General features: G+C 42.5%; 1 protein-coding gene and 1 pseudogene across 1 annotated transcript; one reads left to right on the forward strand and one right to left on the reverse strand.

The window, feature by feature from the left end:
* The first annotated feature begins 38,173 nt into the window (after positions 1–38,173).
* Positions 38,174–157,708, forward strand: LOC122920034 (mucin-6-like). The gene is made up of 35 exons (XM_044269243.1): positions 38,174–38,524; positions 70,984–71,007; positions 71,101–71,233; positions 74,468–74,509; positions 75,160–75,210; positions 77,981–78,218; positions 79,161–79,287; positions 80,612–80,699; positions 81,591–81,700; positions 83,589–83,796; positions 84,587–84,709; positions 85,856–85,976; positions 92,473–92,611; positions 94,288–94,392; positions 95,397–95,469; positions 97,984–98,121; positions 100,547–100,711; positions 101,154–101,248; positions 103,444–103,573; positions 105,340–105,589; positions 109,042–109,094; positions 109,175–109,281; positions 110,445–110,596; positions 110,771–110,912; positions 111,590–111,700; positions 111,803–111,988; positions 115,485–115,724; positions 116,058–116,214; positions 117,440–117,586; positions 119,553–119,615; positions 120,033–120,110; positions 150,547–150,795; positions 151,792–151,821; positions 156,280–156,385; positions 157,516–157,708. The coding sequence occupies exons 1-35, from the start codon at positions 38,174–38,176 to the stop codon at positions 157,706–157,708; spliced, it is 4,725 nt and encodes a 1,574-aa protein (XP_044125178.1).
* Positions 157,709–158,841: 1,133 nt separating this feature from the next.
* Positions 158,842–159,813, reverse strand: LOC122920035 (annotated as a pseudogene).
* Between the last annotated feature and the right edge of the window lie 128,545 nt (positions 159,814–288,358).

Genomic DNA, 288,358 nt, shown 5'->3' on the forward strand with positions numbered 1-288,358 from the left:
GGAGATTGAATTTAAAAAATTGAATTTAAAAACTTTTTGGGTAGATTTTTTTATGTTAATCATTTTTTGCTTGTAACACAACAAGGGTTAACAGCAAAGTAAACCTCAATATGCAGTTTACAGAAATACCTCATATGTGGCGGTAAACTTCTCTATGGGCATGTGCCAGTGGTCATAAGGAAAGCAGCGCCATATGGATTTTGGAGGCAGATTTTGCTAAAATGGTTTTAGGCACCATTTTGTATTTGAAGACACCCTGAGGTGGCCCTACAGTGGAAACCCCCAAAAAGTCCCTCAAGGAGTATTTCAAGCTGTGTAGTGAGCACTTTGACCCATCAGGCGTTTCACAGAATTAGGAAATACTTGGCTGTGAAAATTAAAAAAATTATTTTTTTCCAGAAAAAGTTGCTTTACACTCACATTTTTCACTTTCACAAGGGGTAACAGGACAAGATGCACCCCACATTTTGTTACCTATTTCCCCCTGAATATGGCAACGCCCCATATGTGCTCAAAAACAGATTTTTGAGCACATGGCAGGGTTCAAAAGGAAAGGGGCACCAGAGGGCTTTTGGAGGACAGATTTTGCAGCATTGGCTTTTTGGAGCTATGTCGCATATGAAGACACCCTGAGGTACCCCTACAATGGAAACCCCCAAAACGTGACCCCATTCTGGAAACTAGACCCCTCAAGGAGTATTTCAAGGTGTGTAGTGAGCACTTTGACCTATCAGGCTTTTCACAGAATTTGGAAATACTTGGCTTTGAAAATGAAAAATATTTTTTTTTTTCCAGAAAAAGTTTCTTTACACCCACATTTTTCACAAGGGGTAACAGGACAAAATGCACCACACATTTTCTTACCAAGTTCCCCATAAATACGGCAACACCCCATATAGGCTTGTAGCCTGCCGTATGGGTGCATAGAAGGGCTCTAGAAGCAAAGTGCAAAATATGGATTTTGCAGGCTTGAATAAACAGACATGGATTTTAGGTGCCATGTCGCATGTTAAAAAGTTCCTAAGGTCCCCAGAATTTAAAACCCCCAAAAAGTGACCCCATTCTGGAAAGAGCACCCCCGTACAAACATTTCAAGTGGTGGAAAGGGTACTTGTCAGGAAATAGTTGTCTCACAGAAGGCAGAAACACTTGTTAAAGGATTTCAAAGCACATATTTGTGAAAATGAAAAATTACTAGCAGACCCCAATTTTTCACTTTCACAAGGGGTTAAAGGAGAAAATGCACCACTGTATGTGTTCCCCATTTTCTCCCCATTCAGGAAACACCCCATATGTGCTTGTAGCCTGCTGCATGGGCGCACAGCAGGGCTGTAGAGGCAAACTGCAAAATATGTATTTGGCAGGACTGAATAAATAGACATGGATTTTAGGTGACATGTCGCATGTTAAAAAAATTCCTGAGGTCCCCAAAAATAAAAAATAAAACAAGAAGTGACCCCATTTTGAAACATTTTAAGTGGTGGAAAGGGCACCTTTGACCAAAAAGGTGTATTACAGAAATTAATAAGTAGTGGTTGGTTAAAAGTGGATATGCAAGCTCTGTGGACAAAATCAGTTATAAGGTAATAAAATTACAGGGTACCTCAAGGATGAAATTATTCCATAGATAAGTGATAGATTCTGAAACAATCCTTGATGCACAGGCCACGTTTTTCAGGGCAGGTTTCGCAATGGTGAATGGTGTCTTTCCTTATCCCTCTTTTGGAACACATCCATCTTTTTTGGGTCCTTCCCGTTCTTGCTGTTTGGGGGACTACACCAGGAAAATGTTGCCCTGGTACAACTCGGGCACAGAAGTACTGGGACCCTCCATTGCTTGGTTTGAAAAAATTAGGGCCTTTATCACCACCTCTTGAAATTGTAGGAATGTTCTTGGATGGCCTCTAGATTTAAATAGCATGACCGCATTGTACAGCGCCATCTGTACAATGTGTACGGCCAGGTTTTTGTACCACACTTTTGTTTTTCGTGTTGCATTGTAGGGCTTCAGAACTTGATCTCTGAAAGATCAACCCTCCTATGTGTTTATTGTAGTCCAGGATGCAGTCTGGCTTGGGGACAGTGGTTGTGGTACCTTGTACAGCGGCAGGGGAGCTGGTGTTACTGTGAATGGTGGTCAGTAAAAGGACATTCTTCTTGTCCTTGTACTTAACCGCCAACGTGTTCTGATTGAGGAGAGCACGGCTTTCTCCTTTTCTTAGTGGTTGCCCTAATAGGGATCTAGGGAGGCCTCTCTTATATTTGCGTACTGTGCCGCATGCCACAGTACATCTGGAAGCTAGGGGCTGGAACAGTGGTAGACTGGTGTACTAATTATCCACGTAGAGATGGTAACCCTTATCCAGCAGTGGGTGCAGTAAGTCCTACACTATCTTCCCACTAACTCCTAGGACAGGGGGGCATTCTGGGGGTTCAATCCGGGTGTCCCTCCCTTCGTAAACCCGGAACTTCTGAGTGTACCCAGAGCTACTCTCACAGACTTTATACATTTTTATGCCATACCTTGCCCACTTGCTGGGCACGGACTGGCAGAATCTTACCCTCCCTTTGAAAAGTAATAGGAATTTGTCTACGCAGACATTTTGTTCTGGGATGTACACTTCTGAGAACTTTACGTTGAAGTGGTCAAGGATGGGCCTTATTTTGATCAGACGGTCAAATGCGGGGTCATTGTGGGGTGGGCACTGTGCATTATCGTTGTAATGCAAAAATTTCAGAATTGCTTGGAATCGATTATGGGCCATGGCATTACTGTAAATTGGAGTGTGGTACAAGACATCCACACTCCATTGCTGATTAATCTTTTGTTTTTTTTTACTAAGCACATATGCAGCAAGAGCCCCCAAAAGGTCATCATCATCTCTGCTGCATTTACTAGGGTCCAAACTTGGGGTCTAGCATATGGTGTTGTGGGATTCTGGGAAATAAATTGCTGGGCGTATAAATTTGTTTGGGTTACCATCAAATTTATTAAATCTTCAGAGAAAAAGATTTTTAAAAAAATCTATTTCTGTGAAGCCCGAACAATGTATCTGAATTCCTGAGCTGCCCACAAACTCAGGAATTTGGGGGTGATAATACTCAGGCGGTGGGATCCATATGGGGGTCACTCTGGGGGGATGTGTCCACTGCTACCCTGGGGCGCCTTCTAGAGGTTCCCACATCACCGGATGATGATGATAAGGGGGTAGAGGAGTAGAGGAAAGTGGCCTCCTTTTCTCCCTCACTGGCAGACTCAGTATCGGAGGCAAGCATGGCGTATGCCTCTTCAGCTGAGTATACTCGTTGGGATGGAAGGGCCATTTTTATTTTATTGAGGTGTAATGTGTGAAATATGTAAAACTTTATTTAGTGTGGGGTGTGTATGAGGTGCTTTCACACGTGAAGGAGAAAAAATGGAGAAGGAGATAAGGAGAAAAAAAAAATGTGTTTCTTGTGCACAAAAAAAAGTATCTTCTGCACAGAAAAAAAAGCGGTGAAAAATTAGCAGAAACGATCAGTAATGGACACTACTGATCGGTGCTCACTGGTTTCAAAATGCACGCATGCAAACAGATGGTGCGTTCGTGCAAAATGCTAAACTGAAACTAAACTAACACTAACTGAAATAGATTTATATATATATTAAACTAACTAACTAACTACCACTAACTGCAGGTCTTTTTTCACAGAACACAAAAAAGTGCTGATATAAATGAGCACACTAGTTATCAGTGCACTGCAGCACACAGATCATGCGAGCGTGCAAGCACTGTAGTATAAAAAATCACTACAATGCTTGGTGGTTTCAAAATGCACACACACAGATGGTGCGTTTGTGCAAAATACTAAGCTGACACTAAACTAACAGTAACTGAAATAGATTTTTATATATATATATATATATATATATACACTCACCTAAAGAATTATTAGGAACACCTGTTCTATTTCTCATTAATGCGATTATCTAGTCAACCAATCACATGGCAGTTGCTTCAATGCATGTAGGGTTGTGGTCCTGGTCAAGACAATCTCCTGAACTCCAAACTGAATGTCAGAATGGGAAAGAAAGGGGATTTAAGCAATTTTGAGCGTGGCATGGTTGTTGGTGCCAGACGGGCCGGTCTGAGTATTTCACAATCTGCTCAGTTACTGGGATTTTCACGCACAACCATTTCTAGGGTTTACAAAGAATGTTGTGAAAAGGGAAAAACATCCAGTATGCGGCAGTCCTGTGGGCGAAAATGCCTTGTTGATGCTAGAGGTCAGAGGAGAATGGGCCGACTGATTCAAGCTGATAGAAGAGCAACGTTGACTGAAATAACCACTCGTTACAACCGAGGTATGCAGCAAAGCATTTGTGAAGCCACAACACGCACAACCTTGAGGCGTATGGGCTACAACAGCAGAAGACCCCACCGGGTACCACTCATCTCCACTACAAATAGGAAAAAGAGGCTGCAATTTGCACGAGCTCACCAAAATTGGACCGTTGAAGACTGGAAAAATGGTTTCTTGAACATGACAATGAGTTCACTGTACTAAAATGGCCCCACAGTCACCAGATCTCAACCCAATAGAGCATCTTTGGGATGTGGTGGAACGGGAGCTTCGTGCCCTGGATGTGCATCCCTCAAATCTCCATCAACTGCAAGATGCTATGCTATCAATATGGGCCAACATTTCTAAAGAATGCTATCGGCACCTTGTTGAATCAATGCCACGTAGAATTAAGGCAGTTCTGAAGGCAAAAGGGGGTCCAACACCGTATTAGTATGGTGTTCCTAATAATTCTTTAGGTGAGTGTATATATAAAACTAACTACCTACCACTAACTGCAGGTCTTTTTTCACAGAAAAAAATGCAAAAAAAAAAATAAAACACAAAAATGTGCAGATATAAATGAGCACACTAGTTATCGGTGCTCTGCAGCATGCACACACACAGATCGTAGTGCTTGGTGGTTTCAAAATGCACGCACGCAGATGGTGCGTTCGTGCAAAATGCTAAACTGACACTAACTAAAATTGATTTATAAATAGTTATATATATATATATATATATATATATATATATATATCAAACAGAGAAAAATGGCGGCACCGGCAAATGTTGAGAAAATGGGTGCACGCTCCTAAGGGAATAGGCTTCTTACCCCAGTAAATAGTCCAGAAAATGAACAGCACTCTGGGATATTTTAGGGCTATTGTCACCCCCCAAAAGTTTTTTTTTCATTTTTGGGCTAATTAACCACTTAAGGACCACAGGTTTATAACCCCCTAGTGACCAGGCCCTTTTTTACAAATCGGCACTTCACAACTTTAATGGTTTATTGCTCGGTCATGCAACTTGGCACCCAAATGAATTTTACCTCCTTTTCTTCTCACAAATACAGCTTTCTTTTGGTGGTATTTGATTGCTGCTAAGATTTTTCGTTTTTCCGATATTAATCAAAATAGGCCGCAATTTTCTCAAAAAAAGTGTATTTTTAAATTTCTCTGGTTAAATTGTTCAAATATAATTACATTTCTATACAAGTTTGTGTCAGAATTTATTGTGCTACATGTCTTTGATTAAAAAAAATCCAATAAGTGTATATTTATTGGTTTGTGCAAAAGTTATAGCGTTTGCAAACTATGGTCCAAAAATGTGAATTTCCACATTTTGAAGCAGCTCTGACTTTCTGAGCGCCTGTCATGTTTCTTGAGGTGCTAGAATGCCAGGATAGTATAAATACCGCACAAACAACCCCATTTTGGAAAGAAGACACCCCAAGGTATTCCGTGAGGGGCATGTCGAGTTCCTAGAATATATTTTTTTTTCGGGCACAAGTTAGCGGAAAATGATTTATTTATGTATTAACTTTTTTCTTACAAAGTCTCATATTCCACTAACCTGTGACAAAAAATTAAATTTTACATGAACTCGCCATGCCCCTCACGAAATACCTTGGGGTGTCTTATTTCCAAAATGGGGTCACATGTGGGGTATTTATACTGCCCTTGCATCTTAGGGGCCCTAAAGCGTGAGAAGAAGTCTGGAATCCAAATGCGTAAAAAATGCCCTGTGAAATCCTAAAGGTACTCATTAGAATTTGGGCCCCTTTTTGCTCCTATGCTGCAAAAAAGTGTCACACATGTGGTATCGCCGTACTCAGAAGAAGTAGGGCAATGTGTTTTTGGGTGTATTTTTACATATACCCATGCTGGGTGAGAGAAATAGCTCTGTAAAAGACAACTTTTCCAATTTTTTTATACAAAGTTGTCATTTTACAGAGATATTTCTCTCACCCAGCATGGGTATATGTAAAAAGACACCCCAAAACACATTGCCCTACTTCTCCTGAGTACGGCAATACCACATGTGTGACACTTTTTTGCAGCCTAGGTGCACAAAGGGGCCCAAATTCTAATGAGTAACTTTAGGATTTCACAGGGCATTTTTTACGCATTTAGATTCCAAACTACTTCTCACGCTTTAGGGCCCCTAAAATGCCAGGGCAGTATAAATACCCCACAAGTGACCCCATTTTGAAAAGAAGACACCCCAAGGTATTCCATGAGGGGCATGGCGAGTTCCTAGAATTTTTTATTTTCTGGCACAAGTTAGCGGAAATTTTTTATATATTTTTTATTATATATATTTTTTCTTACAAAGTCTCATATTCCACTAACTTGTGACAAAAAATAACATTTTAAATGAACTCACCATGCCCCTCACAAAATACCTTGGGGTGTCTTCTTTCCAAATGGGGTAACTTGTGGGGTATTTATACTGCCCTGGCATTTTAGGGGACCTCCTACTAAATCCAAAGGATGAATTTGATGTGTGCCAAATACTTATAACACAACCAATTAAATCGAGGACACACATATACAATTATAACAAAAATACTTTATTAGATAATACAACATACCATAAACAATGAAAAAATAGAATAGCAGCAGTGCAGGCTAGCGCTTCGATAAGCAGCTCAACCGCCAGATACTGGGTATAATGGATCCAAAATCAAAAGGAAGAAAAGGGAAATAGTATATGGCGCAAGAAGCAGGCAATGTAAACCCTACCCCCAATACATGTACAGGCCTCCGCCCCCCACAGGTGAACAAAAAAAAAACTGCAAGGTAAAAGCCAAGAGAAAAGGCCAAAAGTATGGCACCTATAGCTTGCCCATGAACAGTATGGAGGGACCACAGTAGTAGTAATAAACATTAAATCAATAAGAAATTGCTAAAGCGTATTACCTAAAGTAGATAGGAGGCACAATGGATCGGACCCAGGTCTGGCAGAGAGCGCACCCCAAATGCGCTCTCTGCCAGACCTAGGTGAATGGCACAGATTTCTTCATTTGCATCGATCAATGTGGATGAAAAAATCTCTGCCCAAAAATGTGCAAAATAAAAAGGAGGGGAAAGGCGTCTGCCAAGACATAGGAGCTCCGCCGAACATCCAAACCCACTTAGCTCGTATGCCCTGGCAAACCTGATTTCTCCATTCACATCAATCGATGTGGATGAATAAATCTTTGCCAGAATTATTATTTTTTTTAATAAAAAATGTTTGCCAAAGCATATGAACACCGCCCCTCAGCTCATAAGCCTCGGCAAACGTATCTTTTTTACTGCAGAGGAGAAATCACGTCTTGCAGCTCCGCATACACCGACTTTGTGTAATCTGACAGCAGCGCAATGCTTCTGTCAGAATGCACATCAGTGTTGCAGCTGGTTGATCGCTTGGTCCACCTAGAAGGTAAATTTGTTTTATTAACATTAACTTTATATAACATTTGAACAGAACATTAACTTTTATAACCTTTATTGAACTTTTGAAACAGAACATTAACTTTTTTGCTCACCTGTGATTTTTTTTTTTTTACCTTTAGAGGACAAACCTCTTCTTCCCCCATGGGACAATGTGCAAAGCGCAAATCGCCCAGAGATGTGGCAAAGTACATTATGCACTTTGTCCCAGGTGAAAGGAGAGGTTTGTGGTAGCTCTGTGTGAAAGGGCCCTAAGACCCCTGTGTGCCTGTCCTGTGTCACGCAATCCCTATACTAATAGTGTACCTGTGTGTGGTACTTGCGGAAACACTCCCCTATAGGGCAGGCTGGTCAGGACAGTCAGGACAAAAAAAGGTGGTGTCACGCCTTATTCCACCCCTGCTACAGACACAACATCTTTTTCTTGGGGAACGTTGAGTTGGGGTACCAGGATAGACACTCGGGAAGTGTCTGCCATGTAGCAGGCTCACTACATCAGGGACTTGGGGCATGGACCCTCCTGGATACAGGATTTCCGAAATGATCTCTTCCTGGAATTTTAGGAAGGATCCTGTTCTCCCAGCCTTACTGTAGAGAACAAAACTATTATATACAGCCAATTGAATTAAATAAAAAAAACACCTTCTTATACCAGCATCTGGTGCGGCGGGACACTAAATAGGGAGCCAACATCTGGTCATTGAAGTCCACCCCTCCCATGTGAAGGTTATAGTCGTAGACAGAGAGGGGTTTCTCAATTACTCTAGTTGCCCTTTCAATTTGCACTGTCGTGTCTGCGTGAATGGTGGACAGAAGGTAAACGTCCCTCTTGTCCCTCCACTTCACCGCAAGCAGTTCTTGGTCACACAAGGCAGCCCTCTCCCCCCGTGCAAGTAGGGTATTAACGAGCCGTTGGGGGAAGCCCCGGCGACTAGGTCGCGCGGTGCCACAGCATTGAATTCCGACTAGATGTAAGTGCCGAAAGAGGGCCACGCTTGAGTAAAAATTGTCCACATAAAAGTGGTATCCCTTGTGGAGTAAGGGTGACACCAAGTCCCAGACAATCTTGCCACTGCTCCCCAGGTAGTCAGGACATCCAACCAGCTCCAGTTTTGAGTCTTTTCCCTCACAGACCCTAAAACGATATGTATCGCCTGTGGCCCTTTCATAGAGCTTATACAGTTTGACCCCATACCGGGCGCGCTTGCTGGGGATGTACTGTTTAATGTCAAGGTGCCCGGTAAAATGTACTAGGGACTCGTCTATGCAGATGTTCTGATTGGGGGTATACGCATCTGCAAATCTGGATGACAAATGGTCTATGAGGGGCCAAATTTTGTGGAGCCGGTCATAAGCAGGGTGGCCTCTTGGATGACAGGTTTTATTGTCAGCGAAATGCATAAAGCACATGATGACATCAAAACGTGCCCTGGACATTGCAGCAGAGAACATGGGCATGTAATGTATTGGGTCTTTAGACCAATAGGACCGCAATACATTTTTTTTAGTTAGACCAATGGTGAGGATAAGGCCCAAAAAAAATGTAAATTCGGAAACTGTGACTGGTTTCCACTGGTAAGGCTGGGCATAGAAGCTTTCCGGATTGGCGGTAATATAGTCTGCGGCGTATCGGTTGGTTTCTGCCACAACTAAGTCATAGCGATCCGCGGTGAAGAACAGCTAAAAGAAACTGAAGGGCCGATCCTAAATGAGCTGTCTCCATGCAAACTCCAGACTGGGCGGTGAAAGGGGGCAATACGGGTGCGGCGGAAGCAGGGGAGTGCCAATTAGGGTTTGCCAGCACCTCTGGGAGACTAAGGGCTCTACGGGCCTGTGAACGCGGTGGCTGCGACGGGGGAGTTACTGCACGTGCCACAGTATCAGCTTGAACTGCCCTTCTGGTGCTCGCCACTTCACCAGGGAATGGGGCAGTGCTGGTAGAAGGTCCAGGATGTGCTGCGCTGCTGGTGTATGCCGCACCATAAAAAAGATCAGCGCTAGCACCACTCTGCTGAAAATGAGGCTCATCATGCCGGGTATGCAGAACACTGACATGGGATCGGGAACGCCTGACCGTAGCAGGGACCTCAACCTCGTCATCTTCGCTAGCGGTTGGAGTGCCACTGCTGTCTACAGGTTCATATTCTGAACCACTGGATTCAGCGGGTGAGACATCCCCATCGCTTTCATCTATCACGGCCAGAATCCTGTAGGCCTCTTCAGCGGAATACCCCTTGTTTGGCATTTTGGGTTCACTAAATTTAGGGGGTATTCCTCTGAGACTACCCAGGAAAAAGAGCAAACCTACCTAGTAAAAAGGAGTGCTTGTGAAGTAAAGCTGCGATCGCTAATAAAGATCCAAAAAGCTCAAAAGTGATCTTTATAGCGGCGCAGCGATTTTACAGTGTTTTTGCAGTGATCAGAATAAAAAAATTCTGTCACTGCGCTGGGGCAGACTGAACGCAAGTGTGCGCACAAGATCAGGCCTGGCGAACACTGCGTTTTTTGTAGAGCCTAAGGTGACCCTCAGTCTTGATCACTTACAGATACTATATAGTACTAGTGCTGATTAGCGACAGCGATGACGCTAATCAGCGACTAATCAGTGACTGCGGTGCGGTGGGCTGGGCGCTAACTACCTAGCAAGTAGCTAACTACCTGGCAGTGATGAGGGACCTTTACAGGGGTGTGATCAATGACAGAGGGGTGACAGGGGGGTGATCAGGGGTTAAATAAGGGGTTAATAAGTGACAGGGGGTGTAATGTGTATGTGTGGTGATTGGTGCTACTTACAGAGCTGCCTGTGTCCTCTGGTGGTCGATCCAAGCAAAAGGGACCACCACAGGACCAGGTAGCAGGTATATCAGACGCTATTTACAAAATAGCGTCTGACATACCTCTTTGATTGGATCTTTTAAAAATCTACAGCCTGCCAGCCAATGATCGCGGCTGGCAGGCTGTAGATGAACTTCTAAACTCATGTGAGCGCGCGTTCACAGGAAATCTCGGGTCTCACGAGATGACGCCTTTCGGTGTTAGTGTGACCTGAGAGAGCCGCCGCACTCACGCCTTTTGGCGTTAGTGTGACGGCAGGCGGTTCAAATCCTTATAGTGCGATTATTCAATATATAGTGCTCTTAAATTTTTCTGTGGTTTAGTTTCTTTAAAAACGGCACTTTTATAATATGTTAATTACCTGGCTACCAACAAGTAGGGCGGTTGCTTGCTGGTAGCCGCCGCATCCTCCTTTAAAAAAAACGCCCCCTCCTCCTGTTGATTGACAGGGCCAGCGAGCGCTCTGCTCCTTCAGCTGGCCCTGTCTGCGTTCCAAATCTCGCGCCTGCACCGTACCGGTCTACAGTCGACACAGGCGCACTGAGAGCGGGACGCTCGCTCGGCCGCTCCTTCCTCAGTGCGCCTGCGCCGGGTGTAGATGTGACGTCATTGGCGCAGGCGCACTGAGGAAGGAGCGGCCGAGTGAGGTCCTCCTCTCAGTGCGACTGCGCCGACTGAAGACCGGTACAGCACAGGCGCGAGATTTGGAAGATTGCCAGCGAGATTGGTACAGCGCAAGCGCTCACTGGCCCTGTCAATCAACAGGAGTAGGGGGCGGCTACCAGCAAGCAACCACCCTACTTGTTGGTAGCCAGGTAATTAACATATTATAAAAGTGACGTTTTTAAAGAAACTAAACCACAGAAAAATGTAAGAGCACTATACACCCACCTAAAGAATTATTAGGAACACCATACTAATACGGTGTTGGACCCCATTTTGCCTTCAGAACTGCCTTAATTCTACGTGGCATTGATTCAACAAGGTGCTGATAGCATTCTTTTGAAATGTTGGCCCATATTGATAGGATAGCATCTTCCAGTTGATGGAGATTTGAGGGATGCACATCCAGGGCACGAAGCTCCCGTTCCACCACATCCCAAAGATGCTCTATTGGGTTGAGATCTGGTGACTGTGGGGGCCATTTTAGTACAGTGAACTCATTGTCATGGTCAAGAAACCAATTTGAAATGATTCGAGCTTTGTGACATGGTGCATTATCCTGCTGGAAGTAGCCATCAGAGGATGGGTACATGGTGGTCATGAAGGGATGGACATGGTCAGAAACAATGCTCAGGTAGCCCGTGGCATTTAAACTATGGGAAATTGGCACTAAGGGGCCTAAAGTGTGCCCAGAAAACATCCCCCACACCATTACACCACCACCACCAGCCTGCACAGTGGTAACAAGGCATGATGGATACATGTTCTCATTCTGTTTACGCCAAATTCGGACTCTACTATTTGAATGTCTCAACAGAAATCGAGACTCATCAGACCAGGCAACATTTTTCCAGTCAACAGTCCAATTTTGGTGAGCTCGTGCAAATTGTAGCCTCTTTTTCCTATTTGTAGTGGAGATGAGTGGTACCCGGTGGGGTCTTTTGCTGCTGTAGCCCACCTTTCTTTCCCATTCTGACATTCAGTTTGGAGTTCAGGAGATTGTCTTGACCAGGACCACAACCCTACATGCATTGAAGCAACTGCCATGTGATTGGTTGACTAGATAATCGCATTAATGAGAAATAGAACAGGTGTTCCTAATAATTCTTTAGGTTAGTGTATATTGAATAATCGCACTATAAGGATTTTAATTAGCCCAAAAATGAAAAATGCCTTTTGGGGGGTGACCGAAGCCCTTTAAGAACAAATGACTCCTTTAATCAACCGTGCGGTGAAACGTTTCGGCTCAATATTAGAGCCTTTTTCAAGCAGAGAACTCATACAAATGGTGACATATATATAGGTGAAACAATCAGCATACAAATCATGTGATCCCAATCCAACCAGTGGGTGTGTATCAAAACAATACAATAGAAAAAAGTGCATACAAAGTATACAAAATACAATATAGATTAAGTACATGGTCATATATATCAATCGTGATACATAATATATTAATCTTGTGACTAAAACATATTAGGGCTCTTTCAAACTTGCGTTCTTTTGTTCCGGCATAGAGTTCCGTCGTCGGGGCTCTATGCCGGAAGAATCCTGATCAGGATTATCCCCATGCATTCTGAATGGAGAGAAATCCGTTCAGGATGCATCAGGATGTCTTCAGTTCAGGAGCGGAACGTTTTTTAGCCGGAGAAAATACCGCAGCATGCTCCGCTTTTTGCTCCGGCCAAAAATCCTGAACACTTGCCGCAAGGTCGGATCCGGAATTAATGCCCATTGAAAGGCATTAATCCGGATCCGGCCTTAAGCTAAACGTCGCTTTGGCGCATTACCGGATCCGACGTTTAGCTTTTTCTGAATGGTTACCATGGCTGCCAGGACGCTAAAGTCCTGGCAGCCATGGTAAAGTGTAGTGGGGAGCGGGGGAGCAGAATACTTACCGTCCGTGCGGCTCCCAGGGCGCTTCAGAGTGATGTATATATTATTAATATATTATGTATCACGATTGATATATATGACCATGTACCTAATCTATATTGTATTTTGTATACATTGTATGCACTTTTTTCTATTGTATTATTTTGATACACACCCACTGGTTGGATTGGGATCACATGATTTGTATGCTGATTGTTTCACCTATATATATGTCACCATTTGTATGAGTTCTCTGCTTTAATAAAAGGCTCTAGTATTGAGCCGAAACGTTGCACCGCACGGGTGAATAAAAGAATTAATTTGTTCTTAATGTAGTGTCCCACTAGGTAAAGGTGGGCACTACACAAAGGTTAACATGTCTATTGCATTCATGTGATGTTAAATGTTAATTTCCCTATATTTTCTGGTGTCAGGCCTGTTAGGGTGTAGTTCAGCCTCCCAGACGTTAGAGGGAGCTAGAGAGCCCTAAGTATATTTATGTAGGCCCAGACAGGGAAGAGTTAGTTCAGTCCAGGTGGCTAGAAGTATAACCTAGTCAGCCTGAAGTTCCTGAGTCTAAGTTTAGCTCAGAAGAGTAACCCCAGTAGTAGGGATGAACCTCCTGGGAGAAACCTGCAGCTTCCCTCACAACAGGAACAATACAACCAGCTCAGATAAGTAAGCTGATGGGCAGAGGTACTATAAGATAGAAACAAGGGTCAATGCGGGAGGAAGATTTATTACCAAGGATTAAAGCCAGCATTTAGGCATCCGGGCTTTGGGATCCAGCCAGCCAGAATTTCTGTGGGGATAGTGCAGCATTGTCTGTGAAGCATTAACTGTTTACCCTCCAAGTATCTTGCAAGATTAATACCTGCCATCTTACTGCAATAAAACTGCTTGTGTATTATATGATTCAAGGGACTGCATAATCAACTGTCTGTACAAAGTTGGACTGTTTTCCAAGTAAAAGCAACGTTTGGCTCACCATACCATCTGTGTACCTCAATTACTACTACTATCAATCGGTGTGCCACCGTTACAGGCACTGGCGTCACGATCCTTAAAGGGACCTTGCCCCAGGCACTCAAAATACCTGCAACATCCAGGGCACCTCATCCACCATCAGGTCTGGTCCCTCCATACAGTGTGTGCCCCAGAGGAACTAGTGTCTGCCTCTCCTTCACTGCTGCATGCCTGCCCAGGGTTCTCCCCTAAAAAGTGAGTAACCCTCGATTGCCCATAACTGTGACCTCACTACCTGCAGATCTGGCGTGCTGCATTATCTTACCGGAGTGCCGTTCATTTTCTGGACTATAAATATATATATATATATATATATATATATATATATATATATATTTAAAACTAACTACCTACCACTAACTGCAGGTCTTTTTCACAGAAAAAAACCCCACAAAAATGTGCACATGTAAATAAGCACACTAGTTATCGGTGCTCTGCAGCACGCACATACGCACACAGATCGTGCGTGCGTGCAAAAACTGTAGTATAAAAACTCACTACAGTGGTTAAAAAGTGAAAACTAGCAAAAAAATTTACTTATATCTATATATATAAAAATATAGAGCTGCACAGAAAAAGTTGTGCAGAGCTAGAAAATTGAAAAAAAAACGTTTTTTGTTTTTTTTTAAAGCACGGACCAAATGGTGTCCGTAAAAAAAGGACGGGGGGTGGGGGGAGGGAGGGGACATGGACGGAGGATGGTTTAGGGATCTTGAACTGATGCAAATGGGGGGAAGAGAAATCACTGCAGCAGTTCCAGATGTTCTTCTTATTTTCTTCCTTTTTCTTTCTTCTTCTTTCAGCAGGTAGAATCGCAGGAAAAGAGCAGTAGTGTGGAACCACAAATCCCAGCAGGTCAGATACAGCACAGAGGGGCACAGGTCTACTTTGCATGCAGTCACCAGATAGAATGGCTGCATGCAGGGAGGATCTGCCCTTTCCTGTGCAGCTGTAGCGCTGCCATTGGCTGGAGCGTTGTTCCAACCAATAGCAGCTCTGGCAGGGGACGCCAAACACTGGTGTCCCCTGCCTGACCCAGGGGAGACAGGTGCTGACCAGTTCAGCACCAGTCACCCCTGTACTAACCGTGTTCCACCCCCCTGTATCTTCCTGGATGAATGAGAAATCATCCGGATTTGCTATTGGCCGGTCTGCAGAAATCGACCAATCTCAGCGATCCATGTTGCAGGGGGGCAGAAAAACCTCCCTCTGCCCCTTTGGAAGATGGCTGCCGGCCGTCCTGAGTAGTGATGGATGAACATCTGTCGGGATAGTCTCTGTCGCAATTTCGCGGCGGGTCCCATTCATTTTAATGACAGGCGAACCTGAAAAACCTTCAGCTCATATTTGCAGCCAAGAAATAATTACTAGAAGTGCACAAATAGTCCCACAACATGGACAGTGACATACCAGATGTATTATTCGAATTTGCAATCTCCATTCATTATTTTTTTCAATGCGAAATATCGGCAATATAATTTTCGCGTACGCGCATGCGCACACCAGTTATAATTATTTTTTCCAATACCGTTTGTCACTGTGTGTAGCAGAGGGAACGCAGCAAAACCGCAAACAAATGCTGCAGTACCCAAATGCACTATATAGAAAGTATATTATTGGTATACACCCCGCTTCTATCAGTTTTTTGGGGAGTCGACTGGTATATCACACCAGTTATAATTATTTTTTCTAATAGCGTTTGTCACTCTGTGTGGCTGCAGTATCGCTGCAGAACCGCACACAACTGCTGCACAATACAAATCCACTATAATATTATTTCTATGTTAGAAAGTATATTATAAGTAAGTGTATTACACCCCTCTGTACTGCACACCTATCAATAGTACACCTATACCAGTCCTTAAAAGGACTTTTGTGGACCTATTTGATAGCGTTTTGGTCCCTAATAGTCTGGCCCTGCTCCACACAGCAACCTCTCCCTACACTGGCAAAAGACTGAATGTAAAATGGCGGCCAGATCGGGTCTATTTATAAGGTAGGGGGTATGTCCATGTGCTGAAACTTTTCAATTGGCTGTCCTGTACCACATGATGGATGTGTCATGGGTCAAATTTCTTCATAATCTAAAAGAATATGGTGGGCGCGAATATCGCCATATGTTCACATGTTCGGCGAATCGCAAACAAGCAAAGTTTGCCGCGAACCGACCACTGGGCGAACCATCATCATCCGGTCACTGAGCGATTTCGCTCAAGGACCGGGTGAACACGGCGCTGGTATGTTAAACCCAGTTCCCAGCACCGTACAGCTACGGCGCTGGTATCCTAGGGGTTAAGACAATATCTGAAGATTCACATATTTATACACCAAAGTACATAGGAATAATGAGATAGATTAGACAAGTGATGTTAAGCAGATCAATATGAGTGGGGGAGGAAACAAACAGTTGTAGCAGTAAATTGTAGTAATTATAGATAAAGAATGAAAGTTTTATCGATCTCTAATAGACATCAAGTCCATGAATGTGATGAACCCAAGAGGTCTGAAGGGCACATTCCTTTAGAGATGTAGAAGGACATAAATCCACAAGATCTTACTGTGTCAAAGATCGTCAGATTGTTTTCCTAGACTCTCCTGTCTTTCTAAGATTTAAAATTTCCCTTTTGTAATCAAGACTTTCATGTCTGTGATGTTGTGGTCATTGCTGCAAAAGTGTTTTGGTACAGGCAGATCTTTCCTTTCCTCTTTTATCGTGTGGCGATGGAAGTTCATTTTTGTTCTAAGCTTTTGACCAATTTCAACAACACAAAGACCCCCGGACTACATTTGGCATGGCACAGGTGAAGGTACCTGAGATCTTGTAGTTCTGATGTGTATTAGATACTGTATCTGTACCTTGTTGATGGTCATTATGTAGTAGTCCGGTTGCATGGGAAAGTTCCTGTTGTTTTTGGAGAGGACAGTGAACTTCTGACGATGATGTTTCTGAGATTAGGGGGCTGCCTATAGCACATGGGCCCCTTCTGAGCAGTTATATGCAGTCCCTGTATGATGGTGTTTTCCAGTTTTCCAACTGGTCTGGACTAATGTCTGCAGCCTATCAGAGGCCAGCACAGGCGGTGCAATGACATCATTATCATTGCACCGCCTGAGCCGGGAAGCTTACAGTGCGGGACACAGGCAGGAAGAGACCTGCATCGCATCAGTGACAGCCGCATGGAGGTAAGTATTAGTGCTTTTTTGTTTGTTTTTCAGTTGGCCCAATACAGGGGAGAAGAACTATGGGGGCATCTAGGGACAGTAAGAAGGGGATTTTTTTTACTGGCACATTATAGGGGGCACTATGGGAGAGAGAAGCACTATGGGGGAATCTGGTGGCAGTAAAGGGCATTTTTTACTGGTATATTTTGGAGGGCACTATGGAGGAGAGGAGAACTATAGGGGCATCTGATGGGGACACAAAGAAGGGGCATTTTTTACTGGCACATTTTAGGGGGCACTATGAGGAAGGGGGAGAGAAGCACTATGGGGGAATTTACTGGGGGAACTATATAGTATTTTATACTGGCATACATTATGGGGGCACGATGGGGACATTAGCGCAACTGTGGGCACTAAGAAGAGGTATTTTTTGTACTGGCACACAGAACGGAGGCTTTTTTTTACTAGTTCATATTATTAGGCCTCTTGCACACGACCGTATGGCTTTTTCAGTGTTTTGCGATCCGCAAAAAATACAGCTGGCCCCTGATAGAACAGTACTATCCTTGTCCATTATGCGGAAAATAATAGGACATGTTCTATATTTGTATGGAACGTAAAAACGGAAGGCATACGGAGTACCTTCCGTTCTTTTAGCGGATTCATTGAAATGAATGGTTCCGTATATGGAACGCAAAAAACAGAACAGAAACAGAAAACGTTAATGTGCAAGAGGCCTTAGGGGGACTTTTTTGCACTGGCACACGTTTAAAGGGGCATTTTAGTACATTCTACTGTTACATTATAAGGAGAATTATTACTACTAGGGGGCATTATGGTGACCTTTACTACTACTGGTGGGCTATGGAGAACATGATTACTAGTATGGGCACTATGGGGGCCATTATTACTACTAGGTGTGCTCTGACAGATAATTATTTCTATTGGTGAGATTTTGGGGAGCATTATTACTTTGGTGGGCACCCTGGCAAACTTACTGCTGACACCCTCTCCACTTTGTCGGGGGGCTCTACTTGTATAAACGTTTAATAGAAAAGGTTCTGTAGACATCTATGTGGAATCAGCTGACGACGGTGTAAAAGGAGTGCGCTTCTTCTTGGCGCTAACATCGACCTGTAAGGCTGAGTTCATACATGAGTTATTTGGTCCGTGACTGTCCAAATAAGTGAAGTGTGCAGTGATTCTAAGAGCGACGCCTGTCATCTGCATGTCATACGGACTCACAGTATTATTTCACTACCAAAGCAGGCTTCCTATGCGAGTTACTGCAAGGCACAGTGTTCTACAACACTATAAAAGCTCTCTGCAGCCAGGAAATAGCCATTTTTAATCTAATTTGCCGCAAATTTTTTCGGATCAAACCGCGATTCGAATGTTTTAAAAATTCCCTCAACTCTAGCAATAATGTTACACCGTTTGTTATCCAGTCGTTGTGGTATTATCCAGTATGGTGGTATTATTTAGTCTCTATATGTCGGTAATATATAGTCACTAAATGTATTATTCTTTGGGGGTAGGGCTAATGTATACAGTATATAGATTCCAGTATGTCCAAAAACAAAGGATCGACTCCAGCTTCTGACGTATAAAAATAATTGGTTCTTTATTGGCTTCCAAAATTTAAGATCCGACATACATCACATGGAAAGACAAATTGTAGTTGTGACGCGTTTCGGGCTATGGTATTGTCTTGATGAAGGGCTCAATACCATAGCCCGAAACGCGTCACAACTACAATTTGTCTTTCCATGTGATGTATGTCGGATCTTAAATTTTGGAAGCCAATAAAGAACCAATTATTTTTATACGTCAGAAGCTGGAGTCGATCCTTTGTTTTTGGACATTTCAAATGTGGCTGGGTTCAAGCCCTATCCTCCGTGCTTCACAGGGATCTGAGGTGAGAGCTGCAATCTTCTGTCTTTGTATAGATTCCAGTATATTATACTGTTGTGTGTCCTGTATTTCCCAATAGAGTAAATGAGCCTTGGGAATACAGTCACCGCTGACCACCAGGACCAGAATGTGCGCTCTGTCAGTACATGACAGCCTCCCCGCTGTGTACTAGTGCTTATTCTGGCACACTAAGGGTGGGTCCACGTAACGTTTTTGCCATCTGTTTAACGTATGCAAAAAACATTAATGGATGCCTTAGACAGATACCATACAGTAGCATCTGTCACCATAGAGTTCCATTGTAAAAAAAAAAAAAAAAACGTTAACGTAAATCTTTTTTTTTACCGGACTCTGCAAGATAGAAAAGCATGTTGTGCTGTGCTTTTGTATCTTTTATTTGTTGTGGGGTCCAGTCAATTCTAACTACGCCTCTGCACATTGTTATACACTTTAGATAAACTAGATATGTAAATGTCATAATTCAACAATAGGTCATTTTTAAACAAGTAATGACAAGTAACTGTCAAACACTGTTCATTTTTTCGGATCTTTACAATGACTACGATATTTAATAGTTTAACAACCCTTTCATTAGCTTTTTAGTGATAATGGAATGTGAGGGCCTTCAAATATTCTACATCTAGATACTAATACTGCTGGTGAAGTGTTTCTGATACATAAGCACATAAAGCTTTCGTAGTCACCCAGATTTGTAGATTAATCTAGCCATAGAAATAAGTGAAAGAGAGCAATGAAGCATAAAACAAGCACACAGACATTAATCCCGAAGAGAAAAGGGTGCTGTGTTCAGGGATGAAATCATCGACTTTGTCTTATCCGCAGTTATGAAATATTATGGTGTATATCTGGCACAGGTATTTTTGTTTCTTCTACAATGGATAATCCTGAGTTGAAGCTCTGTGAAATAAAAATACTACAGCGTTAAAGGGGTGATCCCATGACTAATGTGAAAAATGAAAATTAGGCGGCATATACTATTACTACAAGACAATCTCTTTCTAAGGCTTTGTTCACATCAGCGTTCAGCCTTCCCGTTCTCCTACTCCGTTATAGGGGCAGGGAAAACGGAAAGGATGGATTCGGTACATAACTGAGCCGAACAGAGCCTACGGACTCCATAGACCCCCATAGACTATAATGGGGTCCATTAGGTTTAGGCCCAGAGGAAGATTTTTGAAGCGGAGATAAAAATCCTGCATGCACTACTTTTGTCTCCGCTCCAAAACCATCTTCTGAGCGTAAACCTAACAGACCTCATTATAGTCTATGGGGGTCTATGGGGTCCGTAGGCTCCGTTCGGCTCAGTTATTTGCCGAATCCGTCCTTTCTGTTTTTCCTGCCCCTATGACGGAGTAGGAGAACGGAAAGGCTGATGTGAATGAAGCCTAACAACGCTAGAACCAGCCCTGTACCTTACATGGATCCAGAGATCTCCCCATTTATTGCTCTGCTAGATTTATATCAAGCTGGCAGCTCGAGGAGAGTGTCTTTTCTGCTTGCAGCTAAGGGGGTGTGTCCATGCTCTCCCTATCACAGCTCAGGGGGCGTGTCCATGCTCTCCCTATCACAGCTCAGGGGGCGTGTCCATGCTCTCCCTATCACAGCTCAGGAGGCAGTTGAAGGATGAAACTGAGCATGTGCGGCCTTCTCAGTGAGCAGGTCAAATAAATAAGAAAAGAACAAACAGCAGGTGGCGATATACAGATACATTTTATTAAACAACTCAGTGGCTATGCTAAATTTTTAATTACATGCAATTACAAAAGAATTAAGATCCAGGTGCTGGTTAGAAAAGTGTAGAATATGTTTTGTGAGACAACCCCTTTGGGGGTAAGATTTATCAAACTGGTGTAAAGAACAAGTGGCTTAGTTGTCCATAGCAACCAATCAGATTCCACCTTTCATTTTCCAAAGGAGCTGTGAAAAATGAAAGGTGGAATCTGATTGGTTTCTATGGGCAATTATGCCAGTTGTATTTTACACCAGTTTGATAAATCTCACGAAAACGTAAGACATATGTCTCCCATTAGAGCATTTAGGAAAGGATAATGTCTGCTGAAAGTCATCTGGCCTGCTCACAGTGTGACGTTTAGAAAAATGAATCTAATGGCCCATTCTCCATCTGTAGTGAACTTTTGCATCTCTACACATCCTCAATAAAGTCTGATAGGATATTGGTAAATCACCCCCATAAGAAATAGACTCTATTGACAAGTGTCTAGTCCCGGGGCCGACTCCAAATAGAACTTAAAGCTGATTATTATAGCAAAAATGTATAACATTGTTCCGGTGTCAGGCCCCACAGTAAAGAATCAGTTCCTTCATGATCGCATTGTGTAGCACTGATGGTCTGATGAGGGGGCTTCATCTCTCTGTAAAACTTATTTAATACTAGGATTGAGATTGATCAAGGTATTTAAAGAGTTAACTCAATAGCATAGCATGGAGGGGAGCTTGAGGGATGGTTTCCCAAAGGCTAAATTGCAAGGAGGCGCTTGGCATTAGCCAGCTCCCTGTCCTTTCTTTCACTTTCACAGGCCACATGCTGATCTAGACCTGTGACAACCTATGGCCTACGAGAGAGCCAGGCAGCGCTGCATCTGCAAAGAGGGGACAGCAGCTGGGAACCTTTGGCCTCTGTCCCCGCCAATTATGCTTACAAGCCACAGGTCACTAGGCCTGAAGCCTATTTGGCAGTAGGTATGACATCATTGTGACCGCCTACTCTATGTCTCAGGCTGCGCAATGACGTCATCTCAACCGCCTGAGACAGGATGCAGGCAACACAATGACCCCATGCCCAGTACCTAAGCCATAGGCCAGAAGAGGCCTGTGGCCCGCTTCACAGATGGCATCATGGATGGGGTATCGGGTGATTATTCTGTTTTTGTTTTATTTTGTCTCTCTGTACTACTGGAGGCATTATAACATAGAGATATCTCTCCAAATTCTTTCTTTCTTGTGAATTTTTACACCAGTCGTGTGTGCACCATGACACACATAGATATGCAATGTTTCAGACTTAGGCCTTATGAAGAAAACCATATTTTTGGCCGTTTTATCTATTTTGTTCATGAGAGTGAGAAAAAGGAAGAATGCATACAGGAGGTATCTATATTTTGCTGATCCATGGTTTGTAGACTGAAGTAAGGACATGGCTATGGGAATGAATCCTAAAACAGAAGAGCCACTTTTCAAGCAGATAACAGGCAAAACAGCTAAAGTTAAGGGCATGTTCACATCTGCATTGGAGGCTCTGTTCAGAACCTCCATCACAGCTTTTATCCGAAATAGCGGAGAGAAATGTCCTGCATGCAGGAGTTTTTTCTCAGCTAAAAGCAGTGTTCTATCAAGTGGAAACTAAATGGATCCCATTATAGTCAGTGGGATCTGCTTGGCTCAGTTCCTGCCAGTTATGTGCCAAATGCACATTATGATTCTGCACTTCCATTATTTTCGTTGTTCTGCTCCTATAACAGAGCAGAACAACGGAAATAAAGAAGGCTGATGTGATAGAGCCCTTAGATTTAGGCCTGATTTGAAACCAAGCTTAACTCTGCAGTGAGTTTATAATACATTTTACTCATAGTGACATATCAAAGCTTTAGATCTGTTGGGGTCCAAGTTCTGAGGCACCTGCTGATCAGGCACTCACACAGAGCACTGTCTCTCCTGTCTGCAGGAGATGGGCTTAAAGGGAACCTGTCACCGGGATTTTGTGTCTAGAGCTGAGGGCATGGGTTGCTAGATGGCCGCTGGCACATCCGCAATACCCAGTCCCCGTAGCTCTGTGTGCTTTTATTGTGTAAAAAAAAAATATTTGATACATATGCAAATTAACCTGAGATGAGTCCTGTTCCTGAGATGAGTCAGGGACAGGACTCCAATTAATGTACTTCCCCTTTAAGAGCAGGGATATGGTGTGTTAACCAACATACACTACTACTAATGTCCTTTTGGACTAAATTCCACCAATTTTTCCTGCGCCTACCTACTTAACTAAGACTTAACTTTTATTTCCTATTGTTTAATATTACTAGTGTAAATAGCTAATTAATTAATTAGCTATTTACACTAGTAATATTAAACAATAGGAAATAAAAGTTAAGTCTTAGTTAAGTAGGGACAGGACTCATCTCAGGTTAATTTGCATATGTATCAAATCGGCGTTTTTAAATACAATAAAAGCACACAGAGCTATGGGGACCGGGTATTGTGGATCTGCTAACGGCCATCTAGCTGGGAAGACAGCTTCCTAGCTGGGTTACATTTAGACCACTTTCTACACCTAAAACCCCCTATGAAACCATCTCAAGTGTGTCCCTGCAGTGAGGAGAGACAGTGCTCTTTGAGAATGCTTCTCTCTCCCCAATTTGGTGATTGCAGGGGTCTCAGCACTCAGACCCCCACTGCATAGCACTCAAACTTTTGATATGTCACTATGAGTACGGATATACTTTAGGTTTCCGCAATAATTTTCCTTAAGTTTTCTTTAAAAGTTTTTCCACGGAATATTCATATCATATTTTTTTACCTTTTTATATCATGCTTTTGTTGCGGGTTGTCCACGGTTGCCATCACAGAGGTATCAAATGATACCACCTAGATACTCAAAGCAACAATTGCAGTTCCTGGTACATGACAGCTGCTGTGCAAGGCTTTGTTTGACTGGATAATTTCCTTTTTATGTCAATATCCGGGTATTGCAGTGTGGAATATGGTGTATTTTAGGTGTGACTGGAGATAGAGGACGTGAACCCAGTCACAGAGATGACACGGATGGATCAGAGCCCTTTGCTCTGAGAAATGTATTCAAAGCCATCAGTGAGAAATGACTTCTCACATTTGTTTTTGCAGGATCTGCACACACCTTTCATATCGCCGGTGGTATAGAGATTACTCATTAACCCAAGACATGTCTGCTGAAAGAAAAACTACTCAGCTGTTCACAAAGAGTCCAGTGTGGTTCGTGTAAAGCTTGATGGTTTCATCAATACATGTAATGGCTGGCTTATCCCAGACCTGATTACTTTAAGGGTGAGATCGGGTAATGTTCACTTTAGAAGAACTTGAAAGGTTGCCATGAAAATAGAGAACTTTGTGTGAACCAAACTTCAGACCAGACATTATTCTATTCCATACCATCATGTTCTGATGTAAGGACCCAGTAATCCCACTCAGGGCTTTATTATACACCATACAGGCAAACAAGATGAATGCGAGACAAAGGCCAGACGGTAACTTGACTTGTCTTTATTGCCACTTGGACTTACTCACCACTAGACATTCCTTACACAAATAATGAAGGACACGTCTTGTGTAATGGACATACACATTAAAGGGCATCTGTCAGCAGTTTTGTACCTATAAAACTGGCTGACCTGTACCATGTGCTCTTGGCAGCTGAAGGCATCTGTGTTGGCCCCATGTTCATATGTGTCCACATTGCTGAGAAAATTTCTGTCTTAATATAAGCAAATGGGCTTCTAGGAGCAACGGTGGCGTTACCATTAAACCCAGAGACTCAGCTCTCTCTGCATGTGCCGCACCATCTCCAGTTTGATTGACAGGGCCAGGCATTGAAAACGTCTTCACTTGACACCGTTAATGGCTTTTGTTGTGTTAAAGGGGTTGTCCAAGATAATTATAAATCAAAGCCTTTACTGAAACAACGGAGGTGCAGCAGCATTTCTCAAAGTACTCTTCACTTTCAGCTTTGCTTCTGCTGGACTTTTCTAGTGTACGGATCCCGAATACTTACTATGGATCTGAATTCCACATGCTGGAAAAGCGGAGCACGGCCCTGCACCTTTGTGGCTTTAGTAAAGGCTTAGGTCCTCAGGTCTAAGTAAGAGTGGAGAGATCATAATGAACCTAATCCGACCTACCTCAGAATCAAAGATATTGCATGGACCTGAAAGTTGCAGAGGGAAACTGAACAAAATGAGCAAAATGCAATGATAAAAAAATTCTAAATTGCCCCTACTCTCACGCAGTCCTGTCTGTCAGCAGCATGTTATGTTATGGAGTAGAAGGAGCTACGAAGATTTATATGTAGTTTTGTAGAGAACTATATATCAGCTCATCCTGCTACATAACAAGCTGCCCACAGATCAGAAAAACATGTTCAACCTGACCTTATGTCCAACCTTAATCACCAGGTATTTTTATGTGAATGTCCAAAATTCTGTGCTGATTAATTTCTTAATATACCTTTATAGGGATCCAGCTATGTTTTCTATGATATAGAGCCTCAAAATCCGTGCAAAAACAGTGTAAAATACAGTAATATTCTGCCTGCACCCACTACTAAAGGGGATGTAGGATCTGCAAACTGCTCTCATATTTAACTCAATCATATAAATGTCTATGGGGAGCTCTCCATTTAACTCAATGTCTGTATAGTGGATGAGGCCAAGCAAGCTCTGTCCCCTATGAAGACTCTACCTACGCAAGGTTCTGATATTTGCTCAGCTGGGATGCACTGTATCCATCCAACTACTCCTATATGGTAATAGATTACTCATCTGCCTGTAGCTGAAAACCCTACTTCATGAAAGATATTGTCATTTCAACATTATCACACTAGAGGGAGCTCTCTAGACTTTTTCAGCTTCAAGTTCTTGAAAATATTCAGTTCGTAGTTGATAAAAAATTATTTTAATTTCTAAACCTCTTCCATAGACTGCACTGCACTACTACAAAGATTAGAGTCATCCATAAATATAGAAACTGTCTTATTATTCTCATCATATTTATCATTACTGTACAACTTAAATAATATCGGATCTGCACTGAACCTCGGGGAACATACACCTTCAGAACAGGAATCATTGGCCATAACTCTCTGGAGGCCGTCTAGTTACAAACCAAACCAATAGAATAGATTATTATTTTTTTTGCCTATTAAGTCTTAGTGATGAATGACTTTGCAATGTCAAAATACTATATACTCCGTAGACAATATGGAGTCGCCCCTCCACTCATCTGTATATGGATGATATGGAAATACTATATCGAGAGCCCACCCCTCTGTCCAGGCTTCTACTCACCTCTTCATACAGATGTAGCCAGCGTTGTATTGACACGAGCTGCGGCAGGATGGTCACGTTAACGTGATTTGTTGTATTACTGGAATGTATTTATGTTGCGTTAACGTGTTACACCAGTCAAAATAACAGTGGCTACATCTGTAGAAACAAACTGGTCAATGAACTAGTATAATGAAAAGATTTGCCCCCGTTCTGTGCTTTTGAAGCACACTTGGTTTTGGCTCACAATAACTGATGGAAATAACAGACCAAATAAGTGATAATATTAATAACCTGTGCTCAGGAAAGTTCAGTTTCAGATCAGCGGGGGTCCGTTTCCCAGTACCCCTACCGATCAGCTGTTTGAAGGGGTTGTGAATCTCCCCTCCAACAGTTCACCCTATTCAGCTGTGCTTACACTTGAAGTAGTGAACACTTTATTTTACTAAAGTATATATGCTTTTACCTCTTATGTACAGAAAGTGTTTCTTCCGTTGATATATCAAAGCATTTTTGCCAAATTGTGCAGATTTTTTTAGCACTTTAATTCTCAATCAATAAAGCTGATTTGTATTCTTTAACCTTCTAAGGCCTCATGCACACGGCCGTTGTTTGGGTCCGCAGTTTTTGCGGCTCAGATGCGGATCTATTCACTTCAATGGGGCCGCAAAAGATGCGGACAGCAGTGTGCTGTCCGCATCCGTTGCTCCGTTAAGTGGCCCCGCAAAAAAATAATAATAACATGTCCTATTCTTGTCCGTTTTGCAGACAAGAATAGACATTTCTACAATGGGCCGCCCATTCCGTTCCGCAAATGGCGGAAGGAACAAAAGCGGCTTCTGTTTTTTGTGGATTTCGCCATAGCTATGTGCACCTGCATAGGGTTGTGCGGGCTGAACCCCCCACATTTTTTCTTTGTAGCATATATTGGAGGCGTGGCGATCTCCAAACAGTCATGCACACCTGACCAGTTAATCTGCCCTGGAGGCTGGTTTTAAAGTCAGTATGAAACTGAGTCTTCTTATATAGCACCTACCAGTAGCCATTTGGCTCCAGGAGAAGTATATAGTGGGCTCAGCATGCATGTTGGTACTTGCATCCCTGGATCCGATGAAAGCTGTAATGGCACCGGACGGGGTTAAAAGCAGAGGGTGCCTAGTGTGCCTAGTGTGCATGCTGTACCTACGCTCCCTGGACTTTGTGTGGCTGTCATGGCCCATAACAGGTAGGAACTAGTGTTAGGGACCACTCATGAAGGCGACCTTGACGTGGTGAGTGGCTTATTACGCTTTGGCCAAAATGTACACCAATGCCTTATTCAACATCCAGCATAAAGGCAGGGCAGAGTGCTGGTTTGCAGAGTGCGATTGCATTTGTGTTTTCGAGATTTTAATATATGTCTGAAGTAAATAGTGTTGGCACACAACTCAGGTGACACAATTTGATTTTTAATCCCTTAGGACCAGTAATATTTCCCCCATCTGTGTTTCAGCAGTAATAGCTTTTTAGTTTTAGTTTTCTTTTAAACATTTTTCTTGATTTTGCAAAATTAGTTGTATTTTTTTTTTAGGATACATATATCGTAGTTTATTAACCACTTCCCGACCGCCCATTGACTATAAGCAGAGCACCCCAGAGAGAAGGCAGTGACCGTTCTTGGGTGTCTATGCCTTCTAGATTGCTATATACACAGAGCTCCTGTCCCGGCCCGGTGGTAATGTGATCGCCGGGGCCGGGTGAATACAGGAGCTGTCGGGTCTTCCATAGACCTCGATCAGCCCTGCACTGAGGCTGTACAGCACTGTATTATGCTGTATAGCATATCTGGGGGGTGTATTTCCTCTGTAGCTGGGGCTACTATGTCAGCCCCAGTTACAGGAGAAATCAATAGTAAAAAAAAAAAAATAATAAGTTAAATGTCCCCCAGAGGTCTTGTATGACCTTATGGGGGACACAAAGTGTAAAAAAAAAAGTGTTTTGGAAATAAAATGAAAAAATTTCACAATTTGAAAAAAAAAATGTCACTTTTAGGGGGTTTTCACCATGGGGTTACCTCTGCTCCTCTTCAAATGCAACATTGTACCTAAAGACCATTCCAGCAAAATCTGCCCTCCAAAAACCATATGGCGCTCCTTGCCTTCTGTGCCCTGTCGTGTGCTGTATACGACCACATATGCTGGGTTTCTGCAAACTGCAGAATCAAGGTAATAAATATTGAGGTTTGTTTTGTTGTTAACCCTTGATGTGTTCCAGGAAAAATTTATTAAAATGAAAAATCTGCAAAAAAAATGGAAATTTCACCTTCACAATAGTTTGAGGGGTGTCATTTCTAAAATGGGGTCATTTATGGGTTGGTTCTATTATGTAAGCCCCACAAAGTGACTTCAGAACTGAACTGGTCCTTAACAAAGTTGACTTTGGAAATGTTCTTAAAAATTTCAAAATTGCTTTTAAAATTCGAAACCTTCTAGTGTCCTAAAAAAAAAAAAATTACATTACTAAAATGATGCCAACATAAAGTAGACATATGGGGAATGTTAATTAATAAATTCAAATGTAGAAAACTGAATTTTTTTCATATTTTTTTAACTTTTGGATTTTTTTACAAATAAAGGTAAAACATATTGACTCAAATTTACCATTAACATGAAGTACAATGTGTGATGAGAAAACAATCTCTGAATGTCTTGGATAAGTAAAAGTGTTCCAAAGTTATTACCACATAAAGTGACACATGAAAGATTTTCAAAATTAGGCCTGCTCAGAAAGGGGGTAAATAGCCCGATATGGAAGTGGTTAAATAACATTTATTTAATTTTTAGAAGGAAAGATAAAAACAGCAATTTTAACATTATTTGATGGAATTTATTTACAGATTTATAGTATAAGTATAAGTATTTTTTTTTTCTCCTGCAGGCTGTCAGATCCCAAACTGCCATCTCCTCCTCCAGGCATATCTCGGGATTTGTACCAGACCTGGTCTTGTTTAAAAACTGACATTCCAAGCATTCAAACGACTACAATCACGATTATTTTCACTACATTGGAAGATATAGCTGTTAGAAAGTGAATAGCAGTAAATGTAGCTGAAAGTGAAAGTAAAAGCAGGTTTCACTGCTTTCACTCCCAACCTCATTTCTAACACTTAAAGGATATTTAGTGAAGATAATTATGTGATTCTGGTCTTGTTTGAAAGCTTGGAATGCCAGTTTTCTATATACCGTATTTTTCGCCCTATAAGACGCACTGGTCCATAAGACGCACCTAGGTTTTTGAGGAGGAAAATAAGAAAAAAAATATTTTGAACCAAAAGGTGTGCTTTTGGTGGGTTTTGAACTAATTGTGGTCTGTGAGTGGCACTGTTATGGGGGATCTGTGGATGGCACTGTTATGGGGGATCTGTGGGTGACGCACTATTATGGGGGATCTGTGGGTGACGCACTGTTATGGGGGATCTGTGGGTGACACTTATGGGGGATCTGTGGGTGACACTTATGGGGGATCTGTGGGTGACACTTATGGGGGATCTGTGGGTGACACTTATGGGGGATCTGTGGGTGACACTTATGGGGGATCTGTGGGTGGCTCTTATGGGGGATATGTGTATGACAGTTATGGGGGGGATCTGTGGATGACACATATATAGCACCTTATGCTATGTGTCATCCACAGATCCCCTCCATAAGTGTCCCTGTAGTGAATGACCCTTAATACACGGGCTGGGGGCCGGCATCTGCTTTTATAATGACAGCGGGGCCCGTGCAGTGACTGTATACTACTACACGGGCCCCGCTCACTCTAATAGTTAATGGTTACCGTATGTATATAATCGCATAAGGAGCGCTGTGTATTACCGGTACTTACAATTACAAGCACTCGCCGAGAGGAGGGAGGAGGCAGGAGGCAGACCGGGAGGACAGGCGCTGGCAGCGTGAGTCATACGTCATGCGCCCACGCCGCCTGCTTCATTCATAAAGTGGGCGGCGCAGGCGCGTGACGTATGACTTTACACTGCCAGCGCCTGTCCTCCCGGCCTGCCTCCTCCCTCTTCTCGGCGAGCGCTTGTAGTTGTAAGTACCGGTAATACACAGCGCTCCTTATGCGATTATATACATACGGTAACCATTAACTATTAGAGATACGATTATACAGTGAGCGGGACCCGTGTAGTAGAATACAGTCACTGCACGGGCCCCGCTGTCATTATAAAAGCAGATGCCGGCCCCCAGCCCCTCCTCCCTCACAGCTGATACACCCGCCGCGCGGCATCGTGGCGGGTGTATCATTGAAAACAAGGCAAAATCAGCAGCATTCGCCGTATAAGACGCACTGCTATTTCCCCCCACACTTTTGGGGGGGGGGAAAGTGCGTCTTATACGGCGAAAAATACGGTACATTTAGGTGCTACTAATCCCAGGATATGAGCAGCTAATGGAGCCCCCTCACCCTGCTGCCTGATCTCTTCTCCGGCTGAACCGTTGAGTCCTTTTCTCAAAGCATGAGCTGTGTGCAAAACTGTTAAGTGGTTAAATGCTCTTTAACAGTAGCTGTAAGCTATGTGGTGCTTCATTTTAGCCCTTTGTTGTTACCTATAGGAATGTTTTTTTCCAGTATGATCACTCAAAGTTAAGGGAACTTTCACAATAGAGTTTTTCTTTTCCGGCATCGAGTTCCTTCCTAGGGGCTCTATTCCGGAAAAGAACTGATCAGTTTTATCCTAATGCCTTCTGAATAGAGAGAAATACGTTCAGGATGCATCAGGATGTCTTCAGTTCAGTCTTATTGACTTTTCAGGACGGAGATAATACTGCATCATGCTGCGGTTTTATCTCTGGCCCAAAAAACTGAACACTTGCCTGAATGCAGTAGGAATGTATTAGTGCCGGATCCGGCATTCAAATTGCCGCATTGACAGATCCGGTATTCCGGTCTGCTCATTAAAAATGTGAAAAAAAAATAATACCAGATCCGTTTTGCCGGATGACACCTGAAAAACGGATCCGGTATTGCAATGGATTTTTCACACTGATCAGGATCCTGATAAGTCTGAAAAATGCCTAATCAGTCAGAAAAAATGACATGCGTTTGGATACAGTTTGCCTGATCGGCAGGCAGTTCAGGCAATGGAACTGCCTGCCGGAATCAAACAACGCAAGTGTGAAAGTACCCTAATTTAAAGCTCTCCCATTTAGCATCTGCAATTGTATGTGAACTTGCTTCCAGTATAACCTGCAGTGCAGCCCTCAACCAGAGGAAATTTAATGTCTTTTTTTTATTTTATTTTTATTTTTTCAAAGCGTTCTTGCTTTCGCAGCTAGAGTTTGAGTTTTACAGTGAAGATGGAATGTAATTCTATTTTAGTCAATGCCACCACGAGTCTCACAAACAGAAAAACTCCGAACAAGCTCTGCATTGTTAGATATTACCAGACACAGCAGAGTGTCACGTCTACTGGGATCTGCCACAAATTACCAGGCTGTTCTCATTTACAAAAACATATTAGTCGAGTTATGCACAAATAATCATGATCTAAATATTTTGATCTATTGTGAGCAATTATAGGGCTGCAGATAGACTTTGTTAGTGGGTTGCTGATAGTAAGAAAACAGTAAGAAAACCAGAAGAGGGCATAGACTTCTGAAAATAATATTTCACACATCCAAATTTTGGGAAGGGCATAGAAGTACTTTCAATTCAAAGGCAAAAAGGAAATGTGTCATCAAAAAATATATTTTTTACAAAATCATAATTTTCATTTTTTGGGGTAATTTTTTTTTTTTTTTTTGAGAATAGATAGATGCTGTCCTCAATCTTAGTTCTCACAATCTAAGTTCACTATCATTATGTCTTTGGAGTGTGTAATAAAACCTGAGTACCTATAGGAAACCCACACAAACATGGGGAGAACATTAAAGGGATTCTGTCACCTGCCCTCAGCCAAAAAACGATTTTAAAGCAGCCATGCAGCACAGCTTACCTGGATTAGGCTGTGCTCTTTTATCTTGAAATCCGTCCAGCAGTTACTTCAAAAAACGACTTTGATCAATAAGGAAATGCGTCCTGAATGTGCCCAGAGGGGCGTTTTTTTCTTCTTAGTGAGCCCAGTACCGCCCCTATTTCAGTGCCCAGCCCGCCTTCCTTGTACTTCCTAACCGCCGCCCCCAGCCTGCCACAGCCTCTCCTGCCTCTCCTCCCCCTCCCTCAAGCCGAACGAAGTCTCGCACAGGCGCAGTACCCACTGAGGGCTGCGCCTGTGCGATCATCAGGAGACTGAGGGCGGCAGCTTCATCTTCGTCACTGGGCATGCGCCGAGCCCAGTGACGTCCGATGTTAGCTCTTTCCCTCAGTCAGCCTGGTAGGAAGCGCAGAGGATTGCCGATCGGCTGATGCACCCTGCGCTTTCTCCAGTCTGCCTGCCACAGTGAAGACGGCCAGCGATTTCTTTCCCCACCCTCCCTTCAGGAAAGAAATAAGTATTTGTTGGGGCGAATTAGGTCTTATTATATTAAGTAAAGGCAGGCAGACTGGAGAAAGCGCAGGGTGCATCAGCCGATCGGCAATCCTCTGCGCTTCCTACCAGGCTGACTGAGGGAAAGAGCTAACATCGGACGTCACTGGGCTCGGCGCATGCCCAGTGACGAAGATGAAGCTGCCGCCCTCAGTCTCCTGATGATCGCACAGGCGCAGCCCTCAGTGGGTACTGCGCCTGTGCGAGACTTCGTTCGGCGTGAGGGAGGGGGAGGAGAGGGAGGGGAGGCTGTGGCAGGCTGGGGGCGGCGGTTAGGAAGTACAAGGAAGGCGGGCTGGGCACTGAAATAGGGGCGGTACTGGGCTCACTAAGAAGAAAAAAACGCCCCTCTGGGCACCTTCAGGACGCATTTCCTTATTGATCAAAGTCGTTTTTTGAAGTAACTGCTGGACGGATTTCAAGATAAAAGAGCACAGCCTAATCCAGGTAAGCTGTGCTGCATGGCTGCTTTAAAATCGTTTTTTGGCTGAGGGCAGGTGACAGAATCCCTTTAAATTTAAATCCAGGATCCCAGATCTGCAAGGCACTGTGCCACCATGCTGCAACATGTACAATATATAATACAAGTTGGAAAAAAGAGAAAGATATGCAACATATGCCAGAGATAACAACTTTGATTATTATTGATCATTAACATAGAACAAACTAAATAATAAAATGATCAAAAAAAGTTAAACTTTTACATTAGTAAACATTTTAATTCTAAATCTAAATTTAAACCATACATTAAACTTATAAATCCAAAAACATCACTCCTGGCATTTTTTTCCCCCCAGAAAATCTTCTACTACAAATAAAATGCTCCGGATGCCCCCTTGGATATTTAGTAAACGGATAAGAATATTACATAAATGCTTCACAATCTATGTTATAAATTTTTTGTCTCTCCTAATGATTGTCCAAAAGGACACTACAGCACAAATATAATGCCACTGGTGTTACAAGCAGTAGAATACTCGATACTAAACACTGTACCTTTTTGCTATTTGATATAAATGTCCGCATTTCATCATTTATTCTTTTACATAATCTCTTTACATGCTTTGTATTTTTTTTTTATTCCCTACAATTTTTATATGAATTGACAAAGCTACAAGCAATATTGTCACAAATATGTCTGTATTATTTCAGGAACATCTGGCAAAGAAGTTCTTATAACCAGCACATATTTGAGAGCATGACATTTTTTTCTTAATAATGTTCTATTACTGTCTCAATGCTTTATGCAAAATCAATGAATCATTTTTTATTATAAAATCTCATAGATTTTTGATTGAGTTAGAAAATCTGTGTAATCTATACAACTGTGCTTTATAAATTAAATTGCACTTTTGGTATTTGGTAAATCAAGGCTAATAATGACAAATGGGAACTCCATAAAGCTGTCAGCTTAAAAATGTTTTTGGTGACCAATTGTTACCCATTTTTATAAAAGTCTAAAAAATTTGCTCAGTCCTCTCTGCATTTGAATATGAAATTAAGGTGACCATCCTTTTTATTCGCATATTCTATAAACTTCAGAGGGGTCTCTTCTTCCCCTTCATGATATCATCTATGTACCATTTATAGACTTTTACACTGGAGCAAAATGGTTTACAATCAGATAATATATACTGTTCCCTCCATTGGCATACTTAACTGAGGGAGAATTTTGCCCCCATTGCTGTACCAGCATTGATTAATAGATAAACAATTCTATTAGTCTGTGATTCACAAATTGGGGTAATACACCTGTCTCATTCTACTGTTTGTGGCTTATCCACATTAATTAATATATAAGCAATTTAGAAGTGGGAGAGGCGCGGCAGCATGACGTAGGCAACGTACGTGCAGCGGTCCGCCCTACCCCCAACGCCGGCTCCAGCTCTGACCCTCGATGCCGCCGCTAAGACACCGCTAAGCTCACCTTCCTTCTGTTGAATTCCGAACGCCGGGTACTAAAGTGTTTTACCGCTCTGCCACGCCGGCTCGGCCCTAGGCTGCACAGGGCATTGCGGCTCCGTTTATTGAGCTGATACCTGATGCTGTCGTCCGGGTCCTTACCTGTTCCACGCTGCTCCAGGCTCCACACGCTCCCCATACCTGACGCTGTAGTCCGGGTCCTTACCTGTTCCACGCTGCTCCAGGCTCCACACGCTCCCCATGTGCTGTGAAATCGAACAGTGAGTGGTCGTCCTCCCTGTCCCTCTGTTTTTGGGTACCTTGAGTGTTTTTGTGCCATAAGCTTGGTGCGGCCGTTTGCGGAGTGGTCGTCTGTGTGCTGCTTTGCCCACCAGGGTTTGCTCTGCCTGCTGGGCAGTTGTGGGGAGTGGGGGAGTTGGCGGACTATGAAAGGTAGCTATCCGCTACTAACACTGCTGCCCCGTCAATTTTCCACCTTTTCACTCTAAGCCGCTTGACAGATCGCAGTGGACGCCTTTGTGGAGCTGCTTTGATTGCGATAAAGTTAAGAGGCTTCGCCCTGGATGCTATATTAGTAGATATTAGCGTCATCTCTGTACTGTTTCTGGACTATGTACTGCACTGTATGATTTATATATTGAAAACCGCTCTGTCATCTCTTTGAGCTCCGGATACCCGAGTATATAAGATCCATTTAGCTGTTGGAGGGCCGTTGAAGATCGTAGGCAGACTGTGCCAAAGACATTGGGTGATACCAAATCTGAAGTTCTCCTGCGCCCAGGAAAACTAAGGGAGCAAGAATCAAGGAGATCGAGGATATGTAAGACCTTTTCCAACTCCCTCTCTTTGCTACAGGATACCTTTTTTTTTTTTTTCCCCTCTCTCTCTCGGCGTCTCAGATAAATAGGGATCTGTATAAACATACTTCGAAAGTAACCTCGCAGGAGGGGGAGAGAAGGAGGGGGGAGAAGGGAAGGAAAAGGGGAGAGAGGAGGGGAAAGGAAGAGGGAGAGGGGAGGGAGAGGAAAGAAGGAAGGAAGAAGAGGGAAGGAGAGAAGGGAGAGGAAGAAAAAAAAAAAAAGAAAAGAAAGGGAAAATGGCCCCTAAAATTCCCAATAGAAAATCTATTGGTACATCATCTCCCAAAGGGGGCACTGTAAGGACACAGTTAGATAAATATCTCAAATCACCACCCCCACCAACCAAGACGAGGAGTAACCAGAAACAAATACCACAAACGGAGGATTATGAAGAGAATGGGAACCCTGTAAATAGGGCGGGAGAAAGTCAGCCATCTGAAGCAGATAACCAGATGAATAATATCGATCGCAAATTAGCGGGCATACTGGAGGCAGTTAGAACAACCAATCAATCATTAAACACGTTGACAACGACGGTGGCAGCAGTGCAGACCAATATTTCAGTAATTCGAGACGACCTAAACAAAATGAGGCAACGTGTTAAGGAGTATGTAACCCTGACTATAGAGCTACAAAAAGAATCCACCCAGATTAAAAAAAGGATAGAAACATTAGAAAGTGACAATAAGGCACTAAAGGGGAAAATGGTAGATCTGGAGGACAGATCCCGGAGAGATAATCTCAAATTGGTGGGCTTTCCGGAGGGAGTAGAAAAAGACGACCCCAGGGGCTTTATCCAAAAATGGCTATCAAATAATGTAACAACGGCAGAGGCAGCGGTAACACTAACAGTGGAGAGAGCACATCGCATCCCAACCAGAAAACCCCCACCAGGGTCAGCACCAAGGCCATTATTAATTAAGATGACCTCCTCAAGAGAGCGGGATTATATCCTTAGGTGGAAAAGAGAGATACAAACGGTGAAATATAGCGATTCCAATATAGAGATATACCCGGACTTTTCGAAGGCCACGCAAGATAAAAGAAGGGAATACAAGGATGTGAAAAAGAGACTGATACAAGCGCAAGTGAAATACTCCATGCTGTACCCCGCGAAATTACTGGGTTATATATAAAGAGACCGTTCATTTTTTTGTTAACCCAAATGACGCAGCCGATTGGATGGACTCAAAGGGAATTAAATAATAAGCCGGTGATGCATCGAGAAGAAGCTGGGGGGGTCGACGGTGTGGGGGAGGAGGGGGATAGTCTATGGTCAGAGTCCTATGAGTCACAGTCTGCGACTCGAAGGACAGAATGGTGTGGGGTTTGGGGAGGTGGGAGGGTTGGGGTTTTGGGGGTTGGGGGAGGGGGTTTCTTTCCGCGGGGGACTGTCGTGGTGTTGAGGGTATGTTGCTGGTGGTTCCCCTGTTCTTCCGCTCAGTGTTGCCATATTCTTTAAAATGTCTAGCATATTGACATGGAATATCCGCGGTTTTGCGGATAAAATTAAGAGGTGCGCAGTGTTCGATTTAGTTTCTAGACATTTACCAGCAATAGTGGCCCTGTTAGAAACACATCTTACAGGTGAAAAAGTGGCGGCACTGGGCGGAAGGAGATGGGCCTCCCATGAATACCATTCCTGCCACTCTATATATTCCAGGGGAATTAGTGTGTATATTCATAGACAGGTAGATTATGTCCTAATAGAACAGCTAATCGATCAAGAGGGCCGTTACATCTTTTTGCACTGCTATTGGCAGGGGCAAAGGAGAATCATAGCGTTCATATACATCCCGCCCCCCTTTACTACTACTGTATTATGTAAACTGATGGACTATATTGCAGCACGAGAGGAGTGCCCGGTGCTGGTGATGGGCGATTTCAACTCGGTCATGGACATTAAAAAAGATAGGATTTCCACTATAACTAATTATGAATTAAATTTAGGATCAAGTACAGTGCTATCTAGAATCTGTACAAAGATGGCACTGGTCGATATCTGGCGATCCCTTTATGGAAATAAGCAGGTATTTTCTTGTTTCAGTAACACATATAGGTCCATGTCCCGAGTTGATCTGGCTCTCGCCAGCCCCGGGCTCATTAATAGGGTTAAAAAAATGAATTACGAATGTCATGGCATCTCTGACCATAGCCCGGTTATGGTAACACTGGACAGTCCTAAGAAACCAAACCAAAATAGAATTTTTAAACTTAATCCCCACTGGATGACATTGATAAGGGATCTAGATAAGATCAATGAAGAAATAAAACTCTTTTGGAGGGATAATGTTAATTCAACACATATCCATATGGTTTGGGACTCGCTCAAGGCATACCTTCGGGGTATATATTCATACGAAATCAAGAAACAGAAAAATCGCTTTGCCCAAACTCAAAAAGAAATAGAAGGGAGGCTCAACCAGATAACGAATGAGATTATCCACGTAAATACCCCAGAAAAACAACTCCAACTTAAAAAGGCACAAGAGGAATATAAACAAAATTTATACAAAAAAGCACAGAATAAAATGTTTTTTTTCAGGGTTGAGGAGTTTTAGTGAGTCCGGCAAGCCAAGCAGATTATTATCTATGATAGTTAAAAATCAAAGGGGAGGTTCCAATATCACTGGAATTAGGACAGAGGCAGGAAACATTCTACGAGACACTGGTGACATCCTAAGGGAATTCACTAGGTACTTTTCGACATTATATCAAGCCGGGTCCCAAAATCAGGGAGGAAAAATAGATCAATATCTGGATAACATTGATATCCCTGAATTTGACCAACAAGACATTGACTGGTTAAATAGACCTATACAACTGACCAAGCTACAGACTACGTTGAATTCCATTAAGGGCAATACATCCCCAGGGGTGGACGGTTTCCCATTTGAAGTATATCGGAAACATGAGGGAACTATTCTTCCCCCAATGTTGGAGGTACTAAATCAATCTTGGACAATGTGTTCCCTACCCCCCTCATGGATGGAAGCCACCATCACATTGATCCCCAAAAAGGGGAAAGATCCGCTGTTAGCTGCTTCTTACCGCCCCATCTCTCTGTTGAATACAGATTACAAAATTCTCGCCAAATTGTTAGCCAACAGATTAAAAACTGTCATACATAAAGTTGTCCATGTAGACCAAACCGGGTTCATTCCCAAAAGAAACATACAGGATAATATAAGGCGGACTTTCCTGAATATCCAGACGGGGGACGGGGGGGACGGGGGGGACTGCTCCATCCTGTCCCTGGATGCCGCTAAGGCCTTTGACAGGGTGGAGTGGCCCTTCCTTTGGAAAGTACTATCACGGGTGAAGATGGGCGAGTATTTCTCCAGATGGGTTCGCATTCTGTACCAAAACCCGGTATCGAGGGTCCGAATTAATGGTGAGTACTCTGCCCCTTTTCGCCTGAATCGAGGAACACGTCAGGGCTGCCCCCTTTGCTCTTCTCGCTATTCCTGGAGCCAATTGCATGTAAAATTTAAACAGATGAGGAAATATCTGGCTTCGGGTGCGAGGGGGAAGCTGACAAAATTAGTTTATATGCGGACGATATGCTGCTCTTCTTGGGGAAGGGGTATATAAACTTGCCTAGGGTCATGGAAAGTCTGGATGAGTTTGGATCCCTATCTGGATACGACATAAACTGGGAAAAATCTAAATTTCTTCCATTGAGACGCCCGGTTCCACGGGGCTACAATTTTCGGGTTAGTATACTGACCCCAGCAGACTCCCTACTGTACCTGGGTATCCAGATAGGGACCAAACTGGAACATTATTTGAAACTGAACATACTCCCAATAATAGATAAAGTTAGGGAAAAAATTAGAACATGGCTAAAGCTCCCTCTGTCACAAATCAACCGAATAGCGCTTATTAAAATGACATTATTACCAATGTTATTATATGTTTTCAACGCCAGCCCAATCACGATAGAAGACAAGTTCTTCAACAAGTTAGAGATCCTCTTTAACGAACTGATATGGGGCCGCAAACGAGTCAGAATTAAGATTCAGTATCTGTATAAAGAAGAGGGTGGAATGTCCATCCCTTTTTTAAAAGGATATTATCTAGCTGCCCAATTGAGATGGTGTGTGAGGAATCGGAGGAATAAATGCATCTGTCTTCTTTTTGGGGAGCATTGTAGACTATGGTCGGATCTTTTTCATATTCTCGAAACCGCTATTTTCAAGAAGAAAACAATAACAAACCCGTTTTGTAGAATGCTTGGGTATATCTGGCAACAAATTAGAGATATGGTGGGCGTATCTGAAGCAGTTCAGTACACCCCACTGTGGGGAAATGCACACTTACCACAAGTTATGCGACTAGGCCACGCTGAATATTGGGGAAAAAAATGGGATATATTTAATTGCACAAGTTTTTCATCAAGGACTGATTAAGCCCTTAAATGAAATATTACCAGACATTACATTAGGATTTACTGATAAATTTCGATATGAACAACTACGTCACGCTATACAACACACGGAGAATAAGAATTATTTGAAGATAGTAAGGAATACTTTTTTAGATCTTTGTCAAGACATGACATTTAACACCTCCATATCACATATATACGCTAAGTTAAAATATGAACACACAAAAATGATCACATTTAGGGGTGAGGTTAAATGGGAAAGAGACTTACATAAAGGGGAACCTATAATCTGGAATACTGTGTACAGAAACATTAAAAGATCGACCGTCTCACCCGCTCATGCATGGATTCTTTTGAAAATCATACACCGCCTCTATTACACACCAGCATTATTGCATACCATTTATAAAGATAGGAAACAGAACTGCTATAAATGCAACAAAGACAGAGGAGATTATAAACATCTGTTGTGGGAATGCCCAGGGATAAATGAATATTGGATAAAAATATTTCGGAGACTGCAGGACTACTCCCCTATGAAGTACCAGGCATGCATTGATTATGCCATCCTGGGCACACTCCCAGAGACAGACGAAAATAAAACAGAGCAGATACTGTGGTTTCGGGGTATTGCACTAGCCAAAATAATAATTGTGAAACACTGGGGTACCACGAAATACCCCAGTTTTCAGGAGTGGTTGGAGTGGATGAACAGAGTTAGGCAGTATGAACACACTCTAGCCCAAACAGCACGGAGGGAGGTAGTCTGGCAGCGGATCTGGGGTAACTGGAAATAATGTTAGTCGATGTGGACACGGCGGTTATGTGGAGGAGAAGGGGGGGGTAACTGGCAACTGGAAACAATAACAAGGTTAAAGATGCAGACACAGCAGCCCCGCGGAAAGAAAAAGGGGGGGGGGGGGTGGAGGGAGGGAAAAAAAAAAAAAATATATATATATATATATAAGCAATTTCATTAGGCCCTGATTCACAAATTGAGGTAATATACCTGTCTCATTCTACTGTTTGTGGAGTGTCCACATCAATTAATAGATAAGCAATTCTATTAGGCCTTGATTCACAAATTGGGGTAATACATCTGTCTTATTATACTGTTTGTGGCTAGTCCACATTACTTAATATATAAGCAATTTCATTAAGCCCTCATTCACAAATTGAGGTGATATACATGTCTCATTCTACTGTTTGTGGCGTGTCCACATTAATTAATAGATAAGCAATTCTATTAGGCCTTGATTCACAAATTAGGGTGATACACCAGTCTCATTCTACTATTTGTGCAATGTCCACATTGATATTTAACTATTTCTTACAGAGTGGTCTTATTTAACACCCTCTGGGCAGTGCAAATAAATAGATTCTTCACACAGGAGAGTTGCCCACCAGTTGATCATCATTTTTTTGTCTGAAAAATTATTATTTTTGTTAATAAATTAGTCTTTTACTAAATAAATTAGTCTGCTGCAGTATTACAATTCTCGATCGAACGACGTTGAGCGGGTAACCCGCACCTGTCGGCAAATGGTAGACACACGGCGATCCCTTCAGTGCAGCACATGTGCAGCCCCGGACATATAAGGGCATCAAAGAACAGTTAGTGCTGAATGCCACGTGGCCCTCTAATAAGTTGGACTCTGTATGCCTGGGGTCAAATTACTCCTTGTATTAGGTTAAAACCAGATGGGCCGAACTTGCTGGATGGATCAAACATGGCAGCTGGATTATTGCCATACGGGAGAAGTGTCATTGGTTATCGGAATGAACCACACAAATCACTCCACCAACATGACCCAAATTCATCGTAGCTAATACGTCCTTTTAGTCAGTGTTTTGGTCAGCGCTTTGCATCAGTATTTGATCAGTATTTGTCGTTGATCCAGGGAGTTATTCTGATTGCCTGATTGGAGTCGGGAAGGAATTTTTTATTCCCCTAAAGTGAGGAAAATTGGCTTCTACCTCACAGTTTTTTTTTGCCTTCCTCTGGATCAACTTGCAGGATGACAGGCCGAACTAGATGGACAGATGTCTTTTTTAGGCCTTATGTACTATGTTACTATGTTAGAATTTGTAAGCCAAAGGCAAGAGTGTTTTGGACCCACCCCTGTTTTTGACTTACAATTACTAATCAAATACCGATGCAAAATACTGACCATCTCAAATGGGCTTTATGGATGCTCGAAATACAGGATTTTTTGTTTGTTTTATGATAGATCAGAACAATGGAAACATAAATGGTGATGTTAACACAGGCTTACTACCACTGCTGCTGCCCCCCCTCCCCACTCTGTCATGATAAATCTGATAAATTGTTCCTGACGTTTTTTTGACCTGTAATACTGACGCACAGTAATTCCACAGCTATGGCTTCTTTCACATTAGCGTTAGGCATGTCCGGCAGGCTGCTTCGGCAAGGGAACATCCTGCTGGATCCATACGAACGCTTGCACACATGTCCTGTATAATGTATAATTGTCTGGCTTCCTGTCACAACCAGACAGCTGAGAAGCTCTGACAGAAGCCTTTCAGAACCTCCTCCTTGAGTTCTTTTTGTTGTGGTATTCAGTTCCTCATCTCGTTAGCCTCTCTCAGCTGTCATGTAGTTGGATTAATTGCATCCCTTTAAATTCCGCCCCATAATGCATTACTGGGCGGCTTATACTTCTTCCTGGAGTGTGTGTGCATGCTCATCCTGTTTTCCTGTCTGCTACAAAGTTAAGTGCTGTACATTTATCTGTTATTTTCTGTTTGCTGGATCCCAGGTGACCCTGACTCCCTCCGTATCTGGTGTAGGGAGCCGGTGGTCGTGTCCCCTCACTATTGTAGGGTGTTCAGGGGTTATATAGTCGAGGTACGTGGCTATGCAACCATCCACCTCTGGGATTTTTGCATAGGCTGAGCAGCCAGGGAAAGTGCTAGGTCTTGTGCAGGGGTCTCCCCTTGGTTCCTTAGCTTTGGATCCAGTGAGTCATATGCATGTTGCTTTGTCTTGTTTCCTGTACACCATCCGTGACACTTCCTCTTGGCATGTTTGCCGTGCTGTGGCAAAATCTCTATGATTAGACAGAGTGGCCTGGGTACACCAGATTTATTGTGATTCGTGACAAATTAATTCGGTACTAATGAAATTTCTTGGCAAATCGTCCGAATACAATTTTTCTAAACTTCACACATCTCTGGTCATCAGTATAAAAATCTTGGAAAACCCTTTAATATATTCTATGTATTATATTGTATGTATTAATATATTCTATGTTTATAAAAAATGCCTTACAAGTAGTGTTATCTATTTCCAAAATGTATTTCATGGTATATAACTCATCATGAAGAATATTGGTATATGACAATGACACTTCGCATGTCTTCACATGTTATCATCATTGACCACTGTTAATATTGCTTTTGATAAGCACACATCTCTGTTTTTTTTTGCACTTCCTACATCTGACAAAGCCACTGGGAACTTCTTCTTCTGGCCATGGGCCCCCCAGGCATATCCCAGATGCCCACGTGGTCAGTCAGCAATTTTATCTTTCTTGGTTTTATTTGGGAATACGATAACTTCTTAGTTTGAATACAGGTTGAAGCACTTTGTGAGGGAACTGGTAATTTTCCCAGTCAAGGTACTACAAATTACTGTACAATAACTACATTTAACATGTTCATTGTGAGCAAAGCAGAAAGATCTGGGTCACTGACAATGCCTTGTGGACATATTACTCATTTACTGGGCATCAAGTCTGCTATTGTTCAGCATTACACGAAGGGCACAAAGTTACATTTTACATTCACTTTCCCACTATACTAATTACATTTGGGAGCTTTTACTAGCTCCTTAATACATTGCTAGTATCTGAATGACTCCAATAAGCAGGAACATTCGCATACTACCTCTTGTGTATACAGTAGATATTGCTGTTACATAACTGTTATGACGTCCCCTGATGATTTTTGTATTCCCCTTCAGAATATTCACTTAATGTGTTGATGAATAGTTTGCAGATTCTTATTGATCAGCCTGCATAATAGCAGGGATTACTCTGAGGATCTATATCTACAAGAGGATCTCAGGGATCTGATTGAGCTATCGAGCGTCTGTGACCACTAAAAATGGACACATTAGGTCAACACTGTGAGACATAATAGAGAGAACAACAGAGGGTGCCATGACAAGTATAACAACAATATCTAGACAAGAAATCTAATAGATCTAATACATTTCTAAAATGTAATTATTTCTAAATATAATTTAATATTATTCGCTTAACCACTTTTTAACTCTGCAAGGATGTTCCTGTAAAATAATAAGAAATAAAGAAAAATACATAATAATAATAAAAAAATAAATACCTTCTAGCCCTGCTCCCAGTGGTCATAAACTATATACCCCCTAAACCACAATTTTCTTTATGGAAAGGGAATTTAAAAAAAAAAAATTTAATTGCACTCTTTAAGTTTTAAAAAAATATAAAAAAAAGAGACAATTTTCCCCTTTTTAACATTTCCTGTGTATAAAAAATAAAAACAAAAAGAAAAATACCAAAAAAATAGTAAAGTAAATAAAACCACCAAAAAGGGAGTGGGAGGAAAAAAGTTATGGCTTTAAGAAACATACACTAAAAACAATGGGGGTCATTTATTAAGACAGGTGTTTTAGATGCCAGGTTTTAGTGACCCCTATATCTGGAGGTGGATCCGCTGAAGTTATGAAGAGGCACGAGCCTCTACATAACTTTGGTGTATCCTACTCCAGTCTAATCGTAAAGCCAGCTTCCAACTGGCTTACATTTATACCATTTTCTATGCCTAAAACAGGCTGCCGGCCCCACCCCTTACGCACCACACCCTATGTTTTAAACATAGCATGACCGGGGAAAAGTTGCAGATTGCGTCGCAACTAACTGTTACGCCACAATCTGCTCCTGAAACAGACCTAATATAGGCATATTTCTGGATAATAAATGACCCCTAATGTGCCTGGTCAGGAAATGCAAGGCATGCTAAATGACTGGTTACAGAAACATTAAAATGGCCATGAAATAAGCAGTCACTGATGATGTCATCAGGTGGCCTGCGGACTGCGGATCTCTACATGCTGTTTACTGCTCAGTATCTTCACAATCTCTTTTCTAAATAAAACAATCCTTATCAACATTTACTCAAATATTTGATTAAAGTAGGTTCACAAAGAACTGGCCATTATGCATTCAAAAAGTGTTAATGATCTTTTATTGATCTCAGATATTTTCCCATGAAGCCTTAAATATACAATATACATGTGATTATCAGGAAACAGAGACCATAGATGTCAACTAAGCAGGGAACTAGGCATTTATCACTTGGTCCAAGTATTGCTAATACTAAACTTCTCCATTCACAGATTGCTGTCATACAGTATATTTTGCTAGTAGAATGATTTCTATGTTACCATCCTCTAATCCATGTCTTCACTTCCTGAGATATTTTACAGTGAGAAATTTGTAGGTATTACTACAGCATTAGGAGGTCCTCTGAGGTCCACAGTCTAGGGGAGCTGCATGGTGCCCAGACTATATATCTACTGAACTGAACTTAGACCATCACAGTTCATAGTCCATGTCACAGGAAGTACAGTTCACATTTCTCAATATGTGCCACAGTCGAGTCACATTATTATGACCACTAGCTAATATCCAGAGTAACCACTACTGTATGTGCAGCATGGACAGCAGCTACATGGGCTGGGAGTGATTCAGTAGGGTCCTAGTAGGTTGTCGCAGGTACCCGGGACCATGCTGACTGCAGTACATCGCACAGCTGCTGGAGGATGCATGAGGGAGAATCCATAGAGTGAACACAACAAACAAGGTGGTCCTATAGATGCTCATTTGGGTTCAAGTCTGTGGAATCAGGAGGCCAGGGTAGTTCTTGGAAGTCTTGGTCATGCCCTTCCAACCAATGTTGAACATTTCAAGCAGTTTGTCAGATTGTCTTGCTGGAAGATCCCATCCACCCTATGGAAGACAATCAGCTTGGGTGTACGTGACCGGCAATGATGGACTCATAGCCAAATAAGTTGACAGTGCCTTCCACATGGATGAGTAGGCCCAGAAAATACCATGAAAACATTCCCCAGACCATAATGCTGCCACCTTCAGCTTGAGTTCTTCCAGCAATGGTTTGATGAAGCAGAAAACTGGATTCATTGGAGAAGGCAAACATTTGCCAATCAGTGGAGCTCCAATTCCGATACCGCTTTGAAAACCGAAGCCTTTACTGCAGATGCAATTTTGTAAGCAGAGGTGCAGTGACCATCTGTCTGCTTCAGAAGCCCATACACAATATGGAAATTCACTGAACTGTTGTTTAAGACACACGTCTAGTAGCCCCCTGGTTCATTCTGGCAGTGAGCAGCTCCACTGTAGTGTGTTAGTCTACTCTTGCGCACCTTCGTTGCCGATGTTCACATCAGTGGCACATGCTCTGCATTTCCATGTCGCTTATTCTCAATAGTGCAATTTGTCCACTCACTATGCAATTTCACCACAGCAGCATGAGAAAAGTTCACAAACAGCGCAGTCTCAGATATACGGCTACCCTTGGCCTGATAGCCAATAATCGCCCTTTTTACTCATGACAGCAAAGAGGGATATGTGTGCAGACAGCCTATCCACACCTTATATAGCCACCAGGCCAGCCCACGACACGTCATAATAATGTGACTCGACCATGTGTGATGAGCAGTAATGCTGTATGATCATTACGGTAGCTCAAGTTGACGAGCATTCAGATTTTCTTTAGCTGGAGAGGCAACTTCGTCCCTAGTGTCTGCTTCTCCACTGTATACCTTGCCTCAACTCTGCCACAAAGAAAATTTGTTAAAGGGGTTTTCAAGGAATTACATTTTGATGGCCTATCCTCAGGGGAGGTCATTAATATCTGATTGGGGTCACAGTCCTGATAACCTCACCAATCAGCTATTTGAAGAGCCTGCAAGTGCTGTGCCCTCTTTGCACTATACCAAATAAAGTCCCATACATTGTATAGCAGTTGTATTTGGTATGGCAGTTCACCGGAATGGATGGGTATCATGTCACAGTCCTAGGAAGAGGCTGCAGCCTTTTCAAACAGCTGATCGGAGGGGTGTTCGGGAGTCAAACCCTCACTAATCAGATATTGATAACCTATCCTGAGGAAGCAGCAGACAATATCGGTGACATTCCAGACCTGACTCCCTTTATTTTCATTACTCATCTTGGTGATATTTTCATTATCATCTTACCTCATAATTAGCTGTTTGGCTGTGTTTCTTTAATTTTTGGTACTTATTTTTATAGGTGTTCACTCATTGATGTACATTTTGTGATATATTTGTACTATAGTAAGGAAACAGGGGGATCAGTCTGGGGGCAGGTCACTTATCATGATGTATGCCCTAGTCTATTTTCATTATTCCCTTTTAATTGTTTTTAACTGTAGTCCTTTGTGTTGTTTTTTGCTTATATTTAATCAATTGCTTTATTTATTGGTCCTCTATCTCATGCCAACTTTGTTCTTCATTTTCTATCCGGAGGATAGGTCACCTATGTCTAGTTCCCTAAAACCACATTTAATCCATTCAGAGAAATACTCTGCTCTATGCAGTTATAGAAATGTTTTATCCGGGGCCAAAGCAGGACCTGTAATGATTGTGTGGCAAGAGTATGAACTCCAGTGACGTCTATGCAATCTATAAATGTTTCGTAATCTCACTGACATTTTATTTTATGACTAATTTTAAATATCTTTTAATGTAACTTGGTAAACATCCCCCTGAGTCTCCACAAATATTTGCCTTGTTAGAGGCTTGTGAGAAGCAGGGCACTCGTTCTAGCCATGTGTCACTCTACATGGTGCAGTATTTCAGACTGGGCAGCAGAAATTCAAGATTCATTTCTGATAATCTCATATCAGATGTCACTAGTGCCAAAGTGGAGGGCATTTGGGAAATGGTTCTGATGGCCCACCCTTCATCAATATAGAACATATGTACCTTTACTATTAATTACATAATAACACAGCATGGCCTAGCATTGGAGTCAGTCAGTATGGTATTTGCTTCAATGGGGCTGACGGAAGCACTCATAGGAGGGCGGGCACACATGCACGGTGCGCCCTCCAGGACTTTGCAGGTTCCATTCTAAGATGTAGGACCCACACCTATCAGACATTGGGGGCATATCCTAGCAATATGCCCCCCATGTCTGAGATGGAAATAACCTTTTAAGGCTGATAGACAGAGGCTTTACTGCAGAGAGAGGGACATTATTAAAACACCTTTCACTCTAGGACATGGTTGGGCCCACCGTATCCTAATCCTGTACCCCTCAGCTGGGGATTACAGCCCCCACTGCAAGAGTTATATTGCCAGCCTTAGATTCTGCAGAGAGAGACTTGGAGATATAGAGGGAAGGAGTACTACAATCCCAATTCCGGTATATATCCATACATGTTACTGAGACGTGGTTCAATGGAAGTAATGACTGGGATATAACAATACCAGGGTTCTCTCTATATAGGGAAGACAGAGAAGGCAAGAAGGGGAAGGGGTGGCCCTGTATGTGAAAGATAGCATAAAATCTTACTTAAAGGGGTTCTGCACCTTCATTTAACTGATGATCTGTCCTCTGGATAGATCATCAGCTTCTGATCGGCGGGGGTCCGACACCCGGGATCCCGCCGATCAGCTGTTTGAGAAGGCAGCGGCGCTCCAGCAGCGCCGCGGCCTTCTCACTGTTTACCGCCAGGCCGCCCGCCCACTGATGTCACGACTTGTATCAACTAGAGTGGGCGCGGCTAAGCTCTGTTCACTTGAATGGAGCTTAGCCGCGCCCACTCTAGTTGATACAAGTCGTGACGTCAGTGGGCAGGCGGCCCAGCGGTAAACAGTGAGAAGGCCGCGGCGCTGCTGGAGTGCCGCTGCCTTCTCAAACAGCTGATCGGCGGGGGTCCCAGGTGTCGGACCCCCGCCGATCAGAAGCTGATGATCTATCTAGAAGATAGATCATCAGTTAAATGAAGCTGCAGAACCCCTTTAATACAAGTTAGCGAGACCAATTTAGAGTCAGTTTGGGTTACCTTGCAGTTTGATAATCATAAGGTAACTCGTGTAGGTGTGATATATAGACCACCTAGCCAAGTCAAAGAATTAGATGATCTACTAGTTGAGGAAATAGCAGCTAAAATGACATTGAAGGGGGAAGTTATCATTATGGGAGACTTTAATCTTCCTGATGTAAACTGGAAAACCAAAATAGCTAGTTCTGCCAGGAGTACAGATATTCTAAATTCCCTACTGGGATTATCTCTACAGCAAGTAGTTGAGGAGCCAACCCGGAAGGAGGCCATTTTATATTTAGTATTCACAAATGGGAATTTGGTATCTGATATTACTGTAGGGAAAGCTTGGGATCTAGTGATCACCAGTCAGTGTGGTTTACTATAAGTACAGTGACTGATTCACACCACACAAAAGCAAAAGTTTTAGATTTTAGAAAAACAGACTTTTATAAAATTAGATTAGTGGTATACGAGTCCTTATCAGACTGGAACAGTTTCAATTGAGTCCAGGAGAAATAGGACTACTTAAAAGTGCCACTATTGAAGGCAACAGAAAATTGCATTAGGCTTGTCAGTAAAAGCAAAAAAAAAAGGAAGAGACCACTGTGGTACTCAGCAGAAGTGGCCAAAATCATTAAAAACAAAAAGATAGCATTTAGTAATTATAAAAAAAAAACGAGAACAGGCAGATTAGGCAGAGAGAGGCGAAACAAGTTATAAGAGCTTCTAAAGCACAGGCAAAAGAAAAATTAGCTCAGGCCAGAGCAGAATATGCAATCAGTGATACAGTCCTAACCTTAGTATCTGAGGAAAGGGATTTAGGGGTCATTATTTCAGAAGACTTAAAGGTAGGCAGACAATGTCATAGAGCAGAAAGAAATGCTAGCAGAATGCTTGGGTGTATAGTGAGAGGCATTACCAGTAGACAGAGGGAGGCGCTCATGCAGCTCTACAGAGCACTAGTGAGACCTCATTTGGAGTATTGTGCTCAGTACTGCTCAGACCATAACTCCAGAAAGATATTGATACTTTGGAGAGAGTTCAGAGAAAAGCTACTAAACTAGTACATGGATTACAGGATAAAACCTACCAGGAAAGATTAAAGGACCTTAACCCTTTCATGACCAAGGGTCATTGATGCCCCAGTGTCCTGGTCAAAATTTACAAATCTGTCATGCTTTGGAACACTTTTATTTATCCAAGCCATTCTGAGATTGTTTTCTCGTGATATATTGTACTTCATGATTGTCATAAATTTTAGTCAATATATTTCACCTTTTTCTTATGAAAAAATCCCAAATTTACCAAAAATTTAAATTTCTCTGCTTCTAAAACAGAAAGTCATACCTAATAAAATATTTATTACTTAACATTTCCCATATGTCTACTTTATGTTAGCATCATTTTGGAAATGTCATTTTATTTTTTTAGGACTTTAGAAGGCTTAGAAGTTTAGAAGCAATTCTTAACATTTTTAAGAAAATTTCCAAAACCCACTTTTTAAGGACCAGTTCAGGTCTAAAGTCACTTTGTGGGGGCTTACAAAGTGGAAACCCCCCATAAATGACCCCATTGTAGAAACGACACCCCTCAAGTTACTCAAAACTGATTTTACAAACTTTGTTAACCCTTTAGATGTTCCACAAGAATTAAAGGAAAATGGAGATGAAATTTCTAAATTTAACTTTTTGGGCAGATTTTCCATATTATAAAAAAAAATTCTTTAACACATTGAGGGTTAACAGCGAAACAAAACTCAATATTTATTACCCTGATTCTGCGGTTTACAGAAACACCCCACATGTGGTCGTAAACTGATGTAAGGGCACAGAAGGAAAGGAACGCCGTATGGTTTTTGGAAGGCAGATTTTGCTGGACTGGTTTTAGGTGCCATGTCCCATTTAAAGCCCCCCCCTGATGCACCCATACAGTAGAAACTCCCAAACAGTGACCCTATTTTGGAATTTTATTGGTACTATTTTGGGGGTACATATGATTTTTATATTACGTTTTTTGTGAGGCAAGGTAACTGAAAAATGGCTGTTTTGGCACAGTTTATTTTTTTTACAAGATTCATCTGACAGGGTAGATCATGTGCTATTTCTATAGAGCAGGTTGTTACAGACGCAATTATATCAAATAGGTCTACTTTCTTTGTTTGTTTCAGTTTTACATAATAAAACATTTTTTTAAAATAAATTATGCTTTTGTGTGTACATTTTCTGAACGCCATATGTTTTTTATTTTTCTGCCGATCGTCTTGTGCAGGGGCTCGTTTTTTGCAGAAAGAGTTGAGGTTTTTATTTATATCATTTTTGGGGATATAGGATTTTTTGATCATTCATTATTACACTTTATGGGGCAAGGTGACCAAAAAATTTACTGTTTTGGAACAGTTTTTATTTATTTCTCTTTACAGCGTTTATCTGTGGGGTTAGTTCACGTGACAGTTTTATAGAGCACATCGTTACAGACGTGGCAATACCTAATATGTATACTTTTTCTTATTTATTTAAGTTTTACACAATAATAGCATTTCTGAAACCAAAAAAATGATGTTTTAGTGTCTCCATAGTCTGAGAGCCATAGCTTTTTTATTTTTTGGGCGATTGTCTTAAATAGGGTATCATTTTTTGCGGGATGAGGTGACGGTTTGATTGGTACTATTTCGGGGGTCATAAGCCTTTTTTATCGCTTGCTGTTGCACTTTTTGTGATGTAAGGTGACAAAAATGGCTTTTTTGGCACAGTTTTTTTTGTTTGTTAGTTTTTTACAGTGTTCACCTGAGGGGTTAGGTCATGTGATATTTTTATCAAGCAGGTTATTACGGATGCGGCGATACCTAATATGTACACATTTTTTTATTTATTTCACTTTAACACAATAATAGCATATTTGAAATAAAAAAATTATGTTTTAGTGTCTCAATGTTCTAAGAACTGTATTTTTTTTTATTTTTTGAGCGATTTTCTTATGTAGGGTCTAAATTTTTGCAGAATGAGGTGACGGATTTATTGGTACCATTTTGTTTGATATACACCTTCTTGATCGCTTGGTGTTGCACTTTTTGTGATGTAAGGTGACAAAAATGGCTTTTTTTTACAGAGTTTTTATTTTTATTTTTTATGGTGTTTATCGGACGGGGTCTATCATGTGATATATTTATAGAGACGGTCGTGGTGATACCTAATATGTGTATTTTGTTATTATTTTTTTTATAGGAAAAGGCAATTTATTTTTTGAATTTTACATTTTTATTTATTTATTTATTTTTACTTTATTATTTCCTCATTTTTTTATCATATGAATAAGATCCAGTAGGGCTGATGGCTGTACTATACTTTGCAATGCTCTTGCATTGCAAAGTATAATACTATCAGATGCCCTGTAGGTGGCAACACTGGACGCTTTTGCAAACCGTCCGAATGCCATGGCAACCATCGGGCGCTGCCATCGCAGCAGGGCAGCCCCGATGGTGGAGAGAGGGAGGCCCCTCCCTCTATTAACCCCATGGATGCCGTTGCCGCGGCATCTATGGGGTTACAGAAGAGTGTCAGCATAGAGCTGACACTCTATGCTGATGGCGGCGGCTCAGGAATGGAGCTGCCGCCTTCACACACAGCAGGGGGACCACATCGGAGGCAGCACTGGAAAGGGGGGGTACAGCCAGCATTGAGAGAGGCTGAGGCAGCACAAATGGGGGAAGGAGGAATGTATGGGGCATGGGAGGGGGCGGACCGCATCAGGACAGGCTGCATGAATAGGGAGATGAGCGGTGTAAACTGCTACAGGGGCAGGCAGACACAAGGGGGGGCTTGGAGGCGCACAGGAAGGGGGCACAGATCGGGGGACACGAGGACACTACCTGATTTCAGGCTCTGATCTGCAGAGCGCAGATCAGAGCCTGAAACCGGCATTTTTTCACTGCCACGATCTGATTGGTTAGTCTGCATAGACTAACCAATCGGATCGATTGCCGGCAAGGGGCCACTCTGATTGGTCCCTTGCCGGCATTACTGAACTGTATGCTGTCCGTGACAGCAGCAGGACAGTGGCAGAAGCTTTAATCCAAGCACTGATTAAAGAGCTGGCTTGACGTTTATACACGTGGTAGCTGCACGGGGCATGTGCAAATATCATGTATATAAATGGATTGCAGTCGGGAAGGGGTTAACATGTATAGCTTGGAAGAAAGACGAGACAGAGGGGATATGATAGAAACTTTTAAATACATAAAGAGAATCAACAAGGTAAAAGAGGAGAGAATATTAAAGAAGAAAACAACTACAAACTGCTACAAGAGGACATCGTTTTTAATTAGAGGGGCAAAGGTTTAAAAGTAATATCAGGAAGTATTATTTTACTGAGAGAGTAGTGGATGCATGGAATAGCCTTCCTGCAGAAGTGGTAGCTGCAAATACAGTAAAAGGAGTGTCTATGTTTCTATTACTATCTAGTAAGATTTGCACTGTGAATTGTGTTTTTATACCATTTAAAGGAAACCTGTCATCACTTTCTAAGCCTATTTATCCACTCAATTTTCTATAAATACGTTTTAATACATTATTAATGATATTTAAATCAATTGTGAACGAACTATCTGTTCAGAGAAAAAACTAAAATAAATGTTCCCGCCATATATGTAAATGCCCTTAGATGAGTCCTGATCCTCCATGCTTCAGAGAAGAGTCCAGCGTTCTCTGACTCTCGTAGTGCAGCCATGCCCACACCCTCTATGATTGCTCATCTCCACCCTTTCTCTTCCAAGTCTTGCAGCTGCGCAGTATACATTATATGATCAGTAGTAGTGTTGATCGCAAATATTCTAATTTTTATCACGAATATCGGCACTTCGTAATGGCGAATATTCTAGATTTTTTTTTTCAGCAGTGAGTGAGGTGACTGGTTCTACACATGGGCGGGATTTGGGACGTGAGTTCGGGAAGAGGGTAGGATCTTTAGCTTCTGTCACTCTTATAACGGGAGGTGGGGTTAGGAATCTGTGGCCACTACTTGTATCAGCTTGTAACAGAGCAGGTTCTGGAGAAATATATGTGGAATCAGCTGACGGTGTAAGAGGAGTGCGCTCCTTCACTCTATAGTAGAATCTGCACGGTACTTTATACCTGACGCTAGCATTGATCTGTAAGGCTGATTTCACACTTCAATTATTTGGTCTCAATAAGTGAAGTGTGGACTGATTCTAACAGTGACACCTGTCAAATGCCTGTCATACTGACACACAGTAACTATTTCACTACCACAGCAGACTAGCTATGCATGTTTATGCAATGCACTGTGATGTACATGGAGATACTCGCTCCCTGCAGCCAGGAAATAGTTGATTTTTAATGTGCTTCATCACAATTTGAATGGAATTTTTTGGAAAAATTTGGCAAAGCGCCCAAATTGAATTTTTGAAAACTTTGCTCATCTCTAGTGATGATCATGATAATCACAACCGTTCAATTTCACGAACACACTTACTATAGATGATTATTAGTCTTTCTATGAGTCTTTCTACTGTTCCATATAGATACTTGTCCAATAGCATTTTCTGTGTTCTGGTACTGACCCATTAGACTGGGCACTAGTTCCTACAGGGCCGATTCCTGCTGAAATCAATTCTTGTTGGCATAAAATGTACAAAAACCACTAAGAATGAAAAGTCTATGTATACCTCCAATATACAAAAAGCAATGTTAGAAGAAGACATTAGTTTTAGAAATTTAGATTCCCTTTAAATGAACTAGTTTTGAAACTTGCTACCAGGTAAACAGCAGGTGCGATATGAGCCAGCCAAGCCAGGCGTAACATTGTCAGATGAATGTTTTTTTTGTGTCAGTCACTGTTTATATAAAGGTTGCTTAATAGATTCTCTTAACATGTCACTTAAGTTCCTCATAAAGTCATACTTTCCCTCAGCAAACAATAAAAAACCCTAAAGCTTTCATTAGATGCCATCAATGTGACGGATAGAGATGTGCAACTTCGGAAGGAGCTTAGCAATGCACGTCATGTCATTTCTCCATACACAGAAAATTACGTTCCAGGATTTCTTTTACATAATTGCTAGCCCTGGGACGTAAGGTGTATTTCTTAAGGCAGATATTAATTGCTTTTTAAACAATTCCCAAGATAAGTTTATTCATGTTATTTGCTTCTGATAACGATAACTGGAAAATAGATCTCCATAAGTAAATAATGTCTAGTTTAAGATGGTAATGACTTCGGTAACGTTCTACTTCCCAAGGTTTGGCAAAAGGGAGAGAATGAAGTAGAAATGCTGGTAGTTCAGGATTTAAAAGTAGTTTCACATTATTTTAATCATGTTGTGGTGCAGTTTAATATTTTACGTAGACTTTATGTTACTCCTCTTCGGCTTAAGAGATGTGGCATTAGGAGTGATTCCAACTGCCCGAGGTGTGATATTCCTGACGCTGATTATTTGCATATGTTCTGGTTCTGTGTAGAGCTGAAACAATACTGGGAGACTATTCATGACTACATAGAGGGAAAAATGAATGTACGGATTTATTTTACTGCTGAATGTTGGGTACTGGGTGATCTTGCTAAGGTGGGGTGTCAGCAATATAAAAAAAAATCTTCTCTACAAGATAATGTTTCTTGCCAGACTACTAATAGCTCGTTCTTGGTTTGTGCAAGATCCTCCCAGTATGAATACATGGTTAAATCTGATAAATACCAACAAGAGATATGAACATATTCTGTATAAGCAAAGAGATAACAAGAAAAAATGGCTTCGAATCTGGGGAGACTGGAGTCCCTAGAGCTTCCTCCGTTTTCTCCAGCCCTCTCCATCTCTCCCCTGTCTGTTAGGGGGGTAAGTAGTGAAGGGAGAACGCATCATGGGTGGGTAGTGGGCGGGACTGGGAGGGTATTTTGTTTGAAAAAAATGTTAAGATTTATATGTTGTTTATAATACTGATTGTTAATGCTGGATCTTTAATAAAGAAAGTTTAAATAAAAAAAGTAGAAATGCTGGTAGAAAATTTAAGCTGAACTGCACTGTGTGCACAATTACTAGACAAGTTGTATTTTTGAAGAATAATTTTATCATGTTAATAACAGTTATTTATTATGTTAATAAACCTTGAACCTGAATATTTAAGAAAAGTAAAAGTGACATTTTGGCTTTCATAGGAGATCTATGTGGGCATAATTATTGGACAACTATTAGTGTGCAGAATTATTATGTAACTAAATGAAATAGAAAAATTTTCCATCTCACTTGTTCATTTTCAATTGTTAAAGTGAAAATAATAAACAAACAACTCAAAACTTTCAAATAAACATTTCCTTCAATCTAAAAAAGCCTCAGTTTCTCAATCTGTTGACGATCAACATTTTTGTGCAGCAGCAACCACAGCCTCCCAGACACTGTTCAGAGAAGTGGACTGTTTTACTTCACCATAAATCTTCTGTGTAAAGAAGGGCCAAAAAGTTCTCAATAAAGTTTAGGTCAGGTGAAGGTGTATTTATTCTTTCATCTTTAAGGCTTTTACTGACAAGCCATGCAGAGGAATATTTCAATGTATGCGATGGAGCATTATCCTACATAAAAATAATGGTTTTCTTGAAAGATACCGACTTTTTCCTGTATCACTGCTTGAGGAAAGTGTCTAATGAAAACTTGCAGTAGGCTTGTGAGTTGATTTTGAGGCCATCTTCAACCCGAAAAAAATCACACTAGCTCATCTTTAATACTACAAGCCCATATCAATATCCCACCTCCACCTTGCTGGTGTCTCACTCGAAGTAGAGCTCTGTGCTCATTACTGATCCAGCCACAAGTTCATCTATCTGGTCCATCAAGAGTCACTCTCATATATTCAGTCTATAAAACCTTTGAAAAAAACTGTCTTCAGATACTTTTTGGCCCAGTCTTGACATTTCAACGTACAGTCAGGTACAGTAATATTGGGACACCGACACAATTGTAACATTTTTGGCTCTATACACCACCACAATTGATTTGAAATGAAACGAACAAGATGTGCTTTAACTGCAGACTGTCGGCTTTAATTTGAGGGTATTTACTTCTAAATCAGGTGAACGGTGTAGGAATTACAACAGTTTGCATATGTGCCTCCCACTTGGTAAGGGACCAAAAGTAATGGGACAATTTGCTTCTCAGCTGTTCCATGGCCAGGTGTGTGTTATTCCCTCATTATCCCAATTACAATGAGCAGATAAAAGGACCAGAGTTCATTTTAAGTGTGCTATTCGCATTTGGAATCTGTTGCAGTCAACTCTCAAGATGAGATCCAAAGAGCTGTCACTATCAGTAAAGCAAGCCATCATTAGGCTGGAAAAACACAACAAACCCATCAGAGAGATAGCAAAAACATTAGGCGTGGCCAAAACAACTGTTTAGAACATTCTTAAAAAGAAGGAACGCACCGGTGAGCTCAGCAACCCCAAAAGACCCGGAAGACCACTAAAAACGACTGTGGTGGATGACCGAATAATTATTTCTCTGGTGAAGAAAACACCCTTCACAACAGTTGGCCAGATCAAGAACACTTTCCAGGAGGTAGGTGTATGTATGTCAAAGTCAACAATCAAGAGAAGACTTCACCAGAATGAATACAGAGGGTTCACCACAAGATGTAAACCATTGGTAAGCCTCAAAAACAGGAAGGCCAGATTAGAGTTTGCCAAATGACATCTAAAAAAGCCTTCACAGTTCTGGAACAACATCCTATGGACAGATAAGACCAATATCAACTTGTACCAGAGTGATGGGAAGAGAAGAGTATGGAGAAGGAAAGGAACTGCTCATGATCATCAGTGAAGCATGGTGGTGGTAGTGTCATGGCATGGGCATGTATGGCTGCCAATGGAACTGGTTCTCTTGTATTTATTGATGATGTGACTGCTGACAAAAGCAGCAGGATGAATTCTGAAGTGTTTTGGGCAATATTATCTGCTCATATTCAGCCAAATGCTTCAGAACTCATTGGATGGCGCTTCACAGTGCAGACGGACAATGACCCAAAGCATAAGCAACCAAAGAGTTTTTAGGGGAAAGAAGTGGAATGTTATGGAATGGCAAAGTCAATCACCTGACCTGAATCTGATTGAGCATGCATTTCACTTTCTGAAGACAAAACTGACGGGAAAATGCCCCAAGAACAAGCTGGAACTGAAGACAGTTGCAGTAGAGGCCTGGCAGAGCATCACCAGGGATGAAATCCAGCGTCTGGTGATGTCTATGCGTTCCAGACTTCAGGCTGTAATTGACTGCAAAGGATTTGCAACCAAGTATTAAGAAGTGAAAGATTGTTTGGGTCCCAAGAGATTATTGGGGAATTACTGTTGATTTAAATGCCTGCCATTGTCATTACCAAAGCATTCCTGTAACCATGGACATTCATTTTGCTGACCAATGATAACATTCAACATTCGATAACATTCAATGTCAGATATCATATGTAACACTTGATTTTTTTTGTCCAATAAACAATGTTTTTAAAAAAAATAGTCGTAATAAGGTCTAGAGGGCTGCAAAAGGAAGGAAAATAGGGGAAAGAGGGGAAAGAGGAGGACAGTTGCGCTGCAAACAAATGTGGATAAGGAAAATTCTTACAATAACATAGAATAGAAAAAAATAATAATCTTGAACTAGGAGGCGGAGGTCAAAGTGGAGTAGAACGTTGAGGAGGCGGTGGACGTGCCGTTGTAGGTGAAAGCGGCGGTGGAGGAGTAGGAGGTAGCCAACACTGTTTTTGTTGTTTCTTTATTTTTTTATTTTATTTGGGAAGACCCCGAAACACTGGGAAATAGAAAAAAGAATGCAAAGAGAAAGTGCGCTGTAGTATAACAATGGCTGGGTGCGGCCGGTATCCTTGTCTACTCAGCACAAGGTACGGGAGCTTGTCCACATTGGCTGTGGACAGGCGGCTGCGCTTGTCTGTGATGACGCTCCCTGCTGTGCTAAACACACATTCGGACAATACACTTGCTGGAGGGCAGGCCAGCACCTCCATGGCGTAAAGGGCAAGCTCAGGCCATGTGCCCAATTTTGAGACCCAGAAATTGAATGGGGCAGACCTATCAGTTAGTACGTGTAGGCATGTGCACACGTACTGTTCCACCATGTTGCTGAAATGCTGCCTCCAGCTGGTGGTGCTGGTTGTTTTGGCGTGCTGACAAAGCTTTTCCACATTTTGGCCATGCTAACCCTGCCTTCTGAGGTGCTGGCGGTGCCCCAGCTGCATTGGCGACTTCTTCCTGCTTCTCCTCTGCCTTCGCCTTGTGCTTCCACTGAGCCCCCGCTGTCAGGTGTGAATGCCATCAGCAGTGCATCTGCCAGCGTGCGCTTGTACTCGCGCATCCTTTGATCACGCTCCAGTGACGGATATAAAGGACAGCACGTTGTCCTTGTAGTGGGGATCCAGCAGGGTGGCCACCCAGTAATTAGCACTGGTTAGAATGTGGGCAACTCGGCGGTCATTGTGCAGGCACTGCAGCATGTAGTCGCTCATATGTGCCAGGCTGCCCAGAGGCAACGACAAGCTGTCCTCTGTGGGAGGTGTATCGCCTGTGTCCTCTGTATCCACCCAGCCACACTCCATTGATATCCATGAGCTGCTTTGGGTGCCACCCTGCTGTGAACACGGTTCCTCCTCCTCATCCTGAAAGTGTAGTCACAAAAACCATCAAGCGCTACAAAGAAACTGGTTCACATGCGGACCGCCCCAGGAAAGGAAGACCAAGAGTCACCTCTGCTGCGGAGGATAAGTTCATCCGAGTCACCAGCCTCAGAAATCGCAGGTTAACAGCAGCTCAGATTAGAGACCAGGTCAATGCCACACAGAGTTCTAGCAGCAGACACATCTCTAGAACAACTGTTAAGAGGAGACTGTGTGAATCAGGCCTTCATGGTAGAATATCTGCTAGGAAACCACTGCTAAGGACAGGCAACAAGCAGAAGAGACTTGTTTGGGCTAAAGAACACAAGGAATGGACATTAGACCAGTGGAAATCTGTGCTTTGGTCTGATGAGTCCAAATTTGAGATCTTTGGTTCCAACCACCATGTCTTTGTGCGACGCAGAAAAGGTGAACGGATGGACTCTACATGTCTGGTTCCCACCGTGAAGCATGGAGGAGGAGGTGTGATGGTGTGGGGGTGCTTTGCTGGTGACACTGTTGGGGATTTATTCAAAATTAAAGGCATACTGAACAAGCATGGCTACCAAAGCATCTTGCAGCGGCATGCTATTCCATCCGGTTTGCGTTTAGTTGGACCATCATTTATTTTTCAACAGGACAATGACCCCAAACACACCTCCAGGCTGTGTAAGGGCTATTTGACCATGAAGTAGAGTGATGGGATGCTGCACCAGATGACCTGGCCTCCACAGTCACTGGACCTGAACCCAATCGAGCAGAGTGAAGGCAAAAGGGCCAACAAGTGCTAAGCATCTCTGGGAACTCCTTCAAGACTGTTGGAAGACCATTTCAGGTGACTACCTCTTGAAGCTCATCAAGAGAATGCAAAGAGTGTGCAAAGCAGTAATCAAAGCAAAAGGTGGCTTCTTTGAAGAACCTAGAATATGACATATTTTCAGTTGTTTCACACTTTTTTGTTATGTATATAATTCCACATGTGTTAATTCATAGTCTTGATGCCTTCAGTGTGAATCTACAATTTTCATAGTCATGAAAATAAAGAAAACTCTTTGAATGAGAAGGTGTGTCCAAACTTTTGGTCTGTACTGTACATCAGCGACTTAAAAAGATTAAAATAGACAAATCGTCTGGACTGGATGGCATACACCCCCGTATCCTAAGAGAATTAAGTAATGTCATAGCCAGACCCTTATTTCTGATATTTGCGGACTCTATACGGACAGGGAATGTCCCACAGGATTGGCGCATAGCAAATGTGGTGCCAATATTCAAAAAGGGCCCAAAAACAGAGCCCGGAAACTATAGACCGGTAAGTGTAACATCTGTTGTGGGTAAACTGTTTGAAGGTTTTCTAAGATATGCTATCTTAGAGCATCTCAACGGAAATAAGCAAATAACGCCACATCAGCATGGCTTCATGAAGGATCGGTCATGCCAAACTAATTTAATCAGTTTCTATGAGGAGGTAAGTTCTAGACTTGACAGCGGTGTATCAATGGATGTCGTATATCGTATATCTCCAAAGCATTTGACACTGTACCACATAAAAGGTTAGTATATAAAATGAGAATGCTCGGACTGGAAGAAAATGTCTGTATATGGGTAAGTAACTGGCTCAATGATAGAAAACAGAGGGTGGTTATTAACGGTACACACTCAGATTGTGTCACTGTCACTAGCAGAGTACCTCAGGGGTCAGTATTGGGCCCTATTCTCCTCAATATATTCATTAATGATCTTGTAGAAGGCTTGCACAGTAAAATATCAATTTTCGCAGATGACACTAAACTGTGTAAAGTAATTAACACTGAAGAGGACAGTATACTACTACTACAGAGGGATCTGGACAGATTGGAGGCTTGGGCAGATAAGTGGCAGATGAGGTTTAACACTGACAAATGTAAAGTTATGCACATGGGAAGGAATAATGCAAGTCACCCGTACATACTAAATGGTAAAACATTCGGTAACACTGACATGGAAAAGGATCTACGAATTTTAATAAACAGCAAACTAACTTGCAAAATCTAGTGTCAGGCAGCTGCTGCCAAGGCAAATAAGATAATGGGTTGCATCAAAAGGGGCATAGATGCCCGTGATAAGAACATAGTCCTGCCACTTTACAAATTGCTAGTCAGACCACACATGAAGTACTGTGTACAGTTCTGGGCTCCTGTAAACAAGGCAGACATAGCAGAGCTAGAGAGGGTCCAGAGGAGGGCAACTAAAGTAATAACTGGAATGGGGCAACTACAGTACCCTGAAAGATTATCTAAATTAGGATTATTCACTTTAGACGACTGAGGGGAGATCTAATTACTATGTATAAATATATTAGGGGTCAGTACAGAGATCTCTCCCATCATTTATTTATCCCCAGGACTGTGGCTGTGACGAGGGGACATCCTCTGCATCTGGAGGAAAGATGGTTTGTACACAAACATAGAAGAGGATTCTTTACGGTAAGAGCAGTGAGACTATGGAACTCTCTGCCTGAGGAGGTGGTGATGGTGAGTACAATAAAGGAATTCAAGAGGGGCCTGGATATATTTCTGGAGCGTAATAATATTACAGGATATAGCTACTAGAGAGGGGTCGTTGATCCAGGGAGTTATTCTGATTGCCTTATTTGAGTCGGGAAGGAATTTTTCCCCCCCCTAAAGTGGGGAAAATTGGCTTCTACCTTACAGTTAGTTTTTTTCCTCCTCTGGATCAACTTGCAGAAGGACAAGCCGAACTGGATGGACAGATGTATTTTTTCGGCCTTATGTACTATGTTACTATGTTATCGCACCCCACCAGGCTGGGCTTGAGGCTCAGCGGCACCAACCACTCATCGGTCTGTTGTTCCATGCCCGTTCACAGCTCCTGCGCGGTGTGGGTTTTTTCCCCCAAACAGATGAGTTTCAGAACAGCCTGCTGTTGTTTCCCCCTGGCTGTGCTGAAGTTGTGGTGAAGATTTTACGCTGACCGGATTAGGAGGCGGTAGAGGAGGAAGCAGAGTAGGAGGAGGAGGCAGCGAGATATGTCCTGCAATCCTCGGTGGCGTCATCATCAGAGACGTGCTGCGGTGGTCCTCCCATGTCCACATCCTGAAACATGAAAGTGGTTGGGCATCAGTGCACTCAGTATATTTTATTGGGGCCTACAAAATGACGCTGAACGTCCTGTCGCTTACGTGCACCTAAGGAGGGTGTTTCATTTGGGTGTGTAGCTGGCCCAGATCGACCACGTCCTTTCCCTGCAACAGGAACTCCACCAGCACCAGTAGAACCATGACCAGGGCCACGTCCCCAATTTGATGCTCTGCTCATTCTTTGAAGTTACCCACCGAACTAACAGACTAGGCATGGCTGTTATGGCTCCTAAGTGCCCACAGCTTTAAAGCTTGTTAATTTGCTGCCCTGCAGCCTTTCAAAATCTTTAATAAATGCCTGAACACCGAACTCCAACCCAAACTTTTTCGGCAAAGTTCGGGTTCAGGTACAGGTACCCGAACTCGCAAAATTCGGTACGGACCCGAACTTTACAGTTCGGGTTCACTCAACACTACTAGCAAACGCTATAGAATTAAACATTTTACAAATGTGAAGTGTATTCAGTACAGTTATCCTTAAAGGGTTTATGTGAAAAAAAATATATAGCTGCTTTTCTTTGGAAACAGCACCACTTTGGTCCATAGGTTTCATCTTGTTTTGAAGCCTAGCCTCATATACTTGAGTGAGATTAAGGTATAATAGAAGCCAATGGACAAGAGTGGTGCTTTATCTGGAAGGAAGCAAGAATATTTTATACGCATACAACCCAGTTAATTATATGTTAAATTAAAGAATCTTCAATATCTAGCAAACTTAGAAATACAGCATGGGTAAAGAATGGATCAGGGACGGACTGGGAACGTTAAGTGGCCCTGGAAAAAAAATCTAAAAATGGCCCCATGTTGTAGGCGGGTCCAAACTGACATAAGATGGGGCAACATATGTAGACAGGGCCAACAGAGGCAGGTGGGGCCTACAATACCACAGTGCAGCACAGAATATTGCCCCAGTAGTACAAACATCACTGTGCAACACAAAATACCGCTTCAACAGAACCATATACCACCGCATAAAATACTGCTGTCCATGCCACGGTATTCAGCTGTATTACCGTCCTAAGGATGGTGATACAGATGAGTTTAGCAGGGCACATGCAGCTGCTGGCCAGGTAAATACGTATCTGATGCTCCTAAATTCATTATGTACGTGGCCGGCAGCGATGAGGGCTTGAAGTGGCCCCCTGGGCATCGCCCACCAGGAAATGTCCCTATAGAGTCTATGGCCAGTCCGCCCCTGGTATAGATAAATTATTGACTTGAAAATTGTGCGTTTTTAATTGTGTATCGAGCAGGGATTCATGAGGTTGTAACTGGGCATTATTTTTGTGTCTCTTTCACAGATAACTGATTAAAGTGTTATTAAGTCAAAGGTAAAAACATGAAATAAATTGCACACTTTCAGGCTTCATTAGGTTACAATAACAATTTAACCTGTTTGGTGTTCACAACGAGGTCAGATTCATTAATTAATTAATTCATACCACAATCCTGGATACTCTACAAAGCAATTCTTTCTTCAAAGTTAGCTCAATAGTTGTTTCCCCAGTGATGAAATGTCAAGTAGAATGTAAAGACATTTTCTGACCTTCTAGTTTTTCCTTTTCTTGTTTCGGTGTTGAACATGCATGTTCCATTATAATCGGTATATAATATACTACTCTTTAAATCAAACCTTATTCCTTTGGTTCTCGAATATGAATGCCAAATTTAGGCCATGAAGACACTAGAAGAAGACACTATTCCTAAGGTATTGTATTTTTTAATTGTGTGGGTTTCTTTAATTTTTATCATTTTGTGGCCAAAATTATGTGTATCTAAAATATACGTATCCTAATGTATATCTGTAAATTATTGTGTTTGAAATCTTGGGATTAATTCTCTGACCCAACACAAGGAACATTGTAGGGGAATTTTTAAATCATTAGATATTCAGATCACAGATATTCAGGAAAATATTTTAACTGATGAGAGGTTGTGTAGACATGATCTTGAAATTATGGTTAGTATGGTTGATAAAAAGACATGACCGCCAATTTCAGCCATGGGAGAAGAAGTTTAAATGGACTAAGGGAAAGATGTTGAGCACATAGGGCCAGATTTATCATTACACTTACATCTTACTCCACTTTTACATATGTCCAAAGTCACTTTTGGCTAAGTCAGATTTATTAATGGTCCTTTAATACTGTGATAAATGTGGTTTGACGGAAGCAGTTTATCCTTCAATAAGTGGCTTTAAAAAATGTGCACGTCTTTATGAAAAATGTGCACGTCTATACATAAAAGTTGCACGTTTTTAGATTTCTGACAGAAAAGTCACAAGATTTACTTCATTATCAGTTGTACCTGAGAGAACATGGCAAACATGGACCCATCTTTGATGATAGATCTTTTTGATGATGAAAAAAGAAGGAAAAAGAAGAATTTTACAGAAGAAGAAAAAATATTAGTTAAAAAGGTAAAAAAAAGGAAAGAGTTAAAAAAGTGTAATAAGTGTGTATAGTGTAATATTTGAATGTGAAGTGCATTTTTTTTAGTCTTTTTTTATGTGTGTCCCTTTTTAACATCCATTGTGTCATCTGTTCATGGGACCGCCGCATGCAGATATAGAACCCATTCACTTTAAATGTGGTCTGCGATACCCATCCGACTGTCCACATTTATAGAAAACAATTTTTTTTAATTATTTTTAAAAAACAATGTGTGAAACTAAAAATAATATTTTAGAATATATTTTATTTTTATGAAACTAAAAAAACTTGCTTTAAAAAAAATATATATACATGTTATACTTTACAATATATTTAACCAAATATATATTAATAAAACATTATTAATTCTAGTCAAATAATATAAACAAATTAATTTATTTTGATGAAAATTTTTACATTTGACATTCAACATTTTTAAAGGTTAAAAGATTAAAAAAAGGTAAAAAGAGTTTTCTGTTTGATGCCAATGTTATAAGCGCAGGACATATATATAAATTTCCCATCATAAGCATGGTCCTAAATGGAGTGAAACTGCACAATTTTTTGTGACTTTTTTAAAATTGTCGCAATAGTAAATCTGTCTAGAGATTGATTTACGTAAGAAAACACGCCCACTTTCACAAAACTGGCGAGCATAGAGCAGAGCCAGAAAAGGTCGCAAATTTTTGCGCAGTTTTACCAATTGCACAAAAATTTGCTACTTTTTCACTCCATAAATTTGACTTTAGCTAATGATAAATCTGGCCCATAGAGTTTAGGAGGTAAAAATAGATTAAAGCGTGGTCTTTAGAGTGTGACATGCAGTACATAGTTTAGTTTATGAGGTTATCCAATTGTCCCCAAGAACATTTTGGGTGTGTCACATTTTATGAGGTCTAGGGGTATTCACTTCCATAGGCATAATAGTTTTGTGATTGACTTATTATTGTTCATACTTACACATCATTATTTCTAAGGTTAAGTTCACATCTCCGGTAAGCTGATTACCGATACAGCTGTTCAGTGCTGGACCCCATAGACTAAAATGGGATCTGGCGGGGATCTGGATGCTTTTTGTCGGCCGGACAAAAACCTTTGCATACAACAGTGAATGGCAGTGTCTGGCTATGCCTGATCTGGTGAACTCCAGGAGGTTGTTCTCTGCTGGAACAGCCTGCCAGATCAGCTTACCGGAGATGTGAACTTTGCCTAATTTGACAAGCATATCTTTATAATCCAAATTAATAAATGCTAAATTGTATGGTTTGACGCATTCACTGACGGTAAGTTGAAGTTCCCAACATTAATATATAGTATATAAAGTGCAAGTTCCTATAATAGGAAGACTCTACCTTGATCTTAAGATTTTCTCAAAAGCTCTTAAGATATTTGTAGATCCCTCGGGGTTATAGTGAGAGTAAATAAGAGGTGCAGAACATACACATTAGCACTATCACTTCTTAGGTGTTTGTGAAGTCATTTAAATAATAGCTTCATGTACTTATTAATGTATTTGCTATTTTTAAGGGTAAAGGCTGATAAGTCAGATCCTGGTTGACTAGAAAGTTCCAGGCTTTTAGATTAGAAGGAGGGGTTTCACCATGATATATAAAGTTTAAGGTTGGCATGGCAGCTTTTTAACACACCCTTGGGCAGCAGAAGGACTGCCATACAGAAAAGGGTGTTTTGTGGGAACATACAAAAGACCCAAAGAACAAGGGGTAACCTCTGGGATATCACCATGAACTTCTTTTTTCTTCTTTGCTTCAGTATCTTGCTGGGCAGAACAGGTATGTACAGATTTATGGATAGAAAATACATTTCACCCAGATCAAAACACTCAACTGGACACTGCAACACATACATCACACAACTTCAACACTTCCTCCTATAAAACCGTCTAGGATCTACTGATACACTGGAACAAACTACACACTTCTGCACATGGCAACTTCTTCATGAAGCTTATGCCCATATAGCAATATATATCACAAATGAATGGCTGCTCTGTTCACGTCTTGCATGTATGTTTCTTCAAAGCTATTCTTGGACATGTTAATCCAAGAAACATGAAGATGAAATGTGTCATCTGAATGGAATGTATATATCATATACAGTCGTATTAAGAAATTATATACTTTTGTAGTGAAACTCCTTGATTAATAATTAGTAGTTGGAATTGTATTATACCTACATTTTCCAGGCTGCAACGATCACACAGATTTGGGACAATGGAAGAAAGGAGTGCATTGGTTCAGCAGTACCTTCATACATCAAGGTCACCAAAAAGCCAAAGATGAGCATGGGGACTTTCACTTTTTTTGTGCTTTCAATGACCAGCCTGCCCAGTAATACACATTAGACTAAATGTGTTGTATATCCACAGGACTACAATATATGTTTCTGATTGTTGAGGACCATGTGTTGCCCCATTTGAATATAGAGGTGGTCACACATGCACACTGCCCTTCCATTGAAATCTATGGGACTACTGAAGAAAGCTGAGTGCTGTACTAAGGGGAACACAGGGCACCTGTTGTCATGATCATAAAACCAACAGATTTGGCTTGAGGCTAAACCTAAGGGCTTTATCCTGGAAGTCCCCTGATATTTATCCTTTAACCCCTATACAGGGATCTGGACTTTGCTGCAGGGGAGCCACCAGACCCAACTTCTTGGACTAGTTTCCGTGTAGTTAACAGCTGACCAACATTGATCAGAGACACATGGCACCGAGGGGTCAGGCAGACTCGTAGTCAGTAACAGGTCTGAGATTAGTACAGGCAGTGTAGGATTAGTACGGATAACAGGCAGAGATCGGTACATGGGCAGGAAATAAGGTATAGCACACCTAGCAGGACCTGTTATTAAGAATACTATTGCTCCGGCACTTCCTCAATAGGGAAGGAGCCTGACAGACCCCAAGGTTGCCAGCCTTTGGCTGGTTAAGATTAGGACATAAGTGTGGGCCCTTTAAGAGCTGGAGGGAGGGTGCAGGAGAAGAGGCTTAGCAGGCAAGCAGGTCACAGCCTGTGAGAAGGAAAAAAAACATAGCCAGAGGCTGGGACTACCCAGGGAAGGACAGCTAGAGGCAGATCCGGCCTGCCAGGAATGAACAAGGGAACAGCTGTCCCTGAACAATTTTTGCTGAACTCTCTGGACAAATATTTAAGGCCTCGTGCACATGACCATGTTATGGATCTGTGTTATTATACTGATCTGGAATATACTGTCAATAGGGCCCATGCTGAACCTGCATACTGTATGCTGCAGATTCCCAATGCCTCCAGTGTTTGTAGGGGAGAATACATTGAGATACAGAGACACTATACAGCAGCACACAATGTACCTACTATGACTCCTTAATACAGTACACCACGATGAAACCATAAAGGGGTTGTCTGGGCTTTTACTATTGATGACCTATCGTCAGGATAGGTCATCAATATCAGATCAGTGGGGGTCCGACACCCGACACACCCCCGCAGATCAGCTATATGAGAAGACAATATGTGCGGTGCACACGTGCAGTCTTCTTCCTCTTTTCCTGTTGGTCTTTGCCATAGACAGCAGCAGACAGGAAGAGAGACATATCGTCGTCTCTTACAGCTGATCGGCGGGGGTCTCTGATATTGATGACCTATCCTGAGGATAAGTCATCAATAGTAATAGCCCGGACAACCCATTTACGGTTTCATTGTGGTGTACTTTATTAAGAAGTCATAGGTACTTTGTGTGCTGCTGTGTCTCTAGTAAAAGCCTGGACAACCATTTTAAAGGCTATGGGGTCTTTTGGAGGTAATTATTTTTTATTATTGTATTCTATTCATTTTGAGCCAAGAATAATTCCAATACAATGACAGTGAAAGCTGTAGAGGAAAAACTGTTGAAAATGTTTTAAGACTAAATAAAAATCCAGCCAAAGATGAGTAGAATGTAATGATAAAAAAGCCCCCCATAGGCCCCCCTTCAACTATTTTTCACTCTTTCTTCCCACAGCTGCATACCATGAAATAGTTGCAGATTCTTCCGGCACTTACTTAAAACCAGGTAAAGCAATTACATTTCATAAAAACACTCTTTGCATGAACGTAAGCTATGCTCTTAAAACCGTGAACAAAATTATGTTTCATATTGGAAATATTTTTCATTTAGGCCTAATCCAAAGGATTACATTGGAGAGAATTATGACAATGTCTTAACCCCTTTAAGCCTTGCACTGTAATTATATATCCTGTAGGGAAGGTAGTTCCAATGAGCTGCCGTATTATTACAGCGCAGTGAATGATAAGGCTCAGGAGCTATGCTCGTGGCATCACATGTGGGTGCCAACTGTGTCACCCTGTAGATGTCGTGGTCTCTGCGCCAACTTTGAGAAGACATGTCCCTGAGGAGAAGTCACCTCACAAACTTGTTGCATCTATAATAACAAAATGGGTAGTTTTTTTTATAAGCTATCCACTTATTTTTATATGGGTTTACCATGTGCAAATTGTACAGGGTTTGGGAAAGTTAAGGAAAACAGGATCCTAAAGCAAGGTTTTTATGCTATTTTATGTGAGTTTTGCAGCTGTTTCCTCCTTTGTTGTGATTTTTTTTATTGTTGTGATTTTTAATAGAGTTTTTTAGAAAAAAAAAAGCATAAAAAAAACAGCAGAGGTGAATACTGCTTAGGCCGAGTTCACACTTCAGTTATTTGGTCAGTTATTTCCATCAGAGATGGTGAGCTAAAACTAGGTGACGGTCAAAAACACAGAACAGGTGCAGATCTTTCCTTTATACCTTATCTATGAGTAGGCTTCACTGGTTTTGGCTCATAAAAACTGATGGAAATAAATGACCAAATAACTAAAGTGTGAACTTGGCCTTAGTGGTAATTGCATCTGCTAAAATTAATCAGAATGATAATTCTTTAAAATAACCGGAAAAAATATGATATGTGTATATATATGGTGTGTGTATATATATATATATATAGCGCGGGGATTCGCTCTGGTAGGCAGGTTAGTGGACGCAGTATAGAGGCAAAGGACCAGGTTGTAAATCACTCTTCAACATAACAGCATAACAACAAAAGTTCACCTGGTGTCCTGGTTGTCAGTTCACACCCGGCTGAATGCGCAGCCTCAGAAAGTCCACTTGCAGGCTTTAAGGCGGCCTGCACACCACCTGACAGTGCTGTCTGTTTTTCATAAGCCCGCCAAGACCCGGTCTGGAACGTGGGGAGTAGTCACCCACCCAGCACTTTGACTACTCCCAGTAAGAGCCGTCCCGGATCAGCTATTTACAGCCATACTAAAAAGCAAAGTGTCAATCAGCATTAGCTGCCGCTGACACTTGAAAATACCAGCTCTTACTTCACCGAGGCCAGGAACCTCGGTGACACATACCTACCATCAATGACGACCCCTTGTACCTTCCTACTATATATATATATATATATATATATATATAAAGAAAAAGAATGGTGGCACAGTCCAGACAATGAGTAGATGGGTGCAAAAACCCCAGATGGGGATAAGCCAGCCCCGTATATAAAGTAAAAAGAAAACTGGCAGCACTCCAGAAAAAATAAGTGTAGAAAAATATATAGGCTATATAAAGCTTTGCCTACTTGCATCTTACATCGCACTTAATAAGGTAGGCAGTTTAATTGGTATTTAACAATCTTTTATATCTGTTCCTAGATTCAAGTCCAAACAATAGATTGGGTGAGTATGATATTTATAGTCAGTTTGTTTTGCAGATTTGACTTATGGTTTCTCTATATCATTCTACTTTATTAAAAAATATATTCATTCTAGAAGCCATTACACCTCCTTCATATAATCCTGCTGTCTAAAGTGGCTAGCTCCTACATGGCCCCTGATGTAGCTCTGGCTACATTTACTTTTCCTGTAGTTGCACCACAGTATATTAATTATTTTATAGGCACATGTAAAACAGGGAAAATAGACATTGAAAGGGTTTTATAGTTTTTGATAAATATCACTTACCTGATAAAGATGTCGTTTCAAGTTCAAAACATTATTCAAATACGTGTTGTTAGTTTTTTGTTTTTTTAGCTGAAGATTAAAACCTAGTCCCATTTTAAAAAAAAACACAACTTTTCTCCCTTATTCTTGTAAATTGTGTAAAGGAATACAAATACAGACTTATATGGGCTTATAAGGGTTTTACGGTAATTAATAAATTGACACTAGGCGTACAGGATGTCATGCTGTGAATATCAACTAGGCACAGAATTGTTCAAATAACTCCTGCATGGTCTAAGATAACTGATACAAGTTACATTTATGGGCTTCAAATTTTAGTCATTAAAGGAGTTTTGCGAGATTTTATTACTGATGGTCTATCCTCAGGATAGGTAATCAGTATCTGATCGGTGGGGGTCCATCACCCGAGACCCCCGCCAAATCAGCTGTTTCAGAAGGCACCGGTGCTCCTGCTCCTTCTCCCTGCTTAGCAAGCACAGCGTCGTACATTGTATAGTGGTCGTGCTTGGTATCTCTCTCAGCCCCATTCGCTTCAATGGAGCTGAGCGCTTTACCAAGCACAGCCGCTATAATGTAGAGCACTGTACTTGGTAAGCACAGAGAAGGCTGCAGCACTCACAGGAGTGCCAATACCTTCTCAAACAGCTAATCGGCGGTGGTCCGGGGTGTCGGACCCCCACTAATACTGATGACCCATGTTGAGGATAGGTCATCAGTATCAAAATCTCAGAAAACCTATTTAAGGCTACTTTCACACTAGCGTTCGGGGCTCTGCTTGTGAGTTCCGTTTCGGGTGTCCGCCTGGCCGTGCGGAGCCAAACGGATCAATTTCAAACGGATCCGTCCCCCATTGACTTTCAATGTAAAGTCTGGACAGATCCGTCTGAGCAACTTTCACACTTAGAATTTTTTCTGAAATTTAATGCAGACGGATCCGTTCTGAACGGATCCCATCGTCTGCATTATAGGAGCGGATCCGTCTGTGCAGACACCAGACGGATCCGCTCCGAACGCAAGTGTGAAAGTAGCCTAATGTGTGTATTTTATGGAAGGTAATGGTAATTAACTGTTTTTATTTGCCCAATACATTTAGAAAATGCTATAGACAGTACACGTTGAGGTTTTGGTAGTTTATCTCTTTATATATAACATTACAATATAACCTTCAACCTGCTTTTCTATCTACAGTATTTCAGCAGTATTTGATTCCACTTTCCAATGGTGAGTGCCTTGGCTTAAAAGGGTTCTCCGGGAATTAAGAAAATGAAAATACTTAAATATTACTTTATTATAAATATATTCCCAAATAATACCTTACATTACTCATGGTGGCTTGTTTTGTCTGGGGAGCAATCATCAGGGGAAATAAAATGGCCATGTTTACCCAGCATAGTGCCATACTTTTGGTTGTGGCTGTGCCTGGTATCACAGCTCATCCCTTGATCACTTGAACGGGTCAAAGCTCTAGAGCCTTGAGCATACACAGTCAAAAATAATGGATCTTAAATAGACATGGCTAATACGAATGCAAAATAAGCACAACGGATGCTCAAAATAGAGGATCCATTTTTTTTCTGTTTGTCAGAAGAATGGAAAACCAAACTGTGAAGTGAACCTGGCCTTACAGATGGCCATACACACTTGAATAAAAGGAGCGGGATGGTTAAACAACCTTTGAATAAAAAATCATTCGGGGAAAGATTTTTTTTTGCTGACGCATTTTAGTCCAATATGGCCATTATGGTTATTCACACTGGCCATACAAGTTCAATAACACCTGGCGAAGGACAAGCAATCCTTTTGAGGATGTTTCATTATTATTTTTTTTGTCAGTTTAAATTTCAAACATGGCCTACATCTTCAGATACTGTTCTGTCATCGGCTGGCAAAAACAAACTTGTTAATAACATATACCCGATGGCCAATTGTCGAGGTTGAAATTGTCTGTTTTTTTTATCTATTTGTGACTAATGTATATGGATTCCTGACATGTATCGCCTTGTGGAAAGCCCCTTAATTGGTACAAGAAGTCTTATAGGCCAGATAATGCTCCTCTGGAATTCTGGGAAGAAGATATGAAAATGATCTCTTAACAAGCTCTGCCTCCAATGCCACCAGATGTAAGGCAGTTATCTCATAAGTCAATGTTCAACTGATGAAACTCACTGATTAAGGCGCTCTCCCTAAGGAGATAAAGTACCCCCCCAAATCCTGACCTAGGCCTCTCACCCAGTTAAGGCTACTTTCACACTAGCGTTCGGCTGTCCGCTCGTGAGCTCCGTTTGAAGGGGCTCACGAGCGGACCCGAACGCAGCCGTCCAGCCCTGATGCAGTCTGAATGGATGCGGATCCGCTCAGACTGCATCAGTCTGGCGGCGTTCAGCCTCCACTCCGCTCGCCTCCGCACGGACAGGCGGACAGCTGAACGCTGCTTGCAGCGTTCGGGTGTCCGCCTGGCCGTGCGGAGGCGTGCGGATCCGTCCAGACTTACAATGTAAGTCAATGGGGACGGATCCGTTTGAAGATGCCACAATATGGCTCAATTTTCAGGCGGATCCGTCCCCCATTGACTTTACATTGAAAGTCTGGACGGATCCGTACGAGGCTATTTTCACACTTAGCTGTTTATATGCTAAAATAATGCAGACGGATCCGTACTGAACGGAGCCTCCGTCTGCATTATTATGATCGGATCCGTTCAGAACGGATCCGATCGAACGCTAGTGTGAAAGTAGCCTAAGAAAGTACTCTCTGCTGTGAACTGATGAGGGGCAATCACCCCAAAATCGCCCTCTGCAGATGAGATACTGTCATATCTCAAGACCTCTTAAAAGGTCAAAAATTGACTTATAACGTACCTTACATCTGGTAGCATCAGAGGCAGAGCATGCTAAGAGCCATTTGTATACCTTTATCTCTGGATTTTTGACACTAACAATCAATTCCTGGAAACCGACCAGTAGATAGAGAAAGATCCTGCACCATGAAAAGTTACCCAAGTATTCAGTAGTGGTTATCTTTGCTCACATAGTAATGTTATAACACCTGTAATTCTACAAATACCATATACTGTAGTTGTTTTTTTTTTTTAAAGGTCTAATAATCCATTCTAACTAAACGGTTCAGTAGTTCAGAATCTGGAGAATAACTTTTGCCTTCACTTTTACATTTATAGATACCACAGATCTAATAGAAGCAGAATATGATTCTACTGATGGTAAGTGGAACTGTATCATATTAACCAGTTCATGACACTGTATTGTGATAGTATGGAGAAAGATAGAAAGAGAAAGATAGAAAGATAGATAGATCCAATGACGTATCCAGTATGGGTATTCAGTATCCAGTGATGGGTATTGGCAACCATCTTTGTAAGATAGGCCCTTATGAAGATAATGTTGGTAGTGCATCATCTATATTTAAAACCAGCACTTCTATAGTACAGTTTGGATAGATATGCTTGTGGCAATAAGCGCATGTGGACCCACAGTACGCACCTTGGTAGGGTTGGCCAACAAGAATACGAGTAGACACTTACGCTGGGTTCACACCTGAGCGTTCTGAAAGGAGCGCTCTGTATGCGCGATTGTACCGGAGTTTGCAGTCGCGCATACAGAGACAAGCGAACACCCATTGTCGCGCGTTCCCGAAAGTCTATGTACGGGAATGCGCGACAAGACGCCCCAATGAAGCTCATGTACTTCTTGGGGCGTCGGGCGTTTTACAGCGCGATCGTACACGCTGTAAAACGCCCAGGTGAGAACCATTCCCGTAGGGAATCATTGGTTTCTCCTTGTAGAGCGTTTTACAGTTTTTATCAGTGGGTAATGGAAATAAGTGTCTAACTTTTTGGATTTTTCCCCCCAGATAATTACATTATTGGTGGTCTTGGAATAGGCCCTGCAAACTTCTCAAGCTGTAAGTTGGACACTTCCTTAAAGATAAAAACTTATTCGGTTTACTAGGGGTTACGATCTAATAGTTCTCCAGTTTTACCATTCTGAGAAAGTGACTAAAATAATCCAGAATAAACCATTTTACAGTCAGGTCTGTTCCATCCTTGCAACATAAAAAATATCACACACTTGTTGTAAACTTTACATCTACAAGTAAACATGTTGCGACTTTAGCAAAAGTTATTTGGGCATGAATATAATTATGGTAAATTCGTTGTTTTAAAAAAAAAAATACTGCAGAGACAAGAGTTGGGTTGTAAGAGTCACTGTTAAAATAAGTTTGACTGAATTTTACTGCTGTCATGCCTCTTCATGGGTCACAGAATGTAAACTCTTTTTAACACGGGAGGGGCTATCTTTTTCTCTTGCTCAATACATTCGTTTGCTTTGTATGACCTGCTAGGAAGATAAGAGAAGGAACACTGCTCTGCTTACTTTCACTGTCACTTTTTCAATTCTGACAGCCTGACAGATCAAGTTAAATGTGTTAAAGGGCATCTGTCAGCAGATTTGCACCTATGACACTGGCTGACCTGTTACATGTGCACTTGGCAGCTGAAGGCATCTGTGTTGGTCCCATCTTCATATGTGCCCGCATTGGTGAGAAACATGAAGTTTTTATACATGCAAATGAGCCTCTAGGAGCAATGGGGGCGTTGTCATTACACCTAGAGGGTCTGTTCTTTCTGCAACTTTCGTGCCCTCTACACTTTAATTGACAGGGCCAGGCATAATGAAGTTTTCACTGCCAGGTCAATCAAAGTGGAGAGGATGCGGCAGTTGCAGAGAGAGCAGAGCCTCTAGGTGTATTGACAACGCCCCCGTTGCTCCTAGAGGCTAATTTGCATATAATAAACATCATATTTCTTATATGAACATGAGACCAACACTGATGTCTTCAGCTGCCAAGTGCACATGTAACCGGTCAGCCGGTGTCATAGGGACAAATCTGCTGACAGATGCCCTTTATCAGATAAAATTATTTTAATATTGACCCCTATAGACAGAAATCGGAGTGAAAGTACATATTAAATAAAATACTGTGAAAAGTTTTTTAGACAGCCGCCCTCAACAACAGTGAAAAATTGTCTTCTTAAAGGTGAGGAGGCTCAAATTTGTCTAGAAAGTTGTGCCTTTTTCTGACACATTTTCAGCAAAATTATGTCTTATCTACTGTGGGACGTATTTATTCCCATTTGAAGCAAGATATATAGCCATTTGCACCATGCACATCAGTTTCTAAAAGTGGAGTTGCACCACCAATTTCTGGGGTAAATTATAGTAAATCTGCCAGGACATGGGAAGCCACAACCGCTGTCATTTTTGCAAAAGTAGCAAGAACAATGTAAAATTGAATTGTAAAATAGCTCTTGTGCAACAAAACAAAATGTAAATTTTGTATGCTATAAAAATATAGCTTCTGATAAAGTGTACCAAATATGCTTCCACATTCCCTGAGGAAGCCACTACTAAATACATATAGCGTATACAGCACTAGTTTAAAGGAAATGTGTCATCAGAAAATGACCTATGTCTGTTTAAATCACATTCTGATGTTTAACATATTTGAAAAAAATTTGGGTCGTTACTTTACATTTTACATGTCAATACCTACATTTAAACAAAAACCATTTCCTACAGTTTTTGCACTGGCCAATACACCTAATAATACATGCCACCTCTATGTCTGTACAGATCACCTTACTGCAGTTATCTTCTTATCTATACACAAAGGTGATATCAGAATGATAGATAAGACAGCATCCATTCAAGATAGGTGACTGTCAGAGCGTTATCTGTTCTTTCCTTGTGTGTTGACATCTGCACAGGTCACAGAGCATGCCTAAAAAACTCTCCCATAGAAGTCAATGAGGTCCCCTCCTGACCATTGTGTCTGGCCCATGGGGCTGCTCTAAAGCAATTTTCTTAATGCTTTGTAAAGGCCAAATGGCCGCCCCCATAATCATGGTAAGGAAATAGAATAAAAAATCAGCAATCATAAAATCAGATTAGAAAAAAAAGGATATGTGTCGATATCTGCTTTTAACTGGAAGACAACATTTTTGGTGACACTTTTCCTTTAAGGCTAAATGTTTGGTCTCCTGCTGTCTGAGGCTGTTGGCAACCCAGGAGACAATTTTCTCAATTTATAAGCCTAAAAATTCTAAATACAATATATGTCTAAAAATTATATAAAAATAAATTACTGCCAAAAATTTTATTCAATGAATAAAAAAAGGTTATAGCCCTTAAACTAACACATGTAAAACAACTAAACTGTGTCTGGTCCCGAAGACCAGAATTACCCTGGTTCTGAACTGGTTAAAAGCATTAGGTCATTAACCCATTGATGTAAATGTTATGGCCTTACCCTGGGTTCACACCTGAGCGTTTTACAGCGCGTTCAAACGCGCTGTAAAACGCTTAAGACATGAAAACCAATGCTTCCCTATGGGAAGGGTTCACACCTGGGCGTTTTACAGCGCGTACGAACGCGCTGTAAAACGCCCGACGCTCAAACAAGTACTTGAGCTTCTTTGGGGCGTTTTGACGCGCGTTTGTGGCCATAGGACACTGCAGTCAATGACACAAACGCGCGTCAAACGCGCGTTTACTATTACAAAAAACGCGCATAAAAACGCGCGACAAAAACGTGCGTAAAACGCGCGTTTGACCACTATGTAGAGATAGCTGCCACATAATCTAATCTAATTTATCACTTATGTCTTCAGGTTCCGATAAAGGAATTTGTTCCACATGGGGGAACAATCATTTTTCTACCTTTGACAATGATCTCTATGAGTTCAGAGGATCCTGCAACTATATTTTTACTACTGTCTGTAACAGTAACACCCCTGAATTCAACGTCCAAGTTCAGCGATCCAGTGGGTCGTCCATTACAAGAATTATGATACAGGTTGGAACCATCAATGTGGTCGTCAGTGGAAACACCATAACAATAATGGGAAAGTAAGTCTACAAGCCTAAATACCTAGTCCTTTATTGTTACAATCTTATAGGACTTAAAGGGAATCTGTCACCAGTTTTACAGTTTCTACACTTACGAATGTATTTTCTTTCCATGGTCCGTTCTGGGAAACTTTCATAGGTCCGCAAAAACAACAAAAGTTACTACGTGTGCATTCCGTTTCCGTATGTCTGTTCCGCAAAAAAACATGTCCTATTATTGTCCACATTACGGACAAGGATAGGATTGTTCTATTAGGGGCCAGCTGTTCCGTTCTGCAAAATACTGAATGCACGCGGATGTCATCCTTTTTTTGCTGACCGCAAAATATATATGGTCGTGTGCATGAGCCCTAAGGGCAAAAATTAACTAGTGACAGATTCCCCTTAGCACTTTGTATAACTGACCCAGTCATTTTTGCTAAAATCTTGTGCTAAACAGCCTGTCCTGATATTCATGAGCTCACGGCTCTCTCCACCCATCTGCTGCTGATTCACATAGAAAAAAACGTCAATCAGAGGCAAGTGGGCGGGGAGAGCCGTGAGCTCATGAATATCAGGACTCATTGGCATGTGCTGGAGCTGTTAGAACCTAGCAGCACAAAACTGGTGACAGATTCCCTTCACATTTAGGTCTCATGCACACAATTGTATTTTTCAAAAAATGCGGATCGGACACAGAACCATTTATTTTTATGGGTGCACAAAGAAAAAAAAAAATACGGACACCACATCCACATGTCCATTCCACAAATTATAGAACATGCCCTCTTCTTGTCCATTCTGCGAACAAGAATAGTCATTTCTATTGATGGAATTGAGAAAAATGGGGTTTGCACATGGAAGGTATCCGTATGGAAAAGGCTGTGTGCGTGAGGACTTATGTACAGTTCCACAATTAAGCCACTTTTTTTTACTGACTTTGCACTGTTTTATTCTTCCAAGGAAAATAAGTTTACCGTACTCCACAAGTGGAATTGAACTTTTCAAAACTGGAGCCATAACAAAACTTTTTACTAAACAAAAAGGATTTGAGCTAACAGTGACCTGGAGCGGTAACAGCAATCTTATGGTAAGTTAGATGTATGGTATATATGGCAACTAGAAAATTTTGTATTAGAGGATACAGAGGCAGAAGTCACCCCGGGCCCTAGTGCCTTAAGGAGCCTAGCAGCGATTCACCACATATCAAAACTGGCTTAGTTGCCCATAGCAAGAAATCAGATTCCACCTTTTAATTTCCATAGGAGCCGTAAAAAATTAAAGGTGGAACCTGATTAGTTGCTGTGGGCAACTAAACCATTTTTTCTTTACACCAGTTGAGGGCAAATGAATTTACAAAATTGAAAGCTACTTACCTGTTAATCATTGGGTTCTAGCTCCATATTTTAATATTATTTTATAAACAACATACTGTTATCTTTCATTGCACAAATACCCAATAATAATATGAACTTATTAATTCAACCTAAAAGTATAGACACCTCATTAAAAACTCACACTGCTATTATAGTGCTAAGAACACCAGACGCTACCATGGTGTAAATGTACTGCACGACGTTCCCTAATATGGCGACTCTGTGCTCAAGCGTCTTTCATTATGCCTGTAATCAAAAATTTGATTTGGCTGCTTCACCAAATTTCACAAAGAAATTCTCTTCGTGACAAATCACTTCATCATCAAGCACATTTCTTCATAATTAGCGGGTGCAATGACAAAGAATGGTGATTGCGATGCCCCTCCGCCGTTTAACCCCTCAGATGCTGCGTTCATCGCTGATTGCGGCATCTGAGATGAACATTGAAGGCTTTCAGGGGTTCATCCAGTAGAGGAAAAAAATACTCATCTTATCCATTTGATCATGTAGAGGCCACTGCGGCCATCTTGATTGAAGATCCTGCACAAAATCTCGCATGGTTGTGCTACATAAAAGTTATTCTTTCAATAGATATTTTCCACTGTAAATTTGTCATTAGACTGTATCCTACTTGAAAGTCTTCTATATACTAAAAATTGTAAATAGGATACAGCGGCTCACCCCTATCTCGTATGGATAGGTGCTAATCCTCTGGTCCTACCCTCAGGACCACAAAGAATTAGGAATGTATGGAAAGAGTGAGGGGGCACACACAACAGGGAAACAGTAGATGGATGAATAATTGATATTTAATACTCTAAAAACAAACCCCTAAAAAAACATAAAACGTACATAGTATTACATATATACTGATAGCAGCCTATAATTCATGTACACATAAATCACTACTGTGAATGGTAATGTCCACTGTGCATCTTCTATATACTAGTTGCTATAGGATTCTGTAATTTATAGGACTAGGAACCAAAGCAGGCTCTTTAGATTTTTACTTAAAATTTCTTATTTCTTGACAAACAGGTGGAATTAGACAGGAAATACATGAATAGAACTTGTGGACTTTGCGGAAACTTTAATGGCATTCACAAAGATGATTTTGCAGCGAACGGTAAGTTTTTTTTAATTTACATTTTAACCTTTGGAATTACATAGGAACATGGTTTCTAAGGCTGAAAGAAAAGACACATGTACATCCAGTTCAGCCTATTAACCTCCAAAGTTGGTCATGAGGGAAGCAAAAAACCCCATGAGGTAGAAGCCAATTTTCTTCATCTTAGAGAAAAAATTCCTTCCCGACTCCAAATCAGGAAATCAGAATAACTCCCTGGATCAATAACCCTTCTCCAGAATTCTAGTAACTATAACCTGTAATATTATAACTCTCCAGAAATTCAACCAGGACCATCTTGAAATCTTGTAGTCAGTTTGCCATCACCACCTCTTCTGGCAGAGAGTTCCATAGTCTTACTGCTCTTACAGTAAACAGCCCTCTTCTAACTTGGTGTAGAAACCTTTTTACCTCTACACGTATAGGATGTCCCCTGGTCATAGATACAGCCCTGGGTATAAAAAGGTCCTAGTAGACCTTTGATATATTTATACGCAGAACATTCATGGCAAAGCAGCTCATGTTGCTCCTATAGGATCAGGCATGAATGAGGACTTTCATACTCATGCCTACAAGTTACAGAGGTATTTTTTTTTTTTGCAATGACCGTTTCCTATTAATTTCTACCATTACTCCACCCAAAAATATTTTAAAAATTATCCTTTTAGATGGTAATATTGTATTTCAAGTCGTTCATTCTGCATGTTTCATTTACTTGTAATGTGAGAGGGAGACACAAATTACAATTAAAGGGTACAGAGAATCTAAATGCAAATTATAAAAGGCAAACAGAGAAAACTCTGAAATTATTTCTGATGTTTAATTCATAGTTTATGAAATGCATTGACTCTTCGCCACTGTAAGTAACCTTAATTGTATATATTTTCTTAGGAAAAATGTTGACACCTTATCAATACGCCAACTTGCAACAGATGGATGATCCTAATGAAATTTGTCCTCTTCATGTGCCACAGACAAACAGCTTAGATAGCAAACAATATGTAAGTGAAATTTTTTAGTGACAGACTCACAAGATTGCATTGAAAATTGGTCTTCTGATGGGGGGGGGTCCTCAAACAACATAATATATGGTGGAACTGAAAATGTAACAGGGAATATGATCTGGATAGAGGTGTGGTCAAAAGGGAGGTGGTATTTTAGAGAGGTTTCAATGTTTTCCCTGTATACTTGTCTTTTCCATATTATTTGTCCACCTCACTGAGGTGGTCGCACACGCTCAGTTTAAAACTTCAACTGCCACCAGCCGTATCTCGTGTTAGAAGCTGTGGTAGATACAGGGAGAGAGCTGCTGCAGAAAAGACACACATTCCTGAGCTGCTGCCTGAAATAAATCTAGCAGAATAACTCGAGCCATAAATGGGAGATCTCTGGATCCATGTGTTGTACAGGGCTGGTTATAGCTCTGTTAGGGAGAAATTGTCATGTAATATATGATGTCTGAATTTCATTTTTACATCAACCATAGCAGAACCCTTTTAAATTCCAGAGTTTAAAACGGCATCAATAATTGAGATAGCAAAGATAATATGAGAATAAAAAATGTAGCAAATGTACTTTGATTAAAAATATCCTACTATTTTTCCATCCTGCTCCTATGTAGGCCTCTGTACATTCATGATTATAGGTAACACAGTCTAAGGGCTCATGCACATGGCCGTTGCCCATCCGTGGCCGTATTGCGGCCCTCAAACAGCACCGGCCGTGTGCACCTTGCATCACGGATGCAAACCCATTCACTTGAATGGGTCCTCAATCAGGGAGATGCTGTGCAGTGCGGAACGGATGCACAGATCGGAAGCCCACGGAAGCCCTACAGAGTGTTTCCAGGGGTTTTCTGTCCGTGTCTCCGCACCGCAAAAAAGTAGTGCATACACTATAGTTTCGCGGTGCGGACAGTCGCATTGCGGTCTGCAGCTCGGGCCCGGCCGGCACTCGTTCATGTGCATGAGCCCTAATCCTGTAGTCATGAATTACTCTCTCCTATATAGTGACATAGTTGAGTCAGGTACATCTACCGTAGTTCAACCTAAAGTGTTTACCCAAAGGAAGCCAAATGCGCCCATGAGGCTGCAACCAATTGCCTTATATTCGTTCAAAAAAATTCCTTCCAAACTACAAATATCAGAATAATTCCCCAGATCCATGATCAATCTCTATGCCCTTTTTTAAATAATCCTTAGACGTCCAATAAGGGGTAGATGGAAGAGAGTAGGGCTAGGGCTACACTGCAACATGTGTCGCGCAACATTGATGTTGCACCAATGTCACGCAACCATTTTTATAATGATAGTCTATGGTGACATGCAGAGACTGCGACGCGACAGTCGCCGAATAATCCATCTTGGACTGCGACACCATAGACTAATTTTAAAAATTGTCGCACGACATTGGTGCGACAAAATGTTGCGCGACACATGTCATCGTGTAGCATTAGCCTAACACATGGCTACACAGGGTTCTTTTTGTAGTCTGTAACCATGGATAACAATAGGTCTGCATAGGAGCACATACATATGTACACATAACACAGTTTGGTATTTTAACCAATACCAGTTGCAAAGTTGCTTCATTGTTTACATTAGGTGCAACTGTCTGTAGAGGTGGACAGACCACTAGTAGTGGTTTCTTTAAAATGAAGGGCAACCACAAATTATGATTTTAACAATTTTAAGGAAAGAATCGCTTTTGCCGGTGCAATGTTATTGCCTTCTGTATATTTTCCTGAACATCAAAGTTCCCCATGGTCTAAGCATTGTTGCTACCTTGTCAGGGTTGACATAGTGTGATAAAATTGAGCTTCCTGATGGAGCTTTATACATGATCCATTGCCTTTATGTGATGTTACTATATTCTTTCAACTCTTTTTAGGTAAGTGAATGTTTAGATCTTCTGCAGCAAGTTTCCTCTGAATGTCTGGTAGACAAGACCCAATTTCTAAAAAGGTGCCAACAAGACCTGCAACAGTGTGATGTTCCTGGAGACAAAAACTGTGCATGTGCCACCCTCTCAGAGTACTCCACCAGATGTGCCCTTTGCTTCCAACCAATAAACAACTGGAGAAACAAGAACTTATGTCGTGAGTACTCAAAACAATAGTTTTGGCAAAAGGCAAACTCATAGATAGGCTTTTCTTTGCCTTGGGCATAGATTCATACCCTGCCACCAAACCTTCCCACCCCTACTACCAGAGCACATTTCCCACCATTACCTAAAATAATTATAGTCCATTTGTCTAGTACTGCAAATGTTGCCTAACACAGTACAATGGAATCAAGCACCATGCTTACAATGTAGTTCGGAAGACAAAGAACCCGGGCGTAGAACATCACGTAAAAATCACAAAAGGAAGTATAACCACATAGTTTGCAGGAGGGATATAACATATACAATTACAAGACAATATGTGATCAAGTAGGTGACATTCAATAGTTTCAGGATAATTTCACATTTTGCCTGTATTGTGGCAGGCTTACGTTGCTATATTTTGCAATTCATCATTTTGCGTGCCATTTCCTTGATGTGACAGTACTGTTGTCACACCTGTGTTGATCAATGATTGACTCAAAGCTGACTTTATTAATCAGTTATGCAAACGAAATGCCCTTTAAATGAATCCTCAGTATATACCGTATATACCAGAATATAACCACAGGGGTTGCAGAATTTCCAATGCCCCCAGGCTCTGAATGTCCACCTGCCATATTAAGCAACCAGTGCTATGAGTGACTCAAGAGAGTTGGGGGCCCAGCTACAGATTTTGTTCATTCAGTAAAATAAAATGTTCCTCATGGTCTTCACCCTTTTATATGATCTTCTCACTGATGCTGAAGTTGTATTTAAGTACTGTCTTGTGTTCTCTTATACAGCTTTGGACACATGTCTGTCCAACCAGATTTATGAAGAATGTGCAAGTCCATGTAGTCCTACATGCTCCAACCCCCAATACACCTGTAATTCACACTGCGTGTACGGATGCTTCTGCCCACAAGGTAATACAGTGCGAAAGGTGCAGAGACTAAGGGAAAAGCTGAAAGCTGGCAGTCACTGACCTGGGTTTTTACTGTCTATCCTGCTTTATAATCCTTTTACGCAAGTGATTATACTTTGACTAGTTAAGGAAAATGTGTATGTAAATATGGGTAGCTTAGGTTGTGGCAACTAACCAAAATTTTGGCACAGGATTCTGGCGTAAGTTAATCCAAGTAGTCTAAAGGTGTGCCATATTTATTACCCAGCACCAGCCACATCTGGTGGAACTTTAGAGTGTCTATCAAATTTACACTGTCTAAAAATTTTACAGTATTAGTAAATCTGCTCCAATGTGTGTATGAAAACAGCTAAGCAGGCTGTGCCATTGTTGCTTCGGAAATGGTATAGCAAAGCCCACATCAGCTGTTCCTGCAGCTCCGATCCCCCCTGGCCACCTCATCCAGGTTGGAAGAGGTTGATGTAGGAGAAATGCTGAAATGGGAACGACCCTTTAACCAACTTTAATTTTAAAAAGTTTTCCGAAAGTTTAATATCCTCAAAATAGGTAATCAATATATGATAGGTGTGGGTCCGACTTCCATCACTCTTGCGGATCAGCTGTTTGAAGAGGCCGCGGCCTTATGGGGAGCACTATGGGCTCTTCCATGGCCAGTGAGGTCACGTTCATTGATTACATGGCCTAGGCGCATCTCAATCCCATTCAAGTGAATGCGCCTGGGCTGCAATACCAAGCAGAACCATTATACAATGTAAGGTGCTGTTTTTGGTAAGCTGTGAGGAGACTGCAGCTGATTGATCAGACCACCACTGATTATAGGATAGGCCATCCAATATTAAACCCTTGGAAAACTCCTTTAACTCTAGTTCAGAAAGCAGGAACAGAATCCCAGGGCTGTGTTCAATGGGCTCTCTAATTTAGAAAATTTCCATACATCCAATTCCAGGAATTCTGAGTAAATAGATGGGGGTCAATATCTCTTTGCCCTGTCTAGAATTACACAGACACCCCATTGTTATGCCAGGTTTCCACAACCAATCACAGTACAGCTTGTGATTTTTCATACCAGTTCATGAAAAGAAAGGTCCATTGTGTACATTTTCTGCCTAAAATAACATGACATTATCATAATTTATTAATTTTTCAGGCACCGTCCTTGATGATCTCTCCAAAAATTTCACCTGTGTCTCTGTCAGCGACTGTCCTTGTTTTTATAACGGACAGGTCTACAGCCCAGGAGATCATATAAGCACCGAGTGCAGTCTTTGGTAAGTGATAGAAAATGTTGAAAGCTATTTGATCCATTGGCATACTTGCCGACATCTTAGTTGGTGCATTTTGGGCATGCAAGCCCGGTAAAGGTAAACCCACCCAGGACCTCCAATTATAAGGGGTGAGGGGGGCTTACACAACTACACAAATTTTGCCTGGGATAGACCAAATTTGCTGGGACTGTCTCTGAAAATTAGGGACTGTTGGTAATTATGTCTTCTATGTCAAGTGCTTCAATTTGTATCGAAGGGACAGACAATTGATAGACTTTCCCAATCACTTCAAGACATGGTCACATAAATGATGTGACTGGAGTTGTTAATTGTCCATAAAGTCCTGGACAGGCTGTAAAATTAGGGACTTTTTCAGAGTCTGTGAAAGAATTGATATGTTTGGATATATAGATTAAACCGTGGTTTTCCAATCTGTCTTTAAAATAAGTCATCTAGAAAAAATAAATAAATAGGTTGTCAACAACCCCTGGGGTCCTATGTGCCCCTGAACATAAAAAAAAAAAATGGATTGTCCAACCTTGGATCCAACAACCCCTGGTGTCCTAACCTGTGCACCTGAACATAAAAAAAACCCTCTCCTCTAAATTCTGAACTCTAAAAGACTGTTCATCTGTTCCTGGATACTTCTGGTCCCAGCAGGACCAGAAAGCACTTTAGTCCCATGTCTGCTGTGGCCAATTACCGACCCCAGCAGGCACAACACTGCGAGCTAGCATTCAAGCCGCTGTGACCACTGAGGACTGTAAGAGGCCACAGTGGTCACAGGACCAAGCAGCTTCCTGGTCCTGCAGGGACTGTAAGCGGATAGGAATGGAGCAGTGGCAGGAATGCAGACAGGCGAGTCGTTTTTTCAGTGTTTAGGGGCACAGCTTAGGATCCCAGGGGATGTCGGGTCCAAGGCCAGACAACCCTTTAAGGTCGGTAACCCTGCCTGTGTCACAACAGTAACCTTCAGTAAGAGTTATCCAGTAATATACAGCATATGGAAAAAGTAAGGCTACTTTCACACTAGCGGCACGGACCTCTGGCAGGCTGTTCCGTCGGGTGAACAGCCTGTCGGATCCGTTCTGCCATTAGTGACCGTGTGCCTTCGGACTGCCGCTCTGTCCCCATTGACTATAATGGGGGCATGGGCGGAGTTCCGGCGAGGCACGGCAGAGCATGGCGAGAGGCTGCCGGAATAAATGTCGGACATGTCGTAGATTTATTCCGGCAGCCTCTCGCCGTGCGCTGCCGTGCCTCGCCGGAACTCCGTCTCCGCCCCCAATATAGTCAATGGAGACGGAGCGGCAGTCCGGGGGAACATGGTCACTAGCAGCAGGCTGGATCACCCGACGGAACAGCCTGCCGGAGGTCAGTGCCGCTAGTGTGAAAGTAGCCTAAGTGTGCCTTCACACGCTGCTGAAAAATTCCACCATAAAATTTGCAACATCAATACATCTACCACGTTATCCTATGGCAAACTGAGTGGAAATCACTGCAGAAAAATCTGCAACAAAATCCGCATGGAATGTTGTTGCAGATTTCTCCTCAATGTTTTCTACTGCAGAGTCAGTTTTGCCATTGAATTCAATGGAGAGATACAGGAGATCGGCATCATACTTCACACCCAAAAAATCTGAAACCATCCTGTGGATTTTCTGTCAGAATTTTCTGCAACCTAATAGCCCTTGGGATACAAAATAATGCCGCCATACACGTCAATTACTTGTAGTTTATGTCTGATATCATCTATGGTTACACATTTCCATATCCTGACCTAAGCTCATCAACTGGGTATAAGAAAGTTTTTATTCAATCAGTTGGGGAGATTTCGCAAAACTGGTTTAAAAGGAAAACTGACTTAGTTGCCTATAGCAACCAATCCGATTCCTCCTTTCATTTTACAGAGCTCCTTTGGAAAATGAAAGGTGGAATCTGATTGGTTGCTCTGGGCAACTAAGCCAGTTCTACTTAACACTGGTTTTAATAAACTTCCTTCAATGCCTTCTGTCTGTAATTTTAGTTTCACTCTTCCTGTAGAATAAAAATAATGAAGCAGGTTTATGAACAATTGGCTTTGTTGGCCACAGCCACCAATCACAACATAGCTTACAGTTCCTATAATGCTCTTGAAAAATGAAAGCTCAACTGTGATTGGTTACTATGGGCAACAGAAACTATTTTCTTTTTGGGCAGTTTCATAAATCTCCAAAAAGTGTTTTTTTTTATGTTGGCTTGGGTTCAGCCATATTGAATAAGTTTATTTCATTTCTACATTGTGTGTATAGAAAGTACAACATGGTGTGTGTGTTTTTTGCAACTGCAATAGATGGTAGCCGATGGGGTTTTCTGGGAGTACAATATTGCTGACTTTTCATCAATGTCAGATTGCTGGGGGTTTGACTTCCGGCGACCCCACTGACCAGCTGTTTGAAGAGGCCACGGTCCACCACTGAGCGCAGCACATCTAGTACAGCGCCGTACATTGGATAGTGGCTGTGCTTGGTATTGCAGCCTAGGCTCATTCACTTGACTATGACTGCGCTGCGTCTAGGCCATGTGACCGATGTACAGTGACATCACTGGCCTAGGAAGAGGCCACCGCACTGCTGCACTGTAGGCTCTTCAAAAAGCTGATTGTCTGGGTGCCCCCACCATAAGACATTGATGACATCACCTGAAAATTGGCCATCAATATTTTTCTACCAGAAAAGCCCTTTAAAGGGGTTATCCCATGAGTAATGTAAAAAAAACGAAAATCATATATCATATAGCACATGACAATACCTTTCTAACAAAGCTAGAACCAGCCCTGGATCCAGAGATCTCCTCATTAATGGCTCCAATTGCGCTTCTAGATTTATTTAATGCTGGCAGCTCAGGGAGGGGGGTCCTTGTCCGTTCTCGAGGGGGGGGGTGTCCTTCCTTCTGCAGCTGAAGGATGGAACTAAGCATGTACGTCAACTTCAGTGAGCTGGACAGAGGATTTTGAAAAAGGGCAAACAGCAGGTGGCGCCATACAAATAGATTTCAGTGAATAAGTCAGGTGGCTATATTAAATCTTGAATTATATTGAATTTCAAAAGTATTCCGATCCAGGTGCTGGTTTGAAAAATGTATAATATTTTTTGTGAGACAACCCCTTTAATAATCAATCTCATAGACTATACATAGACCCCCACTGACCTGCAAGTTCCATACAGAGCCTTGTGTGTGTATAAGGTATCTCTCCCCATTCAAGCTGAACCAAGCATGCATGTGTATGGATGGGGGGTCAGGCAAGATAGCCTTTTTTTTTTTTTTTTTTTTTTAACATTATTAAATCACTCTCCATGCCAATAAACACTAGCTGCCTTACAATTTGTTCCGTTGGCCTCACCCTTCACAGCGAGTCACAGCGTCCTTATCCGCCTGATATTAGAATATTATGACAAGTAGTGGGAAATATGTTAATCTCTCAATTCTGTCATGAGACACGAGAGTTCCCAGCAGCCAAGTAATAATTTCTCAGAGAAGTGGATGCATTCATATATTTATAGCTTGGCTCAGGGCACTATTATTGGGTTACAAGTTTCCATTGCCTCCAGACCTGTGAGGTTCTTGTTTTGCTCAATTATCCATGATTAACTCTTGAGAAATAAAACCACAAAGGACACGGACAATAGTCCCCACCTAGCGAGTGTAAAAGATTCCTTATTTGCTAATGCAACTCAGTGCATTTGTGTTTGTGCACTGCATGGAAACTAATATCTGCATAAAATATGTAAAAAAAAAAATATATAAAAATATATATATATATATATATATATATATATATATATATATATACATATATAATATATGCAAAAAAAACACCATATAAAAATAGTGGAAGCCTCAGAACCTCAGCTCTAGGACCCCCTTAAGAAATAAAAAAAAGTATGGCGGTTTTCCAGCAGATTCAATTTAAAATACAAATGTAGCTCTGCTTTAGAGCCCTTCTCAAACAATACAATAGCGTCATGAATGGATATATATAGAGCTCACAAGGGGCTGATATACTAAAACTGGCATTACAGACGTCGATCTTAGGGCTCATGCACACAAACGTATTTTCTTTCTGTGTCTGTTGCCTTTTTTTTTTTTTTTTACGGACTGCATGCAAGATCATTAACTTCAATGGGTCCGCAAAAAGATGGAAGTTACTCCGTGTGCCTTCCGTTTCCGTATGTCCGTTCCACAAAAGAATAGAACATGTCCTATTATTGTCCGCATTGCGGACAAGGGTAAGACTTTTCTATTAGGGACCAGCTGTTCCATTTTGCAAAATACCGAATGCGCACGGATATCATCCGTATTTTTTGTGGATTTATTTTTTGCGGACCGAAAATACATATGTTTGTGTGCATGAGCCCTAAGGCTGAGCTCATGTCACTTTCTGTTTTTCTAAGGGTATTTTCACACTAGCGTTTTTCTTTTCCGGCATAGAGTTCCGTCACAGGGGCTCTATACTGGAAAAGAACTGATCAGGCATATCCCCATGCATTCTGAATGGAGAGTAATCCGTTCAGTTTGCATCAGGATGTCTTCAGTTCAGTCGTTTTGACTGATCAGGCAAAAGAGAAAACTGTAGCATGCTACGGTTTTCTCTCCGGCGAAAAAAACTGAAGACATGCCTGAACGCCGGATCCGGCATTTTTTCCCATAGGAATGTATTAGCGCCGGATCCGGCATTCAGAATACAGGAATGCCGGATCCGTCGTTCCGGCATGCGCAGATCGGTAAAAATGAGAAAAATGTACAAGACGGATCCGTCGGTCCGCATGACAAGCGGAGAGACGGATCCGTCCTTGCAATGCATTTGTGAGACGGATCCGCATCCGGATCCGTCTCACAAATGCTTTCAGTCAGCAGCAGATCGGCGGATCCGGCGGCCAGTTCCGACGACGGAACTGCCCGCCGGATCACACTGCCGCAAGTGTGAAAGTAGCCTAAGCAATCAGAAGAAAGAAAAAAAAACTGTTTGAGACATTTTCGTCTGCATTCATGCGGTACTTTTTTTCTGTCTAAAAAAAACGGATCTCAGATGGAAACAGCTCAAACCGATGCCAACTGTTTTTTCCTCTCTTTTCCTGACCGATCAGAAGAACGGAAAGCTAAACGGTGATGTGAGCTCAGCCTGAGTTTAAAGTCCGTTGATGTAGCATGCGCCAAATGTATTGTATTTGTTCAATTCAAATCTATGGCAGTTATGACTTTCTGATATAACTGATAGTAAGGGCTCATGCACACAAACGTTTTTTGCGTTCCGTATACGTAACCGTAATTTTGATTCCGTATACGGTCCGTATACGAAACCACTCATTTAAATGGGTCCGCAAAAGATGCGGACAGCACTCTGCGTGATTTCCGCATCTGTTGCTTTGTTCCGTGACCCCGCAAAAATTACGAGACATGTCTATAATGGGCCTCCTGTTCCAAATTGTGGAAGGCACACGGGCGGCATTCCTAAAATCTGTTGGGGAGGCCACGTTCCCTCTGCAATGGCCTGCCTACTTTTCGTGCCACTTTTTAAAACTGCAAAAGAAAAGTCGCATATTATGGCACAAAAATGGCATGCACCATAATTAGCGACTTTCTTACCCCATAGTAGCAGCGTCAAATGTTTCATTAATGTCCCTCGCTGTGTCTAAATGTAATAACAAGTAATTAATAGAATGAGAAAAGAAAATAATTCACCCAACAGTGAATACATTATAACATATCAATCCCAGTTACAAGTGTCCACGTGAAATCTGCGCAGTACAGCATGCAATCATACAGTTCATCAATTCTAATTTAATATATAATGTATTTTTTTATATATTTATATATTAACTAGCAGAATTACCTGCTTTACACGGGTCTATTTAGTTTGTTACAGTATTTCTGGATGTGGTTAAAAGATATCCATGGTGCCCCCATATATTAATAAAAATATATAATATACAATAAAATATAATTTAAGAATTATGAACCCAATCAGCAGGTGCCCGGCGTCTATTACATTTGGCACCACAGCTCCTGTGCTCGCGGCATCCAACTGTGTGACCATTTGCAGGAAGGTGAAATGGATAGTTGAATCCAAATGCAGGAAGGAGTTAAATATCATATGCATTACATATATCAAAAACGTACTTGCTCTTCAAGAGATTTGCCCTTTACTGATACGGTATAGCTCCACCTGGTGTTCAGATTGTATAGCAACTTGCATGTCCACCTACTGATCTGAGTGCTGCAGGTCGGCCAGCATGACGAGTCATTCTCCCCACAGCCAGGTCTCTGCGTAGTGATGCTCTGTGCACTGCAGATCCCCCCAATGGAAATAGCTCCATCAGGGACGGAGAAGTAGAAGAATATTTATGATTTTTGGTATGAACATGATTCCTGGAGTAACCCCTTTAATTGGCTGATATAATGTATCAAAATCATGGTTAAAAAAACACCCTGATGGTTTTTATTTTTGCTTTGTCTACAGTGAGTGTCAAATGGGTCAGTGGAGGTGCGATAACACTCCTTGTCCAGGTAGATGCTCCATAGAAGGTGGCTCTGTTGTCACAACATTTGATACAGACACATATCGATTTCATGGAGCTTGTGTTTATGCCCTTGTCACGGTAAGTAACTTATGCAAATAACTATTTATTTTATGCACTTATATAGCGCTACTATATTCCTCAGCGATTTACAGACATTAGCATCCAACTGTCCCCAATGGGGCTCACAATCTAAGTTCCCTATCAGTATGTCTTTGGAGTGTGGGAGGAAACCGGAGAACCCAGAGGAAACCCACGCAAACATGGAGAACATACACACTCCATGCAGATGTTGTCCTTGGACCCCAGTACTACAAGCCACCTGTGCTAACCACTGAGCCACCATGCTGCTCAATGACTATTGAAGGGATGGCCACAGTGAGGCACAGAAGCCATTTGCAAATGGTGGGCCTCTTTTCTACAACAATCTCATGAAAACAGGGTTCCGGACCATATCTGGAAAGAGCCTTAGCTAGGCTTTCCTTCTTCTTGGACTTAGCAGGGGGTGGAGGTACTGGCTATCCTTGTGGAGACTTAGAGGCAATGCTCCAAGGGAAAATAATATGCAAAGGAATGAGATCTGTCTCGCTAGTGCTACCTTTTGTAAGTGGCTCCCTATGAGTCAAAGTCCAAGTTTTTAACAAGCCTTGGGACATGACAAGAGAAAACAGCCAGGCCAAATATTCAACTGTTTCGGGGGGCTTGCCCTTCAACAGTACGGAGTAGGATTCTGTCTGGCTGAGTGAGATGACTTGGATGCAGCCTAGGCAGGGTACTGTATCTCCTTAAAGGGGTTGTCCAGGATTCAAATAACTTGCTTTCTTCAAAACTGCACCGCCTCTGTCCATGGGTTCTATCTGGTAATGCAGCTCAGCTCCACTGCAGTCAAACAACCTGTTGACAGAGGTGGTGCTGTTTTAGAAGGAAGCAGCCATGTTTTTCTAATCCTGGAAAGCCCCTTTAAGGATACCAGCTGTTTTTTAATATCCTCTTCGGGGATAAAAGTTCAGTTTGCTGCCCTAGCCCTGTATTTATCTACCCCAGTAAAAGCAAACAGGCTTGTTGCCCCCCATAGATCAATGTCTCAGTACTTCCCCTCTCTTGCTTTGCTGTGGCCCTGCTTCTGGATTTACCATACTTCTGTCCGAATGAAAGAATCATGGATTAATTAATTTTTTAGAATCAAAATACAACCAAAATATTTTTTAAAACATTCTGTTTCGGTAGAATCAGAGTTTCATCAGGTTTATTTAGGTTGAATAGAAAGAGAATTGCCCCCCACTAAGTGCCCATTCACATGACCATATATTTATGTCTTCATTCGTTCTACAATTTTGAGGGTCGGATGCGGACCCATTCATTTCAAAGGGGCCGCAAAAGATGCATATAGTGTGCTGTCTGCATCCGCAAAATTGGAAGGCACAAGGGCAGTATTCATGTTTTGCGGATCTGCAAAAAACAGAAGGGGATGTGTGAATGAGTCAGAGTAATAGACTCATTAGTGCAGTGAGAACTGCCTTAGTTAAGTTAGAGGCCTTGGTGAGGATCCAGGGAGGGTACTATTTCTCTCTCTCTTTAGCAATTCATTTTGGGTAGAATCAATTAGTACCTGAATTGAATTTCTTTGCCAATTCGCACAAATCGTAACTAATATTTTTTTTAGACATTTCCTTATGCTTAGTAGCCACTTCCAGAAGGTTACTAAATGGTATACTAATTCTTTATTGTGTGTGTTTTATTTTATTATCATTATACAGAGTTCTAACTTTCCTGATGGAGGAAGTGTGATGGGAACATTTGAGAAGTGCGGAGTGAGCTCTTCAGAAACTTGTTTCACCAATGTTATCTACACGTCTTCAAGTGTGAGTTTTTTTTGTAATGAAAATATTACAGCTTCTGTTTGTTCCCAATAATTGCCTGCTCATTAGAGGAGGTGAGAGCTGCATTTACATGCACCAATCATCTCCTCTATATGCCCCCATAGAGATCTGTTTTACACACAATTTAGGTGACCTCCCCAGCATTACTTTCACCTGATTAACAAGCAAACGGGGCAGCAGTCTGTCAATATTTGTTTTCTATGATGATACAATTTGCTAGTTTGACTTTTATGACTAAATTACAAGCACACAGAACGCCCATCAGCAATTTGTCAGGGTGTGTTCTCCTATCCTGTTCATCCAAATAGTTTCTTTTTGCTTTAGCTAGATACCACTAATAGAAAAATGGTGCCAGCAGTGTTCTTCTGTCCAGTCCGGCGATGCTGGATCAGTTTTGTATTTCATTTGCCATGGGCCAAAAGGTGGACATATGTAAATGAGCCATTTTAAAGTAGAAAAAAGTGTATGATCGGCTCTGAACCCGGACATATCCTATTCTTCCCCCTCTCAGCCCTTCTGACATGAATTGTGCAGGGCAAGGGCTTTTTGTGAAGATCTGGTGATGTATTAGGTCTCTGCTAGGTGGAGGCTTCCACCTAGCAGTGAGCATGGTGACGATGGCTTTAGCACTGCAATAGCCTGTAAAACGGCTAGGGCAGCACTAAAGGCCACCCATTAGTGCCGGTGACGTCACAGGGAACACTGCTAAGCGGAAGCCTCCTCCTAGCGGTGTAAAAAAATATAAACAAACAGCCCTTTCCCTGCGTGATTCATGTCAGAGGGGCTGCCTGGGCGAAGAAGGGGATATGCCCGTGTTCAGTTCTGATCCTGGACAACCCCTTTAAATGTATTGTCAGCTGTCCATTGCTTCTCCAAAAAAACTAAATGAATAGATTTTTTTAAACATAAACCATATTCTTCAGAGATTAATATGTTTCCTGCAGTAACAACATATAAGAATTATATTTTCTAATACTTTGCTATAGGGGGTAATAATGCTATCAAAGCAGGAACAAATCACAGTCAATGGACAGATAAAGGAACTGCCATATGTTACAGGTGAGTGTAAATTTCCTAACTGTATAGCCGCCAAAAATGTAAACTTGACTGAATCGGTTCATGCAGTAACTTGAGTCTTTCTCTTCGAGGCTCAGACATATGCGATGTGAACTCTGGCAGTCTATTCCAGTGGAGGAACAGACTGCTGGAGTTCACTGTATCCTGCATAGCCATATACCACTGTGCCGGGATCCGGCCACTTTCCAGGATATATGCCGGGTTTCGGGTGTCTAAAAAAAATGCTGCAGTATTATATGCTGGATACAGTGAGTGGATCAGAGTGCCAGAATACACAACGCAGATGTGAACCCAGCCTTACCTATCAAGGAACTAGCAGATCAGATGGGTTCTTTCTCCCCTCATTTCTCCAAGACAGTCAATTCCCTCCCATCTCTCTCGCAGACTTGACATTTACAAGAATTATATTTTTGTACCTTGCATGAATACCGTTGTTACATACTGTGAGACATGTACTGTTCCGGGGAGGATTGGGAACTTAAATTGGCCTACATTTTTTTTAACAGTGGACCCATGTTGGAGGCAGGTACAAATTGACCGAAGGCAGGTCACATATAAGTAGGCAGGACAAACATAAGTAGGCAGGGCCTGCAATTGTAGTGCAGCACAAAAATACCCCCCCCAGTAGAACCAAATACACAGAGCAGCACAAAATACTGCCACCTATGTCTTGAGGACAGCAATACAAGTTAAATACAGAAGGGCATGTGCTTCTGCCAGCCAGGTGCATAAATACCAGATACTCCTAGCATTAATTAATTCTGAGAGCATCAGATTTCTATGCACCTGACACGCAGCTGTGAGGAGGCCTTGGGCGGTCACCTAGGCATTAGCCCACCTGGAAAATTCCCTGTAGGGTTTATGGCCACTTCGACCCTGTACATAGAGATAAGTGCAATATTATCTAAGGGGCCCTATACACGGGCTGAGAATTGAACAGATCATCGCGAATGAGTGTTCATGGTAGCGCTCGTTGGTACTGATCTGGAGGTGTAAATGCAAAGTAATTGGATCGTTTGTGCAGCACAAAAAAATCTTTGTTTCCCGACAGAAGATTATGCCATGTAAACACGATCTGCTGCCGGGAAACAACGAGACAGCATGGGGAAGAGCAATGGTATTAGTGATCGCTCCTCCCCATACTCTGGAAGTTATGGAGGAGATCGCTGCATGTAAATGCACCAGTCTCCTCCACTAGTGATCTGCGGATTGTCGGGAAGTAACGTTTCCTTCCCGACAATCTGCTTAAATATCTTCCTGTGTTAACAGTTACTTTTCAATGCAATTAAAACATGTGTCCATGTAAATTAATCACAGGGCTGGCGAGGGGCAGATTGGGAACCTAAAGTTGCTCTGAAAAAATATACCTAAAAGTGGCCCCATATTGTAGGAGGGTCTAAATTGACAGAAAGAGGGTCAACAAAAGTAAGGGGGTCTGCAATACCATACCGCAAAATACCACATACCACAGTGCCACACAAATATTGTCACAAAAGCTGTCCCTCTAAGTTAGCCATCAATAGCACCCATTTTCTCTCATCTTCCAGTATGGAACAGGGTGCTTAGGAGGTGAGATGCGGGACATAGTAGAATTCAGGACGGCATGTCGCTGGCTGGGTACATGAGTACCTGATTCTCACATCGTTAATTACTACTGATAGCTTCTTATGTACCCAGCTACTAGCAGAGATAGGGGCTTGAGCGGTCCCATGGGCATCGGCACACCAGGAAGTTTCCCTTTAGGGTCTATGGCAGCCCCCTGGGGCTGGCCTTATGTTGAGAGTGCCTTATGTAGTACCTTCTGTTGCCTCCCCACCACATACAGAGCCACCACCAACATATGTGTGTGTAGAGATAAAACTGGGAGAATAGAGCGCCACATGTGCATTAAAAGTCACCTTATTCTGGTTAAAAGGTAAAATTCAGCTTACCCTGTGCTGTTGTGAGGAGTCACAACAACTGTAGATTACCTAGCTGGTTATTTTTGTATCCCGACCAGCGGGCGGTTGTCCTTAGGCTGCAGCCGCGGTCCTCTGCGTGTGCTCTGGGGCAGTTAGCAGGCGAGGTAAATGGCTTGAAAAAACTGTGGTTCCGGACCTTTTGATGGCGCTGCCAGGACTCTGATCAAGAAAACTTCAGGAATATTCCTGACGAAAGGGGTAATCCTGCCCCAGAAATACGTAGACTACAATTAAATAAAGATCCTTCACTATCCTATACTTCGTTCCTGAAGTTTTCTTGATCAGAGTCCTGGCAGTGCCATCAAAAGGTCCGGAACCACAGTTTTTCCAGTCACCACCAACATACACCGCAAAATAATAGTCTATACAGTGCCCATAAAACTACTAGTAAATACCACTACATAGTGCCCAAATAGATCAATGCATAATTTAATATCAGTACTATACAATTAATGAAGTCTGGGCTCAAGTCATCTTCACAATAAATTGATCAAACTTCTGTTGGTTCCTAATTATCTTTTGCTTTTTCTTACAGATGATATTATAGTGATAAGAGTGTCCTCCACAAACATCCTCCTCTTCACAACATTTGGCCTTGAGATTATGGTGCAGAGAGTCCCTGTCTTCAGTGCCTACATGAAGTTGAAAAGAGATTACTTTGGAAACACCAAAGGTAAGAATGTGGGTCCTATTTTGAACCCTGTCATAATTTACATGTTTTCTTTATTGGCTTACTGTTGAATATCAGGCCACAATGAAAGACTTTCAGGCCTATGTCCTAAAAGAGAATGTATGAGACATTTGGCAGTTCTCAGAATAAAAGAAAATCCACACCACGCAAAATGACTTTTGTAAGTTGCTCTCTTGCCCATATAGAAGTGTTTCTTAATATTTCTAAGCATGATCACAGAATAAGACATGGTAGGTATGTCTCGGGATATGCATGCCATCGATTCAGAATCTAGACTCTATACAAAAGTGGTGCCACCATCTAGTAGTACATAGCTACACAGCCTCAGACTCCTACCTCCAACACAAATCATTACAAGTATATTAAAACTGCATACTTAATCTAATATGATAATAAAAACTAATATCAATTAGAAATGTATGCCTTGCGGGCTGATTATTTGTGTTGTATTTGTAAAAGTAGAACTGAAAGAAAGAGAAAGATAAGATATGCTAATTTGCATAGATGTTCCTCATGCATACTAGGTGGTCTCCCTAATGAGAAAGAGTGTTCCCCAAGAGCAGTCAGATAACCAGGACAATTTTCTCTTAAGGCACTCAGGGGGTCATTTATTATCCATAAATATGCCTATAGTAGGTGTATTTCTGGTGCAGATTGCGGCGCAACTAACTTTTTCCCGCTTACGCCAGGTCTAAAAAAGTGGGAGGGAAAGGGATGGTAGGCCCGTCTCATTCATCATCCTGTTTTAGGCATAGAAACTGGTCTAAATGTAAGCCAGCTAGGAAACTGGCTTACATTTAGACTAGCACTGGACTGCGCCTCTTCATAACTGATGGATCCACCACCAGATATAAGAGGTTATTAAGACCAGTGTCTAAAACTCTGATCTTATTAATGACCCCCCTCAGTACTCTTGTCGTTTTGGAAGGAGAACTGGATTGCACGTCTCAGTCAGAAAAGCATAACACTGGGACATTCACAACTCTTGTCCTTTTGGAAGGAGAAATGGCTTGCATGTCTCAGTCAGAGAAGAATTATGCATGTCTCTCTCTCTCTCTGGTCCTTTTGGAGTTATATTTTTTTCTGTGTTTATTTTTTTGAGAAAAAAAATATGAGTCCTAGGAGACCACTGTTGATTTTCAAAATATACGTGTAAAAACTCAGCACTCAATCCAAGCAGATTTTGATGGAACCTCCTTCTTTCTCAAACATGCGCAAAAGATAAATTTTATCGATGAAATACCTAATACCATGTGATCACCGCAACCTATGACAATAATAACATACATACAGCAATACAATACCGTATTATGAAAGAGGACCTGTCACATGTCTTTTTTAGTAAAGACTTGGATCCCCAATGTAATAATAATTCTGGAAATTCTTTAAATGAATGGAGTAACAGGTGAAGCATGCCCACTGCCTCTCTATTCATCTCTATGAAACAACTGGAGAGAGCAGAGTACAGCACTCGGAGCATTAGTGGAATGGAGCATTAGTGAACACCTGTTGTTTTGTTCATCTTGGGTGTGTGTAGGGGCATTCTTGTGATCGGTGGAGGTCCTAGTGGTAAGATTCTGTCCCCTATGCATAGCTTCAGCTTCAAATTACCAGAATACAAATTGCCAGAATACAGTTTAGGCTACTTTCACATCTGCGTTTTCAATTCCGCTATTGAGATCCGTCATAGGGTCTCAATAGTGGAAGAAAACGCTTCCGTTTTGTCCTCACTAATTGTCAATGGGTACAAAACTGAACTGAACGAAACGTAGTTCACCACAATGCATTCCGTTCGGTTGCGTCCCCATAGCAGGTAGTATAACGCTGCAAGCAGCGTTTTTTTGTCCGCGATGTGGTGCGGAGCAAGATGGATCCATCCTGACACACAATGTAAGTCAATGGGTACGGATCCGTTTTCTCTGACACAATAGAAAACGGATCCGTGCCTCATTGACTTTCAATAGAGTTCATGGAGGATCCGTCATTGCTATAGAAGACATAATACAACCGGATCCATTCATGACGGATGCATGCGGTTGTATTTTTGTAACGGAAGCGTTTTTGCGATCCATGACGGAACCGTAAAAAAAAAAATTGTGTGAAAGTAACCTTAGACAATTTTGTCCTGCTGCAAACAGAGTACAGCAGGGAGGCTCCTGCTGCAGCCAGGTATCCCACAACCAGGCTGCATAATGAGGAGTCATGGCTGAGTTCATGGGACATCTTTCTGCATTTCTCAGTATTAATTGTAATATTAGACAAAATAGGATAAAAATGAAGGAAGAAATTAATGGACATGCTGGAATATTTTTGCCGATTTTCTGTTGAATATGCAGAATATGCTCACAATTGTTATGCAGTAAGGTTAATACCATATTGTTTTTCCTTTTTTTCTTCAAAAAAATAGGTCTGTGTGGAAACTTCAATGCTGAAACTAAGGATGACTTCCTTTCCAGTTCTGGAATTGTAGAGGGAACAGTGACCGTGTTCGTAGACTCCTGGAGGGCAGCTACAAACTGCAAACCAGCTGAGAATATGGATGTTAACCCTTGTTCCATGAGTATATCTAATGGTAAGTCCCAAGTAGATCTGAATCCTGATGTCAGATATTCCATATGAATGGCTTTGCTACTAAGTAGACAGACATTGCTAAGCTGTGTAAACTGTTGGTAAACTTGGCAAATTCTACAGGAGATATATTTAGAAATGAAAAGTTTCAGGCTGCATTTTTCAGTCCTTCGTTCATTTTCAGACACAGTAATATGCAGTTCACAACCTGCACCTTTCAGACCTTTCTTATTTTGGTATGCCCCTCTCAACAACACATGCTGGATGTGAGACCTGTGTGTCCAGGATACTGCTGCCTGCACTAGATCTCCTAAATCAGCAGACTAGGGATCTCCTCTCTACTGTGGTGACAGTCATGAAAACCAATGAGTTAAAAAAAAAATGACTGCATGTATTTAGGGTGTTGTCACATGTAACTAATGTGTTCTCTCTTTTTTTATTATCAGAACTATATGCACAGTCACATTGCTCTGTTCTGGTCAGCCACGGAACTCCATTTCAAACATGCCATTCCATGGTGGATCCAGACCCTTACTACAAGGTAAGGGTCGTGCTTTGTATTGGACTGTGAAGATTATATACAGAATGATACACAAGTTATCATTGTCTGAGTTATGAAGATGATTTTTTACTGAACTCTGACATCATATGGAATGAGTTTACATAAAATATTCCAAGTCTAAGAGATTAATCCAATGCAAAGTGGCTTCTTTCTGCCAATTCTAATCAGAACATTACTGATAATTATTGATGAGTAGCATTATAGGCTTAGGCTACTTTCACACTAGCGTTAATATTTTCCGGTATTGAGATCCGTCATAGGGTCTCAATACTGGAAATAAATGCTTCCGTTTTGTCCCCATTCATTGTCAATGGGGACAAAACGTAACTGAACAGAAGGGAATGCTCCAAAATGTATTCCGCTCCGTTCTCATACCGGAGAACAAACCGCAGCATGCTGTGGTTTGCTTTCCATCCTGGGATGCGGAGCAAGACGGATCCGTCATGACCCACAATGCAAGTCAATAGGGACGGAGCCGTTTTCTCGGACACAATCTGACACACCAGAAAACAGATCCACCCCCATTGACTTTGCACTACTTTTTTGTGGTGCGGAGGCACGTACAGTAAACCCACGGAAGCACTCCGTAGTGCTTCCGATCTGTGCTTCCTTTCCGCATCTTCCGGATTGCGGACCCATTCAAGTGAATGGGTCTGCAATCCGTGACACACACGGCCGGTGCCTGTGTATTGTGGACCCACCGTATGCTGGCCGCAACACGGCTATGGCTGGGCAACAGCCATGTGCATGAGCCCTTACCCCTACAACCTAAAAATACAACTGATTCTGCCACACAGATCTATATGACTTTAAAACATACCATCTGGACACAATTAAGACAACACTAACGGGGAAAACCAAAGCAAAGGAATTCCTTTGTTTAGATACACGATGTCTCCTCTGTAGCCATCTGGCAATACTTAATATTGCAACCTAGATCTGTTTTCTCTCCCTTCGATATCTTCTAATTAGCTGAAAGGGGTTTGGTTCTCTTACACACGGTGTCTAAGCCTTGTCGATTTGGTTCTCGTCTTCATGTTAGTTCAATTAAATATTTGTGATAACGCCCCCTGTGTCACATATCATGTAACTGCAGCAATCAGAGACTATTCACACCTCCAGTCAGTTGGGTGTTACTAGTTGGGTATGTGTCCCTACAGTCTGACACTATCCAATCGCTGCTGCCAGCTGGATCTGCTAGCACCTCTTTCCTAAACTTTTTGAAGGAATAACAGATTAGCTGTACAGCATACAGTTCTATGAAAAGCCACCCCAGATTGTTATTACAAGGGGAATGCCAGTAGTTAAAGCAGACCTGTCAGGAGAGATGACAGGACCTTTTTTAGGCTAGGTTCACATGGAAAATCGACAGCAGACAAATCAGTAGTTGGCTTACGAAGTGGAAATCGCCTTTTTTTTTTTTTCTCGCTGCTGAATTATTGGCAGATTATGCCCATGTGAACATAGTCTCAACCTTCACATGAAAGGATGCGAAATCACAATGTAAGGCCTCATGCACACGACCGTGCCGTTTTTTGCGGTCCGCAAACCGCGGATCCGCAAAAAACGGAAGGAGCCCGTGTTGCCTTCCGCAATGGCGTGGACAAGAATAGGACATGTTATATTTTTTTTGCGGGGCCGCGGAACGGAGCCACGGATGCGGACAGCACCCGGAGTGCTGTCCGCATCTTTTGCGGCCCCATTGAAATGAATGGCGGCTCGGATGCGGATTCAAACAACGGTCGTGTGCATGAGGCCTAACTGTGTTTAAAGGAAGCCTTTAAAAATGCAATGCAATCTGCAGGTACCAAATTATAGCAGTTTTTGGGAAAATAGTCAGTATAAATTTTAACTTGACCGCAATCCCTGTTCTTTCTATACTGAGGCATCCAGTGGGCAAACCTATTAAGTGATTGTCAGCTATCTCTGTATGCATGGTGATACACAAAAGACTGGAAAATCATGGAGTGGGACCACCCACTGGACTCCTAAGGCACAGAAAGAAAATGGATTTGAGTCCATAAGTTACACATTACACTGAATCATTTCCTACAAAACTATATATCAATCTGCTCAGCTCTTTTTAGTCTATAACATGCTGCTTGTAGACTGAGTAGCATTTTCATGCTGACAAGTTCTCTTTAAATCTTTACACCTGATATTCTGTGTTTTAGGCATGTGTCTACGAAGCTTGCAATTACCAAGAAACTGTTAGCTTCATTTGCTCTTCTCTGGGATCTTATGCCCGGGCCTGTGCTGCCAAAGGAATCCTCCTAAACGAGTGGAGGACCTTCACCAATTGCAGTGAGTAGATAAACCCTCATTATATTAAGGTAGTCAGGGCATTAGAGGGATTTTCCAGGATTATGGCCCTTTTTAACCAACCTGTATGGTACCTAATGAAAAAAATATACTGACCTGCTCCCCGCTGGTCCATTCCTCGCAACCTGGCTCGACTCAGCAATCTTCTATTCTCTGGCCAGTTTACTTCTGGCTGGGTTATGGATGGGGTCATGTGCACAACTGAGGTCAATGACCATCCTTAACGGTGATCTGTCCCAAAGTGTCACAGCCCTGCTGAGTTACATGCCAATTGGGGACACATCACTCCTAAGGCCAAAGATTGTCTGAATTGATGCACATGACCCTGTCCATACCATGGCCAAACTGAGGACCAAAAGATCACAAATGAAACCATGCTTCAAAACAGAGCACCCGGGAGCAGGTGAGTATGATTTTCTCATTAACGGCTATGGATACCATTGGGCCATTTTCTTGTACTCATTTTGAGTTAAAAATCTTTTTATCAGTAGGACTGTGTTAAAAATTTGCAGGTCCTTTATCTGTTCAGCCTTGGAGATTCTCTTTTGCCAGCTCTCTATGTTTGTACTGTTTCCCTTCTGTGAGCTCCGCTGAGGCCTCCTTATCTCTGATCTCCTGACCTCATAAACACTCATCACAGGTCAATTATTTTCTTACTGAGCTGTTGGTGTCTATTAGCTGTTAGTAGTTCCAAGATAAGGGATATGCTGGCAGATAACAGCTCAACGTGAACGTAAGAAGCTCAAAGCTAGGCAAAGCGTTAATCCTTTATCACAAAAAGTACTGACAATTTTTAATAAACAATTGAAAAAAATGACCATAACTGCTGTGATTCATCCAATGCCATAAACATATATGTGCAGCCACACGGTCAGGATTCCTGATGCAATTTTGGAAGCCAAAACCAGGAGTGGATTCAAAAAAGAGGAGAAGTCGTATCTGTACTTTATATGTTTGCTACTTTTATGATCAACTCCTGATTTTGGCCTCCAAAAGGAAATCTGACAGTGTGGCCGTATGCTATAACAGGGCTCCAAACATGCCCTTAAAATTGTGGATTTCACTATCTCCTAGTCATGGCGTCATAGCTCTTATGAAGCCATTCCTCCTTGACTGACAACCCCCTAGGTGCCTGATGACAGTACCATCTAATGGGGGGTGCCATTCAAGGAGCAATGGGTGTGATAAGATCTATGACTGTGACTGGGCTGCTTCAGCTCCATCCCAATGACTCCAGCGGTGTAATTCACATATAGGATGAACTGATATGAAAGTTTTATTACGCAAAGATGGTGAAACCCACGATTCTAACAAGGGCATGTTTAGAACCTTGTTCGGAGACAGCCACACGGTCAGGCTTCTGGATGCAGTTTAGGAAGCCAAAAATCAGGAGTGGATCATAAAAGGAGAGTACGTATAAAAGACAGATACAACGCCTCCTCTTTTTTTAATTAAATTTGGCTTACAAAACTGCATGCAGAAACCTGATCGTGTGGTTGTATCCCTAACAAGTGCTACAACCTATCCCCAGCATTGACAGTCTACACCAGGATAAGTCCAGTGATTGGTACAACTTCTATTTTAGACTTTTCTATTGGGTGGTAACTTACATGGTGCACAGTATGGTACAACATCGCCATCTAGCACATATTCTACACTACAGCAGAAGCCCTGGTAGATATGTAGACTTACATTGTTTAACAACAGTTTTAATATCTCTGAAATGAATGTCGTATTTGCTTTTCCAGCTATTAACTGCAGTGGTAACCAGACCTTCAGCTATGAGTCTACCCCCTGTGGTCGGTCCTGTCTCTCTCTTTCTAATATGGAGTTGGAGTGCTACCCCATTGACATCCCAACTGACGGCTGTAACTGTCCTCTGGGACTGTACCTGAATAACAAACGGCAGTGTGTTCCAAAATCACAATGTCCCTGCTACTTGGATGCAAACACTATTGTAATGCCCAACCAGCAAACCACCTTCAATGGTCTCACATGGTAAGGGGTGATTTCATGATGGAAAGTCTGAATGTAGATGGTAAACATGACTACTATCAATCGCAAAACTGAAATAAATAACTGTTGTCAACCAGTACATTTAGACCGGGTCCAGATGCGGTAGATCATTTCCGCTGTTAATTTTGCAGCGATTTCACCCTTTGCATTGCAATCTACAGCATGCATCCCTGGCTGCAGTGTTAGGCCATCCATGTGCTAGCTGCAATGTCTGATTCTAGATGTTCTTTAAATATGTGGCCACAGGATGAGAAAGGCGCTCATAGGGTAAATAGGTAAAGATGAAACAGCGTTCTTCAATTTAAGATGAGTATGTGTTGGTCACCTGTTTAGGTTGCACCGATTGAGTGCAACCGTGATGAAGGTCCGCTGGATTAGCTAGGTATCAGGTTGGAGCTGCCGCGTCCAAAGGAACCAAGGGGCAAGGGCCAAGTCGCCACTTTGTTAATTACTAGAAATACTGACAGTGCCCGTCACGACCTTTGTGGTCAAGTACGGGTTTATTGAGAGACAACGCGTTTCGGGGTGCGCATGACCCCTTTATCAAGTCTGGTGTGCTGCAGCTTCAGCTGGATGTTTTCTGTTTGTTTAATGCTCCCCGGTCACTTTTACTGACAATGTAGTACAATGCTTTGCCAGGGATGAATTAGATGTGGCTGAAGCGCTGTGGCTTTGCTATTATACTTGGTCAGGCAATGCTGTTGCGGTGGTGAGACTGATGTAGCTGGGGTATTATGACCCGGCTACTGCACGTGGTGGCTGCTGTAAGGACACAGTGAGCAGTCTAGATGTTCTTTGGCTGGGAGTGAGAACAATGTGGAATGTACATGGAAGGTATCCATATTTTTCACATCTGTTGTTTGTGGACTGAAATTCAGATGAAGTAGTGTGCGTGAAGCCTTATGCCGTAGGGCTCATGCACACAAATGTATCTTTTGTCCGTACCCTTTTTTTGTGGCCCATATGCTGAACCACTTCAATGGGGCCATAAAAAAAAACTGTGTGCATTCCGTGTCTGTATGTTTGCTTCATAAAAAAATAGAATACGTCCTAATATTGTCTACATAACGGACAAGGATAGGACTGCTCTATTAGAGGCCAGCCATTCTGTTCCATAAAATGCGGAAGGAACATGGGCGGTATCCGTGTTTTGAGGCTCTGCAATTTGCAGACCGCAAAACACCAACGGTTGTGTGCATGAACCCGAATTCAGTCAGTGTTTGGTCAGTGATTTCCATCAGTGATTGTGGAGCCTCCGCAGAGATAAGGTCTCAGGGAATGACCTGCACCAGTTCTATGTTTGAAGTCACACCTAGAATCACTGATGGAAATCACTGACCGAATACTGACTGTATCAAGGCATTTGGGCGTGGAAAAATCACTTTTATGGTCTATGATATCTTGGTGTGCTGAAATAAAGTGTTAAAGCGATTGCTGGTCATATTTCAAAATCTCACGAGAGCCCCTAAATGTAAAAAAATAGTGCAATTTTGGATACTCATCACTTAATGGGCCTTGCTACTGCAGTGTTTACAGGCTATAGGGATGATGCAGAGGTACTGTATCTGGTACATGACCGCTGCAGCCAATCAAAAGCCTCGGCTGTCTCATGCTGTATACCACTGAGGTCAGTGATGGGCTGCAGTAGTCACATGATGCATCACTGCACTGGAAATGGAGAGGGATTAAAGGGGTTTTCCCATCTCAGACAATGGGGGCATATCGCTAGGATATGCCCCCATTGTCTGATAGGTGCGGGTCCCACCGCTGGGGCCCGCACCTACAATGAGAACGGAGCGGGGAAATATACGGATGGCGCACTGCGCATGCGCAGCTGCCCTCCTTTATTTTCTTCTGCCCAAAATAGCCGAGCGCTGCCCCATAGAAATGAATAGGAATGGGTCGCGCATGCACGGTTCGCTCCCATTCACTTTTATGGGAGCAGCGATTGTTGGTGGACGGACCCACGGGAAATCCGGGGTCCTCCAGCCACAGCGCTCCCTGCTTCATTCTCACTGTAGGTGTGGGTCCCAGCGGAGAGACCAGCACCTATCAGACAATGGGGGCATATCCTAGCGATATGCCCTCATTGTGTGAGATGGGAATACCCCTTTAACTGAGTATAATATTTTTTTGTTATTTGATCACATTTAGGGGCACTCAGGAGATTTTCATATTTGTTGGACAACCCCTTTAATATTTAAAGAAACCCCATTCGTATTTCATTCTTCATGTGGTCAGAGAGATTTGTTTCTTGTGCAGAGCCCCGAATCTCCTTTTTATTCTTGTCAGCCACACAGCTGCAGCAAATGATGCCGACGGATTAAGTCAACCAGGATAAGGCTTGAGAAAGAATATCAAAGAAATCCACACGTTGTGTGTAACAAATAGTAATCTATTCTAGTTCAGTTTTTAGAAAATGAAGTTTGTTTGATATGCCAATTAGCCTTCCAAGGTTCCGGCAGGGTGTGATTAACGGTTGCAGGAGCTGAAGCTTGACTCTTGCCAGTGCTCGAGGCAGCCTCCATGAAGAGCCCAAGCCCACCTCTACTCAAGTTCCCGGAGCCGCACTTTGCGCATTCATGTCCACCCCCTCCTTTGCGATGTCACGATTTGCACAAAACTCCGGCGCCTAGTCAGCATGTGTCTCAACGAAAATCTCACTCATGTGCAAAACATTTTGTTTTGTGCAGATGATTACTTCGCAGAGGAGGGGGCGGACATGGGGCAGCACTGGAAACTTGAGTAGAGGTGGGCCTGGGCTCTTCATGAAAGGGGGCTTGGGCACTTGCAAGAGGTAGGCTTCGGCTCCTGCAAACATGCCCCACCGCGAACTTGGAAGGACTCCTTAGCATATCAAACAAACATCATTTGCTGCCGATTGGAAACAGCGATAGCCCTAAGACAGATATAGTTGTGATCATGGTAACCTGAACTAGAATGCATTTCTATTTGTTACATACACTGGAAATAAGTGACAGATTCCCTTTAAAGGTGATTTCAAATTCCTATTAATTTTGAGTTAGTAGAGGGACATCCCCTGTACAGAAACCTTACTCTATGATCCATGATGGAGGGGAGATAAAAAGAAAATGTCTCACTCTAGAGGACTCTGCATGTTACTGCATTAGACTACGTTCACACCTTCAGTAACCTGATTCCAGTGGGTGTATCGGCAGAAAACAGTCTGACCAAGTTCACTGGATCTGGCATTGCTGGATACTACCGTTCCCTCCGAGACACCATAGACTATAATGGGATCTGGTAGGGATTGGCCAAAGTGGACAACCACTCTACCTTTATGCATATGTTTCTCCCTATGTCACCTTCCTGCTCAATGTAAATTAGAACATTACATGATATGTTATGGTAACATGTGCTGCACATACAGTTGGTGTAAACTTTGTTAATTTTTGTGTCTGCTTATTTTACAGTTATTGCGCCAGTGGAAGACTCAGCTGCATAGGAAAACCAATGGATTTTGAAGGTATTGAGGCTTATCATTGCAGTGTTTGCTATCATGGGTCATTGCAGGTCTTCCACTCACCATTCCTCTTTTTTTTTAAGAAACTTGCATGGCTCCTAAAGTAATGAAGACCTGTGGGTCCCTGTCTGATAAATTCGGAGCAGCTTGTGCCCCAACATGTCAGCTTCTGGCTACTGGTATCCGCTGCGTATGTGTTATCTCAGTTCTATGTATTTGCTCTAAAGACAGAAAAGAGAGGAGAAGCCTTTACCAAAAATATAAAGTATAGAGCTCCTACTGAGTCACCACCTTTAAAGGGGTTGTCTGACACCAGAAAAAGCTCTTATTTTGCTAAATAAATTTGTTAAATAATCAAATTCTGAAACTATACTTTCATTTTTTTTTATGTATAGACCGGCACGATTAACGTTGTTGGCTAGCCACATATCACCCTACAGGTGAAGCTTACTTACTTGCTCCCTGAAGCTTGATTCTAGTTCTAGTCCTGGGGTCCACCACTGTCTTCTCCAGACCTTCAGTGAACACAAACATTTGGTACTGGTCAGATGCGGCTTGGGGAACATGTCACCGCTGAGGAAAGTCATTAGCTGCATCGACGCTCTTGGCCCTGTACATTTCGGTGTTCACATGCGGCATTGGAAGCCCAAAAGAGAGCATTGGTGGACTCTAGGAGTCAGAACTGATCATTGGGAAGCAGGTAAGTATGCTTCACCCAACAGGTCCTGCAAGGAGAGGGGTGTTAAAATTTGACATGAGGTTGGAAAAGAACTTTAGGGCCAACCCCTTTCCTTGTCTCCGAAATCAGCTGTAATGGAGCAGGGTGCTGGCTTCACAACTTACAGCAGGAGCTCAAAACATCTGGGACCACAATGACAGGGACTGAAATCTTGTGATCCATGCATTTTTATAAATTAAAGTATATTAGGAAGTTTAAGTGCATTTCATTTGCAAAACATTGAAGAGCTATCTCTACCATCTGACAGCCCAATTGGGATTTGAAAAAATATACTTGGGGTAATTTATTTTGACTTCTATTTTTTTACTTTTTGAAGGCCTGTGTGCATAAATTTATGCACACTTGGTTTTTCTTATCAGCCCTCACCGCTGGAGAGTGGAGTGGAATGGTGGGAGTGGGGTAAACATTGACTGGTATCTACTCTAGATAGATTTCAATCTAGGCACACAGACTGCTAAAGGATGCCCCTACTTTTTGAGGAGGCCAAAGACTGATATATAAGATAGATAGATCGATAGACAGGAAATAGATATGATAGATAGATAGATAGATAGATAGATAGATAGATAGATAGATAGATAGATATTGTTTTAAATATCTGCTTGCATTTATAGGTACCCACTAAATGTGAGGCTGGTTGTGTTTGCCCTGCTGGGACGTATGAGGATCTTGATGGCAGCTGTGTAGAAGAGAGCGATTGTTCCTGTGAATATGGTGGCATCATTTACAGAAGTGGAGAGTCCATGTTTGGAGATTGTCAGAGCTGGTAAGAAAGGCAACAGGAATGATAATCCAATATCAGGTCAATGGAAGATCACAGGTCAATAAAGGGTTGTGCCCAGTTTTGAGTCAATAGCGATTATTCATGGTATAATGAATCATTCAGCTTTCTCTTCTCGCACAATAGTTTATATTTGACGATTTACCTCTTTTTCTACAGCACCTGCAGCGGAGGACATTGGCAATGTGAGGAGACTCCGAACTGTTCCTCCACCTGTATGATGTTTGGGGAGAGCCACATCAAAACATTCGACGGACAACAATACTTGTTTAATGGGAACTGTGAATACACCTTAGTCACTGTAAGATCCCTATACTGCTCCTTAGAGTTCATATGATATCCACTAAATTATACAATAGTTTTATCATGCAGTACATACTTATACAGGGCTGATACTGATCGGTGGGCATCTGACACCTGGGGCCCCCGCCGATCAGCTGTTTGAGAAGGCTCCGGTGCTGACAGCTTAGCCTAGGCTGTTTGACATCATGTTTATCAGTTACATGGCCTAGTTGCAGCTCAGCCCCTACTGAAGTGAACGGGGCTGAGCTGCGGTACCAAGCACAGATGCTATACAATGTACAGCGCAACAGTCTACTGCGCAAACAGTTGATCATGGGGGATCCGAGTGCTAGAACCCCACCTATCAGATACTGATGACCTATCTAGAGGATAAGGCATCAGAATAAAAGTCTCGTAAAACCCCCTCAAGGGTAGGACTATAACATGGCCATTCCAAATCTTCTTCTTATTCAACCATTCGGTTTGTTGACTTCTATGTGTGCTTCGAGCTGTTGTCTTGTAGAATCACCCAGCATCTTTTCAGTTTGAAGTCATGGACTACCCCATTACATTCACCTGAAAATGTTCTGATATACCTTAGGGTACAACCAGACAGTACGGTTTCAACACAGCCACATACACAGCCCTGACATAGCACATATGACATGACTAATATGTGTGTTTTCTTCTCATTAGGATGGATGTGGATTGAACACATCGCTGTCTTCATTTAAGATAGTCACAGAAAATGTAATTTGTGGAACCACTGGCGCAACCTGCGCTCGGTCCATGACTGTCACCATTGGGGTAAGGATACCAGTAGTCATTCTAGCATTACATAGCCTAATTATGATATTAGCAAACGTTAGATCAATAAACTGCAACTAATTTGCATCTTAAATTGTACAGAACACAGAGCTAAAGTTGTTTGATGGAAAATATACCATCTCCCATGAAACACCCGATGTGGATATTTTAGTACAGAACAACACCCTCTACATCATGTTTGATATCACTATCCCTGATAAGTTCTACATCTCACTCACCTGGAACAAGAATATGAATTTGTTCATCAAGATAGTAAAGCTTGGCAAGGTATGTGAGTCTCTTCAAGTAAAGCTTGTACCTCTTCATTTTCACCATATGCCTTTGTTTTTATAGAGTACATAGCTTTGGCATAGATTAAACCAGCCATCACTAATTGGCCGGTCTATCCTAAGACCTAATGTGTCTTTGTTTCATATTTGTCACAAAAAGATACGTCTTGGTGTTTTGGTGCTTATACAGATATTTGCAAAGCTGACATAGGTCCTAATGGAAAATAACAGGACCCGTCACCTGCCATGTTTAATAGTGGTGTTTTTCTATTGGATAGAAGGGCCCTCGGGTACAAAGCTCAGATTCAGCTGTTCACTCTCCTTTAGCTACACCTTTGACCATGTACATTTAGTAGTTGTGCAAGTCTGAGGTCATCCATGTTCACTTTGATTAGGTCTTGGGCTCATGTGTGCACACTGACCAAGGGTGTACCATCTATAGTCACTTCAATGGTCATTATGCACTAGCATCCACAAACATATTTTTAGAATTGTGAAAAATACAAGACAACCGGGTGATTTATAACAGCAAATGGTGCATATGACTCCATGATATACAGACGTGGACAAAATTGTTGGTACCCTTTGGTCAATGAAAGAAAAAGTCACAATGGTCACAGAAATAACTTTAATCTGACAAAAGTAATAATAAATTAAAATTCTATAAATGTTAACCAATGAAAGTCAGACATTGTTTTTCAACCATGCTTCAACAGAATTATGTAAAAAAATAAACTCATGAAACAGGCATGGACAAAAATGATGGTACCCCTAACTTAATATTTTGTTGCGCAACCTTTTGAGGCAATCACTGCAATCAAACGCTTCCTGTAACTGTCAATGAGACATCTGCACCTCTCAGCAGGTATTTTGGCCCACTCCTCATGAGCAAACTGCTCCAGTTGTGTCCGGTTTGAAGGGTGCCTTTTCCAGACTGCATGTTTCAGCTCCTTCCAAAGATGCTCAATAGGATTGAGGTCAGGGCTCATAGAAGGCCACTTTAGAATAGTCCAATTTTTTCCTCTTAGCCATTCTTGGGTGTTTTTAGCGGTGTGTTTTGGGTCATTGTCCTGTTGCAAGACCCATGACCTGCGACTGAGACCAAGCTTTCTGACACTGGCTAGTACATTTCTCTCTAGAATTCCTTGATAGTCTTGAGATTTCATTGTACCCTGCACAGATTCAAGACACCCTGTGCCAGACGCAGCAAAGCAGCCCCAGAACATAACAGAGCCTCCTCCATGTTTCACAGTAGGGACAGTGTTCTTTTCTTGATATGCTTCATTTTTTCGTCTGTGAACATACAGCTGATGTGCCTTGGCAAAAACTTCGATTTTTGTCTCATCTGTCCACAGGACATTCTCCCAGAAGCTTTGTGGCTTGTCAACATGTAGTTTGGCATATTCCAGTCTTGCTTTTTTATGATTCGTTTTCAACAATGGTGTCCTCCTTGGTCGTCTCCCATGTAGTCCACTTTGGCTCAAACAACGACGGATGGTGCGATCTGACACTGATGTTCCTTGAGCATGAAGTTCACCTTGAATCTCTTTAGAAGTCTTTCTAGGCTCTTTTGTTACCATTCGGATTATCCGTCTCTTAGATTTGTCATCAATTTTCCTCCTGCGGCCACGTCCAGGGAGGTTGGCTACAGTCCCATGGATCTTAAACTTATGAATAATATGTGCAACTGTACTCACAGGAACATCTAGTTGCTTGGAGATGGTCTTATAGCCTTTACCTTTAACATGCTTGTCTATAATTTTCTTTCTGATCTCTTGAGACAGCTCTTTCCTTTGCTTCCTCTGGTCCATGTCGAGTGTGGTACACACCATATCACCAAACAACACAGTGATTACCTGGAGCCATATATATAGGCCCAATGGCTGATTACAAGGTTGTAGACACCTGTGATGCTAATTAGTGGACACACCTTGAATTAACATGTCCCTTTGGTCACATTATGTTCTGTGTTTTCTAGGGGTACCATCATTTTTGTCCATGCCTGTTTCATGAGTTTATTTTTTTACATAATTCTGTTGAAGCATGGTTGAAAAACAATGTCTGACTTTCATTGGTTAACATTTATAGAATTTTAATTTATTATTACTTTTGTCAGATTAAAGTTATTTCTGTGACCATTGTGACTTTTTCTTTCATTGACCAAAGGGTACCAACAATTTTGTCCACGTCTGTATATACGATATTGCCCAACCAGTAAAAGTGAATTGTTTTGTAGTAAACGTTTTAGAATTTTTTTTTGACCAGAGAGATAGATACTCAAGGTGCATTTACAAGGGATTATTATTGGGCTGATTATTGGGAACGAACATTGATGCGAATAAGATAACTGATAACTGGCCAGTGTAAATGGTCACACTATAAACAAGTAAATTCTTATTCATTGGGTGAAATCATCGCTTATGTGGACACCTAAATCATCATTTCTAAACAGAGCTCTTGAAGGGCCTGCGTGCATATGTAAATTCTTCCCCAGTCAATTGCTGGTCGTCCCTGGGTAGTTTAAGGGAACATGTCACCGTAATTCTGGACTATTTTCTGCAGTAATACATGAGTAGTACTGTAGATAAGGAGTCCAGCTCGCCATTTTATATTTTACTACTGCCCCCCATTCCCTCACTGTCAGCACTGAAAGCTGCTCTGAAATACACAGCCTGGATTGCAGTGCTGTGCTAATATAATGGATAGGACTCTTTTGCGCATGAACAGCAGTCCTGACAATGTATTTCAGCCCAGCTTTAAACCCTGACTGCAGGAAATGGGAGGGGGTAAAAGTAGGAATTTTTTAAAAAAAAGTTGTGATGTGGACTCGTTATCTGCAGAACTACTCATGTATGACAACAGAAAATAATCCAAAATCATGGTGACAGCTCCCCAGTGGGAAAATGCTTGAGCTGTAGGTTTCTAGTTTCTAGTATTCCAAAAAGGTGTTATATTCTGTCTGACTACTTGTGTACAGAACTCCTGCTTGACAACCAATTCTGACTTCTAGATACTAGCCTTGACCTTAGCCTGTGTTTCAGGTTGCCCTACTGCCACCTGCCCAGACCTCAGACTTGACACTCGAATATGCTTGTATGCTGCCTGCCCTGACTTTATCCTGTCTCCAGACTACGCATATTGGCTGACCGCTAGGTGCTTTGCACCAGTGTCTCTGTCCCGAGTGGGTCTGCTGCCAACCACACCAGTGCGATCTCAAGAGGTAGAGGCCTGGTAGCTTTCCAGCAGTGAAGTCTGGATTCCTGTACAGGGTTAAAGGTTGAATACAGGGCACTGCCAGGATAACGCCCTTAGGGTTAGCCTAAAACCAAACCGGTTGTTTGGTACAGTGGGCACACACACCCACTGCTAGTAACAATGGACCTATATTTTGTTCATCCTTATGAAATATGTGACTGCAGATGTCTTGCTTTGTATCATACTTGTACTTGCTAGAAATAATTCTTACAATAATTCAGCAATTTCCTCCCATTCAGGAATCAATATGTGGTCTTTGTGGAAACTATAATGGAAACATGAATGATGACTTTGAAACAAGAAGCAAATATGTGGCTTCTACTCAGCTTGAGTTCATAAACTCATGGAAAGATAGACCAACATGCATGGATGTCAACGCTGTCGTAGATTCCTGTGAAAAAAATCCAAAACGGAGGAGCTGGGGTGAAAAGAGTTGTCAAGTTCTGACGTCTAAACCTTTTCAGGCCTGCAATAAAGTGGTAAGGAAGGAGAGAGGGGGCAAAAACTTAGGCTGCTTTTAAAATGCATTTGCAATATACTTTGGAGGTATACTTTGGAATTATTTCCAGAAATATACAACTGTTATAGGCAGACAACGCAAATCTACACATAAGAAGAAAGGGTATATAGATGTATATCAGCCCAGGGTGCTTTGGCCTACATCGAATGATTGGGGCCTATACATAATTTTCCCAGTGTGTACGGCAAACGGACACTGAAAATGCAGTATGAATACAAAAATGTTCAGCTGAGGACAATGGTGGAATTAGTTGAATGTTCGTTTTATTTACCGCATACTCTTTTATTTTCAGGTGTATTATCATAAATACTTTCAGGCTTGTGTAAATGATGCTTGTGCATGTGACACAGGAGGAGACTGTGAATGCCTTTGTGAAGCTGTCCAAGCCTATGCTGCAGCATGTCTTAGTGCTGGAATTTGTGTTGACTGGAGAACACCAGACTTTTGCCGTAAGTTCACAATTACCTTTACTTGATAGGGTGGTGAAGTTGTCAAAGGGGTTTTCTGGGTTCATTGTACTTACTGATGGTCTATCCTTAGAGACAACCACAATTTCCCACCATCAATTGTCAGACATGTGGTATTGTACACATGATTGAAAACTGAGTATAATTGTAAAGTAAGTAAGGGAAGTCAAAATCTAAAAAGAAATTGCAAAGAGCAACACTAAATTACTAGTAAATAATTTAGTTTTAAAAGAAAAAAATACTGAATTAAATAGAGATAGATCGATACACCGATCAATAGACATTAGATAGATAGATATGAGATAGAACGGATAGATATTATCAGTAACAGGCATTCATAAGAACACTCGTTCCCGATTATTAGCTTGATCAGTGGATCAGCCAAAGAATCAAATATATATACAAATATGTGTGTTTGCACTCCATGATATTACTGGCTTGACAGATTGTGCACCATCTGGGTGTCCAGATAATTTCACTAGGCGCCCTGAACAACTCCTGCCTAAAAACTAAAGTCCTGTGTCTCTACATGTTTCACCCAGCCTCTCGGCGTCTTCAGGGGAAACTATACAGGTCCTGTATAGTTTCCCCTGAAGACGCCGAGAGGCTGGGTGAAACATGTAGAGACACAGGACTTTAGTTTTTAGGCAGGAGTTGTTCAGGGCGCCTAGTGAAATTATCTGGACACCCAGATGGTGCACAATCTGTAAAGCCAGTAATAGCATGGAGTGCAAACACATATATTTGTATATTAATACATGGCATATGACCCTGACCCATTGAACTCCTGAGGATTTTAATTAATGTTCCCAAGAAGTCTATTGATACTTTTAATATAGTGAAATAAAGTTTAGTTTTAACACTAGTCAGAGGTATTGCAAAGTTACGCTTTGGTATAAGGGATGCAGTGCTACTGCAAGCAACGGACCCTTCTCAAAAAGCTCTTTGGTGAGGTTCTGGGTTTGGACTTATCAGATACTGATGACCTATCCGGACAGGTCGTCAGTAAAAATAAAATCCCGGAAAACCCCTTCAAAGACCATAACGATATTTATCAATGTTACTGGGATATGCTGTGCCAAGTGCTAAATGTCTTTTCATGACTTTGAGAATGGCTGTCATCATTAGTTGAACAGTCCATAGTTACTTATGGAAGCCGACTACTGCCATTGTTTGTGCTGATCTGAGTTTCCACCTTCTTGTTTAGCCGTTTACTGTGACTATGAAAACACACATATTAACATTGGGAATGGAAATGGAAATGAAATGAGTCCAGACATAAATTGCACATGGCACTACCAGCCTTGCCAGTGTCCATTTACTCCTCAGAACTATCCTCATCAAAATAATGAAGGTAATGTATCCGAACGGCAGGTAAATTGTTTACAGTGTCTTTCAATGGGTCAAATTCTCTAACCTCAATCATTATTTCATATTAAGTTCACTGCTTACTGAATACTCATTTTACCATATGACCAAGTCATATGAAAATATAGTACCAAGTCAATATATTTACTTGTTATATAGTTATAGTGTACGTTTCCATTCTTGCTGTCAAGACAGGTCTATATTACGCTATGTCCTGTCTGAAGCTGTTCACAGTCTTCATTGTATTCATCTAGCTGCTCTAAGCAATTGGAATTATATTCTTTTCAAGAACTGACATTAAAGAGTTTTTCACAACTTAATAAAAATATAGAAAAATACTAATATGTGTGGTAATGCCCCAAATATCAGATTATTTTTTTTATCATCTTGCCCATATCTGTAATGCACCTTTGTTTTAATGCTTCTATGGCTTGCAGTGGGTGGGATTACCATGTAAAGAACTACAGTTCACAACAAGATTTCTCCCCTTCTAACGAACACTGCATCTTTTAACAGCTGCCGGCAGGCACACATATTAGAAGGTGTAAGATATTACTGTAATGATTCACTGCCCTGACACACAATGTAGGTCTGCTAGTGAGAAAGTGTTCTGCTGCCTAGCATGAGACGTACGATCCCTCTAGAGACATGGAGAAAGGACAGCCAGGGAGCAGTGGAGAAAAGAAGCATGTAGATGTGTACTATCCTGTACATTAGGGAGGGAGAGAGGTGGGATACCCACCTCTTTGGAGTACAGGAGATCACACAAGCAGGGGATGCCGTTTTTGAAGCCAAAACCAGACATGTATTCAAAAAGGGAATAAGATTCCGTTACATGTGCCCTTTGCTTATCACCCATTCCTGGCTTTGGCTTGGAAACCTAGGATTATAACATCACTGACAGGTGAAGTGAATAACACAAATTATTTCATGACAAGGGCCCATGTCAGGGGTTGAAATTTATTAGGCAGCAAGTGAAGAGTCAGTTCTTGAAGTTGATATGTTGGAAGTAGGTAAAATGGGCAAGAGTAAGAATGTAAATGACTTTGAGAAGGGTCTCATTCCGATGGCTAGACGACTGGGTCAGAGCTTTTCCAAAACGGCAAGTCTTGTGGGGTGTGCCCTCTATGCAATGCTTTGTACACTACCACTAAGTAAGGACCACTGTGAAGCAACAGGGTCATGGGTGACCAAAGTTTATTAATGCATGTATGATCCATGAAGGCTCCACCTTGCAACTTACAGGACGTAAAGGATCTGCTGGTAATGTCTGGGTGGAAGATATTACATAACACCTCAGGGCTATTATGGAGTCCATGTCTTAATTGTGAACTACGCAATATTAGGCAGTTGGTTTAAATGTTATGGCTGATTGATGTCTATGTATATCACTTAAAGAGTAACTACACTTTTTTCAAACTTTTGATATGTCATAGGGAATCGCTAGAATGAGGAGTCAGAAGCGCTCAGCCAAGCTTCCCCCTCGCTGCTGAGAACAAGACTGCAGATAGACTTCTAGCATTATACTTTTTTTAATGTGCAAATTAGGCCTTAGTTGCAATGAGGGTATCACCATTGCTCTTTTTGCACCTAAACTCCACTCATTTCAGTGGCCAGCCCCTCCCTCGTTGCTGGCCACAGAACAGAGCGGAGCTTGGGTGTATCAAGAGCAACGCGATGCAGTTGTTGCACCAAGGGCCTAATTTGCATATTATGAAAAGGTATCTTAACTCAGGAACAAAACTCAGATCAAAAATAGAAAAAAACACATTTTAATCAGGGGAACCCCAGCTAAGTGTTTTGCAAACAGAGAGGTTGCTGGTGACAGATTCCCTTTAAAGTAGTCATGAATACAATTTTTTTAAATAATATATCCCTTATAGACATCACAACATATGAGAGCGTCAACAGAATGTAATAATGTAATTCTAAACTACATTTCTCTAATACAGGATGCTACCAATGCGGCCATGACAAGTACTATGATCCAGTCAAAAAGACATGCGTCCCTTGTAGTAAGTTTTTTATCTGTTAACGTGACATCTATTCATTCACTCTCATTTTTTGCTGGGGAGCAGGTTCTAAATAATTTTGGGTTCTTGAAATGGTTGCACAGTTATGGTGCAAATTTTAGGATATTTTTGTAACGCAGACCATGTTGGGTATTATTTCATGAAGATAACCACCCGTTCATTTTTACATTTTGTTAATTCTTTTGTTCTTATTTTGAAGAACCAGCACAGTACATGTGCAAGTGATAAAAACAACTTTTCTGACATATTTTAGAACAAAAAGTTCTAATAGTGACCACTACTGCAACAGTGGTGGAAAAACTGCCATCACCCAAACAAACACGACTTTGTAATAGGTAACTATGCATATAACGCTTTAGTAACATCTGTCGTTTCCTTTGTTTAATTTCTTATTTGCAGCCGAACCATCAACTACAACACCAGTGCCAAGCACAGCTCCTACATCAACCCCAACTTCAACATCAAGCACAATTCCAGGTTTGTGCACTTGGTTATCATTTACCTAATTCCTCAATGATTGCCAATTTGTATATTGGTAATTTAGCAGCCAATTAGTTAGGGTGAGAGAAGGTGGTCCGTGTTCTCTACTCTTCATTAAATGTGACGGAAGAGAAAAATTCTAGTGTGGAAAGAGCTATTTAATGTATTTGACCACTTGTACTAATAGCAAACTTGCCAGCTTTTATAAATGCCCATCCGGGAAGCCTGAGAGGGTGGCGGGCTTCACATGCCAGTGAAGTTTTTCAGAACACGTCCCTTTTAGAGGGAAGTGCAAGCGCTGATGGATGAACACATCTATCGGCACTCATTTGCCCTGGCCTGATGACCGATGAAAAATGTGAATGTGGGAGGAAAGATTGTCACTGAGAAATAAGTTATAATGTTCTCACCTTTATCATTTCCTTCTACCTGGATGCTGCTGCTTGCCTCCAAACCCTTTTGGGCTTTTGTGTGGACTATTCCACATTATGCTGCTCTGGGTGAAACATCACTGCAGTTTAGTCCATACACAGGCTCAACGGTGGTTGGAAATGAACAAGAGTACAGGACATAAGCAACATTTTGGGTCTAGATGCAGTAAATCTTTGCTATTTTATTAACTTTTTATAGTTTTACATTCTTTCACAAGTATACTACTTACTCCTATAGTTGTACTTTAACTCTTAATTATGAATACCAATAGGTAAAAGCAAAGAATTAAGTTCAAATTAACAAATATTGCCAAGTGTGTGCTTTTTGTCTTGAAAAAAGTGCATTAAATCAGTGTTCTTCAACTCCGGTCTTCAGAGCTCACTTAATTAGTCATGTTTTCAGTATTTACTTAGTATGGAGCAGGTGATATACAGTAATTAGTGTCAATGGCTCAGGACTTAACACAGGTATTCATTCTGTGGGATAGTCTCAAATCATGCTGAGTTGAGGAACACTGCATGAATGAACTAGGCTTTTAGGATACACCTTGGGAATACAATGCAGGTAAGGACCTTTCAAGAAAGAGCTGTCCTGGATCCAGTCTCACTAAGGTAAGGTGGAAGACACTATGACTGCCTCTGGTCTTAGTTTTGCCCACACTACCATGTCCAGTATTGACACAGAGATGAACATGGCTAGCAGAGAAAGAAAGGAAAACAGAAGAGAAACCCTGTCAAGGTAAGTAGGAGAGAAGAAGGATCACATTTTCCGTAGCATTGATAATACACATTGCAAGTCACAAACGTTGGTATTTTCTTCTCCTCCTTTCTCCAGCCGACTCAGCAGTGTGGTAATAAAAGGAAGGAGGTGCTTGGTTTGAGTATGCTGCTTTTTATACTGATGTGGACCATGCTGGTATAATCTGGAGATTATATATAGGAGATACCAAGGTTATACCAGCATGGTCCATATCACTATATACAGGAGATGTATAACTAATACCAGCTGTACATATATAATTATATACAGGAGGTGCCTGGGTTATACCAGCATGGTCCATATCACTATATACAGGAGATGTATAACTTCTGCCAGCTGTACATATAAAATTTTATACAGGAGATGTCCAGGTTATACCAGCATGGTCCATATCACTACAAAAACGAAGATGTATAAGCTATACATGTCTTGTATATAGTGATATGGACCATGCTGGTATAACCCGGGCACCTCCTGTATATCATTATATATGTACAGCTGGTATAAGTTATACATCTTCTTGTATATAGTGACATGGACCATGCTGGTAGAACCCGGGCATCTCCTGAATTATTCTATAATAATAATAAGCATTTTTTTCTAAATTGTACTAAAGAAGGGAAAGAGGGATGAGCGAAAACTGTGGGGGAGATGGGGGAAGTGGGCAGTAACTACTGGTTTTAGGGGTAGGGTAAAGGGGTGGCTCTTAGACCAGTCATTGTGGATGCTTATTCTTTAAAGAGAACCTGTCCGCTCTCCTGACATGAATGTTTCAGCAACTATTTGCATTCCCCATGTAATAACAATTCTGAAGCATTTATTCTTATGACGCTATGAATGAATGTACAGCTGGGTGTTACCAGTAGGGAGTGTCTATCACTTGCAGTATTGATTGGCCAGAGTCAGATTGTGTAGGGACACACCCCCAACTGGTAATACCCAGTTGTACCTTAATTCACAAACTCCGAGCAGAAATAAAAGAGGAACAGCACAACATAGTCATAAGAATAAATACCCCAGAATAGCCATTTCACATGGAATGCAATTTACTAAAATAGACAGGTGACAGGTCCTCTTTAAAGAAAGGGTAAGAACGGTTCTCCCAGCTGATTAGTTCTTCAAGACGATATATCTGTTGAGCTTTGTTCAACAGTTCTTCAAAGACTGTAATCAATGAAGCGGACTTAGATGTTTGGCTGAAGATTAGTACAAAAGCTAATGGGCTGTATTTGGAGGGTCAAAATGCTCTGAGGGGCTAGAAAGAAGAACTCCATCCACTGCCAGCATTACTTACTGTTAGTCAAGTTGAGGTGGTCACTCACTGGTTCTGTATTTTATGTGCTTCTCCTTGGAACAGTATAGAGAAGCCAACCAAATGAGCGAGAACAAGCTTGATATTTGTTTTTGAATAAGTTATTTTTAAGTTGCTTTTCCTAAGAGAGAGGGGGGAGATGTTTTCTTAGTAGAGGATGGGAAATCAGTTTGCAGTGTGTCTCAGAAAGTAGGTTAGGGACTGGTTGAGAAATTTTTAGTTTGTTTTAAGCCATGTTACATTCCTCTTGGGATTAAATTCTTCTACCAATGGCTTAGACCTTAGGTTAGGAGTTCCTGCAGGCTGTTAGGGAACAGAACAGCGTGTCTGAGCTCTCTGGCTCTGCACCAGATTTATCCTAGTTAATTGTAAAGTTTGATGATTTGCCAATAAATGTTAAAGGAGTCTTCTGAAAGTTTTTTTTTACTGATGACCTATCCTCTGAATAGGTCATCAGTATCTGATCGGTGGGGGTCCGACACCTGGGACCCATGCCGATCAGTTGTTTAAGAAGGCAGCGGGGCACCATTACGTTCATCAGTCATATGGCCTAGGTGCAGCTCAGCCTCATTGAGGTAAATGGGGATGAGCTGTAATACCAAGCACAGCCACTATACAATGTACGGCGCTGTGCTTGGTGAGCAGAGAGAAGGCCGCGGCACTACTCTGAACGCTGCTGCCTTCTCAAACAGCTGATCGTGGGGGTCCCGGCTGTCTGCTTGAGAAAGACTCTGAATAGTCTAAATGTCGCTGAGTTGGTGAATAAACCTTCAAATTTTTTAAGACAGTGAGTGCTGCGGTCATCTATTGACTTCAAAATTCGGCAGGAGCCTGTCAGGCTTGAGCTCAACACCGCTGGCACCGCCACCATAGTAGTGGTGTCTACATTATCACTATAAAGGTCCCGGGTGTCAGACACCCACCAATCAGGTACTGATGACCTATCCAGGATTGGTCATCATCAAAAAACATTTCTTAAAAGCCTCCGAAACCCCCATTAATAATTTTAGGGAAGGCCTTCCTATCCTAAAAATGTGAGTAAAATTAGAAGGTTATCAGGGAATACTACAGAGAAGTGGATAGAAGAACTAATCTCTAAGCCTTCAATGTCAGAAAAAAAAGCCTCGGAAACCTTTACATTATGCCCTATTTTTGTGTAGACTCCACTCCTTGTTTTGGTTCACAATCACTGATGGAAATTACTGAACACACACTGACCAAATCACTGACGTGTGAACCAGGCCTAACTGCTGCAAAGCAATAGATATTTCCCTAATTTAGGCAGAAAGGTGATGCTTCAAATGCCTGTTTAAAGAATGAAGAGCCTTTTAGAAGAGGAGTAACTAGAGGGGTAAAAGGATATTACAAAAGTTTTCATAATTAAGGATAGGTAGATCGCTGTGGCCTGTTTTCCCATTGGGGATTGTTATATCATAACCTAAATTTGCACAGCTCCTCCGTCCCTATCAGATGCTTGTTGGGATCTGACAACCTTCTCAAATTCAATGCCCAGGTTAGTTCACGTTCTCTGGTGAACATTTCACTGGATTTCGGATTCTACAGATCACCACCAGATCCCTATTGACTATAATGAGATTGGCGGTGATCCAGTCACTTTCCAGCACAAATGCTGGGTTGTGGCTGGAACATTTTAGCGCTAGTGTGAAACTAGAATTAGTAAAACTATAATGAGACAGTATTCAAAAGTATAATGCAAACAAGAAAATGTGTTAGATACCATAAATTTGATTGCACTGGCCAAACTAAAGAAGCGGACTGTGTCAGTGAAAGTTTTCAAGAGACACCCATGTAAGCCTTGTGGAGGAGAGACTGGTCTTCAATGACTTGGTTCTCCTGGAGGCCTCACGATTTCCAGCAGAAGTATCTGGGAGATTGTGTTATATCTTAATACAACTGCTGTCATCAGGGCCCCGGGGAGGTCAGTAAACGAGACCATGGCTTGGACACCATAATTCTTGCTACAACCTAGATGATCAGGCTGCAAAGGGAATGCCTCAGAATGTGCACTTTTGTCTTTTAAGGACCGTTTGTATTGACACTACTGGATAATCTCTAAAATTAGTGAGGATGGAGCAGGATTAATGTAAATTAAAGCATAACTCTTAGGATGAGCATCCTACCTCATTGGCACTAGACCACATTTCCCCTCCCCACCTTCATTCTTCACAAACCTAAAAATATACGAGACAGTGATTAGTGCATTTCAGTTGGTGAAAAGGGGAGGGATATTAATTACTAAGGCGTAGAACGAAAAGAGAGGTTCATAATGGCAAAGACATGGATACAGAATTGGCACTATTTAAAATTAATTTATTGGGCTCCATTACACGCCTGCATATATAAAAGATAAGATGAGTGCATGTTAAAATATTTTGTTGCCCTCAACATAATCATTGTGATTTATCTGTACGACATACAGTAGGTAAGTATACTAAATTTCCAAAACAAATGATTTTGTGATCATACCCCTGCACTTACAGTATGATTTGCAGTTTGGTCACAGAATCTAAAGCTCTGACTCCATTGTACAAAAATGGATTATACAACTGATACTAGAGGTAAGAGCATCTGATGTGAATTCATCTACAAATACTACATATACAGACATAAAGAAAATAAAGGCGATATATACCTGACATTCCATAACAAAACAAAAACTCTACCAGGTAAGTAAATTGAAGGCATCCAAATCCAAACCCACAGAACATTTGCTGATATCCTTCTAAGGTTGTTTTAGGACATAAAAACACAACTGTCAAGTTTCCACATTTCAACAAGATTTTCTTTTCTTTTAGCAACACCAGAAAAATCAACAAAAACACAACAAACATCTTCAACCTCTACATCTACTTCCTCAACAACAGGTTCAACTACCACCTCTCACTCACCATCAACAATACATGTAACTCCTACAACAACTTCAACTACTATTACTTATATACCAAGAACAACACCTACACCTTCAATACCCCCAACAACTTCAACTACCACTACTCACTCACCTTCTTCATCTCCTACACCTATCACTAAACCTCCTAGCACTACAAGTACAGCCACCACCCACATACCCTCCACACCCTCAACTACTGTTACTTATATACCAGGAACATCACCTACTACACCTCCAACATCCCCTACACCATCAACACCCCCAACAACTTTAACTACCACTACTCACTCAACTTCTTCATCTCCTACACCTATCACTAAACCTCCTAGCACTACAAGTACAGCCACCACCCACATACCCTCCACACCCTCAACTACTGTTACTGATATACCAGGAACATCACCTACTAAACCTCCGACACACCCTACACCTCCAACATCCCCTACACCTCCAACATCCCCTACACCATCAACACCCCCAACAACTTTAACTACCACTACTCACTCAACTTCTTCATCTCCTACACCTACTACTAAAACTCCTAGCACTACAAGTACAGCCACCACCCACATACCCTCCACACCCTTAACTACTGTTACTGATATACCAGGAACATCACCTACTAAACCTCCGACACACCCTACACCTCCAACATCCCCTACACCTCCAACATCCCCTACACCATCAACACCCCCAACAACTTTAACTACCACTACTCACTCAACTTCTTCATCTCCTACACCTACTACTAAAACTCCTAGCACTACAAGTACAGCCACCACCCACATACCCTCCACACCCTCAACTACTGTTACTGATATACCAGGAACATCACCTACTAAACCTCCGACACACCCTACACCTCCAACATCCCCTACACCTTCAACACCCCCAACAACTTTAACTACCACTACTCACTCAACTTCTTCATCTCCTACACCTACTACTAAAACTCCTAGCACTACAAGTACAGCCACCACCCACATACCCCCTATATCCTCAACAACTTCAACTACCCTGGTTCATATTAAAACACCATCATCAACTCCACCGGTTTCTGAACCTCAGAAACACACATCTACAACAGGTGAGTTTTTCAGTGGGTGTATTTTTTTTTTGTTTGGTTTAAACCAGACAATTGGGTGAATTATAGTTCCTTTTAAGCTGTTTTGTACCAAAGGGACTTTAGGTTTTTCACAATGTATTTGAATAAAGCATTAATTAGTTTTACCTGGTTTTGTGTGATTAGTGGGTGTCTGGCCCAAGTCTTCCTGACAGATTATAATGATGGGACTCACTATAGCACTGAACCCCTTTCAATAAAGTTCCCCGAAAAGCAAGGCTTAGTTGAAATGGGATTTGCTGGAATACCAGTCACTTAAACATGCAGAGCGCTGCATCAACAAACACAAACACTGATGCTTTTTTCTGCTATTACTGGTAAATTGCCAACATTTTGAATACATTTAAAGAGGCTCTGCCATCTGGATTAAGCCTACCCTATGCATATTGCCTGGTAGGGCTGATGACACTGACAAAAGCCATACCTTTCTTTCTCATGTCGGCGGTCCGATGTTGAAGAAAAATAAACTTTTAAAAACATGCAAATGAGGTATTTGAGCACTTGGAGGCGGGCCTATGCCGTCCGAGCACTGCTTCAGCGACGCCCCCGTTCCTTCCTAATGCTGGCCTTCTCCACTTAATCACGCCCCCATGCCTTTGACCAGCGGGTCTAGCGCTGAGATCCAGCGCCTGCACACATGTCGTCACTTCTAGGTTCAGTGACGTTATGGCACATGCACACTAGACATATTCAGAAGCCGAGAAGGAAGGAAAAGATCCTGTGCGCACGCGCCGTTATGGAGGCGAGTGCGCAGGCACTGGATCTCAGCGCTAGACCACCGGGTCTAGCGCTGTCAATCAAAAGGCATGGGGGCGTGATTAAGTGGAGAAGGCCAGCATTAGTAAGGAATGGGGGCGTCACTGAAGCAGTGCTTGGACGGCATAGACCCGCCTCCCAGTGCTGAAATACCTCATTTGCATATTTTTAAAAGCTTATTTTTCTTCAACACCGACCGCCGACATGAGAAAAAAAGGTATGGCGTTTGTCAGTGTCATCAGCCTTTGTGACAAGGCACAAGATTTTTATTTTTTTTTAAACATCTAACCTATAGATATTGTAAATGGAAACGGTTTTGTCTGCAATTCTCCTGCAACCTTTTTTTTTTGTATGCAAAGAAGCCCTCAGCCAGATATAAAGAATAATGCTTGAATATGCCAATCAAAGAAATTATTTATAACTGTGGGCACAACTCATCAAGTAAATGTATAAATGAGAAAATAGCCCCGCGTGCAATGGGTTGGTCACTTTGGGGAAAATTGAGCTAAAAGTGTGTAAAACATACATGCATCTTATTTACTCAATTTGTAGCGGTCTGTGGTCAGAATGAGAGTTTAGTTACTGGAACTGTTCTGGGTTGAATAGGAATGGATCAGAAACTGGTCAAAGTCAATAGCGCAAAAGAGATTAGACAAGAGTGGTCAGTAGCCAGCCAGAGTCTGGTACACAGATATCAGCAATAGACATGTAAGCCAGAGCTCTGAATACAGGTATCAGCAATAGAGGGATTAGACTAGTATAGTCAGTAGTCAACCAGAGCTTGTTGGAAAGGTATCTGCAATAAAGGGATTAGAGAAGCATGGTTGGTAGTCAGTCAGGGTTTGGTGGACACGTATCTGAAGTAGTGGGATTAGACAAGCATGGTCTGTAGTCAGTCAGGGCTTGGTGGAAAGGTATCTGCAGTAGTGGGATTGGACAAGCATAGTCGTAGTCAGCCATGGCTTGGTGGGCAGGTGCCTGCAGTAGTGGGGTTAGACAAGCATGGTTGGTAGTCAGCCAGGGCTGGGTGGACAGGTATCAGCAATAGAGGGACTAGACTAGTATAGTCAGTAGTCAGCCAAAGCTTGTTGGAAAGGTATCTGCTATAGAGGGATTAGACAAGCATGGTCAGTAGTCAGCAAGGGCTTGATAGAAAGGAATCTGCAATAGTGGGATTGGACAAGCCTCATTGTTAGTTAGCCAGGGCTTGGTGGAAAGGAATATGCAATAATGGGATTAGACAAGCATGGTCGGTAGTCAGTCAGAGTTTGGCGGAAGTGTATCTGCAGTAGTGGGCTTACACAAGCATGGTCGGTAGTCAGCCAGAGCTGGGTAACAGGTATCTGCAGTAGTGGGATTATACAAACATGGTCGGTAGTCAGCCAGGGCTGGGTAACAGGTATCTGCAGTAGTGGGATTGGACAAGTATGTTTGCTAGTCAGACAGAGCTCTATATACAGATATAAAAAACAACAGTGAGATGAGACATGTGCAGTCAGTAGTCAGCCAGGGCTGGGTAACAGGTATCTGCAGTAGTGGGATTGGACAAGTATGTTTGCTAGTCAGACAGAGCTCTATATACAGATATAAAAAACAGTGAGATGAGACATGTGCAGTCAGTAGTCAGCCACGGCTTGAGGTACAGCTATTGTCAATAGAAGGATTAGATTAGAGTACTCAGTAGTCAGCCAGAGTTCTGTATACAGGTAGCGTATTAGCAATGTAGAAAAAAGTAAGATATTGGCATAGTAAAAAAACTATACAAAGTTTACTCCACGTAATAGCATCAATTGTTATAGAGGATGGAAGCAGAGTAGTAATGAGCTCTAGCCACTTCGAAGCACCACCCAGATACAACTAAACCAGGCATTTTGAGCAATAAACCCAACTTACAAAAAATATTTATCATCCTTTTCCTTCCTTTAAGAACACACATTCTGTAGGGTTCTTCTCTAAGGTAGCTGGTTCAATTAAAATTTACCTAAAAATGTTCCAATTCGTAGGATAGCCCATATGTGTTACTTATGCCATCAGTAGAGCACTGAGCACAAAGCCTTCATTTTCATGTTATGTACAGTATGTTCCTCATCTCTCAGATTTATATGCTGCCTCTGTTCAAGGCCAGTAATTGCCCATGATCAGAGATAATCAGAGCAGAAAGGTCTGACATGGAAAGAGAAAAACTGGTTATTTTTCTGTCACATAAGCATATTGATAAAAACCAATGTGAAATGAGTTCCTGTCACAAAGGATATTTAATACCAGTATCTATTAGCGTCCTTGAGACATGTAAAGCATTTTGTATTTTGGGGTAAAACTGGTAATTTTTTGCATAATGATATTTCAAATTTGTTTGTTTCATTTTCTCACCATTGGGGCTTGGATTACCAGAAAACATATGATCTCTGAGTTCATCTCTGTATGCAATGTTCTTTTTACAAATCTCCAAAAACAGACTTAACATTCTTATAAGAAGACATAGATCATGTCTTTTCTGTGTATTCTCAGTGTATTTTAGAGAATATTCTTTATTATCATCAATGGCAGAACAGGTTTCTATGATAACTGCCCTAACCATTCCAGTATTTTATAAATCAAGATTCAATGACAGTAGTGGGTCTAAGCATCGAACCCCCACTGACTGCATACTGAAGACCTATCTTAAAGATAGATAATCGGTATTGAACACTTGGTCAACGCCTTTAAGAAGGTTCAGGAAAAGTTGAGATCACATACAGACGTGGACAAAATTGTTGGTACCCTTTGGTCAATGAAAGAAAAAGTCACAATGGTCACAGAAATAACTTTAATCTGACAAAAGTAATAATAAATTAAAATTCTATAAATGTTAACCAATGAAAGTCAGACATTGTTTTTCAACCATGCTTCAACAGAATTATGTAAAAAAATAAACTCATGAAACAGGCATGGACAAAAATGATGGTACCCCTAGAAAACACAGAACATAATGTGACCAAAGGGACATGTTAATTCAAGGTGTGTCCACTAATTAGCATCACAGGTGTCTACAACCTTGTAATCAGCCATTGGGCCTATATATATGGCTCCAGGTAATCACTGTGTTGTTTGGTGATATGGTGTGTACCACACTCGACATGGACCAGAGGAAGCAAAGGAAAGAGCTGTCTCAAGAGATCAGAAAGAAAATTATAGACAAGCATGTTAAAGGTAAAGGCTATAAGACCATCTCCAAGCAACTAGATGTTCCTGTGAGTACAGTTGCACATATTATTCATAAGTTTAAGATCCATGGGACTGTAGCCAACCTCCCTGGACGTGGCCGCAGGAGGAAAATTGATGACAAATCTAAGAGACGGATAATCCGAATGGTAACAAAAGAGCCTAGAAAGACTTCTAAAGAGATTCAAGGTGAACTTCATGCTCAAGGAACATCAGTGTCAGATCGCACCATCCGTCGTTGTTTGAGCCAAAGTGGACTACATGGGAGACGACCAAGGAGGACACCATTGTTGAAAACGAATCATAAAAAAGCAAGACTGGAATATGCCAAACTACATGTTGACAAGCCACAAAGCTTCTGGGAGAATGTCCTGTGGACAGATGAGACAAAAATCGAAGTTTTTGCCAAGGCACATCAGCTGTATGTTCACAGACGAAAAAATGAAGCATATCAAGAAAAGAACACTGTCCCTACTGTGAAACATGGAGGAGGCTCTGTTATGTTCTGGGGCTGCTTTGCTGCGTCTGGCACAGGGTGTCTTGAATCTGTGCAGGGTACAATGAAATCTCAAGACTATCAAGGAATTCTAGAGAGAAATGTACTAGCCAGTGTCAGAAAGCTTGGTCTCAGTCGCAGGTCATGGGTCTTGCAACAGGACAATGACCCAAAACACACCGCTAAAAACACCCAAGAATGGCTAAGAGGAAAAAATTGGACTATTCTAAAGTGGCCTTCTATGAGCCCTGACCTCAATCCTATTGAGCATCTTTGGAAGGAGCTGAAACATGCAGTCTGGAAAAGGCACCCTTCAAACCGGACACAACTGGAGCAGTTTGCTCATGAGGAGTGGGCCAAAATACCTGCTGAGAGGTGCAGATGTCTCATTGACAGTTACAGGAAGCGTTTGATTGCAGTGATTGCCTCAAAAGGTTGCGCAACAAAATATTAAGTTAGGGGTACCATCATTTTTGTCCATGCCTGTTTCATGAGTTTATTTTTTTACATAATTCTGTTGAAGCATGGTTGAAAAACAATGTCTGACTTTCATTGGTTAACATTTATAGAATTTTAATTTATTATTACTTTTGTCAGATTAAAGTTATTTCTGTGACCATTGTGACTTTTTCTTTCATTGACCAAAGGGTACCAACAATTTTGTCCACGTCTGTATGTAATGATGCATTGAACATAAAAACACCATTACACACCATAATTTGACAAAAACTTATGTCAGTTCTTAGTACTTGCTGCAAACCATTTGATCTTGCAGGGAAGAATAATTAACATGCTTCTAATTAACTCGAAAAATTCTGCCAAATAAACTTACTGAAACAATATATCATTCAGCCAATTGTCACTTACCTTTTTCTTATTATTTTATTTTACAGCACCAACAACTACAACAGCCACAATTACGCCAATTACAATACCAGTTACCACCCACACCCCCTCTACATCCTACACAACAAAAAGCACTACTCACTCAACACCACCAAAACCTATAACTCCTACTACCATTACTACACATTCAACTTCTATATCTCCTACACCTACAACCAAAACTCCAAGCACTACTAGCACAGTTACCACCCACACCCCCTCTACATCCTTCACAACAAAGAGCACTACTCACTCAACACCAACAATACCTGTAACTCCTACTACCATTACTACACATTCAACTTCTACACCTCCTACACCTACAACCAAAACTCCAAGCACTACTAGCACAGTTACCACCCACACCCCCACTACACCCTCCACAACAAAAAGCACTACTCACTCAACAATACCTGTAACTCCTACTACCATTACTACACAATCAACTTTTACATCTACACCTACAACGAAAACTCCAAGCACTACTAGCACTGTTACCACCCACACCCCCTCTACATCCATCACAACAAAGAGCACTACTCACTCAACTCCACCAATACCTGTAACTCCTACCATTACTACACATTCAACTTCTACATCTCCTACACCTACAACAAAAACTCCAAGCACTACTAGCACAGTTACCACCCACACCCCCTCTACACCCTCCACAACAAAAAGCACTACTCATTCAACATCAACAATACCTACAACTCCTACTACCATTACTACACAATCAACTTCTACATCTACACCTACAACCAAAACTCCAAGCACTACTAGCACAGTTACCACCCACACCCCCTCTACATCCATCACAACAAAAAGCACTACTCACTCAACACCACCAATAACTGTAACTCCTACTACCATTACTACACATTCAACTTCTACATCTCCTACACCTACAACGAAAACTCCAAGCACTACTAGCACAGTTACCACCCACACCCCCTCTACATCCATCACAACAAAAAGCACTACTCACTCAACTCCACCAATACCTGTAACTCCTACTACAGTTACTACACATTCAACTCCTACATCTCCTAAACCTACAACTAAAACTCCAAGCACTACTAGCACAGTTACCACCCACACCCCCTCTACATCCATCACAACAAAGAGCACTACTCACTCAACTCCACCAATACCTGTAACTCCTACCATAACTACACATTCAACTTCTACATCTCCTACACCTACAACCAAAACTCCAAGCACTACTAGCACAGTTACCACCCACACCCCCTCTACATCCATCACAACAAAAAGCACTACTCACTCAACACCACCAATAACTGTAACTCCTACTACCATTACTACACATTCAACTTCTACATCTCCTACACCTACAACGAAAACTCCAAGCACTACTAGCACAGTTACCACCCACACCCCCTCTACATCCATCACAACAAAAAGCACTACTCACTCAACTCCACCAATACCTGTAACTCCTACTACAGTTACTACACATTCAACTCCTACATCTCCTAAACCTACAACTAAAACTCCAAGCACTACTAGCACAGTTACCACCCACACCCCCTCTACATCCATCACAACAAAGAGCACTACTCACTCAACTCCACCAATACCTGTAACTCCTACCATAACTACACATTCAACTTCTACATCTCCTACACCTACAACCAAAACTCCAAGCACTACTAGCACAGTTACCACCCACACCCCCTCAACATCCATCACAACAAAAAGCACTACTCAGTCAACACCACCATTGCCTGAAACTCCTACTACCATTACTACACATTCAACTTCTACATCACCTACTCCTACAACAAAAACTCCAAGCACTACTAGCACAGTTACCACCCACACCCCCTCTACATCCTCCACAACAAAAAGCACCACTCATTCAACATCAACAATACCTACAACTCCTTCTACCATTGCTACACATTCAACCTCTACATCTCCTATACCTACAACCAAAACTCCAAGCACTACTAGCACAGTTACCACCCACACCCCCTCTACACCCTCCACAACAAAAAGCACTACTCACTCAACAACAATACCTGTAACTCCTACTACCATTACAACACAATCAACTTCTACATCTACACCTACAACGAAAACTCCAAGCACTACTAGCACAGTGACCACCCACACGCCCTCTACATCCTCCACAACAAAAAGCACTACTCACTCAACACCACCAATACCTGTAACTCCTACCATTACTACACATTCAACTTCTACATCTCCTACACCTACAACCAAAACTTCAAGCACTACTAGCACAGTTACCACCCACACCCCCTCTACATCCTCCACAACAAAAAGCACTACTCACTCAACTCCACCAATACCTATAACTCCTACCATTACTACACCATCAACTTCTACATCTCCTACACCTACAACCAAAACTCCAAGCACTACTAGCACAGTTACCACCCACACCCCCTCTACATCCTTCACAACAAAGAGCACTACTCACTCAACACCAACAATACCTGTAACTCCAACTACCATTACACAATCAACTTCTACATCTACACCTACAACGAAAACTCCAAGCACTACTAGCACAGTTACCACCCACACCCCCTCTACAACAAAAAGCACTACTCACTTAACACCACCAATAATTGTAACTCCTACTACCATTACTACACATTCAACTTCAACATCTCCTACACCTACAACCCAAACTCCAAGCACTACTAGCACAGTTACCACCCACACCCCCTCTACATCCTCCACAACAAAAAGCACTACTCACTCAACTCCACCAATACCTGTAACTCCTACCATTACTACGCATTCAACTTCTACATCTCCTACACCTACAACAAAAACTCCAAGCACTACTAGCACAGTTACCACCCACACCCCCTCTACATCCTCCACAACAAAAAGCACTACTCATTCAACATCAACAATACCTACAACTCCTACTACCATTACTACACATTCAACTTCTACATCTCCTATACCTACAACCAAAACTCCAAGCACTACTAGCACAGTTACCACCCACACCCCCTCTACATCCATCACAACAAAGAGCACTACTCACTCAACTCCAACAATACCTGTAACTCCTACCATTACTACACATTCAACTTCTACATCTCCTACACCTACAACCAAAACTCTGAGCACTGCTAGCACAGTTACCACCCACACCCCCTCTACATCCTTCACAACAAAGAGCACTACTCACTCAACACCAACAATACCTGTAACTCCTACTACCATTACTACACATTCAACTTCTACATCTCCTACACCTACAACCAAAACTCCAAGCACTACTAGCACAGTTACCACCCACACCCCCTCTACACCCTCCACAACAAAAAGCACTACTCACTTAACAATACCTGTAACTCCTACTACCATTACTACACAATCAACTTCTACATCTACAACCAAAACTCCAAGCACTACTAGCACAGTTACCACCCACACCCCCTCTACAACAAAGAGCACTACTCACTTAACACCACCAATAATTGTAACTCCTACTACCATTACTACACATTCAACGTCTACATCTCCTACACCTACAACCAAAATTCCAAGCACTACTAGCACAGTTACCACCCACACCCCCTCTACATCCATCACAACAAAGAGCACTACTTACTCAACTCCACCAATACCTGTAACTCCTACCATTACTACACATTCAACTTCTACATCTCCTACAACAAAAACTCCAAGCACTACTAGCACAGTTACCACCCACACCCCCTCTACACCCTCCACAACAAAAAGCACTACTCATTCAACATCAACAATACCTACAACTCCTACTACCATTACTACACAATCAACTTCTACATCTACACCTACAACAAAAACTCCAAGCACTACTAGCACAGTTACCACCCACACCCCTTCTACATCCATCACAACAAAGAGCACTACTCACTCAACTCCACCAATACCTGTAAGTCCTACCATTACTACACATTCAACTTCTACATCTCCTACACCTACAACAAAAACTCCAAGCACTACTAGCACAGTTACCACCCACACCCCCTCTACACCCTCCACAACAAAAAGCACTACTCATTCAACATCAACAATACCTACAACTCCTACTACCATTACTACACAATCAACTTCTACATCTACACCTACAACCAAAACTCCAAGCACTACTAGCACAGTTACCACCCACACCCCCTCTACATCCATCAAAACAAAAAGCACTACTTACTCAACACCACCAATACCTGAAACTCCTACTACCATTACTACACATTCAACTTCTACATCTCCTACACCTACAACCAAATCTCCAAGCACTACTAGCACAGTTACCACCCACACCCCCTCTACATCCATCACAACAAAGAGCACTACTCACTCAACTCCACCAATACCTGTAACTCCTACCATTACTACACATTCAACTTCTACATCTCCTACACCTACAACCAAAACTCCAAGCACTACTAGCACAGTTACCACCCACACCCCCTCTACACCCTCCACAACAAAAAGCACTACTCACTCAACAATAACTGTAACTCCTACTACCATTACTACACAATCATCTTCTACATCTACACCTACAACGAAAACTCCAAGCACTACTAGCACAGTTACCACCCACACCCCCTCTACAACAAAGAGCACTACTCACTTAACACCACCAATAATTGTAACTCCTACTACCATTACTACACATTCAACTTCTACATCTCCTACACCTACAACCAAATCTCCAAGCACTACTAGCACAGTTACCACCCACACCCCCTCTACATCCATCACAACAAAGAGCACTACTCACTCAACTTCCACAATACCTGTAACTCCTACCATTACTACACAGTCAACTTCTACATCTCCTACACCTACAACAAAAACTCCAAGCACTACTAGCACAGTTACCACCCACACCCCCTCTACATCCTTCACAACAAAAAGCACTACTCACTCAACACCAACAATACCTGCAACTCCTACTACCATTACTACACATTCAACTTCTACATCTCCTACACCTACAACCAAAACTCCAAGCACTACTAGCACAGTTACCACCCACACCCCCTCTACACCCTCCACAACAAAAAGCACTACTCACTCAACAACAATACCTGTAACTCCTACTACCATTACTACTCAATCAACTTCTACATCTACACCTACAACGAAAACTCCAAGCACTACTAGCACAGTTACCACCCACACCCCCTCTACACCCTCCACAACAAAAAGCACTACTCATTCAACATCAACAATACCTACAACTCCTACTACCATTACTACACAATCAACTTCTACATCTACACCTATAACAAAAACTCCAAGCACTACTAGCACAGTTACCACCCACACCCCCTCTACATCCATCACAACAAAGAGCACTACTCATTCAACTCCACCAATACCTGTAACTCCTACCATTACTACACATTCAACTTCTACATCTCCTACACCTACAACAAAAACTCCAAGCACTACTAGCACAGTTACCACCCACACCCCCTCTACACCCTCCACAACAAAAAGCACTACTCATTCAACATCAACAATACCTACAACTCCAACTACCATTACTACACAATCAACTTCTACATCTACACCTACAACCAAAACTCCAAGCACTACTAGCACAGTTACCACCCACACCCCCTCTACATCCATCAAAACAAAAAGCACTACTCACTCAACACCACCAATACCTGAAACTCCTACTACCATTACTACACATTCAACTTCTACATCTCCTACACCTACAACCAAATCTCCAAGCACTACTAGCACAGTTACCACCCACACCCCCTCTACATCCATCACAACAAAGAGCACTACTCACTCAACTCCACCAATACCTGTAACTCCTACCATTACTACACATTCAACTTCTACATCTCCTACACCTACAACCAAAACTCCCAGCACTACTAGCACAGTTACCACCCACACCCCCTCTACACCCTCCACAACAAAAAGCACTACTCACTCAACAATACCTGTAACTCCTACTACCATTACTACACAATCAACTTCTACATCTACACCTACAACGAAAACTCCAAGCACTACTAGCACACTTACCACCCACACCCCCTCTACAACAAAGAGCACTACTCACTTAACACCACCAATAATTGTAACTCCTACTACCATTACTACACATTCAACTTCTACATCTCCTACACCTACAACCAAAACTCCAAGCACTACTAGAACAGTTACCACCCACACCCCCTCTACATCCATCACAACAAAGAGCACTACTCACTCAACTCCACCAATACCTTTAACTCCTACCATTACTACACAGTCAACTTCTACATCTCCTACACCTACAACAAAAACTCCAAGCACTACTAGCACAGTTACCACCCACACCCCCTCTACACCCTCCACAACAAAAAGCACTACTCACTCAACAACAATACCTACAACTCGTACTACCATTACTACACATTCAACTTCTACATCTACACCTACAACGAAAACTCCAAGTACTACTAGCACAGTGACCACCCACACGCCCTCTACATCCTCCACAACAAAAAGCACTACTCACTCAACACCACCAATACCTGTAACTCCTACCACTACTACACATTCAACTTCTACATCTCCTACACCTACAACCAAAACTCCAAGCACTACTAGCACAGTTACCACCCACACCCCCTCTACATCCTCCACAACAAAAAGCACTACTCACTCAACAACAATACCTGTAACTCCTACTACCATTACTACACAATCAACTTCTACATCTACACCTACAACGAAAACTCCAAGCACTACTAGCACAGTTACCACCCACACCCCCTCTACACCCTCCACAACAAAAAGCACTACTCATTCAACATCAACAATATCTACAACTCCTACTACCATTACTACACAATCAACTTCTACATCTACACCTATAACAAAAACTCCAAGCACTACTAGCACAGTTACCACCCACACCCCCTCTACATCCATCACAACAAAGAGCACTACTCATTCAACTCCACCAATACCTGTAACTCCTACCATTACTACACATTCAACTTCTACATCTCCTACACCTACAACAAAAACTCCAAGCACTACTAGCACAGTTACCACTCACACCCCCTCTACATCCATCAAAACAAAAAGCACTACTCACTCAACACCACCAATACCTGAAACTCCTACTACCATTACTACACATTCAACTTCTACATCTCCTACACCTACAACCAAATCTCCAAGCACTACTAGCACAGTTACCACCCACACCCCCTCTACATCCATCACAACAAAGAGCACTACTCACTCAACTCCACCAATACCTGTAACTCCTACCATTACTACACATTCAACTTCTACATCTCCTACACCTACAACCAAAACTCCCAGCACTACTAGCACAGTTACCACCCACACCCCCTCTACACCCTCCACAACAAAAAGCACTACTCACTCAACAATACCTGTAACTCCTACTACCATTACTACACAATCAACTTCTACATCTACACCTACAACGAAAACTCCAAGCACTACTAGCACACTTACCACCCACACCCCCTCTACAACAAAGAGCACTACTCACTTAACACCACCAATAATTGTAACTCCTACTACCATTACTACACATTCAACTTCTACATCTCCTACACCTACAACCAAAACTCCAAGCACTACTATAACAGTTACCACCCACACCCCCTCTACATCCATCACAACAAAGAGCACTACTCACTCAACTCCACCAATACCTTTAACTCCTACCATTACTACACAGTCAACTACTACATCTCCTACACCTACAACAAAAACTCCAAGCACTACTAGCACAGTTACCACCCACACCCCCTCTACATCCTTCACAACAAAGAGCACTACTCACTCAACACCAACAATACCTGCAACTCCTACTACCATTACTACACATTCAACTTCTACATCTCCTACACCTACAACCAAAACTCCAAGCACTACTAGCACAGTTACCACCCACACCCCCTCTACACCCTCCACAACAAAAAGCACTACTCACTCAACACCACCAATACCTGTAACTCCTACCATTACTACACATTCAACTTCTACATCTCCTACACCTACAACCAAAACTTCAAGCACTACTAGCACAGTTACCACCCACACCCCCTCTACACCCTCCACAACAAAAAGCACTACTCACTCAACAACAATACCTGTAACTCCTACTACCATTACTACACAATCAACTTCTACATCTACACCTACAACGAAAACTCCAAGCACTACTAGCACAGTTACCACCCACACCCCCTCTACACCCTCCACAACAAAAAGCACTACTCATTCAACATCAACAATACCTACAACTCCTACTACCATTACTACACAATCAACTTCTACATCTACACCTATAACAAAAACTCCAAGCACTACTAGCACAGTTACCACCCACACCCCCTCTACATCCATCACAACAAAGAGCACTACTCATTCAACTCCACCAATACCTGTAACTCCTACCATTACTACACATTCAACTTCTACATCTCCTACACCTACAACAAAAACTCCAAGCACTACTAGCACAGTTACCACCCACACCCCCTCTACACCCTCCACAACAAAAAGCACTACTCATTCAACATCAACAATACCTACAACTCCTACTACCATTACTACACAATCAACTTCTACATCTACACCTACAACCAAAACTCCAAGCACTACTAGCACAGTTACCACCCACACCCCCTCTACATCCATCAAAACAAAAAGCACTACTCACTCAACACCACCAATACCTGTACCTCCTACCATTACTACACATTCAACTTCTACATCTCCTACACCTACAACCAAAACTCCAAGCACTACTAGCACAGTTACCACCCACACCCCCTCTACACCCTCCACAACAAAAAGCACTACTCACTCAACAACAATACCTGTAACTCCTACTACCATTACTACACAATCAACTTCTACATCTACACCTACAACGAAAACTCCAAGCACTACTAGCACAGTGACCACCCACACGCCCTCTACATCCTCCACAACAAAAAGCACTACTCACTCAACACCACCAATACCTGTAACTCCTACCATTACTACACATTCAACTTCTACATCTCCTACACCTACAACCAAAACTCCAAGCACTACTAGCACAGTTACCACCCACACCCCCTCTACACCCTCCACAACAAAAAGCACTACTCACTCAACAACAATACCTGTAACTCCTACTACCATTACTACACAATCAACTTCTACATCTACACCTACAACGAAAACTCCAAGCACTACTAGCACAGTTACCACCCACACCCCCTCTACACCCTCCACAACAAAAAGCACTACTCATTCAACATCAACAATATCTACAACTCCTACTACCATTACTACACAATCAACTTCTACATCTACACCTATAACAAAAACTCCAAGCACTACTAGCACAGTTACCACCCACACCCCCTCTACACCCTCCACAACAAAAAGCACTACTCATTCAACATTAACAATACCTACAACTCCTACTACCATTACTACACAATCAACTTCTACATCTACACCTACAACCAAAACTCCAAGCACTACTAGCACAGTTACCACTCACACCCCCTCTACATCCATCAAAACAAAAAGCACTACTCACTCAACACCACCAATACCTGAAACTCCTACTACCATTACTACACATTCAACTTCTACATCTCCTACACCTACAACCAAATCTCCAAGCACTACTAGCACAGTTACCACCCACACCCCCTCTAAATCCATCACAACAATGAGCACTACTCACTCAACTCCACCAATACCTGTAACTCCTACCATTACTACACATTCAACTTCTACATCTCCTACACCTACAACCAAAACTCCCAGCACTACTAGCACAGTTACCACCCACACCCCCTCTACACCCTCCACAACAAAAAGCACTACTCACTCAACAATACCTGTAACTCCTACTACCATTACTACACAATCAACTTCTACATCTACACCTACAACGAAAACTCCAAGAACTACTAGCACACTTACCACCCACACCCCCTCTACAACAAAGAGCACTACTCACTTAACACCACCAATAATTGTAACTCCTACTACCATTACTACACATTCAACTTCTACATCTCCTACACCTACAACCAAAACTCCAAGCACTACTATAACAGTTACCACCCACACCCCCTCTACATCCATCACAACAAAGAGCACTACTCACTCAACTCCACCAATACCTTTAACTCCTACCATTACTACACAGTCAACTACTACATCTCCTACACCTACAACAAAAACTCCAAGCACTACTAGCACAGTTACCACCCACACCCCCTCTACATCCTTCACAACAAAGAGCACTACTCACTCAACACCAACAATACCTGCAACTCCTACTACCATTACTACACATTCAACTTCTACATCTCCTACACCTACAACCAAAACTCCAAGCACTACTAGCACAGTTACCACCCACACCCCCTCTACACCCTCCACAACAAAAAGCACTACTCACTCAACAACAATACCTGTAACTCCTACTACCATTACAACACAATCAACTTCTACATCTACACCTACAACGAAAACTCCAAGCACTACTAGCACAGTGACCACCCACACGCCCTCTACATCCTCCACAACAAAAAGCACTACTCACTCAACACCACCAATACCTGTAACTCCTACCATTACTACACATTCAACTTCTACATCTCCTACACCTACAACCAAAACTTCAAGCACAACTAGCACAGTTACCACCCACACCCCCTCTACATCCTCCACAACAAAAAGCACTACTCACTCAACTCCACCAATACCTATAACTCCTACCATTACTACACCATCAACTTCTACATCTCCTACACCTACAACCAAAACTCCAAGCACTACTAGCACAGTTACCACCCACACCCCCTCTACACCCTCCACAACAAAAAGCACTACTCACTCAACAACAATACCTGTAACTCCTACTACCATTACTACACAATCAACTTCTACATCTACACCTACAACGAAAACTCCAAGCACTACTAGCACAGTTACCACCCACACCCCCTCTACACCCTCCACAACAAAAAGCACTACTCATTCAACATCAACAATACCTACAACTCCTACTACCATTACTACACAATCAACTTCTACATCTACACCTATAACAAAAACTCCAAGCACTACTAGCACAGTTACCACCCACACCCCCTCTACATCCATCACAACAAAGAGCACTACTCATTCAACTCCACCAATACCTGTAACTCCTACCATTACTACACATTCAACTTCTACATCTCCTACACCTACAACAAAAACTCCAAGCACTACTAGCACAGTTACCACCCACACCCCCTCTACACCCTCCACAACAAAAAGCACTACTCATTCAACATCAACAATACCTACAACTCCTACTACCATTACTACACAATCAACTTCTACATCTACACCTACAACCAAAACTCCAAGCACTACTAGCACAGTTACCACCCACACCCCCTCTACATCCATCAAAACAAAAAGCACTACTCACTCAACACCACCAATACCTGTAACTCCTACCATTACTACACATTCAACTTCTACATCTCCTACACCTACAACCAAAACTCCAAGCACTACTAGCACAGTTACCACCCACACCCCCTCTACACCCTCCACAACAAAAAGCACTACTCACTCAACAACAATACCTGTAACTCCTACTACCATTACTACACAATCAACTTCTACACCTACACCTACAACGAAAACTCCAAGCACTACTAGCACAGTGACCACCCACACGCCCTCTACATCCTCCACAACAAAAAGCACTACTCACTCAACACCACCAATACCTGTAACTCCTACCATTACTACACATTCAACTTCTACATCTCCTACACCTACAACCAAAACTCCAAGCACTACTAGCACAGTTACCACCCACACCCCCTCTACACCCTCCACAACAAAAAGCACTACTCACTCAACAACAATACCTGTAACTCCTACTACCATTACTACACAATCAACTTCTACATCTACACCTACAACGAAAACTCCAAGCACTACTAGCACAGTTACCACCCACACCCCCTCTACTCCCTCCACAACAAAAAGCACTACTCATTCAACATCAACAATACCTACAACCCCTACTACCATTACTTCACAATCAACTTCTACATCTACACCTATAACAATAACTCCAAGCACTACTAGCACAGCTACCACCCACACCCCCTCTACATCCATCACAACAAAGAGCACTACTCATTCAACTCCACCAATACCTGTAACTCCTACCATTACTACACATTTAACTTCTACATCTCCTACACCTACAACAAAAACTCCAAGCACTACTAGCACAGTTACCACCCACACCCCCTCTACACCCTCCACAACAAAAAGCACTACTCATTCAACATCAACAATACCTACAACCCCTACTACCATTACTACACAATCAACTTCTACATCTACACCTACAATCAAAACTCCAAGCACTACTAGCACAGTTACCACCCACACCCCCTCTACACCCTCCACAACAAAAAGCACTACTCACTCAACAATACCTGTAACTCCTACTACCATTACTACACAATCAACTTCTACATCTACACCTACAACGAAAACTCCAAGCACTACTAGCACACTTACCACCCACACCCCCTCTACAACAAAGAGCACTACTCACTTAACACCACCAATAATTGTAACTCCTACTACCATTACTACACATTCAACTTCTACATCTCCTACACCTACAACCAAAACTCCAAGCACTACTAGAACAGTTACCACCCACACCCCCTCTACATCCATCACAACAAAGAGCACTACTCACTCAACTCCACCAATACCTTTAACTCCTACCATTACTACACAGTCATCTTCTACATCTCCTACACCTACAACAAAAACTCCAAGCACTACTAGCACAGTTACCACCCACACCCCCTCTACACCCTCCACAACAAAAAGCACTACTCACTCAACAACAATACCTACAACTCGTACTACCATTACTACACATTCAACTTCTACATCTCCTATACCTACAACCAAAACTCCGAGCACTACTAGCACAGTTACCACCCACACCCCCTCTACATCCTTCACAACAAAGAGCACTACTCACTCAACACCAACAATACCTGTAACTCCTACTACCATTACTACACATTCAACTTCTACATTTCCTACACCTACAACCAAAACTCCAAGCACTACTAGCACAGTTACCACCCACACCCCCTCTACACCCTCCACAACAAAAAGCACTACTCACTCAACAATACCTGTAACTCCTACTACCATTACTACACAATCAACTTCTACATCTACAACGAAAACTCCAAGCACTACTAGCACAGTTACCACCCACACCCCCTCTACAACAAAGAGCACTACTCACTTAACACCACCAATAATTGTAACTCCTACTACCATTACTACACATTCAACTTCTACATCTCCTACACCTACAACCAAAACTCCAAGCACTACTAGAACAGTTACCACCCACACCCCCTCTACATCCATCACAACAAAGAGCACTACTCACTCAACTCCACCAATACCTATAACTCCTACCATTACTACACATTCAACTTCTACATCTCCTACACCTATAACAAAAACTCCAAGCACTACTAGCACAGTTACCACCCACACCCCCTCTACACCCTCCACAACAAAAAGCACTACTCATTCAACATCAACAATACCTACAACTCCTACTACCATTACTACACAATCAACTTCTACATCTACACCTACAACAAAAACTCCAAGCACTACTAGCACAGTTACCACCCACCCCCCCTCTACATCCATCACAACAAAGAGCACTACTCACTCAACACCACCAATAACTGTAACTCCTACTACCATTACTACACATTCAACTTCTACATCTCCTACACCTACAACGAAAACTCCAAGCACTACTAGCACAGTTACCACCCACACCCCCTCTACATCCTCCACAACAAAAAGCACTACTCACTCAACAACAATACCTGTAATTCTTACTACACATTTAACTTCTACATCTCATACACCTACAACCAAAACTCCAAGCACTAGAAGCACAGTTACCACCCACACCCCCTCTACATCCTTCACAACAAAGAGCACTACTCACTCAACTCCGCCAATACCTGTAACTCCTACCATTACTACACATGTAACTTCTACATCTCCTACACCTTTAACGAAAACTCCAAGCACTACTAGCACATTTACCACCCACACCCCCTCTACATCCTCCACAGCAAAAAGCACTACTCATTCAACATCAACAATACCTTCAACTCCTACTACCATTACTACACATTCAACTTCTACATCTCCTACACCTATAATAAAAACTCCAAGTACTTCTAGCACAGTTACCACCCAGACCCCCTCTACATCCTTCACAACAAAGAGCACTCCTCACTCAACACCAACACCTGTAACTCCTACTACCATTACTACACATTCAACTTTTTCATCTCCTACACCTTTAACCAAAACTCCTATCACTACTAGCACAGTTACCACCCAGACCCCCTCTACATCCCGAACAACTTCATCTACCACTATGCACTCACCATCATCACCCACACCTTTATTCAGTACAACTATTCATATTAAAACACCATTATCATCAGCTAGTTCGGTTTCTCCTTCCCATCAACACTCATCAACAACTGTTCATTTAGGTGAGTTGCTGTGTGGATCTTTTTGCTGTTTTGTTTTGCTCAATTATTTGGCAGATTATACGTCCTTTTATTCATATACAGTACTTAATTTGCTTGAATATGTGTGGTCAGATGTAATTTGGTACACATTACTCCCTAATGATTAGGAAGAATACCCAAATTATTTAGAAGTAATAATTTTTGCACATTGTTGGGAGTCCCGTAAACCACAAAAAAAATCTGTGCCAGTTAGGGAGCCAGAGTAGATTCCTGGTCTAAGGTGCACCAATTTTCTGGCCCACACGTTGTTACATCAGTTTGGCCACTGAGAACCAACAGTTACATTGGCGCACATTTTTTGGTGTAAAAAGATGATACATTCACCCAACAAAGCCTGTGTAGCAGTGTACAGAGACTATATAGCGCTATGATAACGGGGCATTACAGGTTTTGATCCAGTGTGGTACAATGCTTCAATCACTGTGATTGGGATTCGGTAAAGGAGAGAAATCAAAATGATTGTTTTTTGCACAGATAAGCACTACTGATGGGAACAATGACCACAGGAAGTATTGGGAACTAACCATTCATTCCCGTTCACGGCTTACTCATTACCGGAGGTGAAAGCTGCATTTACATGTGGCATTCACCTCTGCTGTGTGGAGACAAACAATTGCTGGAGCGATCGCTCGTCCCCATACACATTCATTTTGTGCAGCAGATCGTTTACCCAGCATGGTCTGGTGCCTACAAACAATGCTTTTGGTGTCCACAACAGAAATACTTTCACCCGATGAATTGAGTGTTTGCGCTTTCATCAGGTGATCGGCAGAACCTTGGCAGGTATCAGGACGGAGCGTTCTTAGATCAGGGTTTGATCAGGGTTTTCCATCAGTGACTGTGAGTCAAAACCAGGTGCAGCTAAAAACACAGAACATGTGCAAATCTTTCCATTATACCTGTGCAGACTTCACTCCCTCCGCAAGACTGAAACTGCCTTTGATTTTAATGCCTCCGAGTTGATGTCGTCTTTCAGTAAGTGCAGGGATTCTGTAAATGACAAACAGTTGCCAGGTAAGGCCGCTTTCACACGTTTTTGGTCAGTGTTTGGTTAGTGATTTCGATCAGTGATTGTGAGCCAGAGGGTTAACTCAACCGACCATATGGTCGCCGTCCCTGCGCTGCGGACCGCAAACAGGTACTGGCTGTGTGAACTCCATGCTGTGGTACAGACCAATTGACTTGAATGGGTCATCGTAAAATACGGCAAAAGATAGCAAATGTCCTATCTTTTGTGGTGCTGATCTGAAAACCCACGGAAGGGCTTCTAAGCGTTTCCATGGGCTTCCGATCAGTTCCGCCGCTCTGCAAAATATGGGACATGTCCTATTTTTTGCTGTATTTTGTAGCTCGCAGATCTATTCAAATCAATTCACAATTCACACGGCTGATGCTCGTGTATTGCTGTTTGCAGTCCACAATACGGGCACGACAGGAATGAGCCCAACACCAGGAATGGAGTCTTGAAAGAGATAAAGTATAATGGAAAAATGTGCACTTGTTCTGTGTTTTAGACTCGCAAATGGTTTTGGGTCACAATCACTGATGGAAATCAATGACTAAACACTGACTGTGCAAAGAAAGGCATACAAAATGAGACTTGAAAATAAAACACAATTCGCATTTTTTAGTTCTTTTTTTACTGCGGTTGTATGACGCACCATGGTCTTGTCAATGCTGTTATTGTTATCAGAACAGGAGTGGGTCAAAAGTGAGTGATATCCAGCAAACTTTACTGCATCTCCTATATATTATTCTACAAAACTGCCAAGCACAAACTCCCAAGGTTATACCACCTGCTGCAGCTCGTAAGGCCATGCAGTACTCAACAGCATCGAGGTCGTGTCGCATCCACATCACGATTGCGACGCGTGGTCGTACTGTCAAGACAGGGTGGTACAATGAAAACATACGGTAGCTTCACCCTTTGGCCTTTCATACATAAACTGTTCACCCAAGGTGGCTTAATCCTCTAGTTCTCCTGTGCATTGTGTTGGCCTAAATGTGCATATGTGTACCATGTGCCATCACTACAACCCCGCCGAGAACAAAGACCTTAGGTAAAAAAAAAATTATATGTACATTTTTATAGAGTGACACAAACATAAAATCATATATATGAAGGTTCCGTAAGAGTAGTTTTCATCAGGAAGACAATTATTTCCCAAGTAAAAAATCTTTGCAAATGAAAGGAGAATTCAACAGTTGGAAAATTGAATTGTATGCATTAAATTGTAATAACTCCAAGTTAACTACATAGCCGTAAAGCTGTATGAAAATCAGAAAAGGCACTACGTTGAATCAATGCATCGACCTGTTTAGTGACAATTTTGCACAAATTCCCCCTCGCTTAGCTTTAGACGCAGCTTCTGCGTACATACAGGTACATACATTTTTTAGGGACGGTTCAAGAGCAGATACTTAGGATCGGCACAGAATATATTTGTGTCCTATGAAGACTCGAGCCTTGTAAAATGTCGGTAGAGAACATATGATCTGTGTGTTCACTGTATGCAATGCAATCAGTGATAACAGGGATAAAAAATAAAAAAAACACACAGATCATGTCTTTTCAGTGCATCTGCTGCAGAATGTGCCATCAATGTTGTCAAAGGTTTTTATAGTAACTGCCGGAAATCGGAAGTAAATTATCTACTTGGTAACACAGGATTTAAAACAAGCAGTGAGAATAGCGGTTTTTACTGACAAGGAATGTTTCAGTGGCGTCACAGAACAGAGTTGGGTTGTCAGAGTGACAGCCCAATCTACAACTACTGGCAAGATGACAACAAAGGGGCGTGAATTCATGGAAAGAAGCAAAATTGCTAATTTAGGAAATTAGCCCCACTGCTGTTTAAAATTGCTATTTTTCAGTCTTCATGCTTACTTTCTATTTGCAGAGGCCGATTTCACACATTCAGTGATCAGTGATTGTGAGCCAAACTGGATGTGGGTCAGAAACACAGAACACCATTATAGCTTATCTCCAAGTAGGATCCACTTCTGGTTTAGGCTCATAATCGCTGATCAAACACTGACTGTGTGAAAGTGGCCTTAGACAAGATTAAAGGGTTGCCCGAGTTATGTAAAAACTTGGGCAACCCCTGTAAACTGCCTAAAATAACAAATACATGGATACTGTTATCTCCACTGTTCCGAGTGCTGCACCTGCTGACATCATCTGCGGTGGTGACAATCCCGGCACAGGTCACCGCTGCAGCCAAAAGCTGGTCTCAGCAGTGCACAGGACATCTCTGCTGAGGGCAGTGATTGGCTGCAGCAGTGACCTGTGTGAAGAGAATGTCACCACTGCAGCCAGAAAAACAAAGCAGCGCTGAGATCCGGAATACAGCGCAGGAAGAAGCAGAGGAGAAAACCAGTGAGTATATATTCATTTGTTATTTAAGGCAATTTACAGGGGTTGCCCAAGCTTTTATATAACTCAGACAAACTCTTTAGAGACAGATATTTTGTAAAGAAGCATTTAGAGGAAAAACATGATTGTGTGCATGAGGCCTTAGAAACAACAGGAAAATGTGGGATACTTTACACTGACTTGTCAATTTTTGGCACTTACAGGGGTTATGCCACTGATAACAATTATCCTCTGACCACTATACAGAGGGTAAGTGTTTGATCACTGGGAGTCTAACCATTGGGGTCTCCCAGAGATCACGAGGGTCTGGAATTGCTGTGAGCTGTGAATGTAGAGCAGGACACATCGCTCCATTCTCATCAGGCAGTTTACCGACACTTCCAGACCCCTGGAGAACGTTATTAGTGGCACAACCCCTTTAAAAGAACAATTCATGTTACATAATTATGTTCTTATTTTATCTTGCAGAGCCAACTACTACACCAACAACTATTTCAATTACAACCCTATCAACCACAACAAATTCCACTACCCCAACTACCATCTCTATTCCTCCGAGCACAACACCTATCCCTCACACTTCAACAAGCACAATAACAACTATTATCCCCACTACTACCAAAACCACAACATCTACAACAACCTTTACTCCCACCACAATGTCTACCTCTACGCCTTCTAACATAACTACATCATCCACTAGGTCACCCCCAACTGGTAAGAAAATCTGCCTCTTAATATTATCTGTATATGATAAATACTATGAAGACTGGCCATTTACGGTTTTGCTATTACTGTACTTTGAGGATACAATTTCATTGTTATCTTCTAAAGAAGTCTACAACTTGCTCAAAAATAATGCTCCAAAGAATTGCCTGCACTAAGGCCTTCCAGAGTATCTACAGCCTAGAATGTAAGCTTGACTATGCTTCATCCTTAAAGCGGCTCTGTCACCAGGATCAACCCTATTTCACCAGACACACTGCCTGGTAGGGTTCATCATGCGGAGTAAAACTATACCTTTCTTTTGTATGTATGCTAAACAGCTGCAGAGATATCAGCGCTTTCATTTATATGCAAATGAGCATTTCGAGCACTCAGAGGAAGGGCTGAATATTCTGAGCATTATGTAACACCGCCCGATGCTCTGCACACGCCCGCCACCCCTTGACTGACAGGGCTACACATCAGGCTGACTTCACAATCAGTGGTCGCGTAGCCTGTTTGCAACTCAACTCAGTCCCATTCAAGTAAATGAACCTGGGCTGCAATATCACACACAGCTGCTATACAATGTATGCTATGCAAAGCTGCCAGGAGGCCATGGTGCTCACTCTTCAGACAGCTGATTGGCGGGGGCCAGGAGTTGGACCCCCACTAATAAGATATCGATGACCTATCTTGAGAATAGGCCATGTATATTGCACTCCTGGAAAACCCCTAAGTGAAGTAAGAATTTGTAATTTCTCGGGGCAGCTTATTTGCTGGTGCTTTTAAACTACGTTCAGTTTCTGGGATACTGTATGACAGCTACAATATTTAGTCATCTAGGGGCTAATTTTCTGTCACTTGGTCACAAAAGGTGGCCCCTCAAGGCAACCTCTATGGTAATATTCTCCTCAAAGAAAAAATATGTTGATTGAATCCATACTGTGGACTGGATAATACAATTCACACACTAACCTTAAAAAAAACTTTTTTTTTCTCCTAAAGCTCATGATCTTCCTACAACAACTGAAACTCGTGAGTACTCTTTAGTATTGACTTCTGTAAAATTTACAAAATGTATATTTAAACCTTTTCCATTATGCAAACGAGACAAAATTCACTATAAAATTGTAAAAGTAAAAGTAAATTCATTATTTGGGCGTCAGTGTCAGACTTGGATTTTTATAGTCAATAATTTTCTAGTAGAATTCCTCAACTTTTAACATTATTCTAAATGACAGGGCTAACCATAGCCATAGCACCCGTGGGGCCTCAAGTCTAAGGGGACCGACTCAGCACAGGAACATTGCTCCTTTTATATGTAGAAAAAAGGTAGTGGCTTCCTGCTTTCAAAACCTTTATAGTAACATAGTAACATAGTTTATAAGGCTGAAAAAAAGACATCTGTCCATCTAGTTCGGCCTGTTATCCTGCAAGTTGATCCAGAGGAAAGAAAAAAAAATGTTAGGCAGAAGCCAATTTTCCTCGCTAAAAATTTCCTTCCCGACTCCATTCAGGCAATCAGAATAACTCCCTGGATCAACGACCCCTCTCTAGTAGCTATAGCCTGTAATATTATTACGCTCCAGAAATACATCCAGGCCCCTCTTGAATTCCTTTATTGTACTCACCATCACCTCCTCCTCAGGCAGAGAGTTCCATAGTCTCGCTGCTCTTACCGTGAAGAATCCTATTCTATGTTTGTGTACAAATCTTCTTTCCTCCAGACGCAGAGGATGTCCCCTCATCACAGGCACAGTCCTGGGGATAAATAGATGATGGGAAAGATCTCTGTACTGACCCCTGATATAATTATAAATAGTAATTAGATCGCCCCTTAGTTGTCTATTTTCTAACGTGAATAACCCTAATTTTGATAATCTTTATGGGTACTGTAGTTGCCCCATTCCAGTTATTACTTTAGTTTCCCTCCTCTGAACCCTCTCCAGCTCTGCTATGTCTGCCTTGTTCACAGGAGCCCAGGACTGTACACAATACTCCATGTGTGGTCTGACTAGTGATTTGTAAAGTGGCAGGACTATGTTTTCATCACGGGCATCAATGCCTTGTTTGATGCAACCCATTATCTTATTGGCCTTGGCAGCAGCTGCCTGATACTGGTTTCTACCGCTTAGTTTGCAGTTCACTAAAATCCTTTCCCATGTCAGTGTTAATGTGTTTATGTGGGTTCTTTGTATAGGATATCTGATATATGACAATACTAAACATCCTTTCACTTGTTCAATAACCTATGTTGCTTTTAGAATTAAAGGGGTTGTGCAGTGATTTATATTGAAGACCTATCCTCAGTAAAGCTCATCAATATCTGATTGCCGGGGGTCCGAAACCCCCACTGATCAGTTGTTTGATGAGAAGGCCTTTACACTAGTCATTACACTATGCATCGTCTCCTGTGGAGCAGTGGTGTAGAGTAATTACAAGGACTCACTCCATTCAAGTGAATTGAGCGAGTACTCGTCATTAGTACGGGAATTCCGAGATGACACGCAGTGCAATGAACAGGAAGTAGCGCTCACACGGACCGACGCCTAGTCTTCAGACAGCTGAATGTCAGGGTGTTGGACCCCCACCATTTTGATATTGATGACCTATCGCTGCAAAAAACATTTATTACCATTTACTTTACATTCAACAAGACGCTGGGATCCCATCCATGGCACTGCTATGGGTCCTCTGAATTCTCTGATACTGATTTATTATGAAATCTGCATTTCTGTGCTAGTTCTTTGAAAATATTTAGGTGAGCCTCTGTATGCCCATATTTTACCCTATACACCTGAGATCCATTGCCTAGGACAATCACTTATGGAGTGGGCAGCAGTTGCAACTAAAACACTTTTATAACTACAGACTACCAATCAACTATGGCAACTTTTGGTGGGGGGTGGGGGAGTTCTGCATGGAGGCAGACCAGCTGCCTGCTCCTTGATCCCCTCTCCAACCTAGTTCCTTAAAGAGCCTCTGTCAGCATGATTAACTCTATTAAACCAGGTATACTGTCTGGTAGAGTTTCATTTATATTCAAATGAGCAAGTTGGAGCACCAGTGGGCTGGACTGAGTCCTTGAAATACTACTTTTTTAATGCCTATCTGCTCTGCACATTACCCCTCCCCTAACTGACAGGGCTAGACATCAAGCATGGTAAGGGAGGAAGCAGAAGATGCATAATGCTTCTCATATCTGTGACACTGGCTCAAGGCTCAGGAGAGAAGTAACATTTATCCTAGAGCGGTGTCAAAACATGATATCATATACAATACTTACAGTCTAGTAAATATAGCATTACTTTATAAGGCCATTTCACCCTACACATAAGATTTTAATTTCTATCTAATTTTATTATGGGTTAAATAGGTAGAGAAAAGTAGCTGAAAACATTTTTTACAAGTCTATCGTGGGATTTATTTTAATTTTTTTATTTTAAAAGTATTTTATTTTACTCTTAAGAAAATATACAGTGTAACATAACACCAACAGTGGTGTAATTCGGTACCGTCCACATAAGCATATAAACATCTTGTTACACAGGAAGGATTGGGGGTGACAGCAGTTACAGTCCATTAATAGAGAGAGACTCAGCTCATATGTATTGAATATCAAGCATATGGAGTAGGAACCAAGTTATACAAGACAGAAATAATACTGGTATAATTAGAGGAGTAAAATTGGGTTTGGTAAGTCGCACACTGTGTATGCAGGGGCTGAGGAAGAGAGGAGGACCATCCCCATTGGTCTCCAGTCAGTAGGCTGACCCGGTCCTCTTCAAGCAGCCCGTCTCTTGGTTCCCAAATACTGGCTACAGTCTTTCGTGGGATTTTAACCTGAGAAGGCAGAACACTTATGTCCAGGCTATAGCCCTACCATGTTGAGAATAGTGGTTTTCTATGCTTAAAAAGATAATACATTATACATTACTGGTTTCTTCACAGCCATATATTGTACATAACAAACCCAGTAATATATTAGGTTTCTAAGCATAGAAATCCACCATTCTCAACATGGTAGGGCTATAGGTCTGCAAGACTAATTTTGTTTCTATTAATGAGAGGCATAAACTTGAGATATGAAGAAACTAAACCTCACTGTAACACACCATTTGCTAAACATGACAAAACTGCACAGTACAAAATGCTCCTTGCACATTTCTCAGATTTGTAACTAATAGTCTCAGGAGACAAGGTTTTCTTTTCACAAGTCTTGAATCTCCTACTGTATGTATAGTGTATTATAATGCCAAGGTTGTGCTACCCTGTACTAACACTATGCAGGAGGTTATAGACAAATGTCTTCCTGGCAATTTTATTTATATATAATGGGGTGAGCTGCCAACTAATCTACCCAGCTACACCCTGTGCCTAACAGGTATATAAAAAATGAAGAAAAAAAACGGTAGAAACAAAACCTACAACATGAGGTCCAATTGAATGACTAATTAGTCATTCAGATTCACTAGAAGCCTTGGTTGAGTATACATTTACTTTATATCACCAAGATCCCCTAGAAACCCATGTTCTAATATTTACTCCTCATGCTCATGGCCACATTATGGTTCTATATAAGTTTTGAATTGTGCTGAAACACAGTTTAGCATAAAGTATACTGATTATGTTGAGTAATAACACTCTGTATTCCTCCAATTTCAATAAAGTTGTGTCCATTATGCTAGATTATAGTGGGATTATAACAATGCTATATCTTCACAGCAAGGGCCAAACACCAGCTCACAGATGGTTCTTTATTATGAAGCAATAGAGTACCAGTCATGAGACAGGGCACATACAGTAAATCAGGTTTTGTCAATGTCCCAGACTTACTGCTCTCAAGGAACATGCTCACCGCTCCCATGTTGTCCTAACTCCCTTCATAAAAGTCAATTTCAAATTAATTCACTTTGTCTCAAGTCTCTATTTTGGTTTGCTTGCTCAAATGCTGTAGACCACAGCAGCATCCCTATTTGGACTGTAATGGGAACCAACACTTGAGCAAGAGATACTGAAGCAGAGACAAAGTAGGCTAACTGGAAGTGGACTTTTGTGAGGGACATGGGAGCGGTAAGCATGTCCCAGAATAACCCTATGACATTGCATGTCTATAGAGAGCCTTCTACAAATATTATTTATGGATTTTACTATTTTAGATAAACTTTCACACTAGTGAGCTCCACTAGTTATAGAGTCCTAGACTTGCAATGTCGGCTCTGAGGCCCAAGTTGTGGATGCCCAGTAGAATAGCACAATAACATTACACTCTGTTAAAATGGATCTCAAACAAATAGCAGATTGCTTATCAAGGTATCAATTGCAAGTCTTATCTATGGATTTGAGTGCAAGACTAAAAAAAGTGTTTCATCATTTGACCAATACAACTTAGTAGAAACTCCTTGTGAGAAATAGTAATTACATAATCATAGGGAGAATTTATATTCCTTAGGACTACGTTGTACTAAACTAAACTTTTTGCATTGCCTCTAGCATCTAAATGCAGCGCTCATGAATACAAGCATAATATTACCAAGGATGACTGTTCCGGTGAAGTGCCACTGACCAAATGTCAGGGGCTTTGTGAATCTGAATCATGGTAAGAACAAAGGACAACAATGTGTTTCTATTCACACTTACACATATTGAGCAAAATATGAGGTAACCAACAACTATTAGGGTATGAGAAGACTGTATTGCATCCGTCAAAAGTGTCTACTCTCTACGAATATTGGGGATAAAAGCTCATCTTATGGGTCACATACCTCTATAAAGAACAGTCCCTGAATGCATACACATTAGCTATCTGTGGTCTGCTGGATTGTTGGGAAATAGCAGGGCACTCTGAGCTGGTGGTCCACCATAACTGAATGCACCATGGATTCTATTTGCAATAGATTTAATTGGCCATCAGACATCTGCAGCCCTCTAATTCTAGCCTAATGGTTGTGTAACCTCTCATGGAAAATGGTATAAAAGTACTAAACAGTATGATTTGGTCATACATCGAAGTTGAAAAGGATGATACTGTATGTTCATATCCTCAAAAAGCCTTGGTAGCTAAACACACTCCAGAAAAAGCATGCCCTGATTTCTGTTAAGAGGGTATACAAATGAACTTTTAGACAGCTCTGCCTCTGATGCCACCAGATGCAAGGTTGCTATCTTATAAATCAATGTTCAGCCTTTTAAACAGGCCTTGGGACATGACTTAAATAATAATGAAGCAATTGGTATCCAAATCATGTCTCAAGGCCTGTTCAAAAGGTCAAACCTTGATTTATATCAGGGATGCTCAACCTGCAGCCCACCAGCTGTTGTACAACTACAGCTCCCACCATGCCTTGCTGTAGGATGATAGCTGTAGGTTTTCCGGGCATGCTGGGAGTTGCAGTTTTGCAACAGCTGGAGGGCCGCAGGTTAGGGCATCCCTGACTTATAGGATAGCTACTGTACATCTGGTGGCATTAGAGGCAGATCTTGCTAAGAGATCATTTGCATACCGTCTTCCCAGAATTCTAGAGGATCATTGCCTGGCCTATAAGACTGCTCACTCTCCATAAGGAGATATACTGTCTCCTGCTTTCTAATATCTATGGACCTATAGTATATACCTAGCAAAACTTATGAACCCAATGTTCTTGCCTCTGATATAGAATATGTGCATATCATGTATGTGTCTATCCAAAGACATACAGTGTAGCTATAGCTCATTATTTTGTTTTTCAGGTATGACGATAACTTCGAATGGGTTGAAGGCAAGTGCAGTTGCTGCATGCCAGTGAGAAGTTCCATCGTTGTAAAGTCTGTAGAGCTTTACTGTCCTCAAACAAAGACTCACAAAACAGTCAAAATCAAAATCTTCACAGAATGTGTCTGTAACTTCCAGCCCTGCATCGGCCCAGATGGGCAGAAGGCCTGAAACGTCTGTAAATTGTAACAGCATCATCTGGTGGAGGTCTCTCTCAACTGAATTCAATGTGCAACACATTCTGTATGTCCTTTCATCAAGTTAATATTACTTTACAATGAAAATATTGTCTTTGTAATGTTAATTTATACAACTGTATCTTCAATTTGTCCGGTATAAAAAAATTCTTAAATTGACTCGTGATGAACGATTTACATGATTAAACCTCACATTTCAATCTATATGTTCCTTTTGTATTCATTAATTCAGTCTCAATATAATGTATATCCATATACCTACTATTTAGAACTGACCCGACCCAAGATTTACCGCCAATACCACTTCAATCCTGAGAGGTAGCCATATCATGTGCTGTCAATGCAGTTCAATGGAAGAATGAAGAGGTTAATTCTACTAAAGCTCTGTCATATCTAGGCCCGTTAATATGTTTGTTCTCTCTCTTTGCTCCTCTCAATAGCAAACCACTGCATCAGTCTGCAAGATAAATGTATCACTACTCCTCATGCACATGACCATACCAGTTTTGCAGACAGCAAATCACGGATCCACAAAACAAGGATACCTGCTGTGTGGGTTCCACATTTTCTCATTCCGCACCTCCCACCCTATAGATGTAGCAGCGCTAGCGATCACTGTTTTCGCATAGCGTGACTAACGAATAGCAACTTCTCCTCTTTCACTATGAATGAAATAACAACAGTAACAGCAATGCACAACAAGGCCAGTAGGTGGCAGTGTTAACATAAAGTACATAATGACCCTACACTATGCCTGATTCTCCTCCGCATCTTCCCCACTCCTACTCTACTGTCTGAGTGGCTACACATTCAGTTTAATACCAGAGATTATGTGGCAATTCTGCATCAAATCATTTTCAAAAGCCCTCGCATATGTGAGCCTTGTTGGGAAGATGAAGCCAAGTAGATGATCCATAATCTAAAAATGTTAGCTGCGAGGACCACGCAGCTCAGCGATCGAGGAGGATGCTATACTGCAGGTGGTCACCCTCACAGAGTGGTCTCTCTGTAGATCTTTTTACTGGGTTGGCATGTTTTCCCACAACATCACTGCACGATACAACAATTGTGCACATGTGCATTAGCTTTATCTGCCCAAGCGGCTATTCAGAAGGACAGGAAGACAGGCTTGTGGTCCACCATGCAGATATTTGGTCAAGCGCTGTCATAAATCACTATCCTTCCATCATTTTCAGACTTTAAAAGAAGTTCTTTAGCAGATTGTGACATCAGTATTCGATCGCACCACGATGGACATCTTGTATTCATGTATTGCTTTCCCTGACTGCTGTCTTCACTGTACGGACAGCTGGGAAGAAACGTGATGTCCAGTTCATACAATCTGTCTTTAAAGACTGATAACTCCTTGTCAAATTCTAAAAGCACAGTGCTATTGTTATCTCTAAAAACTTCTTGATTAAAATAATCAAATAATTTATTTTCTATTTGTAGCACGACCTTGCGATCATTTTCCAATTCTCGGAATATCAATTTATTTTTCTACCATGTAGCTGTCTGTCGCATGAACAGTTTGCATTGTAGTTTTTGCACAAAGTGTCTCTACCACTAACTTTAAATCCAGTCGAACATTAGAATCTCCAAAAACAAAGTAGGGAACCTTCTCAAATTGATGATCTGTAATACCACAGTATTTAAAACATAACTTAGAGCCTTCTGCCGCATCCCTGAGTAACTGGACGGGCTGGATTCCCATGCAATTAATTTAGAAGCATCATGGAAAAGGTGAATGTTCACCAAGTCAAAGGCACAGTCAGTAATACACCATCGTGTTCGAATAAAGCCTTTTCTAGATGATTTGCTCTCTAGAAAAAATTCTTGAGGGAATTTCTCTTTCTCCAGCATTTCAGTGCTTTCTAACATGTCCGAGTAGCTCTCTTTGCCTGTGACTTTTCAGTATTTTTTTGTTTTGAAGTCATACTGATACACATTCTTCAAAGACTCATGAAGAAAGTAAAAGCTTCCAAGTGCCCTGAAGTTTTCCTGCGACTTGTAGTTCTCATCTAGGTACACCCCATTTGAAATCAGGTCTCTGACCAACATGAGCCATGGAAGCTTCATAATTCTTCCCACCAACCTCTTGACAGTACAATGATAAAAACTGAGGCTTCTGTGCCAGGAGCAGAAATGGAGGAGACTGCTAAAATCTATTGGCTCCGTGCAGCGGTGGCAGCGCTCAGGCACGGCTCCAGCCCTTCTAAACCCGCCAGCTGCCCGCCGCTGAGGAAGCCATGACCAGCCTGACACACAATTTCCAGCTGAATGCTCTCCGAGCGCAGCAAGTTTCAGTCTCCGGGAAAGGGCGGTGAGGGCGGCTGCTCGTGCCTTTTTACACCTGTTCACGAAATAGATATAGTGATAGATAAATAGATAGATAGATAGATAGGGAGTGAGAGCATGACAGGAAGCAGTAGCTGTGGCCGCAGAGCGGCAAATCTACTGTATATCGACAGAGTCTGACAGGAGCTTCTTTTTCACTAAAAGATGACACAAACATTCTTCATAATCCTCATGTGAAATTAAACAAGGAAATTAAGAATGTCAATACTATTAAAGGCAACAAAACGGAATCTGCATCAATATTTAAGGAGAATCAGCCAAAACAGCTCTACAAAATTAGTAACAGAATAAGTGAATAACATATGTTCCAGAAAAAGGTGATGAAGGGCAAAAATATTCCCAAAATGGTACTGATCGCAATACTTTGACCTTTAACATGGATACACACAGAAGATAGAGAAAACTTTGAAGCCTACTTTAAAAATTATTTTGCTAAAACCTGTAAGGGACCTTTCATTATCAAATTCAAATGGGTCTCAACATAACTTGACAAGACAGGAGATGGGCATATTTTCTCAGGAGTTGCCTAGAATAGATACTGTAATGAAGTTAAAACCAGCAGGGAGTTTAGAAAATGCAATTAGAGCCACCTCGCCATACCACCCTTGATGGATCCACCACCACCTCCATTACCAATGATTATTCCACCAAATCAGAAATCGATAATCCCTCTTCCACTGCCTATGCAAAACAGTACATCACCAAAGAGTTCACCTATGATTAACTCCACAGCTCCACCACCTGCTCCTCCTCTTGATCCTGCACCAGTTGTACGTATGCCTTCACCACTGCTTCCTCCAAAGGATGAAAGGGTTATTATTTATCCTTTTAGGGAGGTAGCCTGGAGCAGGAGTGCTGAGCAGCACTTCATTGTGGCTGCTAAGCGCTCCATGTAAATCACTGCCCCCTCTCCATCACTGCTTCAGCCACTGGTGAGCTAGAACAGTGATGGAAGAAGGGATTAAAGGGTTACTGGGCAGTATGACAGGAGGTCAGGGGGATGCTTCAGAACACCAAGGGTCAATAAAAAAAAAGGCACAGTATCCCCGCTCCCCAACAAAATTGGACTGCCATTTTCTTTTCTGGCTGATCCTTTTATACCAGGAGGTTTGTTTTCATTGGTTCCACAAGTCACATGCCTTCCCCTGCCCATTTACATTAAAAACTAGTTTTCATTCACAGAATACAGCATAGTCAGCCAATCAGCAAAAAGTTCCCACGGTCATGAGAGCCAATCAGAGAAAAGTTCCCAGGCAATTAAGGTTAATTGCCTTGTTAACAAATATGATACTTTGTTTTGACAACCTGTTATCACCAATTTCAGAGTGAGTGCTTCCTAACCCAGGGCTCCCCTGCGGTTCACCTTGGAACGCATCAGACGTGATGTCAACTTAGGGGTGGCATCGAAAAGATTCAGGAGTGAGCACATCCTTACTCTAGTTCTCATGCAATCCAACTTGGAACACATCCAACTCACAATGGGCACAGATACAGAGTGTGACGAAAGCACCTTCGTCACTGGGAGTTGGAGAGTCCTGCTTGCCACCCTCTTGCCCTGTGACTATAGCCCCTGGGACACTATTTGGGCATATTGGATTTTAAAGCCTCGTCTCATGTGTGTGGGGATTGTTATACGCTGTATACTCCCCTGGCTATAACCCCTAGCTCTTGTAAGAGCTGTTCCTGTTCCTTGTTCCTGTGGTGGTTACGGTGTCAAACGGTGTGCTTGGAGCCCTCGGGAAGCACTAGATGCATCCATCAATGGAGGTACCCAGTCGGGGTGCCAGGAGATTTGTTACACAGAGGATGTTGTAGAAAATTACTTATAGCCCATTTTTGAATTAGTTCCTCTCATTTTTACTGACCATCTTAAAGGTCAGGCGTTTAGGGATCTTACCAATGTATTATAATTAACAGCAATCATTATAGTATATATATATATATATATATATATATGCTCCATTTATATATAATAAATAAACAAATAAATAACATCTATGTGGGTGTATAAATTATATATAACTAGTCACATATAATCTAAATTGTTTTATAGTAGTAAATAAATAAACAAATAAGTGAATATTGAGCATTAGATAATAAATTAATTTATAAGGTTATTAAAAGGTTATTAAAATCCATGCCTTCCTCTATCTTTTATACAAAAAAAAATATGTCTAACTGAATACATGACTGAATAAGTAAATAAATATATATATATATTAAATGGGTGAATATTAAGAACTAAGTGGATTAATATTAAAATAAGTTAAATCATGAAGGGATGGTGGACAGATAATTGACCCAATCAGAAAAATTAGCTAATAAAATTATTATATAAAAAACACAAATATTAAATATACCCTCATGATCAACTTGGATCCTGTACTTATATATATATATATGGAAAATGAAAAAGCAGCACACTTCCTCGGTTGGGTGCAAAATCAGGCCAGTATGAACCACCACCACGGTCCCATTCAATTAGACGGAAGAAGCCAGCAGCACACCATTAAGATCAAAAGGACACGTGCGGTTTTTTTCACCCAGTGTCATGTAGCAGCGACGTTTTAACCGCTTGTTGCGGTCTTTCTCAAGCTATGTGCACATGTGTTACAACCACAATATATATAAGTGTATCAATTCATAGTACAAAAAAATCAATTAGCTCTAAAAGTGAACAAAATTCATAATAAATCACATTTAAAACATATGAACATTCATCCATATCAATGTGTAAAATACATAATTGAAATAAAGTGACAGTGCCATATGAACAATACATGATATACAGTGACAATACATAATAAGGTATAATTGATAATTAAAAAATACAGGTGTGCCCATTACATAGTGTGTATTAAAAAACTCACACAATCAGCTGATAGACTGCACACGCCGAGCATAGTGGTCTCGGTGGCGTCCACATTCAGTTACTGCGCATGAGCGGAAGCAATAAATCTCGCAATATCTCAGGCGCAAGAAAACTAAATAGAGACCATATCAAAGATGGCCTAATCCGATAGTGCTCACATGGGCGCATGCCTACACAATAAAGGCCACCCACTCCAGAATCATGTGATCCTTGTCACATGATCCAAGTAGAACCAAGTAAACAAAACCATTGATGTATAAAGGATCTGAGCGGCAGACTGCGGGTCAGGATCGTACAGACGACCCATGGTTCACCAATGATCAGCAGCAAAACCGCTGCCATGGAAACCCAAGGTCTGGCGTCCCACCACCCTCCTGCCGCTCAGATCCTTTATACATCAATGGTTTTGTTTACCTGGTTTACTTGGATCATGTGACAAGGATCACATGATTCTGGAGTGGGTGGCCTTTATTGCATAGGCATGAGCGCTGTCGGATTAGGCCATCTTTGATGTGGTCTCTATTGAGTTTTCTAGCGCCTGAGATATCGCGAGATTTATTGCTTCCGCTCATGCGCAGTAACTGAATGTGGACGCCACCGAGACCGCTATGCTCGGCGTGCGCAGTCTATCAGCTGATTGTGTGATTTTTTAATACACACTATGTGAGGGGCACACCTGTATTTTTTAATTATCAATTAAACCTTATTATGTATTGTCACTGTATATCATGCATTGTTCATATGGCACTGTCACTTTATTTCAATTATGTATTTTACACATTGATATGGATGAATTTTCATATGTTTTATATGTGATTTATTATGAATTTTGTTCACTTTTAGAGCTAATTGATTTTTTTGTACTATGAATTGATACACTTATATATATTGTGGTTGTAACAAATGTGCACATAGCTTGAGAAAGACCGCAATAAGCAGTTGAAACGTCGCTGCTACATGACACTGGGTGAATAAACCGCACGTGTTCTTTTGATCTTAATGGTGTGCTGCTGGCTTCTTCCGTCTTTATATATATATATATATATATATATATATATAAACATATATATATATACCACCATGATTAGTTTAAATTGTTTCTGATATATAACATAATACAAACAATAAAAATGCCGTATAGCCAGAATACAAATACACTGATGGGTCACTATGTCTCATACAAAATAATGCATTAGTAATAAGATTAAAATTATTATTAAAATTCATGCCTGCCTGTATAATTCATAAAAGGTTAGGTCTAAAGAATGCCTATATTTATATGAAATAACATGATATGTGTTATTATATTGGTCAGTAGTTCACGTACTCCAAAGATTTATTCAATCCAAATGGTGTTAGAGTATTTAATTGAAAAATCCAAAACATTTCTTTCCTATAGAGGGTCTGATATGAGTTTGGGACCCATTCTAGAGGGGTTACTTTCACGAGAGTAGGGTCACCTTTGTGATAAATTGATAAATGATGTGATACGCTATGTGTACCGACCTTACGTTTAATATTTTATCTACGTTCGTTCATGCGTTCACTAAGGGTTTGGATCGTATGATCAACATAATATAAATTTCAGGTACATTGGAGTAAATAGATGACGTTCGTGGTGCCGCAGTTCATAATAGAACGTAGTCGGATGAAATGTTTAAGTGTCAGTAGTTTTACTTCTTTTGTGCTATCTGTAATGATCTTACAACACTTGCATCTCTTCACTCCACATTTAAAGAAGCCTGTACTACTACTCTGACCCTTTTTCAAAGTTATCATCTGATTGGTGGAATCTTTATTCAATTTGGGGCATGATGGTGCTAACTTGTTTTTGGATGGAGTATTGCTCAAAGACTTGTGTATCTTCGGTAGGAAATAAAATGTCGCTGTGGATGGATGGAGTATTTTAAGAAATGTTCTTTCTTTTTTGCCAATTACTCCTGTACTAAAACCCCTATGAGTTCAATGAGTTGCTTTCTGTAGTCGTTAGTTGGATATTGTTTTAAAAGTAGTTTTTTATAAATTTTTATTTAAGCATTCATATTGAAAAATACACAATTTTACTTATATAAACAAAAAAGAAAAACAATATCCTTCCCAACAAAAGGAAACCATCTTATAATATAAAATAGTCCATATGAATAACGTTTTCTCCTCTCTCTTTATTTGGTATATTCCCCCTAGCCCTCCTCCTCCTCCCTCCACTTCTCCAGTATCCTAAAACTAACTAGATAAATTAATTCACATATTAACCCTAAAAAAAAGAAAAGAAAAGAATGTCTCCCCTCCTTCTCTATCTCTCCCCCCCCCCCTCCATCCTGCCCGAGCCTCCAACTACTCATTTTATACCACTTTTCCCACATCTTATCAAACGTAACTTTTTTTCTCCAAGATCTTAAGTATAGCTTCTCACGGGCTATCGAACACTTTACCAAGCTTTCTCACATTTTTATCGTCGGAGGCCTTTTATTAACCGAGGGCTTTACTATACATCTTCTTGCTTGAAATAATTTTCTTGTGACCTGACATTACCTATGTCTTTCATACTCCCCAAGATACACATTTTTTGGCTTTTAAGGATTCTAATCTTATGGTAACTCAATATTTTATTAATTACCTAATTCCAGAACTTTTGTAAACACTGGCATTCCCATAATAAATGTATTCCATCTACACCCTCTTCACCACATTTTTGGCATTTGAACACCTTGTTTTTGAAATTTTTTATTAATTTGGCTGGGGAATAATACAATCTATAAACCATGAAAAATTGCATTAATCTGTGGGCAGGGTTTAAGAAATCCTTCTAATTTCGGAAAAAACTATTTTCCAATCTTCGGGGTCCATTGGCTCCACCCTCCCCCTCCATTTATTTATATTTACCATATTTCCTAATTTACTTCTACTTTGCTGTAATAAGATACTATATATCATAGCTATTCTCCCCCCTCCCCTTTGTCATTCTAATAATCCTTTTAAATAGCTGTGGGAGTTCTATAGTTTCTTTCTTTTTTCACAAACACAATTTAATAGCATGCCTTAATAAATATAGTAAAATAAATCTTTATCATGGAAACCAAATTTGTCCTTAAGTTCTTGAAACCCCATTATGTCCCTATTTTCCAAATCTGTCCAAGCTTATATATCACATGTTTCTGCCATGGTGTTTTATCTACAGGGAGTGCAGAATTATTAGGCAAATGAGTATTTTGACCACATCATCCTCTTTATGCATGTTGTGTGATGTGCATCTCTGTAATGAGAAGGGGTGTGGTCTAATGACATCAACACCCTATATCAGGTGTGCATAATTATTAGGCAACTTCCTTTCCTTTGGCAAAATGGGTCAAAAGAAGGACTTGACAGGCTCAGAAAAGTAAAAAATAGTGAGATATCTTGCAGAGGGATGCAGCACTCTTAAAATTGCAAAGCTTCTGAAGCGTGATCATCGAACAATCAAGCGTTTCATTCAAAATAGTCAACAGGGTCGCAAGAAGCGTGTGGAAAAACCAAGGCGCAAAATAACTGCCCATGAACTGAGAAAAGTCAAGCGTGCAGCTGCCAAGATGCCACTTGCCACCAGTTTGGCCATATTTCAGAGCTGCAACATCACTGGAGTGCCCAAAAGCACAAGGTGTGCAATACTCAGAGACATGGGCAAGGTAAGAAAGGCTGAAAGACGACCACCACTGAACAAGACACACAAGCTGAAACGTCAAGACTGGGCCAAGAAATATCTCAAGACTGATTTTTCTAAGGTTTTATGGACTGATGAAATGAGAGTGAGTCTTGATGGGCCAGATGGATGGGCCCGTGGCTGGATTGGTAAAGGGCAGAGAGCTCCAGTCCGACTCAGACGCCAGCAAGGTGGAGGTGGAGTACTGGTTTGGGCTGGTATCATCAAAGATGAGCTTGTGGGGCCTTTTCGGGTTGAGGATGGAGTCAAGCTCAACTCCCAGTCCTACTGCCAGTTTCTGGAAGACACCTTCTTCAAGCAGTGGTACAGGAAGAAGTCTGCATCCTTCAAGAAAAACATGATTTTCATGCAGGACAATGCTCCATCACACGCGTCGAAGTACTCCACAGCGTGGCTGGCAAGAAAGGGTATAAAAGAAGAAAAACTAATGACATGGCCTCCTTGTTCACCTGATCTGAACCCCATTGAGAACCTGTGGTCCATCATCAAATGTGAGATTTACAAGGAGGGAAAACAGTACACCTCTCTGAACAGTGTCTGGGAGGCTGTGGTTGCTGCTGCACGCAATGTTGATGGTGAACAGATCAAAACACTGACAGAATCCATGGATGGCAGGCTTTTGAGTGTCCTTGCAAAGAAAGGTAGCTATATTGGTCACTGATATGTTTTTGTTTTGTTTTTGAATGTCAGAAATGTATATTTGTTAATGTTGAGATGTTATATTGGTTTCACTGGTAAAAATAAATAATTGAAATGGGTATATATTTGTTTTTTGTTAAGTTGCCTAATAATTATGCACAGTAATAGTCACCTGCACACACAGATATCCCCCTAAAATAGCTAAAACTAAAAACAAACTAAAAACTACTTCCAAAAATATTCAGCTTTGATATTAATGAGTTTTTTGGGTTCATTGAGAACATGGTTGTTGCTCAATAATAAAATTAATCCTCAAAAATACAACTTGCCTAATAATTCTGCACTCCCTGTATTACCCTTAATTCTTCTAGGTAAACATTATTTCACAACAAAGTTTCTTTGTGTATCTCTATATCATCCCATAAAGATTTAACTGCCATCCATGTATTATACATTAATTTCCATGTTTGAGAGCTCTCACTTTGATCTTGTAAGTGAATGCCTGCTTCCAATACCTGACATATCCCATGTCACCACCAGATCTTTGAGAAGTTCTGATAGACGTTCTTCAGTACTTCCTGCATGATCTTCTTTTGTTTTGCTTTCGTTTTGACATCTCTCCTTCCTCTCCCAGCTGTCATCTATTAGCAGTGATTGCTTCCTTATATATCTCCTCCCCATACTGCCTCACCTTGCGGTTTATACAACTTCCTGGACTGTGCTGATGCTAGAAGCTGCTACTGCTGCATCCACAAGATAAATCTGTTCCTTTATTTCTGTTTTCCTGTGGTCTTGATCCTAGGTGACCCTGACTCCCTCCGTATTTAGTGTAGGGAACCGGTGGTTGTGTCCCCTCACTATTATAGGGTGTTCAGGTGTCATACAGTCGAGGACGAGGGTATGCAATTATCTACCATAGAGATTTTTGCATAGGCTGAGCAGTAAGGGAGAGAGCTAGGGCTGTTACAGGGCTTACCCTCTTGTTCCTTAGTTTTGGATCAAGTCAGTCGGATCTTCATTTGTGTCTTCTAGTTTTCTGCAACACCATCCGTGACATCCCACTATTTATTACACTTCTATCCAATGTTCTTATGAATGAGTTATAGAATTGAGTTTTACCCCTGTAAAGGGGGAATATTAATTACCAATATTATGCGAATATCGATAATTAATATTCATAAATAGGAGGAGCCACCTGGTGAAGATTCCGCCTATTTATACCTTTATATAACAATAACACAATATCTTCGCTATGCCTTACACTAATCACTATACTAGCTGCATGCGCCTTACTTACTACCGCTAACAAGTACACACTACACAAAGGGTACAAGTAACACAGTATTTATTACAATACACTACGCACGCAATACTGACAACACAACACTAAATATACAGTACTCAACTACACTACACGTTCCCAAATTCCACCCACAAACTAACTATACAATACACATATACAAGTATAACAACCCACCCGCCTAGCTCTATACTGTCCCTACGGGGTTACAAGAATAACACAATGGCTCTGCAGGGGTTAATATCTGCAGGCCATGAAATACAGATCAGAGCAGCTGCATGCTCAACAGAGCAGCAGAGCAGGGGTTAACCATGGGATGCAGGGGTTGGGGTAACCCAGGGGTTAATCAGGGCCACCAGGGTTAACGTTCAGGGGTAAAGGGTTAACAGGGTAAATCAGGGGAGCAGGGATGTTAACCAGGGGGATGCGGGGGGGGGGGTTAACCAGGGAGTGGGGGGTTAATGGAGTTGGTGGGATAGGGTGGGGGGTGATACTTATGGATTGCCAGGGGGTCTCCTCCTGAGCGCAGGATGCGCTCTGCTCCTCTTCAGACCAGGCACGGCACGGCTCTTTCTTCCAGAGCGCAGGAAGCGCTCTCCTCCCAGACCCTCACTCCGGAGCGGAGCGCAGGACACGCTCTCCTATCAGGTGGGGGGTCCCGATCCCAGACTCCACTTAGCGCAGGACGCGCTCTCCTGGGGGGTCCTGTCTCGTCCGGAGCGCAGGACGCGCTCTCCTCTTCATGTGGGCCCTGACCCTAACTAACCTGAGCGCAGGACGCGCTCTCCTCATGTCCTGGCCCAGACCCTAACTAACCTACTGAGTGCCGGGCCGCCGGATATTTAAACCCGGCCACCCGCACTCCCGCGCTGCGCCGCCCACCAGGGGGCGCGCGCACGCCCCCATCATCCACGTGGGCCGGCGCAGTGATATGACGTCACTGCGCCGGCCCGCACATCGGGGACGCGCTGCAGACAGGCCGGAGATCCTTTGATCTCCCGCCTGTAGCTCTCAGCATTCCGGACATCGCAATGGTAATTGCGATGCTGGAATGCACATAACAGAGGGAGCGGAGGTGTCTCCTCTCTCTCTATTATGTTTAATTATCTCCAGCAGGGCTGCAGATAATTAGAACAAAAGGATTCAAATTCATTAGAATTTGAATCCTTTTGAGGTCACCAGAATGACCGGACCTTATCCGGTCATCCTGGCGTCTTTACTCAGAATACATCAATGTGAATGCTTGGGCCACATTCACATTGATGCATCTGAGTCCATGTAGGGGGGGGGTTATATGGTATGGGGATATGATAAGGGGGCACAATATGATACAGGGGGCATTATATGATATATATCTCTTAAGGGGGCACCTACATATATATCAGGGAGCACAAGCCCCTGCAATATAAGAGGGCACAAGCCCCTACAATATAAGGGGGCACATATTTCCCACAGGGGCCACCATGAGCCCCTGGGGATCATCATGGGCAGATGTGCGCAGATGCTGGGCACATCTGCGCACATCGTCCCATGATGCTGTGGTTGATGTATGCACATATATACCATACATGCCCGCACGTGTTTGCAGGCATGCATGGATATATATGCATACGTCTCAACCGTTACTCAACAATCCCCCTGTTGTCGGAATATAATACGACAATATAATGGGGGAACGGGTTGAGATATATTTGCCCCCCTTCAACCCCATCTTTGGTGGAAGTTCAGGAAGAACTGTAGTGCACACTGATCTTTAGGTACTTAGACATCCCTAATCCAGCTTCCTCCGACCTGCCCTTCACCGTAACCTACTCCTCCGTCCACAGGATACACAGTCTTCTTCTTGACATCTTTCGGTTAACTGGCCTTTCTTTATCAGTCTCTTGGTGTCGGCCACCCCCACTTTGGAGTGACCACACCCCACAGTCTCTTGGTAATCCGATCTTCATGTACGGCCCGCCTCCAAGGAATCTGGAGCGGGTTCACCCTTGCAGTCTTTAACTGGCCTTTCTTTTATCCGTCTCTTGGTGTCGGCCACCCCCACTTTGGAGTGACCACACCCCCACAGTCTCTCGGTAGTTCTGCCGATCTTCCGGTATGGCCCGCCTCCAAGGCATCTGGAGCGGGTTCACCCTCATAGTCTCAGTCCCAACTTTCTTCTATCACAACTTTCCAACGTCTGTTTCCATCTTGACGGGTGCGGTTCTCCCGTGGACAGATTAATAGGTCTTTACAAGGCAGGTCAGACTCTTAAGCGGTGATGTCATAGTACCTAAATTCTACTGCACATCCAGCCCTTCCCTTAAGAACTTCACCGTTCCAGGGTTCAAGGTGGCAAATGAATAATGCCTGTCCCTATCGTGACCTAACCTTATCCCCATTCACACAAAATACATGTTACATCCCTCCCAACACCACCAAATTCCATTACATGTGTGTACCCATAGAGCCTCATGCAACCTGGCATTCCTCTCTACCTCCAAAGACACAGGTAGGTCGTAGACCCCTGTGTCAATGGGAAACGACTATAGGATACAAATGTGTACAGTCAAATGATAGCTCACCGCAGTGTGTTGGGCGAGTTTTGGGCTGTCACATTTGTACCTAGAGTGTCTATGGGTACACCATCGACCGACAAACAAAATCCAATACAATGTGCTATGGGGTTTCAGGGTAGTACATGTTATACGTCCCGAACCCCCATTGAAAACAAAACGTGTCCATACAATAATATTTGGCTACAGGAACCATGTTTGGTTATGTCCTGAGCCTCCTCCTCCGGATAGTTCTGTACAGTTCTGTCTGGTTCTGGTGTATTTTGGTCAATAAGTCCCTTGACCCTCCGACTGTAGATGACGATCACCAGAACCAGAAGAAGTTTCACTGGGTGAAACAAGTGATATGCTCTTCCACCCGAACGTCTCCAAATCTTCCTCCAGAGCCTTAAATAATGCTCCCGCTGGATTGTGGCACAGTCTTCCATCTCTAGAACACCTCTAGGCAGAGGTCGTTTGGTTGCTAAAATCCAGTGGGATCCTCTGGAGTCTCCCAAGAGCGTCAGGGGGAATAGCTGGCCTCTTCCGTGGCCTCTCCTGGGTTTTTCTTCCGCTCCATATAAAACCTATGGCAGAAGAAAATACCAGGCGCTCCCAGGGGAATTTCTCCCCTAACGGTGCAGTTAAATGTACAAAAATTCCCAGCACCAATACCTTTGACCCATGGGTAGAGAAAGGTATTGGGCTGCCCTTTGTCTCACAGGACTCCTCATTATCCCAACACTGGTGTCTGAACACCCTACCTTCAGAGGAGCGTGTCCTCTGCTACACATCCCTCTGCACCAACAGATAAGGATGGCCTCCCTACTAGGTTAGGATAACTGGAGTTCTGTGGACAAAGCACCATCTTGATGGCACCGCATCCCTGTCCACTCATGTGTACCCAGGCTGACTTCCCCCTGTGATCCCATCTTGTGGAGGCCCGCAGAACCAACGGCATAGGCATGCCCCGGCTCCTCAGGACCCCACAACACAAGAACACAGTCCACACTCTGCTGCCAAACACTCTGCGTCCAATCCCTATCAGAGCTGTGCTACCTGCTCGGACTAGAATTAAGTGCGCAGCACAACACTACACCAATGTTGTCTGTCCGCCCCAGTCCCCAGCGCAACACAGCCCTACCGAAAACCTTGAGCACAACAGTGTTACCCGTATCGATCCGAGACCCTGGTTGCCCAGAATAATATCACATCATCCTTTGTGTGCTGCATGAAGAAGGTCCTTCTGCCTTCTCCCGACCAGCAGGATTTCCCGTGTGATATTATCTGCTCGCGACCCTATACGTTCTCGATCCACAGTATAACACTGCTCCGCTCCAAGGGGACACAGAATGAAACAAGACAGCAGACGGGACATTACAAATCAGCCTGGTGGAACACACTCATAGACAAGGACCACCATCAACATCAAAGAGAACGTTACAATGGACAACCAAAACACACAACATGGACATGTATAGGGAACAAACGGTGTAACAAATAGTACAGGGGTGTCAAATGTTGCCTAGCCTAGCTTGGCCACTCTGGCCCCTCAGCAGCAGATGATGCTGCCGAGAGGTAACCCCTTTATGGCCAAGCTGACTAGACCCCGCTGCACCATTTGATAACTGAATCCCATCACTGGACACATTGCAATTACTTGCACAAGGGCAATTCCTTGCAATGTGTCCTTTGTTCCCACACCTGAAGCACCTGATTGGGCTTTCTGTCCTGTGTGTTTTGCAGTGCTTCGCTATATGACCCAAGCCACCACAAGCAAAGCATTTGATGTTTGCCCGGTGTGGCTTAGGTCCGTCCACACTGCAACCGCGCTCCCTGAATTGTTCCATCTTCAGGGAGGCACTCTTCACGATCTTCCTTTTCCCCAAAGTCAGGGAAAAATCTCTGTTAGTCTGGACAGGCTTGGTCTGGTGATTTGGCCTGTCACAGACTACTCTCCCCCCTATTTGCCCTGTATAGGGCAAAGTTTTGGGATATTCCGACCCTGACTTTATGGGAAAAGAAAGGGCCGGCACCAACTTGGTGATGACCTGTTGCATGCCAGTCATTATCTGGGAGCTTACAGCAACCTGAGCCTTCAATTTGTCTACCGTCACATTAGTAGAGGCAGTCCGCTCCTTGAAGGCCTTGACCTCAGTATAAGACTGGGTCAACTTAGCCTCAATTTCCTCCTTCTGCAGCTCCACTAATTGTGACTGTATTCTAGCCACCTGCGCATCTCGGTCAACAGTAGACTGCACATTCTCCGCCAGCTGTGCCCGCAATACCGAAACCTGGTCGGAATTATTGGCACAGCACTGGCAGTGAACAGCCGGAGGAATTGTCTCTGTTGACTGAGACACCAGCGCCACTTCCTTTGGCTTACAGATGCTAGCCTCAAACGTATGAACGAGTTTGGCTAGCATCCGAAGCCGTTTAGTGGCCTTATTCAACACCGTCCGTTTGTTAACACAAAGCTTGTCATAACTACAAGCCTGTGCCAACAAATCGGACCACAGCATTTCTGCTGACTTGTATGTGGTGGGGAGGATGGGATTGAACGTGCTGTGTCTGCTCAAGTGTTGCAGTGTGGGGAAGTCCATACTCACCGTTGGATGAGCGTCCATCTTCTCCTTGGGGCCGTACCTCTTTGTCCTCGCAGCTGCTTGGAAGAAGTCCATTTTCCCGGATCGCCTCTTCCCGACCAGCCTGACTTTATACGCTGCTCCCATGAAGATGGATCTCTTCCAGTAACGTGTCCTCTTCTCCCTCGCAATCACTTGAGCGATGTAGTGACCGTGCAAAGCAAATAGCAAAATATTAATTCACAGATAGAACATAGATTCTCTGCTAAAGATTTTGATCTGCGTTTGGTGCTGTGAGGAAAAGTCGCGTTTCCTGTCCGAATTATCAGGTCCTAGACGCTCAGACCGCTGACCACGTCTCTCTTGCCTGACAATTCACAGGATAACCGACCTCTAACCTCAAAACCAAACACAGATTTCAAAATCCAAGCAGTGGGCCTGGCTCGCCAATGTAAAGGGGGAATATTATTACCAATATTATGCGAATATCGATAATTAATATTCATAAATAGGAGGAGCCACCTGGTGAAGATTCCGCCTATTTATACCTTTATATAACAATAACACAATATCTTCGCTATGCCTTACACTAATCACTATACTAGCTGCATGCGCCTTACTTACTACCGCTAACAAGTACACACTGCACAAAGGGTACAAGTAACACAGTATTTATTACAATACACTACGCACGCAATACTGACAACACAACACTAAATATACAGTACTCAACTACACTACACGTTCCCAAATTCCACCCACAAACTAACTATACAATACACATATACAAGTATAACAACCCACCCGCCTAGCTCTATACTGTCCCTACGGGGTTACAAGAATAACACAATGGCTCTGCAGGGGTTAATATCTGCAGGCCATGAAATACAGATCAGAGCAGCTGCATGCTCAACAGAGCAGCAGAGCAGGGGTTAACCATGGGATGCAGGGGTTGGAGTAACCCAGGGGTTAATCAGGGCCACCAGGGTTAACGTTCAGGGGTAAAGGGTTAACAGGGTAAATCAGGGGAGCAGGGATGTTAACCAGGGGGATGCAGGGGGGGGTTAACCAGGGAGTGGGGGGTTAATGGAGTTGGTGGGGTGGGGGGTGATACTTATGGATTGCCAGGGGGTCTCCTCCTGAGCGCAGGATGCGCTCTGCTCCTTTTCAGAGCAGGCACGGCACGGCTCTTTCTTCCAGAGCGCAGGAAGCGCTCTCCTCCCAGACCCTCACTCCGGAGCGGAGCGCAGGACACGCTCTCCTATCAGGTGGGGGGTCCCGATCCCAGACTCCACTTAGCGCAGGACGCGCTCTCCTGGGGGGTCCTGTCTCGTCCGGAGCGCAGGACGCGCTCTCCTCTTCATGTGGGCCCTGACCCTAACTAACCTGAGCGCAGGACGCGCTCTCCTCATGTCCTGGCCCAGACCCTAACTAACCTACTGAGTGCCGGGCCGCCGGATATTTAAACCCGGCCGCCCGCACTCCCGCGCTGCGCCGCCCACCAGGGGGCGCGCGCGCGCCCCCATCATCCACGTGGGCCGGCGCAGTGATATGACGTCACTGCGCCGGCCCGCACATCGGCGACGCGCTGCAGACAGGCCGGAGATCCTTTGATCTCCCGCCTGTAGCTCTCAGCATTCCGGACATCGCAATGGTAATCTCCTCTCTCTCTATTATGTTTCATTATCTCCAGCAGGGCTGCAGATAATTAGAACAAAAGGATTCAAATTCATTAGAATTTGAATCCTTTTGAGGTCACCAGAATGACCGGACCTTATCCGGTCATCCTGGCGCCTTTACTCAGAATACATCAATGTGAATGCTTGGGCCACATTCACATTGATGCATCTGAGTCCATGTAGGAGGGGGGTTATATGGTATGGGGATATGATAAGGGGGCACAATATGATACAGGGGGCATTATATGATATATATCTCTTAAGGGGGCACCTACATATATATCAGGGAGCACAAGCCCCTGCAATATAAGAGGGCACAAGCCCCTACAATATAAGGGGGCACATATTTCCCACAGGGGCCACCATGAGCCCCTGGGGATCATCATGGGCAGATGTGCGCAGATGCTGGGCACATCTGCGCACATCGTCCCATGATGCTGTGGTTGATGTATGCACATATATATCATACATGCCCGCACGTGTTTGCAGGCATGCATGGATATATATGCATACGTCTCAACCGTTACTCAACAACCCCATTCCAAACTGTTTTTGAGTTGACCTGCAAGGGCGTATACTTTCAGATATGGTACAGAGAGGCCACCTTCCCCTTCTGCCAACTGTAACCTCATTCTCATGTAATCTCATTCTCGGCCTACGCCCTCTCCAAATCAACTCACTAAATAAACTCTCTAAGAGCTTAAAGAACTTTTTATTTTTTATCAGAGCATTCCATAATACATAATTTATCATCGGGAGTAGACACATTTTTATCAGAGATATTCTGCTATAGAAATAGACAGTTTTTTCCAAATCCGTATCTTATCTCTAACTTTGTTTATGAAGGGCAGTACGTTTAGTTTTATGTAATCCTGAGGGTTACTCGATATATTAATCCATAAATATTTAACACTCTCATCCATTTTTTTTTATCTGTAGGGATCCAGGGACATAATTTTTACTGTGTCCAGTGGGATAAAGGCAGACCTCTTCCAATTTATATTCAATCCTGCCAATTTCCCATATAGCTCAAACATAACAAATACACGTGACACGGAGTCATGTGTTCCCACAAACATCATTAAGTCGTCAGCATACATTGAGTTCTTCTCTTCATGGTCCCCATAATTAAACCCCACTATCCTTTTATCTTGTCTAATTAAAAAATTAAGAGATTTCAAGACAACAGCAAAGAGGAGAGGGGACAATGGGCAACCCTGTCTTACTCCTCTCTGGATTTCGAAGAAATCTGTCATTTCCCCATTTACTATGATTCTTGCCTTAAAGGAGTTGTCTTACCTTCATAATCCCCTTTCAGACTATTCCTTCCCCTCCAATAAGCATTTCTTCAATATATTTATATTATCTAAACAGGATGTAAATCCTGTAATTGACATATTTATACCCCGATTTTACATGCTCGTCTCTTAGGGTTACAGCCACCTCTACTATGTTAATAGCGGTGGCCGCACAAGCGATGTTACCGCCGAGTCTTCTGCTCCTCTCCGGCTGCTGAGGTGGCTGGGTTTCACAGGAGCGAGTGCGCACAGAAAATTTTGCATGCGCATTCACTCCCGGCCCAGCCACCTCGCAGGGATGATTATCACAGTTACAGGGCGTTCGCTACGGATGGGAATGTATAATAATGACATGATCAGTGGGGGGAGAGAGCATAATACAGACATCAATAATGGAGGGGGATGGGAGGATGGGAGAGCATAATAATGACATGATCGGTGGGGGAGGGGGGAGAGCATAATACAGACATGAATAATGGAGGTGAATGAGAGAGCATAATAATGACATGATCAGTGGGGTGGTGGGGAGAGCATAATACAGACATGAATAATGGATGGGGATGGGAGAGCATAATAATGACATGATCAGTGGGGAGGGGGGAGAGCATAATATAGACATGAATAATGGAGGTGGGGGGCCAATACATCTGAGCAGAAAGGACATAAAACTACATTGCAGGGAGGTAGTGACAGGGAAAATAGAAAATAGGCAGAGTAAACTGTGTGTTGATGACAGGAGGGGGAACTTTTCCACATCACACAGAACAGATTGTGACAATCAACTTACCATTGGATGTCACGATCTGCTCTGCTGTTCTGCTGCTCTTCCAGAGGCTGAAACATAATCTCCTAGTAAACTGTGTATTGATGACAGGAGGGGGAACTTTTACACATAACACAGAGCAGATCGTGACAAGCAACTTACAATTGGATGTCATGATCTGATCTGCAGCTGTGCAGCTCTCCCTGAGGCTGAATCTCCTCTGACAGCCTCGGGAGCGAGCACGCACAGACAAAGGGGAGGGGTTACTTCCTCCCTGCCAGACTAGCATCATAGACTTCAGCTCCACCCTCAGCAAGCAGGGAAGAGAGGCCCTGAGAGCAGCGAGGCAGCCAGCAACTAGGCAGGTGAGACAACCCCTTTAACATCCGTATATAACAGTTTTATCCATGAAATAAACTTTTTGCCAAAAACAATTTTCTTTAATGTAGCTATCATCTATTGAAAGTACTAATAGCTGACCACTATAAATTCCAGATGTCTGCATATTTATAGGGATGAGCGAACCCGAACTGTATAGTTCGGGTTCGTACCGAATTTTGGGGTGTCCGTGACACGGACCCGAACCCGGACATTTTCGTAAAAGTCCGGGTTCGGTGTTCGTCGCTTTCTTGGAGCTTTTTGAAAGGCTGCAAAGCAGCCAATCAACAAGCGTCATACTACTTGCCCCAAGAGGCTGTCACAGCCATGCCTACTATTGGCATGGCTGTGATTGGCCAGAGCACCATGTGACCCAGCCTCTATTTAAGCTGGAGTCACGTAGCGCCGCACATCACTCTGTTCTGATCAGCATAGGGAGAGGTTGCAGCTGCGACGTTAGGGCGAGATTAGGCAGTGATTACCTCCTCCAAAGGACTTCATTCAGAGATCGATCTGCAGCTGTGGATGATTGAACTGCTGCTATTGAATTGCTCACTGTTTTTAGGCTGCCCAGAGCGTTTTTCAGTCACTTTTTTCTGGGGTGATCGGCGGCCATTTTGTGTCTTGTGGTGTGCCAGCACAAGCTGCCACCAAGTGCATTTAACCCTCAATGGTGTGGTTGTTTTTTGGCTAAATCCTACATCAGGGTGAAGCTGTCACACCAAGTGCATTTAACCAGCAATAGTCTGGTTATTTTTTGGCCATATACTACATCAGGGGCAAGCTAAGCCTGTCACCAAGTGCATTTAACCCTCAATGGTGTGGTTGTTTTTTGGCTAAATCCTACATCAGGGTGAAGCTGTCACACCAAGTGCATTTAACCAGCAATAGTCTGTTTATCTTTTAGCCATATACTACATCAGGGGCAAGCTGTCACCAAGTGCATTTAACCCTCAATAGTGTGGTTGTTTTTTGGCTAAATCCTACATCAGGGTGAAGCTGTCACACCAAGTGCATTTAACCAGCAATAGTTTTTGGCCATATACTACATCAGGGGCAAGCTGCGCATGTCACCAAGTGCATTTAACCCTCAGTAGTGTGGTTGGTCAAGCTGTCACACCAAGTGCATTTAACCATCAATAGTGTGGTTATTTTTTGGCCATATCCCAGTCTAATTCTGTCAGTAAACGTATACCTGTCACCCAGCGCCTAAATACTAGGCCTCAAGTTTATATCCAGCTAAATCTGGTGTTACTGGTGTGGCTGGTCAAGTTATTTAGTGTCCGTCAAAGCACAGTTTTTGTTCTGGGTTGAAATACAATTCCCAATTTAGCAATTTCCCAATTTAGTGGTTTCTGCTGTATCAGAGCTATTTTAAATCTATCCCTAAAAGGGTATATCAGATTCAAGGTGCACATAGGGTCATTCTGAATAACTTCACACACACGCTACTGTGCATTTCCAAGTCTAATTCTGTCAGTAAACCTTTACCTGTCACCCAGCGCCTAAATACTAGGCCTCAAATTTATATCCAGCTAAATCTGTCGTTACTGCTGTACTGTTGTGGCTGGTCAAGTTATTTAGTGTCCGTCAAAGCACAGTTTTTGTTCTCGGTTGAAATACAATTCCCAATTTAGCAATTTCCTAATTTAGTGGTTTCTGCTGTATCAGGCCTACTTTAAATTTATCCCTAAAAGAGTATATCAGATTCAAGGTGCACATAGGGTCATTCTGAATAACTTCACACACACGCTACTGTGCATTTCCAAGTCTAATTCTGTCAGTAAACCTATACCTGTCACCCAGCGCCTAAATACTAGGCCTCAAATTTATATCCAGCTAAATCTGTCGTTACTGCTGTACTGTTGTGGCTGGTCAAGTTATTTAGTGTCCGTCAAAGCACATTTTTTGTTCTGGGTTGAAATACAATTCCCAATTTAGCAATTTCCTAATTTAGTGGTTTCTGCTGTATCAGGCCTACTTTAAATTTATCCCTAAAAGAGTATATCAGATTCAAGGTGCACATAGGGTCATTCTGAATAACTTCACACACACGCTACTGTGCATTTCCAAGTCTAATTCTGTCAGTAAACCTATACCTGTCACCCAGCGCCTAAATACTAGGCCTCAAATTTATATCCAGCTAAATCTGTCGTTACTGCTGTACTGTTGTGGCTGGGCAAGTTATTTAGTGTCCGTCAAAGCACATTTTTTGTTCTGGGTTGAAATACAATTCCCAATTTCCCAATTTAGTGGTTTCTGCTGTATCAGGCCTACTTTAAATTTATCCCTAAAAGGGTATATCAGATTCAAGGTGCACATAGGGTCATTCTGAATAACTTCACACACACGCTACTGTGCATTTCCAAGTCTAATTCTGTCAGTAAACCTATACCTGTCACCCAGCGCCTAAATACTAGGCCTCAAATTTATATTCAGCTAAATCTGTGGTTACTGCTGTGCCTGTATTAGTGTAATACGGTACCTAAATAGATAGCCAGATAGTGTTAGGTGTCTGTAAAAAAAGCCCTGAATTTGAATTCAATACATTGGGCCAAATAATATTTTTGTTGTTGTGGTGAACGATAACAATGAGGAAAACATCTAGTAAAGGACGCGGACGCCAACATGGTCGTGGTGGTGTTAGTTGACCCTCTGGTGCTGGGAGAGGACGTGGCCATTCTGCCACAGCCACACGTCCTAGTGTACCAACTACCTCAGGTCCCAGTAGCCACCATAATTTACAGCGATATTTGGTGGGGCCCAATGTCGTTCTAAGGATGGTAAGGCCTGAGCAGGTACAGGCATTAGTCAATTGGGTGGCCGACAGTGGATCCAGCACATTCACATTATCTCCCACCCAGTCTTCTGCAGAAAGCGCACAGATGGCGCCTGAAAACCAAGCCCCGTCTGTCACATCACCCCCATGCATACCAGGGAAACTGTCTGAGCCTCAAGTTATGCAGCAGTCTCTTATGCTGTTTGAAGACTCCGCTGGCAGGGTTTCCCAAGGGCATCCACCCAGCCCTTCCCCAGCGGTGGAAGACATAGAATGCACTGACGCACAACCACTTATGTTTCCTGGGAATACCACCTCAGCATGTCTCTGACGATGACGAAACACAGGTGCCAACTGCTGCGTCTTTCTGCAGTGTGCAGACTGAACAGGAGGTCAGGGATCAAGACTGGGTGGAAGACGATAGAGGGGACGATGAGGTCCTAGACCCCACATGGAATGAAGGTCGTGCCACTGACTTTCACAGTTCGGAGGAAGAGGCAGTGGTGAGATCGAGCCAACAGCGTAGCAAAAGAGGGAGCAGTGGGCAAAAGCAGAACACCCGCCGCCAAGAGACTCCGCCTGCTACTGACCGCCGCCATCTGGGACCGAGCACCCCAAAGGCAGCTTCAAGGAGTTCCCTGGCATGGCACTTCTTCAAACAATGTGCTGACGACAAGACCCGAGTGGTTTGCACGCTATGCCATCAGAGCCTGAAGCGAGGCATTAACGCTCTGAACCTTAGCACAACCTGCATGACCAGGCACCTGCATGCAAAGCATGAACTGCAGTGGAGTAAACACCTTAAAACCAAGGAAGTCACTCAGGGTCCCCCTGCTACCTCTTCTGCTGCTGCCGCCTCGGCCTCTTCTGCTGCTGCCGCCTCGGCCTCTTCTGCTGCTGCCGCCTCGGCCTCTTCCTCCGCCTCTGGAGGAACGTTGGCACCTGCCGCCCAGCAAACAGGGGATGTACCACCAACACCACCACCACCTCCGTCACCAAGCATCTCAACCATTTCACACGGCAGCGTTCAGCTCTCCATCTCACAAACATTTGAGAGAAAGCGTAAATTCCCACCTAGCCACCCTCGATCCCTGGCCCTGAATGCCAGCATTTCTAAACTACTGGCCTGTGAAATGCTGTCATTTAGGCTGGTGGACACAGACAGCTTCAAACAGCTCATGTCGCTTGCTGTCCCACAGTATGTTGTTCCCAGCCGGCCTTACTTCTCCAAGAGAGCCGTGCCTTCCCTGCACAACCAAGTATCCGATAAAATCAAGTGTGCACTGCGCAACGCCATCTGTGGCAAGGTCCACCTAACCACAGATACGTGGACCAGTAAGCACGGCCAGGGACGCTATATCTCCCTAACTGCACACTGGGTAAATGTAGTGGCAGCTGGGCCCCAGGCGGAGAGCTGTTTGGCGCACGTCCTTTCCGCCGACAAGGATCACAGGGTAACATTCTTTGCCTCCTGTTGCCACCTCCTCCTACTCGGCTTCCTCCTCCTCTTCTTCCACCTGCTCATCCAGTCAGCCACACACCTTCACCACCAACTTCAGCACAGCCCGGGGTAAACGTCAGTAGGCCATTCTGAAACTCATATGTTTGGGGGACAGGCCCCACACCGCACAGGAGTTGTGGCGGGGTATAGAACAACAGACCGACGAGTGGTTGCTGCCGGTGAGCCTCAAGCCCGGCCTGGTGGTGTGCGATAATGGGCGAAATCTCGTTGCAGCTCTGGGACTAGCAGGTTTGACGCACATCCCTTGCTTGGCGCATGTGCTGAATTTGGTGGTGCAGAAGTTCATTCACAACTACCCCGACATGTCAGAGCTGCTGCATAAAGTGCGGGCCGTCTGTTCGCGCTTCCGGCGTTCACATCCTGCCGCTGCTCGCCTGTCTGCGCTACAGCGTAACTTCGGCCTTCCCGCTCACCGCCTCATATGCGACGTGCCCACCAGGTGGAACTCCACCTTGCACATGCTGGACAGACTGTGCGAGCAGCAGCAGGCCATAGTGGAGTTTCAGCTGCAGCACGCACGGGTCAGTCGCACTACGGAACAGCCAATGACTGGGCCTCCATGCGAGACATGTGTGCCCTGTTGCGCTGTTTCGAGTACTCCACCAACATGGCCAGTGGCGATGACGCCGTTATCAGCGTTACAATACCACTTCTATGTCTCCTTGAGAAAACACTTAGGGCGATGATGGAAGAGGAGGTGGCCCAGGAGGAGGAGGAAGAGGGGTCATTTTTAGCACTTTCAGGCCAGTCTCTTCGAAGTGACTCAGAGGGAGTTTTTTTGCAACAGCAGAGGCCAGGTTCAAATGTGGCCAGCCAGGGCCCACTACTGGAGGACGAGGAGGATGAGGATGAGGAGGAGGTGGAGGAGGATGAGGATGAAGCATGGTCACAGCGGGGTGGCACCCAACGCAGCTCGGGCCCATCACTGGTGCGTGGCTGGGGGGAAAGGTAGGACGATGACGATACGCCTCCCACAGAGGACAGCTTGTCCTTACCCCTGGGCAGCCTGGCACACATGAGCGACTACATGCTGCAGTGCCTGCGCAACGACAGCAGAGTTGCCCACATTTTAACGTGTGCGGACTACTGGGTTGCCACCCTGCTGGATCCACGGTACAAAGACAATGTGCCCACCTTACTTCCTGCACTGGAGCGTGATAGGAAGATGCGCGAGTACAAGCGCACGTTGGTAGACGCGCTACTGAGAGCATTCCCAAATGTCACAGGGGAACAAGTGGAAGGCCAAGGCAGAGGAGGAGCAAGAGGTCGCCAAGGCAGCTGTGTCACGGCCAGCTCCTCTGAGGGCAGGGTTAGCATGGCAGAGATGTGGAAAAGTTTTGTCAACACGCCACAGCTAACTGCACCACCACCTGATACGCAACGTGTTAGCAGGAGGCAACATTTCACTAACATGGTGGAACAGTACGTGTGCACACCCCTCCACGTACTGACTGATGGTTCGGCCCCATTCAACTTCTGGGTCTCTAAATTGTCCACGTGGCCAGAGCTAGCCTTTTATGCCTTGGAGGTGCTGGCCTGCACGGCGGCCAGCGTTTTGTCTGAACGTGTATTCAGCACGGCAGGGGGCGTCATTACAGACAAACGCAGCCGCCTGTCTACAGCCAATGTGGACAAGCTGACGTTCATAAAACTGAACCAGGCATGGATCCCACAGGACCTGTCCATCCCTTGTCCAGATTAGACATTAACTACCTCCCCTTAACCATATATTATTGTACTCCAGGGCACTTCCTCATTCAATCCTATTTTTATTTTCATTTTACCATTATATTGCAAGGCTACCCAAAGTTGAATGAACCTCTCCTCTGTCTGGGTGCCGGGGCCTAAATATCTGACAATGGACTGTTGCAGTGGTGGCTGACGTGAAGCCTGATTCTCTGCTATGACATGCAGACTGATTCTCTGCTGACATGAAGCCAGATTCTCTGTTACAGGACCTCCCTCCTCTGCCTGGGTGCTGGGCCTAAATATATGACAATAGACTGTTACAGTGGTTGGTGACATGAAGCCTGATTCTCTGCTATGACATGCAGACTGATTCTCTGCTGACATGAAGCCAGATTCTCTGTTACGGGACCTCTCTCCTCTGCCTGGGTGCTGGGCCTAAATATATGACAATGGATTGTTGCAGTGGTGGCTGACGTGAAGCCTGATTCTCTGCTATGACATGCAGACTAATTCTCTGCTGACATGAAGACAGATTCTCTGTTACGGGACCTCTCTCCTCTGCCTGTGTGCTGGGCCTAAATATATGACAATGGACTGTTGCAGTGGTGGCTGACGTGAAGCCTCATTCTCTGCTATGACATGCAGACTGATTCTCTGCTGACATGAAGCCAGATTCTCTGTTACGGGACCTCTCTCCTCTGCCTGGGTGCTGGGCCTAAATATATGCCAATGGACTGTTGCAGTGGTGGCTGACGTGAAGCCTGATTCTCTGCTATGACATGCAGACTGATTCTCTGCTGACACGAAGACAGATTCTCTGTTACGGGACCTCTCTCCTCTGCCTGGGTGCTGGGCCTAAATATATGCCAATGGACTGTTGCAGTGGTGGCTGACGTGAAGCCTGATTCTCTGCTATGACATGCAGACTGATTCTCTGCTGACATGAAGACAGATTCTCTGTTACGGAAACTCTCTCCTCTGCCTGGGTGCTGGGCCTAAATATATGCCAATGGACTGTTGCAGTGGTGGCTGACGTGAAGCCTGATTCTCTGCTATGACATGCAGACTGATTCTCTGCTGACATGAAGCCAGATCCTCTGTTACGGGACCTCTCTCCTCTGCCTGGGTGCTGGGCCTAAATATGTGCCAATGGACTGTTGCAGTGGTGGCTGACAAGAAGCCTGATTCTCTGCTATGACATGCAGACTAATTCTCTGCTGACATGAAGACAAATTCTCTGTTACGGGACCTCTCTCCTCTGCCTGGGTGCTGGGCCTAAATATATGACAATGGACTGTTGCACTGGTGGCTGACGTGAAGCCTGATTCTCTGCTATGACATGCAGACTGATTGTGAATATGCACAAAGAAAAGTCCAGCTCACCCAATTATTCCACCACCTGCGTGCACGGAAAAGGCCGGCAAGCCCGTATATTCTTGATATGAAAGCACAATGAAATTCCAGCACTCACGATTTTGGTAGCTAAAATCTTCGTCTTTTATTCAGGCAGTAGACATATAAACAGGACATCCACCCACAAGTGCAGCAACCTTGACGCGTTTCGAACAGTAGTTCTTAGTCGTAACAATGAGCAGTGTCTCCTCTGGCACCTTTATACCAGTCTGTACCAAAATGTAATTGCTTTTCTCCTCCACCTGAGGGGTGGGGGAGTGTAGGAGGCAGGGAACATTTTAACCTCTTGTTTTCCAGGTGAGGCACTGCTCATATGTTTCACAATAGAAAATTCATGCATCCATACAAAGTCACTGATTATTACAAAAATTTGTGTTGAAAAATAACCATTAAATAAAAACAGTGAACATATTAAAATTGTCAAAGAATGTCAATTGTCAGGATAGCATCAGAACACCATATTGGTTATATATAGCCAACTTATTTGTATGGATCCATATATATTAGTGCTGTGTTGCTAATTCTGGCATGGATCCCTTTTCTCCATTACTGCTCTTGATTGAATTGAAAAGATGCGTGCATACATAGCTATGATGAAAGGAAATGTGAAAAAACAGGAAAGTCATGAGTTAGTAGAAATACATAAGTTCATTTTTCTTATTGAGGCCATTTGGATGTCTGGTATTCAACTTAAAAATCCAAAAAGCCTCTCTGAGTCTCACTAAACGTTTAAAATCTCCTCCTCTGTTAGGTAATTTCACCTGTTCAATTGCAAAGGCTTTGAAATTGCGCACCTGGCTTTCGTGTTTACTAATAAAATGTTTAGCCGCATTGGATGTGTTCACACTATGCGGATTTTTTATGTAGTTGAGGTGCTCCAGAATTCGGACCTTAAATTTTCTAGTGGTAAATCCCACATATAACATGTCACAGGCTATACATTTTATGATATATACCACCCCCATAGAATTACAATTAATATAAGATTTGATTGGATATATGTGTGAATTATTCGCATCGTGAAAAGTTTTGGTATTTACTGCGTATGTACAAGTACGGCAGCGCAAACTTCCGCATTTAGTGAAACCCTTGTATATAAGCCAGGGATCCCGTTTATATTTGTTTCGATGTATATACATGGAGGGTGATAAATCATTCCCTATAGTTCTTGGCCGTCTTGACACAATTCTACAACCTTGTTTTAGCGCACAGTGCAATATTTCGTCATCATGAAGAATAGGTAAATATTTTTTAATAATTTGTTGAATTTTTTCAAATTGTTTACTGTACGTCAAAACAAGTGTAGGTAAATTGTCTTTTTCATTTTTATTTACATTTATATCTGAACTCTCACTTTTTGATATCTGTTTAGAGATATTTTTATTTTTATTTTTAGGAGTTGAAAAGAGTAAGGCTTCTCTATTTTTCTTTTTAGTTATAGCTAGGCCTCTGGATATCATCCAGTTTGGATATGCTCTTTGTTTTAATCTATTTATAATAGTTTGAGCCTCTATTTCAAAAGCCGCTGCGGTACTGCAGTTTCTATAGGCACGTGTGAATTCTCCCACAGGAATTGATTTTATTGTGTGTAGGGGGTGATGGCTATTTGCCCGTAGTAATGTATTTCCTGTTATTTCCTTGCGGTAGGTTTTAGTTTGTATAATCTGGTTCAGTTTTCCTGTAAGTGTTAGATCAAGAAAATTGATACTTTGCGGATGTTCCGTATATGTAAATTTTAAATTATATGTGTTATTTTCCAGATATTGCATGAAGTGTTGTATGGCAGGTACATCACCACTCCAGATAAGGAGCATATCATCGATGTACCTGCCATACCACACCACACGGTCCGCAAATGGATTTTTAATATTATATACATATGCCTCCTCCCAATAGGACATTGTTAGATTGGCCAGGGAGGGTGAGTACTTCACACCCATTGATACACCAGATATCTGTACATAGTATATAGAGTTGAATGAAAAATAATTGTGAGACATCAGAAATTGAGTAACCTCCGGAGTATAATCTATAAAATCCTCAGAAAAATTGCTGTATTTGTGCAAATGGAATTCAAGTGCTAGCATCGCCACATGATGTGGTATTGATGGATAAAGCGATACCACATCAATGGACAACCATCTGTAGTTTTCAGCCCAGGTCATGTCATAAAAAGATTGCAGAATTGATGTGGTATCTTTAATATACCCTGGGATTCTTTTGACAAGGGGCTGTAAACTACAGTCTAGCCATTCACCCAGCCTCTCTGTTAGGGATCCAATCCCGCTGACTATGGGGCGTAGAGGGGGAGGAAATTGGCCCTTGTGGACTTTAGGGAGGGCATGCATTATAGGTGTAACTGTAAATTCTACATTTAAATAATTAAATTGTTTTTGGTTAATGTGATTATATTCCAAACCTTTTCGCAAAATCTCAAGAAATTCCCCTTTATATTTGGGTAAAGGGTCAATATCTAACTTTTGATATACTGAGAGATCAGAGAGCAATTTATTCATTTGTTCACAGTACATGTCACAATCCAGGACGACGACGGAGCCTCCCTTATCGGCCATTTTTATAACAATACGTTCATTATCTGCTAGTTCCTTGATTGCTTTTTTATATTTCATAGGCAGGTTGGTATATCCCCCCTCGTCCTGGATGTGACTATGTATTTCTTTTAGCTCCCTCTCTATGATATCTTGAAAGGTGTCCATATTGGTAGTTCTGGACATGATAGGATAGAAATCCGGATTAGTGATTTTAAATTTCTGAGCATCAACACATCTATCATATTCCAGTGATTCCCCTTGAAGATCGGTGAGACATGTTAGGGCCAATTGTTCTTGGAACGATAAATGAAAATATTCATTTTCAATTCTACTTTCCGAACATGTCTGATCGATATTTCGTATGGGCTCATTCAAATCCACATCACTGAAATGTCTAGTCACTGTCAGTTGTCTTATGAATCTATTTATATCTAATAAAGTAGAAAATAAATCAAAATTGACAGAAGGTACAAAATTTAAACCTAATTTGAGAACTTCAATTTGTTCAGTTGAGAGGATTGTGGCAGACAAATTTATAACATCTAATTGTGCACAGTCAGCTATCTTTGTTGGTAGCGTGTTGACCTGGTTTGGGGCGTTTTTGTGTTTACGTCCCGCCCGGCGCACTCGTTTTTTGACGATTTTGTTGCAGTATCCTCCTTTTTATTTTTATTGTTCTCCAGGTTAATATTTTTAGATTTTCTATAGTATGACAGTTTGGGTTTCGCTCCATATTCCATGATTTGCTGAGGGCTTTGTGGTAAATCCTGTGAGCCATCAGAGGTGTCAGCGGTATCCAGTTCAGAGGAAAAGCTCACTCTTGGTGATTTATTTTGGGACTTTGATTTATAATTGCGGTTATCTTGCTTTGATTTATTTTTGTTTTTATTTTTCAAAATGGATCTGGGGGTCGAGTAAAGGTTTTCCCTCCTACCCCATTCATATACTTGATCCTGTTTGTAATCATATAGATCTCTCTGGAATTTTTTGTGTTTAATATCCGTGATATATTCTTCCATATGATGTATATTATTCAGCATTTCTGTTTGCAAACTTTCAAAATCTGCCCCAGATTCAAGAGGTTTTAAAGATAATTTACAAAGTTCAATTTCATCTTGTAGTTGTAGCAGCTTTTCACTTTCACACTTTACAATGAGTGACATGAGTTGTAATGAACAATTTGAGAGTAATTGATTCCATTGGGATATAAAATCAGCAGAATAAATCGTTGTAGGTATTTTTTTGATCCTGAGGCCTCTAGGAATCATAGATTTTTGTAGATATTTAACCAGGGTGGTATGATCCCACCATACTCTTGTTTCCTGTAGTAATAACTTTTCCAACTCGGACATCCTGTTTTTCACATCATAGACATCTTGCAATTGAACAGGTGAAATTACCTAACAGAGGAGGAGATTTTAAACGTTTAGTGAGACTCAGAGAGGCTTTTTGGATTTTTAAGTTGAATACCAGACATCCAAATGGCCTCAATAAGAAAAATGAACTTATGTATTTCTACTAACTCATGACTTTCCGGTTTTTTCACATTTCCTTTCATCATAGCTATGTATGCACGCATCTTTTCAATTCAATCAAGAGCAGTAATGGAGAAAAGGGATCCATGCCAGAATTAGCAACACAGCACTAATATATATGGATCCATACAAATAAGTTGGCTATATATAACCAATATGGTGTTCTGATGCTATCCTGACAATTGACATTCTTTGACAATTTTAATATGTTCACTGTTTTTATTTAATGGTTATTTTTCAACACAAATTTTTGTAATAATCAGTGACTTTGTATGGATGCATGAATTTTCTATTGTGAAACATATGAGCAGTGCCTCACCTGGAAAACAAGAGGTTAAAATGTTCCCTGCCTCCTACACTCCCCCACCCCTCAGGTGGAGGAGAAAAGCAATTACATTTTGGTACAGACTGGTATAAAGGTGCCAGAGGAGACACTGCTCATTGTTACGACTAAGAACTACTGTTCGAAACGCGTCAAGGTTGCTGCACTTGTGGGTGGATGTCCTGTTTATATGTCTACTGCCTGAATAAAAGACGAAGATTTTAGCTACCAAAATCGTGAGTGCTGGAATTTCATTGTGCTTTCATATGCAGACTGATTCTCTGCTGACATGAAGCCAGATTCTCTGTTACGGGACCTCTCTCCTCTGCCTGGGTGCCGGACCTAAATATCTGAGAATGGACTGTTCCAGTGGTGGGTGACGTGAAGCCAGATTCTCTGCTATGGGACCTCTCTCCAATTGATATTGGTTAATTTTTATTTATTTTATTTTAATTTTAATTTATTTCCCTATCCACATTTGTTTGCAGGGTATTTACCTACACGTTGCTGCCTTTTGCAGCCCTCTAGCCCTTTCCTGGGCTGTTTTACAGCCTTTTTAGTGCCGAAAAGTTCGGGTCTCCATTGACTTCAATGGGGTTCGGGACGAAGTTCGGATCGGGTTCGGATCCCGAACCCGAACATTTCCGGGAAGTTCGGCCGAACTTCTCGAACCCGAACATCCAGGTGTCCGCTCAACTCTACATATTTATGAAGCATCTCCTAATATTGTCCGCTGTACTTTTCCCAGGCATAAACCCAGTTTGATCTTCATTGATAACTGTTGATACGACTCCCTTTAATCTATTTACCAAAACTTTCGCTAGAAGATTATTATCTGTGTTTATGAGTGATATAGGATGATAAGAGTCCATTAACTTAGGATTTTTATCGGGTTTCAATATTAATGTTATCAATGCTTCATGTAATGAATCTGATAATACCTTACTCTCCCTAGATGCATTCTACATCTCAAGCAGTTTCGGGGTTAACACTTCCCTAAGCATATCATATATTTTAAAAGGAATACCATCTAACTCCTGTATTATGTTGTAATTAGACCAATAGTGAAAGAGGGTCATTTACCTGGAATTAAAAAACGTCCTCTGGGCTACCTCCTCCCCCTAACCTCTTATGTAGCGTGCCTTTTTCTCATGCACACGCTCAGCTCTGAACCCGGTTAACCACTTTAAGCCCCATGATCTAACCACTGGATCCTCTACATCGGAGCACTACATTGACCACCCGGTCATTGAAAAGAGGCAGAAAGAGATGCACCATTGAACAAAAAATCCAGGCCCAAACAGTAGATAAACAATCTGATCTTACAAATAAAGAGAAAGAAAAAGAGACTCGAATATTCAATCTATCTAAACACATACTCACACAACATGAGAGAACTTTTTAAAAAAGGAATTTCCTTTTGCCCTACAAGTCAGCCAGACTTATTTGAATTATTCTTTGATCTCAATCAATTTATACGCAAACTTACACTCCAATGAAACTTCACCATTAAAGATCTCCAACGTGTAGACCTATGTGGGGAGTCAAAAGAATATACCTGTTCTCCCCCACAAAGAGCTCAGGTGACTTAAATGAGCATCCAGATCCCACGGCTATCCCGAAACCTCCAGACCTTTTCCACTATCAACCCTATTCCAGCTAATGTTAAAATAAAATCTATGTTCTACCTATTAGAAAGTTTCTATAATATGGTTATGGCAGACAAAAAATAAACCTTCTCTACATTATGAATTGCAGACAACGAGAATAATCTCAACCCTGATTTATCGAAAGCTTTAAAAAATCTAGCCGAAAATAGAAATATTGTAATCAAGAGTGCAGATAAAGGGGGGGGGGGGGGGCATTGTAATTCCAGTTATGGATTCCAGTTATTATACTGTTGCAAGAAAAAGTATGTGAACCCTTTGGAATGATATGGATTTCTGCACAAATTGGTCATAAAATGTGATTTGATCTTCATCTAAATCACAACAATAGACAATCACAGTCTGCTTAAACTAATAACACACAATGAATTAAATGTTACCATGTTTTTATTGAGCACACCATGTAAACATTCACAGTGCAGGTGGAAAAAGTATGTGAACCCCTAGACTAATGACATCTCCAAGAGCTAATTGTAGTGAGGTGTCAGCCAACTGGAGTCCAATCAATGCAATGAGATTGGAGGTGTTGGTTACAGCTGCCCTGCCCTATAAAAACACACACCAGTTCTGGGTTTGCTTTTTACAAAAAGCATTGCCTGATGTGAATGATGCCTCACACAAAATGGCTCTCAGAAGACCTATGATTAAGAATTGATTAAGAATTGTTGACTTGCATAAAGCTGGAAAGGGGTATAAAAGTATCTCCAAAAGTCTTGCTGTTCATCAGTCCGCGGTAAGACAAATTGTCTATAAATGGAGAAAGTTCAGCACTGCTGCTACTCTCCCTAGGAGTGGCCGTCCTGTAAAGATGACTGCAAGAGCACAGCGCAGACTGCTCAATGAGGTGAAGAAGAATCCTAGAGTGTCAGCTAAAGACTTACAAAAGTCTCTGGCATATGCTAACATCCCTGTTAGCGAATCTACGATACATAAAACACTAAACAAGAATGGATTTCATGGGAAGATACCACAGAGGAAGCCACTGCTGTCCATAAAAAACATTGCTGCACATTTACAGTTTGCACAAGAGCACCTGGATGTTCCACAGCAATACTGGCATAATATTCTGTGGACAGATGAAACCAAAGTTGAGTTGTTTGAAAGAAACACACAATACTATGTGTGGAGAAAAAGAGGCACAGCACACCAACAGCAAAACCTCATCCCAACTGTGAAGCATGGTGGTGGGGGCATCATGGTTTGAGGCTGCTTTGCTGCATCAGGGCCTGGACGGATTGCTATCATCGAAGGAAAAATGAATTCCCAAGTTTATCAAGACATTTTGCAGGAGAACTTAAGACCATCTGTCCACCAGCTGAAGCTCAACAGAAGATGGGTGTTGCAACAGGACAACGACCCAAAGCATAGAAGTAAATCAACAACAGAATGGCTTAAACAGAAGAAAATACGCCTTCTGGAGTGGCCCAGTCAGAGTCCTGACCTCAACCTGACTGAGATGCTGTGGCATGACCTCAAGAAAGCGATTCACACCAGATATCCCAAGAATATTGCTGAACTGAAACAGTTCTGTAAAGAGGAATGGTCAAGAATTACTCAAGACCGTTGTGCACGTCTGATCTGCAACTACAGGAAACGTTTGGTTGAAGTTATTGCTGCCAAAAGAGGTTCAACCAGTTATAAAATCCAAGGGTTCACATACTTTTTCCACCTGCACTGTGAATGTTTACATGGTGTGTTCAATAAAAACATGGTAACATTTAATTCTTTGTGTGTTATTAGTTTAAGCAGACTGTGATTGTCTATTGTTGTGACTTAGATGAAGATCAGGAGAAGATACGAGCGGCACTTCTGCTTACCGCGGTGCGGTGCGCGCGTCCAGGGAAGAAGATCCACAGATAATGGTATAGTAAGGACCGGCACTCGCTATGGTAGTGTTTATCAAATAGATTTAATGGTCACATACAAGAGGTAAATGTGACGCGTTTCGGCTATTAGAAGCCTTTGTCAAACATAGTGTGTACAAGAATCAAACAATTTAAATAGCCCGCGATGGAGCCGGAAATGACGTCAGGTTGCCATGACAGCATTGTAAACAATGGACACAACAGTGCAGAACTGATAATGGAACAAGTGGATGAGCAGATAACAGTAATTGCTTAACAGGGCACCATTTTTCACAGTGCTACGTACTGTAGAACATAATATTGCAGAGATATAATATGATATACTTAATGCTGGATGCTGTGGCTAACTGATTAAGGAGAAAAAGGTGGAAAAAGAACACAGTTAATTTTCAGTGCACCATGCTTTATACTGCCACATTTTGCTAAAACTTATAGAATAATGCAAGATACTGTATACAGTGATACTGCTATTATACGGTAAACTTATGCCCTGATTAAGCAGTTAGTAACATGGATGGAGTCAAGTTCTCTGTGGAGAAAAGAAAGAGGAAACTATTTGAGAGAATTGCAGTGCACTGTAGTTTACAAAAAACTATTTAAATCATAATCACGATTTAATCCCTTTGGTTCTAGGGTTTGGAGGCGATGAATCCAGTAGGCTTCTCTTTTTTTGAGCATTTTATAATTTAGAAACGTCCATTGTCTCATTGGTACATTGTGGTCTTGTCTCAGTGGCAAAGTGCGCTTTGAGACGTAGGTTACGAAAAAACCTTTGGCAGTCCATTTCAAGTTCAAATGTGTCCAAATGTCCAGTGGGGCTGAAGGATAAACCCTTCTGCAGCACTTGCATTTGAAGTGGACTTAATATTTTGGATGAGATGTTCAGGACTAAAGATGTGTCTATACCTGTGAGCGCGTGGTCCTCGGCGCGTCGATTCCTCCTATGATGGCGTCCTGCCCTTCTGGTGTTCTTTTTGCTGCTTGGGTTTTCTTTCTCCCTAAAAAAAAGAGCGCGGCGGGTGCCAGGAGTATAGTCGCTGCCAGATCCAGAAGACTGGGAATCCCAACGGCGTGCTGTATTCCTTGTTAGTGGAGTGGCGGTGCCAGATAGATCCTGCCATCTGTAGACCCGTTTGGACTGATAGTCTTCAAAGTCCCTGATGAACTTGTTGCGTTTAGTCACCTCAATATCTTTCCTGAGGTCGCCACAGACTTTATCCACTTTGGACTTGATAGCTGTGAGTTCATCAGCGGACAAGGTATCCTTTAATTGGGATTCGATGGAGGTGATCTTCTCTCTGCTTTCCGTTAGAGCCTGTGTCAGGTATTCGATAGTCAGGACCATCAGGTCCATAGAACATTTATTAAGGATGTTCGCAAATTGGGTGCAATAGTTTATATTGTCACAAAAGAATGTTGGTCTGAGGTTTACTCTGAGACCTCTTGGGATGCGTTGGAGTCTGCAGTATTCAGCCAGCGTAGTAGTGTGCAGCTCCCAAGCTGTCTGTTTCCTTGCTTCCTTCTCCCACTCGCGTCCCTTGTACTCAGCAGATGGTACCTTCAGAAAATCGGCATTCGCGGTGATCCCGGACACTATTTCTCGTGCCCGTTCTTCGGTGTATGCGAAGTTGGTGGTATTCATCAGAGTGGTATTGCAGGTGCTCGCTACGTAAAATAGCAATAAATCCAAGAGAAGATACGAGCGGCACTTCTGCTTACAGCGGATACCTTGTCCGCTGATGAACTCACAGCTATCAAGTCCAAAGTGGATAAAGTCTGTGGCGACCTCAGGAAAGATATTGAGGTGACTAAACGCAACAAGTTCATCAGGGACTTTGAAGATTACCAGTTCAAACGGGTCTACAGATGGCAGGATCTATCTGGCACCGCCACTCCACTAACAAGGAATACAGCACGCCGTTGGGATTCCCAGTCTTCTGGATCTGGCAGCGACTATACTCCTGGCACCCGCCGCGCTCCTTTTTTAGGGAGAAAGAAAACCCAAGCAGCAAAAAGAACACCAGAAGGGCAGGACGCCATCATAGGAGGAATCGACGCGCCGAGGACCACGCGCTCACAGGTATAGACACATCTTTAGTCCTGAACATCTCATCCAAAATATTAAGTCCACTTCAAATGCAAGTGCTGCAGAAGGGTTTATCCTTCAGCCCCACTGGACATTTGGACACATTTGAACTTGAAATAAACTGCCAAAGGTTTTTTCGTAACCTACGTCTCAAAGCGCACTTTGCCACTGAGACAAGACCACAATGTACCAATGAGACAATGGACGTTTCTAAATTATCTTTGCAACAATTTGGTTTAAGGACCAAAAGCAAATTTCAGCCACCCAAAACGTACCATCCAATTGAAACGTTTATATCTCTGGTACAACGTGATATCTATGAGAAGATGCATGGCCTCCGGACAGGGGAATATCACATGTCACAAAATGTATCTACCCTAGAAAGGGATGCCCTTACACAATTGTTGGAGGATAAATCCATTATAGTGAAACCTGCAGACAAAGGGGGAGCCCTGGTCGTGCTGGATAGGGAGTACTATGTGGGGGAGATTTTGCAACAATTGTCTAATACTGACACATATCAATCACTGTCCTCTGACCCCGTATACACCATCAAAGCTAAATTGGAGGCAATCACTAATGAATATATTAGAAACAATACCATTGATGTGAAAATGGGGGAATATATTATACATCAACACCCCATCACACCTGTGTTCTATACATTGCCGAAGGTACATAAATCCCTCACCAGCCCCCCAGGACGTCCTATTGTGGCACTCACAGACTCCATCTTATCAGCCCCAGCCATTATCCTAGAAAAAGCACTTACTCCACTTACCAAAAAGGCACCATCATATCTTCTCGACACTAATGATTTCCTCAGACAGATACGTGACCTCCAACTCAAGGAAAGTGATATATTGGCTACATTTGATGTATGTAGCCTCTATACATCTATTGAACACCAGAAAGGGATTAGAGCGGTAGAGTGGCTATTAGCTTTGTCTACCTACAATGACAATGAGAAAAAAGTTTTCCTGAGTTTGCTCACTACCATATTGCATGAGAACTACTTGCTATTTCAGGATACTTTTTTTCGCCAGCAGCGGGGGACCGCGATGGGTTCGAATGCCGCGCCGCCCTATGCAAATTGTTATATGTCATGGTTTGAAAAAGAATACATATACGGTGACCCTCTATACAAGGACCACTGCATTTTTTGGAGAAGATTTATCGATGACATATTTTGCGTATGGCGGGGCGACATTCGAACCCTCGAACAATTCATGCAGTGCATCAACTCAGTCTGGAAGGAACTGCAGTTCACAATGCACTCAGATATGTCCAAAATTAATTTCCTTGACACGTGGGTGATAAAAGATGAGAAGGGACAGATACATACAGATCTATACACCAAAAACACTGACCGCAACAGCCTGCTGCACTTCACAAGTAACCATCCTCCTGCAGTCAAAAAATCCCTTCCCTATTCACAACTACAGAGAGTAAATAGGATTGTATCTGATACCAACATAAAAACAACACGACAGGAGGAAATGTTGGACAAATTTCGTGACAGAGGGTATCCGCAAGACCTACTAAATACACAACAGGCGAAACCACCAAAAGAGAATACTACCACTAATGTTAAAAATCCACGAGTACCATTTGTGGTTAAATACCACCCTTGGGTCAATAAATGTAGGACTATTCTCAACAAACATTGGAGTATCCTCAGTAGAGCTTACCCCAATGTCACTGAATTTCAATCTCCACCTATGATCTGTTACAAAAGGTGCAAAAACATTAGAGACATCCTGGTCAGGGCTGATGTAGGCAGTGACAGACATACTCTACGCCAGGCCACCCTTTCAACACCCAAGCATGGGACATTCCCATGCCTTCAATGTATACACTGCTCGAGTGCCATTAAAGGAGAACACTTCACCCATCCATACACAGGGGAAAAATTTTAAATAAATGGCTTTTTTACCTGCAACAGCAATTTCGTGATCTATCTCTTGAAGTGTCCCTGTGGTCTTGTGTATGTCGGTGAGACCTCCATGAGGATGAAAGATCGTTTCTGCAAATACAAATCTACCATCAGAAAGAAAAATGTATTACTACCAATCCCATATCATTTTGAGGAACACCGACATGCCATTTCCCAACTACGCTTCCAGATCATAGAGCACGTATCACTACCCCGGAGAGGAGGTGACAGGTGTAAAATGCTCAAAAAAAGAGAAGCCTACTGGATTCATCGCCTCCAAACCCTAGAACCAAAGGGATTAAATCGAGATTATGATTTAAATAGTTTTTTGTAAACTACAGTGCACTGCAATTCTCTCAAATAGTTTCCTCTTTCTTTTCTCCACAGAGAACTTGACTCCATCCATGTTACTAACTGCTTAATCAGGGCGTAAGTTTACCGTATAATAGCAGTATCACTGTATACAGTATCTTGCATTATTCTATAAGTTTTAGCAAAATGTGGCAGTATAAAGCATGGTGCACTGAAAATTAACTGTGTTCTTTTTCCACCTTTTTCTCCTTAATCAGTTAGCCACAGCATCCAGCATTAAGTATATCATATTATATCTCTGCAATATTATGTTCTACAGTACGTAGCACTGTGAAAAATGGTGCCCTGTTAAGCAATTACTGTTATCTGCTCATCCACTTGTTCCATCATCAGTTCTGCACTGTTGTGTCCATTGTTTACAATGCTGTCATGGCAACCTGACGTCATTTCCGGCTCCATCGCGGGCTATTTAAATTGTTTGATTCTTGTACACACTATGTTTGACAAAGGCTTCTAATAGCCGAAACGCGTCACATTTACCTCTTGTATGTGACCATTAAATCTATTTGATAAACACTACCATAGCGAGTGCCGGTCCTTACTATACCATTAGATGAAGATCAGATCACATTTTATGACCAATTTGTGCAGAAATCTATATCATCCCAAAGGGTTCACATACTTTTACTTGCAACTGTATGTCAGAATCTCTTCATATTCTATCTAACTTTTAAAACAAGATCCAACTAACGACTAAAGAAAGTAACTCACTGAACTCATAGATGAGGGTTTTAGTACAGGAGTAATTGACAAAAAAGAAAGATGATTTCTTAAAATACTCCATCCATCCACAGACATTTTATTTCCTACCAAAGATACACAAGTCTTTGAGATATCCCCCCAGGAGGCCCATTATATCGGGCATTGGATCACTTACTTCCAACCTTTCTGAATATGTAGATAACATCTTACAAAAATACATCTTAAAACTACCCTCATATCCTAGGGACTCTTCCCACCTAATAACTACCCTAGAAACATTTAAATAGAAGGAAAGCTATAATTGGGCCACACTGGATGTCTCTTCGTTATATAGCAATATGACGCACAATTTAGGTTTAACTGCCATAAAAAATGTTCTACTTACAGATCCGAATATGCCACAAGTACAAGCTATGTTCGCCGGGAACTATTCGCCGGCGAATAGTTCGGTACATCTCTACCGATAATGTCACGTACGTTACAGGCGCTCACACATGGCACCAAGATGTAGATTGTCACTACTATATATACATGTGTTTTGTCCATTTGTTTCTTAATGTCCATATGTTTATTGCTCCTGAGGAAGGGGGAATTACTTAACCCCCGAAACGCATTGAGCCACAAATCTCTAATAAAGAAGATTGATTTAAAGCCCTGAGTGTGCGCTGCAATCAATCTCCATATATCTAAATGCGATCCTGACTTAGCACTGACTTAGTGATCTGCAGCATTCTTATAATCGGATCCCATCTATCTATACAGTGGGATGCGAAAGTTTGGGCAACCTTGTTAATCGTCATGATTTTCCTGTATAAATCGTTGGTTGTTATGATAAAAAATGTCAGTTAAATATATCATATAGGAGACACTCACAGTGATATTTGAGAAGTGAAATGAAGTTTATTGGATTTACAGAAAGTGTGATATAATTGTTTAAACAAAATTAGGCAGGTGCATACATTTGGTCTCTGTTGTTGTCATTTTATTGATTCCAAAACCTTTAGAACTAATTATTGGAACTCACATTGGCTTGGTAAGCTCAGTGACCCCTGACCTACATACACAGGTGAATCCAATTATGAGAAAGAGTATTTAAGGGGGTCAATTCTAAGTTTCCCTCCTCTTCTGAAGAGTAGCAACATGGGGGTCTCAAAACAACTCTCAAATGACCTGAAGACAAAGATTGTTCACCATCATGGTTTAGGGGAAGGATACAGAAAGCTCTCTCAGAGATTTCAGCCGTCTGTTTCCACAGTTAGGAACATATTGAGGAAATGGAAGACCACAGGCTCAGCTCAAGTTAAGGCTCGAAGTGGCAGACCAAGAAAAATCTCGGATAGACAGAAGCGACGAATGGTGAGAACAGTCAGTGTCAACTATCAGACCAGCACCAAAGACCTACAACATCATCTTGCTGCAGATGGAGTCACTGTGCATCGTTCAACCATTCGGCACACTTTACTCAAGGAGATGCTGTATGCGAGAGGGATGCAGAGGAAGCCTTTTCTCCGCCCACAGCACAAAAAGTGCCGCTTGAGGTGGGCTAAAGCACATTTGGACAAGCCAGCTTCATTTTGGAATAAGGTGCTGTGGACTGATGAAACTAAAATTGAGTTATTTGGCCATATCAAGGGGCGTTATGCATGGAGGAAAAAGAACACAGCATTCCAAGAAAAACACCTGCTACCTACAGTAAAATATGGTGCTGGTTCCATCATGCTGTGGGGCTGTGTGGCCAGTGCAGGGACTGGGAATCTTGTCAAAGTTGAGGGACGCATGGATTCCACTCAGTCTCAGCAGATTCTGGAGACCAATGCTGAAGCTGCGCCGGGGCTGGATCTTTCAACAAGACAACGACCCTAAACACTGCTCAAAATCCACTAAGGCATTTATGCAGAGGAACAAGTGTAACGTTCTGGAATGGCCATCTCAGTCCCCAGACCTGAATATAATTGAAAATCTGTGGTGTGACTTAAAGAGAGCTGTCCATGCTCGGAAGCCATCAAACCTGAATGAACTAAAGATGTTTTGTAAAGAGGAATGGTCCAAAATACCTTCAACCAGAATCCAGACTCTCATTGGAACCTACAGGAAGCGTTTAGAGGCTGTAATTCTGCAAAAGGAGGATCTACTAAATATTGATTTCATTTATTTTTTGTGGTGCCCAAATTTATGCTCCTGCCTAATTTTTGTTTAAACAATTATAGCACACTTTCTGTAAATCCAATAAACTTCATTTCACTTCTCAAATATCACTGTGTGTGTCTCCTATATGATATATTTAACTGACATTTTTTATCGTAACAACCAACGATTTATACAGGAAAAATCATGACGATTAACAAGGTTGCCCAAACTTTCGCATCCCACTGTATATAGAATCACAGGGAGTGGCGCTTCAAGCCCTTTTTTCCTTTACCTTTTTCCTAGACAGATAGTATACGTCTGGTAAAGTTATCCCTTACAATACCAACGTTATCTGTCTTGATTTATTATTATCTATTTCGGGAAGTGTCATTTTTACACCAAATAATACTATCACGTTTGGTAAGGCAGGTAACAGACGTGTGGCGCAGAGGGAAGGGAGACCAGGTGCCTTAACACAAGGGAGAGGGAGGAGTGGTGACCCCTAACTCACCTAGCACTGGCTACCCTGACATCCCTAGACGGGTTTGCTCACCCGTATGCCGATCACATGCTTCGTCCCTGGCTTACCCTAAAAGAAGCCCTAGGTAGTGAGAAGGGTGGTGGTCCTCACCACTGACACCTAGGGTAACAACAGGAAGTGGACAAACAACACAAACACCATATATAATCCCTGAAGGGATACGACAAACAGTCAAAAACAGACTGGAGAGAACCGTAGATCCAACCGCACTGTTTACAACAGCTCCAGCAGGCTCCACAGCAACACCACCTGAGGTCAGAATAGATAACCTGGAAGGAAGGTCTATATCTGGCAACAAGGGAAATAAGAAGAGAGAATATATAGTGGCTGGGAGTGGCAGAAAAAAAACAGCTGAAAGGAAAACTACCGATACCTAGATAGGACAAAAAGGATTGCAAACCAAAACAGGAAAACTTGGACCAGAATCCATTCCCACAACTAGGTAATGGAACAATCCATAGAAATCGGGCACCACAGGGTTAGCAATAGGTTGTAACACCCTTGTGACAAATACAACTCGGAGTGCACTCTGGGTCTTTTAAGAGGTGCTGTCTGAAGGGGAGGGTCACCTTAAGTTAGTATAATAGAAATGACACTCTCCATACTGCTCTTGGAGAAGGTGATTATTTATGATACAAGCAATTCCGTTCGAAGATCTGTTGCTCAAGAAACAAATGTAGAAAATAAAAGGAACTTCTCAACAGTACAACATCAGCCTTGCAACACTGCCGCCATAGTCCTTGATCTCACCGTCCCACCACCACCACTTACTATGGCGTTTAGGAGCTATAAGCCCCAAAACTCTGTCTCCTGCCTCCATGTCACAAATTAGTTAAAAGCGCCATCTTAGCACTATCAACACAATTGCGATTGTGAGATCAAGGACTGGGAGGATTGTACTATTGGGAAATACACATTCTGGTAGCAAATCATAAGAAGCAGAATTTGGACCATGTTGAAACCCACACTGCTAGCTTGAGTTAATACAGAGAAAAAAAAATCTGGAAGCCATTGACGACAGACCTTTTGGTCACTATAGTGTACTATAGTTCTCTACTAGAAGGATGCTTTAAATAAACCAAAGAAAATTTCCCAAAAACTCAAGTTTTTTTTTAAATATTTGGAAAAAAAACTGTACCATGAAAAACACCAGTTTTATTTAGCCCACACTAATAATGCAAAATAACCCTATATTTCACTAGTATGCAACAAATTTGTCACAAGACGCTGTTGTCATCATGAACAAACCTCAGAGGAAGCCATATTCATGATATGCTTGCAGCATGTATCTGTCTTCTACAAAATAGCTTGCTTCCCTGCAGAAGAACCAATAAAGTTTTTTTGGGGGGGACTGTAATATGGATAGGTCATCAATATTAGATTGGTGGGGGTCTCACCTCTGGTACCCCTATTGACCAACTGCATGAAGAAGATGCTGTGCTCCAGAGCTGATTAGTATTCTGTGTTTACTATCAAATGATTAGCATCATATTCCCCCACCTAACCAGCCAAACCCCATACCACCAACAGCCCATTTAAAGTTGAATTGACGGTGCCGCGCAGCCATCAACAATGAAGACCGACAGTACAGTGAGGTCTTTATTATGAAATGAAAGGCACCCGAGTGCTGAGTGGCCGTGCAATTCTTCACCGCAGCATGACTGCAACTCCTCTGCAGCACGGCTGCTCCATGTGGCTGTACCGTAAGGCAGAGTGGCGTAGGTATACCTGATTTACAGCGATTCATGAAAAATTATTTTATAGTAGAGCATTGCGGCACACAGATTCTTTTGTCTGAAGTTTATGACATTTATTAGTGTTACATGACATGGGATTTATGATCCAGTTACATTTCAGAAAATTTTAAGTACAAACCGGATTCCAAAAAAGTTGGGACACTAAACAAATTGTGAATAAAAACTGAATGCAATGATGTGGAGATGGCAAATGTCAATATTTTATGTGTAATAGAACGTAGATGACAGATCAAACGTTTAATCCGAGTAAATGTATCATTTTAAAGGAAAAATACGTTGATTCAAATTTTCACGGTGTCAACAAATCTCAAAAAAGTTGGGACAAGTAGCAATAAGAGGCTGGAAAAAGTATATTTGAGCATAACGAAGAGCTGGAAGACCAATTAACACTAATTAGGTCAATTGGCAACATGATTGGGTATAAAAAGAGCTTCTCAGAGTGGCAGTGTCTCTCAGAAGCCAAGATGGGTAGAGGATCACCAATTCCCACAATGTTGCGCAGAAAGATAGTGGAGCAATATCAGAAAGGTGTTACCCAGCGAAAAATTGCAAAGACTTTGCATCTATCATCATCAACTGTGCATAACATCATCCGAAGATTCAGAGAATCTGGAACAATCTCTGTGCGTAGGGGTCAAGGCCGTAAAACCATACTGGATGCCCGTGATCTCCGGGCCCTTAAACGACACTGCATCACAAACAGGAATGCTACTGTAAAGGAAATCACAGAATGGGCTCAGGAATACTTCCAGAAACCATTGTCAGTGAACACAATCCACCGTGCCATCCGCCGTTGCCAGCTGAAACTCTACAGTGCAAAGAAGAAGCCATTTCTAAGCAAGATCCACAAGCTCAGGCGTTTTCACTGGGCCAGGGATCATTTAAAATGGAGTGTGGCAAAATGGAAGACTGTTCTGTGGTCAGACGAGTCACGATTCAAAGTTCTTTTTGGAAATCTGGGAAGCCATGTCATCTGGACCAAAGAGGACAAGGACAACCCAAGTTGTTATCAACGCTCAGTTCAGAAGCCTGCATCTCTGATGGTATGGGGTTGCATGAGTGCGTGTGGCATGGGCAGCTTGCATGTCTGGAAAGGCACCATCAATGCAGAAAAATATATTCAGGTTCTAGAACAACATATGCTCCCATCCAGACGTCATCTCTTTCAGGGAAGACCCTGCATTTTTCAACAAGATAATGCCAGACCACATTCTGCATCAATCACAACATCATGGCTGCGTAGGAGAAGGATCCGGGTACTGAAATGGCCAGTCTGCAGTCCAGATCTTTCACCTATAGAGAACATTTGGCGCATCATAAAGAGGAAGGTGCAACAAAGAAGGCCCAAGACGATTGAACAGTTAGAGGCCTGTATTAGACAAGAATGGGAGAGCATTCCTATTTCTAAACTTGAGAAACTGGTCTCCTCGGTCCCCAGACGTCTGTTGAGTGTTGTAAGAAGAAGGGAGATGCCACACAGTGGTGAAAATGGCCTTGTCCCAACTTTTTTTTGAAATTCTGATTCAACATATCTTTCCCTTAAAATGGTACATTTTCTCAGTTTAAACTTTTGTTCCGTGATTTATGCTCTATTCTGAATAAAATATTAGAAGTTGGCACCTCCACATCATTGCATTCAGTTTTTATTCACGATTTGTATAGTGTCCCAACTTTTTTGGAATCCAGTTTGTAGTCACATTCACTAGATTTGGCGACTGGACGTTTCGGCCTGTCGAGGCCTTCTTCAGCGGTCTATTATCAAAATCTGTGATCCAGAGCCATTCAACATAAAAAGTCACACTAAGATAATAGACCACTGAAGAAGGCCTCGACAGGCCGAAAAGGCCAGTCGCCAAATCTAGTGAATGTGACTACTTAAAATTTTCAGAAATGTAACTGGATCATAAATCCCATGTGATGTAACACTAATAAATGTCATAAACTGCAGACAAAAGAAGCTGTTTGCCGCAATTCTCTACTATTTGGCTACAACTCCTTGCTGGCAGCGGCAACAACGTTGTGCGGTGCTCCACCTCCATAACATTGAACGAAAAATTATTTTATAACAAATCAAATTTCTTGGCTAAATTCAGTGAAGTTGTTGAATCAAATTTTTCTAAACTTCGCTCATATCTATCATCTACAACAGGCATGCTCAACCTGCGGCCCTCCAGCTGTTGCAAAACTACAACTCCCAGCATGCCCGAACAGTTTACAGCTATCAGCCTGCAGCAGGGCACTGTGGGAGTTGTAGTTTTACAACAGCTGGAGAGCCACAGTTGAGCATGCCTGATCTACAATCTACCATACTCTATCTATCTATCTATAATCTTTCTATCTATAATCAAAGAAAGCAAGAAGACGCACACACTTAAAAATAGGTTGGGTGCAACCCCCCTGTTTTGTATCTCTCTCTTTCTCAGTTAATCTCTCGATTGCTCTATTTTTCCATTGTGGTTTCTCAACAGTTTTTTCCCTCTCTCTATATATATATTTCTCTATATCTATTACTGATTTGCTGATGAAGGTGCACAACACAGTATAACTTATCACAGAACTAAGGATATATTACCTTAAGGCATTTATATAATGTAAATATTAGTTATTACCAACGACATGAACACAATTTATGTATCAGGTTAACTTATTATTGGCAAGAGCACAATCTATTGCTACAGACCATCATATCCATGTGAAGGAGGCATGCACATAGTCACACAGTCAGCCACAGGCACACAGTATGCAGTCCACACCTTATTCCAGCATCCTCCTGTACACCTGCAATTAGAGGAAAGACCTTCAGCTCCTCCCATGTTACCTGTGTGGAGCAATCCTGGCACAGTGCCAGCTGCTTTTACAAGTGTATATAAGGATCACCACAAGACTGACCATCCCGTTCCCTGCCTGTCCTCCACTGAACTGTCACAGCTATTGAGAAGATGGGAACCTTTAAGAGGGTCCCGCTGTGGATCCTACTAGTCCTCTTGGCCCCACTAAATGGTAAGAAATCTGTCTAGATTTAAATAGCAAATATTCTTAATATTTGAAGCTATTGACTGTAAATGCTGGAATTTTTTTTTCCAATCATCAATCCAGGTAGCAAGAGACGTGTATTCCAAGTTTCGTTGAAATCGATGGTTGCGTTTTTGAGTTAACGCGGAACATACATACATACCGTACATATATACGTCCTTCTTTATATATATAGATTGTGCCTGTGAATAAAGCAGTAATATGAAGATTAGCTTTCTGAGCAGATCTCAGTGTGGCGAAGCTTTAAATATAGTGATATGATATTGCTAGCACACAGCACTAGGACAGAGCCCTGTCCGTCAAGGGGAGCGGGCGAGTGCAGAGCACAGGGGGTCTTACAGAGCACTGCTCAGAATATTCAAATGAATAGAAAAGCTGATTTCTCTGCCGCTATTTATCATACAGACAAAAGAAAGGTACATTTTTAATCAGCCTGATGAGCCCTACAATCCAGTATGTCTGGTTTAATAGGGTTGATCCTGCTGACAGCGCCTCTTTAATTTTATTTTGGATATTTATGGCATATCGAAAGGATATGTGACCCAAACCTATCTCAAGGACAGGGTCCCACCTCACGCTGCCGTGAATGGAACGGTGTCCACACATGCGCAGTTCTCTCCATTCACTTCAATGGGAGTTTGATAACCAGCCACCTAAGCAAACTGTGCTATTTTCAGAAATCCCATGTAAGTGAATGGAGAGAGCCACGCATCTCCCCATTCACCGCGAGACAGGACACCATCAAATATGTCCAGATGGGACAACCACATTAAAAGGGGTTCAATATTGAGTCATCCTCAGGGTAGGTCATCAATATCTATTAGTGGGGATCTAACTCTCTGCACCCCCACCGAACAGGTGCCTGGTGAGCTGCCACCTCTTCCTAGGCCAGTGACATCACATTCAGTGGTCACGTGGCCCTCAGTCCCATTCAAGTAAATGAACCTGAGCTGCAATATCACACACAGCTGTTACACATACAATGTATGCTATACAAAGCTGTGAGAAGGCCATAGTGCTCACTCTTCAGACAGCTGATTGGCGGGGGGCAGGAGTTGGACCCCCACTAATAAGATATCGATGACCTATCTTGAGAATACTGAAGGAGATGAGACCTGCACACCCTTCTACATTGAGTGCTCATGGAGGACAAGTGCCAGTCTAATCCAATAGAGAAATCTATGGCCCACCAGAATCTCTTTTCAAGTGATGCTTTAATACATAACGTAGTCATATGTAGTCTCAAGAGGACAGTGGAGGATAATAATATTAATGCCTAGATATGTTATATACTCAGTAATTGAACATCATGAAGAAGCAAGGGGAGCGGTAACTGTAATTCTATATGTTAAACAACATTCTATGTGATGAAAGACACCAAGGACCAAAAATGGCCTCCTAGTATAAGGAGGAACTATTGCTCCAGCATAGTCATATGTAGTCTCAAGAAGACAGTAGAGGATAATAATATTAATATTAATGCCTAGATATGTTATATACTCAGTAATTGGACATCATGAGGAGGCAATGGGAGCAGTAGGTATAATCCTATATGTTAAGGGTCACCAAGGAACAACATTCTATGCAATGAAAGACACCAAGGAGCAGCAATGGCCTCCTAGTGTAAGAAGGAGATGTTACCTGTGGCCTAGTTGTAGAGATTAGAATGTACTGCCTCCTGAGAGGTGACACACGGGGAAGCCGGCGTCCCACGGTCTGGGGGTGCGCGCATGTGCATAGCCCAGGAATGGCCAACCTGAGGTTCTCCAGCTGTTGCAAAACTACAACTCCCATCATGCCCGGACAGTCTACAGCTAACAGCCTACAGCAGGGCATGGTGGGAGTTGTAGTTTTACAACAGCTGGAGAGCCGCAGGTTGGCCATGCCTGGCATAGCCTATTCTGAGGCTGAAAAGGATTCTAGTGATCTTGGTATAGTTAGAAAGGGGTACACTAGTGTATTATCTGGATCACTGTTGTCTTGGAGGACATGCCTAAAATATTTGTACTATGATTGGAAGGGAGAAATCAACATATTGATGAAATTATTAGAGGGTGCAATAATCAGGAATAAAAAAACTAAGGAGTAGAACAAAAATCTATATATTGAAGACTGGAATAACGGGAAAAAGGGGAAATACTGGATAAAAAAATAAAAAAAACTTAAGATAAAATAAAACAGGGTGGAGTTAATGAAATGACAAAATATAAAAAAGGTAGTTAGTTGGTCAGAAATTATAGCTGAACTTATTACATAGTGGTGAGGGAAAGGGGGAAAAAAGGGAAGGAGGGCGAGGGTCAAGATGACTAAAGAGCATTGTCCGGTCTATCGAATCTGTAATGAAGGGAGACAAAATGTCAGATCTATGTCAAGTAACAGATCAGATAAATCCGTATCCTAAAAGAAATGTACATTGCAGAAAAAAACATATATGGTTGCGTCCCTTAAATGTTGCAGAAAAAAATCAGACTCCCTGTTTGAGTCCTTTGGGAGATAATGTGTCCAAGCGATGTGTCCAGAAGGACTCACGTTGTCTTACTAGTAATGTTCGATTTCCCCCTCTCAATGGGGCCATAACTCGCTCCAAAACTTAAAATTGTAAGGAGGAAACCTGGTGATTATGTTCCTTAAAGTGGGCCGGAATTAGTAACAGTAATTGATTGGTCCTAATGGTGGATTTGTATTTGGAAATCTTATGTGCTGGGTGGTTTCACCGACGTAAAAGAATCAGGGGCATTTTATGAGGTAAACCACATGGGTTGAGTCACACGTGAAGTATCCCTTGATAGAATATTTCTTGCCTGTATGAGGATGTGTAATTGTGTCGCCCTTAATTACACTAGAGCACTGGGCACAGTGAAGAGAGGGAAAAGTGCCTGATTTGGGAGTATTTAGAAATCTTTGGGGGGGGATTTTGGAGAATAGCCCAATGTCTGCTCGGACAAGATGATCTCTAATGTTTTAGGCTATTTTCACACTTGCGTTTTGGGCAGATCCATCCTTAGTGTAAGATCTTAGATTCTGTTGTATGGACTGCTGTGTGAGGGATATGTAAGGGTGGTAAGTTCTAGGGGGCATAAAGGAACTCTTATTCCTCAGACCTAAGGTCTGCAGTGTTAGAGCTTTGTCAGAGAATTTGTCCTGTGTTTTATTTTGATTATCCCTCTGACTAAAGTGAGTTTTTAATCTAATGGTTCTGTAAAAACTCCTGTTCAAGGAGCAATGTATCAAGAGGGATTGTAGGACAAAATGATAAGCCTTCTTGTAGTACTGAAATTTGGGCGGGTGACAAGTTAATGGAAGAAATATTAATCACCAAGATATCCTTGGATAACTTGGATAACCTTGGTGATTAATATTTCTTCCATTAACTTGTCACCCGCCCAAATCTTGGTACTACAAGAAGGCTTATCATTTTGCCCTACAACCCCTCTTGATACATTTCTCCTTGAACAGGAGTTACAATGTTTTTACAGAACCATTAGATTAAAAACTCACTTTAGGAAGAGGGATAATCAAAATAAAACACAGGACTATTTAGATAACAATGCTCTTACACTACAGACCTTAGGTCTGAGGAATACCAGTTCCTTTATGCCTCCTAGAACTTACCACCCTGCTGAAACTTACATATTCTTCACACAGCAGTCCATACAACAGACTCTGAGATCCTACACTAAGGGCGAATTCAAACACAACATAAGAACAGAGAGCCATCTCTGAACTTAAAACCCATAAAGATATCATAATTAAACCGGCTAACAAAGGGGGAGCAGTAGTGGTCATGGATAAGTCCATGTATATTAATGACATAACCAATCAACTAAGGGATAAGGCCACGTATGAACTCCTTCCTTCAGACCATACTACAGTTATCAGAAAAAAACTAAGAGGGGCAGTAAACTAAATAAAAAGTCAGACTTTATTGATTATAGGGAGATAAAACCAGCCCCTACAGACAAACAACATGTACAGAATGCACACATGGGTACACTGATAGGACGACGGGTACCAAGAATGTACCAGTCACGTCTAGGTGTACTGTGTATAGTGGGCTGGACCACTGACGGTAGGCCAGGCGCGGCTATGTCAAAGAAGGTAAACTAGCCCTGTTGCCTCCCTACTTGACCTGGTCCGCCCTACTTGGTAATCCACGGGACGGGGTCCAAAAAAACCCTGCAAGGGGTGGCCCCGACTGGAACTCTCGTCCTGTGTATATGACCCTAACGAGGCCCTAGACACAGGGAAAGCACAAGCTGTCTGAGATGACAGACAGCATACACTATAGAGATATACAGTATACACAATGTTAAAAATAACCCCACCACCAAAAACCTGATAGAGGAGTAGAGTGATGGTGGTGCTAATACGTCCCGACGCGTTTCCTCCCAGGGAAACCCAGGATTCATCAGGGGACACTGCAGGCAGATTGACTGAGTCTACAGATAACAAAAACATACAGAGTGTACAATAAATAGCGTGACATAACAAAAATAAGCCCCCATAGTGTCTGTCCCCATAGGGTATGGAAGGCTAGTCACTTATACGGGTGGCAACGGTCGGCGTATGGCTCCAGGGACCACCAACAAGCAAGGACCCAGGGTGGTGGTATCCGCTGTGGTGGGGTGACCGGCAGTTGCTGGGGCGTGTAATGCCCCTTTATAAAGGCTGTAGGGCCGAGTGTGATGCACCAGACGTCATCCGGCGCCTCCGGATGACGTAACCAATAGAGAAGGTAATCCGGTCACATGACCGGAGAAAGCGCGCATGCGCAGATGCACATCAGTGCGCTCCAAGGTGGAACGCACCGACGTGCCTCCGCCTTGTAGATAGACGAAGAAATCCGGCCACATGAACGGAACACTTGCGCATGCACATACGCGTATTACTGCGCTATAAGGGCCCAGATGGGGCGCACAAATGTACTGCCACGCCAGGTGACCAATACGCTGCGCCCACAATAGGATGAAAAACTATCACGGGGGCCACTTCTCGCGTGACCAGAGCATTAGGCACAAGCCCATCCCTAATAGCGAGGTGGGCCGGATAAGGCCATTTGGCCAGACGGTACGGCATCACACAGGAGCATGAACAGCCACTCCCACGGGCTGCATCCTCCCTTCTCCCACCCGCCCCCCACCCATATCGGGGTGGCGGGGGCGGGGGGAGAGAATAGCCTCCAAATGATAAGGAGTGTAAATTACAGTCAGGGATATGGGGAGGGGAGCAGAAAACACTGCTCTTGGGTCCGGTAAGAGCCCACCCAACCCGTCCCTCATAAACATGGGGAAGGTGGCAGTATGTGCCTACAGTTCCCCTATTGGACCACAAATCCACAGGGGTTAAATGTCTGGAAGCCCCTAAACTGGGACAGGAAAGAGGAACATAGGGCATTCAGAGAAAGCAACTGAAATTGAGTTGCTCATTAAGGCCATGGGGGGCAACGGTGTTCAGGGTAAAAATCCACCAACACTCCCTTTGTAGGAGGAGCCTATTCCAGTCTCCCCCCCGCATGGGTTTAGGAACCCCTTCTATGGCAATAAAACAGATGGCTGAAGAACGTCCGTCATGGAATGTCTGCACATGATGTGCTATCGGGGTATCATTATTATTTCGAATGTCCCCGAAATGTTCCCCCATGCGTTTGCGCAATTCCCTAAAGGTTTTGCCCACATAACGAAGTCCGCATACGCAGGTGGCCAGATAGATCACGCCAGTGGTGCGGCAGTTCATAAAGCCCTTAATCTGATAGACGGTGTTTGATGGTTCACCAACAAAAGACCTTCCCTGTGAGAGACTACCACAAAAGCTACAGTGTCCACATCTGTGGCACCCAGCCACAGAGGTGTTCAGCCACGTCGGCGGTTTTGTTGATGGAGAGAAGTGGCTGTGCACTAGTCTGTCACGGAGGTTCCTGCCTCTCCGGAAGGTCAGTGAGACACTAGGATTCAACACCTCCGAGAGGTCTGGGTCCATCAAGAGTGTCCCCCAGTGTCGTGTTAGAATCCGCCTTACCTGGGTGGCCGCTGTGTGAAAGGTTCCAATCACCCGGACAGTACTTTGAGATTCCTTCACCCCACTAGTTGACAGGTGGAGGAGTTCAGTCCGCGTACGCAATTTCGTTTTTTCATACGCCACTCTCAGGGTGCTATCAGGGTACCCCCCTCTCTCGGAATCTCGATCTCAGATCCTTTGCGTGGCGTCTGAAATCGCTGGACTCGGAACAATTGCGTTTCAGTCTCAAGTACTGTCCGGTTGGAATACCCTTTTTGAGAGGCACAGGGTGGCAACTCTCCCACCTAAGGAGGGAGTTAGTGGGGGTAGGTTTGCGGTATATCGAGGTGCTGAGCCCGCCCTTCCCGTCCCTACAGATGACAACATCCAGGAACGGGAGGCGATCCTCAACAATTAGTGAGGTAAACCTCAAACCAAAGCTGTTGGTGTTCAATTCAGAGACAAAAATCTCAAAATCGCTCTCTGGTCCGCTCCACAGCACGAAAATATCGTCGATGTAGCGTGACCAGAGAGCGATCATGCCGGCAAACCATGGTGGCGGTTCGGCAAACACCACGGACTCCTCCCACCAGCCCAGGAGCAGGTTAACGTATGATGGCGCACAAGAGCTGCCCATCGCAGTGCCCCTGAGCTGGTGGTAGATACGTCCGTCGAACTGAAAGAAGTTACTCACCAAGATAAACCTTAGCAGTTCGAGAGTGAAGGTGTTGTGTTGCCTAAATTGTAGGCCCCTACTCTTAAGGAAATGATTACTTGCTGCGAGACCCTGCTCATGTGGAATGGAGGAGTAAAGAGCCTCCACATCCACAGAGGCCAAGAACCAGTGTGGTTCAATACACAGATCTTCAAGTTTCCCCAGTAGGTCTCCAGTATCCCTGATGTAGGACGGCAAAGATGTTACAAAGGGGCGCAGTATTTTGTCCACATAAATACCGCAATTTTGGGACAGACTCCCCACCCCTGACACAATCGGGCGTCCCCTCATAGGGGTGGTCTCTTTATGCACTTTAGGCAAGCAATAAAAGGTAGCCGTGACCGGGTGGAGAGGGTACAAAAAGTCGTACTCATCGCCACTGATCAAGGAGGCTCCCTTTGCTTTAACAAGAATGTCCTTCAGGATCCCCTGTAGGTTGGGGGTGGGGTTACTGGTAAGTATTTCATACCCCGTCACATCCTCCAAGATAGATAGGCACATTCTTTTATAATCCAACACATCCATCCCAACGATGTTGCCCCCCTTATCGGAGGGTTTGATAACAATGTTCTTATCGCTTTCCAGCTCCGTGATTGCCAACCTCTCCTCCCTACTGCAGTTGAAGCGAGGCGGACGACGGTGGATGGTTGATAGCTCTGTGGTGACATGTTGTAAGAACACGTCCACACAGGAGACGTCACCCGTCGGGGGCATCCTGACGCTTTTATTTTTTAGTGGTGTAAAGGGTCCTAGTCCCTCAGCATTGGGTGGCATACGATCGAGGTTAAATAGGAGATGGACGTCTTTGAGTATGTCAACAGGGACACCCAGTTCACGACTTTCCTTCCTATCTTTGTTTTTATGAAACTTATGCCATTTTAACCTACGGGCAAAGAGATGGAGGTCCCTTGTCCACCTAAACATGTCAAATTTGTTTGTTGGTACAAACGATAATCCGCGTCCCAGCAGCTTGAGTTCTGCTTGTGAAAGTACGCGGGCATAGAGATTTATAACCCGTTTGTCTAGGTGTCCAACAGCAACTTCTTCCAACAATCCAACAACAGTTTGGTGAAGAACAATGCATTTTCCAGCACCGTGCCATAAGGAAAAAGTGATAACTAAGTGGCTCGGGGACCAAAACGTTGACATTTTGGGTCCATGGCCTGGAAACTCCCCAGATCTTAACCCCATTGAGAACTTGTAGTCAATCCTCAAGAGGCGGGTGGACAAACAAAAACCCACTAATTCTGACAAACTCCAAGAAGTGATTATGAAAGAATGGGTTGCTATCAGTCAGGAATTGGCCCAGATGTTGATTGAGAGCATGCCCAGTCGAATTGCAGAGGTCCTGAAAAAGAAGAGCCAACACTGCAAATACTGACTCTTTGCATAAATGTCATGTAATTGTCGATAAAAGCCTCTGAAACGTATGGAGTGCGTGTAATTATATTTCACTACATCACAGAAACAACTGAAACAAAGATCTAAAAGCAGTTTAGCAGCAAACTTTGTGAAAACTAATATTTGTGTCATTCTCAAAACTTTTGGCCACGACTGTATTAAAGCATCACTTGAAAAGAGAATCTGGTGTGCCATAGATTTCTCCATTGGACTATCTTGAGAATAGGCCATGTATATTGCACTCCTGGAAAACCCCTAAGTGCAGTAAGAATTTGTAATTTCTCGGGGCAGCTTATTTGCTGGTGCTTTTAACCTAGGTTCAGTTTCTGGGATACTGTATGACAGCTACAATATTTAGTCATCCAGGGGCTAATTTTCTGTCGGTTTGTCACAAAGGTGGTTCCTCAAGGCAATCACTATGGTAATATTCTCCTCTCCCTTTTCTACTCACTGAAAAAATACATTGATTGAATCCATACTGTGGACTGGAAAATACAATTCACACACTAACCTTAAAAAAACGTTTTTTTCTCCTAAAGCTCATGATCTTTCTACAGCAACTGAATCTCATGAGTATTCTTTAGTATTGACTTCTGCAAAATTCAGAAAATGTATATATAAAGTTTTTCCATTATGCAACCGAGACTAAATTCACTATAATTTTGAATGATGTTTGCCTTCTGTGTATTAGAGCCCCAGAACCTATTCTCTATGGCCCAGTGCCTGCTCAATATGCAAAACCACTTAAAGTAAATTCATTTTTTGGGCATCAGTGTCAGACTTGGAATTTTATAGTCAATAATTTTCTAGTAGCATTAATCCTCAACTTTTAACATTATTCTAAATGATAGGGCTAACCATAGCACCCGTGGGGCCTCGAGTCTAAGGGGACCAACTCAGCACAGGAACATTGCTCCTTTTATATGTAGAAAAAAGATAGTGGATTCCTGCTTTCGAAAACCTTTACTGTAGCATAGTAACATAGTTTATAAGGCTGAAAAAAGACATCTGTCCACATGGTTCAGCCTCTTATCCTGCAAGTTTATCCAAAACTGTGAGGTAGAAGGTAATTTTCCTCGCTATAGGGGAAAAAAATTCCGGCAATCAGAATAACCCCCTGGATCAAAGACCCCTCTCTAGTAGCTATAGTCTGTAATATTATTACGCTCCAGAAATACATCCAGGCCCCTCTTGAATTCCTTTATTGTACTCACCATCACCTCCTCCTCAGGCAGAGAGCTCCAGAGTCTCACTGCTCTTACCGTAAAGAATCCTCTTCTATGTTTGTGTACAAACCTTCTTTCCTCCAGACGCAGAGGATGTCCCCTCGTCACAGTCACAGTCCTGGGGATAAATAGATGATGGGAGAGATCTCTGTACTGACCCCTGATATATTTATACATAGTTATTAGATCGCCCCTTAGTCGTCTTTTTTCTAAAGTGAATAACCCTAATTGTGATAATCTTTCTGGGTACTGTAGTCCACCCTATTCCAGTTATTACTTTAGTTGCCCTCCTCTGAACCCTCACCAACTCTGCTATGTCTGCCTTGTTCACAGGAGCCCAGGACTGTACACAATACTCCATGTGTGGTCTGACTAGTGATTTGTAAAGTGGCAGGACTATGTTCTCATCACGGGCATCTATGCCCCATTTGATGCAACCCATTATCTTACTGGCCTTGGCAGCAGCTGCCTGACACTGGTTTCTACAGCTTAGTTTGCAGTTCACTAAAATTCCTAAGTCCTTTCCCATGTCAGTGTTAATGTGTTTATGTGGGTTCTTTGTATAGGAGATCTGATATATGACAATACTAAACATCCTTTCACTGTTGTTCAATAACCTATGTTGCTTTTAGAATTAAAGGGGTTGTGCAGCGATTTATATTGAAGACCTATCCTCAGGATAGCTTATCAATATCTGATCGTCGGGGGTCCGACACCCCCACTGATCAGTTGTTTGATGAGAAGGCCTTTACACTGGTCATTAAACTATGCATTGTCTCCTGTGGAGCAGTGGCGTAGAGTAATTACAAGGACTCACTCCATTCAAGTGAATTGAGCGAGTACTCGTCATTAGCACGGCAATTCTGAGATGACGCGCAGTGCAATGAACAGGAAGTAGCGCTCACACGGACCGACGCCTAGTCTTCAGACAGCTGAATGGCAGGGTGTTGGACCCCCGCCAATTTGATATTGATGATCTATCCTATAAATCACTGCACAAACCCTTTAAAACCATTTACTTTACATTTAGCAAGGCGCTGGGATCCCATCCATGGCACTGCTATGGGTACTCTGAATTCTCTGATACCGATTTAATGTGAAATCTGCATTGCTGTGCTAGTTTTTTGAAAATATTTAGGTGAGCCTCTGTATGCCCATATTTTACCCTATACACCTGAGATCCATTGCCTAGGGTAATGCCTTATTGAGAGGGCAGCAGTTGCAATTAAAATACTTGTTTAACTAAATACAGACTACCAATCAACTATGGCAACTTTTGCTGGGGGATGGGGGAGCTCTGCATCTACCATGATGGAGGCAGACCATTTGCCTGCTCCTTGATCTCCTCTCCAACCTAGTTCCTTAAAAAGCCTCTGTCAGCATGATCAACTCAAAAAAAAACTGGTATACTGTCTGGTAGGGTTTTATTTATGTGAAAAAGAAAGTTTTGTCCAGCTTGTCTTGATGGTAATCCAAAGGCTCTTTATTCAATATTCAATGTAAAAACATCCAGGTACAGAAATGGAAAGTCTACGCGTTTTGGGCAGAAAGCAATTTTAGCCCTTACTCATGACTCATGAGTCAGGAGTAAGGGCTAAAAATGCTTTCAACCCGAAACGCGTAGACTTTGCATTTCTGTACCTGGATGTTTTTACATTGAATATTGAATAAAGAGCCTTTGGATTAACATCAAGACAAGCTGGACAAAACTTTCTTTTTCACATATTGCTGTACTTGCTCCCAATTCGGGTGAAGGAGCTGTTCCATGCTTCATCATTGGAATCCTTGGCAGGTGAGAGCTGCTCAAACCATTTACTGCTTTGAGGTTTTATTTATATACAAATGAGCAAGTTGGAGCACCAGTGGGCTGGACTGAGTCCTTGGAGCACTACTTGGCAGGGGTATACATCAAGCATGGTAAGGGAAGAAGCAGCAGATGCAATCTTGCTTCTCATATCTGTGACACTCTGGCTCCAGGCTCAGGAAAAAAGTAAAATTTATCCTAGAGTGGTGTCGAAGCATGATATAGCATTACTTCATAAGGCCATTTTGCCCTACACATAAGATTTTAATTTCTATTAAATTTTGTGGCATTTTAACCTAAGAAGGCAGAACACTTACCTCCAGGCTATAGCCCTATCATGTTGAGAATAGTGATTTTCTATGCTTAAAAAGCTAATACATTATACATTACTGGTTTATTCACAGCCATATATTGTACATAACAAAAACAGTAATATATTAGGTTTCTAAGCAAAGAAATCCAGTATTCTCAACATGGTAGGGCTATAGGTCTGCAAGACTAATTTTATTTCTCTTAATGAGAGGAATAAACTTGAGATATGAAGAAACTAAACCTCACCGTAACACACCATTTGCTAAACATGACAAAACTGCACAGTACAAAATGCTCCTTGTACATTTCTCAGATTTGTAACTCAAAGTCTCTGGAGACAATGTTTGCTTTTGACACGTCTTGAATCTCCTACTGTATGTATAGTGTATTATAATGCCACAGTTGTGCTACTCTGTACTAACACTATGCAGGAGTTTATAGACAAATGTCTTCCTGGTCATTTTAATTATATATAATGGGGCGAGTTGCCAACTAATCTACCCAACTACACCCTTTGCCTTACAGGTATATAGTAAATGAAGAAAAAAGACAGTAGAAATAAATAGCTACCATATGAGGTCCAATTGAATGACTAAATAGCCATTCAGATTCACTAGAAGCCTTGGTTGAGTATAAATTTACTTTATATCACCAAGATCCCCTAGAAACCTATGTTCTAATATTTACTCCTCATGCTCATGGCCACATTATGGTTCTATATAAGTTTTGAATTGTGCGGAAACACTGTTTAGCATAAAGTACACTGATTATGTTGAGTAATAACACTCTGTATACCTTCAATTTCAATAAAGTTGAGTCCATTATGCTAGATTATAGTGGGATTATAACAATGCTATATCTTCATAGCAAGGGCCAAACACCAGCTCACAGACGGTTCTTTATTATGAAGCAATAGAGTACCAGTCATGAGACAGGGCACATACAGTAAATCAGCTTTTGTCAATGTCCCAGACTTACTGCTCTCAAGGAACATGCTCACCGATCCCATGTTGTCCTAACTCCCTTCACAAAAGTCCACTTCAAATTAATTCACTTTGTCTCAAGTCTCTACTTTGGTTTTGCTTGCTCAAATGCTGTAGTCCATAGCAGCATCCCTATTTGAACTGTAATGGGAACCAACACTTGAGCAAGAGACACTGAAGAAGAGACAAAGTGGACTAACTGGAAGTAGACTTTTGTGAGGGGACATGGGAGCGGTAAGCATGTCACAGAATAACCCTATGACATTGCATGTCTATAGACAGCCGTCTAAAAATGTTTTTTAATGGATTTTACTATTTTATATAAACTTTCACACTAGTGAGCTCCACTAGTTGTAGAGTCCTAGACTTGCAATGTCGGCTCTGAGGCCCAAGTTGGGGATGCCCAGTAGAATAGCACACTAACATTGCACTCTGTTAAAATGGATCTCAAACAAATGGCAAATTGCTTATCAAGGTATCAATTGCAAGTCATACCTATGGATTTGAGTGCAAGACTGAAAAAACAGTTTCATCATTTGAACAATACAACTTAGTAGAAACTCCTCATGAGAAATAGTAATTTCATAATCATAGGGAGAATTTATATTCCTTAGGACTACGTTGTACTAAACTAGGCTTTTTGCTTTGCCTCTAGCATCTAAATGCAACGCTCATGAATACAAGCATAATATTACCAAGGATAACTGTTCTGCTGAAGTGCCAATGACCAAATGTCAGGGACTCTGCGAATCTGAATCATGGTAATTGAAAGAAATCTGCTTCTGAATGCACCCTGATTCCACACCTGGAGAACTTGTCTCAATGATACACACAGACGTTATGTGTTTCTGAAACAGTTCTGATTTAATTCTAAGAATCCAGCCTCTTTTTAGACATACATCCACACATATTGGAAACAGATATGATTCACATATTCACTGTTGCTAGGCAGAATCCATTTCCTATATGGACATAATGCTAATGTAAACACATTCTTCCTCTTGTATGATGTCACCCAGCATCCTGTCCTTCATACAGATCATATAGCTTATTCTATTTAACCCTTCAATCCCCTCTTAAGTCATGAATATGACTTATCTTCTTTCTCTCATAGAGAGGTATGTAGCATATGATTGTCCAGGGTCTGTGGGTTTTGGACACATTACACAAAACATCTATATGAGGGAAGGGATACATTGGATACAACAACATATGACAATCAAGGAAGCAATTATAATTATAATACTGATAAATAATGTTCTCAACCAACTCAAATCCAGCAGCCAGCTGAATAACCAGTCCCACCAAGAGGAGGAATCAACATCTTTCTTGATATTATTGGCAATTTCATGTAACGCTTGAATATGGGACTGGCTATATCTGGAATGGTCAGATAAATTAAAGCAACACATTTCTTTAAAATCTTGACATCCTATATTATGTTTAAGTAACAAATAATCCACAGCAAATCTAGTTTCTAGCACTGCTCCTCTTACTCCTTGTAGATCTAAAAGCATGTCTGATAAGGCGCTAGAGGTCTGATTCAGAGATTTAGCTAAGTCACATGCAATAGAATTTATAGTACAAGTATTATATATAGCCAGTCCAGGCACTCCTAATATAGAGGTCGCCCAAACTTGTATATTCTGTACTGCTGAGAAGGGGTAAAGTAGAGTCACAGTCTTCTGATAAAGTCTTGGTAACCGATCTGTAAGCTCTCCTGATAGGGGGTTGACTAGGAAGGGCCAAAGTCAGTCTAGCTAACGCACAGGGACCTCCAATAACATAAGCAGGAATATACTTGTAAGTGCTGTTACCACAAGACAAAAACCATCCCTTAGGGAGCATTATATTATAGATAAAACTGGGAGCCACAATGGTTTTATTACAACTCATGGAATTATTCAGGGAGCTAGCAAGCCTACTATTCTTTTTACAGGTGTCGTCCATATAATCATATAAACTATTCTTAGGTAATCCACTTTTTATTTCTCTACCATCACAATATAAAGTCATATCCTGGGAAAAGGGAAAACAAGTCTCTGCTGTAGTCACATTAATAGTAATTATTCTAATATTATCCCTGCTATTTCCTAATTTCTGACACTCCCCACAGAAGTCATACAAAGGAATAAAAGATTGTGTATTGTTAGCCTTCAACCAGACTTCAAGAAGGGATTCATCGGGTGTAGGCACAGCAATAACACATGTTTGTATAAGATCCCGTGGGCTCTGTAAGTCTTTAAGGCACAAATAACTAACATTTAGGGCATTTGCCATCCTGACTATACTATTCTGTTCAGAATAAAAGGGGGACGGGAGCAAAGGTATCTTGCTCCTGAGCTCTTTTATATACTATTTATTTGGTGCACCGCAGAAGAAACTCATCTCCTCTGGGTGATAAATACATGTAGTAATAAGCCAGACTGGCAAGAAAACACAAAGATTAATAATTATCAGCAGACAAACAAATCTCCCAGAATATTGTGGGGTCATCATCTTCAGCCTGTGGCAAGGCACTTTTCAGGGAAACTTCTTCTGAGCTCCCCTCTTCCCTTTGTTCAGGGAATTCACACCTGCTTTACCCTCTTTGTCTTTGTCCGTCACCGGAGAAGAAGCCTCAGGGACCTTTTTCACTCTGCTAGCGTGAATCCAGATTGGAGCCTCTTCTGTGAGAAGCGCTGTTCTGGTGACTGCTACCACTCTGGTGGGTGGTCCTAACGGGAACTCAGTCTGTTTTCGTCCTTTTTGCCAAGCGCTGGACTACCACCACGTCTCCTGGTTGGAAAGGATGCGTAGGTTCCTGTGGAGAGAAAAGATAGGCACAAGCAACATCTCGTTCAATTTGATCTAAAGTTTCTACAAGTTTCCTCACATATTCTGCCTGTACTACTTCTAGATCCCCTTTTTCTATCACAGGGGCCTCTGGACCCCAAGGGGTGGGGAAGGGTCTTCCCATTAGGACCTCAAATGGTGAGTAACCAGTATTCTTATTAGGCTGCATCCTAATTTCTGCTAGGGCTATAGGCAAGAACTTTTTCCAATTAGTGAATGTGCCTCCAGTAATTTTCCTTATTTTCTCTTTAATTGTTCTATTTATTCTTTCTACTACCCCGGAACTTTGTGGGTTATAAGGGAGGTAAAACTTCCAGTCAATCCTAAGGGCTTTGGAAAGCTCCTTACATACCCTGGATGCAAAAGGTGGGCCATTATCTAAGTCAATTTGAACAGGACACCCCCATTTGGGGATGATCTCTTGTACAAAATTTTTACCACAATTTGTGTGGTTTCATTGGTGGTAGGAAAGACCTCTGGCCATCTAGAGAACATATCCACAATTACATGGGCATACTCCTGCTTTCTTCCTGTCTTTGCGATATGGGTGAAGTTAATTTGTAAGTGAGTGAATGGCGAAGTCGGGTAATTCAGATGCTGGTGTTGGGCCTTCTTTGAATTATTTGGATTGTTTCTGAGACATATAATACACCGTGAAACATACGATTGTACCTTTGATCTAAGACCCGGTATAAAAAAATCTCTCTGAATTAGGTCAGTGGTTGCCTGTGCTCCCCTATGGCCAAGACCATGATATTGTGCAATTAAAATCGGGGCACTTGCAACTGGGATACATGGTTTCCCCTCTTTGCAGATAAGACCCATATCAGGGTCTTGTACTGCACCTACCAACTGCCTTTCTATTTTGTCACTACTGGTAGCCAAATCCTGGAGGCTGAGCAATAGATTGTCAGTAAGGGTAATGTCTGGAACCAAGGAGGGCATTTGAACTGTTGCTGCTGTTCTAATAGCAGCCCCTTTTGCTGCCTGATCAGCTAGGGCATTCCCTTTAGCTATGTGTGCTTGGAGACCAGTATGTGCCTTACAATGGATAATAGCAACTTTGCTTGGTAATTGGATGGCGGCCAGGAGATCATGTACTAGGGTGGAATGTGAGATTTGTCTCCCATCTGCAGCTACGAAGCCTCTCCTCTGCCAGATTACCCCATGATCATGTACAACCCCAAAGGCATACTTGGAATCGGTGTAAACATTTACATCTCTCCCCTCAAAAAGACAACATGCTCTAGTGAGTGCAATCAGTTCAGCTGCTTGGGCTGACTGAAAAGGTATAAGATTCGATTCCAGTATAACATCAGGGAGTTGAACCACAGCGTATCCTGCATGATAAGTGTTGTCATTAGGACGGGAACAGGATCCATCCACAAAAATATCAGGTGCTCCTTCAATGGGTGTGAACTGTAAGTCAGGCCTAGGTGAGTTATGTTCATGTATAAGTTCAGTACATGCGGGGGCGGAGCTTGGCAGCAGAGCGAGACACACATGCCGCTGTGAGCTCTGCTCTGGGTCCTGTGAAAACGAGTTTCTAGCAAGCATATACAAGCCAGAAAATGGGCAAGACTTTAAGAGACAGGTCCAAGGACACTCCAAGACCGAACAAGTCGGGTGCTGGTCATGGGGAAATGGACAAATTTGTCCGAAAACAAAGCGTGGCGGGAGGCAAGCAGGCTTCCAAGATGGCGCCGAGATCAGAAACCACAGCAGCGTCGGAAGTCTCAGCGGACTCCGAGAGAGACAGCGATCATGAGCTGGAGATGGAGGGAGAGAACCTGCCTATATCCAGGAGATTTATGAAGGAACTTTTGGCGGACACGATCTCCCCCCTCCGTAAAGACCTGCAGGAGTTCAAACGGGACCTCAGGCAAGTGAAGGAGAGAGTGGATGAGGTTGAGAGCCAGCAAGAAGCGGTTATAGTGCATAGCACAGCAGTAGCCGGCAGCCTAGATAGAGCACAGGCGCACATTAACCGTTTGTATGAAATGGTGGAAGACCAGGATAATCGGGGGCGCCGCAATAACCTAAGGCTGAAGGGTCTGCCAGAAGAAATAGGGCCGGAGGCCTTGAGAGGTGCAGTGACTGAGATGTTCACAGCGATAATAGGCCCGGACTCTGGGGGAGACCTCACTATGGATAGAATCCACAGGGCTCTTCGTCCTCCTCCTAAGCATGGAGAACCTCCGAGAGATGTGATTTGCCGGCTGTCCAGCTTCATGGCCAAAGACCAGATAATGAAGGCAGCGAGATCTAAGAAAAGTATCCCCTTTGGAGATGCAGAGGTGCAGATCTTTCAAGATTTATCTCCGATTACCCTTCAAAAAAGAAGGTTGTTGAAACCACTCCTGGATGTTCTCAGAAGCAAGAATATTACCTATCGCTGGCTTCACCCCTTCGGTCTCTTGATCAATGCGCCAGGCCGAAAATTAACAGTGCGCTCTCCGGCTGACATCCCGCTAGTATGCGATGTACTGGAAATAGCCGCTCTGGACATCCCTATGTGGCACTCGGCGAAAGACCTGACGGACTTACCTGCTTTACCAGGAATAGATCCATGGACACCAGTGAGCCGTCCGAAAAACCGAAACAGGGGAAGAAGATCAGGAGACCCCATGATGACTTCTCCAGAAATGGACATAGAGTGATGAATCTCCATATATTCTTCGCTAAAGAAAGTCTTCCTCAAGGACTTGAAAAGTTTCTTACCGATACCTGGTTTTTCGTGAGTTGACCGGCATTAGGGACAGTTGATAGTTTTGTTTCCCATGCTCAACCCCTTGTGTCTGGTTATGTTATTGTACGACAAGTCAGGATGGTAATCGTAATACCCCTTAGGGGTTTCTGCCAGTGTTAGGGCTGGTTGCTGGAATCTCCTCAAAGGATTCATTGGTTAGAATGCGATATAGCTATGTCGCTCCATTTAATGTTTACATACTCGTTCTTCACACTTAGGACCCGTTCATTGGTCCTCTCTACCCCCTCTTGATGGCCACGGTGGTATGGCGGGCAGTTAAACGCGCTGATGTTATCAGGCAGCGGGTCATCAAAGCCTTATCCTTGATAATCTTAATGAGGTTTAATTGTTTTGTATGTTTTTCCTTTATTCCCGTTCCCCTGTCTTTCCTCCTTTCCCTTGTTCCTACTCCTGAGGCATTAACCATATTTTACGGCTGTAGAAGATATTATGAGCGAATAATGTTCACAGTAAATTCAGTATGGCTGAGTTAAAAATATGTACTTATAATGTGAGAGGACTGAATGCACCAACCAAACGAACGCAGATCTGTCAGCTCCTTAATAGGCAAAAAGTGAGCATCGCTCTTATACAGGAGACTCATTTCAAGAGAAATCACGTGCCGCGTTTATCACACATGGTATATAATCAGTGGTTTCATAGCACTTCTTCCTCTGGGGCCTCTAAAGGGGTTTCGATAGCGATCCACAAAAATGTTCCGTTGGTGGTGCATTCAGTCCTCCAAGATGAAGAAGGCCGTTACTTGTTTTTAAAAGGGACCTTGGGTAATCAGAAAATTACTATCGGGAATATGTATACTCCAAACGCAGCTCAGGCAGCGTGGATTGAGAATACTTTAACAAAACTGCAGGATTTTGCGGAGGGTTCCTTGGTGGTAGGAGGAGACATTAATACGGCCTTAAATCCGTACCTAGATACATCTAAATGCTCCTCGTCCTTGTCCCAAGTCACAATTTGGCGGATTAAGAAAAAACTGGCGGAATTGGGTTTAGTGGATGCCTGGAGGGCTATGAACCCTACATCGAGAGATTATACGTATTATTCGGTGGCACATGTCTCTTATCAGAGGTTAGACTACCTGTTTGTGCCTATGGGATCTTTAAGCGATTGCTCTCAGGCTTCAATAGGTAGTATATTACTATCAGATCATGCCCCGGTATTCCTGTCTATTAGGGTTAAGTCTATCCCTAAAGCACAGTTTACTTGGAGACTTGATGAGACTCTGCTGAGCAGACAAGAATATGTTCAAGATATACGAAAACATATTGAGGAATATTTCAGTCTCAACGAAACGGAGGGTATGTCGCCGGGTCTGGTCTGGGAAGCTCACAAGGCGGTTGTGAGAGGGCATTTTATCGCATTAAATTCGCATATAAGAAAGAAACGGGAGGCTACTATTGTGACATTGCAGGAGCAGATTCAAAAGTTGGAGTTATTACACAAAAAGCAAATATCATCGGAGGTGTTGGAGAGTTTGAATAGATTAAGGGCGGAGCTTAAGAACATACTTAATGGCAGGGTGGCTAAACTATACTTGTCGGCACAATTTAAATACTACGCACACGGGGACAAAGCATCAAAGTTCATGATGTCAAGTTTGAAAAAACGTAGACTTAAATCTTATATACATTCTATCAAAGGTGCATCTGGCAGATCTGTTATGTCCACTGACCTCATTGCTCAGCAATTTTGTACCTACTATAGCTCGCTTTATAATCTTAGGGAAAAGGGTAGTGAGGCGGAGAATGAGATGAGGTCAGGGGACATTAGGAGGTGGCTGTCGGGGTTACGCCTCCCGGTTATTACTCAGGATGAAGCCCAAACCCTTGCTAAACCTTTTTCGTTGCAGGAACTGAATAAGGCTTTAAGTACAGTTCCCAAGCACAAGTGCCCAGGACCTGACGGACTAACGTCTGGATATTACACAACCTTTTCCTCAATATTGTTACCCAGAATGCTCAAAGTATACAACGAGGTATTTGTAGATAACCCGCTCCCGTCACAAATGTTGTCTGCCCTAATTACTATCCTGCCGAAAGAAGGTAAGGATCCTTCGTCCTGTGCCAGCTACAGACCCATTTCGCTTTTGAATGCGGATCTGAAACTGTACGCGAAAATGCTCGCATTGAGGTTGCAACCTTTCTTGTCTACATTAATTAATGCGGAGCAGGTGGGTTTTGTGGCTGGCAGAGAAGGAAGAATGAATACCACTAGGATAGTCAATATTATACATCATGCCAGGGAGAAATCCATTCCTTTGGTCCTCCTGGGGACGGACGCAGAAAAAGCATTCGATCGAATTGATTGGCTTTTTATGCGTCTGGCCTTGGCTAAATTTGGGATACCACATCAGTTCATTAATGCCATAATGGCTATGTATGCTGCCCCCACGGCCAGAGTGATGGTGAATGGCATTCTATCTCCCAGCTTCACTATAGGTAATGGTACAAGACAGGGATGCCCCTTGTCCCCCCTGCTCTTTATCATTGTAGTAGAATGCTTGTTTCAAGCGATAAGACAGGATGACGGAATCCAGGGTATAAAGGTGGGAGACACTTATCATCAGTTAGCGGCTTTCGCGGATGACCTGTTGGTTATTATAACCGACCCTTTGGTAGCTTTTCCGGCCATACAGGACTTGTTCTTGAAATTCGGGAACCTGTCCAACTTCCTAATTAATCCCACGAAATCCCAAGCTCTAAATGTAACGGTTAGCAAAGATTTGCAGTCGTCCTTGGAGGCGCAATTTGAGTATGTTTGGACAACTAGTTCGATCAAGTTCTTAGGGGTAAATATAACCTCTGTACCGAATGACCTTTTTGAGGCAAACTTTCGTAGTTTACCCAGGTCTATAACATCCACTATTGATTCGTGGAGCATCCCATTCACTTCGTGGTTCGGGAGACGTACGTTGATTAAATCTGTATTGGTCCCTAAAATACTGTATTATATGTCGGTATTGCCCGTGCATCTGCCAAAAGTTTTCTTTGTCCAACTGAGACAATGTTTTTCGAGATTCCTTTGGAAAAAGGCCAGGCCCCGTATCCCTCATTCAATAATGATACAGCCAAACAAGCTAGGGGGAATGGGTCTTCCGGATATGGCAGAATATTACAGGGCTATTCAGGGAGTGAGATGTTTGGAATGGATTAGGAACCCAGAGAACAGATTGGATATTTTGGCAGATGCAGGGGACTCGAGACTTCATCTGAGATCCTTACTTCTCTTGCCTCCTAAAGATATGTCTCAACAGACCAAGTCACTTAGCAGCATGACCAGAAATACGTTGAAGTTATGGCATTCTGAGCTTTCCAAGGTGCTGCTCTCGGACCGCGGGGTGTCACCTGTGACTCAGGTGAGGGATGTTCTGTGGAGCTCTGGGGGAAATTTTGGTTCTACCTTACCAGGGGGAACTAGGGATATGTCCATTCAATTAGTAGATTTACTGGATCCTTCGGGATTTCTAAAAGACGGGTGGGACGAGCATCCTAAACTGCGAACGTTGTCCTTTATTCATAAACTATACATTAAGCAATATCTGGGGAAAAAGAAACTCTCTCCAGCTGCTTCCGTGACACTGTTTGAGAAGATGGTACTTTCCAAGGTGCCCCCTAGGAAAAAAGTGGCACAGCTATATTCGGTGCTTGTTTCCCAGACCAGACCTGACACATACAGCTTCGTACGTAAGTGGGAAAAGGAACTGGGAGTTCAATTCTCAGATAGGGAGGTGGCGCAAATATGCTCTAATACCCCCAGGGTATCTAGATGTGTGAAACTGCAGGAAAACCTTTACAAGGTCATCACTAGGTGGTATTACACGCCCCAGAAATTGCACATTATGTATCCGAATTGTGACTCTAAGTGCTGGCGGTGTCTAAAAGAAGAGGGCTCCATGCTGCATATATGGTGGTCATGCCCTATCATATCTGAGTATTGGAGGCAGGTCTGTTCAATCTGTTCTCAGATCAGTGGGGTACAGTTTGCGCCCACAGCTGAGGGTTGTTTACTGGGACTGATAGGAAAAGTTGGAGGGAACAGATACACCAGATCCTTACTGAGCCATTTACTCGCGGCTGCGAGAGTTCTGATAGCATTCATGTGGAAAAATAGTAGGGCCCCACCCATCTCCCAGTGGATTGCAAAGTGTGATGCAATATACAGATTGGAACAGATTGCAGGGTGGGAAACCAAAAGGACTCAAGTATTTGAAGCCACATGGTCTTCGTGGAAAAAATATAGAGGTTTCTCATCATGAAGTGGATGGGTTTTAGGGGTCATTGATATAGGGAAAGTAGGATCCCCCCCCCCCCTCCCCTCCCCTCCTCCATCCCTTCCTCCCTCTTTTATATTCTTATAATTTTTTCCTCTTCCTCACTATTGCTGGTACTTGAAAATGTTTGTATTCCACACTGACTGTAATGGAAATAAGTACCCTGTTGTGGGGTTGATGTATCTTATGTGTCATCTGCTTGAGATTCAGAATAAAGAATTTTCAAAACCAAAAAAAAAAAAAAAAAAAAAAAAGTTCAGTACATGCATGGGGAGGAGGCAAATCATCCTGCTTTCCCTTGTAGCCAAGTAGGGCATTCAGTATAGCCATTGGACCGAATGTGGGTGCTGAGTATTTGATATGAAGTTGAGGATTAGATAGCAACAAAACTTCATATCCACTCAGTCTTTGTGCTGACATATGTTGTGTATGTATGTTCCTCAATTGGGCCTGAACATTGTGTGAAGTATGCAGAGTGGTGGGATGACCTAGGGTGATAGGCGTGGCCATCTCAGCGACCATAGCACAGGCTGCCAAACTCATGAGACAAGCAGGCATGCCGAACCTGTACGGGAACCACTTTTGAGAAAAAAGCAACAGGGCGGAATTTGCCTCCATGATCTTGCGCCAGGACTCCCGCCATGGTTTTACAATTGTCCCTGGCAAATAAGTAAAATATCACGCCATAGTTGGGTAGGCCCAAACCAGGACTTGAAACCATTGCACATTTCAAATGACTAAAAGCTTGAAACATGTCATCAGACCATTTAATGAAGTCAGGCATCTCAGTATTAGTGGCTTGTCTCAGAATATTATCATAGTAGGAACAATCAGCAATCCATTGGCGGCAGTAACCAATCATGCCAAGAAAGGTTAACATGTCTTTCTTGGTTTGTGGGCAGGGCAGACCCAGTACGAAGGTAATTCTGGCATGGCTGATTTTCCTCTCACCTTTACTGAGAACAAAGCCCAAATACTCAACACTTTCCATACACCATTGTAATTTCTTCCTAGAAACTTTGTGACCACTTTCACATAACCAAAAGTAATAAACTAACACAGTCTGCCTGGCAGGCCTCCCGAGTAGGACTACATATGAGGAGATCGTCCACATATTGTAGAAGGACAGAACCATGAGGGGAAGTCCAAGGGCACAATGTAACTTGGAGGACAATGGAGTAGACTACTGGGGAGTCTGCATAACCCTGAGGCTTTTTACATCATGTATACTGGCGAAATTTAAATGTAAAAGCAAAAAGTGTCTGTGTCTCCTTGTCAACTGGGACAGAAAAAAATCATTTTTTAAAATCAATAACAGAGAAAAACTCTGCATGGGCAGGAATAGCTGATAGCAGAAATGGTACGTCTGGAACCACAGGGGCTATGGGTATGATCTGTGCATTTACCGCTCTAAGATCCTGGACAAACCTAAAGGTATTATCTGCCTTTCTCACTAGGTTGATAGATGTATTATAGGGGAGATAATTTCCTCAATAACCCATGCCTCTAGGAATTCCATCAACATAGACTCAATCCCCTTTTTCTTTTTCTGGGGAAAGGGGGTATTGTTTAATATAAACAGGTGCAGCGCCGGGCTTAAGCATTGCCTTATATGGTGCACAAGAGATAAGGCCAACATCTTGGTCAGTTTTTGTCCAAACCTCAGGAGGAACCGGATCAAGTAGCGGATCCTGAGGTTGGCATTTCAAATATAAAAAACAATTATCCATTGGTACATGAATGGGCATAACTGAGGATATGACATGTAGGTGTACTGTCTTGCTAATCCCCAACTGCAACTTTAAGAGAACAAACAAATCTCTACCTAATAAATTCAAAGGACCATTTGGAATGATCCTAAAACTGTGTGTGAACATTGACTGGTGCTTGTATGGATGTTGGATCGAGAGGGGAGGCTTTTTATAAGATCTGGTCAGTATCCCATTAATTCCCACAGAGGGCTCAACATTCTCTCTTGGACCACTATAATAATTCTCACATATAGTACTACTAGTAGCACCAGAATCCACAAGAAAAGGGAGAGGATGAGAGTGATGAGAGTGAATGCTGGGATACTGTCCCCCGGGCATCCTCATTGTGATGTCTGCTGCCTCCAGGCTACGGGAAAACAAGGGGTATTATTCTGGGGCTGTGGCAGTGGGGGAAGATCTTGGATCTGAGCTTGTGGATATGGTTGGGTGCCTTGAGCTTGGGTAGCATTTAGGGCATGTTGCCTGAGTGGGTAAGGGTATCGACTGATCCAGTGGTCAGTCTTACCACAATCAAAGCAACCTGCAGAACGATTTCTATTATTCCCCCCTCTCCCAGAGCATGGCCCTCTACCCCTTCTTCTGCCATTTCCCTATTGGGCTGATTTGAGGGACAATTCCTATCCTGAGTTTGGTAATGGGCCTCCTTAGGTCCTACCATTTCAAAAGAACCCGTCGCATCTTTCTCCATGAACTTATTTTGGAATTGATCTTTATTAAGACCCGGCCATTCGGAGATCATTTGTTTAACAGTAAGCTGATGTGGCTATAGATTAGTAAGGAAAGTCTGAATGAGCATAGAATGCATATTATCCTGAATACTCATTCCTGCCTCCAGAGTCCAAACTTCATTAAACCTCTTCCAAAAATCTATAACAGACATTTTTGTTTACAGGCTACAGCAGTCGGCAACAAGGACCTAGTCTGAAAACACCTCTCCATTTCACACTTAATTTCTTCCCACATTGTGTCTATGTCTGCCTCAGTATTTAATTTATAATTTCCAGCCGGCGTATTCGGGGGTTCTATAGTGCTTATAGAGGGGACCTTACTCCAATCCCAGGGGGAATTGTGCCCAACGATCCCATCTATTATAAGGCGCATATCGTCCTGAGTCAGACATCTCCCTTTACAAGCTCTTTTCAAATAATGAAATGTCCCAGATGAAGATGAGGAGGGTTTAGGGCAGTGTTTAACAATCTTATTAATATCATCTACTTCAATAGGTTTCTTTAACAAGGTGTCCCCTACAGTCATAAAAGGGAACTGTCCCTCAGGGTCATTATCCTTATCAGGATGAGGTATATGTTCAGGTTTGGGAAAATACTTTTGTGATCTAAGGTGCATGGTTGCTATGACATCCCTAGCTCTAACCGCTGGATCCTGACCACTCTGATCAGGCATAGGTTATGGCAGCTGCGGAGATGGCTGCGGGAGCTGGGGAGCAGTAGGTGGTTGGATATTGGTAGCAGTATATCCAGCCAGTAAATCTAAGTCATCTTTTGAAAGGGATGGATATAGCTGTGGGATATTTCCTAAATAGGGAGGAGGGGGCTTCTGAAGTAAACCCCTTGTCAATTCTTTTTCTAACTCATGTTTCTTTTTATATCCCTCCTGGTTCTCTGCCTTCTGTTTGTTTACCTTTTTATTTGGTCTGTCATACCAATATGGTGCATAAGTAAGCCAATTTTCCCCTCCCAACTTCATATACTGCATGTCCCACTGGGGGTCTATAACCATAATATGGGTAAGCTTCAGTTTCACCCAAACATAACCCTTTTACCATGTCCATATGGAAGGTGTCATTAGCCCCTTCCTAAGGGAGCGAATTTATACTCTTCATCCCCTCTGTCCATCCTGCCATATTATCCACCCAGGGAGTAACTAAATAATAATCAGTCCCACAGACCCGGGCTACATAATCCTTACATGTTTCTCCTACATACGGAGGGGGTGAAGAGACCTTTCCTTGCTTTGCACCCATTTCTTATAACTTAATTGAGACGGAAGCAGAGCTGAACTCTCCCCAGGACTGGCTGTACTGAACCGTAAAGGCTCCGACAATCCTGTCAACTGGTTAGAGAGGACTTATGTCTATGCTCAACTTCCTTCTCAATTGACTGTTAGTATTATCCCTTCAAACCGTCACTTGCGTTCACCAATTTCTGGGTTAGCGGGTTTCCCCTTGCCAGAATAGTGGGGCGAGGTAGTTGCTGCTTACCTTCAGCATAAAAATGACGTAATGCTTCATAACATCATAACATAACAGAGAGCATAAAGAAAGCAATAGATAAGAAGCGATTAGAAATTGGGTGACAAGAGTAATCAGGGTGCAGTCAATATTTGAATTCTTCCCAAAAGAATTCCTCTTTTAAATCCTTCCCTAAAGAATTTATCTGTTAGACTTGGCCAGTAGTCTATTTATAGTCTATCTTGCCTAAAGATAGATACTATTCCTATCAGTGTGTCTGAAGTTGATTCAAAATAGAAACAACAGTATGTTGTTCGGAAAGCATCGGAATGTCCCCAGTCATTTAAGACTGGAATGGTCCGTAAATACCGAGTTGCTGTATGTTCTATCCCGGACAGAGCCCCCAGCTTAAAGAAATCTGCTTCTGAATGCACCCTGGTTCCTCCTTTGTCTCCACAGACAGGCACCTGGGGAACTTATCTCAATGATACACACAGACGTTATGTGTTTCTGAAACAGTTCTGATTTAATTCTAAGAATCCAGCCTCTTTATAGACATACATCCACACATATTGGAAACATATATGATTTACATATTCACTGTTGCTGGGCAGAATCCAGTCCCTATATGGACATAAGGCTAATGTAAACACATTCTCCCTCTAGTATGATGTCACCCAGCACCCTGTCCTTCATACAGATATATTCTATTTAACCCTTCAGTAATAACCAAGGAAAACAATGTCTTTCTGGCCAGCAGAAAGGAGGTTCAACCAGTTATTAAATCCAAGGGTTCGCATACTTTTTACACCTGCACTGTGAATGTTTACATGGTGTGTTCAATAAAAAAATGGTAACATTTAATTCTTTGTGTGTTATTAGTTTAAGCAGGCTGTGATTGTCTATTGTTTTGACTTAGATGAAGATCAGATCGAATTTTATGACCAATTTGTGCAGAAATCCATCACATTCCAAAGGGTTCACATACTTTTTCTTGCAACTGTACCTACTATAAATGGAAAACTGGAAGCTCTTAGCACACATTTTTGATCAAACGTGTGTCGGGCCCATCTACCAGGCGTCAAGATGGCTTCCGCAGACGGGTACCTAACATTAATATACCAACTCTCTTGGACTTACTTAAGCCTACATTTTCAGGGCAGTGTAGGAACCAGCTACATTTGTACTCTGCTCAGAAGCCCCAGGCAGATGGGCGTTGCTCAGTCTAAAAGAGGTGATACCCTCAATATATATGAGTTATGGATGGGGTCATGTGCACAACTGTGACACTGTGTCCCAAAGTGTCACAGCCCTGCTGAGTTACATTCCAATTGGGGACACATCACTCCTAAGGCCAAAAATTGTCTGTATTGATGCACATGACCCTGTCCATACAATGGCCAGACTGGAGACCAAAAGATCACAAATAGAGTTGAGCGAACACCTGGATGTTCGGGTTCGAGAAGTTCGGCCGAACTTCCCGAAAATGTTCGGGTTCGGGATCCGAACCCGATCCGAACTTCGTCCCGAACCCGAACCCCATTGAAGTCAATGGGGACCCGAACTTTTCGGCACTAAAAAGGCTGTAAAACAGCCCAGGAAAGGGCTAGAGGGCTGCAAAAGGCAGCAACATGTAGGTAAATCCCCTGCAAACAAATGTGGATAGGGAAATGAATAAAAATAAAAATTAAATAAACAGAAATTAACCAAAATCAATTGGAGAGAGGTCCCATAGCAGAGAATCTGTCTTCCCGTCACCCACCACTGGAACAGTCCATTCTCAGATATTTAGGCCCCGGAACCCAGGCAGAGGAGAGAGGTCCCGTAACAGAGAATCTGTCTTCATGTCAGCAGAGAATTAGTCTGCATGTCATAGCAGAGAATGAGGCTTCACGTCAGCCACCACTGCAACAGTCCATTGGCATATATTTAGGCCCAGCACCCAGGCAGAGGAGAGAGGTCCCGTAACAGACAATCTGGCTTCATGTCAGCAGAGAATCAGTCTTCATGTCATAGCAGAGAATCAGGCTTCACGTCACCCACCACTGTAAGAGTCCATTTTCATAAATTTAGGCCCAGCACCCAGGCAGAGGAGAGAGGTCCCGTAACAGAGGATCTGGCTTCATGTCAGCAGAGAATTAGTCTGCATGTCATAGCAGAGAATGAGGCTTCACGTCAGCCACCATTGCAACAGTCCATTGGCATATATTTAGGCCCAGCACACAGGCAGAGGAGAGAGGTCCCGTAACAGAGAATCTGTCTTCATGTCAGCAGAGAATTAGTCTGCATGTCATAGCAGAGAATGAGGCTTCACGTCAGCCACCACTGCAACAGTCCATTGGCATATATTTAGGCCCAGCACACAGGCAGAGGAGAGAGGTCCCGTAACAGACAATCTGGCTTCATGTCAGCAGAGAATCAGTCTGCATGTCATAGCAGAGAATCAGGCTTCACGTCACCCACCACTGCAACAGTCCATTGTCATAAATTTAGGCCCAGCACTAGTGTTGAGCGGCATGTCCCATATTCGAATTCGCGAAATTTCGCGAATATTCGAAAGAATATTCGTAAAATATTCGCGATTATTCAAATTCGTTATTATTTCGCATATGCGATAATTCGAATTTTCGCATCGCATAATACATATGCTATGCAAAATTCACATGTGCGCTAATGAAATCGCCTTACGAAGATTCGCAACTCAATTCAATCACTAATGTATGAATGCAATGCCCTTTGCCTCTGTTCTGGGACAAGTGTAGATATTCGCATGTGCGCTAATAAAATCGCCTTACGAAGATTCGCACCTCAATCACTTTCTAGGCAATGTAAGACTTTTGGGAATCAATCGAGATACAGTGGGGGGTGATGACAGTAGTTGACAGAGTACAGATCAATGTAATCTGTAAGGTGGAAACTAAAATAAAAAATACGAATATTCGTAAATCGAATTTTACGAAGTTCGAAATATTCACGAATATGGTGATATACTATATGAATGCACAGGCCTTTGCCTCTCTGTTCTGGGGACAAGTGTAGATATTCGCATGTGCGTTAATAAAATCGCCTTACGAAGATTCGCAACTCAATTCAATCACTAATGTATGAATGCAATGCCCTTTGCCTCTGTTCTGGGACAAGTGTAGATATTCGCATGTGCGCTAATAAAATCGCCTTACGAAGATTCGCACCTCAATCACTTTCTAGGGAATGTGAGACTTTTGGGAATCAATCGAGATACAGTGGGGGGTGATGACAGTAGTTGACAGAGTACAGATCAATGTAATCTGTAAGGTGGAAAGTAAAATAAAAAATACGAATATTCGTAAATCGAATTTTACGAAGATTCGCAGCTCAATTCAATCACTAATGTATGAATGCAAAGCCCTTTGCCTCTGTTCTGGGACAAGTGTAGATATTCGCATGTGCTCTAATAAAATCGCCTTACGAAGATTCGCAACTCAATTCACTAATGTATGAATGCAAAGCCCTTTGCCTCTGTTCTGGGACGTGCCGATATTCGCATGTGCGCTAATAAAATCGCCTTACGAAGATTCGCGCCTCAATCACTTTCTAGGCAATGTGAGTAAGATCTGAGCTGTTGGACCTTTGGGAAACAATCAATTATATGTGTACTGTAATTTTGTGGGGGGGGGGGGGAAACAAAAAACGAATATTCGTTTTTACGAATATATAGCACTATATTCGAAATATTTGCGAAATCGCGAAGTTGCGATATTCGCGAAAAAAATTTGCTTTTCGAATATTCGCGCTCAACACTACCCAGCACCCAGGCAGAGGAGAGCGGTCCCGTAACAGACAATCTGGCTTCATGTCAGCAGAGAATCAGTCTGCATGTCATAGCAGAGAATGAGGCTTCACGTCAGCCACCACTGCAACAGTCCATTGGCATATATTTAGGCCCAGCACCCAGGCAGAGGAGAGAGGTCCCGTAACAGACAATCTGGCTTCATGTCAGCAGAGAATCAGTCTTCATATCATAGCAGAGAATCAGGCTTCACGTCACCCACCACTGTAAGAGTCCATTTTCATAAATTTAGGCCCAGCACACAGGCAGAGGAGAGAGGTCCCGTAACAGAGGATCTGGCTTCATGTCAGCAGAGAATCAGTCTGCATGTCATAGCAGAGAATCAGGCTTCACGTCACCCAACATTGGAACAGTCCATTGGCATATATTTAGGCCCCGGCACCCAGACAGAGGAGAGGTTCATTCAACTTTGGGTAGCCTCGCAATATAATGGTAAAATGAAAATAAAAATAGGATTGAATGAGGAAGTGCCCTGGAGTCCAATAATATATGGTTAAGGGGAGGTAGTTAATGTCTAATCTGGACAAGGGACGGACAGATCCTGTGGGATCCATGCCTGGTTCATTTTTATGAACGTCAGCTTGTCCACATTGGCTGTAGACAGGCGGCTGCGTTTGTCTGTAATGACGCCCCCTGCCGTGCTGAATACACGTTCAGACAAAACGCTGGCCGCCGGGCAGGCCAGCACCTCCAAGGCATAAAAGGCTAGCTCTGGCCACGTGGACAATTTAGAGACCCAGAAGTTGAATGGGGCCGAACCATCAGTCAGTACGTGGAGGGGTGTGCACATGTACTGTTCCACCATGTTAGTGAAATGTTGCCTCCTGCTAACACGTTGCGTATCAGGTGGTGGTGCAGTTAGCTGTGGCGTGTTGACAAAAGTTTTCCACATCTCTGCTATGCTAACCCTGCCCTCAGAGGAGCTGGCATTGACACAGCTGCCTTGGCGACCTCTTGCTCCTCCTCTGCCTTGGCCTTGGGCTTCCACTTGTTCCCCTGTGACATTTGGGAATGCTCTCAGTAGCGCGTCTACCAACGTGCGCTTGTACTCGCGCATCTTCCTATCACGCTCCAGTGCAGGAAGTAAGGTGGGCACATTGTCTTTGTAGCGTGGATCCAGCAGGGTGGCAACCCAGTAGTCCGCACAGGTTAAAATGTGGGCAACTCTGCTGTCGTTGCGCAGGCACTGCAGCATGTAGTCGCTCATGTGTGCCAGGCTGCCCAGGGGTAAGGACAAGCTGTCCTCTGTGGGAGGCGTATCGTCATCGTCCTGCCTTTCCCCCCAGCCACGCACCAGTGATGGACCCGAGCTGCGTTGGGTGCCACCCCGCTGTGACCATGCTTCATCCTCATCCTCCTCCACCTCCTCCTCATCCTCGTCCTCCTCGTCCTCCAGTAGTGGGCCCTGTCTGGCCACATTTGTACCTGGCCTCTGCTGTTGCCAAAAACCTCCCTCTGAGTCACTTCGAAGAGACTGGCCTGAAAGTGCTAAAAATGACCCCTCTTCCTCCTCCTCCTCCTCCTCCTCCTCCTCCTGGGCCACCTCCTCTTGCATCATCGCCCTAAGTGTTTTCTCAAGGAGACATAGAAGTGGTATTGTAACGCTGATAACGGCGTCATCGCCACTGGCCATGTTGGTGGAGTACTCGAAACAGCGCAACAGGGCACACAGGTCTCGCATGGAGGCCCAGTCATTGGTGGTGAAGTGGTGCTGTTCTGTAGTGCGACTGACCCGTGCGTGCTGCAGCTGAAACTCCACTATGGCCTGCTGCTGCTCGCACAGTCTGTCCAGCATGTGCAAGGTGGAGTTCCACCTGGTGGGCACGTCGCATATGAGGCGGTGAGCGGGAAGGCCGAAGTTACGCTGTAGCGCAGACAGGCGAGCAGCAGCAGGATGTGAACGCCGGAAGCGCGAACAGACGGCCCGCACTTTATGCAGCAGCTCTGACATGTCGGGGTAGTTGTGAATGAACTTCTGCACCACCAAATTCAGCACATGCGCCAAGCAAGGGATGTGCGTCAAATTGGCTAGTCCCAGAGCTGCAACGAGATTTCGCCCATTATCACACACCACCAGGCCGGGCTTGAGGCTCACCGGCAGCAACCACTCGTCGGTCTGTTGTTCTATACCCCGCCACAACTCCTGTGCGGTGTGGGGCCTGTCCCCCAAACATATGAGTTTCAGAATGGCCTGCTGACGTTTACCCCGGGCTGTGCTGAAGTTGGTGGTGAAGGTGTGTGGCTGACTGGATGAGCAGGTGGAAGAAGAGGAGGAGGAAGCCGAGAAGGAGGAGGTGGCAACAGGAGGCAAAGAATGTTGCCCTGCGATCCTTGGCGGCGGAAGGACGTGCGCCAAACAGCTCTCCGCCTGGGGCCCAGCTGCCACTACATTTACCCAGTGTGCAGTTAGGGAGATATAGCGTCCCTGGCCGTGCTTACTGGTCCACGTATCTGTGGTTAGGTGGACCTTGCCACAGATGGCGTTGCGCAGTGCACACTTGATTTTATCGGATACTTGGTTGTGCAGGGAAGGCACGGCTCTCTTGGAGAAGTAGTGGCGGCTGGGAACAACATACTGTGGGACAGCAAGCGACATGAGCTGTTTGAAGCTGTCTGTGTCCACCAGCCTAAATGACAGCATTTCATAGGCCAGTAGTTTAGAAATGCTGGCATTCAGGGCCAGGGATCGAGGGTGGCTAGGTGGGAATTTACGCTTTCTCTCAAATGTTTGTGAGATGGAGAGCTGAACGCTGCCGTGTGACATGGTTGAGACGCTTGGTGACGGAGGTGGTGGTGGTGGTGTTGGTGGTACATCCCCTGTTTGCTGGGCGGCAGGTGCCAACGTTCCTCCAGAGGCGGAGGAAGAGGCCGAGGCGGCAGCAGCAGAAGAGGCCGAGGCGGCAGCAGCAGAAGAGGTAGCAGGGGGAGCCTGAGTGACTTCCTTGGTTTTAAGGTGTTTACTCCACTGCAGTTCATGCTTTGCATGCAGGTGCCTGGTCATGCAGGTTGTGCTCAGGTTCAGAACGTTAATGCCTCGCTTAAGGCTCTGATGGCACAGCGTGCAAACCACTCGGGTCTTGTCGTCAGCACATTGTTTGAAGAAGTGCCATGCCAGGGAACTCCTTGAAGCTGCCTTTGGGGTGCTCGGTCCCAGATGGCGGCGGGCAGTAGCAGGCGGAGTCTCTTGGCGGCGGGTGTTCTGCTTTTGCCCACTGCTCCCTCTTTTGCTACGCTGTTGGCTCGGTCTCACCACTGCCTCTTCCTCCGAACTGTGAAAGTCAGTGGCACGACCTTCATTCCATGTGGGGTCTAGGACCTCATCATCCCCTGCATCGTCTTCCACCCAGTCTTGATCCCTGACCTCCTGTTCAGTCTGCACACTGCAGAAAGACGCAGCAGTTGGCACCTGTGTTTCGTCATCATCAGAGACATGCTGAGGTGGTATTCCCATGTCCTCATCATCAGGAAACATAAGTGGTTGTGCGTCAGTGCATTCTATATCTTTCACCGCTGGGGAAGGGCTAGGTGGATGCCCTTGGGAAACCCTGCCAGCGGAGTCTTCAAACAGCATAAGAGACTGCTGCATAACTTGAGGCTGAGACAGTTTCCCTGGTATGCATGGGGGTGATGTGACAGACTGATGGGGTTGGTTTTCAGGCGCCATCTGTGCGCTTTCTGCAGAAGACTGGGTGGGAGATAATGTGAACGTGCTGGATCCACTGTCGGCCACCCAATTGACTAATGCCTGTACCTGCTCAGGCCTTACCATCCTTAGAACGGCATTGGGCCCCACCATATATCGCTGTAAATTCTGGCGGCTACTGGGACCTGAGGTAGTTGGTACACTAGGACGTGTGGATGTGGCAGAACGGCCACGTCCTCTCCCAGCACCAGAGGGTCCACTAACACCACCACGACCATGTCCACGTCCGCGTCCCTTACTAGATGTTTTTCTCATTGTTATGGTTCACCACAACAACAAATATATTATTTGGCCCACTGTATTGTATTCAAATTCAGCGGGATATAAATTTGAGGCCTAGTATTTAGGCGCTGGGTGACCGGTATGGATTTAGTGACAGAATTAGACTTGGAAATGCACAGAAGCGTGTGTGTGAAGTTATTCTGAATGACCCTATGTGCACCTTGAATATTATATACCCTTTTAGGGATAGATTTCAAATAGCTCTGATATAGCAGAAACCACTAAATTATGAAATTGCTAAATTGGGAATTGTATTTCAACCCAGAACAAAAAATGTGCTTTGACGGACACTAAATAACTTTCCCAGCCACAACAGGACAGCGGTAACGAGAGATTTAGCGGGATATAAATTTGAGGCCTAGTATTTAGGCGCTGGGTGACCGGTATGGATTTAGTGACAGAATTAGACTTGGAAATGTACAGTAGCGTGTGTGTGAAGTTATTCTGAATGACCCTATGTGCACCTTGAATATTATATACCCTTTTAGGGATAGATTTCAAATAGCTCTGATATAGCAGGAACCACTAAATTATGAAATTGCTAAATTGGGAATTGTACTTCAACCCAGAACAAAAAATGTGCTTTGACGGACACTAAATAGCTTTCCCAGCCACAACAGTACAGCGGTAACGAGAGATTTAGCGGGATATAAATTTGAGGCCTAGTATTTAGGCGCTGGGTGACCGGTATGGATTTAGCGACAGAATTAGACTTGGAAATGCACAGTAGCAGTGTGTGTGAAGTTATTCTGAATGACCCTATGTGCACCTTGAATATTATATACCCTTTTAGGGATAGATTTCAAATAGCTCTGATATAGCAGGAACCACTAAATTATGAAATTGCTAAATTGGGAATTGTACTTCAACCCAGAACAAAAAATGTGCTTTGACGGACACTAAATAACTTTCCCAGCCACAACAGGACAGCGGTAACGAGAGATTTAGCGGGATATAAATTTGAGGCCTAGTATTTAGGCGCTGGGTGACCGGTATGGATTTAGTGACAGAATTAGACTTGGAAATGCACAGTAGCGTGTGTGTGAAGTTATTCTGAATGACCCTATGTGCACCTTGAATATTATATACCCTTTTAGGGATAGATTTCAAATAGCTCTGATATAGCAGAAACCACTAAATTATGAAATTGCTGAATTGGGAATTGTATTTCAACCCAGAACAAAAAATGTGCTTTGACGGACACTAAATAACTTGACCAGCTACAACAGGACAGCGGTAACGAGAGATTTAGCGGGATATAAATTTGAGGCCTAGTATTTAGGCGCTGGGTGACCGGTATGGATTTAGCGACAGAATTAGACTTGGAAATGCACAGTAGCGTGTGTGTGAAGTTATTCTGAATGACCCTATGTGCACCTTGAATATTATATACCCTTTTAGGGATAGATTTCAAATAGCTCTGATATAGCAGGAACCACTAAATTATGAAATTGCTAAATTGGGAATTGTACTTCAACCCAGAACAAAAAATGTGCTTTGACGGACACTAAATAACTTTCCCAGCCACAACAGGACAGCGGTAACGAGAGATTTAGCGGGATATAAATTTGAGGCCTAGTATTTAGGCGCTGGGTGACCGGTATGGATTTAGTGACAGAATTAGACTGGGATATGGCCAAAAAATAACCACACTATTGCTGGTTAAATGCACTTGGTGACGGGCGCAGCTTGCCCCTGATGTAGTATATGGCCAAAAAATGAGCAGACTATTGCTGGTTAAATGCACTTGGTGTCACAGCTTGATGAACCACACTACTGAGGGTTAAATGCACTTGGTGACGGGCGCAGCTTGCCCCTGATGTAGTATATGGCCAAAAAATGAACAGACTATTGCTGGTTAAATGCACTTGGTGACGGGCGCAGCTTGCCCCTGATTTAGTATATGGCCAAAAAATGAACAGACTATTGCTGGTTAAATGCACTTGGTGTGATAGCTTGACCAACCACACTACTGAGGGTTAAATGCACTTGGTGACGGGCGCAGCTTGCCCCTGATGTAGTATATGGCCAAAAAATGAACAGACTATTGCTGGTTAAATGCACTTGGTGACGGGCGCAGCTTGCCCCTGATTTAGTATATGGCCAAAAAATGAACAGACTATTGCTGGTTAAATGCACTTGGTGTGATAGCTTGACCAACCACACTACTGAGGGTTAAATGCACTTGGTGACGGGCGCAGCTTGCCCCTGATGTAGTATATGGCCAAAAAATGAACAGACTATTGCTGGTTAAATGCACTTGGTGTCACAGCTTGACGAACCACACTACTGAGGGTTAAATGCACTTGGTGACGGGCGCAGCTTGCCCCTGATGTAGTATATGGCCAAAAAATAAACAGACTATTGCTGGTTAAATGCACTTGGTGTGACAGCTTCACCCTGATGTAGGCTTTAGCCAAAAAACAACCACACCATTGAGGGTTAAATGCACTTGGTGACAGGCGCAGCTTGCCCCTGATTTAGTATATGGCCAAAAAATGAACAGACTATTGCTGGTTAAATGCACTTGGTGTGACAGCTTCACCCTGATGTAGGCTTTAGCCAAAAAACAACCACACCATTGAGGGTTAAATGCACTTGGTCGCAGCTTGGATGCACTTGGTCGCAGCACCGCACAAGACACAAAATGGCCGCCGATCACCCCAGAAAAAAGTGACTGACAAACGGTCTGGGCAGCCTAAAAACAGTGAGTGAGCATTTGAATTTCAGCAGCTCAATGATGCACAGCTGCAGATCGATCGATTAATCAAGTGAAGTCCTTTGGAGGAGTTAATCAGCCTAATCTCGCCCTACTGTCGCATCCGCAACCTCTCCCTACGCTAATCAGAGCAGAGTGACGGGCGGCGCTATGTGACTCCAGCTTAAATAGAGGCTGGGTCACATGGTGCTCTGGCCAATCACAGCCATGCCAATAGTAGGCATGGCTGTGACAGCCTCTTGGGGCAAGTAGTATGACGCTTGTTGATTGGCTGCTTTGCAGCCTTTCAAAAAGCGCCAAGAAAGCGTCACAAAAGCGCCAAGAAAGCGACGAACACCGAACCCGAACCCGGACTTTTACGAAAATGTCCGGGTTCGGGTCCGTGTCACGGACACCCCAAAATTCGGTACGAACCCGAACTATACAGTTCGAGTTCGCTCATCCCTAATCACAAATTTAACCATGCTTCACAACAGAGCACCGGGGAGCAGGTATGATTCTCTCATTAAAGGCTATGGATACCATTGGGCCATTTTCTTGTACTCATTTTGAGTTAAAAATAATTTTATCAGTAGGACTGTGTTAACATTTTGCAGGCTGTTCAGCCTCGGAAATTGTCTATTGCCAAGCTCTCTATGTTTGCACTGTTTGCCTTCTGTCAGCTTCGCTGAGGCCTCCTTATCTCTGATCTCCTGACCGCATAAACAATCGCAGGGCAATTCTTTTCTTACTGAGCTGTTGGTGTCTATAAGCTGTTAGTAGTTCCAAGATAAGGGATATACTTGCAGATAACAGCTCAACGGGAACGTAAGAAGCTCAAAGCTAGGCAAAGCGTTAATCCTTTATCACAAAAAGTACTGACAATTTTTAATAAACAATTGAAATAAATGACCATAACTGCTGTGATTCATCCAATGCCATAAGCATATATGTGCAGCCACACGATCAGGATTCCTGATGCAATTTTGGAAGCCAAAACCAGGAGTGGATTCAAAAAAGAGGAGAAGTCGTATCTATACTTTATACGTTTACTACTTTTATGATCAACTCCTTATTTTGGCCTCCATAACTGCATCAGGAATCCTGACAGTGTGGCCGTACTCTATAACAGGGCTCTAAACATGCCCTTAAAATTGTGGATTTCACTATCTCCTAGTCATGGAGTCATAGCTCTTATGAAGCCATTCCTCCTTGACTGACAACCCCCTAGGTGCCTGATGACAGTACTATCTAATGGGGGGTGCCATTCAAGGAGAAATGGGTGTGATAAGATCTATGACTGTGACTGGGCTGCTTCAGCTCCATCCCAATGACTCCAGCGGTGTAATTCACATACAGGATGAACTGATATGAAAGTTTTATTACGCAAAGATGGTGAAACCCACGATTCTAACAAGGGCATGTTTAGAACCTTGTTCGGAGACAGCCACACGGTCAGGCTTCTGGATGCAGTTTAGGAAGCCAAAAATCAGGAGTGGATCATAAAAGGAGAGTACGTATAAAGGACAGATACAACGCCTCCTCTTTTTTGAATTCACTCCAATTTTGGCTTTCAAAACTGCACGCAGAAACCTGAGCGTGTGGTTGTATCCTTAACAAGTGCTACAACCTATTACCAGCATTATAAGTACAGTGATTAGTACAACTTCTATTTTAGACTTTTCTATTGGGTGGTAACATATATGGGGCAGAGTTTTCTATTGGGTGGTAACATATATGGGGCAGAGTTTTCTATTGGGTGGTAACATATATGGTGCAGGAAGACTCAGCTGCATAGGAAAACCAATGGATTTTAAAGGTACTGAGGCTTCTCATTGCAGTGTTTGCTATCATGGGTCGATGCAGGTCTTCCACTCACCATTCCTCTTTTTTTTTAAGAAACTTGCATGGTTCCTAAAGTAATGAAGACCTGTGGGTCCCTGTCTGATAAATTCGGAGCAGCTTGTGCCCCAACATGTCAGCTTCTGGCTACTGGCATCCACTGCGTATGTATTATCTCAGTTCTATTTATTTGCTCTAAAGACAGAAAAGAGAGGAGAAGCCTTTACCAAAAAATAAAAAGTATAGAGCTCCTACTGAGTCACCACCTTTAAAGGGGTTGTCTGACACCAGAAAAAGCTCTTATTTTACAAAATAAATTTGTTAAATAATCAAATTCTGAAACTATACTTAAATTTTTTTCAATGTATAGATGCACGATTAATGGGGTTGGCTAGCCCCATATCAGTTTTCAAACCCCAACCCCCACCCTACAGGTGAAGCTTACTTACTTGCTCCTCGAAGCTTGATTCTAGTTCCTAGGGTCCACCACTGTCTTTTCCAGACCTTTAGTGAACACAAACATTTGGTACTGGTCAGATGCGGCTTGGGGAACATGTCACCGCTGAGAAAAGTCATTGGCTGCATCGACGCACATGGCCCTGTACATTTCGGTGTTCACATGCGGCATTCGAAGCCCAAAAGAGAGCATTAGTGGACTCTAGGAGTCAGAACTGATCATTGGGAAGCAGGTAAGTATGCTTCACCCAACAGGTCCTGTAAGGAGAGGGGTGTTAAAAATTGACATGAGGTTGGAAAAGCACTTTAGGGTCAACCCCTTTCTATGTCTCTGAAATCAGCTGTAATGGAGTAGGGTGCTGGCTTCACAACTTACAGCAGGAGCTCAAAACATCTGGGACCACATGACAGGGACTGAAATCATGTGATCCATGCATTTTTATAAGATGAAGTATATTAGGAAGTTTAACTGCATTTCATTTGCAAAACATTGAAGAGCTATCTCTACCATCGGACAGCCCGATTGGGATTTGAAAAAAATATACTGTGGGTCATTTATTTTTACTCACATTTTGTGACTTTTTGAAGGCCTGTGTGCATAAATTTATGCACACTTGGTTTTTCTTATCAGCCCTCACCGCTGGAGAGTGGAGTAGAATGGTGGGAGTGGGGTAAACATAGACTAATATCTACTCCAGCTAGATTTCAATCTAGGCACACAGACTGCTAAAGGATGCCCCTGCTTTTTGAAGAGGCCAAAGAATGATGTATACGATAGATAGATAGACAGGAAATAGATATGATAGATAGATATTGTTTTTAATTATCTGCTTGCATTTATAGGTACCCACTAAGTGTGAGGCTGGTTGTGTATGCCCTGCTGGGACATATGAGGATCTTGACGGCAGCTGTGTAGAAGAAAGCGATTGTTCCTGTGAATATGGTGGCATCATTTACAGAAGTGGAGAGTCCATGTTTGGAGATTGTCAGAGCTGGTAAGAAAGGCAACAGGAATGATAATCCAATATCAGGTCAATGGAAGATCACAGGTCAATAAAGGGTTGTGCCCAGTTTTAAGTCAATAGTGATTATTCATGGTATAATGAATCGTTCAGCTTTCTCTTCTAGCACAATAGTTTACATTTAACGATTAACCTCTTTTTCTACAGCACCTGCAGCGGAGGACATTGGCAATGTGAGGAGACTCCGAACTGTTCCTCCACCTGTATGATGTTTGGGGAGAGACACATCAAAACATTCGACGGACAACAATACTTGTTTGATGGGAACTGTGAATACACCTTAGTCACTGTAAGATCCCTATACTGCTCCTTAGAGTTCATATGATATCCACTAAATTCTACAATAGTTTTATCATACAGTGCATACTTATACAGGGCTGATACTGATCGGTGGGCATCTGACACCTGAGGCCCCCGACGATCAGTTGTTTGAGAAGGCTCAGGCGCTAACAGCATAGCCTAGGCTCTTTGACATCATGTTTATCAGTCACATGGCCTAGTTGCAGCTCAGCCCCACTGACGTGAACGGGGCTGAGCTGCGGTACCAAGCACAGATGCTATACAATGTACAGCGCTAACAGTCTACTGCACAAACAGCTGATCATGGGGGATCCGAGTGCTGGACCCCCACCTATCAGATACTGATGACCTATCTACAGGATAAGGCATCAGAATAAAAGTCTTGTACAACCTCGTTAAGGGTAGGACTCTAATATGGCCATTCCAAATCTTCTTCTTATTCAAACATTCTTTTTTTTACTTCTTCGTGTTCTTCGAGCTGTTGTCTTGTAGAATCACCCAGCATCTTTTCAGTTTGAAGTCATGGACTACCCCAATAAATTATCCTGGAAATGTTCTGATATACCTTAGGGCACAACCAGACAGTATGGTTTCAACATAGCCACATACACATGAACGTAGTGCGCGCCAATAAACCAATAAGGACTGCACCTTCAATACCTAATGACCATTAGCAATGCAGACCAACTAAATAGTACGGTCATAATGAGTTAATTGGAGCCCTCTGTGGCTCGCCCAGCTGCGCGGTACTCAACCACAATGTGTCTATGTCCCAACCATGACATACGGCTGTACATTCTACAAGTTCATTGTTCCCTTGTATGTCTAATATAAACATGTTGTGTCTTACTTATTAGGTGTTAACATAGAACATATGACATGACTAATATGTGTGTTTTCTTCTCATTAGGATGGATGTGGATTGAACACATTGTCGTCTTCATTTAAGATAGTCACAGAAAATTTAATTTGTGGAACCACTGGAGCAACCTGCGCTCGGTCCATGACAGCCACCATTGGGGTAAGGATACCAGTAGTCATTCTAGCATTACATAGACTAATTATGATATTAATAAACGTTAGATAAATAAACTGCAGCTAATTTGCATCTTAAATTGTACAGAACACAGAGCTAAAGTTGTTTGATGGAAAATATACAATCTCCCATGAAACACCCGATGTGGATATTGTAGTACAGAACAACACCCTCTACATCATGTTTGATATCACTATCCCTGATAAGTTCTACATCTCACTCACCTGGAACAAGAATATGAATTTGTTCATCAAGATAGTAAAGCTTGGCAAGGTATGTGAGTCTCTTCAAGTAAAGCTTGTACCTCTTCATTTTCACCATATGCCTTTGTTTTTATAGAGTACATGACTTTGGCATAGACGAAACCAGCCATCACTAATTGGCTGGTCTATCCTAAGACCTAATGTGTCTTTGTTTCATATTTGTCCTACAGGTGGTCACAAAAAGATACGTCTTGGTGTTTTGGTGCTTATACAGATATTTGCAAAGCTGACATAGTTCCTAATGAAAAATAACGGGACCCGTCACCTGCCATGTTTAATACTGGTGTTTTCCTATTCGATAGGGCCCTCAGGCACAGGGCTCAGATTCAGTTGTTCACTCTCCTTTAGCTACACCTTTGACCATTTACATTTAGTAGTTGTGCAAGTCTGAGGTCACCCATGTTCACTTTGATTAGGTCTTGGGCTCATCTGTGCACACTGACCAAGGGTGTACCATCTATAGTCACTTCAAAAGTCATTATGCACTAGCATCCACAAACATATTTTAGAATTGTGAAAAACACAAGACAACCGGGTGATTTATACAGCAAATGGTGCATATGACTCCATGATAGAATGGATCTTGCCCAACCAACCTCCTAAACATAATTTAGTCAATTAAATGAAGTAAAAGAAAATTGTTTTCTAGTAAACGTTTTTCAATTTTTGACCAAAAAGATAGATACTCAAGGTGCTCATTGATGCGAATGCTCATTCCTGATAACTGGCCAGTGTAAATGGTCACCCTATAAACAAGTAAATTCTTATTCATTGGGTGAAATTATCGCTTATGTGAACACCTAAATCATAATTTATAGACAGAGCTCTTGAAGGGCCTGCGTGCATATGTACATTCTTCCCCAGTCAGTTGCTGGTCGTCCCTGGGTAGTTTATGGGAACATGTCACCGTAATTCTGGACTCTTTTCTGCAGTAATACATGAGTAGTACTGTAGATAAGGAGTCCAGATCGCCATTTTTTATTTTACTACTGCCCCCCATTCCCTCACTGTCAGCACTGAAAGCTGCTCTGAAATACACAGCCTGGATTGCAGTGCTGTGCTAATATAATGGATAGGACTCTTTTGCGCATGCACAGCAGTCCTGACAATGTATTTCAGCCCAGCTTTAAACCCTGACTGCAGGAAAATTGGAGTGGGTAAGAGTAGGAAAAATAAAAAATAAACAGAAAATAGTCCAAAATCATGGTGACAGCTTCCCCTTTAGGGACTCTCCCCAGTGGGAGCATGCTTGAGCTGTAGGTTTCTAGTATTCCAACAAAGGTGTTATATTCTGTCTGACTACTTGTGTACAGAACTCCTGCTTGACAACAAATTATGACTTCTAGATACTAGCCTTGACCTTAACCTGTGTTTCAGGTTGCCCTACTGCCACCTGCCCAGACCTCGGACTTGACACTCGAATATGCTTGTATGCTGCCTGCCCTGACTTTATCTTGTCTCCAGACTATGCATGTTGGCTGACCGCTAGGTGCTTTGCACCAGTGTCTCTCTCCCCAGTGGGTCTGCTGCCATCCACACTAGTGCGATCTCAAGAGGTAGAAACCTGGTAGCTTTCCAGCAGTGAAGTCTAGATTCACTCTGTACGGGGTTAAAGGTTGAATACAGGGCACTGCCAAGATAACGCCCTTAGGGTTAGCCCAAAACCAAACCGGTTGTTTGGTACAGTGGGCACACACCCACTGCCCTTAACAAAGGACCTGTATTTTGTTCATCCTTATGAAATATGTGACTGCAGATGTCTTGCTTTGTATCATACTTGTACTTGCTAGAAATAATTCTTACACGTTGTATTCTGCAATTTCCTCCCATTCAGGAATCAGTATGTGGTCTTTGTGGAAACTATAATGGAAACATGAATGATGACTTTGAAACAAGAAGCAAATATGTGGCTTCTACTCAGCTTGAGTTCATAAACTCATGGAAAGATAGACCAACATGCATGGATGTCAACGCTGTCGTAGATTCCTGTGAAAAAAATCCACAACGGAGGAGCTGGGGTGAAAGGAGTTGTCAAGTTCTGACGTCTAAACCTTTTCAGGCCTGCAATAAAGTGGTAAGGAAGGAGAGAGGGGGCAAAAACTTAGGCTGCTTTCAAAATGCATTTGCAATGTACTTTGGAGGTATATAACTGTATAGGCAGACGACACTAATCTACACATAAGAAGAAAGGGCATATTGATGTATATCAGGCCAGGGTGCTTTGGCCTACATCGAATGGTTGGGGCCTATACATAATTTTCCCAGTGTGTACGGCAAACGGACACTGAAAATGCAGTATGAAAGCAAAAATGTTCAGCTGAGCAAAATGGTGGAATTAGTTGAATGTTCGTTTTATTTACTGCATACTCTTTTATTTTCAGGTAAATTATCAAAGATACTTTCAGGCTTGTCTAAATGATGCTTGTGCATGTGACACAGGAGGAGACTGTGAATGCATTTGTGAAGCTGTCCAAGCCTATGCTGCAGCATGTCTTAGTGCTGGAATTTGTGTTGACTGGAGAACACCAGATTTTTGCCGTAAGTTCACAATTACCTTTACTTGATAGGGTGGTGAAGTTGTCAAAGGGGTTTTCCGGGTTCATTGTACTTACTGATGGTCTATCCTTAGAGACAACCACAGACATGCTGTATTGTACACATGATTGAAAACTGAGTATAATTGTAAAGTAAGGGAAGTCAAAATCTAAAAAAAAATTGCAAAGAGCAACACTAAATTAGTAGTAAATAATTTAGTTTAAAAAAAAAATTAAAAATACTGAATGAAATAGAGATAGATCGATACACCGATCGATAGATATTAGATAGATGAAAAGATAGGAGATAGATAGATAGAACGGATAGATATTATCAGTAACAGGCATTCATAAGAACACTCGTTCCCGATTATTAGCTTGATCAGCCAAAGAACAAGCAAATGTAATACCGCTTAAGATAACATATTATGATGGTCTCTGCCTATTTCTCTGAACGACTGCATTGCCAAGGGAGCCTCAAAACCAGTTAGATGCATATTAAATTGAGTTATTTTTAATAAGTATATTGTTAAAAGGATATTTTTTTACTGAGTCATGACCTACCATGAGTATCTGATCCATGGGTGTTCAAAATCCAGGACTCCAGCTGATCAGCTATTTGAGAAGGCACCGGCGCTCGCAGTAGCACAGCTCTCTTCTCTCAGCAAACTAAGCACATCTCTGTACATGCACTTCAATGGGGCTGAGCTGCGCCTAGGTCATGTGACTGATGAACGTGATGTCACATGCACTAGTCAAAGCTGTATAAGAGATGCAGCGCTACTGCGAGCAACGGTGCCTTCTCAAAAAGCTCTTTGGTGAGGTTCTGGGTTTGGACTGATCAGATACTGATGACCTATCCGGAGAACAGGTCATTAGTTAAAAAATAATCCCGGAAAACCCCTTCAAAGACCATAACAATATTTATCAATGTTACTGGGATATGCTGTGTCTTTTCATGACTTTGAGAATGGTTGTCATCATTAGTTGATAAAACGCCGAAACAGTTGAACAGTCCATAGTTACTTATGGAAGAGGACTACTGCCATTGTTTGTGCTGATCTGAGTTTCCACCTTCTTGTTTAGCCGTTTACTGTGAAAACACACATATTAACACTGGGAATGGAAATGAAATTAGTCCAGACATAAATTTCACATGGCACTACCATCTATTCATTTCGCTCAAATTTTTTGCTGGGGAGCAGGTTCTAAATAATTTTTGGTTCTTGAAATGGTTGTACAGTTATGGTGCAAATTTTATGGTATTTTTGTAACGCAGGTAATTTTGGGTATTATTGCATGAAGATAACCACCCATTCATTTTTACATTTTGTTAATTCTTTTGTTCTTATTTTGAAGAACCAGCACAGTACATGTGCAAGTGATAAAAACAACTTTTTGGCATATTTTAGAACAAAAAGTTCGAATAGTGACCACTACTGCAACAGTGGTGGAAAAAATGCCATCACCCAAACAAACACGACTTTGTAAAAGGTAACGATGCATATAACGCTTTAGTAACATCTGTCGTTTCCTTCGTTTAATTTCTTATTTGCAGCTGAAACATCAACTACAACACCAGTGCCAAGCACAGCTCCTACATCAACCCCAACTTCAACATCAAGCACAATTCCAGGTTTGTGCACTTGGTTATCATTTACCTAATTCCTCAATGATTGCCAATTTGTATATTGGTAATTTAGCAGCCAATTAGTTAGGGTGAGAGAAGGTGGTCCGTGTTCTCTAACTCTTTATTAAATGTGACGGAAGTGAAAAATTCTAGTGTGGAAAGAGCTATTTAATGTATTTGACCACTTGTACTAATAGCAAACTTGCCAGCTTTTATAAATACCCATCCGGGAAGCCTGAGAGGGTGGCGGGCTTCACATGCCAGTGAAGTTTTTCAGAACACATCCTTTTTAGCGGGAAGTGCAAGCGCTGATGGATGAACACATCTATCGGCACTCATTTGCCCTGGCCTGATGACCGATAAAAACTCTGAATGTGGGAGGAACAATTGTCACTGAGAAATAAGTTATAATGTACTCACCATTATCATTTTCTTCTACCTGGATGCTGCTGCTTGCCTCCAAACCCCTTTGGGCCTTTGTGTGGACTATTCCACATTATGCTGCTCTGGGTGAAACATCACTGCAGTTTAGTCCATACACAGGCTCAACGGTGGTTGGAAATGAGGGGGAGTACAGGACAGAAGAAACATTTTGGGCCGAGATGCAGTACATTTTCCCTATTTTATTAACTTTTTATAGTTTTACATTCTTTTACAAGTATTTTACTAACTGCTATCGTTGTACTTTAACTTTTAATTATGAATACCAATAGGTAAAAGCAAGTTCAAATTACCAAATATTGCCAAGTGTGTGCTTTTTGTCTTGAAAAACAATAATTAGTGTCAATGGATCAGGACTTACCACAGGTATTCATTCTGTGGGATAGTCTCAAATCATGCTGAGTTGAGGAACACTGCATGAATGAACTAGGCTTTTAGGATACAGCTTGGGAATACAATGCAGGTAAGGACCTTTCAAGAAAGAGCTGTCCTGGATCCAGTCTCATGAAGGTAAGGTGGAAGACACTATGATTGCCTCTGGTCTTAGTTTTGCCCATACTGCCATGTCCAGTATTGACACTGAGATTAACATGGCTAGCAGAGAAAGAACAGAAAACAGAAGAGAAACCCTGTCAAGGTAATTAGGAGAGAAGAAGGATCACATTTTCCGTAGCATTGATAATACACATTGCAAGTCACAAACGTTGGTATTTTCTTCTCCTCCTTTCTCCAGCCGACTCAGCAGTGTGGTAATAAAAGGAAGGCAGCGATCTGAAGCGTCCAGTTTGAGTATGCTGATTTTTATAGTGATATGGACCATACTGGTATAACCCGGGCACCTCCTGTATATCATTATATATGTACAGCTGGTATAAGTTATACATCTTCTTGTATATAGTGACATGGACCATGCTGGTATAACCCGGGCATCTCCTGTATTATTCAATAATAATAATAATAAGCATTTTTTTCTAAATTGTACTAAAGAAGGGAAAGAGGGATGAGCAAAAACTGTGGGGGAGATGGGGGGAGTGGGCAGTAACTACTGGCTTTAGGGGTAGGGTAAAGGGGTGGCTCTTAGACCAGTCATTGTAGATGTTTATTCTTTAAAGAGGACCTGTCCGCTCTCCTGACATGAATGTTTCAGCAACTATTTGCATTCCCCATGTAATAACAATTCTGAAACATTTATTCTTATGACTGAATGTACAGCTGGGTGTTACCAGTAGGGAGTGTCTATCACTTGCAGTATTGATTGGCCAGAGTCAGATTGTGTAGGGACACCCCCCCCCCCCCCCCAACTGGTAATACCCAGTTGTACCTTAATTCATAAACTCAGAGCAGAAATAAAAGAGGAACAGCACAACATAGTCATAAGAATAAATACCCCAGAATAGCCATTTCACATGGAATGCAATTTACTAAAATAGACAGGTGACAGGTCCTCTTTAAAGAAAGGGTGAGAACGGTTCTCCCAGCTGATTAGTTCTTCAAGACGATATATCTGTTGAGCTTTGTTCAACAGTTCTTCAAAGACTGTAATCAACGAAGGGGACTTAAATGTTTGGCTGAAGATTAGTACAAAAGCTAATGGGCTGTATTTGGAGGGTCAAAATGCTTTGAGGGGCTAGAAAGAAGAACTCCATCCACTGCCAGCATTACTTACTGTTAGTGAAGTTGAGGTGGTCACTCACTGGTTCTGTATTTTATGTGCTTCTCCTTGGAACAGTATAGAGAAGCCAACCAAATGAGTGAGAACAAGCTTGATATTTGTTTTTGAATAAGTTATTTTTAATTGCTTTTCTCAAGAGAGAGGGGGAGATTGTTTCTTAGTAGAGGATGTGAATTTAGTTTGCAGTGTGTCTCAGAAGGTAGGTTAGGGACTTTTGTTTTTTTTTAAACCATGTTACATTCCTCTTGGGATAAAAATTATTCTACCAATGTCTTAGACCTTAGGCTAGGAGTTCCTGCAGGCTGTTAGGGAACAGAACAGCGTGCCTGAGCTCTCTGGCTCTCCGCCAGATTTATCCTAGTTAATTTTAAAGTTTGATAATTTGCCAATAAATGTTAAAGGAGTCTTCTGAGAGTTTATTTTTTACTGATGACCTATCCTCTGAATAGATCATCAGTATCTGATCGGTGGGGTCCGACACTTGGGACCCATGCCGATCAGTTGTTTAAGAAGGCAGCGGGGCACCGTTACGTTCATCAGTCATATGGCCTAGTTGCAGCTCAGCCTCATTGAAGTGAATGGGGCTGAGCTGCAATACCAAGCACAGCCACTATACAATGTATGGCGCTCTGCTTGGGGAGCAGAGAGAAGGCCACAGCACTACTCTGAACACTGCTGCCTTTTCAAACAGCTGATCGCGGGGGTCCCGGGTGTCTGCTTGAGAAAGACTCTGTATAGTCAAAACGTTGCAAAGTTGGTGAATAAACCTTCACATTTTTGAAGACAGTGAGTGCTGCGGTCATCTATTGACTTCAAAGATCGGCAGGAGCCTGTCAGGATTGAGCTCAACCACCACCACCACCACCATAGGAAACAATCTTGGTGAAGATTTGTGAGTAGTGGTGTCTACCTTATCACTATAAAGGTCCCAGGTGTCAGACACCCAACAATCAGGTACTGATGACCTATCTAGAGGATAGGTCATCAGTATAAAAAAAAAAAAGCCTCAGAAACCCCCATTAAGAATTTTGGGGAAGGCCTTCCTATCCTTAAAGGGAACCTGTCACTGGGATTTTGGGTATAGAGCTGAGGACATGGGTTGCTAGATGGCCGCTAGCACACCCGCTATACCCAGTCCCCATAGCTCTGTGTGCTTTTATTGTGTAAAAAAACTGATTAGATACATATGCAAATTAACCTGATCGGAGCCCTGTACGTGAGATGAGTCAGGGACAGGACTCATCTCAGGTTAATTTGCATATGTATCAAATAGGTTTTTTTTACACAACAAAAGCACACAGAGCTATGGGGACTGGGTATTGCGGATGTGCTAGTGGCCATCTAGCAACCCATGTCCTCAGATCTATACCCAAAATCCCGGTGACAGGTTCCCTTTAAAGTGTGAGTAAAATTAGAAGGTTATCAGGGAATACTACAGAGAAGAGGATAGAATAACTAATCTCTAAGCCTTCAATGTCAGGGTCTTGCCTAATACAACGCAGAACAGGTAGTGACCTTTCCATTATGCACTATTTTTGTGTAGACTCCACTCCTTGTTTTGGTTCAGAATCACTGATGGAAATTACTGAACACACACTGACCAAATCACTGACGTGTGAACCAGGCCTAACTTCTGAAAAGCAATAGATATTTCCCTAATTTAAGCAGAAAGGTGATGCTTCAAATGCCTGTTTAAAGAATGAAGAGCCTTTTAGAAGAGGAGTAACTAGAGGGGTAAAAGGATATTACAAAAGTTTTTATAATTAAGGATAGGTAGATCGCTGTGGCCTGTTTTACCATTGGGGATTGTTATATTATAACATACATTTGCACAAATCCTCTGTCCCTATCAGATGCTTGTTGGGGTCTGGGAACCTTCTCAAATTCAATGCCCAGGTTAGTTCTCCGGTGAACATTTCACTGGATTCCGGATTCTACAGATCACCACCGGATCCCTATTGACTATAATGAGATCGGCGGTGATCCAGTCACTTTCCAGCACAAATGCTGGGTTGTGGCTGGAACATTTTAGCGCTAGTGTGAAACTAGAATTAGTAAAACCATAATGAGACAGTATTCAAAAGTATAATGCAAACATCTGTGTATACTGACACAACTGACAAGAAAATGTGTTAGATACCATAAATTTGATTGCACTGGCCAAACTAAAGAAGCGGACTGTGTCAGTGAAAGTTTTCAAGAGACACCCATGTAAGCCTTGTGGAGGAGAGACTGAGCAAACACTGGTCTTCAATGACTTGGTTCTCCTGGAGGCCTCACGATTTCCAGCAGAAGGATCTGGTAGATTGTGTTATATCTAAATACAACTGCTGTCATCAGGGCCCCGGGGAGGTCAGTAAACAAGACCATGGCTTGGACCATAATTCTACAACCTAGATGATCAGGCTGCAAAGGGAATGCCTCAGAATGTGCACTTTTGTCTTTTAAGGACCGTTTGTATTAAACACTACTGGATAATCTCTAAAATTAGTGAGGAGGGAGCAGGATTAATGTAAATTAAAGCATAACTCTTAGGATGAGCATCCTACCTCATTGGCACTAGACCACATTTCCCCTCCCCACCTTCATTCTTCACAAACCTATGAATATACGAGGCAGTGATTAGTGCATTTCAGTTGGTGAAAAGGGGAGGGATATTAATTACTAAGGAGTAGAACGAAAAGAGTGGTTTATAATGGGAAAGACATGGATACAGAATTGGCCCTATTCAAAATAAATTTATTGGGCTCCATAGTTTCTCATTACACGCCTGCATATATAAAAGGTAAGATGAGTGCATGTTAAAATATTTTGGTGCCCTCAACATAATCATTGTGATTTATCTGTACGACATACAGCAGGTAAGTATACTAAATTTCGAAAACAAATGATTTTGTGATCATACCCCTGCACTTACAGTATGATTTGCTGTTTGGTCACAGAATCTAAAGCTCTGACTCCATTGTACAAAAATGGATTATACAACTGATACTAAAGGTAAGAACATCTGATGTGAATTCATCTACAAATACTACATATACAGACATAAAGAAAATAAAGGCGATATATACCTGACATTCCATAACAAAACAAAAACTCTACCAGGTAAGTAAACTGAAGGCATCCAAATCCAAACCCACAGAACATTTGCCGATATCCTTCTAAGGTTGTTTTAGGACATAAAAACACAACTGTCAAGTTTCCACATTTCAACAAGATCTCCTTTTCTTTAAGCAACGCCAGAAAAATCAACAAAAACACAACAAACATCTTCAACATCTACATCTACTTCCTCAACAACAGGTTCAACTACCACCTCTCACTCACCATCAACAATACATGTAACTCCTACAACAACTTCAACTACTATTACTTATATACCAAGAACAACTCCTACACCTTCAATACCCCCAACAACTTCAACTACCACTACTCACTCACCTTCTTCATCTCCTAGACCTATCACTAAACCTCCTAGCACTACAAGTACAGCCACCACCCACATACCCTCCACACCCTCCACACCCTCAGCTACTGTTACTGATATACCAGGAACATCACCTACTAAACCTCCGACACCCCCTACACCTCCAACACCCCCAACAACTTTAACTACCACTACTCACTCACCTTCTTCATCTCCTACACCTATCACTAAACCTCCTAGCACTACAAGTACAGCCACCACCCACATACCCTCCACACCCTCAACTACTGTTACTGATATACCAGGAACATCACCTACTAAACCTCCGACACCCCCTACACCTTCAACACCCCCAACAACTTTAACTACCACTACTCACTGAGTTTTTCAGTGTGTATTTTTTTTGTTCGGTTTCAACCAGACAATTGAGTAAATTATAATTCCTTATGCAGTAAAATATAGTTTCTTTTAAGTTGTTTTGTACCAAAGGGACTTTAGGTTTTTCACAATGTATTTGAATAAAGCATTAATTAGTTTTACCTGGTTTTGTGTGATTAGTGGGTGTCTGGCCCAAGTCTTCCTGACAGATTATAATGATGGGACTCACTATAGCACTGAACCCCTTTCAATAAAGTTCCCCGAAAATCAAGGCTTAGTTGAAATGGGATTTGCTGGAATACCAGTCACTTAAACATGCAGAGCGCTGCATCAACAAACACAAACACTGATGCTTTTTTCTGCTATTACTGGTAAATTACCAACAATTTGAATACATTTAAAGAGGCTCTGCCATCTGGATTAAGCATACCCTACGCATATTGCCCGGTAGGGCTGATGACACTGACAAAAGCCATACCTTTCTTTCTCATGTCGGCGGTCCGGTGTTGAAGAAAAATAAACTTTTAAAAACATGCAAATGAGGTATTTTAGCACTCGGAGGTGGGTCTATGCCATCCGAGCACTGCTTCAGCGACACCCCCGTTCCTTCCTAATGCTGGCCTTCTCCACTTAATCACGCCCCCATGCCTTTCGACCGGCGGGTCTAGCGCTGAGATCCAGCGCCTGCGCACACATCGCCACTTCTGGGTTCAGTGACGTGATAGAACGTGCACACTAGACATATTCAGAAGCCGAGAAGGAAGGAAAAGATCCTGTGCGCACGCACCGTTATGGAGGCAAGTGCGAAGGCACTGGATCTCAGCGCTAGACCGATGGGTCTAGCGCTCTCAATTAAAAGGCATGGGGGTGTGATTAAGTGGAGAAGGCCAGCATTAGTAAGGAACGGGGGCGTCACTGAAGCAGTGCTTGGACAGCATAAGCCCACCTCCGAGTGCTGAAATACCTCAGTTGCATATTTTTAAAAGCTTATTTTTCTTCAACACCAGACCGCCGACATGAGGAAAAAATATATCGCATTAGTCAGCGTCATCAGCCTTTGTGACAAGACACAAGATTTTTTTTTTAACCATCTAACCTATAGATATTGTAAATGGGAACTGTTTTGTCTGCAATCCTCCTTTTTTTTTGTATGCAAAGAAGTCCTCAGCCAGATAAATCCATGTGTCACTGCAAAAGCATTATAAAGGATAATGCTTGAATATGCCAATCAAATAAATTATTTATACAAGAAACGGATAGTGGCTCTCCCAATTAACCGCCTTGGATTGGTGCTCTGTCTATGGTGACTCACCCAGCCACTCATGTACAGGAAAATCGAATACATAAATATAAGGCAGGCACTCAATATCTGGTTAATTAAAATAGTGTGTTTATTAATCAATAAAATTTTGTTTATTTAGTAATGTTTTTAAAAGTCTTGGATTGGGCTAAAAGGTGATAAAAAGGATTGATAAAAATGGAGAATTGATAGGATATAAGATTATGATGGGTAGTAGTAGTTCATATATCATCCATTGATTTTTATTTTTACTTTCTTTTTATTATATTATTATATATTTTTTTCATTTTTAATGATAGTTTTTAATATATATATTTTTTTTTCACCACCATTATTCATGATATATTCTTGGACACTTACCTGCGACCAATTAAATCACATCAAGTATTCATTCATATTCATGACTGAACCCTAATCGCCAACCTACTAAAGACACATCAATGGATGATATATGAACTACTACTACCAATTAAAATCCTATATCCATCTTATCTCCATTTTTATCAATCCTTCTGATCACCTTTTAGCCCAATCCAAGACTTTTAAAAACATTACTAAATAAACGACATTTTATTGATTAATAAACACACTATTTTAATTAACCAGATATTGAGTGCCTGCCTTATATTTATTTATTAAATTATTTATAAATAACTGTGGGCACAACTCCTCAAGTAAATGTATAAATGAGAAAATAGCCCCGCGTTCAATGGGTTGGTCACTTTGGGGAAAATTGAGATGAAAGTGTGTAAAACATACATGCATCTTATTTACTAATTTTGAGGCGGTCTGTGGTCAGGATTAGAGTTCAGTTACTGGAACTGTTCTGGTTTGAATAGGAAAAAATCAGAAACTGGTCAAAGTCAATAGTGCAAAAGAGATTAGACAAGAGTGGTCAGTAGTCAGCCAGAGTCTGGTACACAGATATCAGCAATAGACATGTAAGCCAGAGCTCTGAATACAGGTATCAGCAATAGAGGGATTAGACTAGTATAGTCAGTAGTCAACCAGAGCTTGTTGGAAAGGTATCTGCAATAAAGGGATTAGAGAAGCATGGTTGGTAGTCAGTCAGGGTTTGGTGCACACGTATCTGAAGTAGTGGGATTAGACAAACATGGTCTGTATTCAGCCAGGGCTTCGTGAAAAGGTATCTGCAATTGTGGAATTAGACAAGCATGGTCGGTAGTCAGTCAGGGCTTGGTGGAAAGGTATCTGCAGTAGTGGGATTGGACAAGCATGGTCGTAGTCTGCCAGGGCTTGGTGGAAAGGTATCTGAAGTAGTGGGATTGGACAAGCATGGTCGTAGTCAGCCAGAGCTTGGTGGGCAGTTGCCTGCAGTAGTGGGGTTAGACAAGCATGGATGGTCTGTATGTATTGTTGTGGAAATTTTATTAGAATGTGTATTTAATATATTGTGTATTGTCATCATGTCTCTCAGTGTCAGGGTAAACCTTTGGAGTGGATATCTTCCCGTGTATGTCCTGTCACAGCTGCTGGGCGCAGAGGTCTCCGTCGGCGAATGGTCCATGTGCTAAGCACTGGGCTGTGGGCCGGGGGAGACTGATGTGTTCAGCAGAGCACTGTTTTGTTGGCTGATGTATGGACGCCAGCTAGGGCCCCCGCGCAAGACACGGATTTATTGGCTTGGCGTGGATGCATTTGTTAAGAGAACAATATATGAAAGGAACGTGCGTTTGTTGTCTCTAGTGCGCCTGATCAGCCGCTGGAGATAATGACGTTGTCCTGAAAATAAACATGCATGAGGATCATAGTAATTTTATCTGGCATTGATCACTGAGCAAGGCTGGATAAAATTAGCTCCAGTGGTAATGGTAGGTTATAGTATACATGTGTTTGTTAGCTGGCTAGGTTATTCTAAATGATGGTGTCTTGTCTTCCTATGTCATCACTTCCTGTATGTCATCACTTCCTGTATCCTTATCTTGGGCCAGCCCCTTTTACACCTTTTGTGAGTAAATAAAAGAAACAGACTGGGCAGGGAGAGGAGGAGTTGCTCAGCAAGAATTCAGCATGGTAACACCTGGGTCTGGCTCTGACTGCGGCAGAGGGAAAGGGGGTTTACATTTCCTTACACAAAGATATTGGAGAGCAGATTACAACTATTAATATTTCTACAACAGTGGTCAGCCAGGGCTGGGAGGCAAGTTATCAGCAATAGAGGGACTAGACTAGTATAGTCAATAGTCAACCAGAGCTTGTTGGAAAGGTATCTGCAATAGAGGGATTAGACAAGCATGGTCAGTAGCCAGTCAGAGCTTGGTTGAAGTGTACCTGCAGTAGTGGGATTATACAAACATGGTCAGTAGTCAGCCAGGGCTGGGTAACAGGTATCTGCAGTAGTGGGATTGGACAAGTATGTTTGTTAGTCAGACAGAGCTCTGTATACAGATAAAAACAACAGTGAGATGAGACATGTGCAGTCAGTAGTCAGCCACAGCTTGAGGTACAGCTATTGTCAATAGAAGGATTAGATTAGAGTACTCAGTAGTCAGCCAGAGTTCTGTATACAGGTAGCGTATTAGCAATGTAGAAAAAAGTAAGATATTGGCATAGTAAAAAACTATACAAAGTTTACTCCACGTAATAGCATCAATTGTTATAGAGGATGGAAGCAGAGTAGTAATGAGCTCTAGCCACTTCGAAGCACCACCCAGGTACAACTGAACCAGGCATTTTGAGCAATAAAACCAACTTACAAAAAATATTCATCATCCTTTTCCTTCCTTTCAGAACACACATTCTGTAGGGTTCTGCTCTACAGTAGCTGGTTCAATTAAAATTTACCAAATATTTTCCCATTCGTAGGATAGCCCATATGTGTAACTTATGCCATCAGTAGAGCACTGAGCACAAAGGCTTCATTTTCATGTTATGTACAGTATGTTCCTCATCTCTCAGATTTATATGCTGCCTCTGTACAAGGCCAGTAATTGCCCATGATCAGAGATAATCAGAGCAGAAAGGTCTGACATGGAAAAGAGAAAAACTGTTTTTTTTTTCTGTCACATAAGCATATTGATAAAAAACAATGTGAAATGAGTATCTGTCACAAAGGATATTTAATACAAGTATCTATTAGCGTCCTTGAGGCATGTAAAGCATTATGTATTTTGGGGTAAAACTGGTAATTTTTTGCATAATGATATTTTTCTAATTTGCTTGTTTCATTTTCTCACCATTGGGACTTGGATTACCAGAAAACATATGATCTATGAGTTCATCTCTATATGCGATGTTCTTGTATACAAATCACCCCAAAACAGACTTAACATTCTTATAAGAAGACATAGATCATGTATTTTTTGGTGTATTCTCAGTGTATTTTAGAGAATATTCTTTATTATCATCAATGGCAGAACAGGTTTCTTTCATAACTGCCTTAACCAATCCAGTATTTTATAAATCAAGATTAAATGTCAGTAGTGAGTCTACGCATCGAATCCCCACTGACTGCATACTGAAGAACTATCCTAAAGATAGATAAATCGGTATTGAACACTCGGTCAACGCCTTTAAGAAGGTTCAGGAAAAGTTGAGATCACAATTGTAATAATGCATTGAACATAAAAACACCATTATCCACCATGAACTGGCAAAAACGTATGTCAGTTCTTGGTACTTGCTGCAAACCATTTGATCTTGCATGGAAGAATAAGTGACATGCTTCTCATTAACTAGAAAAATCTGGCAAATAAACTTACTGAAACAATATATCATTAAGCCAATTGTCACTTACTTTTTTCTTATTATTTTATTTTACAGCACCAACAATTACAACCACAATTACACCAACTAGGCCAATTACAATACCAGTTATTGTCTCTACTAGCACAGTTACCACCCACACCCCCTCTACATCCTACACAACAAAAAGCACTACTCACTCAACACCACCAAAACCTGTAACTTCTACTCCCATTACAACACATTCAACTTCTACATCTCCTACACCTACAACCAAAACTCCAAGCACTACTAGCACAGTTACCACCCACACCCCCTCTACATCCTCCACAACAAAAAGCACTACTCACTCAACACCACCAATACCTGTAACTACTACCATTACTAAACATTCAACTTCTACATCTCCTAAACCTACAACGAAAACTCCAAGTACTACTAGCACAGTTACAACCCACACCCCCTCTACATCCATCACCACAAAGAGCAATACTCACTCAACACCAACAATACATGTAACTCCTACTATCATCACTACACATTTAACTTCCACATCTCTTAAAACAAAAAATCTATCACAAGTACAATTACTACCCACACCCAATTTACATCACACACAACAAAAAGCACTACTCACTCAACAACAATACCTGTAACTCCTACTACCAATATTACAAATTCAACTTCTACATCTCCTATACCTACAACCAAAACTCCAAGCACTACTAGCACAGTTACCACCCACACCTTCTCTACATCCTACACAACAAAAAGCACAACTCACTCAACACCACCAATACCTGTAACTCCTAGTACCATTACTACACATTCAACTTCTACATCTCCTACACCTACAACGCAAACTCTAAGCATTACTAGCACAGTTACCACCCAGACCCCCTCTAATTCCTACACAACAAAGAGCACTACTCACTCAACATCAACAATTCCTGTAACTCCTACCATTACTATACATTCAACTTCTACATCTCCTACACCTACAACGAAAACTCTAAGCATTACTAGCACAGTTACCACCCAGACCCCCTCTAATTCCTACACAACAAAGAGCACTACTCACTCAACATCAACAATTCCTGTAACTCCTACCATTACTACACATTCAACTTCTACATCTCCTACATCTACAACGAAAACTCCAAGTACTACTATCACAGTTACCACCCACACCCGCTCTACATTCTTCACAACAAAGAGCACTACTCACTCAACACCAACAATAGCTGTAACTCCTACTACAATGACTACACATTTAACTTCCACTTCTCCTAAACCAACAAAAAAAATCTATCACAAGTACAATTACTACACAAACCCCCTCTACATCACCCACAACAAAGAGCACTACTCACTCAACATCAACAATTCCTGTAACTCCTACCATTACTACACATTCAACTTTTACATCTCCTACACCTACAACCAAAACTCCAAGCACTACTAGCACAGTTACCACCAACACTGACTCTAAATCCTCCACAGCAAAAGCCACAACTCATTCAACATCAACAATACATGCAACTCCTACTACCATTACTGCACATTCAACTTCTACATCTCCTACACCTACAACCAAAACTCCAAGTACTACTAGCACAGTAACCACCTACACACCCCCTCTACATTCTTCACAACCAAGAGCACTACTCACTTAACACCAACAATACCTGTAACTACTACCGTTACTACACATTCAACGTCTACATCTCCTGCACCTACAACGAAAACTCCAAGCACTACTAGCACAGTTACCACCCACACCCCCTCTACATCCTTCACAACAAAGAGCACGACTCACCCAACACCACCAATACCAGTAACTCCTACCATTATTACACATTCAACTTCTACATCTCTTATACCCACAACCAAAACTCCAAGCACTACTAGCACAGTAACTCCATACCAAAAAGCACTACTCATTCAACATCAAAAGTACCTTCAACTCCTACTACTATTATTACACATTCAACTTCTACATCTCCTACACCTACAACAAAAACTCCAAGCACTACTAGCACAGTTACCACCCAAACCCCCTCTACATCCTTCACAACAAAGAGCACTACTCACTCAACACCACCAATACCAGTAACTCCTACCATTATTACACATTCAACTTCTACATCTCCTAAACCAGGCATGTCCAAACTGCGGCCCTCCAGCTGTTTCAAAACTACGACTCCCAGCATGCCCTAATAGCTGTAAGCTATCCAGGCATGCTGGGAGTTGTAGTTTTGCAACAGCTGGAGGGCCACACTATGGACATGCCTGTCATAAACCAACAACAACAAAATTAGTACAAGTACAATTACTACCCACAACAAAAAGCTCTACTCAATCAACAACAATACATGTAACTCTTTCTACCATTACTACACATTTAACTTCAACATCTCCTACTACTACAACCAAAACTCAAAGCACTACTAGCACAGTTACCACCCACACCCCGTGTACATCCATCACAACAGAGTACTACACCACCAATACCTGTAACTCCTAACATTACTACACATTAAACTTCTACATCTACACCTACAACGAAAACTACAAGCACTACTAGCACAGTTACCACCCACACCTCTTCTACTTCTCAACAACAAAAAGTACTACTCAATCAACATCAACAATACCTGTAACTCCTACCATTACTACACATTCAACTTCTACATCTCCTACATCTACAACAAAAACGCCAAGCACTACTAGCAAAGTTACCACCCACACCCCCTCTACACCCTCCACAACAAAAAGTACTACTCATTCAACATCAACAATACCTGCAACTCCTACTAACATTACTACACATTCAACTTCTACATCTCTTACACCTACAACCAAAACGCCAAGCACGACTCACACAGTTACCACCCACACCCCCTCTACATCCTTCACAACAATAAGCACTACTCACTCAACAACACCAATACCTGTAACTCCTACCATTACTACACATTCAACTTCTACACCTCCTACACCTAAAACTAAAACGCCAAGCACTACTAGCACAGTTACCACCCACATCCCCTCTACATACTTCACAACAAAGAGCACTATTCACTCAACAACATCAATACCGGTATCTCCTACCATTACTACACATTCAACTTCTACATCTCCTACACAAACCACGAAAACTCCAAGCACTACTAATACAGTTACCACCCACACCCCCTCTACATCCTACACAACAAAGAGCACTACTCACTCAACACCACCAATACCTGTAACTCCTACCATTACTACACATTCAACTTCTACACCTCCTACACCTACAACGAAAACTCCAAGCACTAGCACAGTTACTACCCACACCCCCTCTACATTTAGCACAACAAAGAGCACTACTCACTCAACACCACCAATACCTGTAACTCCTACCATTACTACACATTCAACTTCTACACCTCCTACACCTACAACGAAAACTCCAAGCACTATTAGCACAGTTACCACCCACACCCCCTCTACATCCTACACAACAAAAAGCACTACTCATTCAACACCAACAATAACTGTAACTCCTACTACCATTACTACACATTCATCTTCTACATCTCCTACACCTACAACCAAAACTCCAAGCACTACTAGCACAGTTACCACCCACGCCCCCTCTATATCCTACACAACAAAGAGCACTACTCACTCAACACTACCAATACCTGCAACTCATACTACCATTACTACACATTCAACTTCTACATTTCCTACACCTACAACAAAAACTCTAAGCACTACTAGCACAGTTACCACCCACACTCCTTCTACATCCTTCACAACAAAGAGCACTACTCACTCAATACCACCAATACCTGTAACTTCTACCAATATTACACATTCAACTTCTATATCTCCTACACCTACAACAAAAACTCCAAACATTACTAGCACAGTTACCACCCACACCCCCTCTACATGCCGAACAACTTCATCTACCAATATGCACTTACCTTCTTTACCCACACCTTTATCCAGTACAACTATTCATATTAAAACACCATTATCATCAGCTAGTTCGGTTTCTCCTTCCCAGCAACACTCATCAACAACTGTTTATTTAGGTGAGTTGCTGTGGGTATCTTTTTGCTTTTTTGTTTTGCTCAATTATTTAGCAGATTATATGTCCTATTATACGCATACAGTATTTAATTTGCTTGGATATGTGTGATCAGATGTAATTCGGCACACATTACTCCCAAATGATTAGGAAGAATACCCAAATTAATCAGAGGTAATAATTTTTGCACATTGTCGGGAATCCCGTAAACCACAAAAAAATCTGTGCCAGTTATGGAAGCCGGAGTAGATTCCTGGTCTAAGGTGCACGATTTTTCTGGCCCACACGTTGTTACATCAGTTTGGCCACAGAGAACCAACAATAACATTGGCGCACATTTTTTGGTGTAAAAGATGATACATTCACCCAACAAAGCCTGTGTAGCAGTGTACAGAGACTATATAGCGCTATGATAACGGGGAATTACAGGTCTTGATCCAGTGTGGTACAATGCTTCAATCACTGTGATTGGGATTCGGTAAAGGAGAAAAATCTAAATGATTGTTTTTTGCACAGATAAACACTACTGATAGGAACAATGACCACAGGAAGTATTGGGAACTAACCATTCATTCCCGATCACGGATTACTCATTAACAGAGGTGAAAGCTGTATTTACATGTGGCATTCACTTCTGCTGTGTGGAGACAAACAATTGCTGGAGCGATCGCTCGTCCCCATACACATTCATTTTGTGCAGCAGATCGCTGTTTACCCAGCATGGTCTGGTGCCTAGAAACAATGCTTTTGGTGTCCACAACAGCAATGCTTTCACCCGATGAATTGAGTGTTTGCGCTTTCATCAGGTGATCGGCAGCACCTTGGCAGGTATCAGGAAGGAGCGTTCTTAGATCAGGGTTTGATCAGGGTTTTCCATCAGTGACTGTGAGTCAAAACCAGGTGCTGCTAAAAACACAGAACATGTGCAAATCTTTCCATTATACCTGTGCAGACTTCACTCCCTCAGCAAGACTGAAACTGCCTTTGATTTTAATGCCTCCGAGTTGATGTTGTCTTTCAGTAAGTGCAGGGATTCTGTAAATGACAAACAGTTGCCAGGTAAGGCCTCTTTCACACTTTTTTGGTCAGTGTTTGGTTAGTGATTTCGATCAGTGATTGTGAGCCAGAGGGTTAACTCAACCGACCATATGGTCGCCGTGCCTGTGAGGTGGACCGGAAACAGGTACTGGCTGTGTGAACTCCATGCAGTACAGACCAATTGACTTGAATGGCTCATCGTAAAATACGGCAAAAGATAGCAAATGTCCTATCTTTTGCGGTGCGAAGGAACGGATCTGAAAGCCCACGGAAGGGCTTCCAAGTGTTTCCATGGGCTTCCGATTAGTTCCACCGCTCTACAAAATATAGGACATGTACTTTGAGGATACAAATAATTTTCTAGTAGCATTCCTCAACTTTTAACATTATTCTAAATGATAGGGCTAACCATAGCACCCGTGGGGCCTCGAGTCTCAGGGACCGACTCAGCACAGGAACATTGCTCCTTTTATATGTAGAAGAAATGTAGTGGCTTCCTGTTTTCAACAACCTTTATAGTAACATAGTTTATAAGGCTGAAAAAGGACATTTGTCCATCCAGTTCGGCCTGTCATCCTGCAAGTTTATCCAGAGGGAGGCAAAAAAAAAAAAACTGTGAGGTAGAAGCCAATTTTCCTCGCTTTTAGGGGGGGGGGGAATCCTTACCGACTCCAATCAGGCAATCAGAATAACTCCCTGGATCAACGACCCCTTTCTAGTAGCTATAGCCTGTAATATTATTACACTCCAGAAATACATCCAGGCCCCTCTTGAATTCCTTTATTGTACTCACCATCACCACCTCCTCAGGCAGAGAGCTCCATAGTCTCACTGCTCTTACTGTAAATAATCCTTTTCTATGTTTGTGTACAAACCTTCTTTCCTCCAGACGCAGAGAATGTCCCCTCGTCACAGTCACAGTCCTGGGGATAAATAGATGATGGGAGAGATCTCAGTACTGACCCCTGATATATTTATACATAGTAATTAGATGGCCCCTTTCTAACCTGAATAACCCTAATTTTGATAATCTTTCTGGGTACTGTAGTCCTCCCATTCCAGGTATTACTTTAGTTGCCCTCCTCTGAACCCTCTCCAGCTCTGCTATGTCTGCCTTGTTCACAGGAGCCCAGAACTGTACACAGTACTCCATGTGTGGTCTGACTAGTGATTTGTAAAGTGGTAGGACTATGTTCTCATCACCGGCATCTATGCCCAGTGTGATGCAACCCATTATCTTATTGGCCTTGTCAGCAGCTGCCCGACACTGGTTTCTACAGCTTAGTTTTCAGTTCAATAAAGTTCCTAAGTCCTTTCTCATGTTAGTGTTAATGTGTTTATGTGGGTTATTTGAATAGGAGATCAGATATATGACAATACTAAACATCCTTTTTTACTTTTGTAATGCCTATCTGCTCTGCACACTACCCCTCCCCTAATTGACAGGGCTAGACATTTAGCATGGTAAGGGAAGAAACAGCAGATGGATATTGCTTCTCATATCTGTGACACTGGCTCAAGGCTCAGGAAAGAAGTAAAATTTATCCTAGAGCGCAGTTAAAGCATGATATCATATACAATACTTACAGTCTAGCAAATATAGCATTACTTCATAAGGCCATTTCGCCCTACACATAAGATTTTAATTTCTATCTAATTTTATTATGGGTTAAATAGGTAAAGAAAATTAACTGAAAACCATTTTTACAAGTCTTTCGTGGGATTTTAACCTGAGAAGGCAGAACACTTACCTCCAGGCTATAGCCCTGGTTTTCTATGCTTAAAAAGCTAATACATTATACATTACTGGTTTCTTCACAGCCATATACTGTACATAACAAAACCAGTAATATACTAGGTTTCTAAGCATAGAAATCCACTATTCTCAACATGGTAGGTCTATAGGTCTGCAAGACTAATTTTGTTTCTATTAATGAGAGGAATAAACTTGAGATATGAAGAAACTAAACCTCACCGTAATACACCATTTGCTAAACATGACAAAACTGCACAGTACAAAATGCTCCTTGTACATTTCTCAGATTTGTAAGTAAAAGTTTCCGGAGACAATGTTTGCTTTTGACAAGTCTTGAATCTCCTACTGTATGTATAGTGTATTATAATGCCAAGGTTGTGCTACCCTGTACTAACACTATGCAGGAGGTTAGAGACCAATGTCTTCCTGGTCATTTTATTTATATATAATGGGGTGAGCTGCCAACTAATCTACCCAACTACACCCTTTGCCTTACAGGTATATAATAAATGAAGGAAAAAAACTGTAGAAATAAATAGCAACAAAAGCTACCATATAAGGCTCCAATTGAATGACTAATTAGTCATTCAGATTCACTAGAAGCCTTGGTTGAGTATACATTTACTTTATATCACCAAGATACCCTAGAAACCCATGTTCTAATATTTACTCCTCATGCTCATGGCCACATTATGGTTCTATATAAGTTTTGAATTGTGCTGAAACACAGTTTAGCATAAAGTATACTGATTATATTGAGTAATAACACTCTGTATTCCTCCAATTTCCAAAAAGTTGTGTCCATTATGCTAGATTATAGTGGGATTATAACAATGCTATATCTTCACAGCAAGGGCCAAAAACCAGCTCACAGATGGTTCTTTATTATGAAGCAATAGAGTACCAGTCATGAGACAGGGCACATACAGTAAATCAGCTTTTGTCAATGTCCCAGACTTACTGCTCTCAAGGAACATGCTCACCGCTCCCATGTTGTCCTAACTCCCTTCACAAAAGTCTGCTTCAAAGTAATTCACTTTGTCTCAAGTCTTTACTTTGGTTTGCTTTCTCAAATGCTGTAGTCCATAGCAGCATCCCTATTTGAACTGTAATGGGAACCAACACTTGAGCAAGAGACACCAAATCAGAGACAAAGTGGACTAACTGGAAGTAGACTTCTGTGAAGGGACGTGGGAGCGGTAAGCATGTTCTACAATAACCCTATGACATTGCATGTCTATAGACAGCCTTCTACAAATATTTTCATGGATTTTACTATTTTATATAAAGTTTCAGAATAGTGAGCTCCACTAGTTGTAGAGTCCTAGACTTGCAATGTCAGCTCTGAGGCCCAAGTTGTGGATGCCCAGTAGAATAGCACAATAACATTGCACTCTGTTAAAATGGATCTCAAACAAATGGCAGATTGCTTATCAAGGTATCAATTGCAAGTCATACCTATGGATTTGAGTGCAAGACTGAAAATCTGTTTCATCATTTGACCAATACAACTTACTAGAAACTCCTCGTGAGAAATAGTAATTTCGTAATCATAGGGAGAATTTATATTCTTTAGGACTACGTTGTACTAAACTAGGCTTTTTGCTTTGCCTCTAGCATCTAAATGCAGCGCTCATGAATACATGGATAATATTACCAAGGATGACTGTTCCGGTGAAGTGCCACTGACCAAATGTCAGGGACTCTGCGAATCTGAATCATGGTAAGAACCAAGGAAAACAAAGTGTTTCTATCCACACTTATGCATATTGAGCAAAATATGAGGTAACCAACTATTAGGGTATGAGAAGACTTTATTGCGTGCGTCAAAAGTGTCTACTCTCTATTGGGGATAAAAGCTCATCTTATGGGTCACATACCTCTATAAAGAACAGTCCCTGAATGCATACACATTAGCTATCTGTGGTCTGCTGGATTGTTGGGAAATAGCAGGGCACTCTGAGCTGGTGGGCCACCATAACTGAATGCACCATGGATTCTATTTGCAATAGATTTAATTGGCCATCAGACATCTGCAGCCCTCTAATTCTAGCCTAACGGTTGCTTAACATCTCATGGAAAATGGGATAAAAGCACTAAACAGTATGATTTGGTCATAAATCGAAGTTGAACAGGATGATACTGTATGTTCATATCCTCAAAAAGCCTTGGTAGCTAAACACACTCTGGAAACAGCATACCCTGCTTTCTGTTAAGAGGGTATCCAAATAAACATTTTGACAGATCTGCCTCTGATGCCACCAGATGCAAAGTAGCTATCCTATAAGTCAATGTTCAGCCTTTTAAACAAGCCTTGGGACATGACTTGAATAATAATGAAGCAATTGTTATCCAAGTCATGTCTCAAGGCCTGTTCAAAAGGTCAAACCTTGACTTATATCAGGGATGCGCAACCTGCGGCCCTCCAGCTGTTGTACAACTACAGCTCCCACCATGCCTTGCTGTAGGCTGATAGCTGTAGGTTTTCCGGGCATGCTGGGAGTTGCAGTTTTGCAACAGCTGGAGTGCCACAGGTTAGTGCATCCCTAACTTATAGGATAGCTACTGTACATCTGGTGGCATTAGAGGCAGAGCTTGCTAAGAGATCATTTGCATACCGTCTTCCCAGAATTCCAGAGGATCATTGCCTGGCCTATAAGACTGCTCACTCTCCATAAGGAGATACTGTCTCCTGCTTTCTAATATCTATGGACCTATAGTATATTCCTAGCATAAATTATGAACCCAATGTTGTTGCCTCTGATATAGAATATGTGCATATCATGTATGTGTCTATCCAAAGACATACAGTGTAGCTATAGCTCATTATTTTGTCTTTCAGGTATGACGATAACTTCGAATGGGTTGAAGGCAAGTGCAGTTGCTGCATGCCAGTGAGAAGTTCCATCATTGTAAAGTCTGTAGAGCTTTACTGTCCTCAAACAAAGACTTACAAAACAGTCGAAATCAAAATCTTCACAGAATGTGTCTGTAACTTCCAGCCCTGCATCGGCCCAGATGAGTAGAAGGCCTGAAACATCTGTACATTGTATCATCTGGTGGAGGTCTCTCTCAACTGAATTCAATGTGCAACACATTCTGTATGTCCTTTCATCAAGTTAATATTACTTTACAATGAATATATTGTCTTTGTAATGTTAATTTATACAACTGTATCTTCAATTTGTCCGGTATAAAAAAAGTCTTAAATTGACTCGTGATGAACGATTTACATGATTAAACCTCACATTTCAAACCATATGTTCCTTTTGTATTCATGAATTCAATCTCAATATAATGTATATCCATATACCCACTATTTAGAACTGACCCGACCCAAGATTTACCGCCAATACCACTTCAATCCTGAGAGGTAGCCATATCATGTGCTGTCAATGCAGTTCAATGCAAGAATGAAGCGGTTCATTCTACTAAAGCTCTGTCATATCTAAGCCCGTTAATGTGTTTGTTCTCTCTCTTTGCCATTCTCGAATACAAACCACTGCATCAGTCTGCAAGATAAATGTATCATTAGTCCTCATGCACATGACCATACCAGTTTTGTGGACAGCAAATCACGGATCCGCAAAACAAGGATACCTGCTGTGTGCGTTCCACATTTTCCCATTCCGCACCTCCCACCCCATGTTAAAAATGCCTACACTTGTACGCAAACTCTTTTTTGCAAGATGGCGGAACGGGCATATGGATGCGGACAATGCATGGTGTGCCGTCCTCATATTTTACAGCCCCATTGAGTTGAATGGGTCCGCATCTGTTCGTGACCAAAAATACAGTAGAGTGCATGAGGCCTTACACAGCACTCATGTGTCCATAACAAAAAATGTGTCTTTAATTCAGAATTTTGATATATTTTTTTTAATTATTAATTATCAACTTTTTGTACTGTACTTTCAATAAATATAAATAGTCCCAGTATATATGCAAATATTGTGCAATTAAGCCACATTGTCACACCTTGCCCTGTGAATGTGCGGAGATCTGTCAGACTGACTGCACATGTCTTTCAAATCTTGGTTTATTTAAAGATATCGCGTGGTACAATTTGATATGATTTGACATCGAAACAACAAGGGCATCAAGCCCACGGGTCACAAAATTGCATGAATAATAGATGTTAGAGTAGAGTTACACGATAATAAAGCATATGTTGAAGTAGTTATTAAAGCAGACAGGTATAAATCTGGACAGAGCTTCCGAATATAAGTGAGAGTGCAGGAAAGAGAGGCATAGGCGGGAGTTTGAGGGAGCGCCGAGAGACAAGTCCCTCAGAAACGCTTATTTGAGCGTTACTGTGTGAGACGTGTAATATTAGAGTGGTCCTTGGACCAAGCAAACCATGGCGACCAAATGTCTAGGAATTTGTCATGGGAGAGGCTCTCCCAGCTAGACAGTTTCTCCATCCTGCAGATTTCCTGAGTCCTCTGGATCCAGTCCACCAGTGTAGGTGCGAGTTTCTGACAGCCAATTTAGTGGAATGAGCAATTTAGCAGCAGCCAAGAGGTATGAGATCAGGGATCCAGTATGCGGGGGATAGTGGGTGTGGTGCAAATTGAAGAGAGCCATGGGAGGATTATTGGGAGTGTCCACGGAACAAATTTGTTGTATGGCCATGGAGACTGACTTCCAGAAGGGGCTAATATTTTTACAGGACGGGGGGGCGTAGCGTAACCGGGCATGTAACAGGACGTGTCAAGCACTCGGCAGTTTATCCTGACAACCCCGCGATAAAACTTCAATAAAAGTGCCCAAAGTGTGCCCAGAGCCGCCCTACCTTCCTCCTCAGGTGCCGCTCGAGATCCGATCGGCAAAAATGTCCAAGAGAAGAAAGGGGAAAGTGGCCGATCGTGAGATCCAAGATGGCGCCGGCAGCGAAACCCCATGCCGCACAGACCGCTCGGCTGACCTGCACAGGGAGACCGCAGCTAAGCTGGGTAAGTTTGCCCGCTCTGCTGCCCAGCCAAACGCAAAAGGGGCAAGGGAAAGACATCCTACCTCAAGGGGATCTGCCGATCAGGCTGCTGAGGAGGGGGGAGAAGGGGAAGCTGCTGCACGGTTAGAAGAAAGCTCTGCTGTCCCTGGAGCTGCACATGTCAGCGATCCCCCAGCACAGCTCACTGATACTGAAGATACAGTAGCTAAACCTACTCTTAAAGACGTCCTACACGCTATTACTAAGTGTGGTAACTCGCTGCTAACTCTTAATGTTCAAGTAGGAGCCATTAAAGAGAACATAGCCATAGTCCGCCACGATATGCGAAAACTTGCGGACCAAACGACTGACCTGGAAAACCGTGTGGGCGATGTGGAGGAGTCTATTCACCCTCTTAAACGTGCTGAGTGTACCAGGCGGATGGATGTGTTGGCAGCTAAACAAGATGACTTGGAGAACCGGTCACGCCGAAACAATGTGCGTCTGGTGGGCGTACCGGAAAAAGCAGAAGGTACTAACCCCACAGAGTTCTTTGAATCCTGGCTGAAAAATCAATTCGGGCCACAGGGTGCCTACTCGCCCATTACCACCGGGTGCACCCCCCAGACCAGTGATTATGAGGATTCTACACTACCGGGATAGAGATATTATTCTCCGAAAAGCTAGAGAGCTGCCAGACATGTCTATTGATGCCCGCAGGGTGTCCCTGTTCCTGGATTACTCCATTGAAGTCCAGAAAAGGAGAGCGAAGTTCCTGGATGTAAAGAGGCGACTGAGGGCTCTTGATGTCAGCTACTCTATGATCTTCCCTGCAAAACTTTGTGTGGCAGCGCTGGGATCCACCATGTTCTTTGAGGATCCTAAAGAAGCCATGAAATGGCTGGACAGGCTTGAACGACAGCTGCGAGAGAATAGACGGCGGGGCGATTCGTGACTGTCGATTGGGCTAGCGGACATGTAACGTAATTGTCTAAAGTGCAGGGTGTTCACGCCTCTCATAGGTGTGTGTTCATCTCTTTCTGTGTGAATCTGCATTTGCTCGCTACTGCGTGCAGTCTATAGTCTCTGCTATGTTATTTTGTAAGCTGCCTACATACATCTCCTTATCTTGGTTTTTACTCGTGCAACAGTGGCCAACAGGGGTTTCATGATGTGCTTATATTAAGTATAGCCGAGAGTTGAAGGAGAGCTTACACTGTCTGTAATACTTGGTATATTTACTAAGATACGTAGTGTTATCTGTTCCTACAGTTATAATTACTGTTGATACCGCCCTACGTTTGGGGTAGATAGGCTGACCACTGGTGCTTGGCCTTGACGACGGGTGCTACCTTGATCCCACGGGCCCGATATTTGGTGAAAGCCCGCTGTTCAGGCTACAGCTCCATCTTGGTTCTAATTTTCCTTTTTAGTATAGGTTAAAGTAAGGGGGGGGGTTCTTTTTACTACTTTATTAGTTGGAGTTTGTAAGGTGTGACCATGCTTTTCCGAAGTCCCATAGTTAGAGTCCTGGAGTGAGATATGAGGAGTAGATTACACTTATTAACAGTAGATCCCCTGGGCCCCATCCGTGTCAATGCCCTGATAAATAGGCGACTGTCATGGCGGGAATAGTTCACTTCCTCAGCTGGAACACCAGAGGGGTAAAGGAAGGTAATAAAAGAAGGGCCATTCTAGATAGTGCCAAACAGCACCACCCTGTGATATGCTGCATCCAGGAAACACACTTACTAGAAGATCAAACAAAGTTACTCAGCCCACATTGGGCTGGACACTGCTACCATGCTACGTACTTTACATATGCAAGGGGCGTCAGCATTTTAGTACACAAATCCATAGCTTTTACCTGCATCTCTTACAAGCTAGACAGGGAAGGAAGATATATATGCCTGCACTGCACACTGTATAATATCCTGTGTGTGATAATAGGGGTCTATATCCCACCGCCTTACTCCCCACAGGTACTTAAATCTATTTTGGTGTATATGGCAGACGTACCGGATGTTCCAGTCATAGTTATGGGAGACTTTAACAGTACTCTTGATCCTGCATTGGACAGAATGGGAGGAGGCTCTCATTCTCCTGGGTGCGGCCTTACTCCATTCGGGAGGCTTGTGCGGGAAATCCCTGCTGCTGGATTTCTGGAGATTGAAAAATCCGCTAACGAAACAGTATTCGTGTGTCTCCTCTACCTATGACTCCCTATAACGGATTGACGTCATATTGGGCAATGCGGGTATGGGGAGTTTTCTCCGGGATATCCAATATTTACCGCGTAGACTCTCAGACCACTCTCCGGTTCTGGCGATCGCTGACTTTCAGCCTACCAGAATACGGAAAAACATGGTCTGGAAATTCAATCCGCACTGGTTGAAGGTGCTGCCGGATCTGGGGGGCATAGGTGAAAAACTGAAGGAATATTTTGACCTTAATCTCCCATCAGCATCTAAACTTGTGGTGTGGGATGCCATGAAAGCATATTTACGAGGGCTGCTAATAGGGGCTATTAATGCTAAAAAAAACAAAAAACAAATTGACGATACAAAAATTGACCACCACGGTGGGGCTCTTGGAGGCAGCACACGTTGTGGCTCCGACGGCAGACACTGAGACAAGGTGAAAAGAGGCACAGGAAAAATTTAATGACAAATTATTGCAAAATGCAAAAAATAAACGCTTTTTCCAAAAGCAGACCTTTTATGAGGAGGGAGAAAAGGCGGGGAGGTTATTGGCTTTAATTTCTAGAGCTCAACAGCAGTCATCGTATATAGCAGCGCTCAGGGATCCAGAGGGAGTAATAAGAGATGATCCTGACACAATAGTCCATATCATGCAATCCTTTTACTCCTCGCTATATGACAGCTTCAGGGGAGGAGATTCAGGGTTTTTTACAGCAGTTACCGCTGCGTACCCTTTCAGGGGAGCACAAGGAAATGTTAGATGCCCCAGTAACTCTTGAGGAGTTGGAGGAGGCTCTAGGGTCCATGTCTAATAATAAGGCACCAGGGAGAGCTGGCCTACCTCCTGAACTGTATAAACGATATGCATCCATACTTTTGCCGCAGTTACTGGAGGTTTGCAAGGAGGCGAAAGTAGCGGGACGCTTGCCTGTCTCGATGAATGAAGCTATAATTCTGCTCATTCCGAAGCCTGGTAAAGATGATAAAGAAGCGGATTCTTATAGACCAATCTCGCTCCTGCAGACGGACATTTAACTACTGGCGAAAGTGATGGCAAACAGACTAAACCGGGTTATCAGAACGCTTATCCACACAGATCAGGCGGGCTTCATGCCGAATGCTTCCACTGCTGTTAATGTCAGAAGACTTTTTCTAAATATCAAGGCGAGCCAGGTCCACACCTTGAATGCGGCGGTCGCATCTCTGGATGCGGCCAAAGCATTTGATAGTGTGGAATGGCGATATCTGTGGCTAGTGCTTGAAAAGATGGGCTTTGGGCGCCACTATATAGAAGGGGTACAGCTTCTGTATGCATCCTCGAAAGCTGTCTTGCGGATAAATGGGAATTTGTCTGACTTTTTTGAACTGCATAGAGGGACGCGACAGGGGTGTCCCCTGTCACCGCTTTTGTTTGCGGTGGCGGTGGAGCCTTTGGCGGAAGCACTGAGACGAGCAGCCTCAGTGCACGGTTTTCAATATGGTGAGCTGACTGAAAAAGTTGTGCTCTATGCAGATGATCTGCTGTTGTTCATGGATGACTGGATGAACTCCCTTAACCACTTCAGCCCCGCTAGGTGAAACCCCCTTCATGACCAGGCCACTTTTTACACTTCGGCACTACACTCCTTTCACCGTTTATCGCTCGGTCATGCAACTTACCACCCAAATGAATTTTACCTCCTTTTCTTCTCACTAATAGAGCTTTCATTTGGTGGTATTTTATTGCTGCTGACATTTTTACTTTTTTTGTTATTAATCAAAATGTAACGATTTTTTTGCAAAAAAATGACATTTTTCACTTTCAGCTGTGAAATTTTGCAAAAAAAACGACATCCATATATAAATTTTTCGCTAAATTTATAGTTCTACATGTCTTTGATTAAAAAAAAATGTTTGGGCAAAAAAAAAATGGTTTGGGTAAAAGTTATAGCATTTACAAACTATGGTACAAAAATGTGAATTTCCGCTTTTTGAAACGGCTCTGATTTTCTGAGCACCTGTCATGTTTCCTGAGGTTCTACAATGCCCAAACAGTAGAAAACCCCCACAAATGACCCCATTTCGAAAAGTAGACACCCTAAGGTATTCGCTGATGGGCATAGTGAGTTCATAGAACTTTTTATTTTTTGTCACAAGTTAGCGGAAAATGATGATGTTTTTTTCTTTTTTTTTTTTTTCTTACAAAGTCTCATATTCCACTAACTTGCGACAAAAAATAAAAAATTCTAGGAACTCACCATGCCCCTCACAGAATACCTTGGGGTGTCTTCTTTCCAAAATGGGGTCACTTGTGGGGTAGTTATACTGCCCTGGCAATTTAGGGGCCCAAATGTGTGAGAAGAACTTTGCAATCAAAATGTGTAAGAAATGACCGGTGAAATCCGAAAGGTGCACTTTGGAATATGCGCCCCTTTGCCCACCTTGGCAGCAAAAAAAGTGTCACACATCTGGTATCGCCGTACTCAGGAGAAGTTGGGCAATGTGTTTTGGGGGGTCATTTTACATATACCCATGCTGGGTGAGAGAAATATCTTGGCAAAAGACAACTTTTCCCATTTTTTTATACAAAGTTGGCATTTGACCAAGATATTTTTCTCACCCAGCATGGGTATATGTAAAATGACACCCCAAAACACATTGCCCAACTTCTCCTGAGTACGGCGATACCAGATGTGTCACACTTTTTTGCTGCCAAGGTGGGCAAAGGGGCACATATTCCAAAGTGCACCTTTCGGATTTTGCAGGGCATTTTTTACACATTTTGATTGCAAAGTTCTTCTCACACATTTGGGCCCCTAAATTGCCAGGGCAGCATAACTACCCCACAAGTGACCCCATTTTGGAAAGAAGACACCCCAAGGTATTCCGTGAGGGGCATGGCGAGTTCCTAGAATTTTTTATTTTTTGTCGCAAGTTAGTGGAATATGAGACTTTGTAAGGAAAAAAGAAAAAAAAAGAAAAATCATCATTTTCCGCTAAATTGTGACAAAAAATAAAAAATTCTAGGAACTCGCCGTGCCCCCCACGGAATACCTTGGGGTGTCTTCTTTCCAAAATGGGGTCACTTGTGGCGTAGTTATACTGCCCTGGCAATTTAGGGGCCCAAATGTGTAAGAAGTACCTTGAAATCAAAATGTGTAAAAAATGGCCTGCGAAATCCGAAAGGTGCCCCTTTGCCCACCTTCGCTGCAAAAAAGTGTGACACATGTGGTATCGCCGTACTCAGGAGAAGTTGGGCAATGTGTTTTGGGGGGTCATTTTACATATACCCATGCTGGGTGAGAGAAATATCTTGGCAAAAGACAACTTTTCCCATTTTTTTATACAAAGTTGGCATTTGACCAAGATATTTCTCTCACCCAGCATGGGTATATGTAGAAAGACACCCCAAAACACATTCCCCAACTTCTCCTGAGTACGGCGATACCACATGTGTGACACTTTTTTGCAGCCTAGATGCGCAAAGGGCCCCAAATTCCTTTTAGGAGGGCATTTTTAGACATTTGGATCCCAGACTTCTTCTCACACTTTCGGGCCCCTAAAAAGCCAGGGCAGTATAAATACCCCACATGTGACCCCACTTTGGAAAGAAGACACCCCGAGGTATTCAATGAGGGGCATGGCGAGTTCCTAGAATTTTTTTTTTTTTTGCATAAGTTAGCGGATATTGATTTCTTTTTTTTTTTTTCTCACAAAGTCTCACTTTCCGCTAACTTAGGACAAAAATTTCAATCTTTCATTGGGGTGTCTTCTTTCCGAAATGGGGTCACATGTGGGGTATTTATACTGCCCTGGCTTTTTAGGGGCCCTAAAGCGTGAGAAGAAGTCTGGAATATAAATGTCTAAAAATTTTTACGCATTTGGATTCCGTGAGGGGTATGGTGCGTCCATGTGAGATTTTATTTTTTGACACAAGTTAGTGGAATATGAGACTTTGTAAGAAAAAACAAAAACAAACAAAAAATGTCCGCTAACTTGTGCCAAAAAAAATGGCTGAATGGAGCCTTACCAGGGGGGGAGTGATCAATGACAGGGGGGTGATCAATGACAGGGGGGTGATCACCCATATAGACTCCCTGATCACCCCCCTGTCATTGATCACCCCCCCTGTAAGGCTCCATTCAGACGTCCGCATGATTTTTTACGGATCCATGGATACATGGATCGGATCCACAGAACGCATGCGGACGTCTGAATGGAGCCTTACAGGGGGGTTATCAATGACAGGGGGTGATCAGGGTAATCAGGGTGATCACCCCCCTGTCACTGATCACCCCCCCTGTAAGGCTCCATTCAGACATCCGCATGATTTTTTACGGATCCATGGATACATGGATCGGATCCACAAAACGCATGCGGACGTCTGAATGGAGCCTTACAGGGGGGTTATCAATGACAGGGGGTGATCAGGGTAATCAGGGTGATCACCCCCCTGTCACTGATCACCCCCCCTGTAAGGCTCCATTCAGACATCCGCATGATTTTTTACGGATCCATGGATACATGGATCGGATCCACAGAACGCATGCGGACGTCTGAATGGAGCCTTACAGGGGGGTTATCAATGACAGGGGGTGATCAGGGTAATCAGGGTGATCACCCCCCTGTCACTGATCACCCCCCCTGTAAGGCTCCATTCAGACGTCCGCATGATTTTTTACGGATCCATGGATACATGGATCGGATCCACAAAACGCATGCGGACGTCTGAATGGAGCCTTACAGGGGGGTTATCAATGACAGGGGGTGATCAGGGTAATCAGGGTGATCACCCCCCTGTCACTGATCACCCCCCCTGTAAGGCTCCATTCAGACATCCGCATGATTTTTTACGGATCCATGGATACATGGATCGGATCCACAGAACGCATGCGGACGTCTGAATGGAGCCTTACAGGGGGGTTATCAATGACAGGGGGTAATCAGGGTGATCACCCCCCTGTCACTGATCACCCCCCCTGTAAGGCTCCATTCAGACATCCGCATGATTTTTTACAGATCCATGGATACATGGATCGGATCCACAGAACGCATGCGGACGTCTGAATGGAGCCTTACAGGGGGGTTATCAATGACAGGGGGTGATCAGGGTAATCAGGGTGATCACCCCCCTGTCACTGATCACCCCCCCTGTAAGGCTCCATTCAGACATCCGCATGATTTTTTACGGATCCATGGATACATGGATCGGATGCACAGAACGCATGCGGACGTCTGAATGGAGCCTTACAGGGGGGTTATCAATGACAGGGGGTAATCAGGGTGATCACCCCCCTGTCACTGATCACCCCCCCTGTAAGGCTCCATTCAGACGTCCGCATGATTTTTACGGATCCATGGATACATGGATCGGATCCGTAAAAATCATGCGGACGTCTGAATGGAGCCTGACAGGGGGGTGATCAATGACAGGGGGGTGATCAATGACAGGGGGGTGATCAATGACAGGGGGGTGATCAATGACAGGGGGGTGATCAGGGAGTGTATATGGGTGATCACCCGCCTGTCATTGATCACCCCCCTGTAAGGCTCCATTCAGACGTCCGCATGATTTTTACGGATCCATGGATACATGGATCGGATCCGTAAAAATCATGCGGACGTCTGAATGGAGCCTGACAGGGCGGTGATCAATGACAGGGGTGTGATCAGGGAGTGTATATGGGTGATCACCCGCCTGTCATTGATCACCCCCCTGTAAGGCTCCATTCAGACGTCCGCATGATTTTTACGGATCCATGGATACATGGATCGGATCCGTAAAAATCATGCGGACGTCTGAACGGAGCCTGACAGGGGGGTGATCAATGACAGGGCGGTGATCAATGACAGGGGGGTGATCAGGGAGTTTATATGGGGTGATCCGGGGTGATCAGGGGTTTATAAGGGGTTAATAAGTGACGGGGGGGGAGGGGGGGTGTAGTGTAGTGTGGTGTGGTGTTTGGTGGGACTGTACTGACCTACCTGAGTCCTCTGGTGGTCGATCCTAACAAAAGGGACCACCAGAGGACCAGGTAGGAGGTATATTAGACGCTGTTATGAAAACAGCGTCTAATATACCTGTTAGGGGTTAAAAAATTCGGATCTCCAGCCTGCCAGCGAGCGATCGCCGCTGGCAGGCTGGAGATCCACTCGCTTACCTTCCGTTCCTGTGAGCGCGCGCGCCTGTGTGCGCGCGTTCACAGGAAATCCCGGCCCTCGCGAGATGACGCGTATATGCGTCGTCGTGCGCAGGGCTGCCACCTCCGGACCGCACATCTGCGTCAGGCGGTCCGGAGGTGGTTAAAAGAGCCATGCAGATCATTAATGACTATGGTACATTATCTGGCCTGCGCATAAATTGGGCAAAGTCCGTGGTTATGCCGTTAACTAATGGAGGAGCCCCGACTTTGGAGGACGCCATGGGTCTCAGGATCGTGTCCTTCTTTAAGTACTTGGGCGTTCATATAACCTCTGATACAAGAGATTATTAAAGTCTAAATTTAACTCCTTTGCTAAATAAGTTCAAAGACAAAATAAATACGTGGGTTAAACTGCCACTTTCCATGATAGGGAGGACAAACCTTATTAAAATGATATTGATGCCCCAGTTACTATACCTTCTTCACAATGCACCCTGCTGGATCCCGCTGCGCTTTTTCTATAAAGTAAATGCCCTGTTTAGGGACTAAATTTGGAAAAAAGGTATCCCTCGTATTAAACTTACAACTTTGCACCGACCCAAGACGAACGGGGGCCTGGCCTAACCAGACCCGTGGCTATACTTTTTAGCGAGCCAGCTACAATACATAAGGGGCTGGGGGGGGGGGATTTAGAGAGGATAAACACGGCGGGAAAGATAGTGGGATATCTCCTGGGACGGCCCTGCTTGTTGTCTGCACTGGAGGATGGCACCCTTCACACTAAAGGGAGTCAATACAGTGTCTTACGCACCATTCAAAAGGTGTGGTGGAAGGCCAGAAGCATAACAAAGATTTCTGGTTACACGGTGTATACCCCGATATGGCCTAATTTCATGTACAAGGAGCTAGACAAAAATACAGAACTACGGGTATGGAACGCACATAATCTTAATAGGATGGCTCAACTGTACTCGGAGGGTACACTCAACTACAGCAGGAATTCAATCTCCCTAAAAAATTCTTTTATCTGTATCTGCAACTTAGACACGCTATAAAGGCACAGGATGCATCTGAAAAAATTGCCCCTGCACCAAAACATAGTATCATAGATCTTACAGCGACGGGTGGTACCACTAACGGGGTAATATCACTCCATTATAGTGTACATCTAGATATGCAACTCAAGAGAACACCCCTACAATTGTTTGACAAGTGGAAAAATGACATATTGGCCCTAACTGAGGAACAGTGGGAAGGAGTGTTAGGGGACTACCCGCTGCTGGCTTTTAGTGAAGCGCATAGAGTCTCACAACTGTATCTAATACATAGGGTATACAGAACACCAGTGGTCCTTAAAAAAATGAGGCATAGGGAAAATGACCTTTGCCCAAGGTGTGACACGTCCAGTGCGGACCTAATTCATCTCATGTGGAATTGTCCGAGGCTGAGAAGGTATTGGACAGAGGTCATAGAACTAATAAACGCTGTCTTTGGTGTGAGCTTTGATGTTGCACCCTTACTGTGTATACTAGGATACTTTGAGGTTTTGCCGGGTATGGCAAAAAAGAAGCTGGCTATTGGACGGATCCTATATAAAGCTAGGAAAAACATTATGTTCCACTGGATAGACAGAACGCCACAGACGATACATGAATTGGTGGCTAGAGTACACAATTTGGTTCAAATGGAGGGAGAAGTATGTTTATCACAAGAGAGGCTCCATTGAGAAATTTGAGGTGGTTTGGTTTTCCTGGATGAAGCATTACAGAGATATATATGGCCCTTAAGATAAGACACAAGGTGATATTTTACTATGGATATTGAGTTTATGTGGCATATATATGGGGTGTGTGTAAATGTATATTGGGTACATTATGTGTATGATTGTGCATGATGATCTACTGCCGGACTCACTGCTAGATGCATGGACTTTGGACTTTCTTGGTCACAGGGCTATCCGAAGGAGGGTGGAGGGATGGGAGGTGGGAGGAGGGGAGGCTTTCTGGGGGTTATTGTTGTTCTTTACATGTTATTGAAAAAGACAAATAAAAATATCTGATCAAAAAAAATTTTTTTTACAGGACCACTGTATGTGGAAGTTTGTGCCTTTTTCGGTGTGGCATCTCCAACAAATAGGTGAAATTAAATGGTATATTCTATGCAATTTGTCAGGGGTGCGGTACCAGTGTGTAGGCATTCTCCTGTATCCTGATACACCTCGATGATCCATGAGAATGCCTAAGGATCCTCGTGACTTCATCAGCTGAAAAAATGAGACCCAATTCCTCCTCCCATGCTCGTATAAAATGGGGCTTACCCTCTGCATCAGCGTCAAGTATTTTGTTGTACAGAAGGGAGATCAAACGTTTCTGAGGGGCCCAAGATTCCCGGATGGCATCGTACCAGGAAGGGCTGTAATCCCTCTGTGCAACATTTATATACTGCTGGCAGATACTAGAAAAGTTAGTGTAATGAAGGTAAGACCAGTTTGAGGCTCGATACAATGTCTGGAGGTCCAACAACAATGGGACCTCCCAACCCCTAAGTACATCCCCAACACTAGCATTTCCAAAGGAGGACCAAATGCCCCCTGCGTCCGTGTATTCAGTTTGGAAATAATACGGGAGAAGTTTTATGGGCATAAAAGGGGAGGGGCTTCTGGGGAGATTAAGCTTTAGAGCCAACTTGGCCCAGGAGTTAAGGACACCTGAAATGGGGGCAGGCAATGGGGGTCTGGACCCCTCGGGGCCTGAACTTTCCAAAAGGATGCCAGGCAGAGGGGGAGAGCAGATTCTCTGCGATACGACAACCTGGTTTTAGGGAGAGCAGGCCTACGAGTTCTGAATGAAGTCTCAATTGGATGGCCAGGTAGTATTTTTTAACGTCTGGCATCCCAAAACCCCCTTGGTGTCTTGGTCTAGTTAGGATAGAGTAGGCCAGGTGTGGTTTATCTGATTACCAGATAAAGGAGGAAAAATTTGTCGCACTGACAGCAGGAAATCTTCCGGTAGGGGAATGGGGAGTGTTTGCATTAAATAGAGTAACTTGGGCATGACATAAGTTTTAACCAAATTTTTCCTGCCCATCCAGGAGAGATAGGGGATCTGAAGGTCTTTTAGTTGTTTTTGTATGTCGGAAAGGAGGGGAGGGTAATTTATTTGGAAGGCTTGGTTGAGACTCTTCGGGACATTTAGCCCTAAGTAATTTATATGTGAGTCTGCCCATGTAAACTGATATGTTTCAGGTAATTTTGAAACAGTATTTGAAGATATTTTAATGCTCATAGCTGTACATTTAGATAAATTAATTTTAAAATTGGACATCTGCCCAAACGTCTCAAAAAGGTCTAAAATTACGGGAAAGCCTCCGACGGGTCCAACAGCAGGAGTAACATGTTGTCCGCGAACGCAGCAATTTTGTGTGTCTGTGGTCCTACATCTAAATCACGTATTTGGGTATTTTGTCTAATTGCCTGCAATAAGGCCTTGAGCACTAAGATAAAAAGCGTGGGTGAAAGGGGGCACCCTTGCCGGGTTCCGTTTTGCAGACTGACCTTTGTCCTGTTCTTTTTGGAAACTCCGATCGCAGCTGTCCTCCAGATTCGGCATCCCTCGTGTTATGGTGGCGTCTCTGTGTAGTTCAGATTCACCTACCAGATACTTGGTTCGCCTTTTTGCTTTGCTGCTGGTGTTCAACTTGTATGGGGATAAGGTCAGTTTACCATGAGTCTTTACTTTTCTTCTTTTTGGAGCGCTACAGCAATGTTGTTTTCTGTATTAGTATGCTTGTTCACCAGACATGTTTCGGAGCGTGAACTCGCTCCTTCCTCAGTGGTGAAACACTGAGGAAGAAGTGAGTTCACGCTCCGAAACATGTCTGGTGAACATACTGCCATCAAATGCTGCTATATTGCCTGATTTTTATTGCTATTTTTCTGCTACCACTCACATATTGTTATTATTGGGATTTATTTGTCACGGCTGAGGATGGGGAAACCCTCAGCCGTGCGATGGTGGAAGATGGCTGCTGCTCGACCAGGACGACAGGATTAGGGAGCAGGTCACCTCCTAAAGCGTCCCTAACCTGACCCTAACTCCTAGCTGCATGGGCCGACCTTTAAGGTAGGAGGACCCATGCTCCGGAACCTCTGATCCCTAACTCACCCTCCGACCGGTCCCTGGACTAGGAGTCAGGGTAAGACAACCTGTTCCTTCTGGATACGGAGGAACAGGAGTCTCACTGGCCAAGCTGCAAGGAAGGGAGAACAAATACAACCTATGGCAATGGCAGGTACTTGCCACAAACATAACACTCACCTGCCACAGACACAAAGCCTGGAACCCATGTGGAAGTACAGCTATCCACAAACAAAAGGACTCAGCACACAACACACATCACACGGGAACTCAGGACCATAGGTGCAATAAAGAAGCATAAAGACAAACACATCTTCTAAACACCAAATGACATTATTTTTTGACCAGAAGGGTGGCCCCCACTGGCAGTTGGTAAATAACCAGGAGGATGTCTCCAGCAAGCATGGCTGAAGCACCCTCTCTGACTACTGCCTTCAACTGAGGCTTTATAGGGCCAAGAAGCCACACCCAACAGTCAGACACACCCAGTGACTCACAGACACAGAAAGGGAGTTAACCCTTCCAATACCAAAGAAGGGAAAACACAACTTAAACGGGAAGTGTCCAATCCAAGAACTACTGTGGCTGTTGCCGCAGGCAACGACATGGGTGGCAACCATGTCCTGGGAGTCAGCCCGAAGGCCGGGACACTGCCACCACATGTACACAATACAACCAAACGTTGCCACGGGCAACCACAGTGAAGGGAAGATGTCAGTGCACACCACACATAAAACAGAGTGCACACAGACATACAAAAGTGCATACATACACGCACACAAACTCCAAGGCAACCGCACACATACCTGTTGTCCGCGGCAACCGTACCTGAGGCAAACCGCAAAATGCCTCCAGCTGCGGTTGACACAACAACCCAAAACCGCGGGCAACAGTATGCGGCTCCCAAGGAGTCACGGCCATAAACATGGTCGTGACATTATTATTGTTCAAGTGCTATATGAATTGATTCTTAATTGAATAAAATATTCTCATATACAAGTTATCTCCATGACCCCATAATTAGAGTGCCTGCCCGCTATTATTATCATTATTAACTATACGCAACTGACAAGGGTGAGTCAATCTGGGCAAGAGCACCTATTTCCAGAAAACCAGTCGAGAGCCGCCTTTTTTTTTGCTATATTTTCAAATATTATATAAGGCTTGATAATAAGAAGTGAAGATGTCCGCAATGTCAGAGGTGGAGGAAACTAAATCGCCCTTAGGGGATTTCATCTGTTTAATATGTGATTGCTCTATACTCTTTTTGACCATGGCTGACATTATCTTATTGCCCCTATCGCCGTCGGCGTATTGTTCATGTCTGAGTCTAGCATATGCATTGGCCGCTTTAACATTTAGCAACGTTTTAAGCTCATTCCTCAAGTTCACGAGGTTATCGAGGTTTGACTGGGCTATGGGAACCTTCTAGCGCCGCGATCTGTGTCAACAGGGTGTCAATTTGCGCTAATCGTTTTTTTCTTTAAGTGCGATCCCAAGGCAATAAATTCCCCCCTGACAACAGCCTTATGAGCCTCCCATATAGAGGCAGGAGAGGCAGATGT

The sequence above is a fragment of the Bufo gargarizans genome, chromosome 10 (genome assembly GCF_014858855.1).
Source record: "Bufo gargarizans isolate SCDJY-AF-19 chromosome 10, ASM1485885v1, whole genome shotgun sequence".
Classification (NCBI taxonomy): domain Eukaryota; kingdom Metazoa; phylum Chordata; class Amphibia; order Anura; family Bufonidae; genus Bufo; species Bufo gargarizans.

Excerpts from the sequence above, each read along its gene's own strand:
- LOC122920034 (XM_044269243.1), top strand. The coding sequence starts at position 38,174 with ATGATAGTTAAAAATCAAAGGGGAGGTTCCAATATCACTGGAATTAGG. Across the intron at positions 71,008-71,100 it reads AAGTCCAAACAATAGATTGG|AAGCCATTACACCTCCTTCA; the intron begins GTGAGTATGATA and ends TATTCATTCTAG. Across the intron at positions 105,590-109,041 it reads ACCTTCAATGGTCTCACATG|TTATTGCGCCAGTGGAAGAC; the intron begins GTAAGGGGTGAT and ends CTTATTTTACAG.